The sequence below is a fragment of the Macaca nemestrina genome, chromosome 2 (genome assembly GCF_043159975.1).
Source record: "Macaca nemestrina isolate mMacNem1 chromosome 2, mMacNem.hap1, whole genome shotgun sequence".
Taxonomy (NCBI): Eukaryota; Metazoa; Chordata; class Mammalia; order Primates; family Cercopithecidae; genus Macaca; species Macaca nemestrina.
The window spans coordinates 17,152,055-17,417,001 of record NC_092126.1 but is presented as its reverse complement, the minus strand read 5'-3'; the positions used below and the strand labels follow the sequence as shown (position 1 = coordinate 17,417,001).

Genomic DNA, 264,947 nt, shown 5'->3' with positions numbered 1-264,947 from the left:
AATTGCATGCACTGTGAAATGTTTGCTCTCTTGCTCTCTCGTGCTCTCTCTCTCTCTACACGCGTGCGCGTACACACACACAATTGATCCTTAAAAATCATTTCTCTAAACAGCCTGTGTGGCACAGTGCTTCTGAAATTCTCCTCAAAGTCTTCCCCTGACCTATGCCCACAATGATAGACAATAGAATAAAATAACTGCAGCCCTGCTACCCTAGGTCCATTAAAATATTCATAATAAATTATCTAAACTTTCCTAACAAAGTGGTTAAAATTGGAACCTCTAGAGCCAAATCTCCTTAGTTCAAATCCTAGCTCTGCCACTAACTGTAACTTTGCGTAAGTCTTTTAACTGTTTTTATTTCTTGGTTTCTTAATGTGTAGAATGAGGATAATGATAAGCTCTACTTTGGAAAGTTGTAAGAGTTAAATGAAATGGTGGTTTTTTTAAATGGTTAGAACAGAGACCGATGCACATTAAGTATTCGTTATTATGATTAAGTTTTGTGTGCTTTAAAATGAAGCTGTGTTATTGCAGTATTTTAAAGATGTTTTGTTCCCAAAATCTTTGGGTACAATTGACTCTTAAGGAATATGAGTCATGTTTAAACTGTAATTGTGAGCAGACCACCCTTTTTCCTCGAGAGGCTTTCTCAACCAGGTGAATGGCATGGCTGTGGTGGGAAACACGGGGCCCTGTGAGACAGGAAATCTAGGGCGTTGTGTAGCTCCATTACCATCCTCTTCTTTTATGGATTCAGTGTCTTGTTCTTTTGTTCCATGTGAGAATCATCCCTATCCTGCCTACATTAGAAAGCTGGAGAAATATGAAGTAAGTGAAAACATGTGGAAAATGTACTAAAATATTAATGCAAGGATGCAAGGTATAAGCTTTGCTGGAACATTAGCTCCTCATTTATTAGTAACATTACAGGCATTTGAAAATATGTACTTTATGTGGGACCTATGTTTTACATATATGCTAATCATCCTAGAAACCGTACAAGGTAGGTGTTACTTTTTTCCATTTTACCATTAAGGAAATTATCCAGGTTTACACAACCGGAACCCAGGTCTCTGTCGGTACAAAACTGTCTACTCTTCCAAACTGTTTTATCTATCCAAATTTATTTCCTCCATTAAACATTAGTTTAACACAACGTGGTGTATCACCCAAGGTCAGCTGGCACCTTGAAAACTATGTGTTACTCAGCCTCTTAGCACCTAGCAAAGAGTGGAGCATATAACAGTCTTTCAATTAAGTTTTGTTGAAGAAAGAAATGAAGGCTCTTGGTCTTTAGAAATTCATAAATCAGCTGAAGAGACAGATTTACTAACCAATAGCGTATGATCAGCATGTTCTAATTGGTAATGTCTCTGGAATAAGACAGCCGGCCGCAAAAAAATGTCTGACTTTTGCAGAGAAACTCCTAGTATGAGTGTGACTGCTGTCCCACATCTACCTATGTGGCCATAGTGCTGTAGCCACTGTTGTTACCCTAAGAGGACAGCCTTATTCCTCCAGGTCTCTTACAACTCTCTTTTAAGGAACTTGTATTAGATCCCTAGAGCTGCTGTAACATATTGCCCCAATCTTGGTGACTTAAACCAACAGACATTTATTATCTCATAGTTCTGGGGGCTAGAAGCCTGAAATCAATGTGTCTGCAGGCTTCACTGTCTCTGAATTTTTTTATGAGAACATTTTTCATTTGATTTAGGGCCTACCTGGGTAATCCAGGATGATATCATCTTAAGATTCCTAACTTAATGAGACCTGTAAAATCCATCTTTCCAAATAGGTCACATTAACAGCTTCTGAAGACTAAGGCATGGACAGATCTCATTGGAAGCCATCATTCAACCAACTGCAAAGCTTTAGCCAATTCCCAGCTATGAATTCTTCCAAGATGAAAGGATACCAAGCTCAAGACCCTCCCTTGTTCATTTGAAGCCTTCCCAAAGATGACTGACAACTTCACAGATTTCATTTGGTTTCATTTCCTATCTTAATGAAAAAAATGATAATGTTTATACTGTATGATAATGTAAAGATTACTCTTTATCTAAATGTTAGCACATATTTTTTTGAACATCTATCATTTTTCCAGCAGTTATGATTTTTTCTTCCCAAGAATATGGGAATGAGGTGAAACTGACAACTTTTCCCCCACACATTGTATCCTCTTTTAACGCCACCCTGTGTTTAACAGCACCTGACAGAATGTAGGAGCAATCCATGGTGCTCAAAGAATGTTATGGAATTTAACAACAAGTATATATATTTGTTTTGATCCAGTGTCTCATCTGACTACCTTGGGCTACAGGAATACCCTAGGTGAGAAGGGAAAGTTGGGTTCTAGCCCAACTCCTGTTACTAAATCTCTGATCTCCATGACCCTTGGATATTCTAGTTGTTATTACTACAAAACTTAGTGGCTTAAAGCCATCTTTTCATTTTGCTCAAATTTTGTGGGTCAGAAATCTGGGAAAGGATTAGGCTGGATAGTTTTCACTTGCAGTTTCTTCTACCATTGCAGTCATATGTCAACTGGGACTGAAATCATCTGATAGCTTAGCTAGGCTAGATACCCAAGATGCCTCACTCTGGTGGTTAGTGCTGGTAGTTAACTGGGAGATCATTTGGGGCTGTCATCTGGAACACCTGCACATGGCTTTTTCAAGTGGCAGTGTTAAGACAATAGTTCTAATATGACATCTGGCTTCCTCTAGGGTGAGTGTAGAACCTGTGGAAACTACATGGATATTTATGACATAGCCTTGGACATCATATAAGATCACTTCTCCCATACTCGATTGAAACAAGCAGTTGCGAGTCACCCAAATTCAAAGCAATGGGACATAGCTCCCCACCTCTCAATGGGAGACGTGACCAAGAGTTTGGGAGCAATATTTTAAAACCACCACAGGTACTTTATACTACATGAGTCTAGCTCTTCTCTATAAAATGGGACTACATTGTCTCTAAGACTCCTCTAGGGCTTAAAGTCTATGGAGCACTTTCCTTTAATAATCTTAATTTATAGATACTTACATTAGTATTTGTATGCCAATTCTTTTCTATCATAAAATAACCATAGTACATAGAATTTTTAAAAATAGAAAAAAAGGCTCAGTTTCAATGCCTACATCTTTATATATTTACATATTTAGAGTTATTTTCTGTGTTTTTGTTTGTTTGTGGTGCCTTGTGTATCTCTCTGTGTGTGTGAGTGTGGTGAACCTAACAGTACATCATTTTAGCATCTTTTCTCAGAATTAAGCCAGAAAGACATTCTGAAAGGTTGTTTGTTTCGTTTTGTTTTGTTTTGTTTTTGAGATGGAGTCTCGCTCTGTCACCCAGGCTGGAGTGCAGGGAGGCAATCTTGGCTCACTGCAAGCTCCGCTTCCCAGGTTCACACCATTCTCCTGCCTCAGCCTCCAGAGTAGCTGGGACTACAGGCGCCCGCCACCACACCCGGCTAATTTTTTTTTTTTTTTTTTTTTTTTTTTTTTTTTTTTTGGTAGAGATGGTGTTTCACCGAGTTAGCCAGGATGGTCTCCATCTCCTGACCTTATGATCTGCCCGCCTGGGCCTCCCAAAGTGCTAGAAATACAGGCATGACCCACCGTGCCCAGCCTGAAAGTTGGTTTTTAAAGACCATCAGTTGCCATTACAACTAAACATACTATGCAACAGTAACATTTAATATCCCAATTAAATTGTAGTGGTCGTTGACCTCAGATTACAAACTCAGGTGGGCCAGAAATGTCTTATTTTACAATAAATTTGTTTTAATTTTGATTCTGAACTCCTGTCCTGCTGAGCTGGTGGGAAATATAGCCCTTCATTTTTGAGACAACCTTCCCCACTAACTCCTGAGGTTATATCATTCATCCAGGTCTCACACATTTGGAACAATGGGGAGGGGGCTGAAGGGTTGTTCTCAACTATCCATGAAACTGAATTCGCCCTAAAATGCCCATTATCCTTGTTTGCTGGACTTGTTCAAGTCTGTCTCTCCTATGGCTCCCTGCCTTGCAGGGAGTTTGTTATTATTCTCCAGGAAACAGAGTATCTCAGGTCTAGACTTGCTTTCTGGTGCACCATAAGCAATTTCCTTATATCCTCCATGTCCTCAGGGTCCTGCCTTGGAACAGTAGGCAGGTGCCCTCTGCTCCAGAGATTACCACGACTCTTTCTCCCTCAGGTCCTACAGATTCCATATCCTCTTCCTTTTGCCTTACCCAGGCTCTACTCCTGCTCCTTTCTCAATAGTTTTTGATAGCCTATCAAAATCATTAGCAACCAAACAACTGCTTCACTTCATCCTGAAACTTTCCCTGGAGAAGGAAATATTTGCGTTCCATCTTTCTACTGCTTCAGAGAAAAGAAGAACCAAATGACTATTTTTCCACAATAAGAGTGAATGTTCACATCCTACTACAAAAGAATACATCAGGCTAATTTATATGCATTACATATTCTCCAGTATATAAAGGGAATCACACTTCCATCAGAGAGTTTTTTGAGTCTGTGTTCAACTGCTTCTTAAATCTCCTGGGTCTAATGGGAGAACAGCCTCTTTCATGGCTGATGACACTGAAGAAATGCCAAAGAAAAAGCAAAATGGCAGACTTAGTGTTTATTGTTGGGATGAGATACTACAGGTTCATAATCCCTATGTGCTGTTTCACATTCAAAAGCTCAGAAAAATTGAAATAACTTCTCGCTCATTTGGCTTCTAAACCTGACCTGAACTAATGTGAGGGTACTTTTAAGTCTTTGTTTATCACACTAAGGGTTGATATTTTTATATTATATACCAGAAATATTAGTATGATTGATTATGGGAGTGTTACCTACTTTCTGCTGCAGGGTATCACAGGTTGGGGCTCAGAAAATGATACCCTGAAATATGCTGCTTTGAACTTCCAACTGAGAGGACCTGAGAAGCAGCAAATGCTGAGTTCCTTATTTGACTAAGATAATTTCCTTCAGAAGGCATTCAATTGTCTTGCCCCACCCTACCCTTCACCCCTAGAATTTCATCAAACAGAGGAGATCAACTCATAGGAAAGAAGATTGGAGCTGACTCTACTCTTGGAGCGCATACAAACTTTTTCCCAAGCTATTGTCTGTTCTTCAGGCCCATTCACCTCCCCCAAAAAATCATGTATTCTTCCTCAAAAATTGTCTATTATCTTCCTCTTCCCTCTCCCCCATGAAAAAGTGTTGAGGCTTATTCTGAGCCAATATGAGTGACCATGGCCTGAGAACCATCTCAAGAGCTCCTTCAAAAGTGTGACTGAGCTTGTTAGGTTGCAATTTGGTTTTATACATTCAGGGAGACAGGAATTGTAGGTAAAATCATAAATCTATATATAGAACATATACATTGGTTCAGTCTAAAGTGGTGGGATATCTTGAAGGCAGGGTTGAGGGGATGCTTACAGATCATAGGTAAATTCAAAGATTTTCTGATTCACAGTTGGTTGAAAGTATTAAGTTTTGTCTAAAGACTTGAAGTCAGTAGAAAAAAATGCTTGAGTAAGGATAAGGGGGGTTGTGAGGGCCAAATTTTTGGTACGTAGATGAAGCTTCATAGATAGCAGTCTTCAGAGAGAATAGAAGGTAAATGTCTCTTTTCAGACTTTAAAGGTATCAGACTCTCAGTTAATCTCTCCTAGATCCAAGAAAAGCCTAGAAAGAGAAGGCCTGACTCCATTAATGGAGATTCTCTACAGATGCAAATTTCCCCCACAACAGATGGCTTTGTGGGGCCATTTCAAAATATGTTAAAGAAATATAATTTAAAGTAAAATCTGTTTATTTCCTTCAGGGTCTGCTGTCATGTGCCATGACATGCTATACCAGTCAGGTTGGAATCTGGTGTCTTATTGCCGTAGTCTGCTTACTCAGTCTTATGATGTCTATTTTAATGTTAATGCTGGTCAGTTGTGCCTAAACCACAAAGGGTGGAAGTATGATGAGGAATATCAGACCTCCATTCCCATCATAGCTGGGAATTCAGTTTTCCAGGTTTCTCTAGGTCCTCCCTGTACTAGAGAGGGTCTGATTAAAGCTGCATTTGCAAAGAATGTGACAGTGAGATAAATCTAGCATGGCTGATTCCAACTTGCTTCTAGTCTCACATGCTGGCTGTTTTTACCCATTCTTGGGTATAGGCCAAGCTAACCGTGACAGGGGACTGAATTCTGCTAAGATCTACTTTCTATAGTCCATTACTGCTCAGGAGTCACATGGCTGGAGGTCACAAGATTTGTGACTTATGGCTGCTTTACATAGCATCACTATTGTAGAAGATTGGCCTTTTGAGATGTTTTTTAGACTTTTGCATTCTGGCAACCATTGACCCCAGCCAGACTCAGGACTCAACTGGTCCTGTGGCCCTGTACCCAGAGTGCCCGTCCAGCACACAAGGACTATTTTCAATGCCCCCATGATTGTATCCCCAGCTAATCAGCAGTACCCATTCATTAGTCCCCTGCCCACCAAACTATCTTTGAAAAACTCTAACCTCTGAGCCTTTAGGCAGGCTGATATGAGTGGCAACCACAGTTTTCCTGTGTGGTCTGCCTCGTGTTAATTAAGCTATTTCTTTACTGCAGTCCCACAATCTCGGTGAATTAATTTTGTCCATGTAACGGGCAGGAAGAACCCGCCAGGTGATTACACGTTTATTTAGCTGAGGGGCTTAGGATTTTATTTTTGGTTTATATGAGCAGATTTAAGCTTCAACCATCTGAACTGTCTTTGAGTTTTCACTTTTTGTGACTCCTGTGCACTTGCATGTTAATACATTTGTATGCCTTTTCTCCTGTTAATCTGTCTATTATCAGTTTATTTCAGCAGACTCAATTATCAAACCTTCAGAGGAGAAGTTTAAGCTTCCCTGCATACATAATATGTACCATATTATCTTTTATGTATATATTTCATATATATGTGTGTGTGTGTATATATACATATGAATTAGTAAGTTTCTTTTTCATGGTATTTCTTCATGTGTCATTACAGGGACAGAAAAAATAATTTTTCCTCTACCCTTGTAAATTCTCAGCTGGGGCCCCAATATAAAAAGACAGATTAATGAAAGAAAAACAAACAGAAGTTTATTAACATGTATACAATGACTTTTTCTGTAACCTCTGCCTCCCCACCTCATCTTTATAAACCTCGACATTTAAACCATCTGGGACTTCAGGTTTTAAACACGAGCTGCCTGAATCTTCTTGCTTGGTACCCTGCAATAAATGTATGCATGAGAGACACCCAGGGAAAAATGAGGAACTCTCAAAGAGATAGCTTAGAATTCAAGCATAAATACTATCTTCAGCTAAAGACAAAACAGAGAAGGGTGTCAGGCAGGAGGAGGTATCTAGGAAAAGTACAGTAAAGAGTAAGTTTTGTAATGCAGATTTAAGTCAGTACCTTCTTCATGGATAAGAGTCGCTAGTGATTTACCCATCTTTCTCTTTCTTATGCAAAGAGGGAGACACACTTAAAAAACGGAGATTTATTTTATAAATGCAAATTTCCCATAGAAAAGGGTTTACTTCTCCCTTGTTTTCAGAGTTTCTCCTGTGTCTGCTGTTTCTCAAAATAATTCTTATGCTAAAGAGGCAAATTTTGGGGTGGCATATTCTGGTCTCCTACATCATTCACACTAAATCATGGGGCAGCATGATTTTCAGTTAAAGATGAATACCAGGAAAGGCTTTTTAAAATTTCAAATGCTTGTGCTTCTGAATATCAAGAGGCAATCTGTGAGGAGATTCAAAGCAAGAAAGAAGACAGGAAGCATAAGAACAAAGCTTCTTATTTCCCCACCACCAAGTCTAGTTAAAATTTTCCAGTTGAAGGGAGACAAAGGAGCTAAGATGAGATAAGATGTTCATGGGGCTGAGGCACAATGTGCTGCAGACTTGGAGGAACCATGCAGAATGAAGGTAAGTCATAATCCAGGGAACAGCCAGCCCCCACTGGAGTAGCACTTTATACTGTCAGCCCATGGGAACAGCATGAATACTAAGTCAGACACTCTAAAACTTCTGGATCCATTCAAGTGAGAATCATGTCTCTTGTGCCAAAGATTGACATCAATAGTCTTTCATACTAGCAACTGGTAAGAAGCTCCCATCCATAGCAGCCTACTGCCTACTTAATGTTAATCAGTACTGGCTCTAGTGGCCTAAGATAATTTTCTCAGGCCTTGACTGTTGTGAATGAACCTAACTCAATTTTGCCAGTCAAAATTATCGGATTCTTTTGGTTATCAGTAGTTTCAAATGCTTAGAAGCAGACTAAGGATACAAGACTCCTCCCAAAAACCTCCCCAGCAGGCTTCGCTGAAAACCATCTCAGATTGCAAAAAAAGCAGTCACACAACTGAGATGGAGCAGGGAACCCTCTTAAAGGCCTGCAGCCCACCCCCCACCACCAAAGCTTGATAATAAGGGAATATCTTGAGTTCCTTTAAGGGAAATTCCAAGTACCTAGTTAGCCCTGAGAAGTAAATGAGTGATTTGATAAGCAAGAAGGCAAAAGTAGCTTAAAACAATAGCTAAAGAAGTTAGCATCAGGAGATGTTTTGTTCCCTATAGAAATTAAAGATAACATTTTAATCTCTCTTCCTGAGTTGGTTTACAGAAATCCAGACTCCCACCAAACGGATCCATTGGCACATAGACCTAGATAAGGGGGAACTGAGGACTGAACTCTGATCACCATTCTTCCTTCTAAATTTCTTCCTGAGGGAGGCAGTTAAACCCATGAGCTAAAGCTAACATTCTTTTCTGCTGATCCCAAATTTTAGACAAAGCTTTGCTTTTTAACCAATCACAATTCAGAAAGTCTTTGAATCTACCTATGACCTAGAGGCCCTGCTTCAAGATGTCCCACATTTCTAGTGAAACCAATGTATAGCCTCAATGTATTGATTTATGACTTTTTCTGTAACCTCTGCCTCCCCATCTTTATAAACACCTACCTTTAAGCCATCTGAGAGTTCAGGTCTTAAACATGAGCTGCCTGAATCTTCCTGCTCAGTACCCTGCAATAAATACCTCATTTTCTCTCATCTCCATCCCAGTGTCACTGTTTGGCTTTGCTGCACTGGATTAACAGATCCCAGTTTGGTTTTGTTGGGAATAGGCCTCCGAATCTGGCCATAAACTGGCCCCAAAACTGGCCATAAACAAAATCTCTGCAGCACTGTGACATGCTCGTGATGGCCTTGACACCCTCACTGGAAGGTTCTCGATTTACCAGAATGAAGGCAAGGAACACCTGGCCCACCCAGGGCAGAAAACCGCTTAAGGGGTTCTTAAACCACAAACAATAGCATGAGCGGTCTGTGCCTTAAGGACATGTTCATGCTGCAGATAACTAGTCAGAGCCTATCCCTTTATTCGGCCCATCCCTTTATTTCCTGTAAGGAATACCTTTAATAAATCTTATGACTGGCTTGCTGTCAATAAATATGTGGGTAAATTTCTGTTCAGGGCTCTGAGGTCTGAAGACTGTGAGACCCCTGATTTCTCACTCCACATTCTATATTTCTGTGTGTGTCTTTAATTCCTCTAGCACCGCTGGGTTAGGGTCTCCCTGACCAAGCTGGTCTCGGCAGATTTGATAATACAACCTTTACCACAACCTCAAGGAAGTTCCAAGTCTCTCTCTTTAGGTACCATCACCAGACCTCACACGTGAGACAAGTGCAACAATATTCTAAAGTTAGGGGGCAGCAACTTTACAGTTGGTGTCCAACAACCAGAATCTAGTTAATTAGTACCTAGACATTGTTTCAGAAACAAGCTTCAAATACCATTGTAAAAGATACGGATGTCTGAGCTAGCTGGATTCTATTCACCTGAAGATGAAAGGGATCTTCACAACATATTTAGCCCATCCACATATTTCTATAGTTTGGATTTTTGTCCCCCAAACAGTATGATAAAATTTGATCTCCAATGTCAGAGGTGGGGCCTAATGTAAGTGTTTAGATGATGGGGGCGGACGTGTCATTAATGGCTTGGTGCCATCCTCATGGTAATGAGTGATTTATTACTCTATTAGTTCCAGTAGGGAGTTGTTTTTTTGTTTTGTTTTGTTTTGTTTTGTTTTGTTTTGTTTTAAGGGATGGAAACGCCCCTCTCACTTGCTTCCTCTCTTACCTTGTGATCTCTGCACATGCCAGCTTGCCTTCACCTTCTGCCACGGGTAGAAGTAGCCTGAGGCTTCACTAGAAGCAAATACTGGCACTATCCTTCTTGTACAGCCTGCAGAACTGTGAGCCAAATAAACCTCTTTTCTTTATAAATTATCCATTATCAGGTACTCCTTTATAACAACACAAACATGGACTAAGACATACACCTTGATCACCAGTAATTTCAGCAATGAGCACTTATTGGTACATCCATCATGATAATTAACAAAACCTCCACCATTGATATATAAAGGTAGGTGAAATGCTTGTAGTAACAGTCTCTGAAGTGTAACTTTTAACATACTGACTCACCATCCCTAGAGTATTTTTTTGAAATTGGGAAGCCATCCATCCTACTAATGTGCATTAAAGCCATCACACACACACACACATATATCAAATACATGTGTAATACTATTTGAAAGTAAGCTATAGACTACAATTTATTAACTGAGGTCCTGTGTGGGTAACCTGCTTTTCAGTTTCCCAGAGCACTCAGAAGCCCTTCAAGTTAGAGTGTGGAGCACTGGATACCTAGAAGGATAATAGTGATGGTATTTAGGTGAAATCCTCCCAGCTTCTCAAACTTCACAGGTGAACTTGTTTGGAACTGAATGCAATCAGATGAAAATCTCCTCCAAAACCAGGAAAGAAGTATATTATCTTCTATTCTTTCTGCTCAGGGAACATACCCTACATTTGGGACAGAGCTCACTTTGTTGGAATGTTTTTTCACTATAGCTCTGCTATGGACTACACTGAGTCATGCTTTCTGCAAGAAATGTCTCCATTGTTGAGCACAGTGATACAAGAAAAAGCTGTTAATGTGGCCATACCTTGTGGTTTTGTTTTATGAGACAGGTAATTGTGTGAATACACAGATATTGTATTAGAAAATTAAATCATTCACATATAAGTATTGTGGTAAGAAATTAAATTATTTGTGTTATATATTTTCACTAATTGATATTAAATGTGGTTTCTTAAAATGCTAATATGAAGTTACAACTTAAATGTTGAACATTGAAAACTTTATAAGGCAACAATATAGAAGTGATTAAGTAAACTACAGTTAGGGCTAATCATGGTGACAAGTCATGTAGACTGCTATGCATGATATAATGTTACACTGAAAAGAATCATGAAAAACCTACAATTTTTACCTTGTTTTAAAAAGATTTTATGTCTTATGTATGCATCTGTTGGGGCTCACAAAATGATATCCCCCAAATTAAAGTATCAGAAGCAGTCTCAGAATCAAAGTTTCTCTCTGGCCTTCTGCCTTCCTATCTCTCAGCCTCGTTCTCTTCCAAGGCAAATCATAGAAACCAGAATCTCTTTTCCCCAAAGTCAGCTATGAAGTTTAAAATTGTTACTCTAACTCTCCCCACCCACTTCCTTCCAAGTAGGAAATGGCCAGAAAGAAGGTATCTCATCTACCTTGTTTGATTATGAGTCATAATAGCCCCATTCCAGAATCCTGCCCTATGCTAGAAAGAAATGAATTTCCTCCAGTCTATTACTATTAGATAATACATTTTATTGCCCAATCACATTTCTACTCAACTGTCCCTGCTTCACTGAACCTAAATATAAAATAAGATAGTTTTCCCTGTGTATGAGTCAGGATTCTCCAGAGGAACAGAAAAAATAGGATATATGTACATACGAAAGGGAGTTTATTAATGAGAATTGACTCACAGCATCACAAGGTGAAGTCCCACAATAGGTCATCTTCAAGCTGAGGAGCAAGAAAGCCAGTAGTGGCTTAGTCCAAGTCCCAAAGCCTAAACAGTAGGGAAGTTGACACGCCAGTGCAACCTTCAGTGTGTGGCCAAAGGCCCAAGAGTCCCTGCCAAACTACTGGTGTAAGTCCAAAGGCCAAAGAACCTGGAGACTGATGTTCTAGGGTAGGAAAGATCCAGCACACGAGAAAGATGAAAGCTGGAAGACTCAGCAAGCCAGCTTATTCCACTTTCTTCCACCTGCTTTTTCTAGTCACACTGGCAGCCAGTTGGATGGTGCCCACCTACATAGAGGGTGGGTCTTCCTCTGCTAGTCTGCTGACTCAAATGTTTATCTCTTCTGGCAATACCTCACAGACACACCCAGAAACAATATTTTGCTTCCTTCAATCCAATCAAGTTGACACTTAATATTAACCATTATACCCTATATCATTTGGTCATTTAACCTGGAGGCTCCTGTGTCATGTAAAACTTGGACTAAATAAATCTGTTATGCTTTTCTCTTGTTAACCTGTCTTTTGTAATAGGAGTGTTGGCTATTTTATCATACTCAGGAAATGCATCACATCTTTCTGTTCCTACACATCTATGCTTGTTATTTTATCATTTCTGCATTTCTGTGTGCTAGATTGCTTCCCATTTCCTATTTTCCACCATCATGAATAATGCTGCAATTAATATTTTCATGTAAGTTTGCTATGTTTTATTATTTAAGATATACTATAAGAGGTTATGAGTACTTTTATGATTCTTATGGTCTCTGGCCAAATTATTTCTCAAAAAGGTTGTATCCATTTTGATTCCCACCAACAATATGTAAGACATATATTTCATAGAACATTCACTTTCTTTACATATTAGCATTTTTAAATTTTAATATTCCACAATTTTGCCTCACTAATGTTATTATTTGTATCTCTTTTATTCATAGAAGGTTGAATTTTTTCATGTATTTGTTTAGAAATTATATTTCTAGGCTGGGAATTACATGTAATTTCCTGTAGGAGAGAACAGGTAGTATCTTATTGTCACCCATTGCAAGATTACTGGCTATGAGACCTATAGTAAAAAAAAAAAAAAACAGATTAACAAGAGAAAAGCATAACATTTTTATTTAATATAAGTTTTACATGACACAAGAGCCTTCACAAATGAAGATGTAAAGACCCACAGAAATCTATGTATTTTTGTAGAAAGTTGTGCAGAAGTGTGACTAGAGGACAAAGGGGTGTGATCTAATGGAAATAAACAGGGGAGAACTCAGCCAGACCTATTTGTTCACAGTCTTACTGGCCTCCCAGTATAGGGCAGAGCCCCTCTGGAATAAAGGTCTTATGTCCTACTTTCAAGGGAGGTAGTGTAGGGAATTCTTTTATGGCCTCCTTCAGAGGAGAAAGGCAAGAGAAGATCAGCAAGGACCTTCCTGTTTCTGTGGAGCTTTGTTGTCAATTTCCTTCAGCTTAAAATACTCATCATGCCAAGGTGACATATTGCCAAGGGTTATTATGTTCTGAGCCCTGACAATCCTTTATATATTTGTCTATGACACTAAAGTGATTTTATGAATTATAATATTTGCCAGAAATAATTTCTCAGTGTATAGGGGAAAGATTTATTTTACCCATCACTAGCTTCACTGCTGAAGTCTCTGTAACAACAGATAGATTGACAACAACAAAGCATGCAAATTTATTCTCTTATAAATTTTTTGTGACATGGGAGTCTTTAGAAAGGAAGACCTAAAGAAACAGGGAAACCCATGTATTTTCATGCTTAGGTTTGATGAAGAGCGGACAGTTCTGCAAAAGTATGACTGAACAAATAAGACGTAATCTTACAGTAATAAACTAGGAGGAACACAGCAAGACCTGTTTGTTCAGATTCTTTTCTCTCCCTGTGTCTTCAGAGATAAGGATGTTCCTTCCTCTGGGCATAGGAAGGGTACCTCTCTGAGGGTCTTATGGCCCACTTCAGGGGAGAAGGGCGAGTGAAAGGTGAGAGGGGCCTTCCTGGTTCTACTGTTTTCTCAAGCCTCAAGGTGACATATTTTGAGGGTAGCATGTATTAAACCCTATCACCAGACTTTCACTTGCCTTTTAATTTTCTTAATGTGTATTTAAAACATTTAAACTAAAAAATATTCGTGGAGTATAATCACTCATTCTATTTTCTTATGAATTATCCTGCTGCATTCATATTTAGAAGAGAAGTGTCTGTCTAAAGATCTAGTAAACATCCACCTTTATTTTCATAAAGATTTTCTATGGCATTATTTTAAAACAATTAATTGCTTATTCTCTCCAGAATTTATTCAGGTGTGTAGTGTGGGCTTGATGGAAGATTATTTATGTTTTCTAATTGCTAAACAGATGACCCCAACATCATTTAATGTGGAGTAAGAATGAGAAAGTTTCATTTGTTGTCAATTTGTGCTACTTTCTTAAGGATTCAGTACATTTGCCCTTGCCATTGAAGCCTTCTGGACTATTTTGCTCCATAATTCAGATTTCATACAAGTCTATCATAGATAATATTACTCTAATTAATGTTTGTGTATTTTAATTCCAGAACAACAAAAAAAATTACGGCTGTTAATGTTTTTGTGTTTGTTTTCTTATGCTTCTTTTTTTGTCTCAATCATAAATTATTTTATCAGAAACAAATTAAAAAGTCAGCACATACTCAGGCCTATAACATGTATTCAGAGTTAATAAAGGTATTTTGTCATGTTTGATTCAGAACTTGGCCTTTCATTTGAAAAGTAACAAAATATTACAAATACATTAACATCTAAGTAACTGTCTTTACTTCCTAGTCCTGTCTCTATTGATCCTCCAAGAGCCCAGTTCTCTTATGGCTTAAATGTGGATCTTTCCTATCGATATATGTATCTAAAATCTAGAGTGTTACTTCCTGTACATGTTCTTTTTAATTTATGTAAATGGTATTTTGTATATATTGCTCTACAACTTTTTTAAAATTTAAGATTACACTTTTGAGAGCTATCTATGTTGATGAATATCGACCTAATTTATTCATTTTAACTGCTATGTAGTGTTATCACATGAATATAACAAAATTTATTTATTTGCCTTACTCAAAGACATTGGGTTATTTCCAATGCTTTTTATAATTACAAAGTGCTGAGTAGACAGACTTGATCTATTTTATTAGAAGAGAAAATATCAAGGTTAATTAACAGAAACAAAACAATTTAGATTAAAAAATTCACTGAAAAGTAAAGATTGAACATACTCAGTGAAGACACAGATAGGATAAAGAGTAGAACACAGTGTAATTGTAACCTCAAAAAGGAGGATACATCTGTCAGTTTAAGCTCTAACAAAATATGTCTAGAATCTGTATGCTAAAAGCTATAATAAACTAATGAAAAAGGAAAGAAAAACATAAATGAAACACTAAACTCTAATCATGAATCTCTAGCAAGAATATTCTAAAATTTATGTAGATATGCAAAGGAAATAGACTAGTCTGAACAATTCTGAAAAAGAACCAAGTTGGAGGTTTCATACTATCTGATTTTTTAAATACCTATAAAGTTACAGTCATCAGAATAAGAAGCCCAGAAATAGACTACAGAAATATAGTAACTTATTTTTAATAATTTTCAGAGAAGTCTAAATAAAAGAAATGGAAAAAAATCTCTCACAAATCCATAAAATCTCTCCCTTCACAAAGGTAGATGAGAGGCTGGGTGTGGTGGCTCACACCTGTCATCCCACACATTAGGAGGCCAATGCGGGCAGATCACTTGAGGCAGGAGTTTGAGACCAGCCTGGCTAACATGTTTAAATCCCATCTCTACTAAAAATACAAATATTAACTGGGGTTGGTGCATGCCTGTAATCCCAGCAACTTGGGAAGCTGAGGCACAAGAATCACTTGAACCCAGGAGGCGGAGGTTACAGTGAGCTAAAATCGTGCCACTGCACTCAAGCCTGGGCAACAGAGTGACTGAGATTCCATCTCAAACAAAACAAAACAAAAAACAAAGGTAGAAGAAAAATAAAGCAATTTTATTATTCTATATGCATTAAACTATAATGTAAGGAGCATCACACGCAACTGGCTAACGTGATTGTAAAAATGGGAAGAAATCACACCATTTTGTATAGCAAAGCAGTTGCAATCCATTACATACATGTGAATTGTCTTTATCAAAAAGAGTAATACAACTTCTTATATTTTTGTGAAAAGCAAGAAGTTACACTAGGAGTCAAGCATGTAGGCTAAAACTCCCACAGGAACAGGAAGACAGAGCTCATCTTCCTCGATGTTTGCATTTCAAAAAGAAGGCCCAAACGTTCCCAAGAAATAAAAATCTCTGAAATGCAAAACTAGCAAGTGACTAATTTAGCTTTTAAAGAGATTTAAATACAACTCAACATGACAGATAAAACATTTGCAATCTATTTTCTAAAGGAACTGTCTAACAGAAAGAAAGGGAGAAAATGTTTTCTCTCTCTTTTGGCATGAGGGAAAATTACATTTTTAGAATTTATATTTATACTTTACATAATATACAAAGACAGCTCAGTGGATAAAGAATAGTCCTTTCAATAAATAGAAAAATTGGGTGTCATATACAAAATATATGAACCTCAACACATACCACACACCTTATACAAAAATTAACTCAAATGGTTTATAAAAAAAGTGAAAAAGTGTAAAACTATAAAACTTATAGAAGAAAATACAGGAGAAAATCTATGTGACTTTGAGTTTAGCAATGAGCTTTTTTTTTTTTTTTTTTAGATATTTTACAAAAAGAGAAAAATTAATACATTTCAGTTGATTAAAATTTAAACTTTTGTTTTGTGAAAGACACTATTAAGAAAACAGAAAGGTAAACCACAGGTTGGGAGGAAATATTTGTAAATCATGTATCAATAGAGGACTTTTATCCAGAATATATAAAAGACATCTAAAGCTTAATATGAAGAAAACAAAAAGCTCACATTAAAAAAATGGGCAAAAAACTGAACAAGAACTTTATCAAATAAAATACACAATGGCAAGTAAGTATATTAAAAGCATCTGAACATTATCAGTCATTACAGAAATGCAAATTAAAACTACAAGAAGGCAGAGGATTCTGCAAAGATGGTGGAGTATATAGCATCAAAATCTGACTCCTCCAAAGTCAACAATTGCACTGGCAGAATTTGTCTGATGTAACTATTTTGGAACTCTGAAGTCTACTGAAGGCTTGCAACTTTCAGGGGAAAGCTTGGATGACAACTTGCTGTTATTTTAGTCAATTCCAGCTCTTAAAATAGTAGTAGCTACCTATGCTCTACACCAGGGGTCCCTAACCCCTGGGCCACAGACTTGTACAGGTCCATGGCCTGTTAGGAACTGAGCAGTACAGCAGGAGGTGAGTGGCAGGTGAACAAGCATTACCACCTGAGCTCCACCTCCTGTCACGTCAGTGGTGGCATTAGATTCTCATAGGAGCATGAACCCTATTATGAACTGTGCATGTCAGTGATCTTGAGAATCTAACTCATGCCTGATGATCTGAGGTGGAAGAGTTTCATCCTGAAACTATCCCCCATACCAGGACCATGGAAAAATTGTCTTTCACAAAACTGGTCCCTGGTGCCAAAATGGTTGGGGACCCCTGCTGTACACCTCAGCTACATGGCAGACTATTTGCACATGTTCCTGGAGCAACTTGCACACAGCTTATAGGACCCAGGGTGGAGAAAACTAATTCTAGTCTTTAAATAGTGTTCATCCGTGCTTAGTTGTTAATTGTCACTCTGATCACGAGGGTGCAGACATTAAGGTGATAGCATTGTTGTTGTACCTTCCCAAATTGTGCAAGCCTCTTCTCCAGCTGAAGTGATTTCCAGGGGATGTATAAAGCTGGTCCCCCCTCCCCTTCATTTTTCTTTTTTTCCTTTTTTGGAAGCCAGAAATGAAAGACTATGGCATTCAAAAGCATGCACATACATGAAAGAAATTAGAAAATCACTATATATGCCCAGGGAAAGACAGAAGCTCAGAAAAGATCTGAGAAGACCTTAAGTTCACATCTGAGGTTGATTCTTGGCAAAGATACAGTCTATAGCAACAACGACAACCAAAAAGGTCTTAATAACAAAAATACTTAAACCCCAGGGAAGGGAGAAAATCTGATTTCCAGAGTTAGCATGTTATTACTTACAAATGGCCAGTTTTCAACAACAACAAAAAATTACAAGACAAATAAAGAAATAGGAAATAATGGCTCATTCAAAGAAAAAAAAAACATTATAAAAACCATACCTGAAAATGGATATACTAGACAAAGACTTAAAAACAACTGTCTTCAAGATATTCAAAGAACTAAAGGAAGATGTGGAGAAAGTCAACAAAATGTTTTATGAACAAAATGGAAATAGCAATAAAGACATGTAAAACCGAAAAAGAAATGAACAAACAAAAACCAAAATCCTGGAGACAAAAGTTTCAATAACTGAAATGAGAAATTCACTACAGATATTCAAAGGTTTGAGCAGGCAGAAGAAAGAATCAGTGAACTTGAAGATAAGGCAATGGAAATTATTAAGATAAAACATGAAAAAAAGATTAAAGAAAAGTGAACACAGCTTTTGGGACACCATCAAGTGAATCAATGTACACATTGTGAAAGTCCCAGAAGGAGAAGAGAGAAAAAAATAGAGAGACTATTTAAAGAAATAATGAGTTAAAGCTTTCTAAATTTGATCAATGATATAAATATAAACCTCCAAGAAGCTCAATAAATAAACTCCAAGTATGATGAATTCAATAAGACTCAAACCAAGACATGTTGTAATAAATCCTTTAAAAGCCAAAGGCAGAGAGAATCTGGAAAGCAACAACAGAGAAGTAACTCATTACATATAAGAAATCATAAATAAGATTATTAGGAAATTTCTCATCAGAAACTTTGGAGGCCAGAAGACAGTGGGCTGATATATTCAAAAGGCTAAAAGAGAGGGAAAAAAGCTACCAATCAATAATATTATATCCATCAAAACTGTCTTTCAAAAGTGAGGGAGAAATGAAAACATTCCCTGAGAAACTACAGCTGAGATAGTTTATTACCACTAGCCCTGCTCTGCAGACAGTACTAACAGGAGTTCTGCAGGTTGAAATGAAAGGGCAGTAGACAGTAACCTAAATATGTATGAGAAAATAAAGATCTCAATAAACACATGGGAAATTATAAAATTAGTATTATTGTAAATTTGGTTGGTTACTCCACTTTCTGTTTTCTACATAATTAGGAGATTAATGCATTTTTTTAAAAATTATGAGTTTAAAAGCTAATGTTATAACATTTATTTTTAATTTTATGTTCTGTTTTCTACATAATTTGAGAGACTAATGTATTAAAAGGAATTATTAGTTTGTTTTTGGACAAACAATGTACAAAAATATAATTTTGTTATATTAACAACTAGAAAGGATGGCTATCGGGTAGTAAAGGAGCAGAATTTTTGTATGTTATTGAAGTTAAGTCATTATAAATTCAAATTAGAGTGTTATAAAATTAGGATGTTAAATGTAATCCTCATGGTAACTACACAGAGAAAATAGCTATAGAATATCCACAAAAGGGAATGAGAAAGGAATTTAAATATTTCACTACAAGAAAAATCAACTAAACACAAGACAATAGGGATTAAGAGACAAAAAGTTATAAGGCATATGGAAGTAAGTCTCTCATTATCAGTAATTACTTTAAATGTAAGTAGGTTAAACTCCCCAGTCAAAAGGCAGAGATTGGCAGAATGGATATAAAAATATGATTCAATTATATGCTGTGTAGAAGATACTCACTTTAGATCCAAAGATACAAATAGCTTGAAAGTGAAAGGATGCAAAGAGGTATTCTATGCAACATTAACCAAGAACACAGGTGGCTCTACTAATACAAGGCAAAATAAACTTGAAATAACAAGAAGTTACAAGAGACAAAGAAGAATATCATGCAAAGTAAAATAAGCCAGTCATAAAAAGACAAATGTTACATGATTACACTTATATGAAGTACTTAGAGTAGTCAAAATCATAGAGACAGAAAGATTGGTAGTTTCCAGGCACTGGGGTGAAGGAAGAATGGAGACCTACTGTTTTTGGGGGGAATCTAGAGTTTGTTTTCCAAGAATAAAAGAGTTCTGGAGATAGGTGGTAATGATGGTTGTACAACAATGTGAATGTACTTAATATCACTGAAGTTTACACTAAAAAATGGTTTAGATGGTAAATGTTATGTGTATTTTATCACAGTAAAAATGGAAAAAAAAAAAAAAAACACAAGAAGATACAGGTATTAGAGCGGCCAATAAAGATGGCATTACTATGTGCTAGGAAAATATGGAGCAACCGAAATAGAATATATTGCTGGTAGAGATGCAAAATAGTACACCCTCTTTAGAAAATAATTTGGCAGTTTCTAATAAATATATACTTATCATATGACCCAGAAATCCTCTTCTAAGCTTATTGAAAACATGTTCACATGAAAACCTATAAATAAATATTATAGATGGTTTATTCATAATTATACAAAGCTTGAAAGAACTCAGATATCTTTCAACAGGTAAGTGGATAAACAAACTGTGTTATATCCATACAATGGAATATTACGCTGTGATAAGAGGAATAAATTATTGGTTAACACAACATGAGTAAATTTAAATATATTTTGCTAAATGAAAGCAGCTACACCCCCAAAGCTACCTTTATATGATTCCATTTATATGACATTATAAAAAAAGGCAATTACATTAGGATAGAAAGCAAACCATTAGTTGCAAGGTGTTGAAGGTGAGAAGAGAGGAGTTGACCACAAAACAATCACACAAGAAAATTGTTAGGTGGTAGAACTTTTCTCTATTGCAGTAGTGGATACCTGACTTTAATATTTTTCAAAATTGGAAGTATACACCATGGAAGTACACACCACAATGAATGAATTCTACTATATGCAAATGTTAACAAATCAACTGGGATATCAGGGTAATATTAAAGAAAAAAATTATTCTGGCATTTGGTAAAATGGTAAGTAAGATTTCATTCAGGACTATTAAATAAATCAACTTCCATCTGATCTCTCTCCTCTATTGCAATAAGAATATCAAGAGAGAACAGGCTCAGTTTCAAATACAACAAAGACGACTGGGGATTTACATCCAACAAGCACATTGAATGGAGTCAGTGTATAGAAAACTATTAACAGCAGGCTGGGCACAGTGGCTCACGCCTGTAATCTCAACATTTTGGGATGCCAAGGCGGTCAGATGACTTGAGGTCAGGAGTTCGAGACCAGCCTGGCCAACATGGTGAAACCCCGTCTCTATTAAAACTACAAAAATATTAGCCAGGCATGGTTGCACACACCTCCAGTCCCAGCTACTCAGGAGGCTGAGGCAGGGCAGGAGACTTGCCTGAACTCAGGAAGCGGAAGTTGCTGTGAGCCAAGATTGTGTCACTACACTCCAGCCTGGGCAACAGAGCGAGACTCTTGTCTCAATAAAAGCAAAAAAAAAAAAAAAAAAAAAAGGGAAATCATTAACAGGAGACCTTTAAGGGGAGGGGGATTTTTTTGCCTAACTGACATGACAGGATTCTTGCTACAAACGGCCAAGGTCTTGGACATCAAAGGTGGGGGATGAAGAGCTTGATCAGATATCAAGGATGATCAGATATCAAGAAAGGAAGATTCTCCCTAAACTGACTTAGCAGGATTCTTGCTAAAACTGGACTGCACAAGGATGGACATGAAAGTCCAAGATGAAGGCCTAGTTGAGAAACACGCTCAGAGGAGCCTTTAAAGACTGGTTAAGGAGACAGCCTATCCATAACCAGAATGAAATGTAGATGGTAACAAATAAATCTAGCAGTATTAAAAATTGATGACATAACTTCACTGAAGGGGATAGAGAGAAAAGAAGCTGACCTAGGTAACTTTGGAAAACAATTTTTTGTGTGGGTGCTGTAAAGCTAGAGAACAAAAGTACTGTTCACAAACACCATCCTCTAGCTGGGAAATTTTTTTTCACACAAAAGCACAGATTAGCAATTCTGGAACTAATCTATATGTATAATAAATTTGAACCAATAAGTAAATATGTTGTAGATAAAGACAGCCAGATTTCTTATTGCCAGAGAAAGGAGTTACAAATAATCAAGAGGTGGAGGAGTCGGAGAAGGCTAAAATAACTCTGTGATGCTGCCTTAAAATCACAGAAATCAGTACAAACTCATGTTTATATACACACACACACAAACATGCATGTACACATATATGTCTGTAATATGTATAAATTACATGTTTGTGAATGTATATGTACTTGTATTAGGATATACACATGTATTTCCTAGCTTTGTCCTCTTAGATGAACAGATGTCCTCTTAGTGGCACCCAGGGATAATGAGCACACTTAAGGTCCAGATAGTAGTTTCTACCATTCTCCAATAAAAGAAACCAGGACTTCTCGAAGAAATGGCTGAATCTAGAGTTAGGATAATGAAAAAATGAGCCTGGAGCATCTTATAGTACCAAAAGGTATGAAACTGCTTTTTGTAAAAGATAAGGGCATGTCAAAAGGACACAGAAGTTAATCTGTGAAAGCTCCCAGTGATCAAACCTGGAACCACCTGAGCATAAAATGAATATCCTTGAGTCCACACTGATGTAAGTACAAAATTAAATACATAAATAACTATGGGGAAATGCATGTTTTTCTTACAAAATAATTCCAATTAATAAATGTAAAAGGCATGACAGAAATATAAAGTCAAGCTGGGCACAGTGGCTCATGCCTGTAATCTCAGCACTTTGGGAGGCTGAAGCAGGTGGATCATGAGGTCGAGACTTCAAGACCAGCCTGGTCAACATGGTGAAACCCCCTCTCTACTAAAAATATAAAAATTAGCTGGGCATGTTGGTGCGTGTCTGTAATCCCAGCTACTCAGGAGGCTGAGGCTCCCGAGACCCAGCAAAGGGCGTTTTGACAGAGTGCTGGGTCCCACCTCTGGGACCCAGGAGGTGGAGGTTGCAGTGAACCGAGATCGTGCCACTGCACTCCAGCCTGGGCTGCAAAGCAAGACTCCATCTCAAATAGATAAATAAATCAATAAAGTCAGCATTAGAACACCACAGGAATAATTGCAGCTGGCAACATCCACTGATGACTACAAAAATGAATGAGCAAAACTTTAAGGAGAAAGAGGATACTTGCATATCCTAAAAATCTCCCCTAAAATATGTATTAATTACTGTTAGTGGTTTTACTTTATGTCTACAGATTCATTTATACTCCTCACTCCAAAAATGGAGCTTAATTCTCCTCCATAAGTAACTCACTTATAAATAATAGTGCATGAAAAGGGAAAAACTAACTTCACAATGGAGAAACCTGTCAGGTACTACCTTAACCAAATGATCAACGTTAACATCATCAGTAATAAGACTAGACACAACCCAGACATCTTAGTCTAAGGCTAACTTTGTCCTACTGAGAGGTGACAACGTGCTAGCAGCCCTCGCTTGCTCTTGGCACCTCCTCAGCCTCAGCGTCCACTCTGGCCGCACTTGAGGAGCCCTTCAGGCCACTGCTGCGCTGTGGGAGCCCCTCTCTGGGCTGGCGGAGGCCACAGCCGGCTCCCTCTGCTTGCCGGGAGGCCTGGAGGGAGAGGCTGGGTGGGAGCCAGCGCTATGCGCGGCACTCACAGGCCAGCACGAGTTCTGGGTGGACTGGGCTCTGTGGCCCTGCACTCAGAGCAGCCAGCTGGTGCTGCAGCCCTGGGCAGTGAGGGGCTTAGCACCCATGCCAGCAGCTACGGAGGGTCCACCGGGTCCCCCAGCACTGCCGGCCTGCCCATGCCGTGCTGGAATTCTCACCAGGCCTCAGCCACCTCCCCATGGGGCAGAGCTCAGGACCTGCAGCCTGCCATGCCCGAGCACCCCCTTCCCTGCCGTGGGTTCCTGCGGCGGGAGCCTCCCCGACAGGTGCCGCCCCCTGCTCCGCAGCACTGGTCCCATGGACCGCCCAAGAGCTGAGGAGTGCAGGCGCGCTGTGCAGGACTGGCTGCCCCCAGTGCGCCATCCACTAGGCGAAGCCAGCTGGGCTCCTGAGGTGGGTGAGGACTTGCAGAACTTTTATGTCTAGCTAAAGGTTTGTAAACACACCAATTAGCACTTTGTGTCTAGCTCAAAGTTTGTAAATGCACCAATCAGTACTCTGTCAAAATGGACCAATCAGCTTTCTGTAAAATGGGCCAATCAGCAAGATGTGGGCGGGGTCAGATAAGGGAGTAAAAGGAGGCTGTCTGAACCAGCAACGTAACCCGGGTATCTCCTTCCAGATGGTGGAGGACTTGTTCTTTCACTCTTTGCAATAAATCTTTCTGTTGCTCACTCACTGGGTCAGCGCTGCATTTATGAGCTGTAACACTCACTGTGAAGGTCTGCAGCTTCACTCTTGAAGTCAGGGAGACCACGAATCCACCGGAAGGAATGAACAACTCCAGACACCCCGCCTTTAAGAACTGTAACATTGCGAGGGTCCACGGCTTCATTCTTGAAGTCAGCGAGAACAAGAACCCCTCATTTCAGACACCAGACACACTACTACTGAGGCAAGGCTTTTTAAAGTGTTCTACCCAATGCTTTTCTAACTATTCTACCCAATGTCTTGTAAATCATGAGGTTTTTCAGCCTGGCTAATAGAAGGAGGCAATATTACAGGCTCTGCATGGGAAGTGGACACAGTTTCCTTAAACCTTCTAAGGGAATTCTTTCTTCCGCCTCAGGTAGTTTTCTTACATACATGTGCTGATAAGTACTCTGTTGAAGACTCAAGGGAGACACTCTGTGGATCAGAATTTTCTCTCAATGCAGCTCTTTTCTCTTCAGTAATCTGTCCCATATTCTCTAAATACCAGGTTTCCCCAGTCTTTCAAATCTCTCTAACTCAGTCTTCTGAGATCCACCTTGGTTTCTCTTCCTGTGCCACACTTAAAAAACAAACAAAAAACACCTCATTCATTAAGCTGGAGCAATCATTGGGTTCACCTCATTAGTTTCCTATTTTTCAGGGATCACTGTCCTTCATTACCTGATGTCCAGTGTCTTAAAAACCTAATGTGTTTTGTCATGTTGTTTTGTTGTTTCATGTGAAAGAATAAATTTGGTTCCTGCTACTCCACCTTGTAGAAGTGAAACACTCTTTAAGTTTTTTAATTCTAGCTTTTACATCTGTTATTTTATCACCCAATCTTTTTATCTGTGTCCATTGATTTCCCTTATGACAGTTTTCTCAAGTCAATCTTGTGCTTAATTCATCTAAACATCAAAGTATTTTATATTTATGTATTATCTAAATATCAACAATCATTGCTAATACCTGCTGTTTCCAGTACAGAGATGAATTACAGAAGCACAAAAAGTATATGCAGAATACATAAGTGATGGAATTAATAAAATAATACTTTTCAGGATTATTTAAAAAAGAGTATCTGGGTAAACATAAAGCACTCTAATATGTTTAAAAAATATTTATATTTTTTACCCACAACTAAATCTTACCCCCATAATCTCTCTCTCTCGACTCTGTGAGATCAATTTATTACTACTTTTTCTCCCAATATGCTATGCATGTTTTCTATTTCTTTCCCAGTGATTCAGGTCTGTCCTTTTAGGTTCGTGAGAACCCCACAGCAGCTTAAACTGGTTGAGTCTGATGCTCTACTTCACCACTGCAGCTCACTCACTCAGGTCAACTCTCTAATAGGAAGCAAACTGATAACTAATCTTTGTGAAACCTGAAATATGCTTGACTCTTGTGATCCAGAATAACTGTTGCTGGGTATTTTTTCCTCGTTTTAAGGGTTTAATGGCTATTTTGGTGAAAAAGAGAGAAAAGGGATTTTATGAGCAATTACTCTTCGAATTAAGAAAAATCATCTTTAAGCAATCAAACTCACAGTGGGGTCCAAAGTCACCCAAACATGCAGCTAGTGCTCTTAATTCAGCAAATTCTTTGAAGAATATTCATTGGATTTTTAATTTTGAAGATAAGAACCAAAGACAACCCATTTAGATAGCATCAGTCCTAAGACTTTAAGACATTTAGCTATCATTACAGCAGGCAGCATCACAAAACATTCAGCAACCATGGGATTTGAGAGCAGCAGCATAAATGCCAACCATTGACTTCTAATTACCAAGCACTTCTTAAAAGATGGCAGTTGGCACAGTGGCTGGTGATCCAGTTTTTCTTCAGTTTTCATGTGCAGTAGTAAGTTATGATTGTTGATGTGTTTGTTTTCTGAGTTGTATCACATCTCTTTCTGGAAGTTACTTGCTCATCCAAATTCATTCACCCACTTGCCTACTTAACCTTCCTTCCAAATTTCCCTGGTAATGACAGTCATTTTTTCCACTTACCCATAATCAAAGATTTGCATCAATCTTCCACAAATATCCTTACTCATAATAGTGCATCCTTACTATTGGTCCTTTAGAATAGTGTGATACACACATCATGTATATTAAACTGCTGACTTGTGAAGGGGAAGCTTAAACATTGGCTAGTGTTCAGGTCAATGACCTTGGTACCAATTTAATCTCTTTTAGAAGTTATGTGTTTGTAGCTCTACCAGGTTCTGTTAACTCTGCCTTACTCGCCATTTTTGGAAATTGGATTTTATTGTTTAGGCTTGGCCTATGCAGCATTCAATTTGCTCTTTTCCCAAGGTGTAAAGTGTAGTGGTGGTCACTGCATTTCAGTTAAAAATCTTGTACTTCATTTTTGGCTTTAGAGAACCCAGACCTGCTGCCAACACTTGGCCAACATCCTGACCAAGTCAGCCCCATCCCTAAAAGTACCATACCTTCAACCTATAATCCAGTCCCCAACCTGTAACTACATACACACACCATAGGCCAAGAGTAGAGCTGTTGTGTGAAACCTGTATCTATTAAGATGTTTCCATGATATTAAAACTCAGACCAATAGAGATTGGAAGACACTATGCTAGAGCATAAATATGCAGGACTAGTCACGTGACTGTTATTTCACTGGTTTAGTTAGCTATAGCAGGGGTGGAACAGGCCTAGGTGCCACACAATTAGTTTATTCACAAACTCTAGGATCTGTTCTTCACTCGTTTGTTCACGTTAGGAGAAGAGATGCAGAAATTCGCACCTACACCTTACTCAGCTACCACTACATATGAATATCCTGAGCTTGCAGAGAGTAAAGATTTTTAAAAATTCTTCACAATTTGCATACCAGATTAGGGCAATATGTGAGTTCTTGACTGATAAACCAGCAAGTCACTATAACATGAATATAAAAGCTCCTTAGAAGTCATTCAGGTTGGATTGTATAGCTCTGCCCTCAAAGATGTGAGAAATACCAAAATTGATTCACAGGCTCCAGATAGCAGAGAGTAAACACTTGAGTTGGGGATATTCATCCCAGAATGAGAAAATTCTCTCCTATAGATCCAAATTAGAGGCCTTAGAGGGGTTTTTGAATACTTGACCTAGTCATTCAACTAAAAATTCAACACACGTTAACTTAGATATGAGATGAAAGACATTTTTGAGAACCCATGCTAAATACAAAAATTAGTCCTAAAAGAAGAGAGTTGAGGAGGTAATGACATTTGCTCAAGCATCCATTGCTCATCCTCTTCTGTACCCAGCCCATCAGCAGAAAGGAACCACACCTGCAGAGAGAACAGCTGTGTTTCCATTACGGTTTAACCATCTTCTCATCCCTTCATTTCTGGCAGAGCATGACTTACCCAGAGAAACTTCAAATAACGAATAAAAATTCACTTCAAAATAATAAATTCACTTCAGAATTTAAAAAAACTTCAAAAAACAGCTTTCAAATAACAGAATAAAAATTGTTTAGGACTCACCATCCACATGAACCATAGTTTGAACTATTTGTCTACTACGTTGTTATCAGTTAGAATTTCAAATTCCAGAATATTTCAAATGTGAGTCTATATGGTGTCTTGCGAAGTCTTAAGATGGATGAACTCTTGTCATACTCTATCGTGAGGAAATATTTACAATTCAAAATCATGCTTAAGAAGAAAAATTTTCTGAGATAAGTCAAGTCTAGCTAGGCGCGGTGGCTCACACCTGTAATCCCAGCACTTTGGGAGCCCAAGGTGGGCGGATCACAAGGTCAGGAGATCGAGACCATCCTGACTAACACAGTGAAACCCCGTCTCTACTAAAACTACAAAAAAATTAGCCTGGAGTGGTGGCGGGCCTGTAGTCCCAGCTATTCAGGAGGCTGAGGCAGGAGAATGGTATGAACCCGGGAGGCGAAGCTTGCAGTGAGCCGAGATCATGCCACTGCACTCCAGTCTGGGTAACAGAGCGAGACTCTGTCTCAAAAAAAAAAAAAAAAAAGAGAAACATTTTCTGAGATAAGTCAAGTCTACATTTATTTTTAAGAAGAAACTTTTCTCTTTTCCTGTAGGGGCACATTTACTGACCAAAACACATCATGTCTCAATTTGTAGCATGTGTTTTAAAATTAGAGGTGACTTTAGCGCTTTCTTTAAGGCAATTGGTTAGTTGTTTTACATTTATGATATGCCCCTCAAATTAAAAAGTCATCTCCAAATACAAAAGCACCCACCTGCCAATCTTCCTCACTTCCCTAATTATATATTGAGCAATTAATTACTATGTGTGAAGCCCTCTATAAATATTATAGTCTAATTTTTTAAAATGCACAGAGATATGTAATTACAAATAGTTGCACCTGTAGTTTAGGGAAAGTACAGCAGCTTATGTTGGTGCAGACACCATTTGGGTGGGTAGAGAATAGGCAGAGAAGCCATTCTTAAAGAACTGAGAATCAAGCTGAGATCTGAACTGTAAGCACAAATTTAGGTAGGTGTAGAGAGAGAAGAAGGAAATCACACTTGAGAAAAAGGGAGTACATGCAATATTCAAAGGTTTTGACATTCAGGGGAAAGGACAGGGGTGGCTGAAAGAAGACTGAATTTTCTGGAGCCCAGCATGAGAGAGGCTGCAAAACATAAAGCTGAAACTTCATGGAACCTGGAGGCATGCAGAGCTTTGGCAACCACTTGCAGAATTTGATCCTTATGAGAATTCAAATGACTTCCTTCCATAGAGCTTAACTATCAGGACTAAGAATGAAGATCACTTACACCAACAAGATTTAACTCTTTATTCTTAACTGTAGATTCTTGCTCAGAAAGTTAAGGTTGTAAATCAATGAATAACTTTGTTTACTTTAGGAAATTCCTGCTACCTGATTTATCCAAATAAACACTTGACTCATCTCTCACATCAGGACAAAAGAATGCTCACCTGCAGAAACAGCTTGCTTATCAAACAGCAGTTTATTTATCAAGACTCACATCAAGACTTTCACTTTGCTGTGCTCACTGGTGCCAAATGATTACATGATAAATTGTATTTGAGTCAGTTTGTCTTCTAAGCCACTTGTGTCCAGAACCAAAGCCTATAAATGTCTCCTCTTCCCCCTTTCTGGGACACCTCTAAAACTTATTCAAGGCCATAGGATAAATTAGCTTTTCTTCACTTAACAGGTTTTCTGGTAGTCTTTGGCAGAGTTGGTAGTTGTCAATCCTGGGAGCAAACAAAAAGCTGTTGAAGATTTTTAAGAAAGTAAAAGATAGGACCAGCATTTTAATTTGGTGGCAGTTTGGTGAGTAGATTGGAGAAAGCATAGAATCAATGTATGGATGTGGCTGTAAGGAGGCTATTGCTATAGTCCAGGGGGAAGGTGATCGAAGCTTGGAATTTTAACATGACAATTTTTTTTTTTTTAATTTATTTATTATTATTATACTTTAAGTTATAGGGTACATGTGCATAACGTGCAGGTTTGTTACATATGTATACTTGTGCCTTGTTGGTGTGCTGCACCCATCAACTCGTCATTTACATCAGGTATAACTCCCAATGCAATCCCTCCCCCCTCCCCCCTCCCCCCTCCCCCTCCCCCCTCCCCCTCCCCATGATAGGCCCCGGTGTGTGATGTTCCCCTTCCTGAGTCCGAGTGATCTCATTGTTCAGTTCCCACCTATGAGTGAGAACATGCAGTGTTTGGTTTTCTGTTCTTGTGATAGTTTGCTAAGAATGATGGTTTCCAGCTGCATCCATGTCCCTACAAAGGACACAAACTCATCCTTTTTGATGGCTGCATAGTATTCCATGGTGTATATGTGCCATGGTGTATATGTGCCACATTTTCTTAATCCAATCTGTCACTGATGGACATTTGGGTTGATTCCAAGTCTTTGCTATTGTGAATAGTGCCACAATAAACATACATGTGCATGTGTCTTTATAGCAGCATAATTTATAATCCTTTGGGTATATACCCAGTAATGGGATGGCTGGGTCATATGGTACATCTAGTTCTAGATCCTTGAGGAATCGCCATACTGTTTTCCATAATGGTTGAACTAGTTTACAATCCCACCAACAGTGTAAAAGTGTTCCTATTTCTCCACATCCTCTCCAGCACCTGTTGTTTCCTGACTTTTTAATGATCGCCATTCTAACTGGTGTGAGATGGTATCTCATTGTGGTTTTGATTTGCATTTCTCTGATGGCCAGTGATGATGAGCATTTTTTCATGTGTCTGTTGGCTGTATGAATGTCTTCTTTTGAGAAATGTCTGTTCATATCCTTTGCCCACTTTTTGATGGGGTTGTTTGTTTTTTTCTTGTAAATTTGTTTGAGTTCTTTGTAGGTTCTGGATATTAGCCCTTTGTCAGATGAGTAGATTGCAAAAATTTTCTCCCATTCTGTAGGTTGCCTGTTCACTCTGATGGTAGTTTCTTTTGCTGTGCAGAAGCTCTTTAGTTTAATGAGATCCCATTTGTCAATTTTGGCTTTTGCTGCCGTTGCTTTTGGTGTTTTAGACATGAAGTCTTTGCCCATGCCTATGTCCTTAATGGTACTACCTAGGTTTTCCTCTAGGATTTTTATGGTATTAGGTCTAACATTTAAGTCTCTAATCCATCTTGAATTAATTTTCGTATAAGGAGTAAGGAAAGGATCCAGTTTCAGCTTTCTACTTACGGCTAGCCAATTTTCCCAGCACCATTTATTAAATAGGGAATCCTTTCCCCATTTCTTGTTTCTCTCAGGTTTGTCAAAGATCAGATGGCTGTAGATGTGTGGTATTATTTCTGAGGACTCTGTTCTGTTCCATTGGTCTATATCTCTGTTTTGGTACCAGTACCATGCTGTTTTGGTTACTGTAGCTTTGTAGTATAGTTTGAAGTCAGGTAGCGTGATGCCTCCAGCTTTGTTCTTTTGACTTAGGATTGTCTTGGAGATGCGGGCTCTTTTTTGGTTCCATATGAACTTTAAAGCAGTTTTTTCCAATTCTGTGAAGAAACTCGTTGGTAGCTTGATGGGGATGGCATTGAATCTATAAATAACCTTGGGCAGTATGGCCATTTTCACGATATTGATTCATCCTATCCATGAGCATGGTATGTTCTTCCATTTGTTTGTGTCCTCTTTGATTTCACTGAGCAGTGGTTTGTAGTTCTCCTTGAAGAGGTCCTTTACATCCCTTGTAAGTTGGATTCCTAGGTATTTTATTCTCTTTGAAGCAATTGCGAATGGAAGTTCATTCCTGATTTGGCTCTCTGTTTGTAACATGACAATTGAGATAGGATAAATGGATGGATTAGAGACGTGTTTTGAAAGTAGATCCAACAAGGCCTGCTAACAGTGGAGGAGAGGGGGAGTTAGAGGTGTTAAGCATTAATTTATGAATTTTTGGTTTGCAAACTAGATAGAAAATGCTGGCAGTTATTGAGGTGGAAAACATAGAAAAGGAACGGGTTTGGAGAGAAATGTGAGGGTTGTGGGTAGGAAATCATGAGTCAGTTTTGGACATGCTGAGTTTGAGGTGTCTTTGAGATACTCAAGTGGCACTGTCAAGTAAGCATTTGGACATGTGGTCATGGAGATCAGAAAAGGTCTGAGAAACAAAGCAATGACCAAATACTCAGAAAATAATTATTTCATCTCCACTGTGGTTCCCGTTTAAATTTCTTAGTATGTGCACCCAAAGGGCCCTTTATACTGCTATCCTCCAACTTTAGTGGCAAAAAGCAGAAAGGAAAATTCTTGTATTCAGGCTTGAGAAAGATGGCAGGGTAGTATGATGTAATTATTGCCTTCTAAGACCAACTTGGTTCTTAATGGCCTTTCCTTTCCGTATAGCCATACTAACAAGAAGAAGTTAAGAGTCTGGTCTCTGGGGTGAGGTGGGCTTAGATTTGACTGTTGAATCTATAACTTACTAGATCGATAATCTTAAGAAATTTTCTTAAACTGAGCCTCAGGTCCCTCAATTATAAGTTGAGGATAATAACAACTACCACCTCATAGAGTATTATGAGAAGTAATTAAGTCCATGTAGTGTGGCTGGTGTAGTACTTGGTGTGTAGTATGGACTCCATAAATGTTAGTTGTTGCTATAATTTTCATCCTTGGATTACTGCATTAGAGGATTCTCAAGCTTGTAGAATTTTGGCCGTAAGAAGTGCCATGCCTGCAAAATTAGAGAGTTAAGGAAACAGAAAACCTATACTATTTTTCTAATGTACTTCAGGCCCACACCCAAACTCACTGCCAACCCCATGGAACTATAAGGGTCTAAATATCCAGTGCTTCATTTGACTAAACTCATGCCCATTGAGAAGAAGTGGAAAATAGAATGAAGACTGAGAGCTCTCATTTTTCTCCCCTTGTGACTTACATTTAACTTCGGGTTGTTTTTGTATCATTAGATGAGTTTTCCTTTAAAAGCTTGTCAAGAGTCCCTTTATTGCAATGTTGCTACTGAACTGTGTTCCCTAAAGCCAAGAGAGTCATGAAAAAGGAACTTCTTTCTGAATCCAGTTGGATTGAACAATTTAATCCATCTTTTCTTGAGTTAAATTATATAAAATAAATCCTATACAAATTTGAACAAATCATACAAGTTCTACTTAGTTGAAATAAATTTGCCCAAGATCAAACGAGCTCAAATAGAATGTGATCAAAACAGAGAGACATAAAATTACTTCAAACTGCAATCAGGCCAGTTCAAATGATATTAGGCTACCTCAGACCAGTTAAAAGGAATCAAACTGGTCCTGAAGAGCTTAAGTTGAGTCAAATTTTTTTTCCAGTTCAAAATTGGCTCTAATTGAGTCAAGGGGATTAAGACATTTCAAGTTGTATCAATCCATTTCCAGTTGGATTAGATAAGCATGAACCAGGCAAGCTGGCTCTGATCAGCTAGAATGAGACAAATTGAATGCTAAACAGTTTAATTGGAATCAAGCTTTATCAATCTAGGTTAATTTCTGTGCTGTCTGGAAAAACAAAACATCGCTTTAAGAACTGGTGTCTCTCCATGCTTGAGTCATGGTGGCAAAAACGATGAGTTGCTTGTCAGTGTCCATTCTGGTAGTTTTCTTCATTACTAGTGGACCTTATACGATTGTGGTCATCAATGTATCTAGCTAAAACAAAGCAAAAAACAAACAAAAGACTACATTTTCTAGTCTGTCCTGAAGAGAAATATGACAAGTGGAGTGGGCATTGAAAAATGAGTTCTTTTCTATTTCTTGTGCCTGAATTGTGGAAAATGTCTGGAACCACAGAGTTGCAACCATGGGTAAAACATGGTGACTTAATTCATCTCTAAGGATGTCAGAATAAAAATATATAAGGATCCTGGGTCCCTGATAACATGGTGAAGGTACCATCCCCTGTTTCCAAAGTGGTCAGTGCTCCTTCCAAATCTCCTAGGCACTCACCAGTCCTGCTGAAGACTTTAGCTTCAAGCATCTGTACTCTGTCTAAAGGATTTCTTGGGCCATGGGAGCATGGTGGGGGACTGTCGGGTTGCTAATGCTCCTGGAATCAGTTATCAACCAACTTATCAACCAATGGATTAACAGCTGTTCTTCCCCAGCCCTCAGATGGAACATCTCCAAGGTATATTCTATACCCTTTCCCAGATGTCATGTGTAGGATTAAGCCTCAGTTGCTCAGAGCACTAATTTTCTCACTAATATCACTACTGATTCTCTTCCATTTCCTGTCTCAGTGTACCACTCTCTAAACAGTGTTTCCTGGCATCACCAAATGAATAGGCTACTTGCTCTCAAATCCTTGTCTCATACCTGTCTATGAGGTAACCAAATGTAAGAGCATCTCTGGATTGTCTATCTTGGAACTTATTTTGAATAAAGAAACATAAGCCTCTTTAATTAAATCACAATTATTTGAATATTCTCTTATGTGCTGCTAAACCTCATCCGATTCAATTAGCAATGTAATAATTTCTTTTTTTTTTCTTTTTTGAGACGGAGTCTCACTATGTCGCCCAGGCTGTAGCGCAGTGGCCGGATCTCAGCTCACTGCAAGCTGCGCCTCCTGGGTTCATGCCATTCTCCTGCCTCAGCCTCCCGAGTAGCTGGGACTACAGGCGCCCGCCACCTCGCCCGGCTAGTTTTTTGTATTTTTTAGTAGAGACGGGGTTTCACCGTGTTAGTCAGGATGGTCTTGATCTCCTGACCTCATGATCCACCCGTCTCGGCCTCCCAAAGTGCTGGGATTACAGGCTTGAGCCACCGCGCCTGGCCAATAATTTCTTAAGCTTAAATCACTTTATTATTACTAGACCTTTTTCCAATGAAGAACAGCTATTAAAAACCAAAAACCAGAAGAAAAATTTAAAAGCCTTTTTATTGAATAAAGTCTGATGCCTACTAAAATATTGAAAATTATATTCTAAATGTTTACTTTTAGCAAATACAATTTCAACAAGTAAATGGTTTCTACATTGCCAACTAGTAAATTTCAGTTTTTACTTGATTCATCCATAGCTTTTGATAGAGTTAGTCCTTTCCTTCTTTCTGAAAAATGTTTCTCTAATTGGTCTGTAGGCAACCACCCTCTCTTGGCTTTCCTTCTGCCTCATTGGCTGCTGCTTTCCAGTCTCCCTTGCTGGTTTCCCCTCATCTCAAGCTGGTATTCCCAGGCTCAATCCTTGGCCAGTCTCTCCTCTTTATCAAAAAGCATGCTCCACATATCATTCGATCCCATAATTTGAAATAGTATCCCTAGGTTGATGGATCTTAAATTTACATCTTCAACCCCAATTTCTCCCCTGAAGTTGAGACTCATAACTAACTACTTATATACCATCTGTGGTTGACTGGCTTTTAGACAGCTCGATTTTCACATGGCTGAAACCAGGCAAAATCACTCTTCCTGCAATCTTCAACACAGTAAATGGCAACTCCTTTATAATGGTTGCCCAGGCCAAAAGCATATGAAACTAGCCACATTTCCTCATTTCTCTTTCAACACTCCACTCCAGTAGCCAATCCTATCAACTTTACCTTTAAATACTTCTAGAATCTGACCCCCTTTCACCATACCGCCACTAAAATGCTAGTATAAACCACCATAATTTCTTGCTTGAACTCTTTCAATTGCTTCCTATTTTAGTTCTCTGACTCTACTCTTGCCCCCCCCACACCCAGTTCTCTAAGCAGTAATCAGTGTGATCTTGATTCAAATATAAGTTGAAGTACATCAGTACCCTGTTCAAATTTTCCATTGTATATCCATCTAACTCTACGTCTTCACCTACAGAACCCAGTGTAGCTGACTCCCAGACACTTTTTTACTTCATCATTTACCACTCACTCTGTCATTCACTTGGTTTCAGCCAGACTTACCTCCATGTTGATCCTTGGACACATACCATGAATGCAACTCCTCAGGCCTCTGATTTATCATACCCTCTATCTAGAAGATCTTCTCACCAGCTACCTTGTGCCTCTCTCCCTCACTTCCTGGAAGTCTCCACTCAAGAGGCCATGACTAACCAACTTTTCTACCATAGCATGGCCCACCACGCTCTCCCTTCCAGGTTCTATCCCTCTACTCTGTTTTTCTTCAGAATATTTATCACCACCTGACTTGTTACATATTTATGTGTTGTCTGTCTCTATTAGGATGAAAATGTTAGAAAGGACTTTCTATTTTATTCACTGAATATCTCTAGTACCTAGATAATTGCCTAGAACATAGCAGGCATACTATAAATGTTTTAATGAAAGAATAAATGCATGATAATAATACTTCTCTCAAAAAATTATTTTTGACCACTTAGTCAAATACCTGATTGAGTGTAGTATGTTTGAATGTTTCAAGAAAAAATAATGAAATTTTCAAAATTTCTGGCAGCAGTTGTTTTTTTACATTGATCAAGGAGCTGCCCTCTCATAAAAAGGCACAGCAGGAGTTGAGCTGTGGCTGAGCTACCCATGGCTTACCTAGTAATTGAGAAAGACTAAACAAGAGAGTCCACTCTTTGCTATAACTGATTTTTTCCATTTTATTCAAGGTGTTAACTAAAATACAGAGAACTTTCAACCTGCTTTTTCAGTCATTAAGCTAAAATGCCAACCAAGTCCAGTTCACTTCTAAAATGTGTTGGTACAATCCAGTAAGGAGGAGATGACAGGAAAAGAAAAGTCAACAACACTAAGTATAGTAATGTTCCTTTTTGTTTCATGAAACTCAAATTGTTACAAACATCAATTTTAGGAATATTTTATGTAGACATTAAAACAAAAAGGCAACAAGAAATGCAAAATAAATACACACACACACACACACACACACAAAATAGGTTTCACCTAAGAATTTGAAGTAATTCAGAGAAAGATTTAATATTCTTTGACCAATAGAGATACCGAGAAACTGCACACTAAAATGAAAATAAGCAATAAAAGCAAATAGTACTCAAAATTTAAATGACATTAGTTAATAATGGAGTATGAAAATGTTATTGAATATGCTAAGTCTAATACTTTAATACTCTTCAATCATTCACCTTTTAATGCAGAGCTTTATTATATTCATAATCTTATCTTGTTGAACTCTACACCCACACCTATGAATTCCATCAATTTCTTAGTTAAATAAAACTTTCCTAGAAATCTAGGACCAGGGTCAGAGATAGAGTTAAAATCACAGGCGAAATGGAGGAAGTATTTCCACTGAAAGGCTGATGATTCCCAGATCTCTAATATAAACCACTTAATAATCTATACTGATATTTCAAATCTTAGGAAAGGGAATGTTGTACAACCGTGGATGTCCTTGTGTTTATTCCCTAGGAGGCACAGAGCAAGATAAGAAACAAGCCACTCAAGCTAAAAGAGGAACACAGAAACATATATGTATATATATCCACACACATATGTGTGTGTATATATATGTATATATATCACAGAAACATATATATATGTCCCAAATTTGTTCCCAAATTTTTCTTAAAAAGCACCCCAGTTCAGGTATCTTAAATAAAGAAAATTAGTCATAGATGAAAAAAAAGAGAAAACCTTCCAGTTGTCTACCAAGAAAAAACTAATGTGAATATTATGTGCATTTCTATTTTGAAGACTAACAGTTTGTTAATTTATTAATAGAACCTGTATTTTTCTGTCAATTATTGTGCTTTCAATTATTGTGGTTTGAATATATATATAGAGAGAGTCCATCCCTGGCTAATGACACAAATGATTTTGGGAAGTGAATTAGGACTATTGCTCATTGATTGAAAGGGCCATACTACAAAGTGTTTGCCTTTCATTCTAATCTCTAACTGAGAAAAAACAGAATGGATAATTTGAACTTTTGAGATAAACATTCAGCCTGCATAAAACATACATCTCTATGAAGTAAACATCTTATACAGTTTCTCTCTTTAAAAACAGCTTTTGACATGCTTCTGATGTCCTTAAATATTTGTGCTACAGATGCCATAGTTGTATTTTTTCAAAGACTGGCTCAGAGGTTTCTGAAACATTAGATATCCCTTTGCTGGCAAAATATCAGAGTGAGCATTCGATCATTACAAGGTTTTTCTTAAACCAGTGTTTCTCAGATTTTACTGTGCATCAGAATACCCTGAAGAGCTTGTTAAAACCCAGAATACTGGGCCTTACCCCCAGAGCTTCTGATCCAGTTGGTCTGGGGAAAGCCTGAGAATCTGCATTTTTAACAAGTTCCCAGGTGATGCTTTGATGCTGATAGTCCAGGGACCACACTTTGAGAACCACTGCTTTAAACTGTTAGTTTATAAGTTCTTTAAAGAGCAATGTAAGCTTAGAATCCAGAACCTACATGGTACTTACTATCAGAGCTGTGTTCCAGGGGCATTCCTTGAGAAAATCATTTTTTTTTTTAACTTTCTTCTTTTAGCAACAGTAATGCCCAGGCAGCTAGAGAGTCCTTCATATTCATTGCTTAGCATTTTGGTTTTGTTGGGCCTGGACTTGGGAGTATTTCCTATTTCTCATCAGAAGGGCTGCAATCTACTGTGTATCCCCAAGATGTTCTGAATCTAAACTCTCCCAGGACAGGATTTATGCCTCTGGGGGACGAAAGCCGCAGCTACATGTCTTTACCCAGTAAGTCTATCTCATCCAGGAGGAAGTCCATGTCCTCCCGGCTCACTTGAGGGCTGATCACCACCTGGCGGAAGAAGTTGACCTTTCCCCGGTGCGGCTGGTAGCCCAGCATCAAGCTTCCCTTCTTCATCATCCTCTCCTTAATGGCTGGGGCCACCTGTGTGGGGAGAAAAGGGGAGGGAGGTGAAAGACCAGAACACTAAGGCATTTCAATAGCATTTTCACCAGCCATTTGACATTTACTGGGCATCGACTGGTTTGGATCCCATTCTCATGCACACAAGGTTGACACTAGTAACAATAATAATTTATGGAGGACTGATGACATATGAGTACTGATTCAAGTGCTTTAGACATATTAATCTTCACAATAACCGTGAGGAAGATGCTACTAATATGCCCATTTGTGGTCGAGAAAACAGGTACATGGAGACTAAATCAATATCTCAAGGTCCCAGGCATTTTCTCCCTAAGCCCATACTCTTAAGTATAAATCATTATGCAATGCTGCCTCGTTAAAAACAAATCGGGTGTCCACAGGGATTACAGTCTCATTCTCAAATTTGTCTTAACTAACAAACACCCCAGTTCAGGTATCTTGAATAAACAAAATTAGTCCTAGATGCAAAAGAAAGAAAACCTGCCAGTTGTCTACCAAGAAAAAACAAACATGAATATTATGTGCAGTTCTATTTTGAAGCCTAACAGTTTATTAATTTATGAATAGAACCTGTATTTTTCATTAATTATTGTGCTTTGAAAATTTATGGCTGCCATTCCTAGAAAAAAGTGAAACTTAAATATTATTCTCACATATGAAATATAAACACTCTGTCTCTTATTAAGAGATGTAAATGTGGTAATAAAATTAGGCCTGATATTTTAAAGATCTATAGCTGACATGCGAAGTACAGGCCCTGATAATCCAGATACACAGATTTTTCTAAAAGTTTAATGTTTGAAGAAACTATACTAATTTAAAAACCACATGGGAAAATCAGTCCATTTTCTAATCAGTAGTATGGCCACCAAAGAGCTAGGTTGTAAACTTTTAAAATAGTGAAGTTCATTTTTGATACACTGAGTTAAAATATTAAGAATGCACTTTTACTATCTTGGAAATCCAAGTGAAGTTTTTCCATTTGAATTTTATTTTAACTTTTGTTTTGAGTGTGTCCTATGCAAATATGTGGAAAGGGAATACGATGAGTGTCTATCCTTGCCTTCTCAGGAAGATGAGATTTAGTCCTCCAGAAGGGAGGACTACATAGAGAAAGAACACCAGGCAGAGTGTGGTTTTGTACTCCTTAGGTGAGGGGCATGAATCTTGGTTCCCACGAGTCTCTCTCTCATAGTGTGACAATCCCATACCGCTCCAGTTTTTGAACATACCCACATTTTGTCAGCAAGTCGAATGACTTCATCTGACACTCAACACAATCTTGATGTGTTCCAAAGCTGATGGAAGAATTGGGTGTTTTAGACCTCTGAAGATACTACGTGCTGAACTGTACCACAAAGCCTTCTCAAGGGATGTTCAAGGGTAATTTTAACTCAACATTTTGTTTCCATATGTGCTAATTTTAGAACATAAGTCTTGTAAAACATGGACTACACAGTGCTTACAATAACAAAACAAACATCTATTCAGCAAAATCACATTGCCATTCTAGCAAAAGATTGGAGGTTTCTTACATTATAACAAGATACGAAAGGAAAATATATGCATGTAAAAGAAAAAATGTAGAAAAGGTGATGTTAGAGGTCAAGTTAGTGAAAAAAGCATGGGCCATCAGGTTCTACAAATTTCTAAATATATGTGACACATTTTATTCTGAGCTTTCTAGAGATTAGAAAAATGTGATTAAACAACAGCCTCCATTCACTTGAAAAGAGTGACAGATGTCCAGTTGATGCTGGAAGCTGGAAGCTAGGAAGTAACTCTCTACTATGCTTACATGTATCTGCTTGAAACCCATGAATCTGTATGCATTGGTTGAGTTTTCTTCCAAATCCATTTATGCAAGTAGTAATTATAAAATCAAGTAAAATAATATGTAAGACAAAGACAGGTGAGTGCCAAAAAAAGTGATTTTTATAAAAACTAAGTTGAGTCCGTTGGAAAGACTGGATAAAGGGGGACGTCTAAACATCATTGCGATCACACTAGGTAAGAGAACTGTAAAAGCTTATGAGAATCCAGACTGATTGTGCATTGCGATCACTACACAGGTGCCTGAGTACTTCACTTGAGGAAACCTGAGCTGCATAAGACAAGATGATTCTTGAAGAACGTGGTTTATACAAGAACTGTGGAGGGCCCTCTCATCATCAGACCCTCTCATCATCATCTTAAGAAAAGATTCACTTGTTTTTAAAAAGCATTTGGAAATCTTCACTAGGTGGAAAAAACCTTTCCATCAAAAGATGGTAACATAAATGTACATTGATGTACAAATATAACATAAAAAATGTAAATATAAATATACAAATATTGGAAAATGTTCACATTATGTATGCATCACATTATTTTCTAAGATTATTTGCTTTACCTGACTAATCCTTCTGACCTTAGGTAGGAGGGCTTCTCCTGTGTGTGTGGATATAAATGGGTGTGCATGCATAAGCGTGTGTGTGTGTGCCTGTGTATATGCACATGTGTATGTACACACACACATATAATTTAAACCTCTGACCCACCATATTGTACCACTCTTAAAACCTCTCTGGCCACAGGGCAATGGCGAACCATGCTTTGACTTAGGTTCATGATAAAAGTACGTTTGTTTTTAATTCAAAGAACGAGTGGCCTTCTGAATGTAAACTGTGAGAAAAAGACAACAGTACTGCCAGTGCTAAATCAAGATTAGGAAGACCTAATTTGGTCCACTACATGGACCAAATGTCTGGCCAGAAGAGCCACAGGCTATAAGTTTTAGAACTTACAGCTTGTGGTTCTGTGGTTCTTGTTTTTGAAATTAAAATGCTCTTCATATTCCTCTTCGTTGTCCTCCAGGTACCCAGGGTATAACTGGCTCTGGCTTGTAGCCAATTTTAAATTTAAAACAGGCATGCTCTTGGCTCAGACCTAATTTGCATAGTCTATTCCTGTTTACTTTTCAATACTTCTATTTTTTCTCCCAAAATGGTATTTCCTGCCTTATCTTTGGAGAGTATTAGAATTTTGATTCCAGCACATAATATGTCTGAGGCTCACATGAGGCAATTATCAAAATGAATCTGTCACGTTTGTATTTCTTGTGAGGAAGCCAGAAATACTTTCTAACGTGAACAAAAAAGTTAAAGGAAGAGGGCACCTTAGATGTTTTAATATAAAGATACTTTGGATGTTTAAATTCTTGCTCTCGTGTAAAGCACATGAATGTACTTCCATGGGCAAAATACAGAGAATAAAAGCCAAACTTCTAGGACAAATTTTGTTACTGATTTTCTGAGATTATAAAGACATAACTAAATATATGACTCAGAGGACTAGCTAAGCAAGGGTTTGACAGTACAACACACTTCTATTTATGAGTCTATGAACCGTAAGATTAATTCCTAGAGGCAGTTACTAGGTAAAGACGGAAGGTCTCCCCTGTCTATGAATACTTCAAGGGAAAGAAAGTAATAAACAACATCAAAGCTGATATTCATCAAATCTCTATCACAACCTATTTTGCTGGTAGTAGTAGTAGTTGTTTTTAACACATATTTTACCAGTTCTTTACAATTTGCAATGTCTTTTCGCTGTCTGATTCCCATAAATTGAAATTAAAGCTTGCTTGAAAGGAATTCATGTTTTTGGTAATTTAGGGACCACGCATATTCTTACTAACAATCTTTTTTTTTTAAAGCTTTTATAAGCGTATCACCTTTGCACTTAAAAAAAAAATCAACCATTTTTTAATTTATAAAGCTCCAGTCATAATCCAATGCTAGGTAATTTGGATATTCCTTTTTGTTGATCACAGCAGAGAAACAGTCCTGATCTGACAGGATGGCATGTCACAGGGGAAGGAAAATGTGTATGAACTAAATGTCGGCATCCAGATATCACCCCTAAATGGGGTGCGCATAGAGGAAAGCAATTTGGCAGGAGTGAGATTGCTTTCCAGCTCTCAATTATTTTACTGCTGTTTTTCCTTCAAATTGTAAATCAAATTCTTTTCTTGTGCCTCAGTGCACTGGTTCCTGCATCTTAAGCGGAGGAAGATCCTGACATTTCTATTTGGATACACAGTGACTTAATCTACACATTTCTATAGAATTTCTGTCTCTCCCTACCCTTAAGTTATGTTCCATCAGTGAGTTAGTCATTTAAGTAGAGTTTTGTTGTCACATCGCTATAGCACAAAATCGGATTTGATATTTTAAAGTTGCTGAAATCCAAGGAAAAATAAAATAAGATGACTTTCTTTCTGACCAAGTGGGGCAATTTGATAAAAAGCTACTGACCAGGCATCATTATTGCCTTTGATTAAAATAAAATGATAATTTCCATAAAATGACATTTCTTTTTAAGACTGTTACATACTCAGTGTTAACAACAGTTTTTTAAAATACAAAGTGTTTTTCAGGGTCGGGTGCGGTTGCTCACGCCTGTAATCTCAGCACTTTGGGAGGCCGAGGTGGGAGGATCACTTGAGGCCAGGAATTTGAGATCAGCCTGAGCAACATGGTGAAACCCTGTCTCTACTAAAAGTACAAAAATTAGCAAGGCGTGGTGCTGCTTGTTTGTAATCCCAACTACTCGTGAGGCTGTGGCACGGGACGCGGGGGTTGCAGTGAGCCAAGATCACTCCACTGCACTCCAGCCTGGGTGACGGAGTGAGGCTCTGTCTTAAAAAAATGTAATAAAACACAAAGTGTTTTTCCAACTATCTGTGGAGAAGGATCAGTTTTATTTTTTTCAATGCATTATAGACTAGCACTTTTGTAAAATACAATAAAAATCAATTACTAGCAAAATGAAATAAAAATACAAGCCCAATTTTGTTTATTTTTAAGTTCAATAGTAAAGTTAATCTGTTAAGGTTGCTATAAAAATTTCTAAATGGAAACTGTGGATTTCCATAAATTTCTTATTGCAGACTGGTAACACAGATGGGTTGGGATTGCTGCTGTGGCTTTCTTCCAGTATAGTTTTTCTGGAACAATCACAAAAACTAATTTGCTTTATACTTTCCTCCCACGTAATCTGGGTTCCCAATGTGTCCCACTTTTCTATGTCAACTTGAGGAGGGTTCTGCTGAGTGGGATATTGAAATCTAGTTCATGGAAAACGTTGGCATGAAATGTTCATACTTTGTATCTGGCACTCAAAACTATCACTGAGACGTATATATCTCCTTCCCCTGTAAAGTCATTTCTTTTCTCTCCTTCCTTCCTTCATCCCTCCCTCCCTCCCTCCCTGCCTCCCTCCCTCCCTCCCTTCCTTCCTTCCTTCCTTCCTTCCTTCCTTCCTTCCTTCCTTCCTTCCTTCCTTCCTTCCTTCCTTCCTTCTTTCCTTCCTGCCCCTCCCTCCCTCCCTCCCTCCCTCCCTCCCTCCCTCCTTCTCTCCTTCTCTCCCTCTCTCCCTTGCTTGCTTGCTTTCTCTTCTTTCTTTTTTGTAGTTTGGGGTCATCTTAGATTTTCTGAAGCCACCATGGATCAAGGCAGGGGCCAGAATTCAGGGTATGAACAGCATCAAGGGTAGAACTTAAGCGGAAGGATTTCAGTTCAAGAGAAGTATTAGCATGTCAAACCAATTCAGATTTTGATGGCTTTCCACGTGCCTCCCCCTTCTGAGAGGGTGCACCAATGCAGTGGCAATCTAGAAGGTAGAGTTTTTCCTGCCTCACTGGACTCAGGAGAAAGTAGCCACAGTCCTCAAAAGCTAAAGCCTGATTACCCATCTGAGAAAAGCCAACGTAGAGAATACTGAATGCCAACTTCTGCAGATGTGAAAAGTTAGACATGTGAGAAAGCATGAAATTCTTTTATTTGCTTATTAATTTTTCTGGTATTTATCTCCATAACTAAAGCATTATAGTTGGCAGTGAATTTAAGGTCATCAGAACCATGTTAGATCACAAAGTCTCATATAGATTTACATGTCTGTTTGCCTTTTAGTTTCAATTTTTGTTTAAGTATATTCTTCAGTGGAAAAGTGGATTTCATCTGTTTCTGATGATGAAAGAGCTCAACAATATGTCTCATACAAGTACTTCTTAAAACCTAGTGAACATTCTTATTTCTGAACTACATATCTGACCATAAATATGAACGGAATTATTCTGCCTGTAAATATGAACTGAATTTTCCTTTACACATGCAGCTCACAACATGTAGAGTTGAAATGGGTTTTGGATTCAGCTAAACATACATCCTCCAGTGTGTCACCTCCATGTTAGCCAGGCAGGCTGTTACTAAATGAACAGCTGTTGACAGAAAGCATTTCCTTATGGTCTAAACATATGATAGTGTAAAAAAGAAAGTGATTGTTTTAGTCTTATATAAAAAGTTTTTTTGTGTTAATGGTTAGCTTTACATCTTTAAAATGTATTAAATGGAATGTCTCACCAAATACAAAAAAAAAAAAAGGCTAACCCACAATATAGAAGCTTTTCTATTTCCAAATATGTCTGAGTAATTTGTCTCTTGTCCCAAGTGAGACATCCTACATACCACTACATACCAGACATTTGCCCTCCCAACACAGCTTGCTTTTGTCCATAGCCATAAACTGCAGAAATTTTGATTATCCTTCATCGTATAGTCAATTTCAGTCCCCATTAAGGAAGAAATCAGTATTTGCCAGAACAAGCACTTTATCACCTTCTTGTTTCTTAGAGCACCTGACAATTTAAAGAGGGGAAAATAATAGTCTTCTTAGTTTGTGTTCGGGTACCATCTAAATCTCTCTACTTTGTTGTTTTTTCTACCTGATTTAGTCTTAGGTAAAATGATCTTATTTCACTGTTGTTTCATCAAGTTACAAATTTTCCTTTTGGAATAGAAAAATAGCAAGAGTGCCGCCCTTTGTTGAAAGCTACTTGATCCATGCAGTAAAGAAAACTGAATCGCCCACTGCATTGTGTAAAAGCGGTCACACTACACAGTTTAACCTTCTGGGGCAATTGTTTGTTAATGAAAAATTTAGAACATTTGTCTTAAAAATGCCAAATCAAATGAAATTATTCACTGCATTTTTTTCTTCTTTACATTGGTGTTTTGGCTGTATAGTCTTAAAAAAGATGTGTGAATGTTTACAGTAATTTATTCAAAGCAACACAAATGTACTTCAAGTACAGAATGGATAAACAAACTATGGGAATACCTATACAATGGAATACTACTCAGCAATTAAAGGGAATAAACTACCAACAACACAACATAGATGAATCTCCAATAGACTATGCTAACAGAAAGAAGCCAGACTCAAAGGCTACCTTCTATATGTTTCCATTTATGTGGCATTCTGGAAATGGCAAAATCAAATGGCTAGAGAAAAGATGAGTGGTTGCCAGGACTTGGGCTGAGGGGAAGGGTTAACTGCAATGAGTCAGTCCTAGGGAATTTTGGTGAATGATGAACACTGTGGTACTGTCATGGTGGGTATATAAACACCAATGGGCAAAAAATTCTATTCGAAGCTGGGCCTTTCACTCTTGGGTGCAAAGGAAGAAGGCATTTTGAACACGGTAGAACTTGAAGCTTTTCTTCCTGGTGGGCTGAGTGGAATAATGGGAACTGCATGGCTCAAGGATTTTGGGGGGCTCTACCACACATCAGACTGAACATATTTCAATGTACCCAACATACTTATTAAATATAATTCATATGGAATTATAGAAGATTTCAGTTGAATTGTGATTGACTCAGTTAACATAATCTTTTGTTGTGTTTGTTTTTTAGTTTTCCTTTTACATTTTGGATCCATTTTTAAAACTAGCAAATATTTTAATGTGGCCCTATTGAATTCTATCCTCTTCATGTTTATTTTGCCTGATGATTAAATAAACAAACTCAGTTCACACTAGTGTGATCAAATATCTGGTTTGCTCAGGAGAGACCCATTTTATACATGTTTTCCTGTAATTATCAATAACACCCCTTTTCATGGCCATAAGTGTCCCAGTTCAGATGATAAACTTTATGGATTACATTGACCATACATAGACCAACAGACTAGCTTAGACTGACTTGCGACCCAATTCCTGAAATTCTCTGTGACTTTGGGCCAATATTTAACTCCTCTGGGAATCATATGTCTCTTCCATTCAGAGCCGATAATCCTTTGCAGGGTCCTTATGTGGACTAAGTGAAATAATGAGAACACAATAAGCATAGTGCTTGGCACATTAGGCACTCAGTAATGGAACTAATATTATTTATTTCTTAAAATAAATTTGTATTTAATCAATTTACACTCACATTTGGACTTTCATTACATTATTCATTATTATCTCTTGAGACATGAACATTTCCAAGTGCTATGAAAAACATGACATAATTTATTTTCTCCCCAAAGTGTCTAAACTGTATTTAAATATTTATGAGAGAGGCTGCAAGTTTGAAGTTTCAGAAATTAAATATTGCACCCATGTATGCCATTAATCTTCCATTTAAGTTGCAGGATTTTTTCAAACGTTGATAAAGTCAACTTACATTTTTCCTTCACAAAGTAACACAGTCATTGATAATCTTGGCAGATATTTTGGAGGGAAGTTTTCCACTAAAATTTATTGTGGGTATGGATGAGTTTATTATATTCTAGAAATTTCTATCTGTTGCATAAGTTGTTAAAATACAAAAGCATTTTAAAAGTAAAAAAAATTACTTTTTCTTGGACCCATGAAAAGGCCATGTACTTAAAATTCATAAGCTTGTTTCCAGCATTGTGCAGTCTCCTTGTACTTTCTTGTCATTTATGTCTTTATCAAAGAAAGGTTGAAGAATACTATTTGGTATGTCCCAAATGTACATGAAAATACAAATCACCTAGATTCAGGCCCCGATCAGAGCAGCTGAGTTTGAATTTCATCCGAATAAGCCTAGTGGTCTGTATATTTACCAGGCCACCCAAATGCTTTTTTTTCATTATGTTAATTTGGTGAATGATGATCTGTTATTTAGGACTTTGGGAGAGGCAAAGGTGAGGTTGGAGGTAAGAGGAGTTTAGGAAAGGAAAAACAATTTTGACAGAAGAGGGGAGAGGAAATTGAGAATTTCCTCTTGTTGCATTGCTTATGTCGATTTTGTAATAAACCAGTGACCTTCAAAGAAGTTGTTAGCCAACTTTTTTGTTAATCATAAAACCTAATAAAGTGTTTAAAATACTTAACCATGGCCCAGGAAACAATGAGCCTCTTAGTTTTGATTGCTCAAAGAATCAATTTTTCTCTTCTACTATATTTTCTGCCATTTTTAAACTATCTAATTCTTCTCTTACTCCTTTATAAAACCCTTACTCATTTCCCCCGGTACCCCCGATAATCCATTATTTAGAAGTAAAATGCATTAGTGTAAGTCTCTCAAGTTTAAATTATGTAAAATTGGTGGTCTATAGCCCATGAAATCATATGCATCTAAGGGATCATTTTAGCTTGGCAGAACATGAAGGAAAAAGCCATACTTTGATTGAACATACGTTTTTCAAATATGAACTTTTACCCTTATTTTCCTCCTGAGTATATCTGAAAATCAGACATGCACAAAATAAAAGAACTGCCTCATTCATGTTCTTTCCAATACAGATGAGCAAAGCCACAGAAACAGAGAGTTTAGAAACCCCAAAAGCCAGAAGAACACAGTGAGCTTCACACTTGGTGTTTACAACGTAGTGACGACGATGACAGCACTTCCAATAAAGCTAATGTCAGTCATATATTCAAGGCAGCTGAAATGAACAGTCATAAAAACAAACCAAACTGAACTGAAAGCTTTAGCTGAAGGATGGACACAATAAACATTTTATACACTCTATAAAGCAAAAGCTTAATACCCAATTGTGTCTCAGCAGCCATCTGAGCTAATAGCTCCTGAGTAACTGTTGTGGGCCAACTCCCAAATTTCTGCCTATGTAGGGAGATCCCCGTACTGCTCCCTAAATGCAGTTATTCAGTAGGTCTCTACCAGAGGTGGTACCAACTCCGTTGGGGCATTTGGAATCGTGGGAAAGCATTTTGGATGGTTGCAATGACTGTGGAGTGCTACTTGCAGTTAGTGTCCCGTGGTTAAGGGTGCCAGACACCTCACAATGCTGAAAATAAATCTGCCCAAGGAAGAATCATCATCCAACATGCCAGTAGTACCTTTGTTGAGAAACACTTTTCAGGAGCCCCATAATCCCCATCGACATCTCTACACTCTTTCTTGACACCCCCGAGACCTTTAAGTCTCTCTGAGGAGTCATTAACCTTGCTTTGGCCAAGAGCAAAGTAAATGGGATCATAAGTGCCTAAAGGTATGTTCATGTTGTTTTCCAAGGATTCTTAACATACTCAGTGAGTATCACTCCATCTGAGAGGAGAGAATGAGTACAATCCCAGGTTCCTCTTCAGGTTCTACGGCTAGTGGTCCAATATTTCCGAATATTGTGTCTGAGCATTTTAGCAGGGATACAATGCTTTAGTTTCAGCACTACTGCCTGTTACAATAAGTGGGTCACATTCGTGAGTTTTTAGCCACACAGATGTCACATTCACACCTTACCCACACACTTAGTGAGATGAGGAGCACCTCAAATACACTCTATAGCAGATGAAAATTATGATTCATTTTCTCACGGGTTTTCTCAGGGCAACTTTCTCTGAGAATCCTATTACTTTTCAATATTTGACATTGGGAAATTAGCAGCTCTAAGTTTCTCTTTTGATTTATTCCACTCTAGCAAGCCACTGACAGCCAACAAAGCTCTTCTGGGCATAAATGCAAAACTCCTAACTAGTGGCACACGCACAGATGTGGGAAGCGGCCCCAGTGTTGGCACAGCAGTAATTTTACATTGTAGAACCTGCATATTAGGCTTGGGAGGCTTAGCTTCCTGAATTACAGAATTGCTGGTTTTATAGTAGATTCAGGGGCCTGACAAGGCAGGGGGTGAAAAAAGAAGGGAGCCCATGGTGTTATGCTGCTTTGACCTAAGGGACATCTTGTTCTGCTCAGGCTGCCAAGACATTCCAATTATGCCTTGGTGAGATTCCTGTATCCACCAGCCTGCACCCTCCTTCCTGTGCCCGTCCTGTCCTCCTGTGTGACTGTCTACCTGCCCCCACCTGCCTGTGCCCACCGCCTGCACCCATGCACCTGTATCTTATCTTGTTTATAGGTTTTTTCCACTGATTATTTGCTTCAGGAGTAAACTGAAGTCTAAATTGTCTTGTTGACCGTTTTTTTTTTTGTTGTTTCTTTGAATACAGGTGTTCACTATCCACACACAGTTAGCTGCACACACTCAGGATGTGTTCTCAGCTCTCCCTATACCTTCTCTTTGCATCTCTATTTATGTCATTTTCATATATTTTACTGCACTTCTTTATTCAGCTATAGTGCATCCTAAAGCACCTTGGTGTTTCAACCTCAGAGGCAAAATCTGAACTTTTAAAGTCTCACGTGTTATGTACCTTACTTTACTTCTGTCACTGAATCAAAGAAAGCTACCATGAGGATATTTTAAAATAATTATTATTCTTGTATTACTCATAAAAATACTGAGAAAATGTTAAGTATGAGGTGTTTGTTCCTCCTTGAAATCTTTATAAATACTAATGAAGAGTCCTTACCATTAATGCTATAAATATTAACCAACAGTTTTTAAAAGCAATCCAGACCATTTACTTAATGAAATGCTTTTGATTTGCACATTTTGAGAAAATTAATGGAAGCAAGTTACACATTATTTTTTATGGAGCTTGCTCAACACTCCTAGTGTTTAAGTTTGGAAATTACTCTTTCCTCTAAGTCATAATGTTTCTATTGTGTCCAGGAAACTACAGGCTATGGAAGAATAGAAGGCTCCCACAAGGGGCAAGAAGAAAGCAAAGCAGGCAGGACCCAGCTCTGCCTAAACTAAGCTCTGCTTTACCTGCTTCCTATGTCAGAGTTCTACTAAGAGTTTGCTTGGCAAAAAGGACTCTGGTATTTAAAAAGACAGAGTTCGAATTCGATTGGTAATGTATTTTTGTTATTATTCAAGATCTTTATTTGGCAATAACTGCAAAATAGCCCTCAAGATGTTAGCTAGGGGAATTCCTACATGCCATGTCTAAGGGGAGAAAGTTGCTCTTGGAGTCTGGCATTCTTTCCAAGTTGGGGAAGTTGTGAGAAAGGTCCTAGAGAAACATGTTGCTCTGCTAAAACCAAGTTTGTTTTGCTTAAGGGTTTAGGGTAGGTGATACACTGTCAAGTTATGTTCAAGTCGAGTAATGATAATAATAAACTACTATTTCACATAATTGAACCTCTAAGTACGTCCTAAAGCAGTTACGTAACAAAGCACTATCACCTTCCCACCAAAGGTCTCTTTTGCTTCTTCCAGGTAATCACTATTCAACTCCTACTTTCTTACTCTCCCATATATGCCCCTAGGGTTTCAAGTTATCTACTAGCCATTTGAATGTCTTCTTTTTGTTAAATGCCTATTCATGTTCTTTGCATATTTTTGTTTTGGGTGATCATCTTTTTTTTACAAATTTAGAAAAACCCATTATTATGAAGAACATTAATTCTGACTTTACGTGTTGCAAGTTATCTGCTTTTAACTTTGTTTTTCGTTATTTCCTGAGCAATTTTTATGTTTATACAAACAAACATATATATCTCTCTCTCAAATATATAAATGTTTGTATAAATATTATAGAGGTGTTTGTATTATATATATATTCCTATTATATATGTGAGATAGGTGGTTTGTTTGTATAAATATTATATATATTATATAATTGTGTGTGTGTGTGTATGTGTATTCCAACACTGTGGTGTTATACTTAAGCTCTCTCTGCCCACACCAAGAATACAAAAATGTGTGTTATTTTCTGATTTGATTATGACACTTAAACTTTTAATCCATTTAAACATTCAATTTTTTACCTTGCATAGAGATACACTCCTATATCCCCACATTTAACCAGTAGTCTCAACACTGCTGATAAAACAAGCCTGCCTTTCCCCAGTAGGTATCAGAAACATGTTTGATTCCTGTAAATACTTGGGCCTAAGTCTTCTATTCTGTAAGATTTACCTGTCTATTCTCAGAATAATCCAAGTTGTTTGATTTATATAATTCTATAATATGTTCAGTTCCTAGAGAACTCCCCTCTCAAAATGTTCTTACCTGTTACTACCAACTTATTCTCCTAGATGACATCTAGAAGTGTTTTTGATGAGTTTAAAAAATCATTTAAATATTATGATTAGAATTATATTAAGCCCATGTATAAATTAGGGAAAAATTAATCTTCTCAACTAAAATTATGATGGTGTTTTTCAGTTTCAAAATGAGGTAATTTAAAAAATATGACTGCAATTTTTTTGACACTTCCCTCAAAGAGATCTCTTCAATGAGAGAGGGCTTGTGGCACACTAATCACTGGTAGGATGCAGTGGAAGAGACCCTGTGTGGCCTCCAAGGCAAGGTCAGCAGAGGTGGATTATTGTCCAACTTATTCTCAGGTACACTGACTCTTCCAAGTTCAACTCTCCTGAGCCCACCATGAGGAATCCCAGACCACATGGAGAGGCTTTCCTGTAGGTGCTCTGATTGACAGCTCCAAATGAGGTCCTAGCTAAGGGCCAGCATTAACCACCAAACCTGTGAGTAAAGACGCTTCCAGAATAATTTGGCCCAGACAGTAAATCACCTTCAGCTATTTTAGTCTTCCCAGATGAGATCCAGCCATCATATTCCCTCTGTGCTCTGTCAGAATTCCTGACCCACAAAATCCATGAGCATAATAAAATACGGCTTAATGCTCCTACATTCAGAGTGATTTGTAAAACAGAAATTGTTACTGAAACATTAAGTGTTTTTTTTTTTTTGCCTTAAACTTTTGTAGTTTTCTTCCATAGATATTACACTTTATTAAAGTTAACTCTTAGTTATTTAACATACTTTTGCTATTATGGTGATAAAATTATTCTGACTAAAAAGCTACCTTCTGATGTAATTTTTCATTTTCTAGCTCCCAGTTTCTTACCTTTTGTGTAGTTTTTCAACTTTGTACATCTGCTATAGTAAATTTCTAAAAGTATTTTATTTAATATTCTTAGGTTTTATAGATACACAATCACACAATTTAAAATGAACATATTTGGATCTTCACCATTAAAATATTATAAAATTCAGGGTTTTTTTCTAGTCATTATATTGGCTAGTACTCCTAGAACATCGTTAACTCACAGTGGTCCAGCCAGACGTTCCTAATTTGTTAATGAGTTTAAGGGGAAGGCATTTCATGTTTAATATATATAGGTCTAAACATCATACAAGAAAACAAAATAATATAATCAGAAGATAACCTCTAAGCCTTACTATTAGTTTTGAAGGTCATATATTTTAGCATATTTCAAGTAATTTTTTTTTTTTTTTTTTTTTTGCTCCATTTAAGTGGGAGAAGTAATTCTGGATTACTTTTTTGATTTACTTATTCAGAGATAGGAAGAAAATTATGAAATTGCTTTTTAAAGCCTGCTTTTGCTTAGCTTTAGAAATAATGGCGTTCTGCTGAATGGAGCAATAAAAACAGAACCTGCGCATGATCTTGTACGCTACAACGGCTGACTAATCCATCTCTTCGGATGGTTTTTCAGAGTCCAAAAATGCTACATCAATTTTTTTCAACCTGTGTGAGTGGATTATTGTGTGGCTTCCTGAAATAATCCTCTCATCTTTTAACACAGTTCTGACCCAGTTAGAGAGAGTATCTTTAATATCTTGCTCTACTTCACTGACCTCAAGGCAGAATAGCCAGAAATATATGCATTTAACAGGCAACTTTCATCTTCAAGCTCACAAAAGGGTTGGCTTTCTTTAAAAAGGAAATTGAAACTTATATCACCAGGCAGCTTTTTAGATAATTTTACTTTCTATTTTATAACTCCAGCAAATAGGAAGCAGAGATGTGGAATGACTGAAGGAGAGAGATGGAGTGACTGAGGTGTCTCAGAATAGCGCCTAACAATTGATGGAAGCAAACAAAAGCTGTCACAGGATCTGCTTTTACCTCACCATTGATTATTCATCAGGTCAAAGGCATTCATCCCAGAAAGAAAAACAGAAACACATGTATGGAAGACGAGGAAAGTGGGTTGCTAGCACAAAACACAGAACAATAGCCCATCCAGAGGAGTGGGCTAGCGAGGTACTTACAGAACACAATCACTCTAAGAATTCACAACACACCCTGATTCCCTGAGTGGATGGTTAGGAGCATAGGTGTTTTCTAGTGGGTAAATGGGAGACTGATTGTTCTTCATTATTTAAATGTCCTTCTTGCCTTTGCCTCATAACCCACACACAGGGCCTGCTGTAGGAGAGGTACATATCTTTGTTCCATTGCTAAGTGACCACTTCTGAGCTGAAACTCTAAGAGTCATTGTGTGTTTCTGCCAGGCTTTCTCTTTTCCCTTTGCCACAAGAATAGCATTTCCCAGACAGAGGCTCCTCCTTCAGTCTGGATGTGAGGGGAAAGACCATGGAGCAGAGCAAAGCTGTGACTGACCCCCCAGGGCGTGAAGCATGATCAAGAGATACACCTTTGTAATATAAACCATTGAGATTTGGCTGGGAAAGGTGGGTGGGGTAGGGAGGCTTATTTGTTGCTGCAGTGTAACTAAGTGAAACCTAATTCACATGACTCAAACAAGGTATATTTGGTTAGATCTAGGTGAGTTCTACTTTAGAGGAAATCCTGGTAACTGTTGTTTGTTTGTAAGTTATGGCTCTAATTAATAATCCCTGGATTCAAAGTCCCCAAACCCTGCATTTAGATACTATGCATTTAGACTTCCTTAGGCAAAGTCAAGGCAACAAGCTGATGATTCCAAGCTATTGTTCAAGGAGTATCTGCCATTATAAAAGTGGTTTAGTCATATAGATAATATCAATCTATAATACAGGAGATGGTAAAATTTTTTTGTAAAGAGCCAGATAGTAGCTGAGTATGGTGGCCCCTAATCTCAGCACTTTGGGAGGTCGAGGGGAGAGGGTCCTTTAAGACCAGGAGTTCAAGACCAGCCTGGGCAATATAAAAAAACTCCGTCTCTACAAAAAAACTTTAAAAAATTAGCCGAGTGTGGTGACTCATGCCTGTAGTCCCAGCTATTCAGGAGACTGAAGTGGGAGGATTACTTGAACCCAGGAGTTTGAGGCTGCAGTGAGCCATGATCACACCACTGCACTCCAGCCTAGGCAATAGAGTGGGACACTGTCTCCAAAAAGAAAAGAAAAAGCTAGGTAGTAAGTATTTTAGACTTTGCAGGCCATACAGTTTCTGTGGCAACCACTCAGGTTGTAAGTGAAAGCAGCCATAAATAAAACAAATGATAGTGGCCATGTTCCAGTACAACTTTATTTACAAAAAAAATGACAATGGGATGTATTTTGCCTGTAGGCTGACCCTTGCTGTAGAATAAGAAACACGAACAGTGGTGAACAAAATCTAAATAACAAACCTAATGAAGAATGTTCTACAACTATGTTTATATGATTTTAAAATTAAAAGCTACCCAGGAGCCACTGAAGAACATCGTTAAGTTCTTGGTTTTCTTATATGTAAAATAGAGGCAGTAAAAGCTATTTGAAAAGATTTTGGTAGGAATTAATTAAGATGAAATACAAAGTGTGCATGAGTGAGCAAGTGCTCAATGAAATTTCAGCTTCTTTAATCTTTCTGTGTGCTACTATTCAGGACTCAAAGTAGATTATCAGTGAAGGCCTATTTAATTCATGCCAAGTTAATGAATGAGGTCAAACAGTAATAAGGTGAAGCAGAGAATCCTTTAAGTCAACATTTGCTGAGCAATTCAAACTTATGGTAATGAAGAATAAATATTAATATATGTCATGATTTACATGTCTATTAATTAGATCCCTAGTTATATTGATTTGACATAGAAATGCTTTATTTTTATTGCAGGGGTACATTTGGAATGATAGAAAATAATTATCTGTGTTCCACACCCAAATCATGAAATTCTGTCCTGCATGGACAAGGGATAGAAAATAAAACCCTATTGCTATCTGCTATATTAAGAAGCTGCTCAATTAAACAGAAGTCAATTTTGTTATTCATTAAACTCAGATTGAGACATCAGATTTTCTTTCAAAAAGCAATGGATCTCAATATGTTGCTCTATGTTCTGTTAAATACCTTCTATCATGAATAATTAGTGTCAAATATGCTCAGAAGCTCATGGCCAATATTCATCATCTTTGGTGCATGGGCCATAGTGACAATTGTTGAGATACCTGAACTATCTTTTTCTTTTTGTAAATCTAAATGACACCAGAGAAGAGAATATTTGTTTTTCCAATACATTCTCTGCCTCGTTTAACATTTAAAATTTGTCTTCCTAGGCCTCCACTTGGAGTTCATCTTGTTCCAAAATATTAAAATTCTGTTCCCTTATTCTTTCCATTTCTTCTTCTTCTTTGTTTTTTGTTTTTTGGGTTTTTTTGTTTTGTTTTGTTTTTCTTTTTTTGCACTCCAGCTCTGTCGCCCAGGCTGGAGTGCAGCTCTGTCGCCCAGGCTGGAGTGCAGCTCTGTGGCCCAGGCTGGAGTGCAGCGGTGGGGCCTTGGCTCACTGCAGCCTTCACTTCCTGGGTTCAAGCAATTCTCCTGTCTCAGCCTCCCGGGTAGCTGGGCTTGCAGGCGTGTGCCACCATGCCTGGCTGATTTTTGTAGTTTTAGTAGAGACAGAGTTTCACCATGTTTGCCAGGCTGGTTCGAGACCTCAAGTGACCTCAAGTGATCTGCCGGCCACAGCCTCCCAAAGTGCTGAAATTACAGGTATGAGCCGCTGCACCCGGCCTCCATTTCTTCTAATGGCTACGTAATGACTAATATTTTTAACAACCTCAGGAGGTCTGGTCTATCCACAAGATGGATAATATGACATACATCAAGCTACACAATTACTTCTCAAGACATCAGGCTGGGTGTGAATACTTCCCCTCCTTAACTGGTGTAAAAAAAAAAAAAAAAACACACAAGATGTAAATATTTTTCTGTAAAACCTGGGCATATGCTTAAGTAGATGAGTTCCACCTTATTCACAGAGTAGAAGAGATGTTTAAGGTGAGTAAAAGTTCGCTGAGGAGACAGCACTGTTGTGTGCTTGAATAAATGTGGGGAAAGGAGTACGGAACTGGGAAATGACTTAATATGCATTGAATCCAGATGCTAATATAATTGACACGTAGTGGCAGGGAAGATAACAGCATCTGTGCCAGTCCTGCATTCATCTTGCGTAGCATTTCCAGAATATGGAAAATTTGCCTTGGCATCACCTGGACATGTTTGTTAAAATTACACACTTTAAGGTAGCACTCGCTGCAGACCTACTGAGCCTCCAGTCTCTAAGAAGTTGTTTCTAGAAATACAATGTTTACCAAATTTTCCTATGATTCTAATGTGAAGCCAAGTATGGGACCCTCCTTATTAAAGGAACATGAAGAACATGAGAGATGCCAATAGTCATCACCATCAATATTTTCACAGGGGCATAAAAAACAGCACCAGGGCTGTGATAAAGGTAATAAGGTGACAAGTGCACCAGGTGGGACAGGTTATGGGGTGATAAGGTGACAGGTGGGCCAACATTTGTTAGGAGGAGTTTTCTTCTCTTTTTACTTCGTACCTTTCCTTTAGCTGAGAACAGTATCTAATCGCGGGCCATCAGATTTCATACACACAGAAATGCCAACACATTAAAGTGACATATAAGTTGGAGACGGAAGAAAACAATGGACATCAAGATAATTGACAATAAAAATGTCCATTAAAGTAATTGAAAAAAGTGAACCAGATCTATCATATCTACAGAATTATTATCTATAAATTCAATGTTGTGTTTTGGTGTTCCTGATGGCCAGCAATGCAGGGGAGTGAAAATGAGATATGTGAGTTTAAGCATTGAAGGGCAGAAGGATATTGAGAAATCCCTCAGTGAAACAACCCAATTTAGGCCAGGAATTTTCCACTCTTTATCCTCACAGGCCCTTTTTGGTACCTTGTATAATTATAGCAGACATATAGGGGTCTCTCTGCAACATGGTGCCTGTCAGGATCCTGCGTTTTTCTTTTTGCCTCTCAGATGATTTTTACTATCACAGGCCTGGGGTAAGTGATTTGCACATGAAGCATATTAGCAGACCAATCAATTAGAATCAGCCCTTTTCTGTTTATGTTGATAGCCAAATGATCACAAGAATACCCAGGCCATTGTTCCCTCCCAGGGATTCAGCATCCAGCACCTTGGGTTGTCTGAAAGTTCTTTCCAGGGAGCTGCTTCCAGACCTTAAACACACCATGAAAAAAATGTCTCCTTGGCTACTGACAATAATGAATCAACTGCATAAATATATCTGTCAAAATGATGGTGCATTTGTCTATCTGAGTACTAGAGAAGGAAGGGTAGGAGAGAGTGAAAGAAGGGTGGAATTGAGTAGAGTCTGACACCTCACAAACTTAGCAATTCTGGTAAAGGATAAATTCACATCTATCTGTACATTTCTTTGGACATCTGTGCAGAATTCTCAAATCCAATTTCTTTTGAAAAGACAGTCTCTAATATATTTTCTGAATCAAATGGATTTTTAGTTTGTTTGTTTTTAAAGTTAATCTATAATTTCCTTTGAAATGAAGACTCTAGACATGGCCATATCTAAGAGAATAGGAACCAAACATTTAAATAGGAGCATTCATGGTCAATCCACTTCCTTGGTTTATCCTATTCTGTAAATATTTTCAATCTACTACCCATCTGTCCACTCCATTCTCCTAACCTGATTCCAGCTCTTGTCAGGATCGTGGCCTGCGGTTTAACTGACTGCCTTTGCCAGAGAATTCAAATGAGTCCGTTCTGATTCACAGTACCAGCTAGATCACTAGGGCCACTAATGATGAGTTTAGCAAACCTCCCTGCCAAGAACATAAAACAATTCGATGGCTGAAAAATGCTTCCTGTCCGAACTAATCCCCCAAATATTTACAAGTATAGCCTACAAAAAAATTCAACAGCATGTAAACCTAATTACTCATCAGATAGTGATGAAAAGTCCAGCCATTGCTGAAGCCAGAGAAACGAAGTTAGGTGAGTTAGAAAGGGATGGCTTGGTGTTTTCTCACCTTCCTCCTGGACAAAATCAATGGCATAGACACTATGGATTGATTTGGAACACCATCTAGTGAAGGATGTGAGGAAGTGCATGGACATAGAAAAATCCCACATCAACTCCTGATTCAATTCATTTAACATTTCCTTTCAGGCTACTTTAAATGGTTCTGAAATGAATAATGATGTAATTTTTTTTAAGTTATGAAAAAAGCAAAACAGAATGACCAGTGTGTACTCCAGCACCAACCAGATTCAGCTAATGAGTCCACCTGCCTCTTTCTGTCTTAGCACTTTCCCACTGACTACAGTAAGGATGTAAGAAACACCCCCATAAAGTTGGGACAATCAATAGTTTCCTTCTGCCAGAATGTCAGCATCTGGAATGGCACCAAAGGATTTGAGAAGAATGATGCCAGGGCACCAGATTTTCAAACAAGCATCTATCAGCCATGGTATTTTTCAGTTAACCAATATATGTGTAAGAGGCTTTAGCTATCAAAAAATTAAAAAATTTTCTGGAACTCAATAGCTTTTATCGCCAGAAAATCGGTACCAACAGCACCTATTTCACACTGTGCTGCACACAAAAAGCATTCAATAAATATAATATTGTTCAATGACTAGAGGTGGCAGCTAGAATTTTTAACTTGGGAAGAAAGCTGAATATAATTCAACCATTACATTTTGAATTCTTCTATATAAAAGTGTGTCCTCAATTATTTATTTATTTTTTGAACTTCTCAACTCCACATTTCGATGTCTTACCCCTTGGGACATTGATCCATGTGCTGTTAGCACTGAATAAATATTATATGACTGCCTCTAAACTTCCCACGGAGGGAAAAAAAGACAAAGCAAAACAACAACACAACTCCCCACATTCAATATTGTGGTTCTTTCACTATAATTATCAATTCCCTAATCAATCTTGCCTTCATTTACCTTATTCTGACTTTCAGGAAACCTCACTGCACCGTTCCTCATTGGAATCTTGCTTTGTGTTTTCTAGCTGTTGCTCTGAAGTCACATGGTCAGCCTGCCATTTGGGGTATCATAGTTTCTGAGTAATTGATTCTAGCCAGTCTTAAATGGAAATAAATGCTGTGTTTGTGTTGCTCAACATGTTAAATTTTCCTTTTAGTTGAAGCAGAAAAGGTTACATAAGGTCTTAAATCCTCAAGTATAGGCCATTAGGAAGATAGTGACCTCCCATTACACTCTTGGTCTTCTCTCTATATTAGGAAGAAAAGAAGACTGGCCAGAATGCTGGAGTGTCTCTCACTTTCTCCTTTCAACTCTTCTATTGTTTGAACCATGACTAATTAGCTGTCACTATCTTTAATCCAGCAATGTACTGACTAACTCATGCCTATTTTTAGCAACAGGTGAATCTTGGGGCATTTCTTCAAGAAGCCAACACTTTAGACCAATGGGACCTACTTTGATCTTAGAGAATAGAACAGTTTTCAAACATTCCAACTGTGCTTCCCTGATTGTGTGTGTTTGTGGTCCTGGACATAATAGAGAAGGAAGGCTTTTACCTCGCAACACATTTTCAATCTGCTAGGCAACACCTGAGAAGCACCTGAAGGCAGGCAGCAGTCCTCTACTGAGTGGTTTCATTTGCCCCAGCAGAGCACCTGCCACAAGCTCCAGAGGCAGTCTAACGAGGATAATTAGACGTAGCATGTCACTACTCAGGGAGCAGCAATAAAACATGAAAACAGCTATGATATAAAATGAAATGGGTTAGCTGTCATAACTGAAGAATTAACTGTGATGGAGAGTTAAATCAGGATATTCTACAGCCAATGGTCAGGGTCAATGGAAAAGAGTGCTTTGGGCAGGAGGTTTTGTACTTTAGACAAAGGTTAGGAGATTTTGCTGTCATTCAATCAGTTGTGTGTTGTGTAGGCAACTTATTATGATTCAGGTTACAGTACAAGAATTTGTTGTTGTTCTGGTGTGATTATTGATAGTATCCTTTCACTTTCAAAAATGTCCTGTGTTGGGCAATTCATCCTCTGGTCAACAGACACGCACCAACAGTCTATCTTATGAAAGCTGTAACAGCACATGGAGTGGCACAAGAGGGCATGATGCATCGTCGACATCCACTGACACCACCGGCACTGTCGGCCTCCCTCTGCTTAGGCTTCCAAAGCACCAGGTCTACCGAGATGCCCAAACAACATTGCAAAGGCAAGGTTATGTGAAATGCCACACTAGTTGTGGAAAGAGTGCCAGTTGATGTTTTCAATGGAATGAAATGATGGAAAAGCCCGGTGGATAAAAATTTCTGTATATCCCTTTTCTCCCCTTATAGCCACTTTTTTTTTTTTTTAAACACAATCGCTACAGCTGTCAATATTAGCAACATATACACACACAATATAAAATATACACATACGTATATGTAATGTGTGCTGTGGTTTCATATGGATTTAAATTCATATCTTCAAACTAACTTATTTTCAGCTTGACTAAAAAGTTGCTAATTCATTTGCCTTAGCTCATTTTTTATTTTCAATAAACATTAGGCTCTGGTAGATCCTGTAACAAATAAAGCACTATATATTTTAAATATTTTGTGAAAGACACAGGACATTATCTAAACCACAAGGTAATAAATATAAAAGAAGTGTGCTTTGAGAGAAAGAAGTAAAGAACTATTGAGACAGGAGAATAGGAATTAGGGTAACCGGGGTTAAGGCATAAACAAAAGAACAGCAGGTGCAGCCAATTCGCATAAGCAAAAGAACAGCAGGCGCAGCCAGTTCTAGGCAAGATTGGGCAGCCTACGGGTCGCATTCTCGCTCCGTAGTAGCGAGACAGGAGTTTCCAGTTCAGCCTCTGATTAACTGCGTGCCGAGCCTTCACTTCGGCCTCTGATTGGTCACAGGCGAATCCTTCAAAGGGCGTAACCAATTGGAGGCCTCTAAAGGACACCTGGTGGGTGTTGCCAAGTTCTTTCGGCTTTATAAAACCCTGGGAACTTTTCGGTAAGGAGGCTCTTGAGCCGCTTGTTGGAGTTTGTTTCTACTCTGTGAGTTGTCTTTGAACAATCTGCTTTTTCTTTCCTTACTCTATTCTTCTGTTGCTTTGTCTTTCGTTGCTTTGTGCCTTTTGCTCGACACTCCGAGAATCTAGACAGCTAGATCTTTTAACGGTTTCATAGGCAAACTGGAAATGTCTTTTTTTCTAGTCTACTGAGTAGGAAGGAAAAGCTCTCTCGAGTTTGAGTGGAGGTATCTGTAGAAGATAGGCTGACGTGAAAACTGAAAGAAAAACGGCTTGAGGAATTATCTCCCCATAAACCCACCCCTCTACCTAGTCTTAACTACAACTGTGTCCCACGGACACGAAGATCTATGCACTGAGAAACTGAATTAGATTTCTGCTGCGCTGGTGCCCCCAATGGCCTTACCATTTCACGGCTCACGGTTTTTAGAGGAAAGTCCCTTGGAAAGTTTGCCTTTGTCTCTGGCTAGACACAGAAGTAGGATTAAATGGTAGGGCTAAATCTAGCGTTCCTCTTCATCCCCAACCAATCTTGTTCCTCTCTCTTCCCAACATCCCATTGAATGGCAAAGGGTAATGAGGCCGAAGATGAAAACAAAGACTTGCTGATGGCTGGCTGAATAGGATAGGACGAGATTCTGAAATTGAACCCAGCAGGCGGAATGCTTCCAAAGGCCGCCCAGGCCCATGTGCTAAAACATTTCATTAAAGCACTGTTGTTTCTCATTCCACACACAAAGTGGCACCTGACTGAGTACTTAAAACTTTGAGCAGAAGATGCGGCTCTGATGTAGCGCTGCTTATCAAGTTTTCTCAGATAACTTCAGGGTTGTTACCAACAGTCTTGTCTTTTATACGTAAGGGAAGCCAGATCCACAAACTGAGCACTAGCACAGGGTGGGAAGAAACAAAGCTTAACTTTCACTTCAGGCACTGTAGGAACCTACCTGTCTTGCTGCAGTTACGGGTGCAGTTTAAGCACAAAATCTATTTAAGTGGTGCACTTTGCATGGAGGTGCAGAAATGTATGATAAGAGGATAGGAGTAACAATGGAGTCTGTGCCGCAGCCAATCTCCACTTTTAGATAATGTCCTGTATCTAATTACTACAAATTTGTGATAGCCTTAGGGGGGATGAGGATGCTGGGGGACACTGCGTCTTTAAATCGCCAAACCACTCATAAACCCAGTCTCAGAGTGTTAACAAGTGTCTGTTTCTCTCAACCTGTTCCCCTTAAAATATCTGATAGTTACAAGAAAACGTCTATTGGAGCATACTTCATAGCACCATGACAGCAGCAGAAGGGAGAAAAGTGACTGTTTCGAGAGGAACTTGCTTGCCCCAGCTCTTGGTTCCTTTGAGTATTTAGAAAGTGTTGGAGTCCAAAGATTTGTTAGCATTTGAGAGATGTTAATGGCAGGTTAAAACAATCCAGGCTGCTCGAAGATTAGAGTGTGTGTTCGATTTAAGTTAATAGGATAATTTTTTGAGCTCTCTAAAAGTGGATGGAAGTCAAACCAGTGTAAGATGGCAAGCTGGTAGTGCTTCTGAATTCAGTTGAGAACACATTTTCACCAACTTAAATTGGTTTTGAACACTTCATCGGCAATACTTAAATATTAAATTTTTAAAATACTCAGATTCCTAAAGGAGAATCATAATGGGCAGCTTCTTAAACCAGCTTCTCTTTAAAATCAAATGCTGTCACTGCCGATAAACAAATGCAATGTTTTTTCTTATCGGTGAGTCATTTAGTTTCACTGTAATTTCAATCTAAGTAGCCTTGTGAAATATTAACCACGCTTCACAGGCCCCACCCCTGACGGCCCCACCCTGACTGCAGGCAAGCAGAAAGAAATTCCCTTCAGATTGTGTGAATGGAGACAGTTCCAGTCTACATTACATGCTCTCTATACACAATAGTATGTTTTCTGATATTTATTCCTTTGATTTAGAAATCCTTCCTCAACCATATTTTGAATCCTAATTTCAAGTACATCTTTGAAGAAAATATCCATGGTAGGTTTGTGCACAACTTGCATTTTGCTTATTTACCTTGGTTAATTGAGGGTTTTTCCTTAGTTTATTTTTAAATTTTCTTTTAATTTTTAGGAAAAATTTTCAGGTTTTTAATCTTAAAAAAAAAAATTACTTTTTAAAGGAAGGATAGTTGTAGAAAGGTGATGAAATCCCTGCTTTGCCATTCTCTATGGAGTTATTTCAAATAAGCATCCAAAGACCAACAAGACTCAAAGGGTAACTTTTTCTCTTGTGATACTTAAATTCACTCTTAATTCTGTTTACTTGTGGGATGTGGCTTAGAGAATCCCAATCGGATAATATGAGGAAACCAACGTGAATTCAGTAGCACAAGTATCATAAAGAACTTTGCTTTTTAACTACTAAACCTACAAATGTGTTCTTATGCAAGATTTATATAATTCATAAATTGCAAGAAAACAGGCTAGCTTCTGTGTACACTTAAATCTGAGGCTCCTCACTCAGTACCTTTTAGTGGACCCTGCAGACGAGGTGACTATAGACCATTGATGAATCAGAAGAGGGAAGCAATTGCCTAAAATGACATCACTACTCTGTTAGGAGCACACTAAAAGCCATGGCCACCTGCAGATTTTCCCGAGGAGGACTGAGGGTGAGGGCTACTTGCATTACCCAACTGTATTCTATATTTTCCACCTGCAAATAGTAAACTCAATTAGTAACACACAGGCTTTCCTGAAAAAGCATCTGATTGCTAATGTGTCTCCAGATGAGTAAAATCCCTTTTAAGAAAAATAGGCAAGGTTGTGTTACTGGCTTTTGAAGGTATGGCTTCATCCTTTTTTGCTTTCCCCATGGGTCTACAAGTTCAATGCAATGTGAGGGGCAGAAAGCCTGCCTTTTTGTTTTTTTCCAAGATGTGTAAAGGAGAACCATATGCAAGCCTTTTGGGGGAACAAACTATAATTCTGTCAAGCTGATGAAATAAGTTTATCAAGTAATATCTTTTAGCTTCCTTCAGGAAAGAGAATATGTTGGGACTACATTTTGACAGGATCTTCAACCGTGATAAGCCTTAAAAGCATGAATCCTGAAAGGGATATGGAAAAAAGCCTCACAGGAATGCCAGTGATGGACTCTGGAATCTTCAGGAGTTCTGGGAGCATCAAGAATATGGAATCAAAATTCTACCACTGAGCTGACAGATGACAAAGAGTGTATTACCTCAATGGCTAAATATTTAAGCTTCATGGAGTGGAAGATACTTGACTGTGTAAATGAGCCAAGAATACAAAATTAAAAAACTGCCTGTGAAATTATACTGCAGACATAAAATCTCAACTGCCTAAGAGCTCCAGTTCTTTTAAAAGCCGTGGCTGACAGAGCAAATGAAGCAGTGAGATGTTTACTATGTTTAACAGAGAAACTGGCAAATGTAGAAGATGTAATTACCCAGCATGTTTCTCTAAAAATGAATTTTAACTCTGTTCTATGAGGGGGCAACAACTGCAGGGCACTGATTTATTTTCCTTTTTTTTTTTTTTTTTTTCTTCCTTTCTTGAAAGTCTCATGTGCTTGGGAAGAATTTTTAAAATTATTCAGTAACTGATAATGGTCAAATATTGAAAAACCAAGAGACTTTCGCTGAGAAAGCCAGACCAAAAGGAGAGCATTTCAGCATCTCTGAAAAGGATTCTGGTTGAAGAATACCGTTTGATCTAGCAGGATATTCAGAGGATTAGCCTGCCCAGGGACAAAGCAGTGCTTCACACAGAAATTAGTCAGTTAAAGCTGACTTGAGACTCTGTATACGAATGTCGTATATACAGATGATGACCTCCCACCACAAGAACTAACCTGTACTTTACTGTAAATTATATCACAATTATATTTGTCTTGCATGCAATAGGAGATAATCACTGACTTTAAAATATATGCAAAGATGTTTACATGGTGAAACCATCAGCTTGATTTATTAAAGAACCTGGACACTTTTCTTATTAAATAGCAACAATAGATGAGAGTTCCAAGACAGCTCTTTGGAAGAAGATACTATTACTAAAAAACCTAGAAATATCTGCATAGCAAAACTTTTAATAAGCTAAACTTCTCTAAGCCAGCACTGGAATAAATACAAAGGTGATTGCTCACACATTTAAAAATATTACAGTAACCTGAAGGAACGCCTCCCCCTAAGGAATTTCTTGGGCCTGTCCTAGGAGGGCTATTTCTTTTGCGATATTATGACAGGAAATCGTCCATTTTTGAGTGGTGACAGTTGTAGAAAATATACTAGCCTGGGCCGGGCGCAGTGGCTCACGCCTGTAATCCCAGCACTTTGGGAGGCCGAGGTGGGCGGATCACGAGGTCAGGAGATCGAGACCACGGTGAAACCCCGTCTCTACTAAAAATACAAAAAATTAGCCCGGCGCAGTGGCGGGCGCCTGTAGTCCCAGCTACTCAGGAGGCTGAGGCAGGGAGAATGGCGTAAACCCGGGAGGCGGAGCTTGCAGTGAGCCGAGATCGCGCCACTGCATTCCAGCCTGGGCGACAGAGTGAGACTCCGTCTCAAAAAAAAAAAAAAAAAAAAAAAAGCCTCATACTGGTAGTGTTAGTTAAATGTCTGAATCCCCTGTTAGACTATAAATTCATTGCAGGTCTGGGAGTCCTAGAATAGTGTCTGACACATTGGAAATGCTCAGTATAATACTTGTTAAATGAATGAGTGAAACAAAAAGCAAATGTCTAGATATCTATGTTGTTGATAAAGATTTTAAATGCCAAAGGTACTTTTTCCTACTAAGAGGGCATCACTTGTATACACAACATTCATACACAGTCGCAAGTCAGCTTTAAATGGCTGGTTCCTCTGTGAGCCACTGCTATGTCACTGATGGTAGACTTCCACAAGCCACCTTCTATATGCAGATTAGAGACCTCAGCTTCTTGATCATCCAGTCACCTCACCCTGGGCCTCACAGAGAAACCTGGGACTGTGCAGGAGATCTAGGACTGTGCAGCAGGAGTTTCACAAAATGTTTTGGCAGCAGGAAACCAGCAGCAGCAGAGATGAAATGACTCGCCACTCTTTGGGCACAGGATCTAGCTATGTCAAGCATTTTTCACTTCATTTTGATGTTTTTATGGACCATGACATGAACATGGAGCTTGGTAACGAAGAGAAATGTGTAAGTCCTGAAACTCGGAGATACTCAACTGATCTGGCCTCAGTTTCCTCATACGTACGATGAGAATGAGAAGAAGGAAATGGACCATCTCGGATTCGTAGCCAAGTCAAGTGAGATTGTGGATGTGTAAACACTTGTCAAGCCATAAAACACTAATGCATGAAGTGTTAAAGGCATCTTTGTGGTAGAATGATAGAAATATGGTACCAATTACCCTTCTACCACTTTGCACTGTGCCTTTGACCTTCCTCCCATCAACAGGTGAAGTCTATTCCTCCACCTCCTCTCTCTAATCTAGTCCGGTCTTGCAGTTTGCTCTGGTTCATAGAAAACAGCAGAAGTAATGGTGTGCTAATTCTGACCCAAGGCCTCAAGGTAATTTCTTTTGCAAATATATTTGCTCTCAGAACCCTACCACTGGCAGAAGAACAAGCCTGGATTAGCCTGATTAGGAAGTAGAGATCAATGTAGAGTTTAGTTGTCCCAGATGAGACCATCCTTGTCCACCTTTCAGCCACAAACACAGCCAAGATCAGCAGCGCTCCCTACCTGACTCATAGCTGATGGCAAGTTGTAAGAGACAAGCCAAGACCAGTAGATCCATCCAGATGATCTGTAGATTCATGAGGAAAGATAAAGGCTGATTGTGTTTAAACTACTGTGTTTGGGGGTAGTTGGTAGCAATTACGGATTTTTCAGCATTGTAGCTGCCAACCAGAGTCCCTGGGGACACGTCAAAGGAGGGTTAACAAAGGCAGAAAATGTGTAGGTCTTGATAATCAATGGCAACTGTTTCAGCATTACCACTCAGCTTTCTCCATTTTCAGGGGGTGGTAGTCACAGCTTCTGGCTTACCTCGAGACTGCTGAGATCAGAAGTTCTCAGACTTAGACTGCTCCTTAATTCAGAGTGCTATGTGAACCGCTGTAACTCTGCTTCCAAAATGTGATTTATAAAAGAAAATAGGGTCCAGCAGGCCATTTCTTATCAAATTAAGTATGCTGTCTCAATCAAGAGTGAAATACTCGGATCTCCTTTTAAATATAGCCTCTGAAATCAACCTACCCAGCCTGACACTTAAAAATCAGCTGATACAGAAAGGCCGGAAGGGGATTAGTTAGCAAAAGTGGGAAAGTGAATAGATCAGAGACTAGATCATCAGAAGGCTATAAAAAGCATAAATGCTTAGGACAGTTCACACGGAAAGTAAAAAGGGAATTAAAGACATGAAAGGGAAACCAGTTCATCTTTTTTTATGAGCAAAGTATATCCTTGCTCAGAGAACTCTGTGTACAGCCAAAACTAATGTAATGCCATCAGTAGTAAATATTCAGAGGATAATTACAGGCCCATAGATTAGTGGATTTCTACTTTAAGGTTGCCCTTTTATTTCCCAGGGCATAGCCCCTCCCACAGAGAATGAGTAAACACAGAAGGACCTAGAATTCCAATCATCCAAAGAGTTATTTGTGATGAGTAGATCAGATTCACAAAATTACAAGAATTTGAAGGAGTTCTACAACTCCTACAAATGTAGTCCCACCCCTGTTTAAACAGTTTTTACTCTACTGGATCCCAAGACTTCTTTCTTCTCTCTAATCAGAACACACCAGTAGCAAAGCTGCTCAGATTATTAGCAGTTCAGCAAAATTCAAAAGGAATATCTGAGCTTAAGATGGAAGGGTCAGGTACCCAGTACCAATAAATGCAGATAACACTTATTGAGCATGTTACTTATGTGCTGAGTAGTACCATGGTGTTTCTTCATTATCTCAAATTTGTTTTCTCAATTCCACGAGTTAGGTATTAACCAATTTTATAGATGAAACTTTGCAAGATGCAGTAGCTTGCCCTAAAAATTTCATAGCTTTCATAGTTTCCTGCACAGGTCAGAGCATAAACCAAATCCGTATGATACCAAACTACTCTCTTCAGCCGAACGTCATGTCTTGGCTTTACTCAACATTCTTTGCCTTTGTACTACACGTTCCTATCTGCCAAGTACTATCGCATACACAGTTGTGTGAACCAAGTGTGTATTCTTAGTGAACACCTTTCTTTGACAGAGCTTGGTGGAGCACTCCACTCTAAAGGAGCCCCTCCTTAGCTGACGAGTTTTCTCTGGGCTATTCTTTGCAGCCTCCCTCCAGCTCTTCCTTCTGTCAGATCTCCATTTCCTACACTTTGCTCCATGTTTGCCTTTTTTTTTTTTCCCCCTGTCTTCCCCTCTCAGAAAGAACCACAGTGACTGCTTGAACTTGAGGATCAGATTGGCTCTGCCAGTAACTGATTGACAAAAACCCTATGAGATGGTAACAATGAGATAACATGGTAAATGCTCAAACATAAATGTGGGACTTCTATGAATATATAGACTTGGTGGAAGAGTAAAAACTAATCCTGGATTCTTATCACTGAGATAAAGGCTTTCATGGTGACTCCAAGAGGGACTCCATTGTATTTCCATAAAGCAATTATTTATTTGCCTCATAGTGAAGTACTTTCATAAACAGAATCCTGTCCCATCCTTGCCATTAGGCAGCACTTTGTGAAAGCTGGTACAAGTGTCACCCTTTTGATAGTCTTCCCTGAGCTTCCAGTGGAAGATATAGGGGACTGATTCAACATTTATTCAATCTCCTTCTAAAGTCCCTATATTGCAGAGGCTTACACATTTCCAAAACTCCCTTGCAGTTAGTCTGATGTAATTTAAAGTGAACCAGCCAGATGTTACCTGCACAAAAGCTATAATTTCAAACAAGTGGGAGAAGAGTCATAATGATAAAAATCTGTGTTTCCCCCCGCCCCCCCAATCTAGTGCAGATCACGATGGAGGTGGTTGGATTTAGTGCTGGCATTTCTTAAGGCAAATTCACAATTCAACAGGCCTCTGCAGATTGGAGCAGAAGCAGCAGCTCCCTGGGTACCCCAGTTTTGGGGTAGAACTTGGACATCTGTCTCTAGCTCTCCCAATGATTATGTAAATCTTTAATTCTCTATAAACCTTTTTTCTTCCAAAATTAGCCAGAGTATATTCTACTCTCTGCACTTGATTTCTAAACAATAGCTAAGAGGAGCTCTTGCTCTTTTTTTTCTGTACCTCCAGGACTTGTTCTTGCTCATAATTCTTGTTACACTGGACGTTTTATTACAGTAACTCTTGGATACATTCATATTTTCCTCAAGTTGAAAGCTTGGTAGAAGATGCTATGTCATTTTCACCTTTGATATTTCCCATAGTGCTTGGCACAAAGCATTTGCTGAATTGAACTGAGACAGGTTCCCACAGTAACACTATGGTAAGCTAAAGCCTAATTTTGAATTGTCACTAGGTCTTATTATTCCATATTCTGTACATTGCTAAATTATGTTTAAACTGTTTTAAAAGTGACCATCCTTATTTGTGGTAGATTAGGTTCTTCAGAAATACTAATGTATCCTCACTACTTCACTTCCTTGGAAGTGTAATATATTTCCCTGCTTCACTGACACTGGATTTGTGCATATGGCTGGATTTGGCTAACTGCAGTGGAGTATCGTCTCCAATATCTTCTAAGGTTGGGCTCAGTTATGCGATTCACTATGGCCAAGCTGATGTCAGTGGATATAACAGACTCGCAAAATGCTCTTATGCAGCTGGGCTTGTGCTGTGTGCCTCTGCTATCATACGAACATTCCTCAGACAGTCCAGTTGTTCAAGAAAGGATAAGAGATTCACGGAGCAGAGTCACACCCAGCCAAGTTCAGCCTAAATTAGCTACCTAATCTGCCTTTTACCTGCAGATGCATCAGCGATAAATGCTTATTGTCTTGTATCATTAAAGTTTTGTGATTGTTTCACAGTGTGACAATGAGTCATGTTTCTAGAGAATTCTTTCAAAGAAAACGATGTTACCAGAAGGAGAAGGCATACACTGGTATGAAGTTTAATACTTCCCTCTAGGACACTTCCTTCCTGCACAACCATCTTCCTCCTCGAGGCTCATCTCCTTCATTTCCATAGCAATACACATTACTCGTGCCCCAGTTACTTACTGACTTGACCTTATATCTTTCTGCATTATCAATAGATGGTACTCAAAAATTCTGCTTCTCTTCATTAAGCTTTCGTCTCTTTTAAAAATCATTTTCAGGGACTTGTATCGCTCTCTATGGAAAACTCCTAAATTCTGTCCAACCTTGAACTTTTTAAGTCACAGCCACCAAGCTCTAGCTACCAACAGACTGTCTGTAGCTGGCATTCTTCCTAACATCTTACATAAAACTCCAAACCACATCCAGCAATGTTTCCTTAAAGAGGAAACAGAGTTTTCTCTTACAATCTTCCAGGCCATCTATACACAAAATCGGTTATCGTTACCTTCTCACCATACCAGACTCCAAATTTAATAATTACCACATATCTTAAGTGTTCTGACAGACATTCCAAAGGAAGTTGCTTATTAGGTTAGTGGAGCTTCTAATTTGAAGGAATACTATTTGAAATCATTTTTGTAAAGCAAAGAGCAATTTTGATTATGTAACTTGTCCCTGAATTGGTTCTCTAATTTCAGGACTTCTACTCCATATGTTTTTCTTCAGCTGGGGGCAGGGTGATGATGGGCAGCATGTGGAGCATCATATATACTGATAAAGATTTCAGGTAGTCATTTGCAGAAGGGAAAGGACATAGGGAAACCGGCCATTCCTGCTTCAACCAGCAAAATTAAAGGCTGATGTCCTGTGCTGTTCTACTAAAAAATCAGTGGCTAATAAACATAAGCAATATTTACCTCGACTGGCAAAACAAGGATTAAAATTTACCATGCAGAACACAGCCCACAGAACATTTTGCAACTGGATAACTTTTTTTCATTTCAAAAAATGTAACCCTGTCAGGTTTCACATAGGCATTGAATGAAGGATCTCTGAAGAGATCCTGGATGTAAATCTTATATTGTGTGCTTTATTTACTTTAATAAAATTCCAGCTTTCCTCTAAATCAGGCTATATTTTTATCACATACATTGAGAGAGGTTCTATCATGGATAGCAATGAGAATTCTGAGTCTCTAGGGAGAAGACAGAGCCTTTCAAAGCTCCTCAACAAGCTTAAGCTAAAATTGACTCAATGTTTATTTGGTGAATTCTAGGCATAAACAACTAAGTTAACCAAATATTGTAGGGCTTATTGACGAAACAAGTAGCCAAGTCTTCTTCCAGGCACCCAGTGTTGGTGGCACACACACATTTTCATGGTCAATGAACTGCAGAACCTGGGGATAGATGTTTATTTTTACTGCATGGTATATTTTAGCTCCTATATACTACCCAAGTTTTTAGTGCAAAGGGTTATTGAGTAAGCTTCCTTCCCTGACTCTGAAGCTGACATTTGTTTTGCATCTGGAAAGTCTTTAGTCTAAAACTTTATCCAATTGAAACTGTCAATCCTCAGCATGCTGTAGTAATAATTAAAAAATTTTTAGAGGTATCCATTTGCATGTGAGGCAAGTGGACAGAGAAAAGTAACATTATTAGACCAGTAAGGAAAAAATCTGGAACACATTTTCTACCTTGTAATCACAATACAGCATCCCCTCCACCCAGTACCTCTACCAATTAGATTCAAACCTATGGTCAATATTTTTAATGGCAATCTTGAAACAGCACAACACAAAAATGCTGCATTTCACAGCATACATAATATGACATTTATATGCATGTGTATATGTATTTGCATATAATATCTAGGGCCGTGGGAGGAGTGGGAGTCTAATAGAGTATCTGGAACTAAGGCACAAAAGAGGCGAGACATTGAGTACAGACCTTGCAATGTGACCTGAGCAGGTAAGAGGTTTGGATGTAGGAGACAAAGTCTACATCACTAAATGCCTTGACTACCCTGCTTAGGAACTCATGTTTTATAGAGAAGGCAGCAGGAAAGTCTTTACATAGTGGAATTGAAGGAGTCAATGGCTGTTTATACAAGGCCTCTAACAGTGAAGAGAGAAGAGGGGCTTGGCGTAGTGACAACCCTAGGAGTACACGAATTATGTCGAGAAGGTTCATGGCAGTAATCTAAGTGAGAAAAAAGCAAGGACATATGCTTTAAAAGGCTTCCTTTTCTACCTGGTAATTCAATACAAGGTCCTTTGGAAGACTAAAAGTTTTCATGCGATTTTTCTGAATGGTCACAGCATGAAAAAAATACACAAAGCATATCTGAACTCATGTACTTCAACAAATTCAAAGTCAAATTAGAAACTTATTTTTATAATAAACTTTTTAAATTTTAATTTTTGTGGGCACTTAGTAGGTGTGTAATTTTGGGGGTACATGAGATGTTTTGATGCAGGCATGCAATGTGAAATAAGCATATCATGGAAAATGAGGGATCCATTCCCTCAAGCATTTATCCATTGAGTTGCAAATGTCCCAACTAGTTAAAAATGTACAGTTATTGGCCGGGCGCGGTGGCTCAAGCCTGTAATCCCAGCACTTTGGGAGGCCGAGACGGGCGGATCACGAGGTCAGGAGATCGAGACCATCCTGGCTGACACGGTGAATCCCCGTCTCTACTGAAAAATACCAAAAAAAAAAACTAGCCGGGCGAGGTGGCGGGCGCCTGTAGTCCCAGCTACTCGGGAGGCTGAGGCAGGAGAATGGCGGGAACCCGGGAGGCGGAGCTTGCAGTGAGCTGAGATCCGGCCACTGCACTCCAGCCTGGGCAACAGAGTGACACTCCGTCTCAAAAAAAAAAAAAAAAAAAAAGTAGTTATTGACTAGTGACTCTTATGCAATCAAATAGAGGTCTCGTTCATTCTTTTTTGGACCCATTAACCATGCCTACCTCCCAGACTCCCACTACCCTTCCCATTCTCTGGTAACCATCTTTCTAATGTCTTCAATTGTTTCTTTAGATCCCACAAATAACTGAAAACGTGTGATGTTTGTCTTTCTGTGCCTTATTTCACTTAACATTACAATCTCCAGTTCCATCCATGTTTCAAATGACTGGATCTCATTCTTTTCTATGGCTGAATAAGACTTCATTGTGTATATGTACTGTACTTCATCTGCAGATGGACACTTAGGCTGCTTTCAAATCTTAGCTATTGTAAACAGTGCTACAACAAACATAGGAGTGCAGTTTTCTCTTCCATATACTGATTTCCTTTTAGGTACACAATTAAAACTCTATAGGACCATAAATAGGTACAATCATGTCAATTAAAAGTAAAACTGTATAAAGGTACATACAAATTACACATGTATGTATGTGTATTTATACATATACATACTCAACTTACAATGGGTTTACATACCCATGATCCCATCATAAATTGAAAGTATTGGCCAGGTGCGGTGGCTCACACCTGTAATCCCAGCACTTTGGGAGGCCGAGGCGGGTGGATCACAAGGTCAGGAGATGGAGACCATCCTAGCTAACACAGTGAAACCCTGTCACTATTAAAAATACAAAAAAAAAAAAAAAAAGCTGGGTGTAGTGGCCAGCGCCTGTAGTCCCAGCTACTCAAGAGGCTGAGGCAGGAGAATGGCGTGAACCTGGGAGGCGGAGCCAAGATTGTACCACTGCACTCCAGCCTGGGCGACAGCAAGACTCCGTCTCAGGAAAAAAAATATATATGGTAAGTCAAAACTGTATTTTATTATACCTAACCTACCAAATATCACAACTTAGCCCAATCTACCTTAAATATACTCAGGCACTTAGACTATAGTTGGGCAAAATCATCTAACAGGAAGCCTATTTTATAATAGTGTTGCATATCTCATAGACTTCATTGAATACCGTACATTACATCAAAATTGCAAGTTTCTCACATTGGAAAGTTGAAAAATCCTTAGGTCTAAGCATTGTTAGTCTTAAAGACCACATCTTTATATATCTGTCTCCATCTATAGATACATAGATATACATAATCTTCAGTCAGCTTTTGACCAGAAAATTCTAAATGAAGAAATGTGAATATATCAGAAAATATCACCTTTAAATGATATAACTTGGTTATCTATTTTTGAAAAATGACTATAAATCCTCTTGATAATACAAAGGAAAAAATCTTTCCATTGACTTTTTTTCTTAACAAAGAATAAAAAACTATAGAATATTCCTATTAAACTAACATCAAATCTCTAAATGAGGATACAGGATTTAAAATATTCCATAATTTGGTAAAAATAGCATAGAAAGTTTTTAACATTCATAAAAATTCAAATGCATATTTACTTATGTTTATTAAATATATTAACATTACCGAAGTGATTTTATATTTAAACTTCATACAAAACAAAATAAAAATTGCCTGATTTAAGTTTTTCAAAATTTTTTTTTCTTCATGTCCTCATTTATCTTAATAGTTATAAGAACAGATTTTTAGATCTGAGTCACTTTCCCTACTCATTGTAAGAAGATACACAGTATAAACTAATTTCTAAGACATGATCGGATAGATTCTGGTGTGTAGACTGAGAAACCCTGCAAAATTTGTAAGATTATACTTAAAATATTAAAAATATAACTCATAAGAAAAGTAAAACTACAGGACCTGTGCATTAAAGCTGTTTGATTTTCAGTTTACTTCCAATTTTATGGAAAAATTGAGCCAAGTGTAGTTACATTTTGTCTTTCCGACTATCTTTCATACTACTCGGTCCTTCTTTATAATTTTTCTAAGCCCCTTACTAAGCATTTAGAGAAATCACTCGAAGGATATGTACCAAGCATCAAGAACAGTGGAACACAATAGATGCTCAATAAATATATTGTTTAATGAATAGGCAAGTTCCCATGAGAATTCTCTGATCATCTTACACTTGTTAACTCACATGATAGACGTGATTAGTACCAAACTAAACTGCCACAGCATTCTAGTCTACCTCAGTACACTTCAGTGTGTCAGCTCACCCCAGGTTGTACTGACAGTCTCCATTCGGAATTAGGCAGGTGATACTACAATGATTAAAGTGGTACTGCCAGAATTTGAATTATTCCTATCCTTAAAACAGTGAGGCACTACCATTTCTAGAACATCCTGTAAGGTGGGGACACTTTCATAAGAAAGCATAATCCAAGGACAGATTGTAGGAAAAGTCTGACAATGGAGGTTTAGCCATCTTGTAGTCACAACAGTAAATTGACTTTTTTCTTTTTTCATTCTGAACTGATTTGGCCAGCAGAACCAAAACTAGATAGCAACTTACAACCCTAACTCTGCTAGATTTACGCAAGACAGAGGAGGTAGTTCCCTTGAAGCCTATGTTAGGAGAGCCATCAAAATGTTCATCTCCCCTAACATGTCTTCCTTATTAAGCTGTCCTTATCCTGAGAATTCCCCACACAGATCACTCATCAGAAGTGGTGGCTCTCAGCTCTTCCTGCACATCAAAAGCCAGATAAAAAGATGATCCTAGGTTTTTACTGCAGACCAACTCAATCACACTTTCAGGATGAGTGGTCATATTCTGTAAAACTATAAGTGGGATAATGGACAAAGAACCACGATGTCTTCAGGAAGCCACGATAAGCATATAAGTTGTCCAAATCAAGTTCATGCCTTAATTTATTGATTCAGCAAAACATTATGCATCCTACTATGTGATAGCAACATCGTGAAAACGTACAAGAACAATCAACCCCATTATTTAACATTCAGTACCAGGGCTTGCTTCATGGGTGTGCAACCTGTGCAGCTGAACAAGGCCCTGCCCTCAGAAGGGTATGCTTGGTTTAATGCTCAGCTGTCAGCATCTTAAGACTCTGGGTAATTTTGGAACAAGGAGCCCTACATTTTTATTTTGCATGAGTTTTTGTAGGAGCCCGGCTTGGAAGGTTGAAACTCAAATATGACCCTAGTGTGACACATTGTCCCCACCTTCATCTCCCCTGCAATCTACTGTATCATAGGGAAATCGTAATGCATCATCCCTGTGCTAACATTCATCAGCTATTTTCCCCTATGCATTGCGTCATTTCTCACTGTCTCTCGCCTCTAGCTTGACATAATCTTTTCCAACCCCCCCCCCCACAATATTGGTTTCCTATTGTAACTGCCGAGACAGGGGAAGAAAATGTGTCATAAAAGTATCTGAAAAGGGTACTCATGCTCAGGTGCCAGGAAATAAGTTCCTGGGAAAGCTGAGAGGCTGACCTTCTAATTTTAAATTGGAGTCAGACATAAAAACTGACTGTATTGGTTAGATGACATTGGTTAAAAGCTATAAATGGCTTACAAACGATTACATCATTCCCCATTCAGAGGAGGAGACAAGTATATATCTGGGGCCTCCAGGAAGGAAATTGAACATGGGGCACCAAGAATGAAGAGGTGGTAGAATATAGGCACAAGACACCAGGGACAAAGAAAGCAGAGAGAAAATACAAGGAGGTGGTGGCAATGCTCAATTCACTCTCATTAACCCTGAGCACCAGGGATTCTTCAAGATGTGCAACCAGCACAGTCACAAGCTCCTGAGCAGACAAAGGCCTCATGCTTGGTGGTAATGCTCTACTGTTGCCATCTTGAAATTTTTAGTAGTTTCTGGAAAAGGAACCCCACATTTTTACTTTACACCAGGCTCTGCAGATTATGTAAGCCTGTCCTACTTAGCACTATATAAAGTGGTTAACATGTACTATCCTATTTAGTCCCTGAAAATCTACAACATATATTACTGTGATTTTTTGTTGTTGTTGTTTGTTGTTTTGCATGAGGAAACAGGCATGGAGCGGTAAAATACTTTGCCAAAAGGCACATCACGAAGAAGTGATGAAGCCAGAACTCGCATCCGGGTTTTTCTGACTGCCAAGCCAGTGTGTTTTTAATGACAGTGATAGGCTGGCTTTCCAAGTAAAGACAGGAGCCAGGTGGCTCAGTCGGCTAGACCACAGGGGACGTAAACAGGATTAACAGAGGACAAGGTAAGAAGGTCGAGTAAATGAGATCACTGTAGTCCCTGAATGATTATAGACTCTTTCCTATGGGACAAGGGGAAACATGAAAGTTGACATATTGAGAGTTGGACTTTAGGAATTCTATTGTGATAGTGTTAAGGTATTTTGTTGAGCAAACAAAAAGGCATGGAGAAGATATCTTGGGCTCATATAGTCCTTCAAATATGAGGTAACAGGATGTGAATAATAATGAAAGCTAATATTAAGCATTTACTCTGTGCCAGGCACAATGCTAAGCACTTTACAGTATTTAAGCATTATACCAGTCAATCCCCATCACAGTTCTGTGAGGTAGGTAGTTTTTAACATCCTCATGTTATTGATGGAAAAATAAAAGGAAAGCAAGTTTCAGTAACTTGTTCATGGTCACGCAGCCACTGAGCGACAGAGGCATTATTTACTTAACTCCAGAATCGGTGATTTAATCTTCAATAAGAATATTTAAAAGATGCCATTTTTAACTTAAAGCGTTCTAAAATATATAAAAACTAAAAATTATTAAAGAATGCCATTTTACAAAGGAATCCAGGAGGATAGAGTTTTAGCAGATTTGAGAACCTATTGTAAAGGAAAACTATTTTAAATCCTTTAGTTCTTGGCACAAAAAGAGACGCAGATCAATAGAACAGATTGGAAAACTGAAATAGTTTTTAAAATTGTAACACATAAGTACCCCCAAAATAAAGTGTTAGGAGGAATTAATTAGAAAAACTGGATAATACTTTGAGGAAATGATCAGGTTAGATATATACTTTGCATGGTGCACTAAAATAACCCCTACATGGATTAAGGAGTTAAATACAAAAAATTGAATGACAGTAAAGCCAGCAGGAGATAGAATTAGAATATCAGATTTGTGAGAAAACAGTAACTTCAGCTTTGAAGCAGTGGAATAAATTATGCAGGAAAAGATTGACAGATTTGAATACATAAAAAATTTAAAACTTCTGTACAATGAAAAAACGGCAAGACTAAATACAAAGGACACTATACTGAAGGCAATATTTGCTTTCCATGTTACAAAGACAGCTTTAAAACCCAAACCATGTTACCCTTATTCAAATTTACAAAGGAAAACATCAGATCTCAAATATAAATACTTAAAATATGAAAAAATGGATACACTGATAATCATGAGAAATTGTTCAGCCTACCAACAATTAATAAATATATGTGTAAAATAAAACTTTAGAAAGGTAAAAAATCGTATCTCTCTAACTCCCCATACTCACCTTATCCCTACAACACCCAATGTTGTCAGAGTTAGATTGAACCTGGTGTACGCATTCCTTACTGCTGGCATTGTAAATGTATGCAGACTTCTTAAAAAATAGTAATACAAACTAATCAGGCTCAAAGTCGCGTGAGTGTTTTCATAGTCAGCAATTACATTTTGAGAATTTTATCTCCTGGAAATAGCAAAAGTAGATGTGAGCGAAAAACGATGTTCATCTGTTATTGTTTACAGTGGCAAAATCCTGGAAACCTAAATACCCCAAATTATGGGAATGGTTTTATAAATTATGAGAGGGACTACTTGTTACAGAGGGCAAGCCATTTGAAGATTCTTATTTTTCAGGAGTTTGGTCCAAAGGGATGAGGAAAGAGACAGTGTGAAGTAGCTTGAGGGGAAAACAATATTAAGGAAAAATTGTCATTTCTTTCGTTGAAGCCTGGACATGTTTATCAATTGAGGGGGGAACAAGATATTGGAGGAAATAAGAATGAAATTTTGAGAAGGAGAGAGGGAGAGAAGAAAGGACAGGAAGCGGCGGGGGGGGGGGGAGAAGGAAGAGAATGGCGAGACTGCAGGTGCAGTGACCTCTGAGGCATGAAGAAGCCTCAAAGGCAAACGTGGAAAAGTTTGCTTTGGAGACAAAGGATGTGACTTCCTCTGAGATAAAGTGGAAGAAACATATCTGAAGTGAAGAGAAGGAACAATTTGATCCTCTGAGAATTTCTGACTTGAGTCTTTCTTGGTCTGGCAGAATCGGATACCCTTGGCACCTGTGATGCTGTAATTCTGTAACATTTCACAGTTGTTCACTCAGCATTTAGTGTGTCATTTTCCAGCTATGTGCCACCAGGGGGCAGGCTGGGCACTGGCAAAGGACTTCAAAGAGACCATGGAAAAAAGTCTTCTGCTTTCAGCCCAGGGGTCCATTCTTTATTTTTGCAACAACAAATACTGCATCAAGTCCAGAGCAATTTCCTTAATGGTTATGTTGTGGGTATGGATTTTGCTCCATAAACTCAAGTGTGCAAGAAATGTCACAGTACTATATTTTCTCTAAATAAAATTAAATCCAACTGCAAGCCACCATCCTAGGCAAGGCTGCTGAAAGTCGCTCAGTCGTTATTACAGCTCCCACAGCCCCAAAGGATTCTATAGAGGTAATGAGGATCTTATTCAGTGCTTATGTTTAGGTCATTGGTCCATCCAGTGACCAGTGAAATATTTATGACCTGACCCAACATGATGTCTTGGTACACTGACAGTGCTGTATCCTTATCTGTTAGGATATGGGCAGAAGTTCCAATGTCTGGAACACATGCGCGCACAGTCCCCCCCCCCGCCGATAACTCCTTAGGAATCATCCTCAGCTTCCCTGCTTTGTGTAACCTATCTGTAGAAATTGTCTCCTGTACCCTCCTCTGGCTTGAGGGAAATTTCTCCTGCTTCCTCCCGTGCCTGCCTCTTTGTTGCCTCTATGGTCTCATCACGGGCCAGCTTAGGTTACTAGAACATCTAGGAAGCTGGACATCTTCAGAACACTCAAACCTCAGGAGAGGCATGAAAGCCCAGAGGCCCTGTCTAATTCTTGGAATCCGGAAAGGAGAAAACACAAGACCAAAACGCACCCACACCCATATGTCTAAATTGTGTTGCCACATTTGCCACAAGGTTACAGTCCTTAAAACACTCACTTGACAGTCTGACAGCGTGAGACAGTTTTTCGGTAGATGACAGAGCTCAAGCATCCCTCAAAGTCGATAGTGGGCCAACCCCAGAATTGTTGCCATGGAGGAGCCAAAGATGAGACAAACTCTCAAGGAGCTTCCAGTGACACACACAGGTAATCAAGGACTGATGAATTTAGGTAGGAATTGCAAGCTTAAAAGCCTGAAGGCCAGATCCCACTGACAAATGTGTATCACACGTTTCTAAATTATTTGCCAATATTGAAAACATTAAAAACAGAGTTCCTGTAAGCATCTGTACATTATCTAGCTTCTCTTAAAAATAAGACTTGGCAACTCCGACCTGCATTCCTGCATGGCAGTCATGATTAGGAGCTGAGTAGAGGTTGTTCCCTTTAGCTGGGGCCAATATACTTCAGTGTATCACAGTCCCCAACACTCCCTCCTGTGTTATGCTCGAGCTCCTCTCATTTATGCCACTTGTCTAGCTTCTATATGTATTTGGGTTTGCAACTCGACTGAGTAAATCAAATAAAATCATAGATACACAGCGATAAGTGGTCCATAAGCATTAATTAAGCTTCTGCCTTTCCCTGATGTTCACCCTGATATATTTGGAAATTCAGAATTATTTCACTTAGACCTTACATGAACAGACATTAAAGAAACAGACTTAAGTGATAAACTTGGCTCATGTGCAAATGTTACACAGAAAGCCAGTGGCACTCCAGTACAGAGAATAGTATACTTTTGCCTCATATGTGTGTCTATAGAACAATAGACCTGATGTACAAAAAGATGTTCGTGAAATGCAGCTTTAGCTGTTCCTTGGCCTCATTTCCTATGACTGTCATCAAAGGTGCCCAGTGGATCAGTCGGTCACAAGTGAACAAGTGTTTACTGTTGTGAGCTGTGGGTGGCCACTCCCATGAAAATTCCTCTGATAACTGGTCTCATCCTGGCCTTTAGGCCTCTGAGGTCAGCCTCAGTCTGCAGTAAATGCCAGCTTCATTCTTCTCTATTTTAATTTTCAAGAGATAGGCCAAACTCAATGTATGCCACAACAGATTGGAACAGTCCAACAGAAATAAGGGAGGCTGTTAAACTCAAGGAAAGAAAGAAATTTATAATGAGGACATCTGTACTTATCTGGCTTTCCTGGAGAGTTCAAGTTACTAGCCATAAAACACTTATCTATGAAAATGTTTAAAGACCACAAAACAACATATTAGCAAATAAGTAAAGTAATAAATTCATTGAAACATGCTATTAAACACAAAGGAAAACTCATGAACTTCCCCTCAAACATGCACATACAACAAGAATTTTATTGGTACTTTTTGTTGGTTGAAATTGTATAAATCCAGTGGAGTATATTTAGAAAGACAACAATTAACAACTGGAAAAGAGATGAGCATAAAAGCAAGAAAAGCACTGAATATTCCCTGCCCTCCAGCTGAAGGGACACTGCAGCTTCAGCAATCAGCTGAAGCTGGCCATAATTATATCAGAAGTACCTAAGTGGCTTCTTGACCCTTAGTTGCAGAAAGGCGTAAGAACAAAACTGATTACCATTAGAATGCATGACAAATTGTACATAATATCTCTACCTGACAGAATACTTAAAATAACATTTAATATTAGCTTTTAATAGTTCAGGGAAAGAGCATATGATGTCTACAAAACACAGAATATTCATTAGCTAAGCATTTTTGAAATCTACATCCCAGCCACTATCCAAATAAGGGGAGCCTCTTAAGTCATATTTAGAACTATTTTCTTTAAAAGGCACTTTGATATTAGACTCTTTAAACATGAATTTTAAACTACAGCTTGAAAGTGATAGGAAACAGGATTTTTTGAAGGATATACTATAAATTCTGTAGCATAAAGTTTAAAAAAGAATCTAATCTTTGAACATTTTTTAAAGCGCTGCACCTTTGAAGACCCAGGTGCTTTTAGTTCACAATCCAAAATTGAGTGGTTGAATATACTAATGTCAAAGACAATGACAAAAGAAAATCAGAATTCTGAAAAATACACAAGCCTTCAATTGTGAACTTGTGCACGTGTGTGCATGTGTGTAAGCATATCTGAGTCCCTAAGAGATCAGAAGACATTATATACAGAACTGCTGTTGGAGTGGCTAGAAATATGTCCAGATACTAGACACGCAAAAACACATTCAGAAAATAAATGGGGCAAGGAAAGAGATGCTAAAACCCTCCCTTAAAATCCAAAGCAGCAGCCTGTGTGGATGCCTTCACTGTGAGGTTTCCACAGTGACGTTTCCACATCACCCTACCCAGATTACGCAGTCTCATCTTCAAGTGCCGTAAATCAGAAACCTGCCAGGGAGAATACTAAATTCTTAAGATATCTGGGATATCATCAAGTTTTATCACCAAACAATAAAACCCATCAAGTAGATTTTTAAGATTTATTTCCCCTCTACTATTGAGAAAGGAGCCTGTTATAAATAACATTAGTCACGTCACAAATCTGCAGGTCAGCAAATGAGAAAAAACAAACAACCATACATGAATACAAAAAGACAGCTTGTTAATTACTTTTAAGAATGTAAATTTTGTTGGCATAATGTAGAATTATTTATGAAATATTGACAAAAGAAGAAATCTTCATCAGAGTACCAAGTAATGACGGGGCAAAACAAACGAGTGGAATTTTCAATTACATTCTCTGGGTCTAACATTTCCCATCTTATCTTTGCATTCTATCCTCAACTTATTCGTTCTCAATATCTGATCACTATCGGGCAGCTTCAGGAGAAGAAAACATACAAACTTATTTCAAGAAATCACTTTAGAAAGCAAAGTATAGGGCTGGGTGCGGTGGCTGACGCCTGTAATCTCAGCACTTTGGAGAGGCCAAGGTTGGGTGAATCGTGAGGTCCAGAGTTGGAGACCAGCCTGGCCAACATGGGTAAAACACCATCTCAACTAAAAATATGGAAAACTAGCTGTGCGTAGTGGTGAGTAGCTGTAATCCCAGCAACTCAGGAGGCTGAGGCAGGAGAGTCGGTTGAACCCAGGAGGCGGAGGTTGCAGTGAGCCAAGATTGTGTCACTGCACTCCAGCCTGGGCGACAGAGTGAGACTCCATCTTAAAAAAGCAAAACAAAAAAAAGCAAAGTATAACTACCACAATGCCGGAAGCTTTCAGGGAAATCTAGGAAGCCTATTGAAGATCACTATGAACCACCACTATTAATGCCTCTAAACTGAAAACTAATGCAGATACTGTGTGTGTTTTAGCAAGGAGGGAGAGATGGGAAGGGATGACATTTGAACACAATACCTAGGAACGTGTCATAAGAGAAAATAGTTTGCAAACTAATCGATTGAATATTGTATAATGATCCTTAAAGAATGGTACAAGGAGATTAAAACATATTTTAATATTTAAAACTTTAAAATTCATCCTTACAAAAATTTTATGTTAAATCTACATGCTATATTTCTCAAGTAATACGTGTAGATAATTTTAAAATGGTAAAAATGTACCATATTGGGATTAATGCTTAATTTTTCTGGCTCTTGGGAAATACATGGTTGAAACCTGGATAACTTCTGTCTAGATAAAGCACTCAGGGAAATCTGTGGCTTCATTGGATCAATTACTCCACTAAAGTATCTCATTTTATTGTTTTCACAAACATACACTAATTATAGAAAATTTTCAAACTGAAGAGAAATATAAAATCACCTACAACTTTAAAATATTTTGGCACCTCTTATGTACCCTTAAAGCATACACAGTATTTTATATGTACTCATGTACATTTAAGCATAAAATTTCGATATTGGTATAATACAGTGGCTGTTTTAAACCCCTTTTTAATATGAATTATTTTGAAACACAATTTTGTCTGGACACTACAAATTTGTTTATAAGTTATGTACTAAAATTTAACCAGTTCTCTATAGTTGAATATTTAGTTTCTTCTGAAATATTTGCTATTTTAAAATGCCTATGAATGTCTTAGTAGCTTCCCCCAATATTTCTATAACTATTTTTAAATAATACATTTTTAGAAAAGGAATTTGCTGAAAGAAAAATAAAGATATTTGATATGTTTTATAAAGTTGCTTTTCAGAAAAATGGTACAAAATTTACCCAAGAACAGCTTACAGGAGTCTCCTGACGCTCACCAACAGTAGACAATCAACATTGAAAACTACAGTGACTTGTCAATTTGATTAGTGAAAGATATCCATTACCCAGTTTCCAGTGTTTCTCTAACTCCTGGACCAATTTACTCAGTATAAGAAATCACATAGGTTGAGTTAGCAAAGTGCCTTAGGATCAGACATGGAGGACTTTGGATGCCAAAGAGACAAGATTCAATTGGTAAGACATGCTAAGATTTTATTCTGTGGGGCAGTGGTTCTCAAGGAAATGCTACTACATGCCTAGGGAATACAGGAAATTTGGGCAAATGCTTTGGATTTTCATGATCTTGAGGGGGTTGCTACTGGCATTTAAGTAGGTGGAGACCAGAGGTGTCAGCTGCCCTGCACTGTGTAATCTTGAGTGACATTGAACTGTCCCATGTTTTATACGACTTTCAAATGTCCTAGTAGAAATGCATGAGGTAAGAAGCCTGATTATAATTATTCAAGCACAGAACCTGTTTTACGTACCAATGCCAAATATTTTGTGGCCATTTTTAATAGTTTTCTACCGTGTAAAGCAAGGGAAAAATGATTTCTTCAGAGTATTCGCAAAAGTTGTTCATCACTTTTGAAAAGTATATCACTAATACCATACTGTTACTGTTATTTTCATCACCAATATCACCAACTTATAATAGTGTGCATTCATAAATAGCCTACATTCACTGTGTTTCTAAGAGTATATGCAACAATCTTATCACTTCCTCATGTCTTCCAGTACTGTCATGCTTAAGCATTTACATAAAATTTTTATTATAAACTTTCACATTGTATTATAAAGTCTTATGTTGCCCTTTACAAAACTGCGTATAGGGAGGTCATGTATTCCATTGGTTTCATTTTAGAAGAGTAAAGGGTATATTCTCCTAAATATTGTATTTTACTATAAATAGTGGTCATTGACTCTGATGGGTTTGAGACCTGTTGCTATATGGGACTAGGGGATGGGAAGCAAGTCAGACGTCCAGCCAGAAGAGTGACATGATGAAGCAGAGATGGAGGTAAAGAGGGGCTGACAGTAAAGAAAATAAACTGGAAAAGGAGATGGCAGGAGGCAAAGAGACCAGAAAATGAGACAAATACAATCTTAGGGAAGTAATGAAGACGTAAGATATCAATAATGAATGAGTCAGAAAGAGGAGCATCTTATGGTGGGCATCTCGAAAAGAGGTCATTGGAACTCTGATCCAGTATCACAGTGTCATCGTATTGTTAGGCCACAGACTAAATTGTGTTCTCAAATAGTCTCACGTATGCGCACATACTTGCAAGCACACATGTACACTTATACCCTCCAACTCTCCAGATTCATTACCAAATAATCCCTCTCCCCTTCTGCCGACAAATGGAAGATTTATCACACCAGTGATTCTGAAATCTGACAGCTCAACCTGACATTAGTCTGCATCAGAGGGGCAAAGCCTTAATTTGTGATTCTCTATTCAAGATAAACCCTAAAATAAATTTCAAGTGTGCTTTAAGTACACTACAGGTTATAAATCATACACTTGCATTCTCATTCTACAGTAAGCATAAAACCACATAAACAATATGTATACATATACATATATGTCTCCCTTCCCCCTTGCCAAATTCATGCAGACACCTCGACTTGCAGGAGGAGAATGATAGGAAATTAAGAAACTCAGGACTAGTGATAATTTGTCTGCAGCAGGCATTTTTTCTATTCAGTAGCAACTGTATAACAAATGAAGTTGTTACTAGATCAGGCAATAGCTGTAAATGGCAGAAAAGCATTTCCAAAATTAAGGGATGGAGAGTCCAAGATGGACAGTAAAGAAAATAAACTGGATATTTACCGTATGATCCACTTTGGCAAATATTGGGGATAAAAGAGAGGGTCCCAATTCTTGTTCAATTCCCAATTAAGATAAAAAGTGCATTACACGCCGGGCGTGGTGGCTCATGCCTGTAATCCCAGCATTTTGGGAGGCCGAGGCGGGCGGATCACCTGAAGTCAAAGCCTGGCCAATATGGTGAAACCCCATCTCGACAAAAATACAAAAACTCAGCTAGGCATGATGGTGGATGCCTGTGATCCTAGCTACTCGGGAGACTCAGGTGGGAATCACTTGAACCTGGGAGGTGGAGGTTGCAGTGAGCAGAGATCGTGCCATTGCACCCCAGCCTGGGCGACAGAGCAAGACACCATCTTGGCCCGAAAAATGCATTATATTCTGTATTATATCCATACTCAATTTCAATTTTTTAAAGTAAACCAAAAGTAAAAAGTCCCCAAATATATGAATATCTAGTTATTCCTATCAGTCCAACAGTACTGAGTTAGTGAAACACAAATATCACATTCTTCATTGTTTTTCTTAATGAAAAAACAATTTCTAGCTTAGTGAGAACAATGGTGACCATATCTTTCTCAACTTGTAATTTCTTTCCCTACCCTACCAAAAAATGTCAGCCACATTCCATCAAAGTGACAAAATGTTCCTCTAAATTCCCACATTGTCCAGTTCCTGTTTCTCTGAGTTACTTAATATCTGATATGTATTCTTAAGCACTTTGCTATTTTGCATGTGACAAAAATACAAGACAAATCCCAAGGTCTATGCTAACTGCCTGAAATAGGTAAGGGCACAGTTAACACCATCCATCTCTCCCCATCTTTGCTACCTGATAAGGTTTGATAAGAGGTAGAAGACTTCTGTATTGGTCATCTATTATGTTACAGGTTAGGAGGTTTGAACCATGAATAAACAGAAAATGACCTGAAGCTAAATAGGACATGCTGCCAAGTGAGGCAATCAGTGACTATGACTTAAAGGCTCTGCCCTCTTCCTTCTAATTAGACTGGGGCAAAAATCCCAAGCTCTTTGCCATGGGAGACAAGGCTCCATGACCCTCCCTCTGTCTGTTACTCTTCTCACCTCCCATCACTGCTTCTTTGCACCCCTGTGGTCATGGAACCACATTCTCCTCTTGAGCCTGAGTCGTCATGCTGTGATTCTTCCTGGAATCCACTTTACAATTGTCCCCTGACTGGCGTCTGCTTATTGTTCAAAACTCAGCTCTAGTATCACACATTGGGGTAAATACCCTTTCTACTTTCACTGGCATAGTTAATCTCCATTCAGGCACTTCTTGGCTACCTTGTTATTGTCTCTCTACTCGTTGTCTCTGGGAATATTGAGTTTCTCAAGGGCGGAGACACATCCTTTTGATGTTTGTATTTCCAGTGCATAGTTTAGTGGACATCAGCAAATGTTTGTCACTTATCTGAGCAGGGAGTTTTTTGTTTTTTTGTCTTCTAAAGGCTATGGACCACAAAAATTGCTTAAAAAAAAAAATCATTTTCCCCCTGAGGGTAAGGAAGGGTTTGCAAGTCAGAACTTTACTAACCAGGGTCATAAAGTCAGCTGTGCTGACTTGATCTCACTCAAGAGGGTAGGGAATTGCCTGATTTTGTTGGTGCTAGCCTGTGAGAATTTGCACTCTACATGACCACATAATCCCCAGTGGAACTCCCATGGGTTCACTTTCAGTATGCATTATGTTCATACATCTGGAAAGTGGGATCAAATAGTGTTACTTGCAAGACTCCATAGTTCTTGGAAATCTGAATTAGAGGCAGGATTATAACTGGCAGGGCCATGCTAGGCAAGGAGTAGATGAGACACAAGCAGTCCCTGAAGCCTGGGGCCTCTCCTCACACTGTATGATCAGCCCCAACAGCTGTGTGTGAAGACACTTCCAAGCACATTTTGTTCGATGTTCAACTGAAACCCATTGCTAGCATCTCTTCTCTTCTATGTAATCTCCTTGGGTGTAAGATATAGGGCCTTTGTTGAAGACAGAAGGTCTCAAGCTCACAAAGTATCAGATTTAGACTTTTAACCTTATTTTCCAAGTAAGGTGATACAACAGCCCAGATGCAGTAGCAGAGTTGAAATAGTCATTCATCACACAACTCTAACCTTGTGTCCCATGACCAGATGGCACTTCCTGAAGTACATTGTGAGCCAGAACTTCTAACAAATTCCATAATTATCTTACAACCTAATTGTTTTGAGAGTGTGTGTCAACCATGTTCATTTGTTAAATGTAAACAACGTCTACAACTGTTTGGCCTGTCATTACTTTTTAACGAACTAGAAGACACTTCTCTAGATAAGAGGGCCTAGCAAGCACAGAATTATTTATAGGATCAACAGATAATGTGCACTGAATCAACTTCATCAAAAAGAAAAATACCATTTACTTATTACTTACCAAATTAAGTTTTGCCCAGAACTCAGGTCCTTCTTCCATCTCTCTGAGGCTCGGTGGAATGTACCAAAAGCAAATATTGGCATATTCGGGCTGAGAATTAGAAAAAATTTAAAATTGTCATCCTAAGATTTATCTTAGAATGCAATTAAATACTTTGAAAACTTAGTTTAAGGGTTACCATGTGTATAAAACTTTAACGTATCACAATCTTAGAGTAACAATCCCTTCTGCCTTCTGATAACATCCTATTTAAAAATTTTCTTCTCCATAGTGTGCACCTAGCGGGTTCCTTCATCTTAATGTGAAAATAGCAGGAAAAAAGTTAAGTTTGAAGCTGACTCAACCCAGCTTTGTCAGTTGGTGCCTGCTTACATATATGCTTACAGATGCCCTGGATCCTTTCTCTCCAACACTGATCCTTAAGTTATTTGCTATATCATCATAGGCTTCCAATAATTATTTTTCTTAAGGCAGCCAAAGTTGGCCCCTACACCTGACAAATGCGAAAGCTTTGATTACCTGTGAGTTGATAGCAGCACGACATGCGTGGGCTTCACTAACCAGCACTACTATGATCCTAGCCAATACTGCTTTTGAAAAAAGAGCATCACCTTGACTCCCGGCTCTCAAATATCAGTAAAAGTGTGAATTAGCTAGAAGACCTATTCAAAATGTAGATTCTGAGTTCCTATGTTCAAAATGTCCAGTGTCTAAGTCCATCCCAGAAAAGGCTAAAGAATTGGCAGTTTATGAAGCATGTCAAGTGATTCTGAAGTGGGCAGTGTATGTTCTATTGAGAAACTGTCATCTACACTAACCGTAACCCAGTCATCTTCCCTGCTGGTCTGTTTTTCTATCAGACATGATTTGCTTAAACGTGGAACTGTATTCTAACAGGCTTTAGCCCAGCCTTTGTCATGCAGACAAGGCTTTGTCCTCACTGGACAAAAATATAGGAAGTTCCATGACCAAAAGACTTGTACTCAGGACGAGGAGATTTGGGACATTATGTTGGGGGTTCACAAATTAGACATACAGAATTGTATTCAGGAAAGATTGAGTCACACACATCTTCCTCATTGTCAGTTTCACACTGACAATATTTGAACTGATTCTCATTTTCTGCCATAAACAGTTTGTAATAATCAATGTTATAACAGTTCTCTAACCATCAGAATTATGCTCTAGTATATAAAGTTTCAAAGCATTTCATAAAGAGAAATAGACCTATCATCTCATATCTTAAAATCAAGACTGGTGATATATATTTTATATATACATAATATATATTATATATGTAATACAAATATATGTATTATATGTATATATAATGTTTAGTGGATTTTAAATCATAAGTGAATGCCCAGAAACATTCCCAGTTCAACAAGGTAAGTTCTTTATCTTATCATTTCATCTCTGAAATTAACATTCTTATAGCTCTGCTCTTGTTAAGTCCAATAAGTCTTCAAAATAAAGAGTTAAAAATGAAACACTGTAATTCAACTCAATTTTCACAAACATGAGACTACAATCATTCTTACAAATTACACAATTTATACGTGGATTTCTGATGTATTGAAAGTAATGGCAAAAACTGCAATTACTTTTGCAGCACTGTCACTAGATTGTGTTATGTCAGTTACCGATTTATTGCCTCTCAGCTACAAATCTACCCTTTTTGAGTGTCCTAAAATAATGTAGGTGGACTCTGCAGATATTTCTCCCTTGACATCTGGTCCAATCTTAAACTTTGTCAGCAGAGGGCGCTGGAGAGACATTGGAGAAGGAAGGGAGGAATGCCTTCCTGGTGTGCTCACTTCATGGGTCTCCTACAGAATCTGTGGTTCTTTTCAGCAGCACTGGTAACCAGAAACCAGAGCACATCCCCACCCATCGACCCCAGCAGCTTCCCCCAGTACACCCCTTTCAGGTGGCATCACAGCAGACAGGCAGCAAGTGAAGGGCCCATAAATGGCTTTTCCTGGCATACTCCCCTCAGGTGGTCTCATGAGAGATGCCAGCTAGGCACCTTGCCTTGGATGACTTCTTTGGCACTCCTTCTGGGTAGCTTGCAGTGATTTCCAAATTGTGGCATGGCCCCTGTGGATGGCTTCCCTCAGCTCAGCAATCCAGACTAGATTTCTAGTGAGTACCACCAATGTAACACCTCAGTAAATTTTTGTTATCCCATGAGCCAAGGTCATACTCTCTCTGAAGAGGTCTAGACCTCAGTCCTGTGAAGGGACGGCCTTTCTCTTGGGTGCTCTATCTCAGTTCCAGGAGTGGTGGCTGCTCTCTATATCTGCTACTCCTGTTCATTTTTAGGTTTTTCATTCTCTCCTATGAAGCAATCCTCCAATCCCTTAATAATTCTTGATACATTTCCCACTTTACCATGCAGTTCTTGTCTTCTGAATGGACTCTAATACGTGTCACCAAATTTGTTATTCCCTTTCATTTGCATAGGAACATTACAAAACAGTTTACGATGTTTTATCTGCTGTTATAGGTTCTATATTTTACAAGTTAGGACTTAAATCTTTTACATTTTTTAGTAAGTTTCGGTTTAGCGATAGATCTGATGATTCCTTTTGCCCAAACACTTTTAGAATGGAATGGCTTCAGTGCTACAACATTTTGAAAGCTTATAAAGTCCTTCTGACAGTTCATTTCATTGGAAGACATTTGATGCTTCATTTGGAGTATCTTCGCTTTGGCAATTTCCCAAATCATTAAGAGTTGAAAAACATACCTTTTGAATTTCTGCAAAAGTATGAGTTTTTCCTGTCTCTGCCTCTGTAGCTTGTATTTTACATAATTTTTAAGAGACTTCAAGGCACTGAGTATTTTCAGAGTAAAATCATTTATACACCACTTAATTCTAATTGCTTACATATATGAAAGTCTGACTACTTGGGTGTCCTGAGAACGCATTTAGTCTGTTCTAAAATCCACAAAATTAGGAAGGTATTACAGGAGTCCACGTGTCTAGCGAAGGGTGCAAAAATTCCGTAGCAGCAAGTGCATTATCATAATCTTTAAAAATTCACAACAAAAGAGTAATGTGCCATTAAAGAAGAGTTTGAATACATTTTATACTGGTTTTCAAACAAAAAATAAAGTTCTTTATCAATTTCAGGAAGAATTATCAAATTTTGAGACCATTTGGGAAAGAAATTAGTGGTCACTAAGAGGTAGCAGCAGCTCACATTCTGAATCATATCAAAAGAAATTAATCTCCTTTGCTTTATGTCATTGGATCAGAATAATAAAGCTAGCACTGTTTTGTTTTAATAAATATATATGCAGAATCCAGCACACAGATTCAATCATGCAAATATAGACTGAAGGAAAAGCTGGAATGGTGAATTTTAATTGACTTCAAGCTTATAGGTGTTAAGATTAGACTATTGAAAAATTTCAAAGGCAGCACTGGATAGCACAAAAAGCCTTAAGTTTTGGAGTTGGAAGGATGTGGCTTTGAATTTCAACTTCATCAGATCTTTGCTGGAATGAGTATCAAACTTTCTCAGTTTCTGCTTCCTAAACTATAAAATGAAGATGATGATGATTGCTCCACCGGGTTGGTTTGATGATAGAAAAAATGTGTTTTCAAAATTTAGTACCATGTCTGGCACACAGCAAGCACTGTAGTCAGTGACTATTATTTGGGGCCATAATGGTAAAAAGAGATGTCTTTTAAGGTGAATGAGTAGCTCCATTAAAATGTGTACTAGTGAGGTACATCACTGTTAATTTCTTGCTAATATATTTGAAGGGAAACATTAATGTCCAACGAGGGGTAACCAAGCTGTCCAACTTAATAAGCAAAACTTTCTGTGTTATAGATATTGACTAGGCATCGGGACAAGAAAATGACTAACACTTTCTGAACTTGGAATGAATAGAGGACAGGGTGTACTGAAGAGAGGTGAAGCTAGAATTGCAGATGGGAGTTATGTCATGAAGGACTTCTTATATGACATGCTTGGAAGCTTGGGCTTGACTCTAGAGGAAGACGGAGTCACTGGAGAGTTTCACTACTCTAGGAAATAGATCTCATTTTCGAAAAGCTGCTCTAGCAGCAGTGTGGAGGTTAGGCTGGAGGGATCTGAGACTGGAAGTGGGACACAAGTTAGGAGACAGTACCTAGATAGTACCAACCTCCTGAAGAGTGATGAGATCTTGGACTAAGGCGCAGTGGCTTTGGGAGTGGAGAAGACTAAGCATTCAAGATGTATTTAGCGGGGAAAGAAAAGGAGATAGTAAGAACAACATCAAGACTTTGGCTTGGGTGGATCATAGCTCTAATGACCAAAAGAAGAAAGTAGAATTTTGGTAAGGAAAATACTACACTTAAACTTTAGAAATGTTGAATTTGAGGTGTCTGTGGCATCTAGGTGAAAATTTCAGGATATATTCATATACAAAGGCCTAGAGTTTAGGAGCTAAGTTGAGGATGAGGAGATATAAAGAGGCAATTGATAACAAAGCTCTGGATGTGAAGAAATTTCAGGGAGACTGGCCAAAGATGACAGAGCATAGAAGAATATTTAAGGGGGTGCACTGATGAAAAGACCCCTTAACGTGGAGACTGAAAAGAACAAGTCACATGGAATTGAGAGACTGGGAAAGGAAATCAAAGAAACTAAGACAGGGGAAGACTATCAAGAGATGGAGTAAATAGATAACATGATGCTACAGAATTTCAGCAAGATGATTAAAATATGCATTGGATTTAGCAATTAGGAGGTAGTTGTAATCTAATAAAACTATATAACAAGATAACAATGTAAGAAAAATCACAATTGCTTGATACATATTAGTGGGTTCACCATTAGAACATGAATAGTTAGAGCTATCTGGAAGAGGAATGAACTAGTGAATTCTCTGCAAATAGGAAGTATTCAGAGGTTGACCACTTGTTAACAGATACTGTTAAGATAGCTTTCCTGCATCGTGCAGGAAGTTGACTATATGTCCTCGAAGATCTTCTGTAGCTCAAAGTTGATGAAACATTAATAACTCCTAGTGTAGACCTTGAGAAAAGAAAAAAGTTGAATAATTAGGACTCTCCCAAGAGATAAAAATAAAATATGTGAATGATAGTTTAAGAATGAATATACCTCTAGGAAATGTCTATTAGATCTTAGATCCAACACAGAAAAAGAGATGATTTTCAGAGGCCTATGAATAATTCAGAATTCACTTAAAATAACTTTCAATCATCTTCAGGAAATGTATTTTTGTTCTTTTCAGGAAAAAATATTCAAGTACTGGGTATTGTCTTGTGATGTTCATCTACAATTTCCGATGTTCCACTTAACCTTCTCCTTGCTGTTAGACAACAGTGACACATGTACTCTCACACTCTAATACACACATGTACATAGAGACATACGAATGCCATATATAAGCAAAAAGACTATCAACTTAATACTTATATGTGACATTCAAGGTCTAATTCTGCTTTATTTCTTGCTGTAATGAAAAGCGGCAAATGCAGATCACATACAAAAATTCTTACAGCAGGAATTCTGGAAAACCATTTAGAAAACCACCTTCACTGCTTGTGGGCCAGCTGGCTCCCACAGATGAAAAATCCAGGGGCAGAAGGCTGACTAATAATTAAATCCTACCTTAGCTTTCATTGCAAGGACTTGAGTGTTTGCAATTTCCTAATGATAATGGTAAGTGGTTCCTCTCTTTTCTAAACCTTCAGGAAGAATATATAAACAACTTTTTAATCGGCCCATCTTTTTTCTCACTTTCAGCTCTATCAAAAGACTACAATTCTAATGTGTACAGGACTTTTCATAAGTACTATAGCTCCCATTACCAGAGAAAATAACACAACTCAAATTTGAGAAAATAGGAAACTCAAACCCGAGAAAATATAAAGTAATCAAACTCAATTCAAGTAAAATAACTGCTTTATCTCCCATACATGCTTAGGTATGTACTTCTAAAAACTATAGACATTTTCTTACATAGTTATAATGCCATTATGCTTCACAAAATTGACAATTCCTTGACACCGTCTAATAGCCAGTTCATATTCAAAACTCCCCAACTGTTACAAGAATTACTTTTTACAGTTGGCTTGCTCAAACTGGGATTTCACAAGGTCTATATGCTTTATTTGGTTGTTAAGCTTCTTTGGTCTCTTTGAACCTAAAGAGATTATCACTACTCCCTCCTTTATTTTTTCCTCACGTCACTTGCCTATTGAAGAAACCAGGTTGTCTGTTCTGTAGAACTTTTCATGCTCTAAATTTGTCGTCTTTCTAGTACTACCAGAAAGTTGTTTAACTATTATTTTGGAATGCATGCAAGATCTTCCATATCTCTAGCTTTCTGGAACTCTGGAAGCTTAGAACTTTCTAATCTGGTGCTTCCTTTGTAGACAGTAGTGGAATCCATGGTCTAGATTCTCTGGAAAGTATTTCCCAAACTTCCCTGAGGACTATTGTCATATTTCACTTTGGCTACTAAAAAGTTTCCAAGTTTGTCTTCCTTATTTTTATCTTGTCCTCTCTTCACTATTGCTTTTTCAACATTCCTCTCTTCTCATGACATCAAGCATCGTCTTTTAAAATGCAAGTCAAACCCCTGTCTTGTTAAAACATCTCCAATGACTACATTTGGAATACAGGCGAAAGGCCTTACCTTGACCTACCTGACCACCACCTGATCTGGTCTCTGCCCACCTCTCCAATTCCATCACCTGCTGCCCACTCCCCTTCATTCAATACAACTTTTTTTGGCTGCTCAAAGATAGAACTCTCTTCCGCTTTAAGCCTTGCAGTTGTTTACCAATTCTGCCAGAATGTCTTTCCCCCAAATATCCGCATGGCTTGCTGTTTCTCTTTATTCAGGTCTCAGCTCAAAGATAACCTTAAAATCCCCTTCCCAAATTACCCAAACCAAATAAGCCATCCCCATTTCAGCATTTTACCCTCTTCCCCCTAATACAAGAATATATCTATAACCTTGTCTCATTTATATACTAGATTATCTCATGAACACGTTTTATTGTTTTAAGACTCTTACTACCTGATTTCCCTATTAATTAATTTGCTTATTTAGTGCGTTTCACTTTCCAGTCAAATGTAAGCATCATGAAATCGGGGCCCCTTTTCTGTTTTCTATCTCCTGTGCCTAGAACCATGCCTGACACATAGTAAATTGTTCAATGCATCTTATTGAATAAATACCCAAAAAAAGCTAGATTTCTTTTTCTTTTTACTTTGCTTTTTTTTTTTTTTTTTCTTTCAGAGAGTTTCACTCTTGTTGCTCAGGCTGGAGTGCAGTGGCATGATCTTAGCTCACTGCAACCTCCACCTCCCAGGTTTTAGCAATTCTCCTGCCTCAGCCTCCCAAGTAGCTGGGTTTACAAGCATGAGCCACCATGCCTGACTAACTTTTGTATTTTTAGTAGAGACAGGGTTTCACCATGTTAGGCTGGTCTCGAACTCTTGACCTGGTGATCCGCCTGCCTTGGCCTCCCAAAGTGCTGGGATCATAGGTATGAGCCACCAATGCCCAGCCAGCTAGATTTCTTATATATAGCACAGGCTCCAAGACTAGAATCTCTAGGTTATTTTTACATTAGGTTAAAAACTGCTATAATATATATACTATAACAAAATCTAAGATAACCTTGCAATTTATAGTTAGCTTTGTAACAACCTCATTTCTTACACATAGCAAACAATACAACGTCGACAAAATGACTTGTTTTCCCGTTGCTCCAAAACGAATATGCTCTCATTATTTTATAAAAAGAGAAAACTGTATGCAGTATTGTACATTCACTTAATTTTCACATGCAGGCACCACTACATCACAGATGAATATTTGCAGTACAATCATTATGCAATTTATATATCAAGATAGAGGTTATAATTTATTCAACATTATCCTTGGTAATTGAGCATTTTAATTTTCAATACTTAAAGGCAAGTATATTCTCTGTGAATCCAACAAAGGAAAAGTACTCACTAATAGAGTAAATTAACATAATAGACTCTATGAATTAAACTAATGACTTGTTTTTTAAGTCTGCAACACAAAAACCAATGAAATATATAACAGATTAGAAAATTACCACCTTCATCACTGTTAACTGACAAAATCACAAGCATAATTATGCAATCACTTACTTCCAGCAGTAACTTGAATCCTTCTCTTTTCTTGATTTCATCTACTAGGTACCTAAAATTAAAAGTCACAATATTTATAATCTGCAATGTAAAAATGTCATGAACATGAATGATGTATGACAAAACCGATTCAGAGACAGGGCTTGGCGATAAGAAAGATACAGATAAAGGTCAAGGTATAGGCAGAGCTATGGATAGATAAATACTCCAGACCTACTGTTATTTCCTTGGCCTGAGTAAAAAGATGCATCTTTTTGATGAGATTTATCTCACATGTTAGCGTCAGGCTTTAACCCTGGTGTGAAAAGCTAGATAAAGCAGGTTGGATATATATCTCTGAACATGTGGGTCTTACTTTCATATCCTAAATCGGGGATTTAACATAGGCACTTATATTAAATAGCTGGCTTGGAGGAAAGAGGTTTTTTTGGTGTGTAATCCTGCTTGTAAGTTCATTTAAAATCAAGGAAGATCAACATAATCTTAGTCCAGCCCAGCGGGAAGGAGGACTGATAATCAGTATCATGTTAAAAGTAAGTGGGCTGATTAACCTTAGCAAACTAACACAGGAACAGAGAACTAGACACTGCATGTTCTCGCTTATAAGTGGGAGCTGAACAGTGAGAACACATGGACACAGGGAGGGGAGCAACATAACTAGGGCCTATCAGGGGAGGATGAGGGGAGAATATTAGGGAAAAGAGCTAATGCATGTGGGGCTTAATACCTAGGTGGTGAGTTGATAAGTGCAGCAAACTGTGTGGTTTATGTTTACCTAGGTAACCTGCACACGTACCCCAAAACTTAAAAAAATACAAGAAAAAATAAATTACCTGAATATGAGGGGGCAAAAAAGTGGGCTGTAGCCATTGATAGAATATCTATAAAGTCATTTTGGATGTTGGGGGGAAAGAGAATTATCACACTTAAGTAAAGGGCATGGATGAAATATGGAATATGAGTGAGAAAAGACTAAAATAGCATTGAGAACATGGTGCTCTATATAATAACATTGACTCCTCTCTTTTAGGCTTGGCTTTTGTCTATACCAAAAGAAAAGTCTGAAATGGCCTTGAAAAACTAGCGATTCACGAGCCTTTAAATGTTCACAACACTTGACCCGGTACTTCAAATCTAGGAATCAAGTCTAAGGAAATAATAGAGACACTGACAGAAATGTTTGTCAGAGCATTTATTGTGATTTTTATATGTAATAGCAAAAAAAAAAAAATCACACCAAACATAAGGAATGCCTTTGTAAACTAGATTCCAGTAATGGAATTATGATCTTATGATCCTGTCACTAAATCATAAATGTTCAACTAATATTTAAAGACACAACGATGCTCCTCTTGGGCCTCAAGTCTCTTACCTGTAAAACTGGACTAATACAATCTTCTTTTCTAATTTGAAATGGTTTTTGTAAAAATTAAAATCATAAACACGAAAAAATGCAGACTATAAAAACTGGAAAGAAGGGACAATTACATCATTTTAGGAAGGCCATTCTATAATGTGAATATGGAATACAGTAAGATGAAGTTCCTTTTTCCAAATGTATACAGCTTTTTATATTAAGTTAAATATTGGTGTTTGCATATAGATACTATCATTGAAATATACAATATCTTAAAATTGTCAATACTAGTAATATGGGAATCTTTGAGCAATAATGTTAGCATACACACGGGCACACACGCTCACAAAGTACTAGATGTTCTATGTACGCCATTCTCTGAACACTTTTTCAGAAGACGTATGTAGCTATAAAGTTTTTAAACCTTTTATCACACTGGCTAGCTTTCATAAAAAAAATTTCATTGCTCAATACATACCAGAAAAGGTATTCAAAATCAGTAATAATCAAAGAAGTACAAATTAAAACAATAATACAGGCATCCCTTGGGGTATTGTAGGTTTGGTTCCAGAACACTACAATAAAGTGAATGCTGCAGTAAAAGGGGGTCACGATTTTGGAGGTTCCTCAGTGTATATAAAGGTTACATTTACCGTATACTGTAGTCTGAGTGTACAATGGCATTATATCTAAAACACAATGCACAGGCCATGATTTAAAAATACCTTATTGCTAAAAAGTGCTAAGGATTATCTGAGACTTCAGTGAGTTGTAATCTTTTTGCTCCTGGAGGGTCTTGCCTTGATGTTGATGGTTGCTGACTGATAAAAGGGCTGAAGGTTGGGGGTGACTGACAATTTCTTACAATAAGACAACAATGAAGTTTGCCACATTGCCTGACTCTTCTTTCACAAAAGATTTCTCTGTAGTAGGCAATGCTGTTTGAACACATCTTACCCACAGCAGAACTTCTTTCAAAATTGAAGTCAGCCCTTTCAAACTTTGCTGCTGCTTTGCCAACTAAGTTTATGTAATATTCTATATCCTTTGTTATCCTTTCAACAAGATTCACAACATGCTCACTGAGTAGATTTCTTCTCACAAAACCACTTTCTTTGCTCATCCATAGGAAGAGGCTCCTCATCCATTCAAGTTTTATCATGAGACTGCAGCAATTCAGTCACATCTTCAGGCTTCACTTCTAATTCTAGTTCTCTTGCTGTTTTCACCACATCTTCAGTGACTTCCTTCCCTGAAGTCTTACCACCCCTAAAGGTCAACCACGAGAGTTGGAATTAACTTCTTCCATATCCCCATTATTACTATTTTGACCTCCTCCTATAAGTCATCAGTGTTTTTAATGGTGTATAAAAGAGTAAACCCGTAAAATTTTCAATTCACTTTGCCCAGATCCATCAGAGGAATCACTTATATATTCTGTAAGGCTATAGCTGTGATATTTCTTAAATAAGACTTGAAAGTCTAATCCTTGATCCATGAGCTGTAAAATGAATGTTGTGTTAGCAAGCATGGAAATAATATTAATCTCCTTGTACATCTCCATCAGAGCTCTTGGGTGACTAGGTGCATTGTCAATGAGCAGTAATATTTTGAAAAGAATCTTTTTTTCTGAGCAGTAAGTCTCATGTCTCAACAGTGGGCTTCAAATATTCAGTAAACCATGCTATAAAGAGAGATGCTGTCACAGGCTTTGTTGTTCCATTTACAGAGTACAGGCAGAGTAAGTTTAGCATAAATCTGAAGAGTCTTCAAATTTTCAGAATGGTAAATGAGCATTGACTTCAACCTAGTCACCAGCTGCATTAGCTCCTAAAAATAGATTCAGCCTGTCTTTGAAGCTTTGAAGACAGGCATTGACTTCTCTCTGGTCATGAAACTTCTAGGTGGCAGCTTATTCCAATATAAGACTGATTTGCCTACATCAGAAACCTGTTTAATGTAGCCACATTCTTCAATGATCTTAGCTAGATCTTCGGGATAACTTGTTGCAGTTTCTCCATCATTTGCCGCTTCACCTTGCACTTTTATGTTATGGAGACAGCTTCTGTGCTCAAACCTCATGAACCAACCTCTGCTAGCTTCTAACTTTCCTTCTGCATCTTCCGCACCCCTCTCAGCCTTCGCAGAATTGGAGAAAGTTAGTGTGTTGCTCTGAAATAGGCTTTGGCTTAAGGCAATGTCATGCCTGGTTTGATCTACTCAGAACTCTTAAACCTTTGTATCCGCAATAAGGTTGTTTTGCTTTCTTATTCATGTATTCACTGAAGTAGAACCTCTAATTTCCTTCAAGAACTTTTCCTTTGCATTCATAAATTGGCTATTTGGCACAAGGGGCCTAACTTTGTCTGTCTTGGCTTCTGGCATACCATCCTCACTAAGCTTAACCATTTCTAGTTTGTGACAGACATGTGACTCTTCCTTTCATTTGAACACTCAGAGGCCATTGTAGCATTATTTGTTGGCCTCATTTTGATATTGCTGTCTCGGGAAATTGGAAAGCCTGAAGAGAGAAGGACAGAGATGGGGGGAATGGCCAGTTGGACAGCAGTCAGAACACACACAATAAATATTAAGTTTTCCAGCTTCTTATGGGCGCATTCTATGGGGAGCCCCAGAACCAGAACAATTACAACAGTAACATCAAAGAGAACTGATGACTCAAACATTATTGTGAGAATTACCAAAACCTAACACAGACATGAAGTGAGCACATGCTGTTGGGAAGATGACACTGATGGACTGCTCAATGGAGGATTACCACCAACCCTCAATTTGTAAAACAAAACCCCCCAAAACACAATATCTGGAAAATAAGGTTAAGCACGTGAAATGAAGGATTCCTGTATTAACCATGTTTCCCAATGATATCGGAAACAAACTTGAGTGACAACTTCCAGTGGTGGTGAGAATATGATAGAAAGCTGCTACAAACCTTTTTAATAATACTCATATCTTCTTATAGAGCAAACCAGTTTTGAAATGCTGGTCTACCAAGAAAAAAGGTATCAATATCAAGGATAGATGGTACATATAAATATGTGCACATATATGCTGTTATATCTAAATCTCTGTACTGTGGGTGTATAGGTATATTCCATACAAAATAACTAGAAACAAGATTTAATATTCAGAAATTAATAGTGAATTAAAGTGTACTATAGCAACATAATGTAATACACAGCTATTAAAATGAATTATCTACTTCAATTAAAGCACAGGATGATCATGATAAATTAGTAAAAGATAAAAGTGAGGTTCTGAGACACGGGGATATTTGATTCAATTTTTAAACATTTTTTTAAAAATCCACATGTATACACAAAATATGGAAGGATACGTCATAAATTTAGTCTACCTGAGGGAGGGGGAAAGAAGATGCAATGGGGGTGGGGGCTTTTCCATTCGCTTTTTATATCTTTTGAAAGTTTCATACATGTGGTTTCTCGTATAGTTTTTGAAAAGAACTTAAAAAGTATAAAACAAGTAGATGTATATACTTCCTACCTATAGGAGAAAAGCTTTGTTGAACCATCCTTTTTCTCACCTTTTCAGGCACAAATGTACTGGCAATCTGTTAACTCAAAAGGTTATGCTATGATTTCATCCTGAACTGAGGCTATGAAGAAAGCTTTCTCCAGAAATCTTGGGAATAACTATGAGATTCTAATTGTGCAGCGAAATAACTTTGAATCTAGGCAAATTCCTAACTCTTCCTGAGCCTGCCTCCATTTCCTCGTGCATGTAAAGACATACAATAAAATTGGTAAAATCCTTCCCTAACAAGTTATGGCTACACAAAACTTACATGTATTAACCATAGTATCATTTTAAAATGCTTCTGTCAAACTGGCTAAAGGTGCTCTTGGGGGAAAGGCATCCTAAAACAGCTGAATTATTTCGGTTAAAACTTTTTGCTAACCGTGTAGATCTGGGCTTTGTGTTGGGGTAATGTGCCTATCGCAGTCACTCTCAGAGCCTGTAAAGCCCAGGGATATGGTTTGGCTGTGCCCTCACCCAAACGTCATCTTGAATTGTAGCTCCCATAATCCCCATGGGTCATGGGAGGGACCTGGTAGGAGGTAATTGAATTATGGGGGTAGGTTTTCTCATGCTGTTTTCATGATAGTGAATAAGTCTCTTACCTGCTGCCATGTAAGACGTGCCTTTGCTCCTCCTCCACCTTCCACCATGATTGTGAGGACTCCCCAGCCATGTGGAACTGTGAGCCCATTAACCTCTTTTTCTTTATAAATTGCCCAGTCTCAGGTGTCTTTATTAGCAGCATGAGAATGGACTGATACACCCAGTGTAACACTCCAGCTGAGTTGAAAAGAGGTGATTTGAGGCAAGAGGGGATGCAGCTATTAACTATGATAACAAAGGTCTTACACCAGAATTCTCAAATTATGCTCCATGGTATACCATCTTAATAGGTTTTCCACTTAAAAAGTCCTACTATCAAATAAGTTTGAACACTGCTAGGCATATCAATTACATTGATTTTTGTCTACACTTAGAAGTACACTTGGCAAGGCATGGTGGCTTATGCCTATAATCCTAGCACTTCAGGAGGCTGAGGTGGGCAGATTAAGTCCAGGAGTTCAAGACCAGCCTGGGCAACATGGTGAAACCCCATCTCTACAAAGAATACAAAAATTAGCTGGGTGTAGAGGTGTACATCTGTGGTCCCAGCTACGTAGGAGGCTGAGGTGGGAGGATCACTTGAGCCTGGGAGGTGGAGATTGCAGTGAGCTATAATTGGACCACTGCACTCCAGTCTAGGTGACAGAATAAGCCCTTCTCGAACAAAAAAGTATACTTGGCTTAATTCATAAGGCCATTTGTCAAGCTGGTTGGATTGTTCAATAATATCAGGAACCAGTTATTTACTATAATTTCAGCTAGCCATGCTCAGTGTTAGGGAGGTTTCCTCTCATGTTCACAAGACAGCTGCTACAACTCCATATGTCCCATCCTTATACAGCAGTGTGCCAAGAGTGGAGGGGGCTATAGCAAAAGCACTTAAGTTCTCTCTATTTAGGTAAGAATATTTTCCCCGGAAGTCTTCACAGTATCTTACACATTGATGTCTTCACCATAACTTGTTGACTTGAGCCACATACCCTCCCCTAAACTAATAGTTGGGGAACCGCATGTTCTCACTCATAGGTGGGAATTGAATAATGAGAACACTTGGATACAGGGTGCGGAACACCACACACCAGGGCCTGTCGTGGGATTGGAGGGGGGAAGCGGGAGGGATAGCATTAGGAGATATATCTAATGTAAATGACGAGTTAATGGGTGCAGTACACCAACATGGCACATGTTTACATATGTAACAAACCTGCACGTTGTGCACATGTACCCTAGAACTTAAAGTACAATTTAAAAAACAATGCTTCTATATTACAGGCCCTCTCAAAATTTTAAGTGTCCTAATGAGTACTTTGAATTTCCAAGAGAGGGATAATATAGCAGTTAGCATCTCCCAAACTTATTTAACCATGGAACCATTTTTTGAGAGATCATCTATTAAGATCTCTTGGAAGTCTACTGGCCACAGCATACTTTCATAAATGCTGGTTTAGAAGTGTTTCTACTATAAAGTACCCTATCCTCTGCTTAAATAAATGCTTAAATGAAATGAGTTGTTGGGAGGAAAGCCAAAATGTTTGAAGTCACCTCTGCCTATGTTTCTAGGGACGATTTATTCCTCACAACTCTTGTTTTCAATATATGAAAACAGCCTAAAGACAAAATACATTTAATAAACTAATCTTATATGGTGGAAGCCAGTAAACAAGGTACGTTCAGTTTGGGGACATAATACCGAAACCATAAACTACTGTCAAAAGGCATTCAAGTAAGTAGACTCGAAAAGCAATAATAACTTCATAAAACTCTTTGTCCCTTCCACTAACCTTGGCATAGAAGAGAGAAAAATAAGCAAGAGGTTTCACCAATCCTACTGTGTGGTAATAACATTAATATTCTGGCTTGATCTTGGCATATGCAATAATGATAAACTTGCTACAAAATAATTTTCCTTTACTTACAACTATGCTTCTAACATTAGAGAATCTCAGTTCTCAGATTGGTTATATAAGTCCCCCGCTTTTTGTTTTTATTTCTCTTGTCCTTTTGCAAGACATTCTTTTCTCTCTGAAAATAGCCTTTCCAGTCCCTTTCTTCAGCAGCTACTTAGCGCCTCCCTGGACCACTTTGGACCAAGTTTCTCTCCTAGTCTCATCTTCCCATTTGAAATTTCTTCTGATGCACTGAGTCTCCCAGCACTCCTGAGATTTTTCCATCTGCTTTCCATATGCTCTGCATGTATCAGCACATATCACATGGCTTGTGGAATTCATCACAGACACCCACGTGCTCTATTCTACTGTAATTGTAACTTTTAAAAAGATCACCAATATAAAGATAAAAATAAAAACAAAGACTGTTCCCTAGTTTTCTAGACTCTGTACCTCCCATCACCTAGAGAAATACACTGGCACAAAAGCAGCATTGTGTAACTGCTCACCTTTTCCATATTGAAAACAATAAACCCCTCGGTATCCATGCAAGTCTATGAAGTGATTTCCATCTGAGAGATTGCAGAGATTGTGTGTCAAGGGAATAGATAAATGATACTCGGGAGACCAAACAAAGTAGCAGAGTGGGAGTTCCTGAGCTGTTTGTTGTTGCTGAAAAGACTTACAGACATGACTCTTCTAGGCCTGCTTGAAAAATTATCCTTTAGTGGATATCCATTTAACCTGAATGCCATCACAAAGGCCTAGAAGGTGCCCTCAGCAACAGGTAACCTTGTATAGTAAAACATTTTTTACTTTCCTAGGCAGATATCAGAAATATAGTCACTGGTTTTCTGCCATAGTGGTGGTTTTAAACCTGAGCCCCCTGAGTTTCAATTATGCTCAATAATCACATGTTGCTTTAGGCTCTCAGTGTCGCTGATTTTCAAACCAAAGAAAAAAAGCATATTAGCCATTAATATTTTCTGGGAGAAATGTTATCTCTTCAATTGGGTTGACAGGGTCAAATGGAAATTAGGAAAAGCCTTAGAGGTCTCCTAGGCACTAATTTTTTTCCTTCTTGCTAAATTTCTGACAACCCATGAAATTGGAATCATTGTCCTCTTGAAAGTGTCTGCTCTTACTTTCCCAGGGGAAGATGAAGAAGGCTATCTTATCAGTGCAAGTGATCACTGGCCTATCAAAATATCGTCCTTAAATCTTAGTCAATATAAACACTTCAAAGTTAAACTCCATTTAGATTCAGGAATATAGAAACATTAATCTATGGAATTCAAAGGAAAAGAGTTGCACAGCTTTTCTGGTATTTTAGAGATCTGACCTAGGGCCTAGGGAAGTGGATATTTTAGCTATAAGAGCCTGCCAATAATGTGCTCCTCAAATACTAATGCAATCATCACATGCAGCTTTACTTTGCTAGAGTTATCTACTGAAAGAAGTTACACCTCTTGGAAACAAAACAATGTTACTGTGACTTAGAAATTATTCCAGGTGGAGCCTTCCAACCATGGGTGAAATGCTTTTGATTTGGTAAACTCTGAAGCCAGTTGCCAGACATCAGTGAGCTTCATGGGAAATATCTTGACCCTGAGAGTTTTTGAATTGATTATGCTACTTCACATTATGCACGTGGTTAGAAGACTGGAAGAGTTAAGATTATGGGCTGGAAGAGTTAAGATTATGGCCCACAGAACCAGTGGTGTTCTAGAGCTAGTTTGTAGTGGTTGAGAGTCCACTGTTAAATATTCAGGAAATTCATAAACTACAACCATTGGTAGCTTGCAATTTGCTGTGACAAATATTTACACCATGAAAATTGGAAGACACAACTGGCGCTTGCTTTTCCTTCTGAAAGCCAATTTACGGCCACACCACTGCATATAGGCTTAAGCGCAAACGCAAGAGACCCTAGAATTGAGAAAATACTCTGTTTTTCCTAAAAAGCAGAACTTCAAATGAATCTGTAATTTGAAAAGAAATCATGAAAATAAAGCCCTTCTGTTGCTAATTTACTACAAATCTTACTCTAGAGAAATTCTCTTCAAGTTTATAATTTCACATTCATACCAAATTACATGCCTCAAAGTACTCTGCCCTTTTCCTTGGCATTGGAGGCAGACTTTTGCCCACCCCAGGAATAGACTGTTGGATATCAAGACTGTGGGAAGTTAAGCCAAAAAAAACTATTATAAGTAACAGCAGGAAAGAGGAGGGATTATTTTTCAAATATTTAAATATAGGTCACAGAGTCTGCAGCAATGCTCACTAAAATGTTAATTCAATTCAACTTGACAAACATTTACAAACAATAAGTTTGTTGAATTGAAATGTTAACATTTATCCTCCTGTGATATTTCTCTGCAAAAATTAGAAAGTATTCTTAGACCGTAAACTAAATTCCACCCTGAGATGAATGTTAACTTTATAATAAATACAATAGTAAAATATTTATATCTAACCTTATTTCAAAACACCTCCCATTGAATTATTTCAAAGCTTAGACAAAATAATGCAGAGATTCTACCCCATTTAAATAGTGCAAGAAAATCCACAAAAAGGGAACAGAGCTTCCTGGACTTCTAATTTAGTGAGCAGCTATAAATAATTTATGGTAGACCGTAGACCGTCTTGTTTTCTCACCACTGGGTTATCTCCCCACTTCTAATAGAAGCACTTTAACCCTATCTCTGACAAAGGTACCTTCGTCATCTAGGCTCAGTACACATTCCATAAAAGGAATTGACACTCTCCCCAGTGCCAAGAGAGAGCAGGTGAGTCATCATTACTACTGAGAGCATCATATTGCCCTGGAAACCATGACTGATTCAGAGATGGATATTTACCTCACCCTCAAATAATTAAACTTTCCTCAGATTGTTGAGAGAGGAGTACTTCATCTTTTGATCTTGAACCCGGAAGAACAGAGATCTGACACTCTTTGCAGCCACCTTCCCCCATAGGAATAAACTCAACCTGAAGGAAAGCAGAGCTGAAAGATGCAGAGACTGAAGACTGCTGATATTGTTTAAGCACCTAGACTGAGCCTTCCAAAAGTCATCACTACACTAGTCTTAACAGCCTTAAATTACCAGTGTTTATAATACCTTGAGTTAATGTTTCCATCGCTTACTACCAAGAGTCCTCATGTAACTTTCACAGGTTTTTCAAACTACTTCATACCCATAATCACCAGAATTACTGACTTCTAAACGTCTTCTGAAAATGCCAAAGCCATCTCTTTAGCTGTCTTTATATCCAAGCCCTTTGCCACGTAACTTCGCAATTCTTCCTGCTAAAAGCCAGAGGGTACTTCCCACCTCTTCACGTTGGGCTTAGCCATATGATTTTCTTTGACCAAGGGAGTATAATGCAATCAGGAGTTTAAAGTGGGCTTTTACATAATTGGTTTGCCTTCTTGGCCTTCTGTCATGGCCATCTCAAGAATATGTGCTGGCTAGCATGCTGATCAAGGAATATGAAAGACATGTGCAGAGTAGACTCAAACACCCCAGCCACTATGGTATGCTATAAAGTCATGCTAGCCAACATTGAGACCTCTAGGGGGAAAACAATTGTTGTTTTAAGACATTAGGTTTCAGACAGCTTGTTGCTCAGAATACCCATACCCACTATAGAAAGAAGAAATTGCTCTAAATCTCTAAGAAGGTCCTTCATGATTTTCCAAGTGAAATGTTAACAGGGAGCAAAGAAGGAAAGATTATCCAAACCAGAGTTCAAAGCCTAATGTCTATACTGGCCAAGCAGTTAAGTAAATAATAACTAAGACTTAAATAGCATGTAGGACATCGCAGGCATTGATCTAAGGGTTCTACATGTATCCATTTCTTTAACCTTTACAGTAACTGAGATGTGTGCTATTATCATTTTCCTGGGACAAAACTGAGGTGCAGAGAGAGTAAGAAACTTGCCCCAGTCACATAGGACTTAGGTCTTGAATCCAGGTTGTCTGTACCTCTATGCTATTAGGCTAGATTTATTTGTTGTTGTTGTTGTTGTTGTTTTTAACTGTAAGAAGTGATAAGGGACTGTGTTTCTCCAGAGTCGGGCATCATCATGTTCAACTAATTGTTATCATGTGGGATTGAGAACATTCTAAACCTTGAGAAAAACAAAAAATACAGGTTTTTGAGATCTATTTTTTTAAAAAAGCATTTTAAATATTTAAATGTTTGAATGTTTAACACCATGGAAGTTAACCCTAAGCAGTATAAGCCCAACAAAATACATGTAAAACTAAATTTGGCTATGGCCTGTCCACCACTGATGTAAGTTTAGCAGTTCAGTCCTATTCAAGTAGCAATGTCTGGCACCTATCTCGAGCTTTTCTAATGTTCTCACAAGTGTGATAACAGCTTTATTTCTTAATGTTACTACAAGGCAAGTAAACATGGTGCTTCCATACTGCCTTTCCCTTTAAGACTTAAGCTGCCACCAAAACTCATATGCTTTTCAGGTCCTTACTGTCACATCCAGACTTCTGCATCACCTCACATCCAGAGGTTTAGGCCTGCTGCTCTTTCCACCCAGGTCATTCTTCTCCCTTTCTGTTTTAGTCCGTTTTCACGCTACTGATAGACATACCCGAGATTGGGAAGAAACGGTTTAATTGAACTTACAGTTCCACAAGGCTGGCGAGGCCTCAGAATCATGGTGGGAGGCAAAAGGCACTTCTTACATGGCAGTGGCAAGAGAAAAGAGTGATGCAAAAGCAGAAACCCCTGACAAAGAGCTTGTGAGACGTATGTACTACCACAACAGCAGTGTGGGGAAACTGCCCCCATGATTCAAATTATCTCCCACTGGGTCCCTCCCACAACACCTGGGAATTATGGGAGTAGAATTCAAGATGAGATTTGGGTGGGGACACAGAGCCCAAACCATGTCATTCTGGCCCTGGCCCCTCCAAATCTCATGTGCTCACATTTCAAAAGCAATCATGCCTTCCCACCAGTCCCCTGAAGTCTTAACTCATTCCAGCATTAATCCAAAAGTCCACAGTCCAAAGTTTCATCTGAGACATGGCAAGTCCCTTCTGTCTATGAACCTGTAAAGTCGAGCAAGCTAGTAACTTCCCGGATACAATGGGGATACAGGTATTAGGTAAATACAGCCATTCCAAATGGGAGAAATTGGCCAAAACAAAGGGGTTACAGGGCCCGTGCAAGTCTGAATTCCAGCGGGGCAGTCAAATTCTAAAGTTCCAAAATGATCTCCTTTGACTCTATGTCTCATATCCAGGTCATGTTTATGCAAGAGGTAGGTTCCCATAGTCTTTGGCAGCTCCACCCCTGTGGTTTTGCAGGGTATAGCACCCCTCATGGCTGCTTTCACATGCTGGCATCGAGTGTTTGTGGCTTTTCCAGGCGCATGGTGTAAGCTGTCAGTGGATCTACTATTCTGGGGTCTGGAGGACAGTGGCCTTTGTCTCACAGTTCCACTGGGCAATGCCCCCGTAGGGACTCTGTGTGGAGGCTCGGAGCCCACATTTCCCTTCTGAACTGCCCTAGCAGAGGTTCTCCGTGAGGGCCCCCTCCCCTGCAGCAAACTTTTGCCTGGGCATCCAGGCATTTCCATACCTCTTCTGAAATCTAGAATGGAGGTTCCCAAACCTCAATTCTTGACTTCTGTGTGCCCACAGGCTCAACACCACATGAAAGCTGCTAAGGTTTGGCGCTTGCACCCTCTGAAACCATGGGCTGAGCTGTACTTGGGCCCCTTTTAGCAATGGCTGGAGCAGCTGGGATGCAGGGCACCAAGTCTGTAGGCTGCACACAGCATGGGGACCCTGGGCCCAGCCCACGAAACCATTTATTCCTCCTAGGCTTCTGGGTCTGTGATAGGAGGGGCCGCCATGAAGAACTATGACATGCCTTGGGGACATTTTCCCCATTTCTTGAGGACTATCGTTCAGCTCCTAGTTACTTATGTAAATTTCTGCAGCTAGCTTGAATTTCTCCTCAAAAAATGCGTTTCTTTTCTACTGCATCGTCAGGCTGAAAATTTTTTGAACTTTTATGCTGTTTCCTTTTTAAAACAATGCTTTTAATAGCACCCAAGTCACCTCTTGAATGCTTTGCTGCTTAAAACTTTCTTCCATCCGATACTGTAAATCATCTCTCTCAAGTTCAAAGTTCCACAAATCTCTAGGACAGGGGCAAAATGCCGCCAGTCTCTTTGCTAAAACATAACAAAAGTCAATTTTACTCCAGTTCCCAACAAGTTCCTCATCTCCATCTGAGACCACCTCAGCCTGGACCTTATTGTTCATATCACTATCAGCATTTTTGTCGAAGCCATTCAAGAAGTCTCTAGGAAGTTCCAAATTTTCCTGTCTTCTGAGCCCTCCAAACTGTTCCAACCTCTGCCTGTTACCCAGTTCCAAAGTCACTTCCACATTTTTGGGTATCTTTTCAGTAGCACCCCATTCTACTGGTACTAATTTGCTGTATTAGTCAGTTTTCATGCTGCTGATAAATACGTGCCCGAGACTGGGAAGAAAAAAGTTTAATTGGACTTACAGTTCCACATGGCTGGGGAGGCCTCAGAATCATGGTGGAAGCCGAAAGACACTCCTTGCATGGTGGCAGCAAGAGAAAATGAAGAATGCAAAAATAGAAACCCCTGATAAAACCATCCCATGTTGTGAGGCCTATTCATTATCACAGTGCAGTATGGGGAAAACAGCTCCCATAATTCAAATTATTTCCCACCAGGTCCCTCCTACAACCCCTGGGAATTATGGGAATACAATTCAAGATGAGATCTGGGTGGGGACACAGAGCCAAACGATATCACCTTCTCTTCATTAGATCTCAGTTGAAAGTCACTTCCTCCAAAGAGCCTCTGCTAGTGTTCAAGAACATACTAGAGAGCCCTCCTGATTGGGATTGGAGACTCTATACCTCACCTTGCTAGAAAGGAGGGCCATTTGTATCTCTCAGTAGGCTAGGATCTTGGAAAGAGGTGGTAGGACTGCTCTGTTCATAATTCCTGACACGTAGTAGGTATTGAGAAAACGTGTATTGGATGAAATAAAGAATGCACAAATGAAAATATGCACTTGCAACACATTTGAAGTATTACTTTCCTTAGGTCTTTATAGACAGTCACGAATATACACACACACACACACACACACAGAGAGAGGCTAGTACCTAGATAAAGCAAGAGCACGATTAACTCTCTCTTCAAGGCCTGATGTACCCAGGGCCTTCCAGGTCATCCAGAACTTGAATGCATCTGGTCTTCTGCTACATTGGATAGACTTGTCTCCTGTGTCATAGCTCACATCATAGAATTTATCCTGCTGGAAGAGGTAAGATGCCTTGGCACAGTAGCATTTTTTAAGAAGATCCTTTGAAAAAGAAAGAAAGATTACAAGACTGTTCAATTTTAGAATACTACTTGATTTTGAAAGCAGACATACACATGTACACACACAATGTGTATATTCTACCTATGCCAAATGTACATCTCACTTTGTGACTGCCTTGCATTGGACACAATCAGTGTACATTGACTTTGAGATACACGTTACCCACAGTGTTACCAAACAAAGCCTCAGAGTTGACAATGCTAAAATCCATCTTCACAATTTTACTGAGTATTGAGAAGCTGAAAAGACCATGTCATTATCGCTAGGACATCAAGGCGGGCCAGTTTTTCAGTATGAATAAAACTGTCTATAACTCACTTAAAGCTCTCCATTGGCAAACAAACAAAAAAAAAAACTGACATATTTACACATGTTATACAATTTCATAAGCAAAATAGGTTTAAAGACCTTCTTTTTCATATTCATTTGAAAAGGCTAGACCCGACATAACTCAGGGAAAAAGCCCAGGGATAAAAACCCAGTGAAAGAGCTATGGAAGAGGTAAACAAGAGCCAACAAGTTCTCACTACCACAAAATGTCAGCTATAGTTCCACAGGGCCTTTCATGATTGTCTCATGCTGGTTTTATTTGCAACCAAATTCCATCTGCATTTACTAACTTGTTATCATTAGGAAGTGGGGTCACAATTTACTGTTCACCACGATTATAGGGCCTTTGCCTCGACCTCAAACCATTAAAGTTGAAGCCATGTTGTCTTCAATGTCATCTAGTGTCTACAAAAGCCAGGATCTCCTAATCAATCATTTACAGCCCTGACAACTCCCCTAAAATATTTTAGATCCTTGTGCCTCCTCAGTGGAGCCAATGTACTCAATGTCCCTGAACCACTTCATCATGTCTCTTCTATGTCTTATACCATTTGCTTGCATCTAACTCTCTATTTTATTATGATACTTGACACTTTCAACAGACTATATGCAGTATATTTATAAGCTGTGAAGTTTACTGACACTAAACATAGCCTTGCCTTCTTTCTCAGGCCTGCCCTTCCATCAGGTCCCATCTCAACTTTTTCCTCCCCTTCAGCTTCATCTGCCCATCTCGTTGGACTCAAAGGAATAACTGGTATTTGGTTGCATTCGTTGGCCTTCGTCCTGTGCTTTCCCCATGCAATGAGCAGTCACTACCTATATTCTCTCCTTGTGTGGTCAAGCAGGTTCTTGGGAGCAGGAATCATTTCTTATCCATCGTTATATCCATGTAGCTTAACACTGCTGGGCACAGAGCACTCTCATTAAGCTATGAAGACAATGATTCCTCTCCCAATACCCCTGACATGTGGTATAAATAGAATAAACACGGATAGATGAGCTTCTCATTTGGTGCATTTTCCAAACTTTAACAATTCAAAACTACTAGTGCTGTACAGGAAGCTACAAAAAAGCTGCTCAGTAGACATGGGGGTCCTAGAAAATGTTTCCTTCTGATCAGAGAATGTATTAAATGTGCTTCATTTGACTAATCAGCTTGTGCTAATTAGTTGAATGAAAAGGAAATCTCAACGTATCACATTTCAAATGAAAGCATAAGTTTGCTGACTTAAGCAACATTGTCTTGTGTACATACTAGTCTGGATCTAAATATGTTCTGTTATCAAAAAGTATGATTTTATACTACATAAAAATTATATACCAAACATAACCAAGAATTACAATATGCCCCTCATCCAGTATCCACAATAAACTGAATATAAAACAATAAGGCTGGGCACTGTGACTCACACCAGTAATCCCAATGCTTTGGAGGGCCAAGGTAAGAAAATCACTTGAGGCCAGCAGTTTGCTACAAGCCTGGGCAATACAGTGAGACCTCATCTCTATAAACATAAAAATTAGTTGGGCATGGTGGCACGTGCCTGTGGTTGTGGCATGTGCCTGAAGTGGGAGGATCACTTGAGCCCATGAGGTCGAGGCTGCAGTGAGCTGTGAGCACACCACGGCTTACCAGCCTGTGCAACAGCAAGACCCTGTCTCTAGAATAATAATATAATAATAATAAACATTAGTATGCCTTCAGCCTGGTTCCGATGGGTATTCTTGAGAGATACAGGGAAAGAGCAGATTGCTCTGACCTGAACACTAAAGTAGAAAAAATCCCTTAAAGTCTTAGATTTTATCATCAATAACACTACTCTGATCACAGTTGCCACTGCTGCATCTCCCTGCCCTCAAAAGTCGGGAAATTTGGTTGTTTCCATAGCAACTACAGTCTGACCATATATTATAACACTAAAAGGCCACTGCATGTATTTTAAGGAGAAATCACGCACACATATTCACAACACACACATACACTTGCATTACGATTATAAATTTACTGTCACCAACCATGAAAGATTAAAAATTCCCAAAGCAAATGAACTTTGGACATTTATTGAGCAAGTTGAAAGGGAGAGGAGGCTCATCCATTATCAGAAGAAAAATTTGTGTAATCATAAGCAAGTGGAGAACAAGAGAGCCAAGAAAGCAAATAGCAGAAGAAACAATTGTCCTGCAGTAGTGACAGTTAATTTCATGGCACTAAAAATTCTGCCTTGGGAAGGTTTCCTAAAGAACTAGAGGCTTGGGATTTACTTTATCAAAAATAAACTTTCCTCCCAAATATTTCACTTTGCATTTTAGTTTATGTCCTTGTATTAAAGTGGATGAGATGTCCTTTAGTTTTAAGACATTAACTAAGAGAAGATGCTCAGATCTCCAGTGAAAACATTTTAGAATAAGTATAGTAAAATTTAACATTGTTGAAAATAGTTATTGTGCTATCAAAGAGAAGCACCATAATTATCTTTCTCATCTTCATATACTCTTAATCCTAGCAGGACAATAAATACTAGTAACATGGCTTTCAGAGACAAGTATCCAATGAAAATTCAAATTGCTTTATATTGTGACATTAATTCAAACTCTTCTCAGGGGTTAGTAGACATTGTATTAGGACTTGTACAGTGGCAAGCGAAAGAAGCTTAAGCAAAAGGGACTCTTTTTATAGGCTTGTATATTTAAAAATCTAGTCGTATATATAATCTTCAGGCACAGTTGAATCCGGTACTAAATAATACCCATTATCAGGAATATGTCCTTTCGTCTTGTTCTATTATAGCCTGTATTGGCCTCACTCCCTACACGGAAAGCTGGTAGGAAGGCTGAAAACTGAAGCTTCCAAGTGGGATCTAAGAGCATGGAGAAAGGCTCTGTTTGGAGACAGGAAGTGAGACAACTTTTGCTGGTGGTGCTACTAACAAACATTCTCTTTTTGACTAACATTTAGTTAGTCTAAGTCCTCTAGGTCTCCACCTTGATATTTATCTTTCTATAAATGCATCGCCCTCTTGTAGCAAGAATCTTGCTAGTCAGTTTGGAAAGAATCCCCCATCCCAATATCTCCCTGTGTCTGACCAAGTTCTTCATCCTTCTAGCCTGCCTTCAGCAAGCATCTTGTCAGATGTCTAATCTGTATCCTTTTATTCCTAATGTTTTCTCAGTCATTTTCCACCCACTGACTCCCAACCTGCCCCTTGGCTATGAATCCCTACTTGTCCATGCTGTATTCAGAAGTGAGTCAGGTTATACTGAGGTCTCTCTTCCTCATTGCAGTAGTTCCTGAACAAAGTCTGTTTTTACTACTTTACTGTCTGCTTCTAGTTTTCTTTAACATTAGCCATGTAGAGAGAGACACTTGACCTCCCAACCTCACTATCTTATATGAACCTCTTTGTGACCAAACCTAGCAGGAAGCCAATTGGCAAAAGAGCCTGGAAAATATGGCTTTTAGGAGTCTGGCCCTTTTGCCAGAGCAAAGCAGAGGAAAGTAAAGAATGGATTGGATTTTACGGTAAAGAGAAGCCAACGACAAGCACAGAAACCACAACTTTTACTTTCCCTCTTTGCCTTCACAACACCTAACCTAGCACATAATAATGACCAGAGCTAACATTTATTGAACTCTTACTATTTTCCAGACAATTCATATGTAATAACTCACTTAAATCTCATAACAACCCAGTGAGAGAAATTCTATTTTTGTCAAGTCCATTGTACAATTTGCAACACAGCAAGTTAATTACCTAAGTTCATGTAGCTACTAGGTGATAGGGCCAGGTTTCAAACCAAAACTTAGATTCAGGGCCTGAACTCTAACCTATTATGCTTTATTGCATCGACAGTGGGCACTTAAATATATGTGAAAGAGGGTGCTCCATTTGGAGAGGCTGGTAAAAAGGAAAATGGCAGAAGAGAGAACACTGAGCTGAGCTAGAGGTCAAAATAACTAAGATCCTGTTTCAAACTCTTACTTTTTTCTATAAACATGACTTCTGGTCTTACCACCAGTAATATCGTGTTTATAAAGCATTTTGAGATCTTTATGAATACTTGTGAATCTGGAAATATTATCCAAAATATTCACTCATTATGTGAATGAATGAATCTGTAGGTTGCATATTCTCCTGACCAAGATTAGCCAAGCCATCTTTGATTTCCATAGGCTAGATCAGATTCTGCGGTCTCTTTTTGGTCAGTGACCATGTGGGTCTACTAAGTCGGGATTCTGTGCACCAGCAGTCCCAGCCTTTTTTCGGCACCAGGGGACCAGTGCTCATGGGAGACAATTTTTCCACAGATGTGGGGGGTGGTGTTGGGGAGATGGTTTCAGGAGGAAACTGTTCTACCTTAAATCGGGCATTAGAGTCTCATAAGGAGCACACGACCTAGATCCCTCTTATGCACAGTTCACAATAGAATTTGCATTCCTATGAGAATCTAATGCCAAGGCTGATCTTACGGGAGGCAGAGCTCAGGTGGTAATGCTTGCTCACCTACCACTCACCTCCTGCTGTGTGGCCCGATTCCTAACAGGCCATCAACTGGTACAGGTCTGTGGCCTGGGTGGGGGGATCCTTGCTGTACACAACAAAAACCTTTGTATTTCCTCCTTGCAATCATGTTTTTCAGCTCATCAAAGAAAAGCTACCAAAAGCTCTTCCCATATGGCCCTTCCTATATTCTGTCCTATGTCACCATAAAAAAGGTCTAAACTAAATGACTTAGAAAATAGGGATATTAATCATCTTTTAATAATTCATCTAAAAATTATGTATTGAGGACCTATTACATAACAAGCACTATCATGCCAGGAGCCTGGGTATACAAGCCCATGAAGGTGCTAAGTATCTGGGTTAATATTTGTTGGCATAATGTACAAAATCAAATTCAGGTTGCAAATAGAAGACTTGGTTGTAATCTAAAATATAAAAGTGAACTTTTAAAATGATTATGCCATCTGATACTGGCTTGCTTTATTTATCAAACATTTGGGTACAGTAATATAGGCTGAAAGCTGTGCTAGGCACTGGAGATGTAAATAAGAAAGTCACCATCCTTAAGACATTTCAGGTGGGAATAGGGGCAGAAAAAACAGGCCACTACTGTCCAGTGCTAGAATAGGAAAAAGCACAAGGCGCGACCGAGCACAAAGGAGGGTCATATTCACCATCTTAGAGGTGTGAGAGATGGCTTTTCAGAAGATGCTGAGAGCTGAAAAGTGAGAGGCAGCTGGACCAATGAGAGGACAGAATTAATTGAGTATAACTGGAGCCAATTAAGGAAGTGGGCCATAGCTGGAGAGTTCAGGCTAGAAATCTAGAGTAGCCAGTCACCAAGCATCTTAAATGCCACAGTAAGAATGATTAGTGATGGAATCTTCCCAGGCTCCTATAGATCTTACAGTTTAAACTTCATTACTAATCTGGCAGAACAAAGTGAGAATCAGCAGATGTGAATTCCGCTTTTGATTTAGTTACATGGTGTCAGAACTCAAAGCCTGTCACTTAACATCTTGGGCTTCATTTTTCTCGTTGGCCTAATGAAAATGCTGTTACTTGTTCTACCCATCATACATATTAGGAAAATCTATGGAACTAACGTTAACTGGGAATACTCTTCAGTCTTAAACCAAAAATCTTACCCACCACTCCTCCTCTTCTGCACATTCCGGTATCCCCTGACCCCTCTGAGCTCTCACTGCCTGTTCCTCCTTTGGTTTACTTTATTTCCCCCAGGCAAGCTGCAGGACGGAACATCAGCTCTCAACTTCCTCACTGTTTATGAAATGAACATATTACAACCCTCACCCACCTTCCTTTTTAATGGAATGTATTTGCCAGTTATACAGTTATAGAAGTAGGCCGAGCTGACAGAACATATTACAAAAAATCTTGAAGCAATAAAAAGAGTTATCAATGCTCTACATCCTTCAAATGGAGCGGATCCTGACTTAATTAAGCTCCCATACTTGAAGTCCTTTGTAGATGCTGTGGGTCTTTACAAGTCTCAGCGTAGTTTAAATTGGAAGACCCTAAAGGCATTACATAAAATTAGAATGACCCCGGGCATACGCCGGGTGGACTGAGAGCTAAGGAGCCATCAATTGGCCAGGTGTAACTTGAGTTTTCTCCAGTTTCCTTAAGCAAAGAGGGAAAAATGGTTATGTTAACTTCTGCGTAGTTGGTGTGGGGTGGAAGGAAGAGAGTAAACAGAGGACAATAGAGGATATGCGGCCGGGCGCAGTGGCTCATGCCTATAATCCCAGCACTTTGGGAGGCTGAGTCGGGTGGATCACTTGAGGTCAGGAGTTTGAGAGCAGCCTGACCAACATGGCGAAACCCCATCTCTATTAAAAATACAAAAATCAATCGGGTATGGTGGCACATGCCTGTAGTCCCAGCTACTCGGGAGGCTGAGGCAGAAGAATCATTTGAACCTGGGAGGTGGAGATTGCAGTGAGCCGAGATTGGGCCACTGCACTCCAGCCTGGGTGACAGAGGGAGACTCCATCGGGGCGGGGGAATAAAACTGTTTTTCCCAAAAGGAAGCAAATCAGACTGAACCATGTAAAACGTCAGTGTATTAGGTTGGGCCATGAATAGTCTGACAAGGAAGAAAAGAAAGAAAGGAGGGAGGGGAAAGAGCGAGGGAAGGACAGGGAAGAGAGGTGGAAAAAGGAAGAAACAAAGGATGAACAGGCCAGGCCTGGTGGCCCACGCCTGTAATCCCAGCACTTTGAGAGGCCGAGGTGGGCAGATCACTTGAGGTCAGGAGTTGGAGACCAGCCTGACCAACATGGTGAAACCCCATCTCTACCAAAAATACAAAAATTAACTGGGTGTGGTGGCACATGCCTATAATCCCAGCTACTCGGGAGGTTGAGGCAGGAGAATTGCTTGAACCTGGAAGGCGGAAGTTGCAGTGAGCTGAGATAGCGTTACTGCACTCTGGCCTGGGTGACAGAGCAGGAATCCATCTCAAAAACAAAAACAAAACAATATGAGGAATATCATTCAAAGGTGAGATTTCAAGTGCTAAAGTATAGGTCAGTACAAGGCACCTGTGTAAATGGATGCATTTTGAGCTTGTGGAAACCAGCAGACTATTTGGATGCCATCTAATACACAGATTCTTACATTAGCACACCACTTTTATCAATCTTTTGCCTTTTTTGTCTAAAATGCTGATGTATGAAGTTAGAAAGTGGGAAAATAACTCTCTTCATTTCTCTAAATGCAAGTCCACCCACTACTTTTGTCTTTCTGGTTTTTTGTTTTGTTTTTTCCTCAGTGTTATAAATGTTCCTTTTTTCGGGCTTTCAAATGTATACAACATGTTACAAGTCCTGTGGTAAGAATGAGAGCAGGTCATCAAAATCATTTGAAACAATCTTTGCACTTAACCTTCACCTCGCCCTCCTGTGTCTGTTCTTCTGTGTAACCTCTGCTTTCCTAGTCTCATGCACAGTGAATGAAGGATGGTGGCATTCTACTGTAAGAGCTATTCACTTATAACTGGGAATTTGCCTTCAACTTTAACCAGCGAGGACTCATTTCCTGAGTCTCTACTCACAATCTTTCTGCATTTTACTCTACTTATGTTCACCTATAATCCAAAGCAGGTATTCTTTCATTTCTGTCATCTTGAAATAGACATCTTTCATTTTTTTCCTATGGCATGTCTTTCATTCATTTCTTTACTTGGATTTATTTAGTTCATTTTTCTGCTGTAGATTTTTCATTCTGTCAGAATAGAAAATATTTAAAATCATCCGGTTTGCATACAGCTTGGAGAGAGAACTTATTTTTTATAAAGGGGCACAATTATTTTTTGAATTTGCCACCAAATCTGAATTCCTATTTGCCTTTTCATCTGCAATTTGAGAGACTAATTGCAGACACATTGTGCTCCATTGGATGTTTCAATGTAGGAGGTTCAAATCATGATATAAAGGCTTGCTTCTATTACCAGTTCCGAATCATTTTTTGATATTGACTCAGCTATCTTTCCCATTCCAGTCAAGCATTTTCCAGTCACTGGTATCGCCTATAGATCAACCTCTGCTCAAATCCTCAATTAGTTCTCCAATTCTCACTTCCTTCTCATGATCTCTTGTACTTCCTGGAACATGTTGTGTACAGAAGTTTGCTGATACTTTTTTGTTTGTTTTTTAATAGTTTATTTTCAGAGGTGGGATTGTAGAGAACTTTAAGTTTCTATTTTTATATTACTTGGATTTATTACAAGTATATATTAAGAAAAAGATATTTTCACACACACCTTTTCCTCCAAAAAACATCATTGCATAAAATTCATACTATAAGAAGAATCTCTATGCATATTCTCTGGGGGATATATACATATTTTTTGTCTTATTCCAATTTAAGGAGCATGAGGCTACAAGGAGACAACAACCTTGCTCTAATATTTTCTCAGAAATAATCTGAAGTGTATCAGATACATAATGAAGTTTTGCTGATACATAAGGTGCTTGTGATTGAATTTCTGTTCTGGTGAACAGTCTGCCCTGTATTCTTCTGCCATATAGTGACATATTTGAGCTTGTACTGCCATTTTGACATCTCCTTTCCTCGAGTTTATTTTGATCTCCAGTTTCTCAAAAACTGTGCTGTCAGCCCTCCTCACAAACTGGTTCGATGGTCTGCCTGGTTCAAGCCGTTTCCCGAAAGTTTCTGGGTGCTGTGTGCTAGGTTTCCAACAATGTGACTTCATCTCTTGTTTCAGTTAATTGACATAATGCTTTTAACTTCACAGCTATCTGTGAAAATATATTCTTTGAGAAAACATCAGCATTTCAATTCATGATACTATGAAAGAAAAGTTTTATATGATATATATAGACAGGTAAATACAGAAATATATACAGAGAGAGATCTGTGTTTGTATTCCACCTTTGACCCTTTCGTTGATGCGCTCTTGAAAATTCTTAAGTTGCTTTACAAAGCTGAGGTCAGTTGCTTCTTTCCTTAATACATTTGACATTTTTGTGGTGGTTCAAAATCCTCACTTTCCCACTGTGTATATTGCTTTATGTAATAGGTTATCAAAGAGATCCTACAGCTCTGTCCAGCTCAAGGCAGAAGAGCAGGAAAGGGCATTTTGTGCAGTGGGCACTACTCCCCAGGTTCCTCCCATGAGCCCCCAGTCGTCTCTTGGCCGCACCCTCCTCTGGCTCGCCTTTCTTCTCATTTGTCATCTTTGCTACTCTCTCTCCCAGTCACCCACAGTAGTCTCACAGCACAATGGGCAAAGGAAATAGCAGCCTTCCACGCAAAATGAAAGTAGAGAGGGAGGGGGAGGGAAGTCCCTCCCCCTCATGCTACAAGGGCGGGGCTGGAAACACCAGCCTTCTTGATAGTGGTTTACACATTACCAGCTATGAACTGCCAAGAGGTCGCAGGCACTGGATCAGTTTGACATCATCTGTAAAAACTACTGACTTCTAGAATATTCTGAGCACTTAGTGTTGAGATCAAGACTCCCCTTCCAATTCCAGAAAGCCTCTTGGAAGATTCCAGAAAGCTTTAAGTTTCAGGGCTGCAGACCTGTTAGGAATTTTCAGAGAACTGCTAGCATACTTTAGTGCAAGATCTGAGATATTTTCCCCCAGAGTGTAAATCTTCCTTAAATACCCCTAACTAAGGGTTAGAATGAGCTGCTTAGAAAATGAGGAGACTGAACTAAAAGATATTTTTAGAAATGCAACTTAATAATTTTAAACCATAACGCTGCCTACAGGAGAGGAAAGTTGGACTCAGTTTCTTAGAGAATGTGTAAGTGCCTCTATAAATAGGTAAGAAACATTTGATAGTGCAGAGATCACTTGGCAATACCTCGGCATGCCCTACAAGCGTTTAAAAATAGTACAATCGGGCTTCTCTCTTGGGACAGATGGAGATTTTTTGATTTTCCCTAGGCAACAATCAACATACCTTCTCTATTAAAAATAATCTAAAACAGTGTTTTTCAAACTCTGACTACAACTCACAGTAAGAAATTATTTTTAAATAGTGACACAGTATCCACCCTACTACACATGAAACTGAAAGAAAAATTTCATGGAATAGTACACATTACCACATGGAGCGCATACTGATTTTTTTCTATTTCAGTCTGTTCTGTTCATTAAAAGGAAAAATAAAAAGCTGGCATGACTTACAATTGACTGTAACTCAAGAACAATTAGTACAGTAATTGTTAACCCTGGATAACATTAGAATCATCTGTTGTTGTTGTTTTTCCCCCAAAAAATAACATTGCAGGATTCCTACTCCAGGCCACAGAACCAGAATTTTCTGTGTGAAGTAAGGGCAATGTTACTGTTCAAAATGTTTCACAGGCGATGCTCAGGTGCAGCCAGGATTGAAAACCACTGCTCTGATGGGTCTTGATCTCACGTTGAAAAATCCTGATCTAGAAGTTTCAGTGAATATTACATTCATGTTGGGACTAGAGAAGTCTGAAGTGTTGAGTTTTTCTGATAACATATAAACTAGGGTGATTATCTAACTTATTTTTTGCTACTAGTGCTTATTATAAGAGTTTTATTTGTGTGTGAATACAAGTGAAGAATGGCTTTATTCCATGTAACCCAAAGAGAATATGGGTTACATGTCATCCATGCTGAAGTCTTAATCAGTAGGAGGAAAAAAGAAGCTCCAAACTATAAAACCTATGTCCACGGGCTTACAGCATGGATGAAATGTGCAAACAAAACCAAGAACCTTATTTAACCTTTTGCTTTGCCATGTATATCAGTCTGTTTTCATGCTGCTGATAGATATACCAGAGACTGGCCAATTTACAAAAGAAGTTTAATGGACTTATAGTTCCACGTGGCTGGGGAGGCCTTCCAATCATGGTGGAAGGTGAAAGGCACATCTTACATGGCGACACACAAGAGAACTTGTGCAGAGAAGCTCCCTTTTCTAAAACCATCAGATCTTGAGAGACTACTATTATGAGAATAGCATGGGAAAGACCTGCCCGCATGATTCAGCTTTTTCCCACTGGGTCCCTCCCACAACACAAACGAACTGTGGGAACTACAATTAAAAATGAGATTTGGGTGGGGACACAGGCAAACCATATCATTGTTATTGTGATATGGAAGAAAAACCATTTGTTTTCAGAAGCTAGTATCAACTGATAGGTGAACTTTGCTCACTTGTCTCTGATAGGAAGAACTGCGATCCTTCCTCTTCCTATGTTACTGCTAACTCTGAGTTTCTGGGATCCATTTGAGACCCTACTTTGTTGCAAAAGGGATTTAAGGTAGCCTACAATATGGTAGGATTGGGAGAGGACAAAAGGAAGGAGAGAGAAGAGATAGGAGAAGTGAGGGAGGTAGGGTAGAGATGGGGGAAGAAGAGAAGGAGGGGGAAATAAAAGGGAGAATGTGGAACAGGAGAATAAATGAGGTTCAAAGCCAAGAGAAAATGCAGTGAGGAAGCCTGGCATGTCTGCACACAAAAGGCACATGAGAAGGGAGACAAAAGACAAGAGATTACAGAATTTGGCAAATGTTTGGCATATCTAGTTAACTGACACATAGTGTAGCAAAGGCATTCAGTAGTCATTTACTGCTTCTGAACTTTGGGTATTTACTGTGTAATGGTCATCTACATCACCTTGCTTCATCATATAACATTTTCATTTATCTGCAGATTGAGGATAATAATATTGCACTGCAGCCCACCACCTGGAGATATGTGCATTATTTGTGGCATGATGTGTAAGTAAATGCCTGAAAAAACATATTAACACAGGATGTTTTTCTTCAGTCTAGATGGATTAATTGCATCTCTCTAAAATAGGTAGACAGATGTCTAGAAATGTTCTCTTTCAAATTGGACAAAACAGACACAGAGTGAGTGTGCTGCTTTGGACTGAGGCTAGAAGAGCAATTCTTCACCAAGAGCATAATACTTAACAAAATCAATCTATGTCCCCAGCTTATTGTGATGCTGTCAACAAAGGCACGATTCCTCCTCAAATGGAATTTTACATTTGAATTTTACCTTTAGCAGTAAGGCCTGTGGCCTACATTTCTTGGAGTTTGAGCATTCTTGAGAGTTCTGGCCTCTGAGGCCTGAAGTATAGGTAGGAGATTGATATCACAGAAAGGCAAATGCTATGCAGGAAGGTGAGTTCTGAAACATAAGTTTCCTGTTCTTTATATAAATCCCATTGAAGATTTGTGGGACATTACTGACATTACCATCACCATGAGCAGTCCTATTTAAAACTATCCTTAAATGCCAGTTAAAAATTTAGGAAGTACTTGGTGGAACCTTTTGGATACAACAAAAGATGTAGTGGACAATAGCATTTTTTTAAAGGACTTATAAACTACAGAAATGTGCTAAAATGACAAATGTTTCCACTATGCTAATGGATATTTGTTCATACAGAAGAGCCTGTGCATTTGCATGTGGCTTACTCAACATAGACATAACAAGGAAAAAGGGAATTATTTGCTGTGTGCTGACTACCTGGTTAACAATGCATTGCACATGTTTGAACCTTATTTAATGTTATAGTAGTTTTTCAAAACAGAAAGTGTCTTCATTATACAGATAACAGCATCAAGGTTCAGAAAGGTTAAATGACTTCTCAAAGTCACACAAGGCAGTCCCAAGCAGAGGAATAACTCAAATACAAATCTTGCTGGGTTTTCAAGGTCCGTATGTTACCCACTGAGAAATATTTAATCCCAGAATTTCCCAGTTCAGACTATAGCCTTGGAGACTGGGTAAAGCAAATCCGCATATCTGGATGTTCTAAAACAAGGATCAGCAAGTGATTCCATCTTATACATCCTATATAGGATAGATAGAATCTTATCTGTATAGGGCCAGGTAGTAAATACTTTCAGGTTTGCAAGCCACATGATCTCTATCACAACGACTCAACTCTATGGTGGTAGCATGAAAACAGCCATAGAGAATATTTAAATGAGCATGACTGACTGTATTCTAATAAAACTTTATAAGAACAGGTGACAGGTCAGGTTTAACCCAAGGGCCATAATTTTTGGACCCCTGCTTTAAGACATTCCAGTGAAGAGACACTCCTTGTCATTTCCAAATTTGTAGAGGCAGAAAAAGTTAAACCTTTACATGAAGGCTGCAAAACCAGAGACATTTTTCTTGATTTAAAAAAAGGAATAAGAGTTCGAGACCAGCCTGGCCAACACAGTGAGACCCTGTCTCTACTAAAATTAGCTGGGCATGGTGGTGGGCACCTGTAATCCCAGCTGCTTGGAAGACTGAGGCAGGAGAATCACTTGAACCTGGGAGACCAAAGGTTGCAGTGAGCCGAGATTGTGCACTCCAACCTGAGCAACAGAGCCAGACTCTGTCTCCAAAAAAAAAAAAATGTCTTTCATTTTCATTAAGGTAAATTTTTAATCCTGTTTAATAAAACGGCCATGGTTTATTTTCCTTTCTGGATTTGAGAAACATTTTACACAATTCCCATAGAGAATGACATTTGAAAATCAATACCCATACTGGCTTATAATTTCTAATTTTCATTGTTCCCCCAATACCCCAAGAAGAAAAAAAAATACTCTGTGATGAAACTGGTTAAATTTGGTTTCATTTTCTGTTTTACTGCAAATAGTAAGTGGAAGCTACCAGTAAAGGAGCAAAAAAGGAGGCAGGGAGGGAAAGTAGACAGGTCTCTCTGGTCGGTTAAAAGGAGGGATATGTGATGACGTTTACGATTCTCTGGCGCAATCCTAGGTCTCTAGGTATGAGAATTATGGTGTCCAAACCAAACAAGAAAACCGTTGTCTGACAAATTGCACATGTCCCGAAGGGAACAAGAGAACCAGATGTATTTAGAACAACCATGACTGCAAATCCAGGGGAGAGAGTGACTATATCTACAGAATTTCTGTACAACCTTGGCTGAAAGAGGGAACATGTAATGAGAAAAACCTACAGGCAAGAGTCTGGGGACCGAATTGAGTTAGGTGGAGATTCATAGGTCAGTTTAAACTAGACTGGCTGTGGAAATGAGTTAGAAGTAGCAAAATCATCAGCATTACTACTTCATTTTGTATAGGTTCCAAAGGGGATTAAACAAGCAGGTTTTATCTTTCTAAATCAACGTTTTCTATTTCTGTACATTATTATGGCTTTAAAATTCAGTTTTAGGCAGGAAATAGTGTTGATCCATTACCTGCCGTCTTGTTTTAGGCACATATAAGCTATGTGGTTAAAAGCATGGATTGTGGACTGAGCATGACTGACTGAATCCCACTTCCATCCTTTATGAGATTCATGGAAGGCTGTGAGCATGTTGTTTATGCTTTCTGTATTCAGGTTCCTCATCTGTACAGTAGGAAGGGGAATAGTCCCTACCTCATGGGATTGATATATGGATTTGATGGGTTACTATATTTATCCACTTGTTTTAACTGTTTATGGAACTTGCCAGGCCTGTACTGGACATGAGGAACAGGCAGGGAGCCTCTTTCAATATAAGTGAGAGGCTAATGGCTCCACCATTAGAGGAATTTGCGATATGTACTGAACAAATGCTTGGCTAGAGAGGAGGGGCCCCTAAAGCGTCCTGGAAAAGCAGAAAGGCCGCCTGGCAGAGTTGAGGCTTGAGCTGTGTTTTATGGGAGAAACAGTAGGACTCAAGTAGGCAAAGAAGAGAGTATCTGGTTTTCCACACAGAGGGAACAACTTGCCTGTAGGAAAATAAATGCATTCTTAACATGATGTTTAAATCCCTCCATATGTGATCTGAAATTGCTTCCAAGCCTCATCTCCCAGCACATCGTTCCCCAGTCCCAGATACCCACATGTCATTGTCCAGATCTGACTTTGCTCTCCCCAAGACCATAGATTCTTAATCTGTGTTTTTCTTTTCTTTCCTTTTTTTTCTTTGTTTTGTTTTGTTTTGTTCTTTGAGACAGAGTCTTACCCTGTCACCCAGGCTGGAGTGCAGTGGCATGATCTTGGCTCACTGCAATCTCTGCCTCTCACGTTCAAGCGATTCTCCTGCCTCAGCCTCACGAGTAGCTGAGACTACAGGTGCATGCCACCATCCCTGGCTACTTTTTGTATTTTTGGTAGAGACAGGATTTCACCATGTTGGCCAGGCTAGTCTTGAACTCCTGACCTCAGGTAATTCGCCCGCCTCAGCCTACCAAAGTGCTGGGATTATAGGCATGAGCTACCACGCCCGGCCCACATATTCTTAATTTCTGTGACAGTTCAGTGCTTGTCAGAAATCAGGGGATAACTGTATTTACAGCATCTTAGGGTGAAGGGTGCCACACCCTATTCCTGTCCCATATCCAAACACTGATGTAGTCCCCACGCCTATCACGGCTCAGCATACCCTCTAAAAAGTCACCATGTGCTGACATACAGTGCCCACACCCCAGTGACCTAAAATGAACCATAGACACTTTCCTTCTCGCCTGCCTTACAAAATCCATGAACGCATTACAATGATGAGTGATAATATGTCTTCTCTCTAGTCTCATGTAGCCTGGCATGCATGTCTGTTTTTGGTTCTAAATAATTATAAATGTCTTGAATGTAAGTGACAACCTTTGTCAAAATTGTCTAAAGCTATAGAGGCATTGAGAAAATAAATCTCCGTACAGGGAGAGTTAAACTCCATGAGTTCATACTAATTTATTGTTGTATTGTAAATCCAATATCAGATTCTAGAATATACTTAAGATTCCAGCTCCATGAAATTAACCTTGCCACCAATCATGGGTGAGTCGTTTCCTCAATCAAAAGCTTTTTAAACAAAGAAGACAACTGAAGAACTCCTAGAGATTTTCCTTTTAGATTTCAATTGAACCTTTTACGTGAAGGGGCCCTATATCTTTCAAAATTGGGAAATGAAATCTATTAGAGTGGCTAACCCTCTAACGCTTGATGTTGCTACCTCACAGGCAGAAAACAATCTTTTCCTTATTACATATAAATTTCTGGTTCACACTAGCTCTGAAAACAGCTACGTATTTCATTGCATTTCACTCCCTCTCTGGCAAGTTGGATATTGAAATGGCACAAAGATTCTGACAGTGCTCTAAATGAATGCACCAGTATTTCTATAACTGGATGTCAAGGGTTTAATCTACACTTTGGTGCTAAGACTGAAAATAAAACAGACGAATACTATTTCAAGGTAAGACCAAAAGAACATATAATAGCCACATGTGCTACTCCATGACAAGGGCATAATGAAATGTACCGGGAAGAGAGTAGCCTTATAAAGGAGAAGTGGTAAACTTCTGATAACTGCTATGGAACTGGAGATGGAGAAGATACAATTCTTGGTGTTTTTTTTTTTGTTTTTTTTTTTTTTTTAGTTTCTGGACTACATTTAAAAATTGGCAATCCACTAGTAAATTGTCACAGCAAGGCATGGAAGATGTTCATTGTAGACACAATTTAGCCTCCTTGCCCAGTTCACAATGACCCCTTACTTCCCCTCTCATCCATAGAGATGGGCATAATGAACCCTCGCTCCATCCCGCTGCCCCACCAATTGGACCAGAGGCTAAGAAGACTAGAAATGTAGAATTAACACTGAGATATTCTAATTTAGCTTTGCTAGTCTTTTGGGCAGAGATGTAAACATTATACTGTGGAGGTGCCATATTTTTCCTGTCATGAGAACTTAAAAGCAAATATAATTGTTAGAAGTTTTAAAATTATATCACTTTGGATGTATACAAAGGGAACTTTATTTTTCTTTAAAACATTTCTGATTTGGAGCCACCATTACTTCTAATGCATAATATTTAGTCTGGTCACTTCCAGAAAAACTCAAATTGACCAGTCAGACCATTCAGAAATAAAACATAGTTGATCAAGAATTTTTTTTTTCTGAGGGTAATTTCTTCCTCCTCTTGTTCTCTATTTCATGTTATTGTGAATTTCTCAAATGCTGTTGAGAAGAGTTGCCGGTTAAAATACAAAATACCCCCATTAAATTTGAATTTCAAACACATTATAAATTTATAAAAACCATTAATATAAGTATGTCCTATATAACATTTGGGATATACTTACACTAAAATATTGTTTGATGAAAATCAAATTTAACTGAGCCTCCTGTGTTTTTATTTACTGAATCTGGCAACCTTATACTGAGGTGTGAAATCTGCTTGTCCAGTTTGGTCACTGCAGTCGTGTGTTGAGCTCCGCCCTTAGCTCATCCCAAGATGGTCTTCCCACCTTCCTGCTTATGCCTGAAGATCTGCCATGGCCTCTGAATGTCAGATCACTTGAGGCCTGCTTCTTGCTTCATGCTCCTATTTCCAGGCATCTTTCTGTCTTGTTCATGTTCAGTCACTTTTGGATGATCCTCCATACCAGCCACTCTGAAGCCTGCAGGAACACAGGGGGCTACCCCAGGTACTCTAATGCCTAGATAAAGGGCCATCTCTAGTTTCTGCTTGACCATATTGACATGGGAGATGGAGGGGGAGGCTTCCCACATTTTTACCTAGAATTTGAGCTGACAGGAAAGAACCTATTATCCTTTCATTTACAGGGAGGTTCTATTCTTTCTTGGTGCCCTGGGTTTACACTTATACTTAAGAATTGCTTTCTCTTCAGAGAGACCTCTTCCCTCCCCAACTCTGAAGCCTGTTTATCTACTTGGGAAAGAGGATGTGAATTAAAAATGGTTTTTCACATAAGATATCCTTCCAAGAATAACTATGGAGTGTAAAAGGTAAAAATTTGTCACCCTTTATCTCTGGTTTCATTCTGATCATTATCTGAGTACAATAAAACCCAGAATTTCATAACACATCTTAAGCACTTTGGGAGATTAAAATCACTATTATAAATCAGTCTTTGCTCAGAGTAAACTAACATGGTTATTATAGATTAATTGGAAAATAATTTAGATGAGAACACTCCAAAATGGAACTTAAGGAGCTGAGCCAAAACTGCCCTCAAATGTAAAACAGCATTCTTACAGAACAAAAACATAAATCGGGAGAAATGGAATATTAATTACATAAATTTAATAAGGACATGAAAAATAAATGCAAAAAGTGATTCCTTATGGAAAGAAAATAAGTAATCAGGGAAAATTTTTTAATTAAAAATTAAGATTTCAGGCAGGGATACGAGACAAAAATGAGAAAAATAAAGACATGGCATATATTATGCTAAGATCTTTGAAAATCTTAGCAAAATGTATTTGAGAAAATATTGAACTCAACTACAGCAGAAAATTAATAGTTCAATTTAAAAACTGAACACACAGTCAAAGAATTATCTATCCCAAAATTTCTGAGCAAGAGTTTTATTACATTTCCTGAACATTTCTAAAAACTGATGCCTGTTATTGAAATTTTTTTAAAAAAAGACATTTTAAAACTGTACTCAAAATACTATCCAACCAAGATAAAACACAAAGAATAGATTGATCACATGTATATGGAGGCAAAAATCATCCACTAACATATTAAAATAATTTAATGTAATAAAATGAGGTGAATCAGTAACATAGAAAATCTATTAACATGAATTTTGTTTAAGGAGTAAATTGATAGAATTGCCTTATAATAGAAAGATATATGGTAAAACTCAATACTAGATAATTTCTCAATATTAAGAATATATAAGTTAGGGCACCTTCAATAAAATTACAAAGACAAGAATGTCTTTTGTTTACTGTTACTGAACATATTTTTGAAAATTCTATCAGTGCATTATAATTGTAACCAATATGAAGCTTAGATATTAGAATGAAAAAAATGACAGTTTATACTGATATTCTCTTGCATTTCTAAGAATATGATTATAACTTAAAATCTCTCAGAACCAATTAGCTAGCGATCTGGTAAAGTAGTTAAATATAAGTAAATATTTCAAAAGTGTTTCTTACATCAGCCTTAGCAGTCAGAAGGTTTAAAAAACAAAATATATAATACAAAATGTATAAATAATCCAAGCAAAACATATGCAGGGTCCTCTGTTAGAAAAGCCATTACAACTGAAATACTTACAGGTAAACTGATATAATGTATGAGTGTCTTTTTTCTCTTTTTTTTTTTATACACAGGCAAGAGGGGGAAGAAGTAGATATGAAACTTCTCATGAATTGATCCTTGCTAAAAACCATGTGATGGGTTCATGAACGTTCATCTCTACTTTTGTACATATTTGAAATTTATAACAAAGTTAAAAAACTTTGAAATAAATGAGATCTGAATAAATATTACTAGGTTGGAAGGCTAAAATCATACAAAGATGTTAAGTCTTCTGAAATTAACTTGTAGGTTTAATATAAACTTTAGAAAAACTCCCCAGTGGAAGTTTTTTAAACTTAAGTTTTTGAGAACTGTTTGGAAGAATAAATAGATAAGTCATTTTGTAAAAGACTCTACTAGATGAAATATATTCTGAAGCTACAATGATTACAGCAAGGTGGACTTGCAAAACAATCAACAGCCGTTTGATCCAATGAATGGGATTATTTCAGAAATGTAATATCAAGTTATATTCATGCCTTACCCAGTCTTCTGACCCTTAATTAAAATTCCTCTACTTTTCTCCTCCAGTTTATGCACTAATGCTATGTTTTTTTACAAATTATTTTCACTTTAGACTATTCCACATTTCCTCTAGTTGATATGCAGGTTTTGTACAATATTGGGTTTCATTTGGTACATCTAATGGGATAATTTGCTCATACGAAAATCTGGTATCACTTGGAGACTTTCTCTATAGATGAATAGTTAACGTGTGTCACAAAAAGATGACAAAATTCCACAAGAAAAATAGATGGCTGGATGATATTTCCAAATACCAATATCTCCTAATTGAACAAGACAGGTTTAGCTTCCCATGTTTCTGACAGTCACTGATTACCTCAGTAACTACAGTTGTAAGAAGTGTCTGGATGGGGGAGAAAGTGTTGCAAATTTTGTAATAGGAAGAAAGCTTCTAAAAACATATATGGACTTTCATGTAATGCACACCGCTGAACTTGGCTGAAGGTGCTGAATTAGCTGCTTTCGTGGTAAAGATGGCCGTGATTAAAGAAATATTCTCAAGCTTCTTTAAACCCAAGGAGACTGTTTTTTTAGATCATAAGAAGGGGTAGAAGTGGATAAAGAAAGCAAGATGCTGGTTATATAAGCAAAATATATTAATTTATACTTAGCATAGACATATATTAACATGCATCTCAAGAAAATTTTAAATGATTTAATATTGGCTGGTGTTTTACAAGTAATTTTTGTGTTCTTAATTATGCTTGACTCTGTTTGATAATGTGATCATATATTACTTTTAAAATATGGAAAGAAAATACCAGTAACTGATATTTTAAGTCACCTCTGTTGCAACAGTTTCTTGACCAGCCTTTTCAGCAGTGTTCTCTTATTTTATCTACATTCTCCAACTCCTTTTTAACCATTACATAACTAAAGAATAGTATATGTTAATTGTTTACTTAAAATGTTTTTTTTTTAATTAACCTTTGCGTTAACTTAGGGTAGGGGGCATGTCTTATTCACTGAACACATAGTAGTCTCTACATATTTTCAGGTTGAATGAAAGACTGAATAAACAAATACTTATTTCCAGTGGCAGTACTGAACAGCTGCTAATTATTAAAAATCCAAAATGTGGTACATATCAATTCTAATAAAGGAATAGATGAATTGGAGTCCCTCCCACTGAAGACAGCCAGGAATCCTGGAACAAAATATAAAACTGCATCTAATGAAAAGCCTAGCAGACCTCCACAAGACAGGGATAAACTGCTGGAGGTACAAAGAGGGAAAAGGGAACTCAAGGAGGTAAGCTAGAGACGTTCCTACTCCGGGAAATTTTCAGAGTTGGGAAGGACAGTCAAGACAAGAACCAGAATGGTGAGAAGGAAGGGAACAATGATTGAGGTCCTATGTCCACCAAGTTTGGAGACCTAGAGTGTTATCAGTTCTCACCACCAGATATCCTAAAGGGTTCAGGAAACAAAATTCAAAAGTTTTCATTGTCATTAAGGCCAAGAAAGAAATCCCTTTTCTTGTTTGGGACCCAAAGGTCTCCACCATGAAATGGAGGTGCAGGCTATACCTCGAAGATCCAGAAAAAACGTCAAACATTGGTCCTAAACTGCCAGTTCCCTCAGATGCTCATAAAAATGAAAATAGAGATTCCATTTTTATAAAGGAAGATCACTTCAGGTCTCAAATTATTCCTAAGGGTAACTTTTCAAATAAAATATTAAGTAAACCACCAAGGATTATAAGGTACCTCTCTAGACAATATGAGAGCCAGGAATCACAGACACAAGAAATAATAGTAATAACACCAAAGGGAAACTAGATATTGAAGTTAACAAAAGAGATGGTAAATATGCTTAGTGTTCAAGCAGATAAAAACTAATCTTAAAAACATCAAGAACCTAGAGAAGACAGTATATAGGTAAGACAATATCAAAATAACTCAGACGGCTTTAGCAGCAGATTAGCTACAGCTGAAGAGAAAATTAGAGAATTTCAAGATAGGTCAGAAGAAACTGTACACAATGAAACATGGAAAGACAATTATGGAACATATAAAATAGAAGAAAAAAAAGGAAACAGGCTTACTATATATTTAATTGATGTGCCAGAAAAGGAGAGAGAAATGGAAGCAAAAAATTGACTCCCTAAATATTTTGGCCATGAAACAACAAAGCTAGAAAGCCTAATTAGAATTATCAGGTATGTTTTAAGATATCTTCCTTGGAAACAACCAATATGACAATAAAATTATACAAAGAAAAACAAATAGAATAATTTATTCCAAGAACTCAAAAGGGGGCCTCAAGTATCTTATCAGAGTTGTGGTAAAAGCGAAGGCCTTAACTAGCATAGGAACAGAAAACCAAACACAAGTTTTCACTCATAAGTGGGAGAGAAACAATGAGAACACATGGACACAGGGAGGGGAACATCACACACCAGGGCCTGTCTTTGGGTGGGGGACAAGGGGAGGGGGAGAGCATTACAACAAATACCTAATGCATGCAAGCCTTAAAACCTAGATGACGGGTTGACAGGTGCAGCAAGCCACCATGGCACATGTGTACCTATTTAACAAACCTGTACGCTTAGCACACGTATCCCAGAACTTAAAAAGAGAAGGCCTTGTTGCCACGAGTTAATAGTAAAATAAAAGGCAAAAAGGCAGATACTTGCAATCCTTTAAAAATAGTAAAACCAAATTCTAGCCCACCCGAGGCAGGTGTAGCATGCTTAGTATGGCATAAATTTTTCTATTACGTTCATTCCAGGCTTCCTTTTATTCCCTTAATCTTATGTTTCTTCCTTTCCTAGATTTTAATTTATATAATCTTTCTGTGCTGTGGGACCCTAATCAGTTTTGTTTCAAGCTGAGATGGAAAAAAATTAGTGTGTAAACAGAATCCTCTCTCTGGGATATTTTTCAACTGCTGGTCTTTTATAAAATGACAAAAGGACACAAAGGCAGAATTTCATATTTTTCTTTCTGGTCATTTTTTAGCGAATCTGAAGTCCTCTGTGATGACGGGGCAGAGAAGCAAAGATAGGAGTTCCATACTGAAACAGGCTGACTGCCAAGATAAGTGAATTCGTTACCTGGAAGGGCGTTAGCGAGATTCCTACACCCTCAGGGTTCTGCAGAAACAGGCAGAAAATATAAAATCCAATAATGGGCAAAACACCAACTCATCTAAGCCAAACTGACAAAATGTAGCTTAATCAGTAAGACCAGGTGGCAGCCACCCAAGAGTTTTGAAGGAACTCAAGGATGAAATTGGGAGACCGTTGGCCAAGATGCTGCATCCAACATTACAGACAGCCATTTGCAGCAAACTGGCAGATTGTGAATGTCATTCTGTTCATTGGAAGGGGTCAAGAGAGGACCCAGGGAGCCTTAGAAAAGCAAGTGTCTCTTCTACTTGTCCAGTCTCCAGTAAAAGACAGCATCATTAGATACTAAAACAAAAATAACTTCCTAGGGGAAAGACAATATGGTTTCTGAAAAAGGAAACCATGAGTCACTGGTTTATTATTGGTCTCTAAGGCATGTAGGTAAAAGGCCAAATGTTGGCACAACCCAGAGTCAAGATTTTTAAAGTGCCAACATGGGATGGGATGAGAGGAGGTAATGGCTACATCAAGCCATATGGATGAGACAAATGATTTCCATACCCCTTCAAAAAAATTCCTATATATTAGCGAGAAGGGACATGCTTTGAGACTTGAAAGATCAGAATGCATGATAAAGGACATATTACTCCACACTGTGGGTAAAAGACTTAAAACACATTGCCATTTGGTGGTATTGGAAATAGATACAGATTTAGTCACTTCAGGAAACATTTTTTAATTGAGAATTAGCTGAGGCTTGGGTTTTATACTCAGTAGTGGAGCAACAGTGGTGAGTGAGACCCATTCTGTCCTCAAGTAGCTCTCAGTGTACTACACAGATGATTCTAAGAACTGTGGTGCCCAGTTCAAGCCCTGCATTAGGACCGGTACACATTTATGACTAGATGGTAACTGATGATTGAGATCAGGTAGTACAATCACAATTACATAATAACACATAATAACACATCTCTTGGGGCCACAGTCAGCAATAGCAGCAATATACTGAGCTGTATGGGTCAAGGATCTAAAGCAAAATGCAAATTCTCTTGTTAAAACGAATGGCAGTGGTAATACCAACAAATCCTAAAAATTTTATTGGTTTGGTGGAGAAATAGATAATGGATTCTGAACACAGGAGGTTCTAACATTATTATCCCTTTACCTTTTAGAGAAGGAAAGCAGAAATGACAGCGGTGTTTGTGATTACTGATGAAATCATGTTTTTTAATGTGATGCACCTGCAAAACTTCGTGGAAAGAAAATTACCTGTTGCTTATTATAATTTTTAAAATACAGGAATTAAAGAGTATTTACCAATCAGGAAATCAATGAGTTCTCTGTGTTTGATTCTCAACCTTGCCGAAAGGCCTGGGAAGAATTTTCTGAGCTCAAGCAAGAACAGCCCAGACACAGAGAATGATTATGGCAGCATGAAGCACAAGAGACTGATATCTCCCCTACAAGTCAAATGCTTCTCTTTTCTAATCAGTTTTAAACACCTACCTTCCCCTTTTTCTGCTACATTAGCTGGTAGGCTGTCATCCTAAATAAATTTACAAGGTACCTGTACAGAAAAAGTGTGAGTGTTCTCTGGCAGAAGAGAAAAAAATTTCTTTGATCAGATTGTTCAGTATGTTCAAACCATCTAATGGCATTTCCATAGGAACTCTATGAAGAAAAGCAAGAGCTAGGAAAGAAATCCCCACAAAACCAGATTCAGTTTGTTCTAGTTTCTCTGATTTAAAAGAAAAATGTATTTTCTTTCTTTACTTGCACACTTTTTAACAGGCATGTAATAATTGTCATTTGTAATATCAATCATTCAGAACAGAAATGAAAATGGGGCTAAGAAACCTGCTTCTCGGGTATATTTTCCAGCAAAAATTCTGTCTTTTCCTGGCAACCACACTGGGAAATGACATTAGTCTCCTTTTTTTCTTTACATTGCAGTGTGTGGCTCAGCACATCCTCAATAACTATGTGTTGAATGACTATCCCACTCTTTTTTTTTTTTTTGCTACTCCTTCTCCAAAAATAAAAGTGGGGGGCGGGGAGGGTCTATATTCTGAGCCTCCTCTAGAATGAAGATGAAAGGAAAGGAAAAGCTTTGCAAGCTTATCTCCAGGGCCTCACATTTAAAACCTAGGTAATTTACAATTGCGTGTCAATACACTGAGCCAAAGAAGATCCCTGAGAAGGAGGTATAAAATGTCAATAGATAAAATTAGAAGGAAAATGTTTGCATCTGTGTCAGTAAGTGTACAAATGTCTGCCTATCAAATTGACAAAACTATGCCTGTGATGTCAAAGGTTAGAACAAAAACATATGCATGCACACACACATGCATATATATATATATATACACACACACACACACACACTCCATTAATGAGAATGTAAATGCTTTTGAAGAAAGATTAGGAAACCTGTATTTAAAAAGCATTATGAAAGCTAGATACTGCTCTTCCACTTCTAGGGATTTATGCTAAAGACTAAAGTTTGTGCAAAAAGATTTAGTCTCAAAGATGGTAACCAAATTTGTAATAGACAAAAATTAAAGTCATCTGATTGGCCAGCAATAAGGGGTTGGCCAAGTTAATTATGATACATCAAAATGATAGGACTTTCTGCAGCTATTAAAATTGTAATAGCATCCATATTGACATGAAACAGTTTTCATAATTTTGTTAAATAGAAAATGCATGCTAAAAGCAAGATATACTGCAAATTTTTTAGATGAAGGATGGTGTATACACATACATTTAAATGTAGGTATACACTGGGAAATACATAAAGGCCATCTTCAGATATCAGTATTCTGTGTTGCTTTTCATTCACCTTTCTTTTTATCTGAATTTTCAGACTCATTGGATGATGAACATGAATTACTTCTGAAATAAAAATATTAAAAATGAACATGATTTTTTAAAATCCATACTGTCAACATAGTCTAAAAAAGTAAAAAAAATTCACTTGAGTTTTCTGTAGCAGCTAGGTTCAACAGAAAGGCATTGTGAGTTCAAATGGAATGATAATGGTAGGTAGAAATAAAGAGGAATCATTTATACTTAAAATGCCCTCTGATTAGCATGTTTCATATTCTCATACCTGTTGGGGTTTTTTTTTTTTTTTGAACTAAAAAATCTGTCTCATAAACACTAAAAATCAAAAAGCTGATACTGAGATTTTTCTCCATCTATGTAACTGATTCTTAGAATATATTGCCTTTTATTTTAGATCAAAGCATCAAAACTGTCTTTGATCCAAAACAGCCACGCAAATCCCGCATTTATCTCTGAAGTCAACCTATTTATAATCAGATTTTTTTTAAATCCCTGATTTTCTTTTTATCCCTGTAATTCAAAGGGGGTTAGTGATACTACAACTTTGAGAGCAACAGCTGTGCTTTGTTCCTGAAGCAGTCCTATTTACTAACACAGGAAATCAAAAATGCAAAAGCTACCAGTCAATCAGGAAAACAGCATTGTGGATGTCAGGGTTTTGCAGGTACAAATTAGGGAATTAGTTTTTGCCTGAACAGCAGTATATTTACTAAGTAATTTACTTTCTTTTAAACTAGAGTTATCCTCTTACATTCAACAGAAGAAGTACCAATTAAAATCACTATTCATCAATGATTGTCCTAACACAAGCCTTGTGTTAGGACCTAAGCAATAGAGCTCATCAACTATAATTTTAATCATTGTATCTTGGAGTTTTCAAAAGGAATAATTTGGGGTGAGGGAAAAATTCAAATTCTTAGTTACTGCTGACATGAAGGCAGATATTTCTGAGGATGATTAATGTATTAACCATTCAGTTTTTAGATACTAGATTTTTTTCCCTTTTCAGTGAATTACTTGCTAGGCACTGACAACAAAGTGGTGAACATGATGATAGTCTTTCTCCTCATGCAGCTTACATTCAGTAGGAGAGAATGATATTACATGAGAAGTCATTACAAATAGTAATTATACACACTATTATGCATATAGTAACTATAAGCACTTTAAAGGAGGGAAACAGTCTGAGAAACAACACTGGGGAGGTGCCATTTTATGTTGGTAAGTCTGGGGACTCTTCAAAGAAGAGGGTGACAATAAGCTGTCACACGAAGGATGAAAGTCATTCACATGCCTCACATTTTGTATGGCTCAGAACACAGTTATCCAAAATATGGCACCTTGGAGGTCACTCGCTGACCTTCTCTCATCTTTCTTCCCTGAAACATGGTCATAAATAATTATTTGACCAATCTCCCCTAAAAGGAGGCTGTTAAGACCCTCATTCCAGAGGGGTCCTACCTTATGCCTGGAGGTCAAGAAGCCTGGACAAATAGGCTCTGCAAAGTCCCCCCTGCCAGCTTATGACCATACTTCTGCATGATTGTCCAGAAAAATAGTTTTACCTGGGCCTTTGGAGCTTCATCTCTAAAGGTTCTTGTTTCACATAAAATGTTGGTTAAATAAGCTTGTTATGCTTTTCTTTTGTCAATGTCTTTTGTTATAGGAAAGTCAGCCATGAACCTTGCAATGGGTAAGGAAAAGAGAGGACTTTTTCTCTCCTACATGTTCTTCTCTGTTTGGTTAGCATCCCTCTTTGTGGTCTTCCCACCATCTCCCTGGCCATTCTGACTCAGCCTTCATGGGGAATCCTTCCTCCTCTATCTAATCTCTAAATGCTAAAGTTTTTCAGGGCTAAGTTCTAGATCTTATTTTCTTCTAATTCCAAAGAGCGTCCCAAGGCATCTAACCCATTCCTATGACCTCACATGTCATCTATGTGTCAACAATTCTGTAATAGACTTTACTATATAGACTTCTTAGATTTGGGTCCGTATGTCAACCTCCTATGTGACTTCCTCACTTGAATACCTCAGAAGAACCTCATTTAGTATAAGCAACACTGAAACGTGTTTCACTCTCAACTCTTCTCCTCCAGTGATCTTCATCTCCCTAAATAGAATCATTCATTCAGTTGCTGTATCCTGATTACTGATACAGCAACCGAATGAATGATTCTATTTAGGGAGATAGACATGACACCTGTTTCTCTCTCATCTTCCATAATAATTGATAATGAATTGATAATCAATAGTTGATAATTCAGCCCTGTCTAAATTGACAGCTAAAATGTATACTAAATATCACATTTTCCCATCTCCCTTGCCATCAACTCTGGCATAGGATATTACAAGCCTTTTTTTAGTCTTCTATCTATTCTTGTTCCCCTCCAATTCATTGTCCTAAATGAAAATCTTTTCCAATAACTTTTAGTTCTTCTATTGTTCTAAAGATCAAGTCTAAAATCATCACAATAGTCTCTAAGACCCTTCATGATCTACCCACTGCTTGATCCTTTAGTCTCATATTATGTCAATCTTCACATTATTCTCTATGCCTCAGTCAAAATAGGCTTTTTCAGTTTTTTAATTTTTTAAAAAAGGACATTACTTTCTTAAAGAATTTTTACATGATGTTCCTTCCACCTGGAACATCATAGATCTCCCTACTGTGTATTACTGAAGTGACATATTCTTCTCTATATCAGACAAGGGTGCATTTGGCTGCAACTAACAGATTACCCAATGGGGAGATGGTTTCAGTAGTAAGAACATTTAATTTTTAACCACTGATATCACAAAGTCTGAAAGGAGTCACATTTTGGGGGTGCAACGTTTCAAAATTACCCCAGTCCAAGACTTTCCCTTTGTTTCTGTCATTCTGTGCATATTAATTTTTAAAATTTAGGGTAATTGCCTTACGGTAACAACCCATATATCAAGTCTGATGCAACTGCATTCAAGGTAGAAAAATGTGAGAAGAATGCTTTCGTATAAAATTCTTCTCAAGGTCCTCATCACATTTTCCTACATCACATTAGACATATCTGTGTCATATGGAAACTGCAGGGGAGGCTAGTTAGGTGAATATTGGGAGATGGGCAAGAAGAGAAGGAGGCTGGAATGCCTGTTGATTTTTACAATCAACAGAGTCTGACATTCGTTGGTGCACTTATCAAAATAGCAGTTAAAAAATTAAATACCTGCATTTTGTTCATTGTCTTCCCTGTGAGATTAAAAGCTCTTTGTCTCTGAGGAATATGTCTGATTCAATGCTATAAGAGCCTAGAATCGCACAGTGTCTAGCCTACACAAATCATTTATGCTGGTTGATGGAATGAATTAATGATATGGAAGAGAGAATAACAGGCAGAAACCAGGTACAAAAGAGAGAGAAAACTGCCAACACAAAGCTTAAACTGATTGCCATATCTCATATCTCATGGTTCAGCTTTCTATTCCATTTAAATTGAAAACAGTCTTTTTCATTTAAAAAAAAAAATCAGGTAACTTTTTGAAAGTGCTCAGTTCTTTGCACAGTGAATAGAATTCCCCGAACCTCTTAATTCATGCCATGAAAACAGACATGGTTATGATTGTCACTAAGATCCAGGAATGAATTCTTTTTTTTTTTTTAAATAAAACCCCGTTAAGGAGTTATATGATCCAGAAAAATTTAAATTGCCTCAAGTACATAAATGTAATTCAGTTGTTGGCTAAATTACTCAAATATTTAACAAGAAAAGTGTATGAAAGCTAGAAAGTTATTTAAGAGTAGTCATAAAATTTTTAGTGTAAGTTCCCCACTCCTTAGCGTATCACACCAACAGATAAGTTTGTCATTCAGATTGTCTGATTTAGGTAGAAAGCACATGTAAAATACCTCACTCATTAAGGATGATTGACACATTTTTGTTTTTATACCTAGACCAAAAGAAAACTTGAGTAAATTCCTATCTCTGTACCATCCTAAATGTGTACCTATGGGCAAGTTGATTACGTTCTTTGGTTCACAATCAATATAGTAATCTTAAACTACCTTTCAGTTACAAATACAGTCACACCACAACTTTAAAACTTAAATTTAAAAATTAAATGGTATTGAATACATTCAACTATATCCAACCTAATACAACATTAAGGAACTGATTCATATTTCTGGTGGTGTCTATTTCTATAGAAGCAAAACCTGTTCCTAGTTTCTGATGGACATTGTTTGATCATGTCAAAATGCACAGGGCAGTAGCATATAAATATCACAATTTCTTTACAAAGTTGTAAATAGCTACACATGCAAGACTAGGTTTCAAGTTTTAAAAATAGTTTTCATTTGAAATAAAATTCCTTAAAAACAGAAAATGACTTTAACATTGGCAAAGGGAGTTCCCTAAGAAAAAAATGTAAACAGATGGCTGAGAAAGATCACCCACATGCTGAACACAGATCTTGAGGAGGCATTTCTAAGAATGAAGTAGCACTTCCCAGCCTGGGCCACTTCCCACAAGGATCCTTATTTAACCCATGGAAAACAGAGTTTATACCTCCGGCCAACAGGAGCCTCAACTTTTTTCCCACTTGCCTCACAGTTATCCAGACAAGTTTCCAACTCTCCCTAGCATTCCAAAAGAAGCTAAGTACCAACCACTTGGGATGAACAATCCCCTAATAAATCAGTGTTCAATGATCAGCCCTGAACAAATGTCTTCCCATATAAACGGGCTGTTAAGCCCTAGCTAAGCGTATTAAGTATTCAATTTAATGTATGACACACATCTGTTCCACTTTCTCAGTGAGCAGAAGTTTCAAGATAACTTAAATCCCAGACTTAATCAAGGAGAAAAAAATCTTGGCAATGTTTAAAACTGAGTTTTAAAATATAATCCAAATGCGGGTGAGAGAGACCATTTTGCTGTAACTAATGAGATTATATAATACCTAAATCAAATCCACAAAATTACCTGAGCAGAATCACTACATATTTTATCTAGGCTTCTTTTGTCTTTCATTTAGAGACCATCAACATTTCCCAAAGACCTTCAATTTACACCTTGCCCAAGTCGCCAAGAGTGAGCAAAAATGAAGCCCTTGGCAAACACAGTGACTTAACCCCCTTGAAGCCCAAAGAACACAAAAGGAAAACTTACAGATTTGTCTTTCACAAGGAGAGCACAGCACTGGATCCCAGCCATCAGCATCTTGTGTGGGTTCCAGGCCACAGAGTCAGCCCTATTTTTTAAACAAAGGGACAGAGAAGGGAGAAGACTCAGTTTCCACAGGCAATGGAATACTATCATTATCAGTATCTACATTCAGTACTCATAAAGTTTACTGTTCTACAGAACTCCTTGTCTGAGTGGTTTAAGGAATTTGGGTTTTTTTCTTTTTTTTTTTTTTTGGTTTATTTAAAGAAAACAATTACTTTGTTTTTTCCTATTTTCAAAATATCACTTAGTCCAAAGAGATCCCTTTGCCTGACAAAAGTTGGCTGTACACCAGGAAACTACATTTACCTGTGGATGCCATGCAGAAGCTTGCGGTGCTTCCTCGACATCAAAGCTGAGCCACCCCAAGAAGCCTGTTGAGATATTTACAGTACCAAAACAATGTTATTTCAATGTTATTTGCCAGTGGATTGTCATAGAAAACCCTCAGTGATGACCTCAATCCGCATTATTTGATATTTTGTTTTATGTCATGTTAACTGATTTGTACCCCAGGAAATTCTGATCACTGGTTCTACTCAGGCAACCAGAACCTCATCACAATAGATGGGCCCTCACTGACCCTTAGAATTATAAATTCACACATCATATATTGGTATATTAACCAACTGAGCTATGTGTGGATGAAGAGGTTCAAAGTCTATGCCCTCTTATAGCTTAGACTCTAACATAGACAACATCTTCACAATGCTAACATTTTGCCATTCAGTGTTTGATGAGACATGGGCTAAGGACTAGCATTCTACATAATGAACGAGGCATATTATTGACATGGTAGATAGAAGACCAACTAGAATGATCTAGGTGGAAATATCTGTTAATGAAAAATTAGATCATTTTAGCTAAATGGCTTTCAGAAATATCTGCAAATGAAACAAGGACAAATGAGAGAGAGAGAGCAAGCTTAGGACATAAGGAAGTTATCCACAGGAGAAATAAATTTTGTGAGCAAAGGAGAGGGGAGCTCAGATAAAATCCCATAGTCAACAGGTCTGGAACAAAGGGAGAAAAATTGATGTAAGAAATACAAAAGTTAGTATGCTTCTTGAAAATGGAGCAGACATAAATTTTAATTTGTAGGGACATTAAAGGATAACTATTGAGAATTTGAGGGGACTAGCTTGGGCTGTATTGAATGCTTTCCATGTTTATTTAAACCTTACAGCATTCCATTAAGAATGGAGTTATGATCACTTCCACTTCTTCTAAAGTTCAGAGGTGTTCAGGTAAATTGTCCAAGGTCTTGCCAATGACAAAAATCAGATCTGAGATTCAAAGCCTATTCTCTTGTCATGTTAACATCATTACTTAAGGAAGGTGACAATTTGGCCAAAGTGGGGAGTATAGCATGTGCAATGAGGGTGACAGAGATGCTTCAGGCAATAGGTAAGTTCAGGAGTTGCTTAGGATGTAGCAACCTCTGTTTTTGGCTATGGAATTTAAAGGCATAGATAGACCTTAATATATAGAAGGAAGTGGCAAGGTTGTACGCATCACAGATATGGAAGATAAAGAAAATGAAGTATCTCCATGATCCTCAGAGTACTACAAAAGCTGGGCCCATTGGTAGCCAATGAGAAAGTACAGCACAAGCAACTTTGTGGCCTTAAATCCCGCTTAAAAACAACTTTCATTGACAGCTGAGACTAGGGTAAAGTGAATGAGTCAGTAGGCTGCATAATTCAAGGAGGAACTCAGTCTCAGAGCTGGACTCTTGCAAGGCCCTAAGAGTGAATCCTCAAAATTTGAGCCCTGCGAATCCCACTGGCCTCATATTAGCACCAACCTTGATCCCATGGACTAGAGTCTCCAGCAACTCGATGGGGTCCCCAGAGGCCTGTGAGGTCTGATGTGTTTCAAGGATGTTGTGTGTTCAAATCCCAAAGCATTCCCAGGTAAAGGATTAGTAACTTAGCATTGTCAGTCAAGTTCCCTTCCTGTTGCATTTTCTCCCTTACTTGGATTCACAATGGACCATGTGAGACTAAGGCTGAGCCACAAAGGCAAATGTCCTCAGCATCTAGGAAAATTTTATCCCAGCCTACACCTTGAGGATCTCCAGATCTGGATTTTGAGAACTTGGTCCTTGCAAATATTAAGATGAGTTACATATCCCATTTTTCTTGACTTGCATTACATATCCTAAATCCTAAATTACCTACTTTTCTCACTTCTCTTATTGCCCAACCTCTCTGAGAACCTTTCAGTGACAACTACAGGAAGGATTAGTCTACTCAGTTACACCTGTTTACTCACTAACCCTTTCCACCTGCCTCATACCCTACACTTCTACCCCTTCATGCTCCCTGAGCTAGCGTCTGCCTCCATTCCTTCTCCAGAAAGGTCAATAATCATCTCCCAATTCTAGTGAACTGGATTTAAGTTTTGAAATCACAAGAACTCTTTCAAGGTATTAGTTCACCAGTTTACAAAGTACTTTGGCAGGATTAGGAACAGCTCATCCATAAATTTATTCAGAAAATAAATAAATAAAACACTCCTGATGTAAATGCCGTACTTTAATTTGCTTTACTCTAATTCCTAACTCCAGAACCTGTGAAATTATCAAACCAATCACCTAAATGATGGAGTTTGGCTTTCCATCTCAATAAAGACTGTCATTTATTAAGCTCTTACTATATGTGAGGCACCACAGTTTATCATTTTTTATATATTTGTCTTTAATTGGTTAATAAATTAATAGTAGAACCAATCCTGAAAGGGAAGTGAAGGAAGGAATGGAATTGAGATTTGGCAGCCTCTAAAGCCCAGGATTTTAAATATGTTTGCTGCCTTCTATGGGACGTGGAATGAAGAATGGGTGAGAGAATAGGAAGCTTTGCTGGGAATGAGGCTTCCAGCAGCTACAACCTCTGATTTAAAGAAGAGCTAGACCAGTCCGACATTTTGCTCTCAGACAGAAGCTCACATAACAATTGCCCTCATGAAGGAAGAACTGTACTTGGAGGTAAAAGAGTCTAATAAAACTAGTTTTTCTTATTTGGTGGCTTAAAAATGCATTATATTACCAAATTGAAGACACTCTCAAATGTAAGCATCCCCATTTTTTGTGTACTACTAATAAAAATTGACATCAAAATACCAATTTCAGATGTTAAATTTTTTTCAAATAAATGCATCTTAGAATTAATAAAACGTGATATGTATGCAGAGCAGTATTGTTTTACTGAAAACTCAGAACAAGTAAATGTCTTTTCATTTTTAAAAAGAGATAATGTCAGTTTTTAATATTTTAAAGAAGCTTTAAAATGCCATTTAGAAGATTTCCAACAGGTCCAAGCAATTATTGCAATTTGTTAATATTTTCTCTTTAAAACTAATAAAGTACCTATGGCATATGAAGGTTCTTCAACATAAGCTACATGTTCCTGTAATAACATTTTATGGATTTGACACCCACAATACTAAAGGATGGGTAAACACTGTCTTTAATAAGCCAGATAGGCTTGTGTCAAATTTAATATAATACTATAGGCATTTACCAGATGGGCATGCTATGCACAAATAGGATAATTTGGTGTGGTTTACATTCCCTTATAAAGAAGTTTTCTTCAAAGACTCAACCTTTAATTTTTAGAAAACCAAAAGAGCTTTTCATTCATACTTATAAATCACAATTTTCTCTAAGCCCCATAAATCTCTTAATGTCACTCCCAATTTAAAAGCTGCTGTGGTTACTGTTTTACATAAACTATTTACTTTTCTCCGTTTTATACAAACTACATAAACTATATAATCCATATGTGATGTTTCTTTTATGAGAGTATAATATTTAGGTATAACTGCTGATGTATTTGATTATTTTCCCCTTATTTCCACAGTTAAAAAATGCTCACTTCATATTATCTTTTAGGATATAATGTATTGTTATGCTTCTAAGTCTATAAAAATCAATAAGATATAAGTTGAAATATGAACAGATACAAATGCTAAAATCCCATTAAGAAGTCACAAATAATCTACCTGAAGTATTGCCATTGGCATACTAATAGAAGCAATAACTCTAGTGAACTTTATACTACTGTTGCTCTTACCAAATGTTAGTATACAGTTAAGGTAAACTTTGAATCATATCACAGACGCTGTACTACATGATACGATTGGATTGAAATAAACACTTCGAAAGCATAAAATCATCTAAACTACAAAATTATGTGTGGATATATCCCCCAAATGCTGTTTTCTTTTGTTCAGCAAGTCAAAGAACATTGCTTCTGATAAAGAGGATCTGAAACTATCACTTACCAGAGGAAAGGTCCCAAAATACCACATGCAATTGTCTCTTTGGTTAGAATCAAACTAATGAACTCCTGGTTTCGCAATTTCATTTTAAAAAAGAAAATTAAAAAGCTCAACAAGTGTTCATAGTTGACTGAATTCAGCATTCTAACCCTGGAGAAGTAAAATTTTTAAAGTTGCCTTTGATTTAAAGAAATACGTATTTTGAATAACCACAGGACTTACAAAAAATTTTTTAAAAGCCAGTGCTTTATTAGAAAACAGTGAAGAGTATATTATCCCAACCCCCCTCAAATAATTACTTGATAGATTCAGAAAGAACTTGCTTTAGGTGTAGCATGCAATTATGTCATGTAGCTTTTTGCATTTTCCAGCTGTTTGGAATCATAATTTTAGAGCTAGAAGATCCTTTATAGCCCACATCCACAATGCCCCCCCCCCTTTACAAATGAAGAAATTGAAATCCAACAGGCTAAGATCACAATGAAGAAGAGGCAGATGAGTGTCAAACCAATCTCTCAGCTCCCTAATCCCAGATGTGTCCCTTACACCAGGCTGCTTCAATGACAGTAGATTTGAGGACCAAAGATGGCTCATGGGAGTGAAAGAAGCAAAATGGAATCCAGAAAACTAAAAATTTATGAAGCCTTGGAATCTTCTCATTTATACTTCACAGAAAGCGGCATACTTGTTTTCCCCAATGTGAAAAACAAAAGCACTGGGGACTCCACATCTAGTTTCTGAGAATAAGAAAAATGTCATACCAAGGCTACAAAAAGACCAAAGGTTAAACACGTATGTACACATAGATGAACTTACATCTACATGAAGCCAGAGGCCATGCCGCTCACAGATGTCTGCTATTTCATCCAGAGGGTCAAAGGCTCCCAACACAGTTGTACCAGAAGTGGCACAGACAAGAAACGGTGCTGCCCCCTGTAAGAAGGATCCAAAACACAAAGAATTGTCACCGTCATCACTAAGCTTGTCCTGTAATAGCTGGAAAATATAAAGGGTTATGCATCCAGAGAGTTACATGGTTTTTTTTTTGGAGATAGTCACTAATTCAATGGGTGTTTTTAAATGTTGTCAATATGTGGTCTCTTGGCATTATAAACAGATCAAGTGTACATCTTCAGTATTCTCAATATTCTTCAGTATTCTCATGTTCTTTTTGTAATGTTTTTTGTTCTTTAAATTGTCCAGATAGAAATTTAATAACTTCAGCTGCAACAGCAAACTGACATTTTGTATGACTCCTAATTTCTTCCTGAAAAAATTGTGCCATCACTGTCGGCTTCTCAAAAAAAAAAAAAAAAAAAAAATTGGAATACGAACAGAGCTCCAGGAGTAAACCATGCAGGCCTGTTTGCTTGTCTCCTTGTAAAGTAAGTGCAGTTATAAAACAAAGAATGTAGAATTATACTCAGGTACAAATTCAGCAACAGAGGAGATAAGGCAACCTCACTGAGACACCTTCTCCAAAACAGGTGCTGCAACAGAGAAATCCATTGGCATGTGCTGGAAAAGAAAATCTGTATCACTTCTATCGTGGTTATTCCTCCTCACATAGCTGATGACTGCATCTCGTGGAGTGAACAGGCGCTGGTGGGAAATAGAGAAGGAAAGGGAGAATGTGGGTGCACACACACAGTGAATGGTTATCTCGGTCAAGCTAGTCACACGCTTTGTCCCCATTAAAGGACTCGATGCCAACCAGATCGAGGAAGAGTACATGAGGTTGTTTCCACATGGATTGCTCCAGGATGGTGGCAGAGATGTGTTGTTCGCTGTGTAGGTGCCCTGCAAGAACACTTGCAGACACGTGGGGGTGAGGGGAGCAACTAGAATATTAAGATTCAAGAGCACCTGAGAAATGGTGACAAGAATGTTTACTGCCTCTAAAAGTCGTTTACTGCCTCTAAAATTTTTTTTTTCTCCATTTAGCATGGAGCCACTTTTTCCCCTCAGTTTTATAAAGTGCATGCTCATTGCAATATATTTTTATGTCCTTTTGTGCCAGGGATTATTGTGTTTGAACCAAACTCTTTCCAATTTAACTGACTTTTGACAGAAACATGTTATTTCTCAATGGAAAGTGGGGCAGAGCAAGAATATATGGTTTGCATCTCTAAATTGAGACTCATACAGATCAAAGTGATGGTATACAATAAATCCATTTGCCATCTTGGGAGACAGCTGTGGCAAATAGAATCAATTCCATCTACCCAAAACTTGTAGAGCCAAGTCAGTAGGTGACAAAGCCCTGGAGAAACCAAAGGTTTTGAAAATTCTTCCCTGTATTCGAACTACTGACAACTATGGCTTTATCATACCACTGACCTAAAGGAAATAAGACCAGCTTTACATCAATCATTAAAATCATTAAAAGCAATAGAAAAAGTAATTTTCTAAAACCATTTAAGGTGTCTTTAATGGTTGGGCTTTTCCTCATAAGCTATATGACATCCTGACAGGCATGAGAAAATACCTTTGCAAGCTATTATAGTCTATTAATGAGTTTTTCTCAGCTTTTTAAAAAGATCTCACTATAAATACAAGCCCAGAAATTAAACTTTTGCAATCTGGATTTAATCTTCTAGATTTTCTTCCCCATATCTCATGCTGTTAATGAGAAAATTCAGTAGAAACAGTATTGATTGCATGCTGCCAGTGAGCTGTATTGCCTAAGAAAATTTGTCATTTCTCACACTCATAACTCTAACAAAATGTCTCTAAATATTCAGTGTTCATCCTAGTATGAGCTTGTCAGTAAGCCCTTTAGAACCTATGATGCTTTGTGGTTTTCACCATCTCTGTAATGACATCAAGACAAGGTCACCGTGCAACAGTTTTTCAATGGATTGTCATAGGCCAGGGAATTGAATCCCAGAAGAAAAAATAGTTGATGTACTACTATTCCTTATATCTGAAACAACACAAGTTAAATGCTTGAAACAAAACAACTAGGTCTGAAGCTACTGAGAAAAATGAACCAGTCATCATATATTATTGTCTCAGAATGGATGCAAGGTTTGTCCTTGGTGAATCCAGGCTCAAGTATTAGCTGACTTGAAAGAAAACTGAGGAGACATACCAACTCTAACCCCATTGCCCTACTTTTAAATGTGCCTAAAGCAATTTTTACTTTTCAAAAACTTACTTTTTTGAGTTCTCAACTTTAGTATTATGTCCGTTTCATGTACTTTCACTGTCAAAACAAACAAAAATTTGAGCGACGAAAATGATAATGACTGTGGTGGAATAAAACCCTCTATGCTAGAAATATGAATTCTTAATGACACTAAAAAAATAAGGATTATCTTTAGGGGATGCTAGGCAACAAACTCACTATTTTAAAAATTGATAAATAAGGGGAAAGAATAGGATGTCTATCCTGTCTTGCTGTGCAGTGTTTCCTTAGGGAAACAAAATGAGGAGGAATATTTTTCTTTATAGCAGAATGCCTGACAATAAGGAAGGAGAGAAGGAATTAGGACATCGCTTAATGAAATAATGGGTCTAGACAATGATCATCAATGGCAGCAAAATCCATCAAGTGAGAAGCTGATGGAGGGTATATTGTGATGGATAGACTGACGATACCAGACGCCACCAATCAATGTTATTACAAAAAAGAGACACAGGATGTCTCCTGATGGCAGGACCCATGAAGCCTCCCTGGTTTAAAAAAAAAAAGAAAGATACAGCTTAAATCTCATTGAGTCTCAAGATCTAACTGCCAAATTACAGAAAAAAAAAAAGAACAAACCGGATGGTGCAGAGGAGGTGAGCACTTAGGGTCTCAAATTCTTGATGTAATCCACAAAAATCTATAACGTGGAAAGCTCTACAGGACAAAGGACCTGATCTTTTCAACAAATCAATGGTAGTGGGAGACAGAGGAGGGAGGAGGAAGCCATAGATCAGAAAACATTTACATTTGACATATCAACAAAATGCAATTTGTGAACTTTATTCGAATCCTTAATTCAGACAAGCCAACTATTTTTTTAAAAGGGCAATGAGGGAAATTTTAATATACACCGAAGATTTGATATTAAAAATTATATTTTAAACAAAACTATGGTATGTTTTTAAAGCAAGTATATATCCTTTATAAATATACTCAACTATTTATAGATCAAATGATATTATGTCTAGGGTAACCAATCTAGTGGTGGTATGAGGGAATGTGGTACAGATGAAATAGAAAGGAGCCTAATGGCTGTTGATTACGGAATGGGTATATGAAGGCTTATGATATTAGTCTCTTGGTTTGTGTGTGTGTTGGTTTTTTAGGAAACATTTACAATTTTTTGTAATGAGAAGTTTAAGAAGTGGGGAATAGGGAACGGAGAAAGGGAAGAAGGAAAGGAGAAATAGGGAGGGAAGAAAAACAATCATGACACAATATTCCCCACCAAGATTAATAATATATGCAAATTATTTTTGATAGGAATTTGTGTAGAAAGAAACTAAAACTAGAAAATATCTGCAGTTCTCAGCAGAACGAACTTACAAGTTGTTACTCAGAATTATACCCGAGTCAAATCTGATTACGTAAACCATCAGATAACAATCAAGTTCACTTGTCATTGGAATGTTTAAAAAAGAAATGTAGATGAAGGACACATACCTGAAGTCATACATCTGCAATAATGGCAGAAATTTTAAATACAGAAGTTCAAGCCAAATATTGCGATCTAGCATTCCCCAGGGCTAGGTGATTTTTATGAAAACTTGAAAAAAAAAGTACAATAACAGAACTGTAATATTTGAACTTAAAAACATTTAAAAACCCATCCTCGTTAGAGGATGAACTCCTATGAGGATAGATACACATGTATCCCAGCTCAGGAGCCAGGCTTTTTATATTTCAGTAGTCATGCCTGACTTTGTTGCTACCTATTGGAAAGTTACTGGAGAATAGACTCAAGCTCCATTAGCAGGCAGCGGTGGGATGGGAGAGAAGCAGCAGATCTAGCAGGCTTTTGGTCCAAAAAGCAAAATGGCTGACACCAAAATAATGATACTTTACTTTTTTTTTTTTTTTTTTGAGATGGAGTCTTACTCTGTCGCTCAGGCTGCAGTGCACTGGTGTGATCTCAGCTCACTGCAACCTCCGCCTCCTGGGTTCAAGCGATTCTCCTGCCTTAGTCTCCCCAGTAGCTGGGATTACAGGCATGTGCCACCAGGCCTGGCGATTTTTTTGTGTGTTGTTATAGAGACCGGGTTTCACTGTATTGGCCAAGATGGGTTGGATCTCCTGACCTCATAATCTGCCCGCCTCAGCCTACCGAAGTGTTGAGATTACAGGTGTGAGCCACTGCACCTGGCCTAATGACATCCCTTTTTAAAATGCAGGTGTTAAGGCCAGCCTTGGCTGGAGCCATAGCAGGTGCACAGAGCCATGCCTTGCTTTCTCCAATATTTCAGTTTTAATATGTTCTAGCAGCTAAGGAAGAAAGGACATTCTGCCACTGAACTACTAGATACAGACCCAACAGGGGGGTGATAGTAATAGATGGGTTTTTGGGTTGGAAGCAACCTGGGAGAATAGGTTGGTCAAGAAATCAGGAATCACCCTGAATGCAGCCCAGAGAAAATCGGTTTGTCCTGCAGATTTCTCAGAGGGAGGAGTTATAAGGAGAGGAGATGCTGGGGCCCTGCTGGAGAGACTGGGTTCATCCTTAGAGCTTCTTCTAGCCAAGAATCCTGAATACGGGTGATTTCATTGTTTTAATAGGCTCCAGCTACCTGGGAACATGAATATCCGGGAAACTCCACAGAACATGGAGAGCCAAGCACTTGGAAATAGAACATCTGTAAATGAGTTTTCCTATTTTAATTCCAACATGCTCTCTTCTGTCTCCCACACACAGAAATGGTTTTGGCTGTTTGCATTCTCTCCTTGCTATTCTGTCTCTCTCATAAGCGCACGCGCGCGCGCGCACACGTTATCTCTCCCTCTTGCTTTCTCCCCTCTCACCTCTTTTCTGGCTTGCCAGACTTGCTTCTCCAGTTCCTCCGGTATCATTTTACCTCTAAGGGACAAAGATTTGAGACTTTCAGTTATGTTTTGTAGTTAACAGACAATGATACTGCTTTATAAACCGTATGAATTTTTCCCTCCACCCACCAGGCTTCCGGATCCTGTCCCCATTACCTTCCATCTGTTTCCACAAAGCAAACATTCTCAGTGCCAATCCCAAGAAAAGAGGCTGCCTTCTTCATGGAGTAATGACACTGAATTAAAAGGGACAGTGGGGAACGGAGAGACATGAATACATGGCACAAGAAAAGCATTGCTTATTATCAGAGGCAGATGAAAGTCAGTATGGCTGAGCATAGTCTTTGGGACATCATTGCATAAAAAAGTAATTTAATTGAGCTCCTTAGCATAGTGGTTGAGAACATCCACTTTGGGGTCAGAGAAACCAAGATTTAATGTCAAGTATTCCAGTTACAGCTATGGAATCTTGAATAAATAATATACACTCTCCAAGCCTCAATTTCCTAATCTTTAAAGGGATCATGCCAATAATGCCTACTCCATCTGCTTGTGATAAGTGGGTTAATAATATATGTAAAGGGCTTAGCACAGAGCCTGGCACATGGAACAAACCAGGACACTGGAGGCTGTTGTTTTCCATCCCATTGAGAAAAGTAAAGTTTCTCCTGATGCTACCCCTAAGACTTAGTATTCATGGAAATTTAGAATCTAGTCCACTGCTGACTTTGAAACCCTCTAAGGAGAGGGCATGACTCTATCTCAAAGATTGCAATCACAGGCTAGAGAGGAATTTAATTATTTCTTAGAGCAAACAATGAGTTGTAGGTGCTGATCAGACACTTGACCAATCTGGTTTAATACTGAACACAAGACTGAAATTAAACACACAAGAATGTGGCTAAAATCATAAGAACGAGAGTACTAATAGACGAACCCACTCAGCTATGGCATGAGTGAGGCTAACAGGTGAATATGGAATTAAGTCTTGTCTATTTCATATTGATAAATAGTAGTGTGTGCTTTACATTATTGGGCCTTCTCTACTACATGAAGCCCATAAAATAATTAGCATGCAAACAATGAATATGTCACTTTTCATACATTAGTGAGGACAGGTGGTCAATTAATTCTTTTTCATCCCAGAAAAATGAGGGTGCTAAAGGACATCATTGTACCAAAGAAAATCTTAGTAATTTGTAGGTATGAATACATTAAAAGAGTAGTCATGCCTTCACACTTCACTTGATATATTCCCTCAAATGTGGTAATTTTTTTTCCTTCTTTTGTCGAGAGTTTTATTGGGAGCTCTTTTTTTAACTCTGTAAAAATAAACGCAGAAGTAACATCAGGAACAATGAAACAGTTCTAAATAATTAATTTCCAAATATCAAATAGGACCTGTCCAAAATGCCTATAGGATGCTTTTATTTCAGGTTGTTACAAGACCATATGCATACTGAAGAGTAATGATGTACATGAAAGTGTAATTAATTCTCTACTTGCTCCACCAGCCTATGCTGGTTGGTGGTAACCTGCCTGCCATAGCTAAGGTGACATAGCTCGGGTGAGTTATTTCTCACCAGAGAGTTGGGCTCTGGCAACCAAACAGCTATTGATTTCATAATGATAAATGCTAGTCTATCCCACTGATATCTACCTATAAGGAAAATCGCAATGCTCTCCCCCTGAGAAATAGCAAAATATCTCCAACCAATGAATCTGCTGAATAAAAAACTTGTAATCAGAATAAGAATAGTGGAGCTCTCTTTAAGTACCTCAGTGCAAAATACAACCCAATGTCAATCTGAGATAGACAGATCAAAAAAAATCTGCAAAACTGAAGTTTAAATATCTGAAAGCTTCAGAGAAGGAAGAGTCCTGGAAGGGGAACAAAAGAAGGTGATGCTTCAGACATGCTGAGTAGTTTCAAGGAAAGGAAAAACCTAGAAGGCTGGAATTCAAAAGTAACAACTGCATTTAGAAACAAACAGTGGCTGTTTCTATAACTGGCAAAAGATAAGTCGGTTGTTCTAAGACCCAACCTCCCCATAGGTTTCATAAATCTACAGAAGACGAAAAAACTCTCAGTGGGTGTTCCTTTCTATAAAGATAAAATGGCAAGTGCCTACATGAAAGACAGCATTGAGCAGGAGTTTTACTTTCTGGCTCCCACAAGGATTTTTTTTCTATGACCTTGAGCTGCTCAATGAACTGCTGCTTTCTCCTCAGTGTACACTGTGCCCTGGACACCTGGACTCCAATGCTGACTAATTTGATTCTCAAGTTAGCTGGTAGAGAGAACGGGGTATATAAATGTTACATTTTAGAGAATGAAGAAAAAGAGTTTCCAGGGGATGTCTCTAAGAACACACAGCTGGTTTAATTCCCAAAGAGGCCAGAACCAGAAGCCAGATAGACTGAACCCAGACTCATGCTCTGCGAGATGTCCTACGAAGCACCTGCTTGCCTGTGGAGAAGACCTGCAATCACATCCCATCGCAACTCAACCTCAGCTCTCACTCAGCGATCAGGAGGAAGTGAAGGAGGCACCTTAGGGTGCACAATTTAGAAGCATGACACTGAGACACACCCTAGATACCTACCTCACTTGCTTCTCCTAGCCCAAGCCCTGCTAGAGAGGAGCTAGGCCATTGATTACTGGCCTGGGAGGTAAGAGTTTCTTTTTCACCCTTGCTTTTTAGTGGCAAATCATGATCACTACTTTATGCTAATTCCAGAAGTCATCTGAAATATACAGGAACTTTACAAACTTGGGATTTCTATACACCCATGGAATTTATATCAAAGTACAAACCAAGTCATAGATTTATTACTTTTATTTCTCCAAAAGTTCCCTTCTCTTAGATTCCCATTTAGCACTAGATAGGCAACCTTGGATATACTGACAGTGCAGAGGTTTTTGTCATGATCTTGCAGGTCTCTATCAATAGTAGAATTAAAATAAAAGCCTAACGCATGCAAAAACACCTTCAGTGGTGGGTACATATATTCTGCACTTGATGGTGCAAGACAGAGATGGAGTAATTTGGGGTAGCACAAAAACTGGAAAAGATCACCTAATAGAACAGTACTGGGCCATGGACCAAACCCCTAAAAGGAAATAAGGGAGATATAGCAAAAAAACTAACGCAGAGTTTAAGACTGTTTAGTAAACACAACCTTCTTTAATTCTTTAATGAAATAGACTGATTTGTTGTAATAAGCAGTAAAGGCAGTCAATAAAATATGAATTAAAATAGTGCAAATGCTATAACTAGACTCTTCGAGAGAGCAGGGAAAGGAATGAGCTGCAAAGTAATGTTTCAACCAATGGAGTGAAAATATAAATTCCAGGCTACAATGTGCTCGAAGTGATGTAATTTTTCTGTGGAATTCACACCTAGTTCTTGGTTTTTCTGGCTCCAACTTCTGCTGGCATGTTAGCCAAGGCATATATTTTGCCTCTATTTGGAAAATTTTTGAAAACCACTTAGTTCTGGTTTCACAACTACATAAGGTTTCACTTTCTTTTCACTCCCAATTCACAAGCCCCACCTGTTACTGATCTTTCCCAGGCATCATCTTTATTCTAGGCTTCCATATAATATCTTTCCCCTTTCCATGGTAATTATTCCAGAAGAACTCCAGCAAGCTTTAAACCAAATAAAGAATGAAAAAGGCAAAAGTGAAAAACCTGAGCTGATAACCAGGGTGCCATTTAATCAGCTTTCCCATGCTTGGAAATAGCAGTTTGAATGCAGAAGAGACTCTGCATTTATGATTCACTGGGGTCCCTCACATTGAAATATCCAGGGCTGAAGCATGAAGAAGGAAACTCTATTCCATAATAATCCCAAATAATCAGGTACTTTTTTCCAGCTGTCCATATTACCAAACATTCTTCTCTTGGTACAGAAAGAACGTCTTATGAACAAGAGCCTCGAATGGCTGAGTTAAGAATCTCAGGCTAGATGATTCCTCCCAGTTGCCTCCCATCACTCAACTCCCACTTTGCACTTAGTGCTGAAAGAACCAGAGCAAAGGTCAGACAGGGCAAGAGGAAAACATGAGAGTGGTCATATTTTCTCCTACTGAGGAGAAATTAGTGCACAATTGGTCCTTTTGCAATAAGAAACTAACTTTTGTATTTAGAAGAAAATGATAGATACAGGAAAGCCCAGCTGGAAATAACAAACCCTCAGTTTTTTATTTTGCCCACTTCATGTTAGTGACAGGATACCTGGTATTACCTCAGAAGGTAAGAAGCTAAACTCATTCTGCCAAGAACCTGGGTGATGAAGCAGTGGTAGAACAGACAGAGGCATCCACTGGAGTCACACAAGAACAGGAAAGGGAAAAAGTCTCTTCCATATAAAGGATGCACTTAAGCTGTGCCATCTACTTCTGCCCACCTTGTTGTAGCTGGGTCATTCTCCTAGTAACAATTATATTTAATATTTAAAAAAATCTATTATGTCCCAGATGCTACTTTACATGCAATTACTCATTTAACATTTGCCAAAACTCACTAATCAACTACCACGTGGTTGCTGGATTGTTCTAGTGGTTCCAGTGGTACTCTGTTCCATGTATTCAAATCCTCTGCCTGGTGACTTTACGGCAAGTCTCCCCATGAGGTGGGGTCTTTCTTCCCACATCTTGGATCTGGGCTCACAGATGGGACTTTGCCAAGAAAATGAGGCAGAAGTAACAATGGCCGGTTCTGAGGCTAAGACTCAGGAGACCTGATGTGTTGCCATGCCCTTTTATACCTGCGCCATTGCCATGAGGACACACCTAGACTGACCTGGAGAATGAGAGACATATGGAGCAGAGAGGCATCGCTGGAATCATCCAGGCTGAGCCACTCATAGATGGGCCATCAGTCAGCCAACCCCTAGACGTGGAAGGGGGCCCAGCCAAGAGCAGCAAATTTGCCCAGCTACCTTGAGACTTACAAGAGATAATATACAGTTATGGAATGATAACTGTATATTTGGGGTGATTTCTTGGTTATAAGAGCTAAACGATAAACTTATTTTTACAAATTTAGGAAACTGAGGCTCAGAGAAATTAACTCATTCAAGGTTACTTAGATAGTAAGTGGCAGAGGCAGGGACTGAATCCAGGCAGCCTAACTCAAAGCCAATGCACTTATCCACCATCTGACCTCCTACTTGAGTAGAGAGTAAAATATAAGAGATTGAGAACACAATCTCTTTTGCCACCGCAAAATCTCTCTCTCTCTCTCTCTCTCTCTCTCTCTCTCTCTCTTTCTGTGTGTGTGTGTGTGTGTGTGTGTGTGTTTTCGTTGTTACTGTATATCTTCCTTTTCCCTGGAAAAGATACACATCCCTTATATTAGCCAATCAAAGCAATCATTTTACAAGGAAATGTGAGTAGAAGACATAGCTGAGATCCATAGTGTTCATCTAAATACTGACAAATAAGACACTCAAAAAAAAGAGATTCAGAGATAGCACTTTCAAATTAAATATTCTTTTCTTAAAATGTTTTTACAGACTATACACTTTAAATAAAGGTAATTACACACAATTGGACCAAGCGTTACAACATCAAACTCCTTAGAATTTACTTTGGAATGAAATACTATGTTATACTGCAGCATATCAGTCACATGGGTATAGGACAAAATCGCATCAGGAGTCCTCAAACAAGCCCTCTTAAAATGCATTCTCAGAAAATCTATATTCAACACAAAAAATAATTTTTACCTCTGCAGATGTGAAAAGGATTAATCTTGGCGAACCAGACAGCCCCTTTTCCTTAATATCAGGACAATATTTGTATCTAGCTAAATTCATTGCATACATATTGGACACTGAGCCACCTGCAAAAACAAAATTAAAATGGCATATTTGTAGCATGAAGTTGTAGCTCACAAAATGCTGAATACAGTGGAAAGCATGGATGGCCATGGCTGCCCTAGTCTAATGAAAAATCACTGTGAAAAGCACATGAGCAGCGACCTCCCTGCTCCCACTACTCTGAAGATTTTATTGCATACCCTAATCTCTAATTCCAGAACTTTTATTCTTAGAAAAAAATATAAATTTTGGTGTATTTTCATGACAGGGTTTTTTTCAAACCAAAAGTCTCAATCTGTCAGCTCTGGACTTAGAGTCAGTACCTAGGTCTCCATAGTTAATATTCTTTCTGTCACCTAATCAATAAAATTGAAATAACATTTGTTGGTCTCTGGCTCCAAAAAAGGACTACAGGATAAACAAATGTAATTCAGAAATCTTCTCAAGTAAAATTTGATTTTAAAATTTAGAGGACTTACAGCCTTTCCAAACTTCCAGCAACTGATCAATTCATTTGTTAGATATGAATCCTAAATTGTAGGCATCTCATACATGAAGTATGTATGTCACTTATTTAGCATTAATACAAAATGTGATCACTCTGGAGAAAGGCATAAGCTAGATTCTTAGCAAGTAGAATTATTAATATCCAACTTTTTGTCATGTATAAATCTGCAAGGAGTTGTTCCTCATATAGGGAAATTTTTATGTGTTTGTATTGGAAGATTGATATCAATAACTAATTGTACTCACCTGGGTTAAATATTCCATCCCCTTCTTTCCAGCCAATAAATTCAATCATTTTCTTCAGAACCGCTTCTTCCACTAACAGAAACACTGGGGACACCTCATACGTATAACTAGATGGATATAAAAAACACTTCACTTCTATGACTAGAGTCAAAACATTCCTTTGGTGTCCCAAGAAATGCACACAGAGTTCTATTAAACCAAGTGGCTGCTGAAGTGTAGGCAGTCTTTGGAAATTTATCCATTGAAAATAGAGAATTACTCCATTAGTGACAGCACTAGTCATGGTTAGATAAGTGCCAATAGCTTGTGGCCTTAGGGATCTGCAAGCTGCTGCAGCAGTCTTACTTTCTAGAAAAACCTCAATTCCATGAGGAGAGATAAAGGCAATGCATTTGCATCTTATGTATTAGCCATGGGCAGTGGCCATTTCACTCTTTGGATGCTTGGAATACTGCCTTGGATGCTGTTGATGGTCAAAGAAAATTCATTGTCATGGTAACCAGGTTTTATCAGATTACTATCATAACCAGGTTTTATCAGATTACTATCGTGAGTACGCTAACAGTCCCCTCTAGATATTCTAAGTGGAGACTACTCCACCTGAACCAGGGTTTCCTCTACACTCTCTGTATAAATGAGGAGTGTTCTGTGAGACATCTCTTACGTGATAATTTTACTGCAAAGCACTACCCAAATCCTTTGTCAGTGTAGGATTTGTTGCTCGGGCTGGAATGCTGTTGTCTCAGAGCATTGCTGTTTTAGCCCCTTTAGAGATTGCCTCAGCTGCAGGGAGCTACCTCCTCCAGGGTCACACCCCTTCTTGTGATGGTCTACACCAGATGACTGGTGGAGATGTAAAGGCCTGGCTGTCTGGTCCCAACTGCAGACCAGTCTTGAAGGGCCACTGTAGTTCCAGAGATCTCCGAGCATCAGCCAAGATTGCCATGGAGGCTGCATGGCAACTTGCCTCCTATCCCTGCCCTTTCTTGCATCCTCCTCCTCCTCCCCAGGTCACTCATGTTGATCCCAAGGGTAATCCTTAATAAACATCCCGCTCACTAAACACCATCTAGAGCAGCATTCCTGGGAACCCACATTGCAACAGTCACCATGCCTTGTTTGGTAGTGTTTGAGTATTTTCTCTATCTCCAGACAACTTGAGGGTGACTATATATCTATGATCTCCTTCTCAATTAAGGGATTACATTAAATTGTATCTGAATAAATGTGTACTCTAAATGTGTAAGCAGACACATTTAGATTTATAGTCACAGAATTTAATGCAATTATTTTAACATCTGGAAAGGAAAACTTTGGGATTGAGGCATAAAAGTTGGTCATCTATGTATCACCTACTATTTATCACCTACATATGTGTCAAGAACTCTACAGACATTATGCCATCTTACAAATATAGATTCGGCCGGGTGAGGTGGCTCACACCTGTAATCCCAGCACTTTGGGAGTCTGAGATGGGTGGATCATGAGGTCAGGAGTTCAAGACCAGCCTGGTCAAGATGGTGAAACCCCATCTCTACTAAAACTACAAAAATTAGCGCCACATGGTGGCAGGGGCCTGTAATCCCAGGTACTCAGGAGACTGAGGCAGATAATCATTTGAACCTGGGAGGCAGAGGTTGCAGTAAGCCGAGATTGTGCCACTGCACTCCAGTCTGGGCAACAGAGCAAGACGCTGTCTCAAAAAAAAAAAAAAAAAAAAGATTCTGTTTTTCAACCATGTTATGAAACCAGTGTACATACACCAAAAGTGTGAAAAGAAAGCATATATATTTATGTGAACCTACAAATATATATAAAATAGTTATTCACTTTTTCATAATAAAAGTATTAAGCCTGTCTTTGAAAACTGGCTCAATTATAAACCTAGGAATCAGCCTGGAGGTGGAGGGGAAGACAAGATAGAACACACTCGTGGGCTGGCATATTTTGAGTGGATGGTTTAGCTTAGCAGCAATTTAACACTTCTTTAATCTGAAATATTTAGAGATTTTTGAACTTAGATGAAGAGTTAGAAAACCTGGCATATACAAGAAAAGATTGAGAAAGGTATGTAATTTTACTCTCTCTTCTGACTTACCCTCACTGTGTAACTAATTGTAACCTGGTATCTGCTCTCATCTCTCCAACAAAACATCCCTAAAGTTGCCAGTGACGTCCATGTAGCTGATCCAGTGGACGCTGTTTAGGCTCTTAGTTGAATATTCAACAACATGTGACACTAGGCACACTCTCCTCATGGCTGCTACAGCTAGCCTTTTAGTTTTTTCTTTCTATTCTCGCCATTGTAAGCTGACCCTGTTCTTCCTAACCATTAAAGGTTAGATGTCCTCAACGCCCAGTCTTGAGCCCTCTTCTCTCCCCACTCTATACTCTGTCCCCTGGGCAGCGGTTCTTTATCTTGGCTTCCCATTGAAATCATTTGTTGAACTTTGTAAATATATCAATGCATGGGGCACAGCCACAGAAATTCAGATTTAATTGGCCTGGGTTGGTACCCAGGTATCAATACATTTTTATAAAATTCTCAAGTGGTTCTCATGAATAGTCAGGGTGTTGAATCACTGACATAGGAAATCTCATCCAAGTCCACCATTTCAATTACCATCGTTTCACTGATAATTCTTAAATTTATACCTTTCATATAGACATCAGAATTCCAGGCCCATATATTTCTCAGCTTAGTTCCTATGTATTCTTGGGTATTTTAAAGTCACTGCAAACTCAAATGCCCACAACTGAAAATGGATTGCTTGCCCTTGCCTCCTTCACCATGTACTTGAAAACCAGTTCCCTCTCCCAGTGCTTCTTATTTCTATGAATGATATGACCATGTACCCAGCTATGAAAGCCAGAAACCCAGCCATTGTCCCAGAAACCTTCTCCATCCTACCATTATTTCCAAGATGTGTATCCCGTCCTTTCTGTTTTATTTTCTGAACTCATTCTTTCCCGCTCTATTCCTACCTCTTCAAGTCCAAGCTACTTTCCTCTCTCACTTGACTAAGTAATGCCCTCCTAACGGGTCCTCTCCAACCTATTTATACTTTTAGAGATATTTTCAATAAGCAAATGGCACCTAGTGATTTAGAAACCCTCAATGGCTTTTTGTTAAATTTAGAATGACTCATAAACATGGTCACCTGCGCCCTGTATATCTGGCTCCTGTCTTTCTCTCTCTTTCTCTAGTCTTATTCTCCACTACAGTCCTTGTAACTCTCTCAGCTATACCCACACTGACCTTCCAGTTCATAGAGAATGGCATGCTGTGTCCTACCACAGAGCCTTTATACACGTCATTCTGTCTATTTAGAACTCATCCCTCACCGTATTACTTAATAACACTTATTCTTCAGTGCCTACTGTCACCTCTGCAGAGCACACTTTCCTGAGCTTCCAACTAGGAAGAATTGCCCCATTCGTATTAATACTTAGAACACTTTGTACTTTTCCTTCAGATGAGAGTTTGGATTTTACATGAATTTTTGTGGACCACTTTGATTAGCATTTTTATACCAGATATTATGCTCTATGAGGGCAGAGTCAAGGTTTATTTGTTCAATTTGTCTCTCCATCACTTAGCATAGAAAATGGCTTTTCATGCAGGAACAAATAAAAAATTGCCCACTCCATTTTCTCATCTGTTAAGTGGAGATAATAATTGCCTTTTCCATCTCACAGTACCACTATTTAAATCAAACAGCTATTTGAATCTGGTAAGTATCACAAAACTATTCCATTATTTGCGATGGCACTATGCAAAAGAAACCATTAAATAGAAAATTTTGAAATAAAATGTCATCTAAAAAGTCTCTAATCCACATTTGGTGTGAAATTTCTATAGCATGGCACTTACACACTTGGATTCAATGCTTCAGTCATAAATCGGGCCACCAAGGAGTAGTAATCAAGTCCAGCATACAATTGGTTGAAAAATCTTGGGTGGTCTGCAAATTTAAAACAGAGTATTCATCTATGCAGCAATAAAAAAAAAACTGATACAGCATTAACATAACTGAATCTTTCAGAAAATGAAAGACACACAAGAATTATATATAACATAATTCCATTGATACGGCGTTCAAAATCAACAAAGCTAAGGAGTTGATGGTTAGAATTCTAGGTACTTTGTGGAAAGAATTATGGATTGGGAAGGGACTTCAGAGAGCCTCTGGAGTGCTAGAATTGGTCTATATCTAGATCCAGGTGATGGCTCCATATGCACAGCTATGTACAAATTCATCATGCCAAGCAATTATGATTTGTGCATTTTACTGAATATAATTATACCCCATTCTCAAAAAAATCCAAAACAGGATCATGTACAAGGAAGAACATGTTGAAGACTCATCTCGGAGCCCTTTCTGCTGATCAATGTTTCTAAGTAAAATATGAGTTGTCTTTTAAGAGCTTTGATTTACTTGCTCCTCTTTTTTACAACCCAGACCCAAACCAGAACCCTTTAAATAATTATTTGAACACTGTTTGTCCAAGGATCACAGGGTACTGCCTTTTTTTCTGAAAATATCAATATTAACTTCTCACTTCATATACATTTCACTTACAACAGAGTTCACCCCAGGCTATGGCACTGAGCAGCCTTTTCATTTTTCAGATTGTACCCATGCGACTGGCGGTATGTAGATGGAGTAAGATGTGACTCACTATGCGGCTTATGTACACTTCTGATTCAATTTGCTTCAAATGCAATTGCCTTTAAGAGACAAACAACATCTTGTTCCAGTTTTAATTTTTTCCCCTCCTATAAGAGGTGTCATAAAGGTTCTTGGCTTTATACCATGTGAATAATCACACCATACACCTGGCTAACTGGCTTGACATTCTCAATCACAGGAAGCTCAGCATGACAGAATAAATAGGCAGGAGGTCTATTTCTACATTTGAGTATTTGGGAATCATTTAATTTGGTGACCTCTCGTTACAACTTACAGCATCTGGCTTTAATTTATTTTAGTTTTTTTTTTTTTCTCTTTAAACTAGGGGTTCAATAAAAAACAAGTCTCAAAAGAAAATGTCTTTTCAGCTTAAACGTGGAAAACTTCCTCTGATCTGGCAAAAAAAAGAAAACAAACAGGCACTGCTACAAGTAATTTTAATACTTTTTTTTAGTTCTGTGTTAATTTATGATTGATTTCCATGGTAACATGGAAAATATCCAGTAAACTGAAAAATCTACTGCATTAAATGTCATTCTACACTTTTGACATGCACTATAATAATAAGATAAATATCTCTGCTTTTGAAATGCTAACTGGGTTTTTGATACATACACTAGACTTTCCCAAGGGAATATACTCCAATTGTTTTTAGCCAGAATTTTATTATGTTCTTTCCACTAAATTTAGTCCAGTGTCAGAATTTACAAAGTAATGCCTGTATGGTCTTAAGTACTGGATTACCTTTACATTACACTGAGAAATATTTTGGAAGATTATTCTCCCATTTTTGAAACTTGTTCACTGGATGAACAGGATATTAACAGGTAAGTTGGAATGCGCCTCAGTGTAAGACTGACGTCCAATCACTGCATGTAGAAAGTTCACAGTTATGACATCACTGTGAAATAATCTCATCAAAAACTTGGAATGTATTCGTTTGTCTTATATCCATCTAAGGGCTTTTATTTTTTATTTTTATTTTTTGATACTGCCAGATTTGATCAAATAGTTTGGCAGTTACCAGCTGCTAAGAGTTAATCAGTGTCTTCCAAATCTATTTCTATTTATATTAAAGATACCTTTTGAACACGTTTTTTTGCATACTCTGGGCCATCAAGACTTAAAATCCCTTAACGAATATATATAATTAAAATACTATTTGCCACTTTGGTCCAACATAAGAAATAAGTAAGTGATAATATGTGATCTCGATTACAAATAGTATGTGGGGGTTGGCAAGGAGAAGAGGATATTTACATACAAACACTAACATCAACAGTTTTCCTATCAACTTATCTTTGGCCTTCGCAGTGGATCTGGATTAGGGATTAAAGGGACCATTGCAAAAACGTCAGAAACACTAATTTTTTAATCCAGATTTCTCATTCTATAAATATCGCTATACTCAGCTTTGAGAGGTAAATAAATGCTTTACAAACATAAGAACTTGTCAGAGGTACAGATCAAGGAAGTAAATTAAAGTTCTTACTAGTTTTGACGCTGTAGCGTATGACATCCCGACAGAGTTCCAATAGTCTATGGGGTGGCTCGCCTGAGTCTCTCATCTCCAAATCAAGAAGCTGTTTCAGTTGCTCAGGAGGCCTCCATTCACACACCTGGAGATTCAACCACAACCCAAATTGAGTATCCACCATAGCCAGGTATTGAGAGGATGTTAGAAACATGGACTCTACCATTACAACGTCTGGGCACTGGGAGATTTAAACATGCAACTATAGTTCAGACGAAAAGAACTATGACAGTAATGTAGATGTTGATGGTACTAATGGAGGGGTGCCATCTTAGATTTGCAAGGTTAAGGCTGATTTCTTAGAGACACTGATAATCTAACTTGTTACATAGAATAAGAGTAGAGTAAACCAAATAAAGTTTAGGGAGGTTCTAGATGGAAGTGACAGAAGTAACAGAGACCAAAAGTAAAATTAAAAAACATAAAAAATTCGGATCCTATGGCACATCTGAAAAATCAAGTACATTTGGTTTGGTTAGAACATGGATTTTCGAGAAACGGAGAGGAAATAAATAAAACAGGAACGCTGAAGTAGTTTTCTCTCTGCATGTACCCTTCCCTATGCAGTCTGCTATCAACCTTGCAGCCAGAATGATCCTCCTAAACTTAAGCCATGGCCATTCCTCTACTCAAATACATCTGATGGCTCCCTATTTCTTTCAGAGTAAAACCTGAGGTCCTTACAAAGACATAAAATGATCCTTTATGATCTGCTTCTCCTGGTTTCATTTTTTCTCTAGTCTCATCTGGGAGTACTTTCCTTCTGGCCGACTCTGCTCCTGCCACCCTGGCCTCCTTGCTGCTCTTAACTACATGAGGGATGTTCCCATACTGGGGTCTCTGCACTGTCTGTGCCCTCTGCCTAGAACGTTTTTCAAAATATCCTCATAACCGAATCTCTCACTTATTTCAAAGCTTAAATCAGAAGTCACTTTCTCAACAGCAATCCTGCCTCCCTTACCCAAAATTAAAATCTAACCATTACCTCTATCAATCCCCTTTAACCTTTCCTACTCTTCCTTTTTACAAAGCACTTATCACCCTCTAATATACTGTTATTTACTGTATCCTACATAATCTCCATACAAGTAGATCTTTTTGCTCACTGATCCCAAGTGACTACCACAGAGTCTGCACATAATAGTGCTCCATAAAGATGTGTTGAATAAATGAATGAATAAACAGAGATAAACAAGGCTCGGATCATAATGGACTTTATGTGACACATTTACAGAGTTTGGACTTGGCTCTAAGGAAGCCATTTAAATGTGTAGGACAGGGGAATGGAAGAATCATATTTGTGTTTGGGGCAATAGCTTTAGTTGTTATGTGGAGATTCCAAATAAAATTTGAAATAAGAGTTTGCTGTAATAAACCAGGCGAGAGAAGGTGATGATCTGGATGAGGGTCAATGCTGTATTAAGTATGTAGTTTTTAGAGATATTTAAAATGCAGAATCACTAGAACTTGAAAATCAGTTAGATTTTGAGGGTGAGATGCATGAGCCAAGGATCATTCCGAGGTTTCCAGCTTAGACACAAGATTGGATGGCAGCAATGGGGAGAGCAGGAGAAGGATCTGTTTGGGGTGGTGTGGGGATGATGAGGTGTAAGCATGTTTAGGACAAGGCACTTTCAGAATATCCAAAAGTTATATAGCAGTTGATCTGAGGCTCTTGCAAAAGATCGAGGACAGAGTTCCAGGGGATATACTATGATAATATAACAGTGGATGATGTGGCGCAGAGAGAACCTACAGCAGAGAAGAGAGGAGCAGAATCTTTCTGGGCATCACCAACACTTGCGAATGGACACAGGAAGAGGAGCTTGCCTGTACTATGGAGGATATGCCAGAGGGGTAGGGAGAATCCTGAGAGTTTAGTGCTACCATAACCAAGAAGAAAGAATGTTTAGGAAGGAGATGTTCACCACTGTCAAACACTGCTAAGAAGCCGAATTAGATAAAGACTGAAGTGCTCATGGAATTTATCAACAAGGAGGTGTTCTTGGCAAGAGCAGCTTGACTTAGAGAGGTGGGGGCGGAGGCCAGATTGCTTTGAAGTGAGGATGTAGGAGGTGAAGAAATAGAAGGGAGGGAGGGAGTATAGATAATCTCTAAAAATTTTGACTGTGGAGGGGAGGAGAGAGATAGGGAAGTAGCCAGGGAGTGAAAAGACTGGGAGGTTGGGGGAAGCAGAAGGAAATACCAAGTTGTGCAAGTAGTATGACATTGAACTCTGATGCTATAACCATGACAGGCCAGAGGTAAATTGGAAATGCCTGAGACAATCAAAAGTAATGACTACTGGTACATTCAACAACATGGATGAATCTCAAATGCATTTTGTTGAGGGTGAACAGCAAGACTCAAAGGCTGCTACAATACAATTCCATCAATATGACATTCTAGAAAAGGCAAGTATCAGGGAAAGAAAATCAGTGGTTTCAGGGGCTAGAGGAAAGGAGAGAATTGATTAAAGAGGGGCACAGAATAGTTGTATAACTATTCTAATAAAGATATAGAACAGTTCCATCATGTCGCAGTAATAGTTATGACTTCTGAAACTCATAGAACCACACCCCAAAGGGGTAAATTTTACTGAATGTAAATTACAATTCAGTTTTAAAAACTGACTGAAGAATTTTCTACTAATGAAACTAGCAGTGATCATTGCATCAAGCTTAAGTATGTGTCTGCAGGCTACTTTTTAATGGTGCTCTGTTGGATCTCAAACAAGGTAGGTTAAGTTAGTGGTATCAAAACTTCACCTCCTTCCCTGAACTCTAACATAGCTTTCAATTCAACTTCCCGTGGTAGCCTGCACATATATTACATTGTGGTTGACTTGTGGTTCCTTCATTGACAACTTGGGATCTTAAGATCTTCCATTTCTCATCTTATTCGTCCCCTGTGTGAGCCCTTTTTTCCGGGCAAAAAATGGTCCCCTTGCTGTGTTAAATACATCTTGTCCTTTTGCAATGCTCTTTCCATTATTGACCTTCCTGCTTTCTTCCTCAGAAATGAGTACCCTAAACCCAACCTTTCTCTTCCCCTGCCACTTGCCCTTTACATTCCACATCTGAGCTCAAAGTACCCACTCCTGAGTGAAATTCCAAAAATCTGCTCCAGTCTCAAAGCATTTCTCACATCCTTACTGGAACCCCCACTGCCTTTTCTAATGAAAACATATCCTTCCAATTAGATTATAAATTCTGTTCAGAGCTGGGCCTTTCTATTGTTTTTCTTTGTATTCTCTAGGGCTGAATATAAAGCCTTATTCATAACTAATACTCAGTTAATATTTAATGACTGAATAAAGGCCAATAAAAAAAACCCTGCCAGAGGAACAGTGTACTCCAAAGTAAAGCAGGTCCAAAGTATTTCACAAGTACAGAGAAGACCAGAAATTATGTAATTATACATATGCTCTCTAGGCAAATACCAAACACCATCAGGATTTTGCCTTGAACATAACTTCCAAATTCATGCATCAATCTATTTTCCTATTAGTTTTCCCAAAGGCATGTGATCAAAACTTCAGAATAAATATCACCTCACATTTAAAATCTCTTAAAAATGATATTTATTTCTAACTAATATAACTAGAATAAAAATCTCTTCCTTACAACATTTGGTGATAATCTACCTCCAACATGAAAACCAATGTGATAAAGGATAATTCAGTAATTTTAAGAGGCATATGGAGTAGTTAAGAGTGCAGATCGTATCCCAGCTCTGATACTTGTGTATAATCTTGGGCAAGGTATTTCTTTTTTTGCCTGACTTTCCCAGCTCTAAAATGGGGGTAGTAAATAGTATCTGCCTTTTAGTGCTTTTGAAAGGATTAAATACATAAGGAGTAGTCCTTAGAACATAGTAAGTACTCTTAAGAGTAGATGCCATTAGCAGCGGTTCTAGTATCAATTTGAATTGAATTTGAGCCTGAATTTGAAATCTATAATCAATAATTGGTACCAGAAAGGAGTCAGGCTTAACCATCTAAGATTTCTAGGCTAAATTCAGACAAGCTCTTGATAAGGACCTTAAGATAAATTTAAAATATCTTCACATCCTTTTCTATCTTTTGCTTGATTTTCATGAGCAACATGAAGAGTGTGCACTAGAAAATGGGGAGCGAAGAGCATTAGAGAGTTGCATAAGTCAGATTAGCAGGTTACTTATCTATGTTATTATCTAGGGCAGAGAGTTTCATCCCTGTGCTTCATGGCCTTATGTGATTAAGCTCTAGGGTCTCAGTCAATCTTCCCATGAATGATGACTGGCAGAGGGAGTCAACCCTTCAAGGAAAGCAGGAATTGCCTGAAGGACAGCCTACACTTTTATATCTGGACATCCTTTTGAGACAAAGGCATAGAAGAAATAAAAACTTGGCCTTCCCATTTCCCTTATATTCAGCCATACTGATTTGGGGAACATCTATCTTTCTCATTTCTGCAATTTCTTACAGGTTTTAATTTTTACCTTCTCATTGACATCTGTAGCTTTCAAAACCACCTCTTCCATTATTAGCCTACAGGCCTCTTCAACAAATTTTTCTCCAGCTTTTGCATCGGTTGTAGGGCCATTCAGCACAACCCCATCCACAAGAACAGCATTCTTCTTACTTGGAATCATCTCTTGCTGATCAACAGCTCCTGGAAGCATGCAAACAAATTGTGTTTGAGATTATAATCTAATATATCACATAATGAAGCACAGGGGACAAAATGCATCACTATCCCAGCTTCAAATGGCACGTCTTTTAATACATGAAGGCATCATTTGAGGTGTTGAGCTGACGATTTCTTATGACACACAATGGTATGATAGAGTTAAGGAAAATTTTACAAGGAAAGCTCACAATTTATGGATTAAGTAAAGCTACCTTATATGTTACTCTGTACTGGGCTGAGTTAGTCATGGAGTATATGACCCCTCATTCAGTATAATTTCAGGTCTGATGAGGAAAGGTACCATTCACATACACCAATTCCCATGCTAGATGGTGTCTGAAGTTGGGGAAAAAAATGATTTCCGTAATTAGAGTTGGTTCACAAAGCAACTATACCCCTAAAAGAGAGTATATATTCATTGGCATTGCTACACATGCATGAATGATTAAGTGATTTCCCTAATCCTTTCCTCAGAGACAGCCATTACTCTACCACAGGAGAGTTTAAGATGGAGGAAGAAGATTAAAGCATTTGGAGAAAAGGATGAGGAAAAATCACTTCAGATTTTATCTAGAGTTAACACCTCCTCTATGCTTTCGGTGTGCCCTTAAAATATAAATAATACAATATAATACAATAGTTGTTTTAACTTTCAGAATCTGGTATCCTATAATTAAGGTAGCAAGCTTTTAGCTTCATTTCCTTGTACAAAGTCCTTTAGCATTTCTGAGCCCTAGGATGAAGCTCTGGGCAGAGATAAAGAAAATATCACCTGTCCTTACACAATTTGTTTTCTTTAAGGAAGAGATAATGCATTTCCAGACTGAAATAACAAATTGAATTTTATAAAGATCCATCATGTATTTGATGTATCTGAATTATGGAAGCATCTAAGAGGGATCACCGGGTCACCTTCAGCAAAGTGAATATTGAAATCTTCAAAGGCAAAGAGCTAGCTGCTTTCTTCTTGAACTGGCACACATGAATATGTTTCTCCAAATGTATGTTCCCTCTTCCTTTAGGTGTATGTAGCTGTTGGCCAATTTCTCTATGAACTAGATTACAAAGTTTACACAGAAAGTTCTATTTTCCATTCTTGCAGCATCTTGTTTAGCATCAGGGAGTGTGGAGGAGCTGAAGAAATGTAAATGCAACTCATTTTACTCATTCTTGCAGTCACCTTTCAAACACATGTACAAAAAGATCTTCGTAAGCATAAGCCCACGTCTGTTTCATGCACACAGACACATACACACACACGCGTGCACACACTCTTTCTCTCGTAATTTGTTAGGGATACCATATTTTCCCTTTTAAATCATTCCTAAAAGCAGCAATATAAATATGTCACTAATCTTAATTGTATGTTTTAATTCTATGTTTAAATGTTCCTCTATATTACAGATACTGTTTTGTCCCTGAAAGCCCGTAATTTTTCAGCCATTTTCTACCTAGAGAATGATAGAGGAAAGAAAGCAGCACAATGGTTTGTTAAGCCTGTATTAAATGACTTTAAACTTTTCAACCTTGCAGTTTAAGCACAGGTAAAAGGATGAGACGGAACATGTTCAAGACTGTACATGCCGATCATTGACTAAATGTTAAAAGTCAACGTGAAAATCTATATCTGAGAAGAAAGGTTACTGCCTACCCAAAATAGCCCTCCACAAAAATAATTCTGGCAACTCAATCCAGATATTCAACCAATTTCTAGCACAAGCTTTGATTTAATCATATTCCCTTTTTCTAATCAGTGTGTTTCTCCACCTTATAATGTATATGTTCATTTAATTGTTGAAATTTACAGGAACAATTTTACTGCACCTCACACAGTACCTTCTATTTTAAATCCATCTTAAATATTCCAATGGTCTACAAAAAAAAAAACCCTTCTAAATATATGTATTTCAAACACTTCTACTCTTAGTGAGGGCTCTAACAATATTAACATTTATCATACCTTAGACTCCACCTTCTCCTCAAAGTTAAACGTTCTGATAAAATTCTATGGCTTCACAAACACTTCAATTCTGTTATTGGCAAACACAAATGGTGTCTACAAAAGCACCAGAAAAAAATATTACAGGAAGATCCCCCAATTGGGGAAAGATGGAATCTGCAGCAAAGGATCAATCTTTTGTCCTCTCACTGAAAGAGGAGCCATTCAGAGCTCCAATGATGAATGTCAGTTCCAGCCTTCACTTTCACATGAAAGGAAACATTTAACATGGTTTAGAGCCAAATGTTGAAGTCCTAGAATTGAGCTTTTAGATGGAAATCCTCTGCACCTGAAGGTACTTTCCTGTCCTCCCAAATTTTCTAGGCCCTAAAAATAGAGTAAGAAAGAGGGCAATTATTCCAAGAACTCTGGTTATGTGAGTAGGCAGTGCTATTATTAAGCACACAGAAAAAGTTAAGGTTTTTTTTTTTAACCTCATTAGTAGGATTTCAAGCTTTTATTACCCAGAGAATAGCAGCAGCTCTATAGCCTGCTCAGTCTTTTTCTTTTTCTCTCACCCTGCTCCGTGTGTGTGTGTCACACACACACACACACACACACACACGATAAAATAAAAAATGTCAACACCCACTCGTAACTAGAATAGCAGTAAAATTTAAATTATCACTGTCTTCACACCAATGAATTAAAAAAATCCCCATAATTCACACAATTATCTAGGAGAAAATACTATAAAAATCTATACAGAATTGGGTCTAGATTATGTCTTGTCTTTGATGGACATATTTCATTTTTATAGCCAGATGTGATAATGTGCCTCTTTCTCCCCCAGCTCAGGTCAAAAAAGGACCTCTGGAGATTCTAGAATAGGTCAAGCTGTGGTCTCCTGAGGAAGGATATTCAGAATTTTCATTCTAACTGCTAGAGTTTATAGTGGCTCTTAATCAAATCTTTCAATTTGAGGAATCTTCCATGAAGACTATACCTAGGATATGACTGCTTTTCATCACCCCCACTTTTACCACCTTAGTTCAAACCGCCATCAAATGCTAGGGTTACTGCAGTAGCCTCCCAACTAACCACCTTCTTCCACCCTTTCCCCTCATTCTCTGTGGACTATTCTAAACATAGTACCTCCTACATTCCCTTGAAAAGGTAAATCTGATCACATGATGACTTCTCTGCTTAAACCATTCAATGACTCCTCATCAAACTGAAAGCTAACATCCTTCTGATAACCTCTAAGGCCCATTTCCTTATTATCTTATGGACCTCAGACCTCATCTCGTTACTGTTCTCCAAGCTCGTACAGCTCTACCATCTGTGGTCTTTTCACCATTCTGATTCTTTCCTGAAACATTAGTTTCTCAGGGAGGCCTCCCTTGACCACCTCATACGACGATGCAACTACCTCTCTGCACTACTTTCTCTGTTTTGATTCCAGAGCAGTGACTACGATGGGACATATAATACCTATACAAATTTATATATATATATATATATATATAAAATATCTGTCTCTCCAATAAAGAAAGGTTAAGCTCTGTGAGAGCATAAGTTTGTGTCTGTTGGTTTCACTGTTATTTCCATAGCACCCAGAAGGTGCCTGGCAGTTTGTAGGAGTTTGATGAACATTTTTTGACTATTCAATGAAATAAGTTCCTCCTGGTTCCTTCAACCAACCAGCGATAATGTCTTCCTCCTCTGAGATGCCATCGCAGGTTGTCTGTATGCCTTTCTGAACTGATAGCACAGCAAGGAGACTGGACCTGATTAAGCAGGAAAAACCTTTGGCTGGGGATGCAATAGACATAGAACACAGATAATGGGATAGAGAAGAGACAGTGGAGGCTGAAAGAACCCCGCGAACAGTCAGCAAGGCAAACCTGGGTTTCTGTTCTCTGCATTATTAAAGGAAACTGTGGCTGAAAGACCCTCCCTTTCCTCTCCTCTCCATTCTTGCTACTGCAGCCACTCTTTCTGTGCTCTTATTTTCTTTATGGTAGTCATTTGACTTCTGAAAGTCAGACCATGGACCACGGGCTCACTCCAGAAACCACACTTCTGAATTTGAAAGCCAGTCAATTCCTTAAAGACTCCAACTTCTGCGTTTTTACTAATTCCTCCCCTCCATAGCTTCCAAAATTCTATATAGGCTCAACTTTTGCTTTGTTCAGAGAGATATATTGTTCTCCCTTGATTAACAGACAATTGAGCTTCAAATATTGTTTCAGATTTTGAGAGATAGCCTCTTCCTTTGACATATAATTAAATGAATTAATACAGATAATGCCTTAAAACAGTGTCTGGTACATAGTGGGAACTAAATAAAAGTTAGCTAACAGTACTAAGTAACAACAATACTTATTCAATACATAAATGCCACCAGGCACAGTGGTTCACACCTGCAATCTCAGCACTTTGGGAGGCCGAGGCAGGCAGATCACTTGTGGCCGGGAGTTTGAGACCAGTCTGGCCAACATGATGAAACCCCGTCTCTACCAAAAAGTACAAAAATTAGCCAGGCACAGTGGCACGTGCCTGTAGTCCCAGCTATTTGGGAGGCTAAGGCACAAGAATCACTTGGACCTGGGAGGAGGAGGTTGCAGTGAGCCAAGATCATAGCACTGCACTTCAGCCTGGGCAAAAGAGGGAGACTGTGTCTCAAAAATAATAGCAATAATAGTACCTAAATGCATAAAGGAAACTTGCATGTGATGGTAAGCTGTGATAATGGAAAGAGAGGTCTTCTCAGATTAATCAAATGACCAGGGTAATAAACTCTAGACCAAGTAGCTGGTGAGTTATCACCTCTGGAAGGGCAGGAAGAGAGGACCACAGTGGTTGGGGGTTTCCCTGTGAGAAGAACAGAGCTTCCTCCACCACGTTCATGAATGCAAGATGGTAGCCAAGTAGTTCAACCCACACTGGGTAGGTAGCTTGCTAGACCTCCTGCCTTATTGCTTTCCACCTTGCACTGTGGTTACCTGTGTAGAGGTTTTATTTCTTATACCAGGTTATAAACCTATAGAAAAAAAAGAACCATTTTACTGACCATTCCAGAAACAGTTCAGCAACTGGCTTTCAATAGCTCTCTGAGGACTGACTGGCTGACTGTATATTTACTTTGGAAGTCATCTTATCTAACTTTTTCATACAATCCAATAATTCCCTCCACAACCTGTGGCCAAGAAATGAGGAGAGCTGACTTCTAGTCCCACTTGATCACTCCCAAGTTCTCTGATACTGAAATAATACAACCTCTCTGTGCCTCAGTTTCCTCATCTATAAAAATTGGAGCCCATCTGAGGAAAGTGATCTGCTAGTTTCCAAAAAATTCCTGGGAAAATTAATGAAGATTCAGAATCCTGAGTTCCTACCCAAAAGGATTCTACGTAGAGCCTAGAATCTAAAATGTTAGCAAGTATTCCCATTTATATTAATAATACCGAAATACACTAATATGCAGTGGGTGTGAGCATGGCTATTCTGGGTGACCTCTAAAGTCCTTCCAAAACTTCAAATCTTCAGTTGTCTAGCCCCTCTTTCTAATCCTTTAATAATTATGTGTTTATCTTAACAAATATGCATCAATCCCTGAGAAGAACTGAAAAATTACAATACTACACACACGTATATATGAGAGAGAGTACTTACTATGTGCCAGGCCCTGTTCTAAAGGATTTACAGATTTAACAAATGTAATTGTAACAGAAACTCCAGTTACTCGGTTTTTCAGTTCAGAAAACAGAGGATTTAATTGGGTTAAATTGCCTTGCCCAAGGTCACAGAACTAGTGAGTAGTGAAGCTGAAGGTAAATTTTTACTGAGTACTAAATATTTACTGAAGTTCTATGAAGGATCAATGAGATTCTGCTTTATGGGTGTCAACCATTATCAAGGCATCATTAGGGAGTTAATAATGACGGCAAGACAAATTACTGTACTTGGGTAATTGGGGGGCTCAAAGCAATGAATAGAAGATAATAGGTGCAACAGAAGATAATAGGTATCAAGTAGTGCCACATGGAAGACACCAATAAAACATTCTGAATGTAAACAATGTAGACATTTGAAATTAAGGGTTGTGGTTATAGAGAAGCTGAGGTGTCGGGAAAGATTTCTGAAACTGGAAGACCTGCCTGCTCTTTGAACATATGCACTAATAAATAATAATAATACTTTTAAAACCTCATCACTTCTAAAGTAACAACTTCATTGACAGCTGCTCAGACCTCCCATCTTGTCACTTTCACAATGGTCACACAGCTTTTCCTGAGAGTGACTCCAAATGTGCATTTGTGTCATGTCTATAGGCTTTTATAGTAAATGAGTAAAGTGCATGGAATGTTTCTTCCACAGCACTATGATCCAAATATGTGAAGACTTTGTATCAACTCTCTTTTGTCAGTTAAAACTGCTCTCACTTTTTCCAGTGGTTTCTGATAGTCCGTGGTCCGTAGTCTGGACCAATTTGCTTTTATCTTATAAAATGAGGCATCTCACAAAATTCCGGGTGTGATCTCACCAACTCTCAACAGAGAACTCATATTTCCCATCCTCTGGGCACCATGATTTCATTAATAAAGCTTTTATTGACACCATAGTGGAATCCAAAGCCTGAGCTTGAAATCCTGGCCCAAATTCTAACTCCGCTGCCGTGACTTTGCCCATGTTGTTTAACTTCTGTGTGATCCATATTTATTATCTGGCAAATGGGGAAAACAGCTATGAGTCATCGAAAGGGTCAAATGTGGTAATGTATGCAAGGTACTAAACAAAGTGCCAGGGACAGTGTAAAGAACTCAATAAATGGTGACTATATGAGGCTCAGTCTATATGAACTCTCTTTTGGCACTCACATTACACTGTTGGCTCAGGTAGAAGTCATAATTAGCAGTCTTAGGGTTTCGTCAGAAAGTCTGCCAGTAAAAGCCAAGTTTCCCATCCAAGTCTCTTTAATTGTTAAGAGCAAATTAGCAATAGAAAAATAATGTTTGCTTTCAAAGGACAGAAATGAGAAACAATGAATCAAAAGTGAATCCAGACATCTGGTTGGGGAGGCCAACGAGCTCTTCAGAAAGTTAGTGCAAAGACACTGGAAACTGAGTGAGGCAGGAGGATCAGGACTTAGAGAATCCAGTAGGCCAGTCCAAGAGAGTCTGAGAAGTAAAGTTTGAGAAAAGAGCTGGGATAGTATTAATTAATAAATTAATAAGAGCCTACTAAGTATCAAGCACCCAGCCTGGTACCTGTGGATACAGAAGTAAACAACACAGTCTCTGTTCTCAAGTTGTTAAAAGTCTAGAAAGAGAATATTTAGGAAACCAGGGCAAAGCAAAATTGAGATTTAAAAAACTGAAGATATATTTTCTGTTCTGGAGTTTTCTAAGTCACGTATTTCTTCTAAGCTCAAAACAATGGATGCCTAATTTACTTGATGTACCTGGTACATCAGCCTCATAGATTGTTTGCCACACTTCTGAATTTCACACTGGTTTTAAAGCCATTTTAGTTGTCTTAAAAATGACATGCCAATGACAGGGTAACTGAACAACCTACAAAGAAGAAGACTATGGGAAATAAATATTAAGAAATAACACTAATACAAAGCAGTGAGAACAGAAGCTCTGAAGCTTTGGGTAATGGCGACAAATGTGGCAACTTAGTCCCCGGATCTAGCCCTATGATTTGATAGAATCGTAATGCTTAGGGATTGAACCATTTCCATATCCAATCCACAAACATGAATTCAAAGGAGTAAACAAAACTACATTTACAACTTTGTCAGCAAGAGATGGGTATCTATTTTTTTTTTTTTTTGAAAAGGAAGAGCAAGACAAGATAATTTTAATCATTCTTTTAGTCTCCTCTTGGGCTCATTCTCCTCAGCTGAAATCCACAGTAAGCAGATACTTCTCTTATTCATACTTTCATGAAATATTCATAAAATATTGAATTGCTACTATGTTCAAGACATTAGGGCAGGCACTATAGAAAACTTCAAGACCAAACAGACACATAGCTGGCGACCCCAAAATCCAATAAGGGAAATGAGACATGTTTATGAATACTTAAAATTCTATCCAAAAGGCATACATTATGATATATGAAGTCAGACAAAACACATACTGAAATTGCAGAGAAGGGTATTGCTTCTGAATGTGAGAAGCAGAAAGTCCTTCTGGATGAGGTGGTATTTGAGACAGACCTCCATTCAGCCATTCAGCAAAGACTTATATTTAGTGCCTATTATGTACAGAACTCTGTGTAAGGCATTCGAGGTTGAGCAATGAATAAGAAAAATTTACATTTAGTTAGGGTGGATAATATATGCAGTTAAACAGATAAATTATTAAAATAATGCAGGCTCTAATAAATGTTCTAAAGGAAATACCTAAATGACTTCATAGAATAAGGACAAGGAGCTACTGTAGATATGATTAGGAAAAAATGTTTCTGAGCAGAAGATATCTGAATTGAGTTGTAAAAGAGAAGGAGACAGACACGAAAAGATATGGAAAGAGAATGATCCCGGAACAAGGAACAGAAAATGCAAACAATCAATAAGTTGGCCTCGTTAAGAAGTAGAAAGAGACGAGTGTGGCCCACGTGTGAGGGCAAGGGAAAGGAAGGGTGAAATTAGATTTGGAAATAGGGACCGGGAGCAGATCAGGTCAGGTTGTATTTTACTCTAAAATCAACAGGAAGCCGCTTAAGGGTTTTAAACAGAGGAGTAACGTGTACTGGCTTACATTTATGGAAGATTACTCTGGATGCCGTGTAGAGAATGAACTGTCAAAAGACAGATGTGGAAATAGGGAGAAAGCTTAGGTCACTACTGTAGAAGTCCAGACAGTAGATAATGGGAACTTTGGTCTGAATGGTAACAGAGGAGATGGAGTAAAGTGCTGCAACTTGGGAGATATTTAGGTGATAAAGCTTAAAGAACTTGCTGATAGATTGGATGTGTAGGGGTCAAGAAAGCAGAAGAATTTAAAGTAATTCTTAGGTTTGAGACCCGAGCAATGAGATAGATGTGGAACCCCCTGTACTGATCTGGGGAATGCTGGGGGAAAGCAAGTTAGACAAGTGTGTGGCTGGCGTGTAGGAAGATCGGCATTTTGACAAATTCATAGGGATTGCTCATGATGACATAGAAACAAGATTCATGCCATGGACTTTCATGACAGAAAAAGCAACATGAACTAAGGCAAAAAAGTGTGTGTGTCTGTCCAGGAACCTCAAGTACTTCTGTTTGTCCAAAGGGCAGGGTCTGTAAATGAGGGAAGGAGCTTTCGAGAAGTAGGCAAAGAGACCAACCTTGCAGGGACTTCAGTAGAAACTGAGAGTTCAGTTGTTACTTACTGAGTGGGCAATAGGAGGCCACTGAACGTTGTCGATGGGATAGGAAGACTGCCTTGGAAAGATGAAGTGGGACTGGTGTAAAGTTTAGGTGGGAAACCAAGAACTGAAGGAAGAAATGGCGCCAATAATCCAGGTCAGGGAGAGGGAAGAAATGAAATAAATAGTAGACAGGATGGTAGGTTTACATTTATTTTACACTCTCTCCTACAATGCTGTTACTGAATTTCAGTCAGGTATCCCATATCTTTGTAAAGAGTTCTACAACTCCATGGATAGACAGCTTTTCTGTCCTCCAGTAAGTCTATGTTCTAAAAATGATCATTAGATAAAAAGTGACAGAAGATGGGAGAAAATCACTTTGTGCATCAGCTCCTTTCTTGCAAAACACAGATGAACATGTAATATTTCTGGGAGCGAACATGTTCCCATCACCCAGAGTTTTATGTTATGAGATTGTTATGTTAGAATCTGATACCAGTCAGATAATTCTGATTCTACTGAAACACCAAGGCACCCCCACGAACCAAAGAGCCAGATCCATAAACACCATCCAGCTTCTGAGAGAACATGCTCCTCAGAAGGGAGTCTCTGAAACAGCCAGAAAAATAGCTGGCAGTGCCCTACCAATAGCCAATAAATACACAGTACACCATAAACCCTGCTTATTTTAATTTCAATAATGTTTTCTTTTCACTGGGCACAAGGCCAGGAATTAAATAACCTAATCTTTCCAGGAGAGTAGATTTTTCAGAGACATTTACTCCTATTGCTTGAGTAAACATTACTTAATAAGGAGCATGATGTGCTGCAATTGTATATCTTACATTGTCATATTAAGGCAGCTCTCTAAACCACCTCCACCCACTAACCCATTTCTAAACCTTTTGAACTTTTTAATGGGTCCAAATTCAGCTTGAAAAAACTTGTGAAATTGGGCTCCATGAAAAAAAAAATGATGTAGCATACCCATTCAGTGAATTTTATCCCTGTCCTTCAGTCCCAGGTTGGAGAACTTGACCATATGCTTTAATGTGGCTCAGCAGTAGCTACTGCACCACAGAGCAGTACTTTCCTCAGCAGCTGTACTAACTATATCTTCCTTCTTCTCTTCATTAACCACTGTCACTCCCATAGTCACGGTTTCTGTTGGCATTTGGCATTTTCCTCCTCTGACATCTTGGCTGATTGTCCTTTCTTATTCTTCATCCTTTTCTTGTCTATATACCTTTGTAAAACACCAAGTTTCACTCATTGCTTTAATGGTAACTTCTGTGTTTTCTGAGATTCAGGGCCGAGTAAAGAGAAGACTTGTTTTTGGTTTGCTTGTTTACTTGAGGGCATTTTTGGCCTAACTAGCTTCTCAACTAGAACCACAGTTCCCCTAGGACATGGTCTTGGTAATACTGTCAGTTACATAAAGGCCCTTTTGCAGGTATCTCCAAGTTCTAAGTTTTCCAGATCTCCAGAGTCACCTTGGTTTCTGTCTTATTTAAGACATAATTATTTATCTTTCTCTAATTCTGTGAGCTTTCTAAGATACTCTCAATAAACTCCCCCTTTTGGTGAGCAAGAGTCATTCTGCGCTCTGTGAAACTAGAGAGCCATAATGAATACTCTGAGTAGCCTGGATTGTATAGCGGTTTCCAACTGATGAAAATCAAAATCAACTAGACACACCTTACTAAGTATATTCTCTTGACCTTCAGAGTCTCTCATCTATTTACACTGTTTTCCAAAACTTGGAGGTCAACCAGTCACTGTCAGACAATAAATATGCTGTTTTTTTCTCTAACATTCTTCCCATGTATAATTCTGGATGCTTGAGGTCAGTGGGGATAGTGCAGTCATAGCAAAAAGAGTCCAGGACAGTGCTGCCAAAAAGAAATATAATGCAAGCCACTGACACAAGCCACCCGAGTAATTCTATCTTCTCTAGTAGCTTTTCTAGTTGTAGTGTGGCATAAACGAAACAAAAATATAACTGCACTTATAAAATAATAGTGGTTAACATTTAATGGATACTTACAATGGACCAGGTATTGGGCTATATATTTTATATAGATTATTTCATTTAATTCTCATAACAGCCTTATGATGAAGATATCTTTTTAAACTCTATTTTATAGATAAGAAAACTGAAGTTAGAGAAAGGGAATTGCCCAAGTCTCATATAGCTAGTAAGTGGTGGAGCCAGAATTCAAAGCCAGGCAGCCTGATTCCAGATCCCATGTTAATAATTACCATATTCTCCTGTTTTTCCAAAAAAGGCAAGCAAGAAGATATTGCTTTCTGTGTCTTATCAACCACACTAAACTATTTGGACACATTTTTGTGCTCCTAAAGCAATAAGCAATTATCTTAGAAGTATGTATTAAATTGCAATGTGTTACGATTTAATATATAGTTTTAAAAACAATTTGCTCAAGTGTTGACTACAGGATTTTAAATGCATTCCATTTAACCAGCAATTTAAATGAAAATTTAAATAAATGCTAGAAATGGGTGCCTCATTTGCATCATCTGTTGATTAACTCTGATATGGGGATTATCTTTGCCCAGGGTTCTGCCTCCTGCTTAGGGCTTTGGTGAATCATTTTATAGGTGAACAGGGGGCAATTACTCTCAGCTCTCTTGCTTCTCAATACACATGTTGTGACATTCACATGTGGCCACCTTCAGATACAGAAAACTACTCACCAAATTCCTTTACAGAGTTACTAAATGTGATTGGAAAATACATATTGAGATGCTCATTGGAATGGCAATAAAACCTTTCCAAGGGCTACACTTGAATTAAAACAGATGGTCCAAACTGCCTTCTAGGGAGGGAGGACACTGTTACCTGCAAGAAAAATGCATTGCTGAGTAGAGTTTGCAAATATGGGGCCAGAGCTGAATTGCTTAGTGAAGTAGTGAAGAGGGTGAGGCTGAAACTCATCCTTTTATGCTACACAGATTCAGTTTCACCTCTATACAGAATTGGAGCAAATGTCCTGAAAATTGTAGCTTCCTGGGAGTCACCACAGTAACATAAACTACATTATAGATTATACCACTGGAGTGGCAAATGCAGGTGCCCTGGGGAATGCCCACACATCTCACTGCCACTGTCATGTTGAGAAATGAAGTACTCGCAGAACACTGCCTAACAGATCATAGTAAGGCTGGTCTGGGTTATTCCTCAACTGAAATTCACTGAGATATGGGTTTGAAACCATCTAGGATATGGGCCAAGGATATTTTTGGCCAATTATGTGTAAGATTTTGGGATCTTAGAGCTTTACAAGCACTTTTACAGATCAGTTAGCAAATGTCCTCATTTTGAATTTGAGAGAACCAGGGTTTGATGACACAGAGATTGCTTGAAGCCCATGTAACCCCTTCTAAAGATTCACCAGATTCACTAAGTGTTATCTACATTTCACCTCTCATAAGCATCTAGAACCTATTTCATATAATCATAGCTAGCATTTATTTAGTGCTTACTCTATGCCATATTTTTGTAGGTCCTTTGTAAACAGCAGCATATTTACACAAAACAACAACTCTTTGAAAATACAACTAAATTCACTCTGGTTAAGTAAATCAGAAAAAAAACCTACTTAAAGGATATATCAGCTATCTATAGTTGTACCAAAAAATGAACCCAAAATTTAGTAGCTTAAAGCAGCACCAACGTACATAATTGCTTCGGGGTAATTCTGCTGGTCTTGCCTGGGCTCACTCACACAACTGCATCCAACCTGTGCCCTGACTCAGAGCTCAGCTCAGCCAGGAAGATTGAGATGGCTGGGTCTTTCTATGTAGGCTTTTATTATCAAAGATAAGACTCGTCTTCCTCACAAGGTAATACCAGCTTTGAAGACAGTGAAGGCAAAAGCTACAGCACCTCTTGAGATCTCAGATGATTTGTCAGAAATATCACTTCTGCTGTCTAGTGGTCAAAGCAAGTCACAAAAGCAGCCAGACTCAAGGATATAGAGAAGGGAAAAAAAAAAGCTCACCTCTTGATGACAGAGGGCAGTGTCACATTGCAAAGTAGTAAGCATACTAGGCAGAAAGGATTCTGAAACCAATTTTGCAATCTATCATAGTCCAGTCTCGGACCAAAATTATTTAAATTCCTCTCATTCCCGTATGATGACCTCCCAAAATCTTATCTCATTATAGAATTAGGCTTGAAGTCTAGAATGCCATGGTCTGTGTGTCTTGTCTACAGGCGGACAAGACTGTTCAGTTATGTTCTTGGTCCAGAGACCCCTAAACTAAAAACACAAGTTATCAGACGTCACACGCAACATACAATAGTGATAGAGGCCAGGATAATTTCTGCAGACACTCTCAGGAAAGAATGGGAGGCAGAGGGTAATCATTGGCTTATAGCAGTTCTGAAATCCCACTGGGCACATACTTCACATATTAAGTAGGATCTGATTCTGCCCTCTGGGGTGGTTTCCTAATCCAATATTCTCTGTGGCTCTTAGCTCCACACTCTGGCAGAAGTGAAGCAGTGGCCCAGCCTCTCTGAGGTCAAATGCCATGATGGATAGATACAAACGTGCCAGCATACTGCAGTTTATCCTTACTCTCTTCTCTTCTCATCTAGATGCTTCATGATTGATCCCAGAGATATTCACACAGAGGAAAAAGTTTCTCCAGCCCATTTCACTATTGCACTTGGGCAATTGGACATGCCTGGATTTCCAGATTTTCCTACAAGCTCCAACTTGGCCATTCTTGCCAGTTCTTCAGGAAGGCTGATCTGTGACTTTTCTCTGATTTCCAATTCTCCCTTATGAATGTTTTCTTCTTCAGTTCCTATTACAATTGTGTAAGGTCTAACTCCTATAATACATTCCGTATTCTATAATATTCTGCACATATTATATGTTACTGTATTTAATCTTCACAACAGCCATGCAAGTTACATACTAACATCCCCATTTTATAGATGAGAATATTAAAACTCAGAGAAGTTAAGTAACTTGCCCAAGGCTACACAGTTAAAAGGTATCAGAGATCAAATTCGAATAGGTCTATATGATTCTCAAGCCTATGATTGTAACCCCTATTCTCTATTTATGGAAAGAGATAGGATAAGGACAGTAATGTGTACTGATAAATTGGTTTCTGAAGAAAAGACTGATTGGTAGCATTTACCAATTTCTATGGTGTAAAGACCCCGATCATGGCTAATTTCAGGGCCAATTTTAAAACTGGCTCACAACATTTCTGAATATTTAACATTTGTGATGAACAAGTATGAGGCGGTTTCAACATGCCTTTTCATGGGGAGCCAAGAAAACAAAAGTTCATCAATGGAAAAAATAACAGAAATGGAGTAGTGTTTCTTCAGATGTTTCTTCCACACACAGGCTCTCTAATTTCTCTTTAATGCCCACTTAAGTGCCAAGTGTGAAGCTCTGAAAATTAAATACCCATAGCTCAGCATCCTTCAACCGGTAAGTGATAGAAACTGATGTATTAATAGCCAGCTTTCTTGCTCTTCACATGCGATAATACTAATGTCTGTCTTCATTAACACCCAGAGTTACCCACAGTGATAGATACCTTACTTTATTATGCATCCTCTATTTGGCTGTCTCCCTGAAATCACCTTACAAAGTAACTACCCACATTCTAATTCTTGATTCAGAGCCTGATTCTGAAAAACCTAACAAATACCTTTTATATTTTGAATCCCAATGGACCAGAAAGACACTGCACGAGGCACTTATATTTCATGTTTTTGGACAAATATTCATAGCACCCTATAAGGCAAGTATACCCAGTTCTACAAATATGGAAATGAGGATCAGAGAGGTCAGTTAACGCTATGGAGGTCACATAGCTGATAATAGTAAATAGCAAAGCTGATATTCAAATTATGATCAATTGTAATACCTCTTCTCTTTCCACTAAACTATGTAGCCTCTCTTACCAGAAAGATTGGACTAACACACATGAAACAATAAAAGAACAAATGCTAAGATGACATATTGAACAATTTTGGGCAAAACTGTCATCAGACTTATGTTCTACAATTACTTTCTAAAATTCTCTTTTTTTGTACCATCAATTTGAAAAATAAGGCCACTGACTAACATTAGGAAATCCAATTTTTCATAAATTTTCTTTCTCCTCTATCACTGCATCATACAAATTAGGTACTGAAATAAAACTGAGTGTCATGACATATACCATGATGAAAAGGCATATGAAGGAAATACGTTGCTTGGGTATATTTTTCGGCCCACATAGCGTCTGAAAAATCAGGTATGTCATAAAATGCCAACTACGTCTCTATTGATTTTGTAAGTCAATACAAAGTATTAGAAGATCAAACAACACAGCACACACAGTGCTGAGATGGGAATAGGCTTACCAGCTAACATCAGCAAAGGAAGGACTTTGATTTGACTTTTGTCTGTTAAAGGGACAAAAACTGAAGTGTGGAAATTTAAGATGGTTAATGATGTAGTATTAACCATATAGATTTTAATATTTAACCATAATATATTTTAATATTTAACAGTGGCTTGCTGTCATCAAGTAATTTAGATAGTTGCTCTACAATATTTAACATGAAGAAAGTTCTGAATGCTGAAATTATTAAGCACTACACCAAAAAATCTCAGATGCTGGTAGAAACACACATGAATTCCCAGTATGATTTGATCAGTATCTTACAGGTTTTGTTTCTTACTTTTAATTACCTGCCCTGGTGATATGCACAAAAGGAACCCTCTGGAGTCTGGGGTGAGAGAGTTTTAGCCCTGACTCTGGCCCCTAAGTAGCTCTGTGGCTTCAAGTACTTTAACCTTTCTGATTAAATGATACTCTCAGTTAAATAATGCTCTACAAAACACCTTGTCACTCTAACAGTGATTGTACAGCTAAAGCCTATTTTTTAAAGTTAAGTTCTTATTCATGTAACTAACAAAGATCACATGCTACCGTTTCTAAAAGTGGTCCTTATTAGTGCTCTTCAGAACCATAAATTTCTAAAATCGTCCAGGACCTTCATGGATGTAGCTCGGGGAAGGAAGTGATGGAGAACATGAGCAGGTAGTCTTTTAGGCCCATGAGGCCTACTTTAGGTATAGAAACGCAATTTTATCTCAAGTATCTCTGTAAATTTTCTTTAAACAAAGAGTTTGTAGGCTGGATGAATACATGAATACTTTGACTTAAATTATAAGAATACTGATAGACATTTGACACCCATCTCTTTTCCCTCTTTACAAAATACATAACTTAATCTAGTGAGACTCACTTACCATAGGACACTCCACTCAGAGGCCTGAGACCCAGCTTTGCACATATTTACCTTTGGCAACTGCACTTCTCCCAAGACAGTGCCAGTGGCAGTGGTACTAGCTCAAGCAGTCAATTCCATTTGTTTTAAGCCTGTTGTGGTACTATTATTTTTAGGACACTAGGGTATATAGAGAAAATATAGTATCCTTATTATGTCCTTTAATTAATCTTGTCTTCCACATGAGCCCATATTGCTGAAAAAAAGGTAACAAAATTTATTTTATTTTGTCCAATCTGGTTAAAACATATATAATAAGTTAAACAATTCGTTGAGGCAATGTTCTGTTTAACTGTTTGAACATGTTATCTCAGATTTCCACTTCTAATATTTTCTTGATGACTTCTAGGTACATGGGGAGAAAAGAATGTCTCACTCAACCTCAGAGTGGAGGAAGAGTGGTGGAGTCCTTGGATCGCTGCAGTGTGCACTGACTGGTACCTTTGTCCCTGGGCGATCTCACTTGTCTACATCTTGACTCCATTCACACCTGGCAGTCATGTGAGATGCATACTCATGGCCTCTTATCTCTCATGTTAGTCATAGACTAGGGTTCTCTCTGGATAAGGTTGTCTCACTTTAGCTTTTGGTGATGGAATAGACATTTCTGGGCTTATGCCCCATCCTTCCTTGGCTCCCCAGTAAAGCAAATGCATCCCATAGTTTTTGCCTTCATCCTCATCAGAGAAAGCCCATTGGGAGGACCAAGGGTACTCAATTAATCTATCTTCCTCTGAGGACGAAAAGGGCTTTTCTGAATTATCTCCACCCCTTGAAGAGATCAATACAGGCTCTCCCTCTCCATCCCACTTTAGTGAGCCATCACTTTGGCTTTGATAAGTCTGCAAGGTGATCTCCTCCAAGAGAAACTGATAAAGGCCTATGTTGTTACTTACCTTATTTCCATAAAACTACCATTAGTTTTACTAATGGTAATGGTAAAGAGGTAGAAGCTACCCAAGTGTCCATCAATGGAAGAATGGATAAACAAAATGCAGTGTATACATACAATGGAATGTTATTAAAAAGGGAGGAAATTCTGTCAGTGCTATAATATGGATAAACCCTCATGACATTATGCAGAGTGAAGTCAGTCACAAAAAGACAAATACTATGTAACTCCATTTGTGTGATATATTTAAAGTAGTAAAATACTACTCCACCCCTGCTTCCATCCCAACTAATAAGAAATCAAGAATGTGCATTTCTGCACTCGCCTCTCTTGCTTAATCCTTCCTCCTCTCATTGTCACTTCTTGCCAGAAATGGAGATTTTTCAGTGACTTTGCCTGCATTAAATATTAATTTTTCTTAATGCTAGCCTCATGGATAGCCATTGAATGTACACAAAAATATCTTTTTTGCACCAGGAAAAAAACTCCATAATTTGGTTCTCTAGGCAAAATTGGTTAAGTTAAAGGGAAAATAAAAGAATGTAGAAAGCCCAAGGCAATAGCTGGAATGAGAAAACTATTGTTTTGCTTTGAAACTCCTATTTTGACTGCCTGAATCTAAACAGTAACTGCCTTTCTCTTTGCATTCTACTTACTAAGATCAGAATCTTTCACAGCCAGACACTGCTGGCATAAAGGAAGAGGTATTCATAAAAGCAGCAGAAGAAAAGCACAGTAATTTTTTAAATACATACATGAAAACACAGTCCTCTGCCTGAGTTCTACATCTATGGATTCAATAAATACTTTTAAACATTTTAAAAACCAACAATGACAGTACAATAAAAATACAATTTTTAAAATAAAATATAACTATTTACATATCATTTACATTGCATTAAGTATTATAAGTAATCTAGAGATGATTTATGTATACAGGAGGATGTGCACAGGTTATATGCTGATACGGTTTGTCTGTGTACCCACCCAAATCTTATCTTGAACTGTAGTTCCCATAATCCCATGTGTCATGGGAAGGAACTGGTGGGAATTAATTGAATCATGGGGGTGAGTTTTTCCCATGCTGTTCTCAGGATAGTGAATAAGTCTCATGAGATCTGATGGTTTTATAAAGGACAGTTCCCCTGCCCACGCTCTCTTGCCTGCTGCCATATAAGATGTGCCTTTGCTCCTTCTTTGCCTCTGCTGTGATTGTGAGGCCTCCCCAGCCATGTGGAACTGTGAGTCCATTAAACCTCTTTTTTATAAGTGACCCAGTCTCAGGTATGTCCTTATAGCAGTTTGAGAATGGACTAATACATATGCAAATACTATGCCATTTTATATAAGGGAATTGAGCATCTTGTGGATTTTGGTATCTACAGGAAGTCCTGGAACCAATTCCCTGCAGATTCTGAGGGATGACTGTACTCTAAAATTTTATGGACATGAGGATTAAATAACTGTAAATTTCTTAAAAATGGAATTGTACTCTCAAATTGGTGAATTTTGTGGAATACAAATTAGACCTCAAGAAAGCTCTTAAAAAATTACATGCAGTATAAAAAAGAGTGAAAGATAATTGGCCACCCCCTTTAAGCTGTACTATGAACTCTTAGTAGTATTGCTTATGAGAGCAGTGAAAATGGAGAAAGTAAGGAAAGAAAGCATAGGCATTGTCCTTTTCCTAGCTAAGGGCTAGAGATCAATCACATTTCCAGTGCAGGTAAGTCAGTAGAAAGCTATAATATTCCTTTCAACTGGGACTTATCTGGCAATTCTGTTTATATGTGTATCTCTTGAGCAATAAAATATTATCAGCTGTTACAAATCATGGGCATAAATTGTAATTATGCATGTATACATTACATAAAAATATTTTCATTTACATACACTTTGTGTGCAAGCTTCTTATCTGATAAAATCATATAACTAGAACATATGCAAGAATACAGAAGAATGCCAAAAATTAGAACAATGTAAAAGTAACAGATACTGAAACTCTTATAGTAGATCCTCTTAACATTTTCAGAGGCAACCCAAATTACGCTATATGTAATTCCAACCTTTTGTGGGCTAAAAAACTAGAAGATAAAATGATGACCAAGCTTGTTAAATGCAATACACAAAAGCATCAAATAGTGGTTAAGGATGCTACTGGAATTCAAGAGAAGGAAGAAAATATCACTGACCTTCATGGGAGACCCTGATGGAGGGAGATGGCAACAGTATAAAAAAAGATGTGAGAACTCAAGAACAGCCATCTGAGATTGTTCAATGAAGGGACAAATAAACAACTGGACACATCTCTACTCTTTAGAAATATTACATTATGACCAGTGCTGTCTAGCAATGTCAAAAATGTCAAAAACAAAAAATGATAAATTTGATCAGTGACTGCTATGGTTTGAATGTTTGTCTCCTCCAAAAACTCATGTTGAAATTTAATTGCTATTGTAACAACATTAAAAGGTGTGGGACCTTGAAATACCATAAAAAATAACTAGGTCGTGAGGGCTGCAGCCTCATGGGTGGAGGTTGAAGTTGCTACAAAGGCAAGAGTGTGCCCCCCTGTTGCTCTCTTGCCTCTCTACCTTCCATCATCGAATGACACAGCAAGAAGGCTCCCCAGATGCTGACCCCTCAATCTTGGACTTCTCAGCTCCAGAACTTTAAGCCAATACAATTGTTATAAATTACCCGTTCCGTGGTATTCTGTTATAGCAGCACAAAATAGACTAAGACAGTTTGACAAGGAAAGTTCTAAATAGTTTTACACACTTTTCTATCCTTAAAATATTTTTTTAATTAGGTATTTTTATTGTAAAACATGAATAATAAAAATTACCATCTTAACCATTTTTAAGTGTTCAGCTCAGTAGTGTTATAAGTCTATTCGCATTGTTTATTTGGACATATATAACAATGTTTCACATTGTGAAACAGATGTTCAAAACGTTTTCATCTTCCAAAACTGAAACTGTACAGTCATTGAATAATTCCACTTCCCCCCTCACAATCTACCGAAAATCACCATCCTGTTTTCTATTTCTATGAATTTTACTACTTTAAATACCTCACATAAATGGAGTTACATAGTATGTCTTTTTGTGACTGATTACACCCTACATAATGTCATGAAGATTTATCCATATTATAGCACTGACAGAATTTCCTCCCTTTTTAATAATATTCCATTGTATGTATATACTACATTTTGTTTATCCATTCTTCCATTGATGGACACTTCTGTAGCTTCTACCTCTCTATTATCGTGAATAGTGCTTCTATGAACATTGGTGTGCCAATATCTCTTTACCCTGTTTTCAGTTTTCGAGGTAGATACTCAGAATTGCTGGATATGGTAGTTCTATTTCTATTTTTTTGATTTTTCATTTTTAATGCTATTTTACATAGCAGTTACACCATTGTACAATGTCACTAACAGTGTACAAGTGCTCCAGTTTGTCCACATACTCTCCAGCACTTGTTACTTTCAGGTGGTTTTTTTTTTTAATAGTAGCCATCTTAATAGGTGTCAGGTGATAGTGTGGTTTCAGTGTATTTCTCTAACATTAGTGATAGGGAGCATTTTTGCATACATTTGTTGGTTATTTTTGTATCATCTTTGAAGAAATGTCTTTTCAAGTACTCTGCCCATTTTTAAGTTGAGTGATACAATTATTTTGTTTTGAGTTGTAGGAGTTCTTTGTATATTCACAATATTATCAGGTGTATTATTTGAAAATATTTTCTCTAATCCCATAGATTGCCTTTTCACTGTTGATTGTGTCTTTTGGTGCATGAAAGGTTTTACGTTTGATGTAGTCTCATTTGTCTATTTTTGCTTTTGTTGCCTGTGCTGTGGTGTCATATCCAAGAAATCATTGCCAAATCCAATGTCATAAGGTTTTCCCTTCTTGTTTCCTTATAAAAATTTTATATTTTGGGGTCTTGCACTACATCTTTAATCCGTTTTGAGTTGACTTCTATATACAGTATAATAAAAAGATCCAACCTTATTCTTCTGCATGTGGATATTCAGTTTTCCCCACACCATTTATTGAAAAGCCTGTTCTTTCTTCATAGAGTGGTCTTCTAGCCTTTATCAAAGATCATTTGACTGTATATGTGAGGGTTTATTTCTGGTTTCTCTATCCTATTCCATTTATCTATACGTCTGTCTTTATGCTAGTACCACACTCTTGATTCCTATAGCTTTGTAGTATTTTCAGATCCAAATGTGTGAGTCCTCTAAATTTATTTTTCTTTTAAAAATCATTTTGGACTTTCAGATTCCTTGAAATGCCATGTGAATTTAAGGGTAAATTTTTATATTTCTGCAAAAATAATGCCATTTGGGTTTTGATAAAGATTGTGTTAAATCTGTACATTGCTCTGGGTAGCATGGATATCTAAATACAATTTTCTTAATCCGTGAACACAATATGTCTCTTCATTTATTTGTATCTTTAATTTCTTTTAGCAATATTTTGTAGTTTTTAGTTTATAAGTCTTTAATCTCCTTCATTGGACTTGTTACTATTTTTTATGCTATTGTAAACATTTTAAGTTTTTAAATAAAAATTTTAATTGGTTTTTTAAGAGATTAACAATGAGAGAGCTGTGTAAAGACAACTGGTATCCCACTTGTCTAAGTCCTTCAACTCTAAATATCCTATTTGCTCATCCAACTCCAAATGCTTGCACGTCTTAGTCTGCAAAATTTTGCTATTCCACTGCCAATAAGGAACAGGAAGGGAACAGGAGGGATGCATTCCATATTATCTTGGTGGGTCTGAGGACACCACTTTCTGCGGTCCATCTCCAACTTGAAGAGCCACAGCCACAGCCACAGTAGTCACAGATCAGACAACATTAAGCAGAGTGTTTGAACCACATCTGGGGACCTGAGATGTAGCCCAGTTGGGGAAGGAAAATGCCTTCCCCGAGACAATCCCATTGCATGAGAACTTCATGATATACTCTTCAAAAATGAGCATCAGGCAAAAACTCATATTGGTGATCTGTTATTCCCTTCCTGTGCAAGTCTGCAGCACCTGTTGAAGGGACAGTCCTTAAAGTGGTGGTGGCAATAGAAGCAGAACGAAATTCAGTTCCCTAAATCCATGAGAGATCGAATCTGAGCACAGGTTCAGGAAGATACCAACTTCAACCACCATAATTTCATTAGTAGCCAAAAAAACCTAATCTATTTATCTCCTACACTGATTTTTCTATTATATTTTCTATTTGTGCTGTTTCCATTCTGAGCAGAAAGAATCTTTGATACCGCCCTTTTTTCAGTTATTCTATTACAAGTGCTAAAAGTCAAAGGTGTCCCTTCCTCATTATACATTGCATTTGTTATTTGGTTTGGAGGACATATTTAAATGAATCCTTATTAAAAATCATACTCCCCAGAGATTTTCATGCATATGTATACATAGAATTCAATGTGATAAATATTTATTGAGGGAGGAAGGCAGGAAATACTTATTAATGTGCCAGATACTTAACATATATTCTCTATCAACCCTCAGAAAACCCTAGGAGGTAAGTAGTGTTGTTTCTTATCACTTTTATTGTATGGGTGAGTGAACTGATGGCTCATTGCTATTAGAGTCAGAACCCACACCTCAGTCCATATCAGAATAATGCTCAAACTTTGTTTTTCCCCTTTGCTGTCCTGACAAGCATCTAGTATTTGTTCAATACCAACTTAACCAAATACAAATTGGTCAAGATGATCATTGGTAAAAATAAGTATTTCCAGTTACTGATTTCCAGGGATTAGTAATTCTGGCATGTTCCACCTTAAAACATTATTAATCTTTTTCCAGAATTGCAGTGTTCCTCCATTTTTTGCTTCTATATTTTTAATTAATTTCCATTCAATTATTTTTTCTTCTGTCTTATCTATGATTTAAAGATGTTAAAATAACTTAAGTATCCAGCAAGAGGGGATTAATTAGAAAACATTTTAGATTCCAATGTAAGAATTTTTTAAACAATAGAATAACATTCATGCCTGTATAAGATGATGATGAAAACCAAAACCAGATGGATAAAGCTAAAAAGCCTGGCCTAAAGTGAGAAAAGCATTTAAGCAAAATGAAAGCTCCATCCCTACCAAGTTTTTTTTTTTTCTTTTTAACAGAAACAATACAAACTCATTATGGAAAATACAGACAAGCAGATGAATCTAAAGAAAAATTCCATTATCCACCCAATCACACACAACTACTTTTAATTCCTACATGTAAATATTTTCAATTCCAGTTGCATATGTATAAATGGATGATTATTTTTCAACAAAACAGACTTCTATATAAACCCTTTCAATCTACTATAATGTAAATAAGTCAGCATTTACATTTTTATATATTTTTTATAAAATTACATTTTATGTATTTTAATAGAGATGAGATCTCACCATGCTGCCCAGGCTGGTTTTGAACTCCTGATCTCAAGTGATCCTCCTCCTCTGTCCTCCTGAAGTACTGAGACTATTGGCATGAGCCACCGTGCCCAGCCTATGTTTTTAAATTAATATTTATTTCTAAGCATTTAACAAATATGAATATTTTACCATTATTGGCAGAGAAAAGAAATAATTGCCAGAAAATTAATAAAGAGACCAAAAACAGACTAGCAATAAACTTGAAAAATTCTAAATATATGTCAACAAAAGGCTTAATATATAAGTCTGTAAAACTGCCCCATAATGCATCACAATGAAAATTACTAATATTTGAACTAATTGGTAAAAATTGATGTTCTCATTTACCAATCATTATAATGGTTAATGAAGCTAACACAAGAACTGAAGAGTTGAATATGAAGAGCTCAATAAAAGACTCGATCGCCTAATAAGAAGCCCAATAGATGATAAAATGGCTTCATGCTTTTTTCTGGAATTTAAGGATTAGATTACGGAATGTACTGTAGTCAAGAGGACTGGATATGTCCAACAGAAGAAGCGATATGTAGACATTTCTGCACACCAAAAGACAAGGTGTTGATTTCTCACCACTAATTTTTACAGCATCCATGGTTTCTGCAGAAGTAAGCAAGACCCTCCCCCAGGAGTAACTGTGTAGTTTTGCATTATAAAGAACAAACTATGGGCACAACAAGAGCAAACTTGGGCTGGTGAGAAGATGACAGGGCAAGGGCAAGGGCAAGGGATGGGGAGTGGGGTGGGACAGCAATGTCTGACAAAGCGGCTTCATTGAAGGGGAGGGGACTCTGACCTAAACAGTGCTGTTGGAGCCTGTTGAAGTAGAACGCAAACTTCTCAGCATGGGGGTTAGCTTTATGCTAATAATTCATGTTGTAATTCTTTGCTCGCTACAACTGCGTTATACAGAAAGGACTAGACAACTCTGATTGCTTTGCAGCACCCAGCCTGAATGGAGCTTCTAGGTCCCAATCTGTATTGTTGTGTGCAAGGTCACAGCCTAGAGCTCCTGGCAGGCAGCATAAGACAGTGGAAAAAACCAGGGACATGGAGTTAATAGGGTACACTGGAGCTTCAGTACAAATGTTGTCTGCCACTTCTTTCTACTTAATGATAATCATAATAACAGCAGCTAATATAGAGAGAGCACATACAGAATGAGCCAGTGCTAAGTGTTTACAGATATCCTCTCATGTCATCTTCACCACTACTCTGTGAGGCAGGTTCTGTTACTAGTTACAGATAAGGAAGCTGGACCTCAGAATTGGGGCAGCATACCCAAGGACATAGTTCAGTGCCCACAGTGCCTAGACTTCAGTAACTGGTAGAGCCTGGACTCCAACATGGTGTGTCACCTCACCTTGTTATACCTGTTAGTTAATAGAGTACTTAGCATGTGCAGTCAAGGACTGAGAAGGAGGACACTCTGGGGTGGTACAAACTGGAGTTAAAAAGAAGGTGCTATGGATTGAATATCCCCTCCAAAACTCATGTTGATAATGAATTCCCAATGTGGCAGTACTAAGAGGTGGGGCCTTTAAGAGGTGATTGGATCGTGAGGCCTCTGGATCTTTGAGAAAGCATTTATAGATTGTTGAGTTAGTGAATTAATGGGTTATCATGGGAAGGGAACTGGTGGCTTTATAAGAAGAAGAAAAGAGACCTAAGCTAGTGCATTAGCACTCTCAGCCCCTTTGCCATGTAATGCCCTGCACCACCTTGGGATACCAAAAAGAATCCCCACAAGCAAGAAGGTTCTCTCTAGATGCACCCACTCGACCTTGGACTTCCCAGCCTCCAGAACTGTAAGAAATTCCTATGTTTTGTGAATTATCCAGTTTAGGGAATTTTGTTATAAGCAACAGAAAAGAGACTAAGAGGCAATCTTCAGGAAAATGTTGAACCGTGGGCACAAAAGTGGTGAAACCCAGATTGTCAGTTTTATAAGCTGAATGGCCCAGGTTCTTCAACAGGTAAGTTTTAAGAATAGAAAAGAATGAGAGAGAATCTATACATTAAAAAGACATCTCATAGTTTTTAAATGGTAAAACTAAATTGTTATAACTAGGAATGCATATATGAATCGTAAAACTATTTTTAAAATGCCAGAAAGTAATGACAGTCAATGGTTGGTATTCAAAAGGGATTGGTTTCAGGTCCCCTATGGATACCAAAACCCGAGGCTGCTCAAGTCCCTATGTGAAAAGGTATATTTGCATATAACCTATGCACATCCTCCTGTATATTGTAAATCATCTCAAGATTATTCATAATACCTAATACAATGTAAATGCTATGTAAGTAGTTGTTATACTGTATTGTTTTTATTTGTGTTCTTTTTTATTGTGTTTTTATTGATTTTATTTTCCTTCTGCAGTTTGTTAAATATGCAGATGCAGAAACTGCAGCTATGAAGGGCCAACTGTGCTATCAAAATCAAGATCCTGGTTACTTCTAGGGGAAAAAAGAGCTCTGGGAATAAGGCACATAAAAGAACCTTCTAAGATAATGGCAAAATTATGTTTCCTCTTCTGGGTGGTGGTTACAAGTGTACAAAATAATATGTGGGTGTTCTATGTGTGCAGCCCTCATAATTCAAAAAAGTTTAATAAACAGAAAACAGGACCACCATTATAGAGTTGTGGAGACTCAGGAATCCTCAGAAGCTCATAGTGAAAACCAAGTGGGAAGGAGAGAGAAGAGGGATGTTCCAAACCCCTGAGTGCTAGCAGTAGGTTTAGTGGGGACAGATTCTATTTTTGAGATTTTTTTTCAGGATTTTTCCCATTCCATACCTATTATCCCCAAGTGGGATGCAATAGGGGTATCACCTTCAAATCAAGAGATTAGGACTTCTTACTCCCTTTTTCAAGAGAAGGAGTATATTAGGGCTGCATAACAACAAGGAGACAGTATGAAGGGCATGCAACTTTATCAGAGTGCCTATGAGGGAAAATATTAAAAATGAAGTAGGGCTTTCCTTTAAGACTGAAAGAGTTCCCTACATGAAAGAAAAAGTGATGTGGCTGGTGGATCCTGGGAAAAGGGACTCTGAATTCCACTTCTGTCAGAAAACCAAAGAAGCAACCAGATGTTAGAAAGAAAACAATGTCATATGCTCCCAGAAATGGTGTAGAACCAACAGTAAAATTTCTGCAATATATATAAATGTATAATATTAAAAGTTTGCTCATTCATACCTCTATTCCCAAATGTTAATTTAAAAAAGAAAAGCTGTATTAGTCCATTTTCATACTGCTATGAAGAAATACCCAAGACTGGGTAATCCATAAAGAAAATCATGGTGGGAGGCAAAGGAAGAGCAAAGGCATGTTTTACATGGTGGGAGGCAAGACGGCATGTGCAGTGGAACTGCTCTTTATAAAACCACCAGGTCCCTCCCATGACATATGTGGATTATGGGAACTACAAATCGAGATGAGATTTGGGTAGGGACACAGCCAAACCATATCAGAAGCCATCTTTACAAAGTTTCTCGTTCCTGGAACTGCCTTCTCAGACAAAGAAATGATACTCAACAGTGGCCACCTTGCAAACACCTCAAGCACACATGCGAACCAATTAGGGAACACTTACAAAGGAGGTATTCATGAACTGTCAGAAAATGTATATATAACAAAGGAAAAGCCAAAAGCAGAAATGAGACCAAAAGTTAACTATGATTTACAGCAAAGCAACGTATTTAACCTGGCAACATGCTGAAAAATTAATATTCTTAGTCACTGGATTCCAGTTAACTTTTTTTTCCTACTTTGAGTTTCTTTTTAAATTGCACATCTCTTTTAACTCAATTATGCAATTTTGGAACGCTGAGAGGTTGGAAACTACTGAAATGTTCAAAAAGGGTTAGAGGAGGGCAAATTTAGAAAATGAGTTGAGAAGACAACCTTAAGTGCCTAGTAACAGGTGGTACAGTATAAGTGATCTATAATATACATAGTTTATATTTCTTATACTGTGTTTCCTCCTTGTAAAACCAATGCAAATTCTTTACATAAGAATCAAATACAGTCAAAGAATTTAAGGAATATCCACAATCCCATCTACCTAGAGACAACCCCTGTTCTTTGCTATCTAACCACCTAGAACCTCTTGCAATGTATAGTCATTGTCCAAACATGGAATGCATTCACATAGTATTCTATACTCTATCATAATTTAGTTTAGCCATCCAGCTATTAGATATTTAGATGTTCCAAACAATGCCCCTTTTTTGATGTGTAAATGGTTACTAATTTTTACTATTATAAAGAGCTTCAAGGAGGCAAAAGTGAATATGAACTTAAGATTTAAATGCAAAGATGAAAAGAACTTAAGATTTCAGGAATCATGCACTGTCATGATTCTTGTCACTCTCTAAATCATTCGTGTATGAGTTTATTGAACAAACATATGTCAAATATATGTACCTACTATGTGCCAGGCACTTTGCTAGATGCTGGGGATGCAGTAAATAAGCAGATGTGTTCCATACCCTCATAGACATCAGGCAAGAAATAGATATATAGAATTGTAAACATTTAAAAAAGAATGATGATATGGGCAATACAACCTTTACCAAATACAGTAGAAAAACCAGTGAACAGAGATAAAAATCTTGAAACATCTGTGGTAGTAATTCCATTACACCAGTGACCAAATTGCTTTCTGAAAATCACCTCCCTATGAATCACCTGGATTCTTAATTCATTCTCCTGTTTTAATATGTATATTAACTACTCATTCTTTCCTAAAACTGAAAGCTCAAATTACAAAGACTCAGCAGCAGACCAAATGTATAGAGTGTGGGGTAATCACGCAGCTGGTGGACATTCTTCATCAATAGGTGAGTATGAGATTGTGTTTGGCAGCACTGTGGAGTTGCGTGAACATCACCGTGGGCTCTTTCTGTAAAATCACGTGGTGCTAACACATTTCAATAACCTCATTAACTTTCACATACAATTTTCTGAACATCATAAGTCTATTTATAACCTACCACCTGCCATGTATTCTGCATATTATTCCTAATCTTCATGATAATCTTAAACAGTACATATTTTTATCCCTACGTTACAAATTAACAAACTGAGGCTCATAGAGGTTAAATCATGTATCCAGAGACACAGTCTGAACAGGCTGTTGGCTAGAGTATTTACTTTGCATTTTTCTTCCTTCCTTCCTTCCTTCCTATTTCTTCCTTCCTTCCTATTTCTTCCTTCCTTCTCTATTTCAAGTGATAGAGAACAGCTATGGTGAGTCTGCCTGCTCCCAGGGTACTGCTTTATAAAATGGATTCATCTGTCGTGATCTGAGAGGAAGAATCAGTAAACCTACCCCAAGAGAAAGGGCTGCTACAGAATTCATCCCATGGGGTGCTGCCCTTTTCCCTCAGAGCCAAGCTGCTTTGATTCTTAGCAACCAAACAGCAGAGCCACATATACATGCCTTTGAGAGGCGCAGTGAGCTCTGCCTCATCAGGATTGCCACATCCAGTCCTACCACGAGTGCGAACCTCCCAAAACTGACAGTTTTTCTCTCATCCTTCCCACTCAAAGAAGAAAGAATGCTACTGTCATTTCAAGGAACTTAAAGCCACACACATCTCAGGGTCTTCTCCAGCGTTCTTCCTATGGTCCCAGCACAGGCAGGCAAAGGAGGCTGCTCCAGGTCACTGGCCCATATTCTGTAACATAGGCCAGGGTCTGGGATTAGGTGTTAGGAATGTAGGGGTGTGGGACTCTGGAGTGAGAGCCCTGGGTTTAATGCCCAGAACTGATCTTTACCTTCTCCAAGCCTTGGTTTCCTTAAGATAAAAATTAAAAAGCAGACCATAATAGTATCCCCACTGACTTGTTAATGAAGGTTAGATAAGATAGTATTTGTAGTTCAGCACAGCAATAGTAGGGACCAGGCACCCAGTGATGAATTTTGCCTGTTGGGGGTTTCATTTAAATGATAAGAAGTAAATAAAAAGTGAAAAAGTCACAGAGAAAAAGAGAAAAAATCTAGAGGGGGCAAAAAATATACAGAAGTTTTGGTCCCAAATTTCATGATTTCAATTTTATTACAACATGCCAGTCTTACAACGGTATATAAAAGCCAGCATTTCAACAACAAATTTTTGACCCATCATGAAAATTAGAATTCTACTTCTCTTTAAACATGTTTTAACAAGAATCAAAGCTATTCAGGAAGAATGGAAGGTTGTGCTGTTATTTCAAGTGATAGAGAAAAAAACATTATTTGAGTCTGAAGAATCATTCATTTTTAATATAATGAAAATTTGAATCTGATATAACTAATTGCTTAAACCTCTCTTGCATGTACTACAGCAAGATCATAAACGATATCAAAGCATAAAGAGAAGAATAAGAATTCTTTATCTGCAACAGGATTCCCTATGGTATTCTTCCATAATGTATAGGTCTGTAACAGATATTCAACAAGAGAATTTAAGACAAGATATCATTTAACATCCTAATCCAGTGTTACCTTCAGGATCTCATCATACATACTTGGAGGATTACTAAGTCTGACAGATAGTTATCTTGTACTCTTTTAAGATGCCATAGCAAGCATTTGGCATAATTAGGTGTGTTGCTGCCTTATCACCTGCTCAAGGATAACCAGAGAGCAACCCAAGAATTCTGGTATTTTCAGAAATTCAGATTTAAGGCAAACTTTGAACTTTACTATTTATAAATCATATATTCAGCTACCAAAGTCACCACAAGCTACAGACATGCTTTGCTACAAGGCACATGCTTAATTTAGGAAAAGTAGATACCTTGTTATTTTACTTTATTTAAAAAACGTTCCTATCAGATTTCTGAAGACTGTGCTATATGGCTTTAAAACAAGAATTAAGGTTAAAAACAATCAAAACAGAGCAGGGTTAAGGTCAGAAAAAATTATTCTGACCATCCTTCATTCACATAAAAAGTCTCCTGTATTAGGATTCTTAAATAATCTAATTTATGCTTTTCAATCTGTTCTCAAATAGCCAAATATTTATTTATTTATTTTGAGATGAAGTCTTGCTCTGTCACCTAGGCTGGAGTGCAGTGACAGAAATCTCAGCTCACTGCAGCCTCCACCTCCCAAATTCAAGCAATTCTCCTGCCTCAGCCTCCCGAGTACTGGATTACAGGCACCCACCACCATGCCCGGCTAATTTTTTGTATTTTTAGTAGAGATGGGGTTTCACCATGTTGTCCAGGCTGGTCTCAAACTCCTGACCTCAAGTGATCTGCCCACCCTGGCCTCCCAAAGTGCTGGCATGAGCCATCATGCCCAGCCTAGCCAAATATTTAAATAAGTATGTGCTGACCCTAGGAACATAAGAGTCTGACAAAAAGCCTTAGCAGTTTAAAGTGTCAGCTGCTTTTCTTCTTTTTAAGTTTTATTTTGTTTTTAATTGAAGCATAACAATTGTACCTATTTATGGGATACAATGTGATGTTTCAACACACATATACATTGTTTAATGACCAAATCAGGGTAATTACCATATACCTGTCATCTCTTTTGTGGTGAGAACATGGAAATCCTCTCTTCTAGCTTTTTTGAAATATACAATACATTATCATTAAATATATTCACCCTACTGTGAAATACAACACTGGAATTTATTCTTCCTGTCTAACTGCAGCCTTATACCCATTGACCTACATGTCTACAGCCCTGTCTCTCCCCTCCCCAGCCTCTGGTAACCACTATTCTAACTTTCTACTTCTCAGTACCAGGTTTTATGCCATATGTAAAAATAATAATGATAATAACACAACTTTTAAAGTTTTTTTTTTTAAAAGAGCGTCAGGACAGTTATGCTGGAAACTCTCCTTGGGACAATAAAAGGTGAAGTGTTTCTTTCAGAAAAATGGCTTCTGCTTCACCAACTACTGTGCAAAATTCCCAGCCCTGAATATGACTGATCTGCAGGGAACCCTAGCTGAGTTACCTGACCTACCTGTTGAGCAGAAGCCCCCAGAGACATTCAGCTTTGAGGCTTCATTAAGCTGTGTTCAGCACAGTTCAAAAAGGTTATTGATACAAAGAGGAGTTATTCCTGGAGGATCACTCCTAAAAGGTCAACAACTCATTAGTGAGAATACCTGAAGGACAATAATGATCACCTTTCAAAGAAGGAGTAACTATTATTTTACCGAAGTAGAACTAAGTGACACCCGAGTTATAAAGACAGTTCGGGGAATCCTGCTGCACAAGATCTTCAAACAACTAACGTCCCTGTTCTTAACTCGCAGCTCTGATCCAAAGAACATTAAGGGCATCACGCACTCTGAGATGAGGGTAGCCTCTTTTAACCCTTGTTTATAGAATAACTGGCTGCAGGTGACAGGACTGGGATGATGCTGTCCTTGTTCCCCAAAAAAGAAGCAAAATCATCTTTTTTACAGGGCAGGTATTTCCAGTCTAACTAGGGAAACGTGCAGCAGTTCGCCAAGCAGTAAAATCTCAATACGTATCTATTTAACAAAACCCCATTATGTCTTAGGCGCGGTTCTTCGCGCTTTATAAAAGTGAACTCATTTGATTCTAAATAATGATAACATTTTAGGTACGGAAAATGGTGCAAAAAATCCATGAAGATGGGGACTTTCTACCACCCCAGCCGCTTTACAAGGAAATAACCAAACTTCTAGTCCCCAGGTCAAAAAGTAAGGAGATTAAAATCCAGACAAGGGAGCTTAAGGACAAAAACCGCAGCCGCGCTGGGTCGTTACCGTCTACAGGGCACTGGTGGTCCGAGTCGCTGCTCATCTCCGTCCCCCGACTCCGGGCTGCCCCGGGCGCGGCTCCCGCAGTCTGGGCGGCGACGGTGGTTGCTGAGGCAGCGCCCCTCTAGGGACCCGCAGGTGCACCAGGCAGCCGCGGAGCGCACACCAGTGCAAAGGGAGGGACGAGGACGCGCGCGCTCCGTGCTCCTTTCGCTTTGCTATCCGAGGCTCCAGTGCCAGACTTTTGCAGCCCGCGGCTCTCTTAATATTTGGAGCGCTGCTGGCTGCGTTGCCACAGGCTTGACCCAGGGCCAGGGTCTCTCCGCCTTTGAGGGGAAGGGGTGGGAAAGTGTGTAGGAACGTGGGTAATTTGGGTAGGAAAAGGCAGGGAGCACCCTACCAGCCCTCCTAGGATACAGGCTGGGCAAGGCAGATAAGTGGCTCTTGGCCTGGTGACCTTTCCAGCGTCGCGTTCTTTGGAGTAACCACTTCGCGGAGCCTCATCCACCCGGAGGAGCCCCAGGCTAAATATGATGCCTGAGCCAGGTCATCAGCTGAAGGAACCTATTTTAGGGCAGCTGTGGTGAACAGGATCCACTGCCCATTCATTCAGCTCTGTCCTGACATTTAAGAGTTCTATAAGTGAATCCCTTTTCCCAGTCCACTTTCAACTTTCTCTGTGTGTGTACCTCTGCAAAATTTTAAGTTTGGAAAAGGGAAATGGTTGGGAGTGGTAGGCATGTCGTTACCTTATGATAATGTGCAAAAGGAGGTGGTAAAAGGTGAAATATTGCAAAAGGCTCAATATTTGGTCTTTAGAGTAAAATTTTCTCACTGTATTTGCTCCAGCAAGCCCTTGGAATTTTAGTTTCAGTCATGTTCCTATTGTAAATTTAAATTTAATTAGTGAGTGCAGCTTTGTCATTCCTCCAACAGGCTTTATGTTTAAAGTGGAATTCCCTTAGGACCTTTTTACTGAGGCTGTCGATGTGACAGAAACAATCAGTTAATGCCATCTCAAAGCACATTTATGACAACTGCATTTACGGAGCTGCATTTGTGATCCAGATCTCTCAGTGGACGAAAAAAATCTCACTTTACATTTGCAAATGCCTAGTGTCACTTCTTAGCAGGTGAATTTTTTTCCTCTGGTAAGCATAATTGTAGTTCACATCAGTGAAGACAGTGCAGACCTTTCTTCCAAATAAGGATAGATTATTTCTAATATACCAACAACCAGAGTTACTAAAGTCAAGACGCTGCAGATAAATTTCATAAAGACTCTGTAAGCTTCCGAGATCCCCCCACACTCTTTTGTATCCAGTCTCAGCAGAAATATCACTGAGATCTAGTGATGAAAACATACATAACTTAGGAGTTAATCTTCTGTAACTCTCTTAAAACATACTGAAAGAAGTGCAGTCCTGTGTTGATTAATGGTGGGGATATGTTCTGAGAATGGCATCTCTAGGCGATCCGTCATGCAAACATCCTAGAGTGTATTTACACAAAGCTAGATGGCACATTCTACAACACACTTAGGCTACATGGTATAGTCCATTGCTCCCAGACTACAAGCCTGTACAGCACATCACCGTACTGAATGGTGAAGGCAACCATAAGACAATGGTAAGTATGTATGTATCTAAACATAGAAAAGATACAGCAAAAATATGGCATAAAAGATAAAATAACACGTTACATCTGCATAAGGCACTTACCATGATTGGAGCTTGTAGGATTGGAAGTTGCTCTGAGTTAAGGCAGTGAGTGTTAAGTGAGAATGAGAGCCCTAGGAAATTACTGTACCTTTAGGCCATACTAAATGTATTAAAAATATTTTCCTTTATTTAATAAATTAATCCTAGCTTATTGTAACAAACCAAAAACGTATAAAACGTTTCTATAGGCCAGGTGTGGTGGCTCATGCCTGTAATCCCAGCACTTTGGGAGGTTGAGATGGGCGGATCACGAGGTTAGGAGATCGAGACCATCCTGGCTAACACAGTGAAACCCCATCTCTACTAAAAATACAAAAAGTCAGCCGAGTGTGGTGGCATGTGCTTGTAGTCCCAGTTACTCGGGAGGTTGAGGCAGGAGAATCGCTTGAACCCAGGAGGTGGAGGTTGCAGTGAGCCGAGATCATGCCACTGCACTCCAGCCTGGGCGACAGCGAGATTCTGTCTAAAACAAACGAAGTTTCTATAAGTTTTTTAATTTGGCAAACTTTTTGACTTTGTCATAACACAGCTTAAAACACATTGTCCAGCTGTACAAAACTATTTTTTGTATCCTTATTCCATAAGCTTTATGTTTATTTTTATTTTGTAAGCTTTTTGGTTAAAAACTAAGACACAAACATACATATTCACCTAGGCTTATACAGGGTCCAGATCATCAATATCACTGTCTTCCACCTCAACATCTTGTCTCGCTGGAAGGTCTTCAGTGGCAGTAATACACATAGAGCTGTCGTTTCCTATGATGATAATGCCTTCTTCTGGAACACCGCCTGAAGGTCCTGCCTGAGGCTGCTTTGCTGTTAACTTTTAATATACATATGTATGAGGAGTACACTATAAAATTACTAAGTATATAGTTAGTATAGTACGGTAAATACATAAACCAGTAACATAGTTGTTTATTATCATTATCAGGTGTTATGTATTATACATAATTGCATGTGTTATACTTTTATAGGACTGACAGCACAGTAGGTTTGTTTACACCAGCATCACCACAAACACAGGAGTAATGCATTACAACATCACAATGGCTACAAAGTCACTACGTGATAGAAACTTTTCAGCTACATTATATTCTTATGGAATCACCATCATATATGTGGCCCATAGTTGACTAAAACATTATTATGCAGCACATGACCGTATACACTCCAGCCTGTTTTTCGCTTTTTTCTTAGCATTTTAATAAGAAAATCCTCTCCATTCTAGTTCAGAATAGTGACCCGTGGCAGCTGCTGCTAAATTTCATATTTCTCTGTGTAACAAACCAGGGCCTGAAGGGGCCACAGTCATTTTACAGACCCGGACAAAGACCCCCAAGCAGGGAATATGCCTTTCAAAATTTCTTAGATTGAAAACCAGAAACTGCCCTATAGCGCACCTCTTAATGCCTTATTTCAACTATCACATTTATTCCTGTACAAAGGTGTATTGCATTATATTCTTCAATTACTAGACACTTTCCCAGCGCCCGACACTAAGGATTTAAAGAAAAATTCTGCCCTCGGAGAGTTCGGTATAATTGAGGGAGAGATGCATAAAACCAGCTAACCTTTCCTAGATGTTTTATTTTCTGTGAAAGATAAAGGGCATTGAGGAGCCGCTGCTGAGGGGATGGTTAATTCTAATAGGGGGATTAAAAAACATCTCCAACCGGAAAAGACCATTTTGAAATACTTGGAAAAATTCACTAATGACAGTTTCTGTCGTGTACTATGAACTAGGTACTCCGCCAAATGCTGTTTATACATTCCCTTTTATAACCTTTGTAAAAATAGGAATTATTGTCCCATTTTGCAAATGGACAAACTGAGGTTCACCCAGTTCAGGTGCCTGAGGCAGGAGACTTGCTTGAATCTGGGAGGTGGAGGTTGCAATGAGCTGAGATCACGCCACTCCACCCCAGCCTGGTGACAGAGCAAGACTCTGTCTCCAACAAAACAGATTAAGTAACTTGCCTAAGAACCCAGAGGTGAAGAGTTTTAGAATCATAATCGGAATGCAGTTGTCTCTTATTATAAAGCCTGTTTCCTATCTCTACAGTGGACTGCATTGATCAGCAAAGATACTTTGTAAAATCCTTGTAGTGTAAAACTTTTCACATAAACCTTTCAGAAAGTCTTTTGTGAGTACGAAGATGTGCCACTTAGTGTTATAGGAAACTGGACTGTGCCTAGGCAGTCATATTTCCCTCACCGAGGAATCGCTACTTGTCATGACAAGATAGAACACACAAATGGCTCTCTAAAAAGAACTTGGAAGGCTTTGCGCAGTGGCTCATGCCTGCAATCCAGCACTTTGGAAGGTCAAGGCTGGTGGATCATGAGGTCGAGAGATGGAGACCATCCTGGCCAACATGGTGAAATGCCATCTCTACTAAAAATACAAAAATGAGCTGGGTGTGGTGGTGCGCACACCCAGTTCAGGTGCCTGAGGCAGGAGACTTGCTTGAATCTGGGAGGTGGAGGTTGCAATGAGCTGAGATCAAGCCACTCCACCCCAGCCTGGTGACAGAGCAAGACTGTGTCTCCAACAAAACAAAACAAAACAAAAACACTTGAAAATCAATATCCCAGGCAGGACTGCCAAGGAAATGCATTTATTAATTTATAAATTTGTTCAACATTTGCTGGGCACCTACTACATTGCACATACTTTTTATGGAAGCTGATGTCATCCCAACAACAGATTTCCATAGGAATGCTCCAAGGAATTAGATATGTACATGAAAAGAGAGAAAAAAGAAGCATTACTCCATGCAGAGTTGGCCAGTAGGCCATTTTATTTAAACTTGAGAAATGTGCCTTTTGTCGAATAGGAAGTGAAAGAGAATAAAGAAGATCCCAAGCTTCTATTCAGATGAGAAAATCTCTACCGGTCACATCTATCCAAGAGGCCCCCCAGATTGTGTGGGTCTGAAAAATCTGGAAGCGCACTCAACAGAGAGGCAGCAAAATGCAGTGATTAAGAATCCAGTCTTTGGTGTCAAGTAAACACTACATTCAGATGCTGACCAGTCCGATCAATGGTGCTCAATACGAGGTCAGTCCAGTACTATCCAATGAATGAGTAACTAGAGCAAGCGATAAAACTAACCCTAAGACTTCACATCTGTAAAGTGGGATTAATAGTATAAACTTCAAGGAACTTTTGTGTGATGTCTCTGTATTGGTAAAGAAGTGCTTTCAGTTGCTAATGGCAGAGATCTAAATTAGCAATGATTTAACTACATTAGGTTGTTTTTTTCATCATTTAGCACAAAGTGTGGAGGTAGACATCGTCTAGGGTTATTACAGTTCTATATTTTAATCAAGCATGTTTGAATCTTCTTCTGTAGCATCTTTAATGCAGCCTTCCAGCCTCAGAACTTTCTCATGGTCTTGTAATGGCTGCCAGAACTCCGGAGGACTCCGATTAGTCTTCCAAACAGGAAAGGAAAGGAAAGGGGAAAGGGGAGAAAGTGGCATCTGGCAGTTGATTCAGACCCTTTAAATAACTTTCCCAGTGGCTTTGTTCAACAACATCTATTTAAAATTCAATAGACGCTTCTTCTCAAGAGAGGCTAGGAAGTGTGTGTGTGTGTGTGTGTCTGTGTCTGTCTGTGAATGTGGGCACTTTAGGGGTTCTGCTATCAAAGAAAAAGAGAATGGAGATTGGGTGGACAGCCAGCAATATCCACTGTAGTTACAGATTTGACCCAGTGCCACAAAGTAAATACTCAAAAAAAAAAATCGGTATGTTAGAAAATCAAACAGATTCCTGACAAATGATAATAAAACTAGCCTAAGTGTGTGTGTGTGTGTGTGTGTGTGTGTTGAGGCTGAGTGTGAGAAAGAGTTTTGATCAGATAGTTACTTCTCATGAAAGAGGCAGAACACTCATTAATTTTAACAGTTTCAAGCTGAGCTCAAAACTGCCAGGAAACATCATTTAGGTTACAATCTTTTGCATACTTTGGTACTAAAAGCCTGAATAGGAACACAGTTCAGTTACTTCACAGACGAACTCCAGGCCAAGAGAAAGAAAGAGCTCAGCAATTCATAGAAACAGAAGTGGGAAGGTGGAAGAGAAAAAATGAGAAAGAGATCTAATATGTATTGCTTGCAAACAACCTAAATCACATCTGCCTTTAAGACTGGTTTTACAGCAATCAATTGGGAAGATATCAAGGCCACACAGACTTGACTGAAGGTTGTAAAGACGGAAAATCAGACTTGGCAGTTAAGCAAGAACCAAACTCTGGAAGTTCAAAAGGCAGGAAGCACAACAAGTAATTTTTTACAGGGATGAGTCTGGTAAAGGATACCCCCCTTGTCCCACTGCTGCAAGAAAGCCCCATTGCTACCATCAGATCCTATCTCAAGTACTCAGAGATAATCCAGTTTATTTTTTAATTTTATTTTTTAAATTTAAGTTCGGGGATACATGTGCAGAATGTGCAGGTTTGTTGCATAGGTAAACATGTGCCATGGTGGTTTGCCTGGAGGAAGGGTCAATGGGTGAATCCAGTTTCTTATCTTTGTATCACTTGATCAAATCCATCAGGTGTATGTGCCTGATTACCCATGTCATGCCTGGATCCAAGGATTGAGATAGGATAAATCTTCTTCCTTTGGCTTCCCTGGGTAGTAAATTGACCCCACCATTATCATCCTCCAAGAGGGACTCTTACACTTGCAGGAAAGAGGGTTAGATGCAGGACAGCCAAATAAACAACAAAAAAAAAGAGGGACAAATATCAATCACAGTGTCTTAATGAGCCAAGGTGTGTTGAGCACTAGGCATGTAATATTCACCATGATCCTGGGAAGCAATAATTGTAACTACCATTTTATAAATTAAAAATTACGCATTTATCTAAGGACCCATCGCTAGTAAGCAACAGATCTGGGACTCAAACTTAGGTTCGTGGATTTCAAGAGCTCTTCTGTTTTGCAATATTTGACCCTACTTCCATGTTTTATCTTATCTGGATTCGACATATTTTTTAAAATCTGCTTCACTTTGTCTAAGTCAAGGGATTTGAGGGGATGACAATGTAATACTCAAGGCCATTTGACATGGAGCATTGTTCTTTTAGCTAGTAGACAGTGTGGACACTTGATAGTTATTTTTCCAATGATCAGGTACTCATTCAAATAATTCTTATTGAACTTTGATGTGAAAGGCACTGAGCTAAATGTGGCACATGAATAAGCCATGGTTCCTTAGAGAATTGGCAGAGGAGATTGATATGTGGACAGTTAAATCACAATATGTTGTGTTAAGTGCAACAATAGAAGTATGCACAGAAAAATGTACAGAAGCAGTGCTGAGCAGGCAGCTACTTGGACCCCTTTAACAAGTAAATCCCCAGAACTACTAAGATTTATTTCCCACTCCTGCTAAATGTCCACTATGCATCTTCTGTACTTCATTTCTACCCCCTCTGCCATGCCACCCCCCGCCCCACCCCAGCCACCAGTACCCAGGATGCTGAAGTAACCTCTCTCTGGACAGGCTCACTTAAGAGAGATAAGAGTAGCAAACCATGTCCTGGCTCCCATACTGTCTATCCAGGAAGAATACCCATATTTCTGCCTATAGTTCATGGGATAAAGGAAGTCACGTGTCCAAAACTGACACCAATAGGACGGGAAATAATAATGTTGATCTTCTCCCAGGGAGGGGCAGCACGTGTTTTTAAACAAGAATATAGTCCCCCACATGAGCCCTCTGGGAGAGGGGAGCAATAAGAAAGGCTTTCCCAGAGAGAAGAAATGTGAAGTTGTCCGGTGGAAGGGTGGGATCTGGATTCGTCCTGGGTTTGAATCCAGTTTCTACCACTGACTATTGTATAACCCTTGGAAAGTTACCTAAATTAGCTAAGTGCCATTTCCATTTCCTCAATAGTTAATGTACTATTAATAATAAAATGGTACCTACCTCATGGGGTTCTTGTAGAGAATAAATGAAACAAACATTCAGCGCAGTGCCTATCATACATAGTACATTCTTAAATGTTAACAATCAGCATAAAAAGCTAATATTTTAGCTGAATTTTGAAAAATGAATACAAGTTTTCCATGTAGATGGTGTTAATAAGGTAGAATACTGGTTTTCCAGGCAGAGGGGCAAGTACAGGCCAAGTATTGACCTCTGACCCAGCACCAATAATTGAGCCAGTACTTTCTGGAGGAGGTAAAGTTGGGAGAAAAGGGTGTTCAGAGATGAGGGTGGGGAAGGGAACAGGTCCCAGGTCCTGAAGGACTTGTAGGCCATATATAGAAGCTTAGATTTTCTCCTTTAGGCAATGGAGACCCAGGGAAGAGTTTTAATCTGGGACAGATGGAGAGAGTATCATTATGGAACATGCCCAGAGGGCAGGGGTGGGTACTATTCTATGTAATAATCCAGGTGAGAGGTGGCAAGTGCTGCCAGCAAGGCAGGGACAGTAAAAACTGAGGAAGGGTCCACAGGAGGGAGCATACAAGGGGCGTGCCCGAGCTGTGAGTGCACCAGGACTTCTTGCCTTTACTACTGCTGAAGCCCCAAACCCAGAGTGGCATGAGGCAATGCATAAGGGGTCGTTGAATAGATACATCAACAAGACTTGTGAATGGATTCAGAAATGGTGGGAGCATATCTGATGGGGTTATATTTTCTCTCAGTATTTTCAGACCTCTCTAATTATTGGACTCACCCAGGGTACTTATTAAATATACAGATTCCCAGCAATCCCCCAACCTAGTTCCTCCATCTTTTGATGAATCTTGAAATCTCTATTTTTAAAAAGAACTATTGATTAGTGGTAAGAAACTAATGGTTCATTAGGTAAATCCTGCTAAACTGACTAAAATATTAGTGGTCAAAAAGGACAAGGGTGCTGGGTATGTCAAAGAGGTGTCATGATTCAATCTGGGATTGTGCATTCATTCTTCAGTGCTGTTTAGAGATGTTTATGAGCACTCCTATTCATATCCTAGAGCACTTATAGTAGGGTTAGTTATGTCATTTTAAGAAAATAAATGTCTCTATTATATCTCTATTATAAGTTACATGATTTCCATCTGTTTTTATTACCCTTAGGTAATACACAAATTCTTCTGAAATTCCCCCACGTTGGGATCTTATCCTTGGGCTAATGAGAAAGGCAGCGGGAAAACTTCTTCTAGAATGTTACTTCTCAGAGTGTGTTCTGCAGACCAGTGCTGATCTGGGACATGCTCATAACTGGCCCATGAAAGGTAAGAGCAAAAATTGAGGTGAGTCATTTAGACACTACAATAGAAACATCCTCAGTACTGTTGACCTCCGGAACATGATCATTGCGGTGGGAGCTGTCCTATGCGTTGAAGGATGTTTAGCAGCATCTCTGATGTCTTCCCACTAGATGCTAGTAGCACTCTCCCAGTTTTGACAACCAAAAATGTCTCTAGACATTGGCAAATGTCCTCATAAGACAAAATGTCCCAGGTGAGAACCATGTCTTTATAACAATTTAATAGAGTAATTTTATGCCTAAGAATCCAATAATATGAAAATAAAATTGTATCAAGTCTTTTAATTCCATTTTCTAGTAATTCATTATTATATTTTGCTCTTAATTCCTACAGAGTTTTAAAAAGAGCCCTTCCCTATATATAGCTTAAAACACACAGGGAGAAAGTCACTGTAAAATACAGAAGTGGTCCTTAGAAGAAGAGGCACAACCTTGGACTATCTATCATTCCCCTGCCACAGTCAACATTACAAGATGACTTTGACGAAATTAACTAGACTTTGCTTTTTATGGTTTTATGTCTGTAACCCATCATGAAGTCTTTAACTTTCCCATATCATTAGAAAGGAAGAAGCAGCCAGCACTAGGTTATTCATTCTCTAGTGAAAGTAAGTAGCTCTTTTTTTTCTTTCTCAGGACAGATGAAAATTTGCTGGAGGAGAAGGTGGGGAAAGAACCTAGAGGTAAACCCTCAAAATGTTTGTATGAGAGAAAGCCCTAGGTAAGAGGTCACACACTCCCTAACCACACAGGTTAAATTTAGTCTACAGACAGGTTTTATTTGCCTCTCATATTGACTTTTTAAAAATTAATTACAAAACTACTTCTCATAGAAATCTTGATTGCCAGCTTCTCTTGAAAGATCAGAGCCTTTTGGGAACACTGGGCCTACCTTACCTCACAATGTCAACCACTGAAGCGGAAAAGCAGCCGCCATCCTCAGCCCTCTTTTGCTGTCTCCTGACAGCTCACTTCCTGATCCATGTAGCCATGTGAGTTGGCAATTCCTGGACAAAGTCAACAGAGCATTTCATCTGGAGAAATAGAGGTGACAGAGGATTTGGACTTTGAGGATACAACATGGTAGACCCAGGGACTGTCCAAATCTGGGACAGGGCAGGTCAAAGGCTAGAGTGCTTGCAGTTGCTAGGTAATTTAGGTCCTGGGTCTTGGAGGTAGGTCTGCTTCAGATGGGACTAGCAATATGGGCACCTCTACAGGAGTGAATAAAGATTGCCTGAGCCTGATCTTACTGCATTAATTGGAAGTTGAGCCATGAGACTTGTCTGTCTTGGTCTTGGCAGCAATGTCCCTCACTAGCTGTCTCCCATCACTAATTCTCCCATCACTAATTCTTTGGTCTTGTAAGATTCAAGGGGTCTCCCAAATTTGATTGCTAGAGAATGTTTAACCAATCTGTCAAGCGAGCACTCAAACTAAACTTAATGGACCTTAGGAAAATGAGTAACAGTGACCTTGATTGCCCTCTGAATGCCAAGGAAAACACTTAGTGGGTATTTACTATGTGCAGGCTTTGAGGTTCCAAAGACAGATGAGACGAATCAGTGCTCCTCACCCTACGATGCTCTCACAGAGGGATGAATTCAGCTGTGTAAAAAGATAATCAAGATGGGTGAATGCTATTTCAGAGGATGATCCAAACCCTGAAGCAGCTAAAGCATGAGTAACATAATCTCTGTTCAGACAACTTGGAGCTTCCTGGAGGAGATGCCATCTCAGCTGGGCTTTGAAGATTAGGTGGGTTTATTAGATAAAGAAAAAAATAAAGCATTGTAGCCAAAGGAATCAGCTTGTGTAAATAAAGAAGACTGAAGGCTGACTGAAATGAGCAGCAGTTTAGTATGGCAAGAAGAGAGTGTGAGTAAACAGAGTGGTAGGGACCCGAGAAAGGGCTGAGCTCAGGTCAGGTCATGTCCTCACATCAAGGTTACTCAAGCTTGTTGGTTGCATGAAAATTCAAAAATTATGTGATCTGATCAACTTTGTTTCTTTGGAGATGAAATCCGATGGCATACTACAGACTGGGCAAGAAAAACTGGAGGCAGACAGTCCAGCTCTGAAGCTGTTTGCAAACCTGAACTAAGGCAGTGACAGTAGTGAGATATTCTCTAGAAATTTCAAGACTTACATTAAACGAGGAGGTGGGAGAGAGGAGGGTGCTTTCTGACTTGGGGAGACTAGGTGGTTGATGAAACTCTTAACAGCAATGACAAAAATAAAGAGCAAAGAGCATGTTTGAGGAGATATGGTAGAGAGTGAGTTGTTTAGGACAAGTTTGAAACAACTGTGGGATCTTCAAACAGACTTATCCAAAAGACGCTGAAAAATAGGATACCAGAGTTACAAGAGTAAGAAAGATACTAGAGATATCAGTGATTAATGAAGCCACATGAGTGGCTGAAAGTTCTAGAAAGAAAAGGAAGATCCAGAACAGAATCTTGGGGAACCTTCAATTAAAGGGACAAACACAAGAGAGGATACTACAATACGGGAAAGAAAGGAGAGTCAGAGAATTGGGAACATGAAGACTAGAGTGATAGAAACCAGTGAAGGGAGGTTTCAAGAAGCAGTCAGTCCTTGTGTCCGCCTGGGGATGTGCAGAAAAATATCCATAGGATTTTGCAATTAGGAGGCCACTAGAGACCTTAGCTAGAGCCACATCAAAGGAAGGGGAATGGCCAGCAGCTAGAATGTAGTGGACTGAGGCATGCACTCAGGGTTTGTGGAAGTACAGATGGTAATGTTACCCGAAAAGGGGTCCTGATACACCAAGAAAGGGTTCTTGGACCTCGCACAAGAAATAATTCAGGGTGAGTTCATAGAGAAAATGAAAGCAAATGTATTCTGCCTACTCCATAGGCAGAGTAGCCCTGAAGGCCGCTAGTTGGCTATTTTTATTGTCATTTCTTGATCATATGCTAAACTAGGAATGGATTATTCATGAGTTTTCTGGGAAAGGGGTGAACAGTTCCCAGAACTGAGGGTTCATCCCCTTTTTAGACTACAAAGCATAACTTTCTGATATTGCCATGGCATCTGTAAGATGTCATGGCACTGGTGGGAGAGTCTTTAGCATGCTAATCCATTATTATTAGTGTATAATGAGCACTGAGGACAACCAGAGGTCACTTTCATTGCCATCTTGGTTTTGGTGGGTTTTAGGATGCTGGCTTCCTAACCACATCCTATTTTTATCAGCAAGGTCTTTGTGACATGTATCTTGGGCCTATCTCCTATCTCATCTCGTGACAGAATGCCTGACCTCCTGGGAATGCAGCCCAGTAGGTCTCAGCCTCATTTTACCCAGCCCCTATTCAAGATGGAGTCACTCTGGTTCAAATGCCTCTGACAATAAGGTGGACTACTAATTCATAAATTTGATGTTAAAACTAACCCAACAGCCTAGAGACTGGAAGCAGGCTACAATTGTGGTATTTCATCCCCATTTGTCAGCCTTAATTGCTGGGGATGTCTTGAGCTTATTTGTAATGAGAGGGAAAGGCCCAGTGAAAAGAGAAAGGCTGAAAATTCCTAGAGACAGAGGGTTCCAGGGCATGTTCCAAGTGAGGACTTTAGGAATGAGGGGAAGACCACAAGTCCTGCTTTTAGGCGTAATGGGAGGGAAATTGACTTGAGGGAATGTCTCATGAAAATCCTAGTATTTCTTAAGGTTTGGCCTTGGGGAGCAGGAAAGTCCTCCCCCAGGAACTTGAGGACCCCCAGCAGACTCAGGGGGCCCCTCCCAGGAGCCACCAAATCAGAATCACTGGGAGGAGGGCCCCAGGACCTGCATTTTAAACCAGCACCCCAGAAAGCCACCATGTGAGAAATGATACAGAGTAATTATGCCCCCTCTGAAGCCCAGTTGCCTGGGTTCAACTTTTATCTCTGCCAATAACCAAATGTATGATATCGGGAAATTTACTAAATATTTCTTTGCCCCAGTTTCCTCTTTTGAAAAATGGGCATGATGGGACCTACCTCAAAGGGGTGGGTATTGGTGAGGAGTAAATGAATGAGTGTATGGAAAGTACTTAACAGCAGTGTCTGGCACATAGTAAATACACAAAAAATGTGGACACATTGCTTTTCTTTCACATTTTCTGTCATAATCATTCTCAGTTTATAGTATGAGCACGGATCACTTGGGGAAATGCATTAAAACTCCAAATTTTCACTGCTGAAATTCTAGAGAACATAATGAAATTGGTCTGAGATGGGGCTCTAAAATGTGTGTTTTAAACAAGTCCATTTTCCCCAGCCCTCCCCACCCCCCATAATTTTAGTGTAAATGGGCAAAGGACCACACTTCCAGAACCACTGTTCTACAGGATCGTGCCCATTGGGCTAACTGTGGCCCTGCTCTCAGCTTTACCTACTTGCAGGCAAGTCAAGATGGCCCTGACGCCCCTCAAGGCCCTCAGGACACAGGATGGTGAGAAGAAAAAGGGCTATCAACTATGACTAATTATGATTTTTTTTTTTTGGAGACGGAGTCTTGCTCTTTTGCCCAAGCTGGAGTGCAGCGGCGCAATCTCGGCTCGCTGCAAGTTCCGCCTCCCAGGATCACACCATTCTCCTGCCTCAGCCTCCCGAGTAGCTGGGAGTACAGGCGCCCGCCACCGCGCACGGCTAATTTTTTTGTATGGTAGAGATGGGGTTTCACCTTGTTAGCCAGGATGATTTCGATCTCCTGACCTCGTGATCCGCCCACCTCAGCCTCCCAAAGTGCTGGGATTACAGGCGTGAGCCCCCACGCCCGGCCTAATTATGAACACTTTTAAAACAACTTTTGGTTTTAAAAACCTTTGACTCTGAAAGTATTTTCACCCAAATTAGTCATATGTCAGCCTTAATTCCTACTCGTGTTTTCTTTGGGGGGAAAAGCAATTTGAAAAGAGATACAACACGGGGCATTTTTCTGGTGTATTTATAGCACAACCATTACTATGTGTGCTGGTTTCAAACTTAACATTACAAAACACAAGAACAATAAAACTTAAAATGTAAATGGGCTCAGCAAACCAAACGTTTTCTTCCAGTGGGGTAACGGTTCTAAAATTTTAACTTGAGTATTCAGCACAAGGGATGGTTATTTACATAAATAAAAATAATGGAAGGAATGACTGGAGGTGAAATTAGATTCCTCCTGGCAACTGTATGTAAAGAAGGGTAATTGAAAAGGAGAAGACAGGTGTCTGGCCTCCTGTGTGCAATGCAAATGAGCCTCACTGGCTTTTTATTTTTTATTTTTTTCCCCAATGCTTGAAGTACTGTGAGTACTGGCTTTCAGTTGAGTAAGGCTGTTTGCAAATGATGTGTAGGTATCCTGGGTCCTCTTGCTGATGAAAAGCAGTGGCCAACAGGGTTAACTTCTGTTCTCTAACCCAAAGCAGATTCACAGTAATTTATCGGGGTTATCTGTATTTTTGATTTAAAAAATTAGAGCTTTGCTGCTTACAAGGCTTTTAGACCCATTAACCCGAGGTTGCAAATGGGCTGTCTGAAGCCATAGTTGGCCTACACAGGTTTTCTTTTTGGTCTGCATAATGTTTTAAAAATATCTAAATGGTTGCCAGGGTTTTTCTCTTAATTGGGAGAATTCACATTAAATTCAGATTTCAAGCCCTTAAAAAATATGGTGTCATGACCTATATTCTCGCATGATTGGAATGAGCTGGAGCCGAGTAGCAGCTGCTCCCTTTATATAGGAAATGTATTTTCTGTGTTATCCTCTCTGTGCCTCAGTTTCTTGATCTGAAAAACGGGGATAGTAGTTATGCCTCTTTCATAGAGTTTTTGTGATAAGCAAGGAAGTTGATGTAGGTAAAACACTTAATGCCCAGCATTTAATAAGTGCCAGAGTCTCCACCCAGCCCAATTGAAATTGATTTAAATTCCTAGCAGGCACATAGTTTACATGCATTTGCATTTGTGACCCTTGCTAAGTCTCGCCAATTTTTAAAAGTAGATACCAAAGTAGATACAGACGTTTCTAAAAAGCAGAGGAGTTTGAGGGTCTTTAGCACCTTCCTGCTAAAAAGAGCTGGCCCGAAGGAATTTAAAATCTGAGGAGAACCAAGTGTTTTGAGTATATAAAGCATTACAGCCTTGTCCCCTAACTTTTCTTCCCCTCAGCTGTAATGCTTTGTAGACTCAAAACACTGTCTTTGTTAAACTTGGTAGGGTAAGTTTGCAGCTTTGGGATTTTTCCTTTCTTTTATTCTCTCTCTTCTCCTGTGCGTTTGAGTAGTAAGAATCCTTAGAAATCCTCAAATAATTTGGCATGTGTTTAAAAGGAAGTATTAATAAATAAAAAGTTCAAGACAAGATGGTGCTCCTGAAAATACTGAGTAGGAACCATCATGTGGCGGCAGTTGGGTGAGACCCCAGTGGAGTGGCACTCTATTTGTCACCAGGATTGCAGCATCTTACTACACTGGGTATTTTCCACCAGTCTTCCCAGATCCACTCTCTGTCCTTCCACCTGCTTGGGGTCCCCAGAGGCTAGCTTGTGTGGGCTCTCTCTGGCTTCCCAGCCCTTGGGTGTTCAACTAGATTCAGCCAATGAGAGGCTTGGTGAGAGAGAGGAGAAAATGTGAGGTTGTGTGTTTATTGCTGTGCTGCTGTGCTGGCCTGCTGCTGGCCTGTGGCAGCCTTGCTGTGTCTCCTTACCAATGACCCAGGGCCCCTGCCAGGCAACTCTCTCGAATCAGCTGTGTTCTCTCGGTTCCAGTCATTGCTCTCCACCGTTTCTCCTTCAGTCAGGTCCAGGGATGGCAAAGGATGCCCACCCAAGGAGACCACACCATCTTCAGTGGCTTTCCTGAAGCCCACTGGCACCTTTGAGAACAATCCTCTTATTAAACTCTCAATGCTTTCAACCCAGGCGTAGGTTTCCCGCCAGACCTCTGATTGATAAACTTATCTACCGTGTAATATCCTTTACCACTTATACCCTGCTTGTGTTTTATGAACAGGGCCTTCAAAATCTGTGCCATGTCCTTATTAGTAAATTCTTGGGTTTGATCCTATTATATGTTAAGCAATGCTTACTCAATTGTATTAGTAGATTGAGTAATGTGTTAATCAAAATATCTAATGTTATCAAAGGTGAAATTTTGAAAAGGAATAACATTGCTCCACATGAACTTTTGTCTGTCTTACCATGAAGGAATAAGAAAAATGCCTCCAGGCATGTGCTTCCCATACTGCCTTGGGCTAAGAGAGCGCTCCTGGTCCTCCCCTACGCCCCCAACCATGGAGCTCACATATTTGGGTTTTCAAATATAAGCAAAAATTCTACATAATTGAAAGTGAAGGGAAGGTCTATATAGGAGGAGACAACGAATTCGTTAGTGAAATAGTAGAGTTGTATAGCCCACTATGGTGGCCCTAGGCCACGTGTCCCTACTGAGCAGTTAAAATATGGCTGGTCCAAATTGAGATGTGCTGAAACTGTAGAATGCACACTGGATTTCAGGGTATCTATGAAAAATATGCAAAACATATCATTGATAATCTAAATGTTGATTACATATTGAATTATATGTATGTTTATGCTGTTTTAAATATACTGGGTTAAATGTAATATGTTATTAACATCTTTTTGAAATGTAATAGTAAATTAGAAGTGTTCTGTGTCTCTCTCCCTCACTTGCAACCCATGAGATTTACTGAATAGGAGTGAAACGGAGGGTTAGAGCTTATGCTTGGCACATACCATTTAGCTACCTCCTTTGAGCCATACCCCATTGAATGTCCCACATGTGAACATGATTTAACCCTTTTCCCAGGTAGAAAAGGGATTCTGTGTACCATAGATGTCAGTCAAAGCCACTTGTCCTTTGAGATGTACATAAAATTCTCTCCAACATTAGATCTCCACTAAGAGGGAAGTCATATGCCTCTCTTCCTCTGGTCACTTCTTTCTCTCTCTCTTCTCGCCTTCTATAACTCTTCTCACCTTTGGGTTTCACACTGACCCAGGGGTGGTCAGTCACTCCTAACTCTTGATTTTCCTGCCAGTCTCTTATGCAAAGTATTTAAAAGTTGCAGCTTTTACTGAAAGTAAAAGATGAAAGACATTTCTGTCACACCAAGGAGGGGGGGATTTCTGACTGGCCACCTTTGTTGATAAGCTACCTCTTTCCTCACTCCTGGAATCATCTCTTTATTCTCAAATTCCTTCTACTTCTTAGAAAGAGTACTGTAACCATCTGTTTGTCCTGCTACAATCTTCCATGCCATATATCTTGGAGTATCATCTTCTACACTTAAACAATTCTATGAAGCATCTGTCTTAAACACAGACATTTCTTTCTGAAATGCTCCACTAGAACTTAAAACTAACGTGACCTCTTTATATCTCAATATCCTCATGCTTAAAAGCTTGAAAAAGTTCCTCTGGGCTTACTGTGAATCTTTAGCAAGGCAATACCCGTGAAGAGCACAGAACATGGTCTCAGATAGTAAGCCTTTAGTAAGTGCTAACTGATAGTGATGTTTGTTCTTAAAACAGAAGGAACTTCCACCCCATTATATGAGCAACTTTCATTTTATGGTAATGCTTTGCTTCAGGAAATCCTGGGGCAGGTGACTAGCTGCCCAAAGATACCTCTCTTTGCCCTGCTCTAGTAATTTAATGGCTTGGATTAGCGACATTAGAAAACCCACCAAAGGTTTGAGGAGGTTTCCAGTGGCCCTATGCTGGACCTCTTATGGTACAAACTTTCCATGGCAACTTCTGTAGTAGTTTCCTATGACTGCTGTAAAAATTGCCACAAACTTGGCAACTTGATACACATTTATTCTCTCACAGCTTCTGGAGGTCAGAAATGTAAAATGAGTTTCACTGGGTCAAAATCAAGTTATCAGCAAAGCTGTGCTCCCTCCAGAGAAGCTAGAGGAGAATCTATTTCCAACTTCTAAAGCTGCATCTCTGAGTTACTTGGCTCCAAGCCCCTCCCTCTATCTTCAAAGCCAGCTGCTGAGCACCTTGCTTCAGTCCTCAGATTGCCTTCATCTGTCTCTGCAGTCACATCTCCCTCTGCCACCTCCTTATAAGGTCACATGATTACGTTGAGGGTATGTCCAGATGATCTAGGATAATTTTCCCATTTTAAGATTTTAGCGTGATCACATCTGCAAAATCCCTTTTGCCAAATAAGGAAACATGCACAAGTTCCAGGGATTCTGACATGAACATCTGTGGGGGTTATTATCCAGCCTGCCACACCTGACAATTTACCTAAATAGGAGTGAAGAAATGGACCAGGATTGTGTTTTTCTTTAAGGATAAGGAGTACTAATATACACATATGAGCGGTTCTAACATTCTTCATAGTCTCACAGGGCAAGAGTATGCCCCTAAATCCCAGCTCTAGAAATACTACTGCAAGTGGTAGCTTTTAAAATCCATTCATGTATTCATTCTTCCATCCATCTATTCGTTCATTTATTCATTCATTTATCAGGCAACAAACAGTTGTTGAGACTGTACTAGGTCCCAGGCACTGTGATAGGAATTAAGTAAAATAGAGACTGTACTAGGTCCCAGGCACTGTGACAGGAATTAAGTAAAATACATTCCCTGCTCTCAAGAGGATTACAATTCATGGTGATGACAAGCGATGGCAGGAAATGACCAGTTAAGTAAGCTAGAGGAATATTCTGTCTTGAATGCTGCTACAACGGAGGCATGACAAGCAATGGGAGGTGCTGTGTGTCCTTGAAGAAGGGTGATATAAAGTTAAGGTGATTTCTTGTAGGAAGTAATACTCTGTGCTTTGAAAGATGAGGTGAAATTTGCTAAGTAAATGCAAAAGACAGTAATACTAGATATCTTGGTGTTTTTGGTGAACTATGAATTTTTCTTGATGACTAGAGCTCTGGTTGTTCCATTTAACTACACATTTGATTCCCCTGGGACTAGGGAGACTGATTAAATACAGATGACTCAGTTCTACCTCAGATATTCTGATTTAATTGGTCTGGGGTGAGTTTTTTAAAAATTGGGATTTTTTTTTTTTTTTTAACTTGCAGGTGATTCTTTGTTGTTGTTTTCTGAGATAAGGTCTCACTCTGTTGCTGAGGCTGGAGTGCAGTGATGTGAACACAGCTTGCTGCAGCCTTGACCTCCCGGGCTCTCAAGCAATCCTCCTGCCTCAACCTCCTGACTAGCTGGGACCACAGGCACATGCTACCTTGCCCAGTTAATTTTTTTTTTTTATTTTTTCATAAAGACAAGGTCTCATTTTTTGTCCAGGATGGTCTCAAACTACTGGCCTCAAGTGATCCTCCCACCTCAGCTTCCCAAAGTGCTGAGATTACAGGCATGAACCACCATGCCCTGCCCCGGGTGATTTGAATGTGCAGCCAGGTTTGAGAATTACTGGCCTAAAGCAGAATGAAGGGCAAATGTGGAGACAAGAGACAAGGGAGGGGTATAAGCATAGCTCATCACAGAGAGTTGTGTGCCTTCCTAAGGGATGCTCAAGGAGAATCATTTGTTTTGTCTTGATTTTTTTGTTTTTAGTGGGGGCTTCCAACAACCTCCTTTCTTGCTCCAATGGTGGTTTGCTTTATGGCATTTGCCTCCAGGCTGCCTTGGCTTCTCATAGGTTTTATACAAAAGCATTAAAGCAGGCTAGAATTGAACATGTTTATCTAGGTGCTCTGAATTGAAGCAGCTGGAAAGTGATTATGCTGTGTACTACACATAGGCCTGCCATAGACTACCTACATGTCCTTAGGCAAGATATTTTCTGAGGCTGATTCCTCATCTGAAAAATGGGGATACATATGTAGAAACTCATATGTATTGGTTATTGTGATGTATAAAATGCTTGTGAGAGAGAACATCCTTAGAGCGGTGCCTGGCACACTGGAAGCCCTCAGGAAAGCTTCGCCTTGTTATGATCTGAACTTGCTACTTAAAGGGAACCTGGGAGGACTGCTGGAAACAAAATAGTAAGGTAACACAGAACAGTGACACTCTAATTTACACAGCTTGTCTCCAAACACAGCCCCCAGTGAAGCAGGCCTCCCATATCCATGTCTTCCTGTCATCGCCTCCCAGTGACTCTGGGCTGGCCCTGTGATTCACTTTTGACTGTAGATGCAGCAGAAAAATGGTAAGTGAACTAAGGCTGAAACAGACACATTTTGCATATTCTTATATGTGGGAGCTGAAAATTAAGCAAATTGAACTCATGCAGGTAGAATAGAATGATGGTTACCGGAGGCTGGGGAGAGTAGGAGGAATAGGAGGATAAAGTGGAGTTCATTAATGGGTACAAAAATAGTCAGATAGAATGAATAATATCTAGTATTTGGTAGCACAATAGGGTGACTATAATTAACAATAATCTAGTGTATGTTTTAAAATAACGAAAAGGGTAGAATTAGAATGTTCCTAACATGAAGAAATGATAAATGCTTAGGTGATGGAGACACCAATTACCCTGATTTGATCCATTATACATTGTTTGTGTCAAATCATCACAGGTACTCCATAAATATATATACCTAGTATGTACCCACTATTCAAAATAATTTTTTTGAATGAGGCAAAATTAACACTACATAATTTCTGAGACTAGGTCAAAAAGAGTCCTGCAGCTTCCATGGGGACTCTTGGAACACTCAGTCTTGCTTCTACTCCCCTGAAAGGGCCATACTGTGAAGAAGCCCTAACTAGCTACCTGAAGGCAACATGGAGAGAGAGAGAGAGATGCCTGGTCAGTCTCTAGTCCTTTCAGTCATCCTGGCTGAGGTGCCAGGCATGCGAGCAAAGAAGCCCTCTTGGATATCTCGTGCAGTGGAGTTTTCAGATAACTCTAGCCTCAGCTTCCATTTGACTGTGACCACATAAGCGTCTCCAAGCAAGATCTGCCCAGCTAAGGCTAGTCAACAAATGGACCCATCCAAGAAAAATACATTGTTTTAAACCACAGAGTTTTGAAGTGGCTCATTATCCATCAGTAGATAACCACAATATAACAAAAACAGTTCTCTTCATCCAACATTTTGTAAACACATTAGCTTACAGTCATGTGCATCTACAAGGAGCACTTGAGACAGGTCTTAGATGTTGGCTGGCTTCCCTCAGAGTGAGCATTTCAAGAGATCCAGGCGGAAGCTGCGCCTTGCACCACGTCTACAGCCAAAAGTGAATCACAGGGTCAGCCCAGATTCACTGGGAAGGGATAACACCAAGACATGGACATGGGAGGCCTGCTTCATTGCAGGGACTCTCTTTGGAGACTAGCTGCCACAAGAGCAAATAAACTAGAGTGCCACTGCCCCCACTGTGTAAGGCTGCCTTCTTAATTGGCTGTTGCTTTGTTACATCTTGCAGTCAAATTATTTTTCCATCCTATTAATTGAGTTCTATACACAGAAAGACATTGAGAACTGCTAAGTGGACTAAAGAACAAACTGAATTAGAAACTTTCCAGGTTGAAGGACCCAACCCACAGACATGCTTTTGTTTGCCTGCACTGCAGCTAATTATGATCCCGCTGAGGCTCTGATTGATGTTCAGGAAAACTAGGTGTTCAATGTGTAGTCCATTGATACTGTTTCTTCTATTGTTAGTGTCTGTAAAGCAAATTTAAGGTCTTGAAGGAGAAAAAAAATCTGCCTCTGTTTTTATATTTTGCCTTATGTTATCAGGAGGTTGTGTATTTTGTAACTGCATTAATGAAGCTATACAAATGTAATGAAATCCACGCATATCAGAACAGTATGATCTGGTTAAATGCCATTTGGCTGGGTTAGAATTATTCCCATCACGCCTACCACATCCTGACAGGGTGAAAAACATTTTAAGATTTGTGTAATGACTATGTTTCCTTTGGTCTGAGGCTTTTTTTTCTAATTAATTGACTCATATTTTAAGGGCAGTTTCAGGTTTAGAGAAAAGCAGAAAGTATTTTGAACAGTGTCCATAAATCCCCTCTCCATACCCCTCCCCTCAATTTCCCCTATTGTAAGTATCTTGAAGACTCGATGTGGTGACATTAATACTGTAATCCTAGCATTTTGGGAGGCTGAGGCAAGAGGATCACTCAAGACCAGAAGTTCAAGACCAACCTAGGCAACATGGCAAGACCCTGTTTCTACAAAAAGGAAAAAAATTAACAGAATGCAATGGCTCATTGCCTGTAGTCCCAGTTACTCAGAAGTGGCTCAAACCTGCAGTCCCAGCTACTCAGAAAGTTGAGATAAGAGAATCACTTGAGCCCAGGAATCTGAGGTTGCAGTGAGCTATGATCATGCCACTGCACTCCAGCCTGAACAAGACTCTATCTTAAAAAAAAAAAAAAAAAAAAAAAAAAAAGGATAAAGAAAATCTTGCATTTGGTGAGGTATGTTTACTACAATTGATAAGCCAAGACTGACACATTATTAACTAAAGTCCATAGTTTACATTAGGATCTACTCTTTTTGTTACACATGCTATAGACTTTGAAAAACTTATGGTATGTATTCATCACAAATATGTTATGTATTCGTCCCTGACGCCCAAATATCTGGTGTTCCACCTGACCCATATCTTTTTCACATTTTAATGTCTCAGAAATGGGGATATTCAAATACCATTGATGGCTACAATTAATGTAATGTGCTGTCTCCTTTCCCTACCTCTGTCTCCACTTTCCTTGCCTCTTTCTTCCCTCCCTTCCTTTCCCTTCCAACTTTCCTTCACCTGAGAGGCTCTTGTTAAACTGCCAGCGTATTTTATAATCCATGGCATCTTAGCACTGAGGAAACATGGTAGTAAAAGAGGCCTTGATATGAAGCCTAGTATATACTCTCTTCTCCTTTGTTGCGTATCACTGAGAATAACTAACAGGACCTGCTCCATTCTCCTTCTGACTGGAGTTGTGGGGGAGGTTGCCTAATGTAGCAGCCTTTTTCTGCCATGTGCACATGTCACTTTCTTCCCTGCTGTCAGAATCTGATTCTGTGTTCGGGTGGTATGCTGTGTTTCCCCCGCTTTCTCCTTGAGGTCCCCTCTCCTCTATCTTTCTCTACCCTGCTCTGCCCCCAGGGACTGCCCTGTTTGGATGACATCAATAGGTCCCAAGCCCTTTGGCTTTCAGTTGTTTCATCAGTGAGGAGTCTGGGCAGGAGAACGGAAGGACCGAAGGGGGGTGTTTATTCTCCAGGTTCTCTTATAAAGGCCACCTTAACCTGGCTCTCTTCCTTGATAGAAGGTCACTGCTCCTCTAAAAATGAATGACTCTACGAGAATCTTTCTCTTTTTGAATCTCATAAGCTCTCTTTCACCTCATTACATTGGCCCACGGATGGTAGCAGCTTGTGTTTTTATACCATCCCTTATAGTTTCCCCAAACCCTGGCCACATCTTCATAATGAGCCCCTTTGTAAATTCACCCTCCTGGAGTTGTCCTCATTTGAACGGACCATCTGGTTGTTATCAGGTTCTCAACTGATACAGGCTGTAAATGGAGATGACTTTCATCTCAGGGAGAGGAGGCCTCAGTCCCACGGGATGAACCACGATTGGTGTAAGCAATTCTTGGTGGTCGCAATCTTTGTTACTAATGATTGATCTAGGCCCTAAATTCTAGGGGTTCCAATAAATGTAAAAGGAAGTCAGCTGGGGGACTTCCGTTTTTGAAGATAAAGACAGAGCTTCATGATAGGAAAAGACATTTGCTCTCCCATGGATATTGGTGTGAGTTCATGATGCCTGGAGATATAACTGCCACTTTGTGACCATGAGGTGACCAAAATAAAAACATATTTCAAAAACCCTGTCATGTACAGAGAGTCAGGATGTCTCTCTCTCTCGATGCGTATATATCCTCAAGGGTGTTTCAGGGCCTTGCATGAAATCTGAAACCACCTATTTTGGATTACTCTTCTTTGGGTGATATGATTACATGCCCTTATTGTTTATGCCACTAAGAGTTCAGCAAAACCCATTGCTACCTGATAGAGTGAGGGTGGGGGCTTGATAATAAAGGTAACATATAACATTCTCCAGTTCAGGGTGTGATACAGTAGGGATAGGAAACACTGAGTCTAAGATGAAAAAGGGTGCATATTGACTTGCCCTCATTGTTCTATCTTTAGAAGAGGCAGTATAAGGCTTTTGCCATCTATTGGGCCTGTGCCATACTCAATGCAATATCAGAATCCACTACACTGGAAGCTTCTCGGTGTTTAGAATCTGACTTTCATAGCCAGGTAACACTGAGTCCTTACTTAACGTTTCTAAAGCTCCTTTCTGGGTTTTTCCACTAACTGCCTTTGCTGACATTAGACTCGTATCCTTAGCCTGTCCATTTGAGGAATAGGCTTTCTGTATGTAGGGGAAAAATAACTAATAATTCCTGACCAGCTGCTCAAACCAGGCAAATGCAGTATTTCAAATCCTAACAATTCTGCAAGGTAGAAACTACAATTACCCCCATTTTACAGAGAAGGAAACTGAGGTTTTTACATATAAAATAACCCAAGTCTGTCTGAAACCTAAGCACTTGTTTCTAGTATGCTTAAAGTAAGCATAAATTCTGAGCACACCTGTCTTATTCATAATCTGGACACTGTAACTCCTTGCTGGCTTTTCTCTATTCCTGGCTTGTCCCTTGCTCTCCTCCTGCTGTTCATCAGCTTGCTCAATGCACAGCACTGATCATGCATATTCCTCCTTGGGCCCAATTTTGCTCTCACTTTCAGACCCCATCCTGAAGCTTTGGGCTATCAACATCCACAGGGTGACCTCAGAGTCTTTTACAAAAGAAGTAGACTTCACACACTTGAGTGAGCCTGACATTTTCTCTGGATAAAAAGCAATGCCTAATTTACATTTTATATATTCAGTTTATTTTAAAATTTGGCTTCTATCTTACTCTATACAGATAGTTCTCAATTTATGCTAAATCGACACATGAGTTTTCAACTTTACGATGGTGTGAAAGTGATACGATACTCTCACACGTTGCTGGGCTGTGGCTCCCAGTCAACCACATGATCACCAAAGTAAACAACTGATACTCTACAGTTTACTGTGTTGCCAGATGATTCTGCCCAACTGTAGACTAACGCAAGTGTTCTGAGCACTTTTAAGTTAGGCTGGACTAAGCTATCATGTTTAGTAGTTTCGGTGTATTAAATGCATTGTTGACTCAGTATTTTCAACTTATAATGAGTTTATTGGGATGTAACCCCATTTTGAGTCAAAGAGCATCTGTATAGAAGAATCAAACAAGATAATAAGTCATACTGCTTTTGAAGAGAGATTAAATAATCAGTGTCTACCCACATTGGGAGTAAAGGCAATGGTAAAGGGTTGTGGGACAAATGATGTTCAGAACTATCAATGGGCTCATTAGACACACACACCAGGATTGTCAGAACAATGACTGGTTTGAGTAGAATTCCACCAGAGAAAAGCCATGAGAAACAAATCAGAAAGTTCCATGTAATCTGACAGGCTTCCTTCGGATGTCAAAGGAACTGGTAACTTCATTTCTTTGTTTTTCTGGAATACTAGGCCATATTTTCTGGAGACATAGGAAAAAAAATGTTGTTTTGATGATACTGATAATAACAGGAAGCATAGAAATTCTAGGCAGACAGAGGCAGGTCCCTGGTGAAGCTCCACCCTCCAGCCAAAAAACCTGAAACCATAGCCCAAAGTGAGAACTCATATCCCTGTTTTCCCACTCGAATGTTGCCTTTTCCTAAACCACCCATGGCCCCACCCCACCCCATCCTGTGCCTATAAACACCCTAGACTCAGCGGGCAGAAAGGAGAAGCAGCTGGACATTGGAGACTACAGCTGAACATTGGAGAGAAGCAGCTTGATTTCAGAGGGAGAGCTTGATGGCATAACTTCGGAGAAGAATCCAGCCAGAGACAGCCAGACTTTGGGGGGAATTTACCTACCTACCCCATCCCCTTATCAGTTCCCCTTCCCATGGAGAGCCACTTTCACTGACAACAAAATCCGCATTTACCATTTTTCAATTTGTTCGTGTGACCTCATTTTTCCTGGCCACTGGACAATAGCTTGGGAGCCACAAGTATGGATACAAAAGGGCTGTCACACTGGCCCTTTACCCTTGCTGGCAGAGGACAGCTGTGGGTCCACTTAGCTGTTAACACTTAAGCTATCTGCTGACGGGAGAGCTAAAAGAGCACTGTAACATGCCCTTTGGGGCTTCGGGAGTCACAGGCACCCTGCCTGGATCCTGGCATAGGCTTGCATGAAGTTCACTCCTGCCAGCACCCAAAAACACTGGCTCCAGCTCCTGCACCCACTCACCTGCATGCTCCCTCCCATGAGTGGTAGAACGTAGCAGGTCTGAGTGAGTTGAGTCTGATCCCACCAGTGCTGAAATGGCTGGCCAGTTCCGGCCCTCGTGAACTGCAGCTCTTGCCTTGTTCACTCACACACACTCTCCCTTGAGGAGTTGACAGCAGTGGGCTGAGTAAAGGAGGCACCCCTGTCATGATCCCAAAAAGGGGTCAGGGAAATATCCTGCTTCAATATCATCTGATTCACTATAATATTTTTCACAATGACAATTCTATTTTCAAAGTATGACTCTCATAGGTTTTGTTAAATGTGGTGAGCACATATCCTTAGAAGACCGATGCCTTGGTAGACTTTACGCATAGAAGTAGCATATAGCGCTATGTTTAGGTGTAATAGATAATACCCAATGAAAACATATGCATTATCATTTATTGAGCATTTCTGTGTGTCTCTCAATGTTTTAAACATTTTGATGTGCTAATTCATGTAATCTTCAAACAATGCCATGAGGTAATACTAAATTTTTTTTGGACTTGTGAAGTCACTGAAACTTAGCAAAGGTATGAAACTTGTTCAAGGTCCACATGTAGATAGTGATAGAGCCCAAGTTCCAACCTGGTTCACCTGATTCCAGAGCCCACACAGTTAAACATGCTAATTTACTGTCTTTCATTGGCATCAAAAATTATGACTTGAAACAGTCTATTTGCACTTGAAGACATGTCAAGTTATCTACATAGATGTATTTGCCAGGTTTTAGGGTTCAGACTCAAGCCAAGAGGAGGGATAGCCCAGAGTCTTTGTGCTTTAGGGAACTCAAGGAGGGGGAATCTCATTTTATAATAAATATTTCCCCCTATTAAATTATAGGTGATTCATTTTTCTGTCAAATTCTTGATATGACTTCACTTTCAGGAAATCATAACTAAATATAACAACAAAAAAAGCAGGGAGAAGGGTATTTTAATTATTCTCTAATTTGTTACAACTAAATGCTGTGCTTTCCTAAACTTCATCCTGAAGATCAAAACATACTCCTTCGTTTCAGAAGTTCTAACCAATAAAAAAGATTCTCTTGGGAGTGGAACTTGAGGAAATGGTAACTGTGCTGCCTTATCATTCATAATATAAAAGTTTGGCAACACTGAACTAAGTTAAAGGTACCTGTGATTTGAAGACAGAGCCTTTCAAATTTTTAGAGAGATGGAGACATGTATCAGCTATCTTGTGTTGTGTAACCACCCACAATTTTGTGGCTCAACACAATAAAAAAATTATTTAGCTCATGGTTCTGTGAGTTGGCAATTTAGGTTGGCCTCAGCAGATTAGTTCTGAGACCAGTCTCTGTTGGTCTCACTCATGTGTCTGTCAGTACATTAGCTGGAGTTGTCTGGGACTGGCTGGGTTTATGATGACCTCAGCATAGATGGCTGGAATGATTGTTGTCACTCTCCATATAGTTTTTCATCTTTCAGTAGACTAGACTGAACTCGTTCTCATAGTGGTCACAAAATTGCAGAAAGTCAATCTCCAATGTGAAAGCGTATTTCAAACATGTGCTCTAGTCAAATTTGCTATTGTTCCATTGGCCAAAGCAAGTCACATGGCCAATCCTGTGTGTGGGGCATAGGGAGGCACGAACAAATTGGAAGTCAAAGCAATAATCTGTTATGAGATATAAATCCCAACGTACAAATTTCTAAAGATGGATATTTTTTAAAGATTGTAAAATAAAATTTTGATTATGCAAAACTAAGTAATTTTAAATAATTATGAAGTATCAAATTTTATAAGAAAACCAATGTTTTTCTACAGGGAACCATCTGATAAGTTTGAATTTTAAAAGATAGATACAAATGATATAGAATATCATTATCAAGCATAAACGGGAGACATCTGTGAGAATAAAAATTTTAAAAATAAATTGAGGTTTGAAAAATGTATCAAGACAATAAACAGTGTTGTTTATTATCAGACAATCTTTTTGTGGTGTTTTGTCATTCTTCATGTGTGTTCTGAGCAAGGAAGAAGTGATAGGCCAAAGTTTGGAGCAGATAGTGTTATGTTAGCAGATGGTCAGGAAAAGTAGCACTATTCCCTTTCTGTCGTACTTCTATTTTCTCCATTAAAAAAAAGATTTAAGCTGGAAAGGTTGAAATAAATGTGATTGAATAAAAAATGAACCCGTATTTGCTGAAAAGTTGGTTTAATGCTCAGAGAACTAGATGGGATAGTGATAGCAATCGCAGATGTGACTGTAGAATTTTTATTTGAAAACGTATGTGACAAAAATATGTGGAACAAGAATTTCCAAAAGATCAGTGGTGACCATTTATAAAGCTGATATTCAAAAGATCATGTATTCTACAGTCAGTTCAATTTCAGAAATTTTACACTACCAAGTTATCAATTCTTTCTTGATTTTAGGAGAGAGTCGTTTGGTCATTAATTCTCATTAATTTATTTTAATAGCAGGGATGTAACAATGAATGTCTGTCTAGGGAAATTCCCATTTACTTAGGGAGATAGAAATGTAAATAAGCCACTATGCTACCCATGAAAGAATGCTGAAAGGAAGACATAGCATCTTGAAGGATGAGAAGGATTTGGCAAGGTGGGAGGTTGCTGGGTCAGAAGGTGAAGGAAATAGAACTAGAGCGTACACAGAGAAAGCAGCTTGTAAAGAGATTTAGGTTACAAAAAGATCACTCGGATGCATCAATGTGGCTAGATATTAGGGAGGGATGAGGGAACTGTAGGAGACAAACCAAAAGCATATTTTATTTAAAGGTAGCAGGGGCATTTAATAAAAAGCATTATTTGCTAGTTATACATTTATTCCAAAGGAAAAGGGAAACTATACAACATGTTAATTTCCAGTATAGGTCTATTTCTGAGTTTCTAATGTGTTATATTGATCCATGTGTTCATAGCTAAACAGATGGTTAAACAAATCCCCAGAAAAGAAAGTGAGACTCACTGGAACCCATCATGGTTCTTAGGACATGTTTATAATTCTTTCTGCTAAAAGTTCAGGTATAAAAATTGTAAATATGAGACAAATGGCCACTTGATTTTGGTAATAAATTTGACAAGAACTCTCATACTATCTTAGTAGCCAAGATGAAGGCTAGGTAATCATGTAGTTGGGTAGATGTATTGTGACTGGACAATTTATTAGAATCAGCCTTTTTGGTATCCATACTTAATCATTTACCTTTAATTTTTTTAATCAATAACTTGGATAAAGATACACTATGATAAATGTTTAAGTCATGCAAACAATAAGATAGTACATTGGAAAATCAGGTTCAAAGGAACTGTGTTATGCTCTAAATAACAAACTAAAATCTGAGATGAAATTCAAGATTTTGGTTAAAATTTTTGATATGTCAACTAAATGTAATATGAGGATTCTATTTGGATCCTGATTTGACTAAACTGATTTTGAAAAGAAATATTTCAGACAATACTGGAAAATTAAATATAGACTTGGCATTAGATAATATTAACAAAATATTATGAATTTTTAAAGTATGATAGTGGGCCTTTCGGTTACATTTAAAAATGGTTCTTTCTGGGAACAGTGACCAATGCCTATAATCCTAGCATTTTGGGAGGCCAACGTGGTTGGATTGCTTGAGCCCAGGCATTTGAGATCAGGCTGGGCAACAAAGTGAGATCTACTAGCTACAAAAAATTTTTAAAACATTAGCCAGGTATAGTGGCTTGCACCTGTACTCCTAGCTACTGAGAAGGCTGAGGCGGAAGGATGCCCTGAGCTCAGGAGTTTGAGATTGCAGATGAGCTAGGATCCTACCACTGCACTTCAGCCTGCGTAACACAGCAAGACCTTGTCTCAAAAAATGAAATAGTTTTTATCTTCTAGCAATACATAAATACTTACAGGTAAATTATATGACTATGGTATTTGCTGTAAAATAGTACAGGAACAAACAAACAAACATGGGAGGTAGATGGACGAAATACATATACCAAAAAAAAAAAAAAAAAGATAATGTTGAATCTGAGTCATGGGGATGGTAGGGGAAATTAAGTTCCTGTTCTGGGGGCTGAGTACTACCTACCCTTAGCTCTGTCCCCATGAATGGGATTAGTGTCCTTATAAAAGAGGTTTGAGGGAGCCCTTTTGCCCTTCCCCTTTTGCCTTTCAGCAAGGAGACACTCACTGTGGATGGTATCCATCCAGAAAAGTGGCTAGGCTACTTGCTTTCCAGCCTCCTCTTCTCTAGAGGTGCAACCAACCTTCTGTTTAGCCTGCCCTGTACAGGCCAGTGGTCTCCAGTTTTAATGATGTGTGTGTGCCCATGGAGGTGTTGAGGGAGACGAGGGTCAGACATCGATTAGAGCAGAGAAACAGACCAACTTCTCATGCAGACTATCGATTACTTCAGCCATGCAGGACACCTCCTTGTACAGCATGATCTGATGTCCTGTTGAGAAAATTATAAAACAAGCTCCTCCCTCTCAGTATTCTCATCATGGGGATATTTCATGTGGGCAGTTGCCAGCCTTCTGGGACTACATCTTAGAAGTACTTAAGCTTGGCCGGGCGCGGTGGCTCAAGCCTGTAATCCCAGCACTTTGGGAGGCCGAGACGGGCGGATCACGAGGTCAGGAGATCGAGACCATCCTGGCTAACACGGTGAAACCCCATCTCTACTAAAAAATACAAAAAACTAGCCGGGTGAGGTGGCGGGCGCCTGTAGTCCCAGCTACTCGGGAGACTGAGGCAGGAGAATGGCGTGAACCCGGGAGGCGGAGCTTGCAGTGAGCTGAGATCCGGCCACTGCACTCCAGCCTGGGCGACAGAGCGAGACTCCGTCTCAAAAAAAAAAAAAAAAAAAAAAGAAGAAGTACTTAAGCTTAATCCAGGTAACCAACTGTCAAGGAGTATACCTATCTGGCTGAATATCTCTTCATTTTATCATCTGTGATGTTTCTCAGGAGTCTTTAGGTAAAAGGAGCTACATGCTCATATTAATGTTTTCAAATAATGAGGTATCTAATTTTATAAACAAGTGGCTCTGCTTCAGAAAAGTCAGCTACAGCTTATACCCTATAAAATAATCATAAAAGGACAAGAACAGTCACAGTATTAAATGAAGAGGCATAAATGTGGGGGAGGCAAGTATAAATGTGCTAAGGTAAGACAGAAAATATGTCAAGGGTAGGGAAACCTAAAGGCAGGGTAGAGAATTTTTCTGAAAATTATGACTGAGAAACAAGCTTGGTAATTAACACTTAGTCAACTTATCTAATTATTTTGACATATAGCCAGACTCAGAATTGTTTTTAAAAATCAAGTTGTACATTTTGTAAATTCCTCTACAAATCAATAGTTAAGATCATACAGCAGAAAGCCCATCTAGTCCAATGAAGGGGAAGCTGGGGAATGGGGAGGTGATAAAGTCACACAGTTAATTAGAGTAAAGACACAAATTAGGATCCAGATCTTTAAACTATTGATTACATTTTTCCCCAAACAGATTAATACAGACAAATAGCCACCTACAGAACCTCAAAGTTCTAGAAAGCCAGTAAGGCTTATCTCTTAGCTAACGGTATTTGGAGTTCCCTTTCACTTAGTTTCAGCCTATCGAGGACCCTGGCAGGAGATTGCAATGTGGTTGAAAGAAGAAATAAAGATCATTCCACTTTTTCTTTGCCTTGAGTTGTCTCCTCAGCAGAAGCTGATTGGTTTCAACTCTGGTCAGACAGACCCCATGATGGTTACAGCTCCTACCAGGGGGCTGCAGCTTCTGCAAGGTGGTCAAATCCAGTGGCACTGCCCCCTGCCTTTGTCTCACCTCCCCAGACAATGGAAGCATCTTCCTGCAGTTGGTATTCTGAGATGTCTTACCTTCTTCCTTTGTTTTTTCAGTTCTTCTAGCACTCTGATTATCAGATGTTCATAGTACATTCTTTTCCTTAAACTGCTCAGAATAGATTCTATTTTCTGGCTGAACCCTGCCACTCAAACCCTTGGCAACTTCCAGAATGTAAAGAAATTGATCTACCTCATGATCAATTTCATCAGAGTTATACACAAAAGAAACAAAATTTTAATTCCGAAATCTAAAAACAGTTGTCTTGACTAAAGTCTCAAAGAGGATGCAAAGAGATGAGAACGCCTTGCCTAGCATGCAGCAAATTTTTCCTATAGTTTGTGACATTCACTTGCTCCCTCAAAACCTGTGTTGATTATGCTACTATTTTAAAGTGAATGAAAAAGGTTTCCAAATACAATGACAAAACAAACAAAAAATCTATTATTTTATTGAGATTCATTGATGTTAAAGATTATATTTTTAACGTAAACTAATTATAATTTGCAGTAAATAACAAAAAAACCCTCAATGAATCAATTTCAAATATTTGGTCTCAAAATAAGTAGTGACACAATAAAATTATTTACTTTTTATTAATAAAGAAAAATGTTGTGATAAAACATAATAGTAAAGATGGTAGATTTAAATCCCAATATACCAGTAATTACATTAAGAGGCTAAATATTCTATATAATGATTTGTGTTGTTGGACTGTATAAATAAAAACTTACTATTTGCTGCTTTGAAAAGACATAATCATCAGAATAGAATAAATCTTGTAAAACATGTAAGGGCTCTACACTAAAATCTAGAAAACTTTATTGAGATAATTACCTAAGACCTACATTAATAGAGACACACCATATTCAATAATGAAAAATAACCTATATGATAGAGATGTCAATGGCCCCTAATCTGGAGAGTGCTGCATATTCTAATACTGGCAAATAACTAGTGAGATCGCTCTCTGGTCACCTCTGACCTGGTGGCACAGAACTGTAGCTATGGAAGAATCTAAAGTCTTGAAATGCATGGTTTAGAAGTCTTGATAAAGTACGCTTTCTGGGGAAAAAGTAGGCAAGTGAGAACAGAAAAGTGTCTTAGAAGGGGTGGAAAAAAAAACCCAACTGTCAGAATTTGAGACTTATAGAACAAATGAGTACAACAGAATCTAAATGTACCTCGACCGTTCTACTCCCCACAAAATGCCACATATTAAAGAAAACACACCTCACTGTCCTGATAGAAGAGGGCACTCATTTTTTTGGTTTGTTTTTGAGATGGAGTCTCGCTCTGTTGCCCAGTCTGGAGTGCAGTGGCGCTATCTGGGCTCACCACAACCTCCACCTCCTGGGTTCAAGGGATTCTTCTGCCTCAGCCTCCCATGTAGCTAGGACTATAGGCACACGCCACCACGCCCGGCTAATTTTTGTATTTTTAGTAAAGGAGGGGTTTTGCCATGTTGGCCAGGCTGATCTCAAACTCCTAATCTCAAGTGGTACACCTCCCAAAGTCCTGGGATTATAGACGTGAGCCACCGTGCTCAGCTGAGGGCACTCTTAAACTAAGAAACCTATGAGCCATCCAAACCCTTTGCTATTTTTTTTTAATTGATGATCCAGTTAAATCCAGACATTTAAAGACAAGATAGGTGACATCCATATAAAGCAATTATAACAGGAACAAAGAAAATGGGAACTGTTTTTACCTGATGACCATGATCTAAAAAAAGAAACAGCAGAATAAAAATGTAAAACAACACTGCAACATAATATGCCATGAATAAGTATTTGCAAATATGAGAACACCTCCAATAAGAAACGTAGACTAGGATAAGCAGAAAATAGGAATGTGAAATAATCAAACTCAGAAAATAACTTGAATTTAGCCTGGGCATGGTGGCTCATGTCTGTAATAGGTCAGGAGTTTGAGACCAGCAGCCTGGCAAACATGGTGAAACCCCATTTCTACTTAAAAAAAAAAAAAAAATTAGCTATGCACAGCGGTGCATGCCTGTAATCCCAGCTACTCGGGAGGCTGAGGCACAAGAATCACTTGGGCCCAGGAGGCGGAGGCTGCAGTGAGCCAAGATTGTGCCACTGTACTCCAGCCTGGGTGACAGAGTGAGACTCTGTCTCAAAAAAAAAAAAAAAAAAAGTATATATATCAGACTAAATTTCAAACTCCCCAAGGGGAAATGAACTTGATTAAAAACAAGAAACTCTGAGGACATGAATGAAAACAGTTATGAGAAAGTGAAACAAAGGATCCAAGAGACAGTACAAATATTCTTGAAATAAACATAATTGGAATCCATGAAGAAGAAAAAACAATGCGATATAACTGATATTTTAAAACATCATCCAAGAAAACACTCCAGAGGAAAACAATTCTAGAATACATATGGAAAAGACCCACCGTCTGGGAAAAAAATTCTAGAATACATATGGAAAAGGCCTACCGTCTGCTGAGAATTATCAATTCCAAGCTATAACCTAGAAAATCATTAGATCATAAAAATAAAGAAGAAATACCATGGATCTTGCAGTAAAATAGCAAAGTCATTTGCAAAAGACAGAAAAAAAATGGTATGTATCACACTTCTCAATAGCAACATGCACAATTTTAAAAATTGGAACAACATTTTCTCAAGGCTCAAAGATAAAGTCAGCCAAGATATTTTAATCAGACAAACTTCTAGAATCAAAGTTATTGAAGAATAAATTTAAACATTTACATACTTAAGGAATATTGTATTCATATGTTCTTGAAAAATTGGCTAGAGTATGACCAAGAGATGATTGGGAAAATGCTGTCAAAATTTTGAGTATATATATATACTCAATAGACCCCATATTTCCATGTTATCTTTCCATACTCATATACTGAAGACATATATCTAAGACAAAAAATGTGGTAATGGGGGGAAAATATCTTGTAAATGTTGTATGTTTTGATAGAGTTGAAACAATACAACTAAAAAGTGAAAGAAAGGACCATTCAGGACATAGGCACGGGCAAAGTCTTCATGACTAAAACACCAAAGGCAATTGCAACAAAAGCCAAAATTGACCAATGGAATCTAATCAAACTAAAGGGCTTCTGCACAGCAAAAGAAACTATCATCAGAGTGAACAGGCAACCTACAAAATGGGAGAAAATTTTTGCAAGCTACCCATCTGACAAAGGTCTAATATCCAGAATCTATAAGGAACTTAAACAAAAGAAAACAACAAACGACCCCATCAAAAAGTGAGTGAAGGATATGAGCAGACACTTCTCAAAAAAAGACATTTATGTAACCACCAAACATATGAAAAAAAGTTCATCACTGGTCATTAGAAAAATGCAAATCAAAACCACAATGAGATACCAGTTAGAATGGTGATTATTAAAAGTCAGAAAACAACAGATGCTGGCAAGGCTGCGGAGAAATAAGAATACTTATACACTGTTGTTGTAGTGTGAATTAGTTCAACCATCGTGGAAGACAGTGTGGTGATTCCTCAAGGATCTAGAACCAGAAAACTATTTGACCCAGCAATCCATGGGTATACACCATTGCTGGGTATATACCCAAAGGATTATAAATCATTCTACTATAAAGACACATGTAGACATAGCTTATTGCAGCACTATTTACAAGAGCAAAGACTTGGAACCAACCCAAATGCCCATCAGTGATAGACTGGATGAAGAAAATGTGACACGTATATGGCATAGAATACTACTCAGCCATAAAAAGGAAGGAGTTCATGTCCTTTGCAGGGACATGGATGAACATGGAAGCCATCATTCTCAGCAAACTAACACAGAAACAGAAAACCAAACACCACACGTTCTCACTCATAAGTGAGCACTGAAAAAGGAGAACACATGGACACAGGGAGGGGAATGTCACACACCAGGGCCTGTTGGAAGGTGGGAGGCAAAGGGAGGGGGAGAGCATTAGGACAAATACCTAATGCATGTGGTGCTTAAAATCTAGATGACGGGTTGGTAGGTGCAGCAAACCACCATGGCACATGTATACCTATGTAACAAACCTGCACGTTCTGCACACGTATCCCAGAAATTAAAGTAAAATTTTAAAAAAGAAACAAAAGAGACCAACTTTCTATTAGAGCAAAAGCGTAGGAGAGTATATTGGCAGCTGAAGCAGGTGAATGCTGGGACAAAGCAGAAATGAACATACTCACGTGTAGGTGACCCACCCTATGGCAGAGTTTGGAAAATTCTCCCTTATTCCTTTCAAAGAAGAGCCCCCATTGCAGCGTTTCAGTGACCCAGTGATTTTAGATGTTCTTAGATACTGAAAATGTGTCTTCCTTCTCCAGCCCACTAAACCCCTGAACTTCTCTTCAGGTACCAGAGAAAAAGTCTCCTCATGACTACTATGTTCAATCCAGGAATGGAGATCTAGTGCATTCAAAGAGCTGGACCAATGCTTGGGCTGACTATGTGATGCACTTCTCAGATGCTCTTGAAGGATTTGTGCAACATATATTTTCAGGTGGACCTGCCTGGTAGACAAAAAAAAAAAAAAAAAGTGAAAGAAAGGAGAGTGAAAGAAAAAAGAAAGTAGAATAAGTGTTTGATTGTCATATAGGTAATAAATGGGACTCAAAGAATATCATTTAAAGATGACAAATCAAATAATAGAAGCCTAAGTAAGGAAAAGGGAAAATGAAAACATTATAAAAGACATTAACATACAGGCAAATACTGGAAAAAAAAATACAAACTTTTTCCTAAATACCAAAACAGAAAAATTTGAAAGCGAAGACAGGCTACCTAGGGTCAACATCTCACAAAAATGTATACCAAAATGCACACAGCATTAAGTGGACAAAACGTAAGTTAGGGTAACCTAAAAAACAACATTAATGTAGAAAATATAGATGTTTATTAAGTTTTAGACTCTAACCATTGAAAATACACTTTCTCAAGTACATATAGTAAAACTGATGTCAGTTTACAAGTAAACCACAATAAATTCCATAAAGCAGAAAAAATAAGAGCAGCATTATCTGATAACATTTCAATAAAGCTAGAAATAACAATACAAAATTAAAGCAGAGATTTCAGCCCCAAAATGAAAAATCTCTATAAACTCTTGTAATAATCAAAATTAAGAATTTCTGAATAAAATAATGATAATTATAAACACTAGTTGAGCAGTGCTAGGTGATGATGATAAAAATGACAGTAATCATAACAAATAATAGTTGGTATTGAGTGTTATTTACTTCACATGTGAAACAAATATTTTCATATGTTTAATTATATACATACCTGCACATAAATATCATTATATATAAATGTATGGGTGTGACCACATTATCAGTGTGCTAGGACTGCCATAACAAAGTACCACAGACTGGGTCATTTAAACAACAGAAATTTCTTTCCTCACAGTTCTGGAGGCTGGGAGCCCAAGTTCAAGAGGTCGGCAGGGTTGATTCCTTCTGAGTTCTCTCTCCTTGGCTTGCAGATGGCTGTCTTCTCCCAGTGGTGTCTTCACATGGTCTTTCTTCTGTGTATATCTGTGTATTAATTTTCTCTTTTTACAAAGACACTAGTCATATTGGATTAGGACCCACACCAACAGCCCTATCTCCAAATACAATAACATTCTGAAGCCCTTCGGGGGTTAAGACTTCAATGTTTGGACTTTGGGAGGACACCATTCAGCCCAGAACAGATTATAAACACTTTTAATGTGGCCTTTTCTTTCTTTCTCCTTTCTTCTTAATTCCCTTATCTGTTTTTCATTACCACATAGTTCTCTCCTCCCTCAGGGTAATCCATGGCATGCATATTTCCATGTTATCTTTCCATACTCATAGATCATAAACGTACATGCACGTAAATCTGTAGGCACACATACATATTTATATGTATATATAGAAGGACTTTTTAAATGCACAAAAGCGACATGCATTATTCACCTCTTTCTGCATTTCATTTTTCATGTTCAACCATACCTCATAAAATATCTCCATGAAGAATTCTAACTCATTCGTTCTGAGAACTGAACAATATTCAGTGTCCCATGGTGTAGATGCGCCAATCCACTCATCTGTTTCTCTGATAGTTTTGTAGGCACTAGAAATCATGATGCATGAACATCCATGTACACACACCTCTGTGCCCTGTGCACTGCTGTTTTTATTACCATGGGATAGATTCCAGAAGTGAGATTTCTAGTTTGAAGGACACACGTATTTCTTTTCTTTTTTTTTTTTTTTCTATTTGAGATGGAGTCTTGCTCTGTCACTCAGGCTGGAGTGCAGTGGCACAATCTCGGCTCACTGTAACCTTCGCCTCCCGGGTTCAAGCGATTGTCCTGCCTCAGCCTCCCAAGTAACTGGGATTACAAGCACACACCGCCATGCCCAGCTAATTTTTTGTGTTTTTAGTAGAGACGGGGTTTCACCATGATGGCCAAGCTTGTTTTGAACTCCTGACCTCAAGTAATCTGCCCGCGTTGGCTTCCCAAAGTGCTAGGATTACAGGTGTGAGCCACTGCCCCCGACCAGGATACACATATTTCTAGTTTCAGTAGATGCTGCCAGTTTGGCTTCCAAAGTGGCTGTAACACTCCACACTCCCATGAGGCTGGAATTGTATCCCTCTTTTACAGCTCAAGAAGCTGAAAAACAGAGAAGATAATGTGTTCATGCTTATTAGCAGCAGAGGTGAGGTACAAACTACACCTGCCTTGTTCGCAAACCAGTGCTTTTACCAACCCGATACTCAGCCTCCCAAAATGACAGGCACCTGTCCTGCAGCAGCCAGGTGTGTGCATGTCAGGGTGAAGAACTGGTTTCCCCTGACCCTTTTGTCCACTAGGCTGGCTGTACCCTCTCTGGGGACTGCTGAGCCACAGGTGCTGGGCTTGTACTGTTTACAACATAAAATCGCCCCCTCATAAAAGTATAATAACGTACAATTTGTAAGAATAAGGATCCTTCAGGAGCAAAAGTGGGTACTAGAGCTTGATGCCACTAAATGTTATCTGGGAGGTCATAAGAGATAGCTAGTACAGTGAAAAATTGGGGCCCCTTCTACCTGATTAAACACATTATCCAAATGATGCATATGAAAATAGAAGGGGAATGAGAAGCAGGTGCTCTGGTCAGTTCTTATCTCTCTACTTTTTAGTTATCGTTTTTTTGGTAAATAACACACGTGCCATTCAACTAAGTCTTGCTTACTTAGCACATTTTTGAGAGAGGGAAAGAGATTGAAAGCAGCATTAATTTTAAGAATAAACAAGCCGATGCATCTTTCTGTAGCTGTTGTTGATGGAGTTCGTTTTGAGAATACAATTACGCTTCTGGACATGTACACTGGAAAAGGTTAGCTATAATAATTCAAACAGCATTGCAGTTACAACATCCTTTCCAAATACATTGGAGAGAAAACAAACAAGTTTCTGTTTTGACCACAGGGAGAAACATCAGCATGGCGTTTGAATGCTTTCACAGCTTCCAGGAGAGATGTTCCACCTATTTGTGAGTGATGGCAGGAGCAACATGAATAATAACATTTTATTTTCTCTTGGGAAAACATAATAGAGGGGAGGGCAGGTCGACATGGGAATGGCAAAACCATAAAATTCAACAGGTCTAATTCACACTTGATCATGAGCACACGAGCAATGGGATGGGACTTTCTGAGTCTTTGGCAGAGAGGAAACTCATAGGAAAAATAAGCAAGAAAAACCAGAGTGATCCAGTTCTGCACAGTGGGGCAATATTGTATAATTCTTCTAACCTTAAACCTTCTTTTAAACAGTTCTTTAAATAACTGAGCTTTTCTTTTTTTCGTTTAGTAGCTGTTAAAGTCACTTGAAATGAATGCTCTAGTTTAAACTAAAAAATATCCAGGAATTGACTGTTTAAAAAACAAATCTAACCCTATAATTTTAGTCTATATAGCCTTCTTCAATTAGTTTCATATTTTGTCCATTTTATGCCATGACTTGTAGCTTTCTACATGGCTAATGATGCTAATAACAAATTTTGTATAGCATCTTCAACTTTTTCTAAAAGCAGGGTTTTATTTTTTATTTTTACTTTTCAGAGACAAGATCTCACTCTGTCACCCAGGCTGGAGTGCCGTGGCCTGATCTTACTCACTGCCCTTCTAACTCCTGGGTTCAAGGGATCCTCCTGCCTTAGCCTACCAAGTAGTGGGGACTACAACCATCTGCCACCACACCCTGCTAATCAGAGCAGTCTATTTACAACTTCCCAGTGAGGCTGGAAATCGGGTATAATTATCTTCAATTTACAAGTGTGCAGATCAATTAAGTCACCTACTTAAAGTCACATAACTGGGAATAGACTCAGAAAGAACCCAAACCTTCAGATGCCTAGTCCAGGCACTTTCCATTATATTACACTTCATACAAACAGCAACATAGATTAATAATTACTGTTTATTACTTTTTGCCTGAAATAACCAAGCTCTGGGATGACTAGACACCCGTTAGTAGTGGCTAAATGAATTGCTGTTTGAGAAGGATTATAAAGCTGTATTATTAAAGCCATCAGAACCATGATGGATGGGATGATAATATCTGTCATGTGTGATGAGGGGGTGATGCTAACACACAAGCCACGTATTTTCCCGATCCTGAAAATTCCAAGATCCTTATTCTGCATTTTGACCATCATTTTCATTTGCTGTCAACCTAATGTCATGGTCACTTCTTGGACCATTTTTGAGATTGAACCATGTCTAAACTCTTTTTTTCCTATCTCTGTCTACAATCTCTTTTTCCATCTTCCTCAGTTCTTGCTCTCACACCTTGTTATTTAACTTAAACACTCCCCAAAATTCCTCCACCACTTTCTTTTTATTATTATTACTATTGTTGTTGTTGCTATTTCAATAGTTTTGGGGAACAGGTGGTGTTTGGTTACATGTATAAGTTCTTTAGTGGTGATTTCTGAGATTTTGGTGCACCCATCACCCAAGCAGTGTACACTGCACTTAATGTGTAGTTTTTTATCCCTCGGTCCCTCCCACCCTTCCCCCCAAGTCCCCAGAGTCCACTATATCATTCTTATGCCTTTGTGTCTTCATAGTTTAGCTCCCACTTATAAATGTGAACATAAGATGTTTGGTTTGTTATTCCTAAGTTACTTCACTTAGAATAATGGTCTCCACTCCATCCAGGTTGCTGTGAACGCCATTATTTCATTCCTTTTTATGGCTGAGTAGTATTCCATGGTACATATATACCACATATTTTTAATCCACTTGTTGGCTGTTGGGATTTATGTTGGTTTCACGTTTTTGCAATTGTGAATTGTGTTGCTATAAGCATGCATGTGCAAGTGTCTTTTTCATATAATGACTTTTCCTCTGGGTAGATACTCAGTAGTGGGATTGCTGGATCAAATGGTAGACCTGCTTTTAGTTCTTTAAGGAATCTCCATACTGTTTTCCATAGTGGTTGTACTAGTTTACATTCCCACCAGCAGTGTCAAAGTACTCCCTTTTCACCACATCCACGCCAACATCTTTTTTTTGTTTGTTTTGGTTTTAAATTATGGCCATTCTTGCAGGAGTAAGGTGGTACCACATTGTGGTTTTGATTTTCCTTTCCCTGATAATTGGTGAGGTTGAGCACTTTTTTTGTATGTTTTCTGGCCATTTGTATATCTTCTTTTGAGAATTGTCTACTAATGGCCTTACCCCACTTTTTGATGGCATTATTTGGTTTTTCTTGCTGATTTGAGTTCTTTGTAGATTCTGGATATTAATCCTTTGTCAGACACATAGTTTGTGAATATTTTCTCCCAACTCTGTGGGTTGTCTGTTTACTCTGCTGATTATTTCTTTTACTAGGCAGAAGCTTTTTAGTTTCATTAAGTCCCATCTATTTATCTTTGTTTTTGTTACATTTGCTTTTTGGTTCTTGGTCATGAAGTCTTTGCCTAAGCTAATGTCTAGAAGAGTTTGTCTGATGTTATATTCTAGAATTTTTATGGTTTCAGGTGTTAGATGTAAGTCTTTAATCCATACTGACTTGATTTTTGTATAAGGTGAGAGATGAGGATCCAGCTTCATTTTTTCTACATGTGGCTTGCTAATTATCACCACCATTTGTTGAATAGGGTGTCCTTCCCTCACTTTATGTTTTTGTTTGCTTCATTGAAGATCAGCTGGCTGTAAGTGTTTGGCTTTATTTCTGGGTTTTCTATTCTGTTCCATTGGTCTGCATGCCTATTTTTATACCAGTATCATGCTGTTTTGGTAACTATATCCTTATACTATAGCTTAAAGTCAATGTGATGCCTCCAGATTTGTTCTTTTTGCTTAGTCTTGCTTTGACTATGTGGGTTATTTATTTATTTATTTTGGTTCCATATGAATTTTAGAATTGGTTTTTCTAGTGCTGTGAAGAATGAAGAATGATAATGATATTTTGATTGGAATTTCATTGAATTTATAGATTGCTTTTGGCAGTATAGTCATTTTTACAATATTCATTCTACCCATCCATGAGCATGGGATGTGTTTCCATTTGTTTGTGTTGTCTATGACATCTTTCAGCAGTGTTTTGTATTTTTCCTTATAGAGATCTACAGGTAAAACTCTTTCAATTTCACCTCTTTGGTTAGGTATATTCCTAAGGCTTTTTGTTTTTGTTTTTGATTTTTCAGCTGTTGTAAAAGGGGGTGAGTTCTTGATTTGATTCTTGGCTTGGTCGCTGTTGGTGTTTAACAATGCTACTGATTAGTGCACATTGATTTTAGATCCTGAAACTTTACTGAATTCATTTATCAAATTTGGGAGCTTTTTGGATGAGTCTTTAGAGTTTTCTAGATGTACAATCATATTTTCAGTGAATAGCAACAGTTTGACTTCCTCTATACGATTTGTACGCTCTTTATTTCTTTCTCTTGTCTGGCTCTGGCTAGAACATCCTGTACTGGGTTAAATAGAAGTGGTGAAAGTGAGCATCTTTGTCTTGTTTCTGTTCTCAGGGGAAATGCTTTCAACTTTTTCCTGCTCAGTATAATGTTGGCTGTGGGTTTATAATAGATGGTTTTTATTCCCTTAAAATATGTCCTTTCTATTCCCATTTTGCTGAGGGTTTTAATCATAAAGGGATGCTGTATTCCATCACATGTTTTTTTTTTCTGCATCTACTGAGATGATCATAAGATTTTAGGGAGGATTCCCTCTTTCTCTATCTTTTGGAATAGTTTCAGCAGTATTAGTATCAATTCTTTCTTGAATGTCTAATAGAATTCAGCTGTGAATCCATGTGGTCCTGGAATTTTTTTGTTGACAATATTTTTTTATTACTGTTTCAATCTCACTGCATGTTTTTGGTCTGTTCAGAGTTTCTAGTTCTTCCCTATTCTAGGAAGATTGTCTGTTTCCAGCAATTTATCCATCTCCTCTAGGTTTTCTAGTTTTTGCACATAAAGGTGTTCATAGAAGCCTGAAAGATCATTTGTATTTCTGTGGTGTTGTAATATCTCCCATTTCATTTCTAATTGAGCTTATTTGGATCTTCTCTCATGTTTTACTGGTTACTCTTGCTGATTAATGGTCCATCAATTTTGTTTGTTTTCAAAAAACCAGCTTTTTGTTTTATCTTTTGTATTGTCTTTATTTCTTTCAATTTCATTTATTAATAGTTCTCCTCTGATCTTTGTTATTTCTTTTCTTCTGCTGGGTTTGAGTTTGGTTTGTTCTTGTTTCTCTAGTTCTTTGAGGTGTGACCTTAGATTGTCTGTCTGTACTCTTTCAGACTTTTTGATGTAGGCATTTAATGCTATGAACTTTCCTCTTAACATGACTTTTGCTGTATCCCAGAGGTTTGATAGGTTGTGTCACTATTATTGTTCAGTTCAAATAACTTTTTAATTTCCATCTTGATTTCATTGTTGACTCAAATATCATTAGGAGCAGATTATTTAACTTCCATGTGCTTGTAGAGTTTTGAGGATTCCTTTTGGAGTTAATTTCCAATTTTATTCCACTGTGGTCTGAGAGAATACTCGATATAATTTCAATTCTCTTAAATTTATTGAGGCTTGTTTTGTGACCTATCAGATGGTCTGTCTTGCAGAACAGTCCATGTGCTGATGAAAAGAATGCATACTCTACAGTTGTTGGGTAGAATGTTCTATAAATATCTAAGTACATTTGTTCTAGGGTATAGTTTAAGTCTATTGACCTGTCTAGTGCTGTCAGTGGAGTATTGAAGTCCCTCACTATTATTGTGTTGTCATCTATCTCATTTCTTAGGTCTAGTAGTAATTGTTTTATACATTTGGGAGCGCCAGTGTTAGGTGCATATATATTTAGGACTGAGGTATTTTCCTGTTGGACTGATCCTTTCATCATTATATAATGTCCCTCTTTGTCTTTTTTTTTTTTTTCTATTTAAGTTCTAGGGTACATGTGCATAACGTGCAGGTTTGTTACATATGTATACTTGTGCCATGTTGGTGTGCTGCACCCATCAACTCGTCATTTACATCAGGTATAACTCCCAATGCAATCCCTCCCCCCTCCCCCCTCCCCGTGATAGGCCCCAGTGTGTGATGTTCCCCTTCCCGAGTCCAACTCTGTCTTTTTTAACAACTGTTGCTTTAAAGTCTGATTTGTCTGATATAAGAATACCTACTTCTGCTCACTTTTGTTTCCATTTGCATGTAATATCTTTTTCTACCTCTTTAAGTTTATGTGAGCCCTTATGAGGTAGGCAAGTCTCTTGAAGACAGCAGATACTTGGTTGGTGGACTTCTATCCATTCTGCCATTCTGTATGTTTTAAGTGGAGCATTTACATTCAACATTCGTATTGAGATGTGAGGTACAGTTTCATCACGCTAATTGTTGCCTGAATACCTTGGGTTTTGTTGTTGTTGTTGTTGTTGTGTTACTGTTTTATAGGCCCTGTGAAAAATTATGTTTTAAGGAGGTTCTATCTTGGGGTATTTCGAGGTTTTGTTTCAATATTTAGAACTTCCTTTAGCATTTCTGGTAGTGGTGGCTTGGTAGTGGTGAATTCTCTCAGTATTTGTTTGTCTGAAAAAGACTTTATCTCTCCTTCATTTATGAAGCATAGTTTCACTGTATACAAAATTCTTGGCTGATAATTATTTTGTATAAGGAGGCTAAAGATAGGACCCCAATCCCTTCTGTCTTGTAGGGTTTCTGCTGAGTAATCTGCTGTTAATCAGATGGGTTTTTCTTTATAGATTACCTGATGCTTTTGTCTCACAGCTCTTAAGATTATTCTATTCATCTTGACTTAAGTAACTGATGACTACGTGCCTAGGTGATGATCTTTTTGCAATGAATTTTCTGGACTTTCTTTGAATGTCTTATATTTGGATGTCTAGATCTCTAGCAAGACCAGGGATTTTTTCTCAATTATTCCCTCAAATAAGTTTTCCAAGCTTTCAGATTTCTCTTCTTTCTGAGGAACACCAATTATTCTTATGTTTGGTCATTTAACATAATCCCAGATTTCTTGGATTTCACTTTATATTCTTTTTTTCTTTGTCTTTGTCAAATTGGGTTAATTCAAAAGCCTCATTTTCAAACTCTGAAGTTCTTTCTTCTACTCATTTGATTCTATTTTTGAAACTTTCCAGTGTATTTTGCATTTCTCTAAGTGTATCTTTCATTTTCAGAAGTTGTGACTGTCTTTTCTTTGATATCTATTTCACTGGAGACTTTTTTCATCTATATCCTATATAGTTTTTTACATTAAGTTGACTTCACCTTCTTCTGATGCCTCCTTGAGTAGCTTAATAATCAATCTTCTAAATTCTTTTTCTGGCAATTTGCAGATTTCTTCTTGGTTTGGATCCATTGTTGAAGAGCTAGTGTGATTTTTGGGAGTATTATAGAAACTTGTTTTGTTATATTACCAGAATTGCTTTTCTTGTTTCTTCTCATTTGGGTGGACTGTTTCATTGGAAAGATCTAGAATTCAAGGGCTGTTGTTTAGATACTTTTGTGCCATGGGGTGACTCTTTGATGTGGCACTCTATCCCTTCCCCTAGTGATGAGACTTCCTGAGAGCCAAACTCTAGTGATTTTATCATCCTTCTGGGTCTAGCCACCCAGCAGGGCTACCGGGCTCTGGGCTGATGCTGGGGAATGTCTGCAAAGAGTCCTGTGATGTGATCTGTCTTCAGGTCTTCCAGCTGTGGATACCAGCACCTGCTCTGGTGGAGGTGGTAGAATAGTGAAGTAGACTCTGAGGATCCTTGGTTGTAGTTTTGTTTAGTGTGCTGGTTTTCCCAAATGTTGGTTATACTAGCAATGAAGTTGTCATGTGAACAGAACTCAGGACCTCTGGTTAGCCAGGATGTTGCAGGCAGTGGAATTAGCTGTTGTTTTCTCCTTCTTTGGAGCAGGGTTGTTCTGTTATGAGTTGCTCTAATGGCTTGAGTTGGTTGGTCTCCAGCCACGAAATGGTGCTTTCAATAGAGCACCAGCTGCAGTAGTGGATGTGGGATATAATTTTGCCCTGTGTTGGCCAGAGGAAGTACTTGGGTTATTAAGGTAGTGGGTGGGGTCATAGATGTCCCAAAAGTTGATGTCTTTTGTCTTTGGCTGCCAGGGTAGGTAGAGAAAAACCATCATGTGGGGGGAGGGTTAGTTAGGTCTGAGCTCAAACTCTGCTTGAGCAGGGCTTGCTGCTGTCACTGTGGGGGTTGGGGGGATGGTTCTGAGGCCAATGGGGTTATATTCCCAGGAGGATTCTTGCTGCCTCTGTTGCATATCATACAGATCACCAGGGAAGTGGGGGGAAATCGGCAGTGACAGGCTTCACCCAACTCCCACACAGCCAGCAAGGCCAGTCTTATTCCCACCATGCTCCCACAACAGCATTTAGTTTATATCCAGGCAGGCAGTGAGCAGGGCTGAAATCTTGCCCACGGCTACAAGTTTCCCCCCAATAAAGCAAGCAGAGCTCTTGGACCTTACCCCTCCCTGCCTGCTCTCACCTTTGGCTGTAGCTTCTGTGCTTGTATCTGCATTTACCATTCACTCCCCTGGATGATGTTTAGGAAAATTTGTGTTCAGTCAATATTATTACGTAGCTCAGCTAGGAGCTTCCTTCACCCTGTGGTCCCTCCCCAGTTCCACTGGCTGCCTTCCCTTCCCCAAGGACCTCTGTAAGAAAAGGCCAGGAATGGCTTTCCTGGATTCAAGCTGGGGACTGGGAGTGCTGACAGGGCTCTTCCCACAGCTTCCTCTACTTTTATATTTTGCTTAGCTCCATAAATCCATTTCAATTCTAGGTAAGGTTAAATCTTTCCCCCGTGACCTGGGTTTTCAGGTTCCCCAGTGAGGATTTATGTTTGGAGGCAGACATTTTCCCCTTCTCACACTTTGAGAGCTCAGTTTTTCAGCTGTCTTGCAGCCTCTGCAGTAGCAAGCCACTTCTTTCAAAGGGTCTGTGAATTATTTCAGTTTTCCTAGTATGTTCCTAAGTGGTTCTTGCAGCAAAAGTTCACAATGTGAGTCTCCACATGCTGTTCTGTCCATCTAAGTGGGAGCTGCATGTTAGTCCTGCCCCGTCTGCTGTTTTCCTCATTCTGTCTCTGTCCCTCCACCACTTTGTTACCAGTCTGCTTGACCCCATAATCCAGTTCTTCTAAAATGCTAAACATTTTGCTCCTTTGTCTTTTTACTGTACTATACTTAAACATTTTCTATAGTCAATGAATCCAACCAGTCTATTTTTACACCTGAGCTCTGTTGGAGTAAATGTTTCCAAATATAGATCTTAGTGTCACTAAAAGCTTTTTTTTTTTTTTTTTTTTTTGAGACAGGGAGAGTGCGGTGGTGTAATCACAGCTCATTGCTACCTCAACCTCCTGGGCTCAAATGATCCTCTTACCTCAGCCTCCAAAGTAGCTAGGACTACAGGCATGCCCCACCAACTCCTGGCTTTTTTTTTTTCTTTTTTTTTTTTTTTTTTGGACAGATGAAGTATCTCTGTGTTACCCAGGCTAGTCTAGAACTTCTGGGCTCAAGCAATTCTCTTGCCTCAGCCTCCCAAAATGCTGGGATTATAGGTGTGAGCCACCATGCCCCTAAAAATATAGTTTTTAAATTTTTATTTTTTATGTTTTTATTTTTGAGTCTCACTCTGTCACCCAGGCTGGTGTACAATGGCATGATCTCAGCTCACTGCAACCTCCACCTCCTGGGTTCAAGCAATTCTTGTGCTTCAGACTCCCAAGTAGCTGGGATTACAGGCATGTGCCACCACACCACATATTTTTAGCAGAGACGGGGTTTCACCATGTTGACCAGTCTGGTCTCGAACACTTGGCCTCAAGTAATGCACCTACCTCAGCCTCCCAAAGTACCAGGATTACAGACGTGACCCACTGTGCCTGTCCCAAAATACGTCTAATGTTCAGTTTCAACTTGTCTGTGTTGCCTTTCAACCTATTTACTCATGACTGATCAAGCAGACTACCATGCTGCACGTCATTACATGAATTAAAGTTGTACTATGTAGTTGTACTATTGGTCAGCATCTTTTCTCATTCCTCACATTGGTTACTCCAAATTTTTATAACTACCCTCAAGTTACCTTAAAAAATATCCAATTTCCTCACACATTAAAAAAATCAATTCCACCATGTGTTAATGATTTGAAATCATGACATGCAGTAGACCTCAATCTCTTAACCTTTAACCTATTGTTTACCACATTTGTACACATTTCCCTGTATTGGATTGAATTTTAAAGTCTTGCATGGTGGTGCGTGCCTGTAGTCCCAGCTACCTGAGAGTCTGAGGTGGGAAAATCATTTAAGTCCAGAAGTTAGAGGCTGCAGTGAGACATTATCACACTGCTGCACTCCAGCCTGGGCAACAGAGGAAGAACCCATCTCTTTAAAAATGTCCTTATCAAGCCCCTCAGCTCCGAAGGTGGATCTAAGGGAGGAGAATACCCCTCGTATTGTCTTATGCCCAATTTCTGCCTCCAAAGAAAGAAAAAGTAAAAACTAAAAGGCAGAAATGAAATCCACAGGCAGACAGCCCGGCGCCGCACCCTAGGCCTGTAGTTAAAGATCGACCCCTGTCCTAATCGGTTCTGTTATCTATAGATTACAGACATTGTATAGAAAAGCACTGTGAAAATCCCTATCCTGTTTTGTTCTGATCTAATTACCGGTACATGCAACCCCCAGTTACGTACCCCCTGCTTGCTCAATCGATCACAGCCCTGTCACGCGTACCCCCTTAGAGTTGTGAGCCCTTAAAAGGTACAGGAATTGCTCACTCGGGGAGCTCGGCTCTTGAGACAGGAGTCTTGCTGATGCCCCCAGCTGAATAAACCCCTTCCTTCTGTAACTCGGTGTCTAAGGAGTTTTGTCTGCGGCTCGTCCTGCTACAGATCATTTTACACTATGACTAATTAGGAAGAAATGGAGAATAAAAACAAAATAGCGGAGAGGATAACATCACCATTCTGCCCAGATCCCTTCAAATCTCTTCTTAGCACTTATTTATTGATTATTTCATATGTGCACATTTCCATCCCTACTCTGACACTGATGTGCTTTCGTCTCCAACGGTTTTGTTTCTGAGGACTCCTTTCAACCCAATGGAGTCCACTCAGCCTGATTAGAGAGCTGGAAATGCTAAACAAACAAACAAACAAACAAAAAAAACCACCTTTTTTAGAAAGCCTCCCCCAGTGGCTACAGGAGTATAAAAGCCCCAGATCCCTTGCCTCAGGAAGCAACAACTCTGAGGTGTGGCTTGTAAGCCCCAGCTCCCTGTAGGATCAGGCTACAGCTCCCCTCTGTGGGACTTTGCTTTAGATTATCCCCTTCTGCTTGGCTTCCTCCCCTCCCTGTCCTGCTTCCTTACTCCATTATTGGTCTTCACTGAGAGCATTTTCTTAATAAATCACTTGCACACTTCTGGGGAATCAATTTTAAGACAATTAGGTAATATTTGTGGGACTGAAGAAACTGAACTAAACCAAATAAGTTTTTGAAGGTGTGTTGTTCCATTAAAATCGCTTTTGCGGTTTTTATATTACCTTTTTAAAAACTTGAATATTGGGGGCCTGGAAAGTAATTTTTTTTACAGTTCATAAAGCCTAAAAAATTCCATTGCAATCATTTTCTGAAATGCATAGTTTTTCTAACATCCATAAACCAGAGATAAAATTGTGTAAATAATACAATATTGCCCGAGCAATTTGTAGTTGTGCTCTGTACTAGTATTTTTAATTTGATCATTTCAAAAGAATTATTAAGGTTATAGAAATTGTATAAGCAGTTTCTGAGGTATTTCTTTGGAGATGTGGGAAGATGTGCATATTATCTTCTATAAAACCATTCTTTTCCAAAGAAGAAAAAAAAATGGTGCTGAGTTCTCTCTTTCCCCTTCCATTCTCCCATGTGACTGTGCCAGTCATGGATATACCTCTCAGCTCCAAATTCACCCCTTTGCCTGCTCTGTGATAAGGGGGGCGGGCCTCATAAATATTTCTCCTTTGACAGCCAGCACAATAAACTTTTCAGTAGAGGACACTGGAGGCACACGGGAAAAGGAAGGGGATTTCTCCTCCTGGTTCTGGTGTGCTCCTCTTTTGGTCCTAGCTGAGTTCCTGCAGAGTAACTGACGTTTTATGGCCGTGGCCCCACAGCAAGAGTCACCTGCTCACGCTGGAGTTTAGTGTACTCTCAAGGGCAGCTAATGAGTTTCCACAGGCACCTGGCTCATTGATGACTCTAGAGTATCCCACCACACACACAGGCAGCTTCCAGGAAACTTTCTAGAAGATCTACCTGTTGGCTTTCCAGGAAGTTAATGACTTCCACCTTCTGCCCTCCTCAGCAGCTTCCTAGTGAATGTCTTTGGCATCCTAGCAGATAGTTCTCTGCCTACCAGCCTCAGCCTCAGCCTCACCCTACTGTTTGGACAGTGACAACACAGTAAATTTCTCTACCATTGAATGGACTTAAACCACACCCTGGCATCCAGTTGTGAAAAAAACATCACTCTCTCAAGTTTGTTTCTTCCTTGGGTACACATTCTCAGCCCTAAGGTGTCTTTATGAGTTCTTTTTTCCCTCCTCTTAGACAATTCCCTGTTACTCCATTCCTGTGTTAATAACTTTTTATACTGGTCTTTCCTTGTTCTGTCTCCTGATGGGGCTCTCATATAATGACTAAGCAACGCAAAATAATGAAATCTTAAAAAATTGCTAGTCTTCTCAATGTGAGAGTTCTTTAAAGAAAGTTTTTTTTTTTTGAAGTATTTAAATAGGCCGTGCCTTTTAAGTCATTTTTTTAAAAGTTGTTCTTCCACTCTTTAAATGGCTTTCAATTTGAGACAAAAAAGTTGCCAACTCTAAGAGTGACAGCTCTGACTTTTTATATGGTTAATATAAAAAAACCAGAGTTGTCACTTTTGGAGTAACTGCTTAGTGCTTGGCACTTTACAAACAACACATTTAATTCCCAGTAAACTCTGCAAGGCCCACACCATCATCCCTGTTGTAGAGATAAGGAAACTGAGGCTCAAAGATGTGAATTGATTTGCCTGATGTTACATTGCTGGTATGTGCTGGCACATGGATCAAAAAAGTCTCTTCACTGTCTTTCATGGTATCTCATGTAGACACAAAATGAAACCTTTCAGATCTTTAGTAATTGATTAATTCGTTCCTTCCTTTATTCCTCAATATTAATTGGATACTTCCTATGTTTCATAATAGGTTAAAAAACAAAGCCTCAAGGAGTTTCCATGTTAAAAGCACTTTTTTCTTAACTACTTTCCCTTGACCATGCATTGCAGTTTGCCCCTTGTTTAAAGGCCTTAAATTCCCAAGGAAGCCTGTGCAGGGTGTGACATTTTTCCCCAGAGTTACTATGGGCCACTTCCTGCTTGCATGCTTTGCAACATTTTGTATTGATTTGCCCAGTTTTTCTGCCCCCCCCTTTAGGTCTCTGTTCCTTGGGACTCAGTCTTGGCCTGTACCCTTGGATGCTGCTTCATATGGGGGCTGCTTGTTCCCCTTCTGACCTTTAGCTCTTCCCCTTCACCATCTTAGCTTCTTCAACCATTCTCTAGATCTGCTTCTGGTATTCCATGTTTCATGACCCATCACCAACACTGCTGAGCCTGCCTCCCTAGCCAAACAGGGGCGTGGGAATGGGTAGGAGCTTTTTCTAAGTGGAGAATGTCTGTTTCCCCAAGACACAGATTTGGGGGCAGCTCTGATCTACATTGAGGCACAAGCAAGACAATATCTTTATGGAAGAAGCTCTTCTGGCCTCGTCCTATTGCCTCCAGCAAGCCATGATATTTTGTCTTCCCGGAATGCTCTTCTCCCTTGCCCATCTCTTCTCTTCCTCATAAGGCCTATCTTTCACCCCAGCTATCTGTCCAAATTCTATTCATCTTTTATGTTCAACTGTAACATTAACTGAAAGAGATGGACCCCCACCGAGCCCTTGCTGCAGTGCTGAACTGTATTGGCTGATTCTTTGCATCTTAGGAATTGGGAGCATCTGGAGCACATGGACTATGTTGTATTAGTCTGTATACACCAAGGCTTAGGATTGTGTGGCATGGTAGTCCCTTAATAAAGATATGGGGAGAGAAAATGGGAGGGAGAAAGAGGAAAGAAGGCAGAAAGAAGAAATAATTGGGGAAAAGGAGGCAATGTATTCTGTCTCTCTTTGGGCATTTTATAACATTTTACCAACTGAAGTAAATTAAATTTATCATCTGACATTTAGGATATCTCCAGAAACACTGTTTTAGGTGGCTCTTGGCTGAGCTTCTGTTCTAGCCAGTAACTTCACTCAGAGACAGAAAGAATAATTCCACCACCATTGCTATACCACAGTAGAAATAACATCAAACAACAATGACCACGTAGTGGGCCCCTGTTATATACCAGGCTCCATACTAAGCATCTTCTATGCATTATCTCATTAATCACCACAGTCGCCCAATGACTGGATACTGTTCCTCTTTTCAGATAAAGAAACTGGAGCATAGAGATATGAAAAAACTTGCCAAGATCACACTACTTGTCAATAGCAATATTAGGATATTAAATCAGGCTGTTACCCACCCAAGCCAAACTTATAACCATTACACTATGGTGCTTCTCTAAGGAAGTGATATATATTTTCATGCCCAGAAAGGGCCCACAAGATAGCAGAGTGGATCCTAAAGAGAGAGAGAGACCTAAAACTTTGGTCAATAAAAGGCGTTTAATGCAAATTAAAACTACAGTGAGACATCATCTTATAACAATGAGAATGGCTATTATTAAAAAGTCAAAAAATAACAGATGTTGGCAAGGATGTAGAGAAAAGGAAATGCTTATACACTGTTGGTGGAAATGTAAATTAGTACAACCCCTCTGGAAAAGAGTATGGAGATTTCTACAATAGAACTAAATATAGAACTACCATCCAATCCAGCAATCCCATGATGGTATTTTCCCAAAATAAATAATTATATTAAAAAGATACTTGTAATTATAGGTTTATTGCAGCACTACCCACAACCTCAAAGTTTTGAAATAAAACTAAGTGATCATCAATGGTTGGATGGATAAAGAAAATGTGTAAATGTACAATGGAATACTATTTGGCCATTAAAAATGAAATCACATCTTTTGCAGCAATGTGGATGTAGCTGGAGGGCATTATCTTAAGTAAAACAACTCAGTCACATACCACATGTCCTCACTTGTAAATAGAAGCTAAATAATATGCACACGTGGACACAGAGTGTGGAATAATAGACATTGGAGACTCTGAAGGGTGGGAGAGGTGGAAGGTGGGGTGAGGGCTGAGAAATTACTTAATGGGTACAATGTAAATTATTTGAGTGATGGTTACACTAAAAGCCTGGACTTCACCACTGTGCAATATACCCAGGCAACAAAACTGCACTTACACCCTTAAATTTATACAAATAAAAAAATAAAAGATGTTTAAAAACCCGCAAAACCCAAATGCATTAACATGTGATGACATTTCCTTATACAAGCAAAATGAAAGTCACTCTCAGAATGAAATCTGACTGCTTATTTCAGTGGGCGGGGGGTGGAAAAGTGGGGAGCAAGAAAAGCAGAAGCAGCTGATGGAGTAGTTTGCACAATTTCCCACTAAATTGAAACAACAAATAACAAAATGGCTATTGCACTCAATTGAGAGGCATCAAATAGATTATCATAAAGTAAATATTATAATAGTGAGGCTCTTGGGCAGAATCAATTCCCCAACAACCGGGAGAGATTTTGTCTCAGGTCACAATGCCTGTCCTCCACAAAACAAGGCCCCCCTATACTAAGTGAGGGAGAAAGCATTAGGTGGAGAAGGCACTTTCAAAGAGAGGGCAATTGAATTTTGAACAGCAATGAAACAAGCTTCACAAGAGTTGGTTTCAACATTAAATGGTTTGTATGACGATCACTTTGACTCCCAGTGCATCAAAACATAAAATATTATTTTACATGCATTTCCACAGCCCATTTCTCTGTAATACCTCACTGCTTTGACAAGCATGTTACGTTAGAAGGAAATAACACACAAAGGGATATGGGCTGCCTGGGGACCAATCATATGGGAGTCTTTGTGACTTGCTTAAGATTATTCAAAGACCAATGCAAAGAAATGTACCTTGCCTCTCTCCCTTAAATCTTGTCTGGAATCTCTTGGAGTGAATTTGCAGCTTTGAGTCCTCAGCTTGGGAAACTCTTCACCTTGGTTTTGTACATATTAAATTTCAGAATGTTCTACTCTCAAATTACTTATTCTCAGTGATGGTCACTTGTTGGCTGACAGGTCATTTATTTAGATGTAAGTAGAAGGCAGTAGGACACCACAAAAAGCATCTACCTCCAACTCCCTGTCCTCAGATAAGACTACACATGAAGTATTTATGGTACATTGTTTGCGAAAATGACCACAATCCTTTATCCTTCCCTATATGTGTGTACTCTCTGTACTGTGGCTTGCAGCTTCTCCCATCAAGAAACAAAGTTTATTTCATTTGCCTTTGAATCTTAGGTCTTGCTTCAACCAATAGAATGTGGTAGAATTGACACTATACTGGTTCTGAGCATGGGCCATCAGAAAAATGCACCTTTCCATTCATTTCCTTGGTCCCTGCCTTTGCCATATGAATAAGCTCAAGCTGACTGACTAAAGGGTGAAGGACCATCTGTACTCGACCAAGTTAGTCCAATTGTCTCATTTTAAAGCCTCAGAGATATGAAAAGCCCAACCTGCATCAACAAACCTGTCTACTTCACCTTCAGCTAATCACAGGTACATGAAGCAGCCCAGGCAAGACTAGAACTGCCCAGCTAAGTCCCACCTAAATTGCTGACCCCAATCATGAGATAAACAAATGAATGGTGTTCTAAGCCCCTCAGTTTTATGGTTTTTAAATGCACAATAGCTAACTGTTATATCATCTCAGTATCAATTCTGTTATTGGGAGGAAGTTCTGATAACCATCCCTTTTCAACACCAACAGCAAAGAGAGACCAGGTTATATGCTAGTTGAGTAATCAGGGGCTCAATTTCTATGGTGCTGGAGCTAAAATTGGAGCCTGCAAGAGAAAGATAGCTAAGAATACTCTGTAAACCACATCATATTCAGAGGTAAAATATGAGGCGTAAACATTATATGTAAACACCAAATACAAATGAATATTCCAGAGGGCAAGTTGGGGTCGCATAGATGGGAAACAGACAAAAGGTAGAAGACAAGGAAAGGTAGATTCTTTAGTAGCTACCTCCTGTGCTGGTTGTGTGCACCATGAGAACAGACACTGTGCACGGCCTGCTCACCAGGATTTGCACGCAGGAGGAGCTCAGGGGATATTTGTTGAGTAAATACATGGCCTGACAACTCAGGAATACTTGTGACTTGTCTTTCTGCATCTGCTGCTAAGTAGATAGGAAGCATGGGTCTTTCTTCCTAGGAATGTCCCTAAATAGTCATAGAAACCCTTAGTTTAAAAGAGTTAACAAATATATATAATATATAAATATCGCATATATAATGTATGTTAATTTTTTAAATTTTTAAAAATTTAAATGGTTTTAATTTTTAAAGTATAAGGTCTATATTTAAAGTATATATTACATTTTAAGGTATACTTTATAGACTTTATAGTACGTAAGTTTTAAAGTATGTATTATAGATATATATAAATTATATATCTCACATATTTGTTACATAGCTCTTTGTGTCGGCGTCGTTCTGATCATTTAACAAATAATCATTTCATTCTCTTAGTAGCCTTATGAGGTAGGCATGAACTTTATCCATATTTTCCCCATGACGCTGAAGCATGGAACATCATCCAGTTTACCCAAGACACAAAGTTGGTAAGTGGCAGAGCCAGCAGTCTCGAATCTGTGTTCTGATATCTCCTTATGCTGCTGCCTTTCTTAAAATCATCTCTATTAACATAGAGGTGCTTTAGAGATTACCTAGGTCAAGTTCTTCTTTCCACCGAGGAGAAGATTTCAGCCTAGGAAACTTACATGACTTTCTCAATATCATGCAATTAATGAAGAGTCCACATCTCCTGACACAGGTGCTTTTTCCTCTATAGCACACTGATAATATGAAAAGGTTTTTTTATGGGCATCTTTTTTTCCATAGGGATTTGAAATTTTGAGACATCTTGCGCTCTGGATTTCAAGCCCAAGAAGGAGTGGTATAGTATAAACTACGTAGGTAGAGTGGTAGGGAGGAGAAGAGAAAATTAAAAGGTAAGTGGTAGACTTTCCAGTCCTAGACTTTCCGGTCCATAGATGATCAAGTTATGCTGCAATAAAACATGGGTCTCACTCACTAAAAAACATCTATTAGAAATTTTTGATGCCTCAAAACTCAGGTTTCTTGTTTAGCATGTGTAGGGAGGGGCCTAGGGTTTTAGTACAGAGCTTCTCAAACATTAGTGTGTCTATTAATTATGTAGGGATCTTATTACAAGGCAGATTCTGATTAAGAAGTTCTGCATGAGGCTGTAGATTCTGCAGTTCTATCGAACTTCTAAGAGATGCTAATGCTGCTGGTCCCTAGACCACATTTTGAGTAGCAAGGATCTATAGCACTAGCTGGATTCTTCAAATAAGATCTAAAGTCCTGATACAAATTCCACTCAAGGACCTGAGACAACCTGAAAGTAAAGCCCTAAAGTATGATCAGAAGTCATTTAGAAACCTAGGTGCATGAGATATATAAATATACATGGAAAATAAATATATGTACATTAAAAATATAGTTTCTGCTTCAAAAAGGACAAAATGCTCCCAAAGATCAGAACAAATGGTAAAAAATAAATAAATAAATAAATAAAATTGAGATAATCCAGAAAAATTTCACTACTAGCTGGATATTTGCTATTAAAAAATGATCATGTTTTCATTATAAAATGTCATTGTGATTATGTTTCTAAAAACAACTCTGTTTTGAGGAATACCTACTGAACTATACACATTAAATATTCTAATACTATTCAAAACTATCCGGTGGTGGTTGGGAAGAAGTGGGGTGGTTGGGAAGAAGTGGGTGATAAAACAGGGTAGCCAGAGAGGTAAGTTCTGAAGCTGGGATATGGGAGCAGGGGGTTGTTAGGCTAGTTTTTCTGCTTTTCTATGTATTTGAAATTTTCCAAATTTAAGGTTGTAAATAGTTATGCAAAAAAGGGAAAGAAGGATAGAGGAAAGGAGAGAGATGGAGAGGAAGAGAGGGAGAATAAGATAAAGAGAGAAATATTCAGAGAGGATAGTCTCTCATCCAAGTTTCCTGCAAAAAAATAAGTAGGTCCAGCAAAATAACTGGTGATTCCAATCTCATTGCTAGGTAATATTCTGAGACATATTACTAAGATTGTGGAAGTTCAGTTTTAAAAACAGAAAAAGATGAGATCACTGGGTCCTTCTCAGGACAGATTGCTAAGGACTCTGCCTTTTTTATTATGACTTTTTTGATAGGCATGTTAGATCCTGTAGATTTAAGTCCTCTGAATTCAGCAGAGCATTTGTCAAAGTCTTCTGTGATCTTTATAAAGAAGGCAAAAATTGTGGCTCAGATGATAGCATGGCAAGGTGGATTTATGACCGGTTGAACGTCTACCCCCAAGAGGAATAGATTAGGAGCCAGCATCAGGCTGGAGGCAGCTCTTTAGTGGAAGACTGAAGGAGTCCTGTTCAACATGTTGTAGTTTTTTAAATCAATGATAGGCGAAGATACAAGATGTTTTGGCCAAATTGACAGGGGGCATAAGGTCGCAAGGACTATCTTATAATATCTTTGACAGCAGAATTATAATCTAAAGACATATCAACATGCTACAGCTAAGAACCAGTGTTAGCAGGCTGAAGTTTAATAGCATTTTTGATCAGTCAGCCAGGAAAATTCAAAATGAGAATGTGGACCACGTGCACCTAGGGGTACTTGTTAACTATGGATGGCCAGGACTCCTCCCCTGAATTTTGCCATCATCCTGTGCTGGTTTGGGAAGCACTGACTTAAAGATTTTTCTCTCATTGTAAATTCCATAAGAATCAATAATGTAAATAGCCGCTGAAGCCAATTCGATCTGCTAATTTTATTTTAGGGTACCTTAAAACAATTACTTCTCCAGAAGAGAAGAGAGAATAAAAGCAATAATTGCATCTACAATTTACTAAGCATTTACTATGGTGAGGCATTGCACCAAGTATATTATCTCATTTAATAGCCACATAATTCTTTCCATGTGGGTGTTAAAAACTTCATTTCCTACTTGGGGAAATCTGAGTTCAGAGTGGTTCAATGACAGCTGAAGCCACAGAGCTGCTGAGCATCAAAATGGAGATGTGAATGGAGCTTCTCTGGTGCTGCGGCAGCTCAGGAATGCAATGCGTGCTCTCACATTGTCTGGGCTGGCCCCCCAAAAATCCCAAGCGCAGGATTTAGCTCTGGTTACTGTGCTTTAAGAGAGCATCAGAAAATCTTAGTCTGTGTCCAGAAGACAGTCTTACTGATCAAGGCAGTGAGAGAACAAGTACATCTTTCAATTAGAAGAAAGATAGAAGAGGCAACTTAGAATATCACAGTAGGTGCTTAGTAAATGTTTGCTAAAAGACTAACTTTAGCTTAAAAAGTGGAATTTTATGGTGTCTGCTGTTTTGGTTATCATTACATAAAAATCTACTCAAAAATATGGCTTAAAACAGTAACCATCATTTATTTTTATCTCTCATAGTTCTGGGAGCTAACTGGGTTTAGCTGGGCAGTTCTCACTTGGTCTCTCAAGTTTTTGCAGTCAGATGGTGATGAGAGCTAGTATGGGGGAAAAGAAGTATCTTCTCATCCATCACCAGGTTCATGGTGAGACCTCTGTAACAAAAGACAGATTAACAAGAGAAAAGAATACAGTAAGTCTAACATGACATGGGAGCCTTCACGAGGAAATGAAGACCCAAATAAACAGATTAACTTGTATCTTTTTATGCTACATTTGATAAAGAAGTAAATAGTTGTGGAGAAGTATGATTGGACAAAGGATACATCATCTAGTGGTAATGAACTGGGGGGGAATTTAGCAAGGCCTGTTTGTTCAGATTATTCTCTATGTCCCTGTGTCTTCAGTGATAAGGGTGTTTCTTTCCTTCATGTAATAGGATGGTACCTCTGGAATTGAGGGTCTTATGAGCTGCTTCAGGGAAGAAGGACAACAAGAAAGTGAGAATGACCTTCCTGCTTCTGCTATTTTCTCAAATGCCATATTGGGAATAGCATGTCTGGAACCATATCACTGGAATAATCTCAAAAGCTGTTGAACTCAACTACTTGGAAGTTACATAATCACTCAGGGTTGGAAAGTATGTGTCACAAGCAATCGAGTCCAGCAGTGGCTGCATTGCCTTCTCCAATTTGCCCTAGCAAACCACATAGTGTGCCTTCCATATTCTTTTTGTCAAGTCAGTCACCAAAGCCTGCCCAGTTTCAAGGGTGAGGTGGGGATGTAGAATCCACCTGTTGACAGGGGAGGGAAAGGTTTGGAGAAAAGGTTCTGAGAAGGTTTATGGGACCAGAAATGTGATTGAAGCCATTTTGGAAAATACAATTTGCCACATCTGCCTAGGAATATTTGGGGTGGAGGTGGGGGACTAGAAGTATTATATGTGGACAGAGAATGTGGAACTAAGCCAGATCATGAAAAGAAGTAAAATAGAGGCAAATTTGGATTCAAGAAAGGAAAATGTTTTCAAGGTGCTGGATTATTTTAAGGGGGAATGAATTTTCTGCCATTGAAACATAGGCTGTCAACACATTTCTAGGGTCTGAGATAGTGAGGTATCTGATCCCTGCAGCTCAGTGTGTCCAGGACTAATCTGTTAGAGGTAGCAACCTATGGGTCAGTGGCTGGAGCAAGAAGTCTTCATGAGAACCAGAAAGGCCAGAGGACCAAGCAAAGCTGAAAGTTAAAATGTTTTTAATTTTTAAAACTTTTTAAAGATTGTGAAGTCCAGGCTGCAGGAGTGGGGTTAGAAGGTTTACTGAATGTGGCAGGACCTGGAAGTGGACTTTTAAGTTGGGGATGTGAACAAGAGTTTGAAACCAGAGAGGATCAAATAAATATAACTAAAGTAGATCTAGAACTAAAGCTTCGGAGGAGCAGAGCAGGGAAGGACAGCACAGGGGACCTGAGTAGTCAAAGAACAGCCTCTGGTTGTTAAAGTGCACTCCCTGGGCCTGCTGGGGCACTGGACGTGTTGGAGAGAGAAGGGGGCACTGCCAGAA

The 264,947-nt window shown here is 38.7% G+C and overlaps 1 protein-coding gene across 1 annotated transcript; it reads right to left on the bottom strand.

Annotated features, from left to right (window-relative positions):
* Window positions 1-37,717: 37,717 nt before the first annotated feature.
* LOC105470962 (glutamate decarboxylase like 1) lies at window positions 37,718-204,257 on the bottom strand. Its single transcript, XM_011723329.3, has 15 exons — window positions 203,946-204,257; window positions 171,007-171,179; window positions 166,483-166,609; window positions 164,171-164,261; window positions 160,297-160,403; window positions 159,451-159,566; window positions 153,869-153,948; window positions 153,692-153,746; window positions 148,519-148,635; window positions 143,728-143,792; window positions 143,362-143,443; window positions 112,152-112,351; window positions 97,549-97,600; window positions 89,384-89,473; window positions 37,718-38,692 (listed from the first exon to the last, which is right to left on the bottom strand). Exons 1-15 carry the CDS (start codon window positions 203,980-203,982, stop codon window positions 38,519-38,521), a joined length of 1,566 nt encoding a protein of 521 aa, XP_011721631.2. The 5' UTR covers window positions 203,983-204,257; the 3' UTR covers window positions 37,718-38,518.
* Window positions 204,258-264,947: the final 60,690 nt, after the last annotated feature.

What these genes read in the sequence shown, in the direction of transcription:
- LOC105470962 (XM_011723329.3), bottom strand. Translation starts at nt 203,982, where the DNA reads ATGAGCAGCGACTCGGACCACCAGTGCCCTGTAGACG. An exon ending in CTACAGATGTCAATGAGAAG is followed by an intron (nt 166,610 to 171,006) that starts GTAAAAATTAAA and finishes TTGAATCTCCAG; the next exon opens with GTGTGTGAATGGAGGCCTCC. An exon ending in TCTGGGCAAAACTTAATTTG is followed by an intron (nt 38,693 to 89,383) that starts GTAAGTAATAAG and finishes CTCCCCACACAG; the next exon opens with GTGGCCCCAGCCATTAAGGA.